The sequence below is a fragment of the Salvelinus namaycush genome, unplaced genomic scaffold (assembly GCF_016432855.1).
Source record: "Salvelinus namaycush isolate Seneca unplaced genomic scaffold, SaNama_1.0 Scaffold3, whole genome shotgun sequence".
Lineage (NCBI taxonomy): Eukaryota > Metazoa > Chordata > Actinopteri > Salmoniformes > Salmonidae > Salvelinus > Salvelinus namaycush.
Window position 1 is genome coordinate 806,323 of NW_024059896.1, and position 238,185 is coordinate 1,044,507.

The window sequence follows — 238,185 nt, forward strand, 5'->3', positions numbered from 1 at the left end:
TCTACACTTTGTTGCATGTTGTTCAGTACTCAATAAATTATTAAAGGTGCTATCCGTCATTGGTACATATATTTTTGTGACTTTTATATTAGATTTATTGAAATATCCATGTAGTCCACATTAAAGTGCACTTCATAAAACAGGCTTTTCAGAATTCAACATCTGGGAGCATAATTTCTAATAAATTTTCAAAGGGATGCAAAAGGACCCCTTTTCGTGGAACGACCCTTTTACATTTGCAACACAAACAATATTTTAGGAAATCATGATGAAAGTGGCCATTATAGGCCCTTTTTTAGACATATGCATGCCTCTTGTAAGACTCTGTGATTGCAATCGATGGTCATAAGTTCACCATCTGTTTGATGTTCTCGTTCACACAGGAGAGAGACATGACTATCGTGGATCCTCTGGGGAGCCTCAACAACATCCTGATGCTGACGAGGCAGAGAAGAGTCTCTCCAGATCAGAACACCAGATGGTACAGCTTGGTCTGGTCTAGCATACAGCTTGCTCTATCGGGATCTGGGTTTCTGTAAGGCACTTTATGACAACAGTGACATCAGCATCCATAATGATATGTGTCTGTGTCCCCTCTTTATGGTTACCAGGACAATGCTAGCCCTTCCTCCCTCCCGGAGTCCCCATGTCATGCATCTCCCGGTAGCACCTTACTGCTGGGTATGAAGAGGTTGTCTGTGCTGCTGGTGGACTGCAGGAAAACAATATATTTTTTTAAATGTAACCTTTATTTAACTAGGCAAGTCAGTTAAGAACAAATTCTTATTTTCAATGACGGCCTAGGAACAGTGGGTTAACTGAGTTTTAGCTTGTCAGCTCGGGATACCAACAATCTTTCGGTTACTTGCCTACCACCCCAGAGCTACCTGTCTAACAGAGAGTGTTCATTAATGGAAGCCTGTGCAACAAAATCAAGGTAGAATCAGGAATTCCCCAGGGCAGCTTTTTGGCACCTACTTTTTTCAATCGACCGTGGATGATTTCGTGACCATGATGGTATGAGGGCCAGATTGGGAATTAATCCAGGACACCAGAGTTAACACCCCTACTCTTTATGATAAGTGCAATGGGATCTTTAGTGACCACAGAGAGTCATGACACCCGTTTAACGTCCCATCTGAAAGATGGCACCCTACACAAGGCAATGTCCCCAATCTGAATACTTTCCAAAGGCACTGGAAGTGATTGAGGAGACACCGTAATTGCTATATTCTAATTAAAATGATTGACCCATAAGAGAACACATGACCAAAGCAAGGCGTGACCATTTAGAAATAAAACAATATTCTTAATGATAAACATAATCTAATAAACAAATGTTTGCATAACCAACCAGGACCAACCCTGTTTAGCTTCAGAAGCAAGCCAGCTGTGGGAAGTAGGGTGGTATGCTGCTGGCTCCAAAATCAACCTATATACAGCCTAATTGTTTCCCCCTCAGGAAGTTCTGGTAAACAGTTAATGTAGTACACTGCTGCCACCACCAGGCCTGGAGGGCATTTTGACTTTGTTGATAGCGAGTTGTGTTGCTAAAAACGTAGCAGCTAACTAACTGGCTACTGATCAACCTATTGTGTGTATTGAACATTCATATTGGACAGACTTACCTGTATAGTAGCACCAACACCCATCAGCCCATTCTCTTCTTGACTTCAAAGCTGCAGTGTATTGTTGCTATAGGAGTATTAAATTAATGAATAATCCTATTTATTTAAAGCCCCACTAAGATGTCACCATACTATTCCTTTAAAGCCCCTCTGTCAGATATAAATCATCAGAGTGGGAAACCAACTGACATGGAAACAATGGAGCAAATGGATCACTATCAGAGGGGTTTATTATGACATCACATAGAACTACTCAGACATTCCAAATATCACTTGATTATCAGAGGGGTGTTTTATGACATCAGATAGAACTACTCAGACATTCCAAATATCACTTGATTATCAGAGGAATGTATTATGACATCATACAGAACTACTCAGACATTCCAAATATCACTTGATTATCAGAGGGATGTATTATGACATCATACAGAACTACTCAGACATTCCAAATCAGGCTTCATCCATATCATGAAGGTGGATATTTATCCAACCATTTCAAAAGTAATGACCGGGCTGATGGAAACAGGATATGGCTGTACAATTTCATTAATGCAGATAGACAATTTGTTTGTTTGTTTTACATGGTGGGGTCTTTTTGTGTCAGTAAAAATGTATAAGTGAGAAATGGAGGTGGAAACTCCTTTGAGCAAATATTTATATAATAACCATCACATCTTAGTTAACTTGGAATCAAGTAATATGTTGTGTGGTCCTCCCACTATGACTTGGGAACACATGCAGTTTATTAGGCTACAGATTAAATAAGTTATGAACTTCACAGGGTGGTGAAACTGCATGTGATGAGCTTGATGCTCATTTCCAATACATTTTGATGGTCTTATTCTGGTGACATGATGATCGATGCTTGGTTGCCATTTGACAAATAAAATAATATCTCTCTCATCCATAATAATCTCATCATGTAGGTAGCCTACCAGCACTGTATATGTGAGCTGCTGGCTACAGTGCACGGGACAAGAGCACGTTTTCTATTTTACACACGTTTTTAAAACCATCAGTGGAGTTGAAAATGTGATGGAAACCAATTTAACTTGTATTTTTCATTCGGTACATGGGAATTTAACAGCAAACTTGATTTTTTTGTGCACTACGTCATAACGCAAAGCCTTTAATCCGCAATAAGTCTGTTTGATGTAAACATTTCAGGTGGGAAAATATGTATATATTTTTTTGCAGATTTTAGAATATTCACATGAAAATCTGGATGGAAACTTAGCTACTAAGGTGGATATTGATCCAACACCTGCCGCTTTTTCAAACCAGCTCACTGGGCACAGACGTGTTGAACATCTAGTTTCTATTTACATTTCTTTGAGTCGTCAAGTAAAGTGAATTCAACATGAAATCAACACAAAATGTCACCTGTCATTGGATTTAGGTTGCCAGTTCGGTGAAAAATAAAAAAATACCTGCCGTTCATGGCTTTTTACAAATCCAATCAGTTTTCAACATTAATCTATCATCATCACATGGATTTGTTTTGTTGAAATGACGTGGAAATAAAGTTTATTCAACCAGTGGGAGGCTTGTAAATGACCCCAGGAAAGTCAAACAAAGACCTATTCATTGAGACAATGATAAACAGCAATCTGTGGGAGAGTTGTGGTGGATATTATAAAATAAGGATCTGCTGGAGTCCAAGTCAAACCAAGATTCTTTATTTCTGAGCTCAGAGAGAAGAACAGTTACACAGCGCAGTGTAGACAGTCTGAATTCCTGAAGCATTGGGTGATGAGCACATATCTTTATAGTTTCCTGTTCCTGGGAGGGACTTTATTCATACAAGGAAACAGGTGCAGCTGGTTTGCAACACAGGATGATACTCCCAGGAACAGGAGATTATAATAGGACAGTTTCACAAGGTTAGTCACATACTCAGTTACGTGGACACATACAATTAACATTTTGCATTAAAGAGTCTGTGAACATTTTCATTTCATTAAATCATCAGTGGACCAACAATGCAAATGTAAACAATGGAACAAATGCATCACATCCAAATATCACTTGATTATCTGTAGTGCTGGAGGAAAGACACCCAGATAAACACAAACACAGAGTTTAAAAAAGGACCATTTAAACACATGGAATCTGATCTACTCTATATTCAAACTGACATACTCCATATTCACTTAATGTTTTCTAATAAAAACATACAAATATATGTTTGAGTATATTCACACTTGGAGAATAAATTATTCTCTCCTGTGTGTATTCTCTCATGTCTTTTCAGGGTCCGTAAACGGCTATAACACCTTCCACACTGGGAGCAGTGGTAAGGGTTCTCCCCTGTGTGTATTCTCTCATGTTCATTCAGGGCCCCTAACCGGTTAAAACACTTTCCACACTGAGAACAGTGGTAAGGCTTCTCCCTTGTGTGTATTCTCTCATGTTGTTTCGTGGTTTTTATCCGCAAAACTCTTTCCACACTGGGAGCAGTTGTAAGGCTTCTCCCCTGTGTGTATTCTCATGTTCATTCAGGTGTCCTTTCTGGTTAAACCGCTTTCCACACTGGGAGCAGTGGTAAGGCTTCTCCCCTGTGTGTATTCTCTCGTGTTGGTTCAGGTTTCCTTTATGGCTAAAACTCCTTCCACACTGGGAGCAATGGTAAGGCTTCTCCCCTGTGTGGATTCTCTCATGTTGTTTCAGGTCCCATAACCGGTTACAACCCTTTCTACAGTGGGAGCATTGGTGTCGTCTTGCTGGTTTGGACGTCCCTGGCTCTGGTTCCTCTGAGTCTGGTCTTTCTCCTGCCAAAGACAGTGTTTAAAATAGAGACCTGAATGAAACCTCCACATGATAAAACAACCATGCTACGAGGGTAAATCCTGAATCAGATCTCTCAATAACCTGAGGGCTGTTTTAACAATCTTTGTGTGATTTTAAAACAAATGTTGTAGAGCATCCTGGTAATTACTGATATGTTTACGTTACTTATTTTTTTCATCCTGTTTTACAAGTCAGAACACAAAAAACTAGACAGTTATATGACACTAACACAGACATCACTGGATTCCTATCAGCAGGTGGTTCTAAATATATAACCTTCATAGTTGTATGATACAGAATGTGACCTACAAACTTCCTTAAACATAAAATAACTAAATAGGTAATTTTGTGTGATAGTCCGAAACTTGTTTTTACGTCGAAGACACAAAGCACATCAGTAACATCTCCCCGTTGTTGAAAGGGTTCGACACATGATGTTTAAATGGACCAATTTCTTATTTAGACTTTCACAGATTTTCAACATTTTGACTATCGCCGATGTCATATTTTGGGTAAAGTAAAAAATAAGGTGAAATATTTTGGGTAGATGTTCCTAAAACTGATAGTTAATACAATTAACAAAAATATAAACTCAACATGTAAAGTGTTGGATGTTTAATGAGCTGATAAAAAAAGATTGCAGAATTTATTACATCCGTTAGTTAACATTTATTCTTTGCCAAGATAATCCATCCTCCTGACAGGTGTGGCATATCAAGAAGCTGATTGAACAGCTTGATTATTACACAGGTGCACCTTGTGCTGGGGATAATAAAAGGCCACTTGAAAATGTGCAGTTTTATCACACAACAATGCCACAGATCTCTGAGGGAGCGGGCAATTGGCATACTGACTGCAGGAATGTCCACTGGAGCTGTTGCCAGGGAATTTAATGTACAGTACCAGTCAAAAGTTAGGACTCACCTACTCATTCAAGGGTTTTTCTTTATTTTTACTATTTTCTACATTGTAGAATAATAGAGAAGACATCAAAATTATTAAAAAACACATGGAATCATGTAGTAACCACAAGTGTTAAACAAATCAAAATATATATTAGATTCTTTAAAAGTAGCCACCCTTTGCCTTGATAGCTTTGCACACTCTTGGCTTTCTCTCAACCAGCTTCACCTGGAATGCTTTTCCAATAGTTGTGAAGGAGTTCCCACATATGCTGAGAACTTGTATGCTGCTTTCCCTTCACTCTGCAATCCAACTCATCCCAAACCATCTCAATTTGGTTGAGGTCGGGGGATTGAGTAGGCCAGGTCATCTGATGCAGCACTCCATCACTCTCCTTCTTGTTCAAATAGCTCTTACACAGCTTGGAGGTGTGTTGACCAAGGCCATTGTCCTGTTGAAAAACAAATGATAGTGGGACTAAGCCCAAACCAGATGGGATGGCGTATCGCTGCAGAATGATGTGGTGGCCATGCTGGTTAAGTGTGACTTGAATAAATAAATCACTGACATTGTCAACAGCAAAGCACCCGCACACCATCACATCTCCTCCTCCATGCTTCACGGTGGGAACCACACATGCGGAGATCATCTGTTCATCTACTCCGCGTCTCACAAAGACATGACGCTCGGAACCAAAAATCTCAAATTTGGACTCATCAGACCCAAGGACAGACATCCACCGGTCTAATGTCCATTGCTCGTGTTTCTTTGCACAAGCAAGTCTCTTCTTATTGGTGTCCTTTAGTAGTGGTTTCTTTGCAGCAATTCGACCATGAAGGCCTGATTCACGCAGTCTCCTCTGAACCGATGATGTTGAGATGTCTGTTGCTTGATCTTTGTGAAGCGTTTATTTGGGCTGCAATTTCTAAGGCTGGTAACTCGAATGAACTTATGCATCAGAAGTAACTCTGGGCTTTCCATTCCTGTGATGGTCCTAAAAGTAATGATGGACTGTTGTTTCTCTTTGCTTATTTGAGCTGTTCTTGACATAATATGGACTTCGTCTTTTACCCAACAGGGCTATTTTCTGAATACCACCCCTACCTTGTCACAACACAACTGATTGGCTCAAACACATTAAAACCTGTTATGGCTAGGGGTTCCGCTAGCGGAACGTTTCGACAACATCCGGTGAAATTGCAGAGCGCGAAATATATATATTTTTTATTCTAAATATTTAACTTTCATGCATTCACAAGTGCAATACACCAAATTAAAGATTAACTTCTTGTTAATCTAGCCACCGTATCAGATTTCAAAAAGGATTTACAGCAAAAGCAAACCATGCGAATATCTGAGGACCCTATCAAACAAACACATGACAATCATATTTCAACCCGCCAGGTTGACTCCATGCTACAGTTCTCCTTTAAGACTCCATAATGTTTCATCATTAGATGCTACAGGCCTCCTTTAAGACTCCATAATGTTTCATCATTAGATGCTACAGTCCTCCTTTAAGACTCCATAATGTTTCATCATTAGATGCTACAGTCCTCCTGTAAGACTCCATAATGTTTCATCATTAGATGCTACAGTCCTCCTTTAAGACTCCATAATGTTTCATCATTAGATGCTACAGTCCTCCTTTAAGACTCCATAATGTTTCATCATTAGATGCTACAGTCCTCCTTTAAGACTCCATAATGTTTCATCATTAGATGCTACAGTCCTCCTTTATGACTCCATAATGTTTCATCATTAGATGCTACAGTCCTCCTCTAAGACCCCATAATGTTTCATCATTAGATGCCACAGTCCTCCTTTAAGACTCCATAATGTTTCATCATTAGATGCTACAGTCCTCCTGTAAGACTCCATAATGTTTCATCATTAGATGCTACAGTCCTCCTTTAACACGCCATCATGTTTAGAATGTGTCTGGAAGCGCTACTCTATCTATTCTACTCTTATCCTTTCGGTTTTAATAATATTTAATAATAATAATGTTATAATAGGTAATAACTAACTTTAATAACTAGGGTTAATACCTGCCTGGCGCACCAACAAAATCTTTCTTTACCCCCCTCTAACAATACCGCTACAGAATTAGCATAGTAGGCCATGTAACTGAAGGTAATCTGAAATATTTAGGACTAACTTATTCCTTGCCACCCATTCTGAAACTAACTGCAGCTCTATGTTAAGTGTTGCAGTCATTTCAGTTGCTGTGGTAGCTGACGTGTACAGTGTTGAGTCATCCGCATACAGACACACTGGCTTTACTCAAATGTCGTTGGTAAAGATTGAAACAAGCAGGTGCCAAACAGCTGCCCTGTGGAATTCCTGATTCTACCTTGATTTTGTTGTACAGGCTTCCATTAAAGAACACTCTCTGTGTTCTGTTAGACAGGTAGCTCTGGGGCGGCAGGTAGCCTAGTGGTTAGAGCGTTAGGCCAGTAACCAAAAGGTTGCTGGATCGAATCCCCGAGCTGACAAGGTAAAACTCTGTTGTTCTGTCCCTGAACAAGACAGTTAACCCACTGTTCTTAGGCCGTCATTGAAAATAAGAATTTGTTCTTAACCAACTTGCCTAGTTAAATAAAGGTTACATTAAAAAAAAAGCTATTTATCCACAATATAGCAGGGGTTGTAAAGCCATACGCCATACGCAGACTATGATCGATAATGTCAAAAGCCGCAATGAAGTCTAACAAAACAGCCCCAACAATATTTCTATCGTCATCAACTTGTCTCAGCCAATCAGTCATTTGTAAGTGCTATGCTTATTGAATGTCCTTCCCTATAAGCTGAAAGTCTCAGTATTAGTTAATTAATTAACAGTGTCTTGAATTTAGTTTGTCTGTTCTACAGTCTTGTAAAGATAGGGGTTTTGACTGGGACAGACAATGTAACATCCATAATGTTTTAAGGAAAAGTTTTTGTAAAACAAGCACCTTACATCAGATCATCTTGAAACTTTCTCTCTAAAGCCAACTTTCATCACGGTTTAATATGGTCTATTGGTTTCTCTCTTTTCATTGGCAGAATCCTTTTTCAGTGTTATGATATTCATAACATCCATATCCACCAGTCTATATTCATGACAACTAACAGAACTCTGCTGGTTGTCCTGGTAACAGATACCAGTGGGCAGATCTATTTAATTTGTTCAAACTAAACTACAGCACTTACTTTGATGTGTCAAATCTGATCCTTTCTTCTCTTCTCCTCCTCTCACAGTTCCACTCAGCCCCGTTGTTTTCCTGCAGTCCACCAGCAGCACAGACAACCTCTTCATACCCAGCAGTAAGGCGCTACCGGGAGAGGCACGACATGGGGACTCCGGGAGAGAGGAAGGGCTAGCGTTGTCCTGGTAATCATAAAGAGGGGACACAGACACATATCTTTATGGATGCTGAAGCCACTGTTGTCATGAAGTGTTTTACAGAAACCCAGCCCAGACCCCGATAGAGCAAGCTGTATGCTAGACCAGACCAAGCTGTACCATCTGGTGTTCTGATCTGGAAAGATTCTTCTCTGCCTCGTCAGCATCAGGATATTGTTGAGGCTCCCCAGAGGATCCACGATAGTCACGTCTCTCTCCTGTGTGAACGAGAACAGCAAACAGACGTAAACTTATGACCATCTATTACAATCAAGAGGCATGAATATGTCTAAAATTGCCTTTTTCATCATGATTTTGTCAAATATTGTTTGTGTTGCAAATGTATAGGGTCAATTCCAATTCTCTCCACTGGGATTCTCTGCCTCTAACCCTATTACAGGGGCTGAGTCACTGGCTTACTGGTGCTCTTTCATGCCGTCCCTAGGAGGGGTGCGTCACTTGAGTGGGTTGAGTCACTGACGTGATCTTCCTGTCTGGGTTGGCGCCCCCCCTTGGGTTGTGCCGTGGCGGAGATCTTTGTGGGCTATACCCGGCCTTGTCTCAGGATGGTAAGTTGGTGGTTGAAGATATTCCTCTAGTGGTGTGGGGGCTGTGCCATGGCAAAGTGGGTGGGGTTATATCCTTCCTGTTTGGCCCTGTCCGGGGGTATCATCGGAGGGGGCCACAGTGTCTCCTGACCCCCCCTGTCTCAGCCTCCAGTATTTATGCTGCAGTAGTTTATGTGTCGGGGGGCTAGGGTCAGTTTGTTATATCTGGAGTACTTCTGTCTTATCCGGTGTCCTGTGTGAATTTAAGTATGCTCTCTCTAATTCTCTCTTTCTCTCGGAGGACCTGAGCCCTAGGACCATGCCTCAGGACAACCTGACATGATGACTCCTTGCTGTCCCCAGTCCACCTGGATTATTTTACATTTACATTTAAGTCATTTAGCAGACGCTCTTATCCAGAGCGACTTACAAATTGGAAAGTTCATACATATTCATCCTGGTCCCCCCGTGGGGAATGAACCCACAACCCTGGCGTTGCAAGCGCCATGATTATCTAGGGATAGTGTAGAGTAACAGCTGTATCCTGAAGTGACCTTTAACCTCCCTGCTCCTCAATACTTCTTCCACTGGATCAAAGCTTCAGCCAAGTAGGATACATGATAGTGGCAACACATGGAGTTGGGTTGGATATAGTCATGGTAGGATACATGATAGTGGCAACACATGGAGTTGGGTTGGATATAGTCATGGTAGGATACATGATAGTGGCAACACATGGAGTAGGGTTGAATATAGTCATGGTAGGATACATTGAGCGGCAAGATGTTCTTTACCATTCGGCCATCAGATTTGCCACCAGTGCTCCTTATAGGACACCTCACTGCACTCTATACTCCTCTGTAAACTGGTCATCTCTGTATACCAGTCGCAAGACCCACTGGTTTAATGCTTATTTATAAAACCTTCTTAGGCCTCACTCCCCCCTATCTAAGATATCTACTGCAGCCATCATCCAACACCCGTTCTGCCAGTCACATTCTGGTAAAGGTCCCCAAAGCACACACATCCCTGGGTCGCTCCTCTTTTGAGTTTGCTGTAGCTAGCGATGGGAACAGCTGCAAAAAACACTCAAACTGGACAGTTGTATCTCCATCTCTTCATTCAAAGACTCAATCATGGACACTCTTACTGACAGTTGTGGCTGCTTCGTGTGATGTATTGCTGTTTCTACCTTCTTGCCTTTGTGCTCTTGTCTGTGCCAAATAATGTTTGTACCATGTTGTGTTGCTACCATGTTGTGTTGGTACCATGTTGTGTTGCTACCATGTTGTTGTCATGTTGTGTTGCCACCATGTTGTTGTCATGTGGTGTTGCCACCATGTTGTTGTCATGTTGTGTTGCTACCATGTTGTGTTGGTACCATGTTGTGTTGCTACCATGTTGTTGTCATGTTGTGTTGCCACCATGTTGTTGTCATGTTGTGTTGCCACCATGTTGTTGTCATGTGGTGTTGCCACCATGTTGTTGTCATGTTGTGTTGGTACCATGTTGTGTTGCTACCATGTTGTTGTCATGTTGTGTTGCCACCATGTTGTTGTCATGTTGTGTTGCCACCATGTTGTTGTCATGTTGTGTTGCTACCATGTTGTTGTCATGTGGTGTTGCAACCACGTTGTTGTGATGTTGTGTTGTTACCATGTTGTTGTCATGTTGTGTTGCTACCATGTTGTTATGTGGGGTTTCTACCATGTTGTGTTGCTACCATGTTGTTGTTATGTGGGGTTGCTACCATGTTGTTATGTGGGGTTGCCACCATGTTGTTGTCATGTTGTGTTGCTACCATGTTGTGTCATGTTGTGTTGCTACCATGTTGTTGTCATGTTGTGTTGCTACCATGTTGTTGTCATGTTGTGTTGCTACCATGTTGTTGTTATGTGGTGTTGCTACCATGTTGTTGTTATGTTGTGTTGTTACCATGTTATTGTCATGTTGTGTTGCTACATGTAATAATAACATGTATGATTTATATAAAGTTCTTTAGTAATAAAACATTAGTGACATCATTTAGTATTTAATATGACATAACTTTAACAATTGTAATATGTATGTTTAAATGTCTGTACTAAAGGTTTTGAAAAAAACAAAAGGTTTGAAATAAAATGTCATTAACTTTCAATGAATTTAAATCTCTCTCCCTCTGTCTCTCCCCTTGGCTGGGAATGTTAAGGGTCAAGAAGTTGTGAATCTAGGGGTGCTCTTGCACACAGGGGAACTATATGTACACAAAATAACTAACAACCTGGACCCCCAGGTGGTTTCAAAACATATGTTTTACTAACGACCTAAACAGATAATTTTTACCCTTTTAAAAATAGTTATAGGGGAGATGTCCGGGCGATGTCTCAGTCTTTGAGAGGGTCATTGTAAAATTAAGATGTCCCCTTTACTGATGACCTAAACAGATACATTTTACCCCCCATAAAAGAGTGTCCGAGGGATGTCTCAGTCAACCCCACCAAAAATGCCCCAGAGGCCTCACACCATCCTCTTTGAAAGGTTCATTGTACTCTTTAACTATGCTTCCTTTACTGACGACCTAAACAGATCACTTTTACCCTTTTTGTCAGCTATCCAGATTTAATGGTCAAGAGGTTGTGAACCTAGATGGGCCCTTGAACACATGTTGTGTTGAGGTACACATATGTTTTCTGTTTATGAAGGAATAAATTATTGACAGGATATAGACCACAAAACAACAAAAAAAGATAACTGTATTCTTAAAGATGTGCCCTTTACTAATGACTTAAACAGATCATTTTACTCCATGAATAACCTTTTACTGCAGGGGGCTAAATCAGGGGCCTTCAATGCTGCAGAAATGTTTTGGTACCCTTCCCCAGATCTGTGCCTCAACACAATCCTGTCTAGGAGCTCTACGGACAATTCCTTCAACCTCATGGCTTGGTTTTTGCTCTGATCTGCACTGTCAACTGTGGGACCTTATATAGACAGGTGTGTGCCTTTCCAAATCATGTCCAATCAATTGAATTTACCACAGGTGGACGCCAATCTAGTTGTAGAAACATCTCAAGGATGATCAATGGAAACGATGCACCTGAGCTCAATTTCGAGTCTCACATAGCAAAGGGTCTGAATAATTATGTAAATCATTTTTTGTGTGTTTAAAACATTTGCAAAAATGTATAAAAAGCCTGTTTCCGCTTTGTCATTATGGGGTATTATGTGTAGATTGCTGAGGAAATTATTTTATTTAATCCATTTTTGAATAAGGCTGTAACGTAACAAAACGTGAAAAAAGTCAAGGGGTCTGAATACTTTCCAAAGAAACTGGAAGTGATTGAGGAGAGAGCATCATTGCTATATTCTAATTAAAATCATTGACCCATAAGGGAACACATGACCAAAGCAATGCATGACCCATATAGAATTAAAACAACATTCATCTTAAAACCTCTTTGGGGTAGTTGGGGTAGTTGGGAAGCTAGCGTCCCATCTGGCCAACATCCGGTGAAATTGCAGAACGCGAAATTAAAAAATACCAAATTCAAATATTTAACATTCTTGAAAATATATGTTATACATCAAAATAAAGCTTAAATTCTTGTTAATCCAGCCAGGGTGTCAGATTTCAAAAAGTCTTTACGGCGAAAGCAAACCATGCGATTATCTGAGGACAGCGCCCCGCATACAAATAAATAACAAATCATTTTCAACCAGGGAGTTGCGACACGAAAGTCAGAAATAGCGATATAATATATGCCTTACCTTTGAAGATCTTCTTCTGTTGGCACTCGAAAAGGTCCCAGTTACGTTACAAATGGTCCTTTTGTTCGATAAAGTCCTTCTTTATATCCATAAAAACTCAGTTTCGCTGGCGCTCTTCAGTCAATAATCCACTCTGTTTTCCTCCTTCAAAATGCATACAAAATGAATCCCAAACGTTACCAATAAACTTATCCAAACAAGTCAATCAAAGTTTATAATCAAACGTTAGGTACCCTAATACGCAAATAAACAATAACATTTAAGACGGACAATTGTATGATAAATAACAAAGAACGCGCTTTCCTCCACGCGCATTGGAAACACTACAGCCAAAATGGGAGCCACTTAGAAAAACTACAACTTCTCCCTAATTTTCCAAAGAAACAGCCTGAAACTCTTTCTAAAGACTGTTGACATCTAGTGGAAGCCCTAGGAACTGCAATCCGGGAGGATTTCGCCTTATTATAATAGTGCACGCCATTGAAATCAGTGGTAGGATTTTTTTTGGGTGGGGGATGGTTTGTCCTCGGGGTTTCGCCTGCCATTTCAGTTCTGTTATACTCACAGACATTATTTTAACAGTTTTAGAAACTTTGGAGTGGTTTCTATCCAAATCTACTAATTATATGCATATGCATAGCTTCTGGGCCTGAGTAGCAGGCAGTTTACTTTGGGAACGCTTTCATCCGGACGTCAAAATACCGCCCCCTAGCCCAAAGAGGTTAAACCTGTTAGGGCTGCAAGCCCGACACCGGTACACTTATGACAACATCCAGCTCAAGTGCAGGGCGCGAAATTCAAAATCTATTTTTTTTAAATATTTAACTTTCACACATTAACAAGTCCAATACAGCATTTGAAAGATAAACATCTTGTGAATCCAGCCAACATGTCCGATTTTTAAAATGTTTTACAGCGAAAACACCACGTATATTTATGTTAGTTCACCACCAAATAAAAAAGAGGACAGACATTTTTCACAGCACATGTAGCATGCAGGTAGCATGCACAAAGCCAACCTAACTAACCTAGAACCAACCAAACGAACCTAGAAACAACTCTCTCAGATGACAGTCCTATAACATGTTACACAATAAATCTATGTTTTGTTCGAAAAATGTGCATATTTGAGCTATAAATCAGTTTTACATTGATGCTACCATCACAGCTACCGTCAGAAATAGCACCGAAGCAACCAGAGTAATTACAGACACCAACGTCAACTACCTAATTACTCATCATAAAACATTTCTGAAAAATATATGGTGTATAGCAAATGAAAGACTAAGATCTTGTGAATACAGCCAATATTTCCGATTTTTTAAGTGTTTTACAGCGAAAACACAATATATCGTTATATTAGCTTACTACAATAGCTAACACACAACAGCATTGATTCCATGTAATCGGTAGCGATAGCACAGTTCGACAGATATATGAAATAGCATCCCAAATTGGGTCCTACCTTTGTTGATCTTCCATCAGAATGTTGTACAAGGGGTCCTTTGTTCAGAACCGTCTTTGTTTGGATTCAGAACGAACTCTTTCCCTCTTGAATTAGCAAGCACACTGGCCATGCGACGCTAACCTCTCCTTCCTGAGCGAAGTCATACAACGCATCACGCTAAAACTCCCGAATAAATTTCAATAATATAATAAAACTATATTAAAAAAAACATACTTTAGGATGATATTGTGACATGTATCAAAAAAAATCGAAGCCGGAGAGTGTATTCGGCCATAACGACGCGTTTCCAGAAGGTGATTCCAGGTCCTACTTCGCGCTCTCGGAAAAAAACCTCTCATTCCAAGAGGGTGTATTCAATCTCTGAACAAGATAATCAACTCATTTCTGCTCTCACTTCCGCTTGACACCCAGGGGAAGGTGTATGACGTGTTTCTACAGTCCTAAGTGACATGCCCTTTTATAGACAAGCTCTTGAAGAGAGACCTCGCTTTTGGAAATCTCACTTCCGGATAGGAAATGGGCTGTAAAAAGAGTTCTGTTTCACTTAGAGAAATAATTCAAACGGTTTTAGAAACTAGAGAGTGTTTTCTATCCAATAGTAATAATAATATGCATATTGTACGAGCAAGAATTGAGTACGAGGCCGTTTGAAAATGGGCACCTCTTTCCAGTTACTCAATACGCCCCCTGCAGCCATAACAGGTTTTAACCAGTGGGAGGCTTGTAAATGCCCCCAGGAAAGTGGAATGAGGAAGTCTTCATTGAGACAATGATAAACAGCAATCTGTGGGTGAGTTGTGGTGGATATTATAATATAAGGAACTGCTGGAATCCAAGTCAAACCAAGATTCTTTATTACTGAGCTCACAGAGAATAACAGAGTTTAGTATTTTATCAGGATCCCCATTAGCTGTTGCAAAAGCAGCAGCTACTCTTCCTGGGGTCCACACAAAACATGACACATAATACAGCACATCAATAGACAAGAACAGCTCAAGGACAGAACTACATACATTTTGTAAAAGGCACACGTAGTATACATATCAATGCATACACACAAACTATCTAGGTCAAATAGGGGAGAGTGGTTGTACCGTGAGGTGTTGCTTGATCTGTTTTTTGAAACCAGGTTTGCTGTTTATTTGAGCAATATGAGATGGAAGGAAGTTCCATGCAATAAGGGCCCTATATAATACTGTACGCTTTCTTGAATTTGTTCTGGAAACTTGGGGACTGTGAAAAGACCCCCGGTGGCATGTCTGGTGGGATAAGTGTGTGTGTCAGAGCTGTGTGTAAGTTGACTTGTAAGAACTTTGATGATATCTGTACATTATAGGAACACCTGTGATGACAAAAGTACAATGATTCTTGTGTTGCTTTTGCTTGAGATTAAGAATCAGTGGTTGACACCTTGCAAGTGCATGAAAAGGTCAACTGTACAAAGTCAGATGTCTATGTGTTGAAACTATATTTTAGGTAACAGATGGATAAAGGGAACTAAGAGTTCCTGTTGATACTATGTTCCAGTCTTACTTCCAGTCTGATATGATAGCAATAAGGGGAAGAGTGATTGGGAAACTAACTGCCAATAACGCAATAAGCTGAACTCTGCCTGGCAGAGACATCTTTGTATTAGCAACTATTAATTATGAGGTTATATGGTGTTAAAGTTAAGGGACATCACCCTGGGCGAGGTGATCCTCAGTAGGGGATAAAAAGGGAAAACACCATCTTTTGAACTGAGTGTTGCTTGCAAATTGCTGTAAGTGTAAACTCTGTGTTGCAATCCTTATTAAACAAACTAACCTCTGATCAAATAAGTTTTCCTGTGGTCTCTTGTGTGCACATAGGGCAGAATTCCCTTACGGACTACACAAACAATTTGGGATTTTCAACACATTCATGTTTCTTATAAAAAGAAGAAGTGATGCACTCAGTCTCTCCTCAACTCTTAGCCAAGAGAGACTGGCATGCATAGTATTTATATAAGCCCTCTGATTACAATTAAGAGCAATACGTGCCGCTCTGTTCTGGGCCAGCTGCAGCTTTACTAGGTCTTTCCTTGCAGCACTGGACCACACGACTGGACAATAATCAAGATTAGACAAAACTAGAGCCTGCAGAACTTGCTTTTTGGAGTGTGATGTCAAAAAAGCAGAGCATCTCTTTATTGCGGCTAGACCTCTCCCCATCTTTACAACCATTGAATCTATATGTTTTGACCATGACAGTTTACAATCTAAGGTAATGCCAAGTAATTTAGTCTCCTCAACTTGTTCAACAGCAACACAATTCATTACCAGATTCAGCAGAGGTCTAGAACTTAAGGAATGATTTGTACCAAATACAATGCTCTTAGTTTTAGAGATGTTCAGGACCAGTTTATTACTGGCCACCCATTCCAAAACAGACTGCAACTCTTTGTTAAGTGTTTCAGTGACTTCATTAGCTGTGGTTGCTGATGCTTATATGGTTGAATCATCAGCATACATGGACACACATGCTTTGTTTAATGCCAGTGGCAGGTCATTGGTAAGAATAGAAAAGAGTAGAGGGCCTAGAGAGCTGCCCTGAGGTACATTACACTTTATATGTTTGACATGAGAGAAGCTTCCATTAAAAACCCTCTGAGTTCTACTAGATAGATAGCTCTGAATCCACATTATGGCAGAGGTTGAAAAGCCATAGCACAGACATTCTTAAACAACAGGTTATGGTCAATAATATCAAAGGCTGCATTGAAATCTAACAATAGAGCTCCCACAATCTTCTTGTTATCAATTTCTCTCAACCAATCATCAGTCATTTGTGTCAGTGCAGCACATGTTGAGTGTCCTTCTCTATAAGCATGCTGAAAGTCTGTTTTTCATTTGTTTACAGAGAAATATCATTGTATTTGGTCAAACACAATTTTTCCCAACAGTTTGCTAAGAGCTGGCAGCAAGCTTATAGGTCTGCTGTTAGAACCAGTAAAGACCGTGTTTACCACTCTTGGGTAGTGGAATTACTTTGGCATTCCTCCAGGCCTGAGGACAAAGACTTTCCTCTAGGCCCAGATTAAAAATATGACAGATAGGAGTGGCTATAGAGTCAGCTACTGTCCTCAGTAGCTTCCCATCTAAGTTGTCAATGTCATTATTGATCGATAACAATTTTTCCACCTCTCCCACACCAACTTTACAAAATGTAATACTTGCAAGTTTTTTTTCCATCATTCTTTATATCATTGATCTTGGCTTCCTAATAAAATGTATTATTTTGTTGAGTTTGGTCACATCATTTCTCCATTTGCCAGCCAGATGTGCAGCCAGACTTATTAGCCACTCCTTTTGCCCAAACTCTTTCAAACATACAGTTTTTAAATTCCTCATCAATCCATGGAGCCTTAACAGTTCTAACAGTCAGTTTCTTAACAGGTACATGTTTATCAATAATTGGAAGAAGCAATTTCATATGGTTTTCCCACAGTCTGAGCTTTTGTAAGCCGTCTCCTCTATGTGCAGTCTCATGTGTTCTTTCAGGTTGTTTAATTGGTTAAAACTCTTTCCAGACTGGGAGCAGTGGTAAGGCTTCTCCCCTGTGTGTATTCTCTTGTGTTGTTTCAGGTTCCATAACTGGTTAAAACACTTGCCACACTGGGAGCAGTGGTAAGGCTTCTCCCCTGTGTGTATTATCTCATGAACTTTCAGGGTCCCTAAATGGTTAAAACTCTTTCCACACTGGGAGCAGTGGTAAGGCTTCTCCCCTGTGTGTATTCTCTCGTGATTTTTCAGGTTCCCTGACCGGTTAAAACACTTGCCACACTGGGAGCAGTGGTAAGGCTTCTCCCCTGTGTGTATTATCTCATGTTCTTTCAGATGCCCTGACTGGTTGAAACACTTTCCACACTGGGAGCATTGGTAAGGCTTCTCCCCTGTGTGTATTATCTCATGAACTTTCAGGATCCTTAAATGGTTAAAACTCTTTCCACACTGGGAGCAGTGGTAAGGCTTCTCCCCTGTGTGTATTCTCTCATGTTTTTTCAGATCCCCTGACTGGTTAAAACTCTTTCCACACTGCAAGCAGTGGTAAGATTTCTCCCCTGTGTGTATTCTCTCATGTCGGTACAGGTCCCTTAACTGGTTAAAACACTTTCCACAGTGGGAACACTGGTGTCTTCTTGTTGGTTTGGACGTCCCTGGCTCTGGTTCCTCTGAGTCTGGTCTTTCTCCTGCCAAAGACAGTGTGTTTAAAAAAAAAAAGAGATCTGAATGAAACCTCCACATGATAAATAGGCCTTGCTACGAGGGTAAATCCTAATCAGATCGCTCAATAAGCTAAGGCCAGTTTTAACAATCTTAGTGTGATTTTAAAACAAATGTTGTAGAGTTTCCTGGTAATTACTGATAATGTTTACATTACTTATTTATTCATTCTGTTTTACAAGTCAGAACACAAAAAACTAAACCGTTCTTGGACACTCAAGACACAGATGTCGCTTAATTCCAATCGAGCAGGTGGTTCTAAATATATAACTTTCATAGCTGTATGATACAGAATGCGACCTACAGTCGTGGCCAAAAGTTTTGAGAATGACACAAATATTAATTTCCACAAAGTTTGCTGCTTCAGTGTCTTCAGATATTTTTGTCAGATGTTACTATGACATACTGAAGTATAATTACAAGCATTTCATAAGTGTCAAAGGCTTTTATTGGCAATGACATGAAGTTGATGCAAAGAGTCAATATTTGCAGTGTTGACCCTTCTTTTTCAAGACCTCTGCAATCCACCCTGGTGTCAATTAACTTCTGGGCTAAAACATCCTGACTGATGGCAGCCCATTCTTGCATAATCAATGCTTGGAGTTTGTCAGAATTTGTGGGTTTTTGTTTGTCCACCCGCCTCTTGAGGATTGACCACAAGTTCTCAATGGGATTAAGGTCTGGGGAGATTCCTGGCCATGGACCCAAAATATTGATGTTTTGTTCCCCGAGCCACTTATCACGTTTGCCTTATGGCAAGGTGCTCCATCATGCTGGAAAAGACATTGTTCGTCACCGAACTGTTACTGGATGGTTGGGAGAAGTTGCTCTCGGAGGATTTGTTGGTGGCATTCCTTATTCATGGCTGTGTTCTTAGGCAACATTGTGAGTGAGCCCACACTCTTGGCTGAAAGCAACCCCACACATGAATGGTCTCAGGATGCTTTAACGTTGTCATGACACAGGACTGATGGAAGCGCTCACCTTGTCTTCTCCGGACAAGCTTTTTTCCAGATGCCCCAAACAATCGAAAAGGGGATTCATCAGAGAAAATGACTTTACCCCAGTCCTCAGCAGTCCAATCCCTGTACCCTTTGCAGAATATCAGTCTGTGTGCAGATGCACTCACACCTGCCTGCTGCCATTCCTGAGCAAGCTCTGTACTGGTGGTGCCCTGATCCCGCTGCTGAATCAACTTTAGGAGACGGTCCTGGCGCTTGCTGGACTTTCTTGGGTTCCCTGAAGCCTTCTTCACAACAATTAAACCGCTCTGAAGCCTTCTTCACAACAATTGAACCGCTCTCCTTGAAGTTCTTGATGATCTGATAAATGGTTGATTTAGGTGCAATCTTACTGGCAGCAATATCCTTGCCTGTGAAGCCTTTTTTGTGCAAAGCAATGATGACGGCACGTGTTTCCTTGCAGGTAACCATGGGTGACAGAGGAAGAACAATGATTCCAAGCACCACCCTCCTTTTGAAGCTTCCAGTTTTGGGGGGGATTCAGTTCATTTGCATGGCAAAGAGGGACTTTGCAATTAATTACAACTCATCTGATCACTATTCATTACATTCTGGAGTATATGCAAATTGCCATCATACAAACTGAGGCAGCAGACTGTGAAAATTCATATTTGTGTCATTCTCAAAACGTTTGGCCACAACTTTACACACTTCCTTAAACATAAAATAAGTAAATAACTAATTTTAAGTGGAAGTCCAAAACTTATTTTTACATCGAAGACACAAAGCACATCAGTAAAATCTCCCCGTTGTCGAAAGGGTTCGACACATGCTGTTTAAATGGCCCAATTTCTTATTTAGACGTTCACAGATTTTCAACATTGGGTCGAGCTGTGTCATTGGCCAACGAGACAACGGAACCAGTTTGTTGAGTTGTCTATAGTCAACGGTAAGACACCATTTACCGGTTGGTTTTAGAACAGATGTCAGAATCGACATCCAGCCTGAACGTTGATGTGTCGTCAAGTGGCAATATGGGGGTTACTGCGAATGCCTTTGACAGACAAGTAAACAGCGTACCTCCCTCGCCATCTAGGTCTAGGGAGGATGGAAGAGGCCCAATCATGGGAACAACCAGTTCAAAATCATGGAAGAAGTAATCGATCAATGTTCCTAGTTGAGTGTGCCGAGGAATGGAAATATCCGCTTGAGTCAGATTTTGTACCAGGGGGTAAGTGGATCTAGTGGTCAGTTCCAACAGCGGGTTGCCATTGATAGTTAGCCCCAAGTCGAATAGTTGCGGAGAGGGTTGGAAGAACGCAGTGGTGCCTTCCACCCGGTATCCGGGCACCAGGTTCAGACTTACAGAAACCTCTGTGGTTCTTCCCGGAATCATCATGGCGGACTCAGAGGTACTGGTGCACTGTCCATCTCTGCTGCTGGGCACTGAGGTACTGGTGCACTGTCCATCTCTGCTGCTGGGCACTGAGGTACTGGTGCACTGTCCATCTCTGCTGCTGGGCACTGAGGTACTGGTGCACTGTCCATCTCTGCTGGTGGGCACTGAGGTACTGGTGCACTGTCCATCTCTGCTGCTGGGCACTGAGGTACTGGTGCACTGTCCATCTCTGCTGCTGGGCACTGAGGTACTGGTACACTGTCCATCTCTGCTGCTGGGCACTGAGGTACTGGTGCACTGTCCATCTCTGCTGCTGTGCACTGAGGTACTGTCCATCTCTGCTGGTGGGCACTGAGGTACTGGTGCACTGTCCATCTCTGCTGGTGGGCACTGAGGTACTGGTGCACTGTCCATCTCTGCTGGTGGGCACTGAGGTACTGGTGCACTGTTCATCTCTGCTGGTGGGCACTGAGGTACTGGTGCACTGTCCATCTCTGCTGGTGGGCACTAAGGTACTGGTACACTGTCCATCTCTGCTGGTGGGCACTGAGGTACTGGTGCACTGTCCATCTCTGCTGGGCACTGAGGTACTGGTGCACTGTCCATCTCTGCTGCTGGGCACTGAGGTACTGGTGCACTGTCCATCTCTGCTGGGCACTGAGGTACTGGTGCACTGTCCATCTCTGCTGCTGGGCACTGAGGTACTGGTACACTGTTCATCTCTGCTGGTGGGCACTGAGGTACTGGTACACTGTTCATCTCTGCTGGGCACTGAGGTACTGGTGCACTGTCCATCTCTGCTGGGCACTGAGGTACTGGTGCACTGTCCATCTCTGCTGCTGGGCACTGAGGTACTGGTGCACTGTCCATCTCTGGTGGGCACTGAGGTACTGGTGCACTGTCCATCTCTGCTGGTGGGCACTGAGGTACTGGTGCACTGTCCATATCTGCTGCTGGGCACTGAGGTACTGGTGCACTGTCCATCTCTGCTGCTGGGCACTGAGGTACTGGTGCACTGTCCATCTCTGCTGGTGGCCACTGAGGTACTGGTGCACTGTCCATCTCTGCTGGTGGCCACTGAGGTACTGGTGCACTGTCCATCTCTGCTGCTGGGCACTGAGGTACTGGTGCACTGTCCATCTCTGCTGCTGTGCACTGAGGTACTGGTGCACTGTCCATCTCTGGTGGGCACTGAGGTACTGGTGCACTGTCCATCTCTGGTGGGCACTGAGGTACTGGTGCACTGTCCATCTCTGGTGGTGTGCACTGAGGTACTGGTGCACTGTCCATCTCTGCTGGTGGGCACTGAGGTACTGGTGCACTGTCCATCTCTGCTGGTGGGCACTGAGGTACTGGTGCACTGTCCATCTCTGCTGGTGGGCACTGAGGTACTGGTGCACTGTCCATCTCTGCTGGTGGCCACTGAGGTACTGGTGCACTGTCCATATCTGCTGGTGTGCACTGAGGTACTGGTGCACTGTCCATCTCTGCTGCTGGGCACTGAGGTACTGGTGCACTGTCCATCTCTGCTGCTGGGCACTGAGGTACTGGTGCACTGTCCATCTCTGCTGGTGGGCACTGAGGTACTGGTGCACTGTCCATCTCTGCTGGTGGGCACTGAGGTACTGGTGCACTGTCCATCTCTGCTGCTGGGCACTGAGGTACTGGTGCACTGTCCATCTCTGGTGGGCACTGAGGTACTGGTGCACTGTCCATCTCTGCTGGTGGGCACTGAGGTACTGGTGCACTGTCCATCTCTGCTGGTGGGCACTGAGGTACTGGTGCACTGTCCATCTCTGCTGGTGGGCACTGAGGTACTGGTGCAATGTCCATCTCTGCTGGTGGCCACTGAGGTACTGGTGCACTGTCCATATCTGCTGCTGGGCACTGAGGTACTGGTGCACTGTCCATCTCTGCTGGTGGGCACTGAGGTACTGGTGCACTGTCCATCTCTGCTGGTGGGCACTGAGGTACTGGTGCACTGTCCATCTCTGCTGGTGGGCACTGAGGTACTGGTGCACTGTCCATCTCTGCTGCTGTGCACTGAGGTACTGGTGCACTGTCCATCTCTGCTGCTGGGCACTGAGGTACTGGTGCACTGTCCATCTCTGCTGGTGGGCACTGAGGTACTGGTGCACTGTCCATCTCTGCTGGTGGCCACTGAGGTACTGGTGCACTGTTCATCTCTGCTGGTGGGCACTGAGGTACTGGTGCACTGTCCATCTCTGCTGGTGGGCACTAAGGTACTGGTACACTGTCCATCTCTGCTGGTGGGCACTGAGGTACTGGTGCACTGTCCATCTCTGCTGGGCACTGAGGTACTGGTGCACTGTCCATCTCTGCTGCTGGGCACTGAGGTACTGGTGCACTGTCCATCTCTGCTGGGCACTGAGGTACTGGTGCACTGTCCATCTCTGCTGCTGGGCACTGAGGTACTGGTACACTGTTCATCTCTGCTGGTGGGCACTGAGGTACTGGTACACTGTTCATCTCTGCTGGGCACTGAGGTACTGGTGCACTGTCCATCTCTGCTGGGCACTGAGGTACTGGTGCACTGTCCATCTCTGCTGCTGGGCACTGAGGTACTGGTGCACTGTCCATCTCTGGTGGGCACTGAGGTACTGGTGCACTGTCCATCTCTGCTGGTGGGCACTGAGGTACTGGTGCACTGTCCATATCTGCTGCTGGGCACTGAGGTACTGGTGCACTGTCCATCTCTGCTGCTGGGCACTGAGGTACTGGTGCACTGTCCATCTCTGCTGGTGGGCACTGAGGTACTGGTGCACTGTCCATCTCTGCTGGTGGCCACTGAGGTACTGGTGCACTGTCCATCTCTGCTGCTGGGCACTGAGGTACTGGTGCACTGTCCATCTCTGCTGCTGTGCACTGAGGTACTGGTGCACTGTCCATCTCTGGTGGGCACTGAGGTACTGGTGCACTGTCCATCTCTGGTGGGCACTGAGGTACTGGTGCACTGTCCATCTCTGGTGGTGTGCACTGAGGTACTGGTGCACTGTCCATCTCTGCTGGTGGGCACTGAGGTACTGGTGCACTGTCCATCTCTGCTGGTGGGCACTGAGGTACTGGTGCACTGTCCATCTCTGCTGGTGGGCACTGAGGTACTGGTGCACTGTCCATCTCTGCTGGTGGCCACTGAGGTACTGGTGCACTGTCCATATCTGCTGGTGTGCACTGAGGTACTGGTGCACTGTCCATCTCTGCTGCTGGGCACTGAGGTACTGGTGCACTGTCCATCTCTGCTGCTGGGCACTGAGGTACTGGTGCACTGTCCATCTCTGCTGGTGGGCACTGAGGTACTGGTGCACTGTCCATCTCTGCTGGTGGGCACTGAGGTACTGGTGCACTGTCCATCTCTGCTGGTGGGCACTGAGGTACTGGTGCACTGTCCATCTCTGCTGGTGGGCACTGAGGTACTGGTGCACTGTCCATCTCTGCTGGTGGGCACTGAGGTACTGGTGCACTGTCCATCTCTGCTGCTGTGCACTGAGGTACTGGTGCACTGTCCATCTCTGCTGCTGGGCACTGAGGTACTGGTGCACTGTCCATCTCTGCTGGTGGGCACTGAGGTACTGGTGCACTGTCCATCTCTGCTGGTGGCCACTGAGGTACTGGTGCACTGTCCATCTCTGCTGCTGGGCACTGAGGTACTGGTGCACTGTCCATCTCTGCTGGTGGGCACTGAGGTACTGGTGCACTGTCCATCTCTGCTGGTGGGCACTGAGGTACTGGTGCACTGTCCATCTCTGCTGGTGGGCACTGAGGTACTGGTGCACTGTCCATCTCTGCTGGTGGCCACTGAGGTACTGGTGCACTGTCCATCTCTGCTGGTGGGCACTGAGGTACTGGTGCACTGTCCATCTCTGCTGGTGGGCACTGAGGTACTGGTGCACTGTCCATCTCTGCTGGTGGGCACTGAGGTACTGGTGCACTGTCCATCTCTGCTGGTGGGCACTGAGGTACTGGTGCACTGTCCATCTCTGCTGGTGGGCACTGAGGTACTGGTGCACTGTCCATCTCTGCTGGTGGGCACTGAGGTACTGGTGCACTGTCCATCTCTGCTGGTGGGCACTGAGGTACTGGTGCACTGTCCATCTCTGCTGGTGGCCACTGAGGTACTGGTGCACTGTCCATCTCTGCTGCTGGGCACTGAGGTACTGGTGCACTGTCCATCTCTGCTGGTGGCCACTGAGGTACTGGTGCACTGTCCATCTCTGCTGGTGGCCATAGTTGAGGGCTAAACTGGAGAGAACCTTCACAAGGCCTCCGCCTGATGGTCTATTTTGGAGAGCGTCTGTCACAATGTCTGCATTTTTCTCGCTTATCTAACATTTTCAGCCCCTCGGCATAGTTAGGATTTGCATCGTTGCTGAGGTCAGTGATCAATCTTTCCGTGGGTGAAGGTCCACTGATTAGAGGGGGAATGGGTGGAAACACATCTGATGGATTGCTCGTTGTTATAATGATCAGTTATTTCACTTTACGTAATATTTGGGTTTTTGAGTTGGAGGCTGCAAACACAATTTAACTCAGTTTGTAAATGTCAATGAATCATCAAGACTGAGTCAGTAATGCGAGTTGGTTATTACTGAACTTGCCAAAACAGATTTGATTGATTAAATCGATTTTAATGATAAATCTAACCTGTATAGGCTATTTGGGAATTTTAACTTTAATTCACCTGAAAGAGTTGCTATCGCTAAGTTAACGTTGAAAAGATTAACGATGTCTCATTGGTTAGAAGACATTAGTTTGTGTATTATTCCAATAACCAACCTGGAAAGGTAGTGTATCAATTTAATGTATGTATTAAATTGAATGAGACAATAATATCCAATCAGTTGAGACTGGTTTGATATCATACAGCGTAACCTGAATTATTTTAAAGTAATTACTGCCGATTCTTCACCACCGGAGGTCTCTATTAACACTAGCTAAAATCGCCAAGGTATCAGGGAAGGTGGAATTTCACAATGCTGTTAAAAGGTCTCCCTAAACACCATTGAACTGGTAAAACGGATTTAATCTATTAATCAATTTGAAAGATTTGTCAACCCTGTATATGCTAAAGGTATTAGCTTTAATTAACCTGACATAGTTGTTATATCTAAGTTAATGTGGAAAAGTTTAACCATCTCATTGGTTAGAAGACATTAGTGTGTGTATTATTCCAATAACCAACCTGGAAAGGTAGTGTAGCAATTTAATGTATTGTAATGACCCGGCTGGGTCATAAAGGGAAAAGAGACGGACTCTAGGTGTGCAGGTCAGAACACAGGTTTATTCCTAAACTGGGCTATTGTTCCGGCCACAGCCCACGCCGCTAAATGCCGAACGTACACAATGTTACCATGTCGAGTTAAGGGTCACTCTCATAGGAACTGATCAAGGCCCCGAACAGAAAAGAAAGATGAGACAGTAATCCCTATTGATGCATTTCCAAACCCCGCGGGATTACCCATCATACCCCCCCAACCTTTCCATCTGTCCTGACATATTTAACCCCTGCTAGTAGCCATGAGAACCATAACACACCCACAAACACAGAACACAATACCGGGTCGTTACAGTATGTATTAAATTGAATGAGACAATGATATCCAATCAGTTGAGACTGGTTTGATATCCTACAGCGTAACCTGAATTATTTCATGAAAAATGACTGCCGATTCTTCGCCAGAGGTTACTGATAGCGCAAGCTGAGATCTCACATGATTCCCGCCCGGCGCGGGAATTCACTATGAACAAAGGGGAAAACAAAAATGGCTGCTCCCCTTTCTTAGCTTAGCATCTGGCGCAATGCTTAGCTTTCCTTCCACTTCGCCGCGCAAGGGAAGTCCCCCCAACAAGGGAACGGGTTTACTAGGTGACGTCTCACGTTCAACCCTTAAACTCTTCACGTTACCAAATGCGAGAGGTAGAAAGATAATGGCTTCGGTCAAACGAATATATCTACTCAAATTTCCGTAATGGCTGGCTCATATGTCCTCTGCTCTAGGAATTGCTTATGACCGAGTCAGATCACTCCTCAAAGCGACCTACTAGTTGGGCCACTAGTATTATTCTCAGAATGTCTACATCGGCTGGTACATATGCCCTAGCTCGTAGCATTCAGTAGACCCTCCGACACACTGGCTTTCGTCAGATGTACCACAGGGGTGGTTCTCTCCCGACCAGTATCTGGGTGAAATGGAACGACACACACACGCTTCTCCCACACCAGTCCTGCCTATAGCTATTAATGGTATATATGTATCTTGCTACACAATTGGTATGGAATTAACCCAAAAGTGCGGCCATAGTTTTATCTTCGATGCCTCCCACGGGGTGCCAATATGTCGTGACGTTGTATTAGTTAATGTGACGACTGCTGCTCATCGAATGATTAACGGTTTATAATTGCGTGATTAAATGAATCAGACAATTATTAACTCATTAACCTGGGCACCATGGGAAAATTAGTTTTTATTGAGTTTCTATTTCCCAAATTACCTCAAAGAATATCAGAACATCGATTTTACAACAGTCGCTAATTAATCAATTTCCTCTACAGTCTCATTCTGAACGTCGCATAATCCGGGAATCTGCATCATTGAGAAATAATGAATTGAAGTTGGAACATTTGTGACATTTGTAGACTAGAGATTAAGAATGTTGGGCCATTAACCGAGAAGTCGCTGGTTCGAATCCGCACGCCCCCCAAGGTAGAAAAAAGCTGCCGTTCTACCCTTGAGCAAGGCAGTTAACCCCCAACAACTGCTCCCCGGGCGCCGATAACGTGGACATCGATTAAGGCAGCCCCCGCACCACTCTGATTCAGAGGGGTTGGGTTCAATGCGGAAGACACATTTAGGGTGAATGGATTCAGTTGTGACTGACTAGATATCCCCTTTCCCATCCCAGTCCTCCTTTAAGACTCCATAATGTTTCATCATTAGATGCTACAGTCCTCCTTTAAGAGAGATCTTTGATGAAAACCTGCTCCAGAGCAGAACCTGCTGCTTGAACAGAGTTCTGAGCATAGGGTCTGAATACTTAAGTAAATGTAATATTTCAGTTTTGTATTTTTTGGTAAATTAGCAAAATTATCAAACAAAAATGTTTGGTATTGTGTTTTTAGAAAAAGGCTGTAATGTAACAAAATGTGGAAAAAGTCAAGGGGTCTGAATACTTTCAGGAGGCACTGTACTCTCCGATAGCAACGGCCAATAGCAGACCACTTCCTATATCAGGGACATAGTCGCTCCCGTCTTCCATGTGTGAAAGGTAACCTGGTGAATATCATAGAATCAGGGTTCTGTTAGGTAACCTGGTGAATATCATAGAATCAGAGTTCTGTTAGGTAACCTGGTGAATATCATAGAATCAGGGTTCTGTTAGGTAACCTGGTGAATATCATAGAATCAGGGTTCTGTTAGGTAACCTGGTGAATATCATAGAATCAGGGTTCTGTTAGGTAACCTGGTGAATATCATAGAATCAGGGTTCTGTTAGGTAACCTGGTGAATATCATAGAATCAGGGTTCTGTTAGGTAACCTGGTGAATATCATAGAATCAGGGTTCTGTTAGGTAACCTGGTGAATATCATAGAATCAGGGTTCTGTTAGGTAACCTGGTGAATATCATAGAATCAGGGTTCTGTTAGGGAACCTGGTGAATATCATAGAATCAGGGTTCTGTTAGGGAACCTTCAGTTCTATTTCAGTGACTCGTTAGTCTCTCACTTTGGGGATATAGTCAACTACCACAGAGCTCATATACTCTCTGATGCCAAGTCTAGACAGGATCATCCCTCAGAGGTCCCCACTCTACTCACCGTATGTGTAGTGATGTCCAGTCAGTAGAACCTCATGAAGGTACATCACCACAACATGCTGCATTACAGATCTCTTGAACAGAGATGCCTTTGAACAATGCCTATGTTGTAGCCATACCTCTGGTGGATTGAGCCATCAAGCCCTCCGGAGGTGTCAGATCCTTGCTACTATAGAATCTCATGAAGATATGGGGGTGTAACTCATTATACGGATATAATGGCTGAAGTAAAGCAGTTTTAAACAATATAAATCTAATTTCTATTCTTTCCAGCGGCCCCAACAGCGGAAATGGTCTCAAGCAAAACATAAAAATCCCAGGATGGGACTAGCTGTTTGGGTACTGGGCGTAGGTGACCCTTCATAAAACAACAGATCAAGGGGTGTTCCACTGTATAGTTGTTGCAGCCTAAATGGCAGCCAAATATACATTTATAGTTGAAAAGGTTTTCCTTCGTCAGAAGACAGAGTAGCTCTGAAACAGAGCAACAAAGGGGCTGATTTGTTTCTGATCTCACCATCTGTTAAATACACTGTGCTATAGTAATTATTGTGCTATAGTGAGTGTGTGGCTCTAGAACTCTGAATAGAGTTTATTCTCAAGGAGAGCGGTCACGTGTGTTGAGAAGCAGAGGATCACTGGTTTGAGCCTGGTATGGGGACAGGGACAGTGGAGGAATTTCAACTGTTAGCATCAGTTACACATTTTATTAATAAAGTTAGTCATTTCCAAATGAAACCATCTTCTGTAAGGTCAATATGTTGGAGTTCAGGCTTTATTTGACCTGTTAAAGTAGGAAATGAAATTAACTTTGTCCATTACAAAGATGGAGGTCAAGACAAAAAAAGGAGCTTGTTTTAAAATATATATTGGCCCGTTTAACAAGTTGTGTAGATCAGATGTTAATGAAGCAATACAGACCACATTTAAGTGTCTGGAGTTTAGTTTGTGTGTTCTAGAGTCTTGTAAAGAAAGGGGGGGTTGACTGGGACAGGCAATGTAACATCCATCATGTTTTAAGGAAAAGGTTTTGTAAAAAGCACCTTACATCAGATCATCTTGAAACTTTCTCTCTAAAGCTAACTTTCATCAAGGTTTTATATGGTCTATTGGTTTCTCTCTTTTTATTGGCAGAATCCTTTTTCAGTGTTATATTCATAACATCCATATCCACCAGTCTATCTTCCTGTCAACTAACAGAACTCTGCTGGTTGTCCTGGTAACATATACCAGTCTATCTTCCTGTCAACTAACAGAACTCTGCTGGTTGTCCTGGTAACAGATACCAGTGGGCAGATCTATTGTATTTGTTCAAACTAAACTACAGCACTTACTTTGATGAGTCAAATCTGATCCTTTCTTCTCTTCTCCTCCTCTCACAGTTCCACTCAGCCCCGATGTTTTCCTGCAGTCCACCAGCAGCACAGACAAGCTCTTCATACCCAGCAGTAAGGTGCTACCGGGAGAGGCATGACACGGGGACTCCGGGAGGGTGAAAGGGCTAGCGTTGTCCTGGTAACCATAAAGAGGGGACACAGACACATATCATTATGAATGCTTATGTCATCGCTGTCATGAAGTGGTTTACAGAAACCCAGCCCAGACCCTGATAGAGCAAGCTGTATGTTAGACCAGACCAAGCTGTACCATCTGGTGTTCTGATCTGGAGAGACTCTTCTCTGACTCGTCAGCATCAGGATGTTGTTGAGGCTCCCCAGAGGATCCACAATAGTCATGTCTCTCTCCTGTGTGAATGAGAACATCAAACAGATAGTGAACTTACGACCGTCTATTATAATCATAGGGTCTTACAAGAGGCATTAATCTCTCTAAACAGGGCCTAAAATGCAAATGTTAAAGGGTCGTTCCACTGAATGGGCCCCTTTTGCATACCTTTGATATTGTAAGTATAAATTATGCTCCAACATTGCATTTTAAAAGCCTGTTATACTAGATGAGATGCACTTTAATGTAGACCACATGGATAATTTAATAAATCTAATTTAAAAGTCCCCAAAATATATGTACCAATGGCAGATTAAAACTAACAAAGGCAGATGGCCCCTTTAACAATTCCTACAGTACTGAACAACATATTCACGTGTAGAACTTCAGTAGAATGCCCCTTAAAATCCCCACATTAGTTAAACTAACGGCATAGTGTGTGGCTCTGTTTTTAAGACAGTACTCACTGGTGTTAATCTGATATTCTGTCTCCTCCACTTTCACTCCCAAGACGTCTTCCTTCTTCACCTCTACTGAGATAGCATCGTCTTCCTTCTTCACCTCTACTGAGATAGCATCGTCTTCCTCTCTGAAAGGTTCTTCCTCTGTTTCCTCTATAACATCCTCTTCTTCTTTCACGACAATGTTCAGCCTCAGAGCTTCTTTCTGCATACAGAGGACCTCTTCTTTAACAGGGGATGAGTAGTTTAGTGAGCTCATGGTCTGGGATGTTAGAATTAGCGACTAGCCTAACGCTAGGCTCAGTATCAATGTTTTAACAACTTTGAAAATTGAACAAGCAAATTAGGTTAAAGTTAACCAGTTGATACGTCAACTGAACTGCGTTAACAACACTGAGATTAGCTAATGTACATTAACATGGTCTAAAGCGTCAATCTTTCAGTTTTATGTTGGCTAGCAAGCTACCGAGGTGGTTGAAAGAGTAGCCGCGTTGTTGTTCCTGAAGAAGCGTCCCGTCTAGTCCATTATACGTCACGCAAGAATCAACACCTGAAAGACGCATATCGCCGTCTGCTGGCTGGAGTGGGTAACGCAGTTTGGAAACAACAGTTACTACACTTTTGTATTGGAAAAAACGTCAGAATAATTTAACAATAAGCTGATATATAGTAAATGATGAATACATACTTCTATGAATAGGTAGTGTTTTAATAAACATTTGCTCTGTTAATTTTTCACATTCGTTTTTATCTAGATGTGACTGTACTATTCCATTAAAGCTACGCTCTTTAAGAAACCAATCATCCTGTAAACCAGGGGTGGGCAACTCCAGTCCTCGGGGCCTGATTGGTGTCACACTTTTTCTCCATCGCTAGCAAACACAGCTGATTAATCAAACTGCATCCTAAACTGAAGATTATGATTAGGTGATTATTGGAGTCTGGTGTGTTAGCTGGGGCTGGAAGCTATGATCCCTTATTGATGTCACTAGTTAAATCCCCTTCAATCAGTATAGATGAAGGGGAGGAGACAAGTTAAAAAAGGCATTTTAGGCCTTGAGACAAATGAGACATGGCTTGTGTATGTGTGCCATTCAGACGGTGAATGGGGAAAACAAAATATTTAAGTGTCTTTGAACGGGGGATGGTAGTAGGTCCCAGGCGCCGGTTTGTGTCAAGAACTGCAACGCTGCTGAGGTTTTCCAGCTCAACGGTTTCCCATGTGTACCAAGAATCATCCACCACCCAAACAGTGGTGTTTAAGATGAGGCAGAACGATTTGTTTTTTCATGAGCATGGCCTTAATTCTATTACAGCATATTGGGTAACTGTCATTCATATTCCATTCACCCTGTTCAATGTAACAGCAATAGGTTTAGGCTACTACATGATACTAACATTTTCCCTATACCCATCATGAGATTGCTACAATCTAGCCTATGACTGAAAGTTTAGAATGTAGGTGCACACAGGTCGAGATAGGTTTTTTAGGTGAGAGACAGTCTTGAAGACATCACCAACTAATTATCATGGTCCAAACACACCGAGACAGTCGTGAAGAGGGCACGACAACAACTTTTCCACCTCAGGAGACTGAAAAGATTTGGCATGGGTCTCCAGATCCTCAAAAAGTTCTACAGCTGCACCATCGAGAGCATCCTGACCGGTTGCATTACCGCCTGGTATGGCAACTGCTCGGCATCTGACCGTAATGCACTACAGAGGGTAGTGAACATCACTGGGGCCAAGCTTCCTGCCATCCAGGACAATTATAAAGAAAGCCCAAAAAATTGTCAGATACTCCAGTCACCCAAGTCATAGACTGTTTTCTCTGCTCCCGCACGTCAAGCGGTACCGGAGCACCAAGTCTAGAACCAAAAGGCTCCTTAACAGCTTCTACCCCCAAGCCATAAGACTGCTGAACAATTAATCAAATGGCCACCCGGACTATTTACATTGACCCCACCTCCATTTGTTTTGTACACTGCTGCTAGTTGCTGTTTATTATCTATGAAATGTCACTTCACCCCTACCTACATGTACAAATGACCTCGACTAACCTGTACCCCCGCACATTGACTCGGTACCAGTACCCCCTGTATATAGCCTTGTTATTGTTATTTTATTGTGTTACTTTTTATTATTTTTTACTTTTGGTCATTTGCTCATTTTCTTAACTTTTCTTGAACTGTACTGTTAGTTAAGGGCTTGTAAGTAAGCAATTCACTGTAAGGTCTACACTTGTTGTATTCGGCGCATTTGACAAATAAAGTTTGATTTTATTTGACAAATTCAGGTATGTTTATCCCGTTTTTTTCTGTTTAAGAAACGTTTGTCTCTAGAGAGTTGAAAACAGCAGGTCTGGGACAGGTAGCACCTCCGGTGAACAGGTCAGGGTTCCATAGCCGCAGGCAGAACAGTTGAAACTGGAGCAGCAGCACGGCCAGCTGGACTGGGGACAGCAAGTAGTCATCATGCCAGGTAGTCCTGAGGCATGGTCCTAGGGCTCAGGTCCTCCGAGAGAGAGAAAGAAAGAAAGAGAGAAAGAGAGAATTCGAGAGAGCATACTTAAATTCACACAGGACACCGGATAAGACAGGAGAAATACTCCAGATATACAGACTGACCCCAGCCCCCCGACACATAAACTACTGCAGCATAAATACTGGAGGCTGAGACAAGAGGGGTCAGGAGACACTGTGGCCCCATCCGATGATACCCCCGACAGGGCCAAACAGGCAGGATATAACCCCACCCTCTTTGCCAAAGCACAGCCCCCACACCACTAGAGGGATATCTTCAACCACCAACTTACCATCCTGAGACAAGGCCGAGTATAGCCCACAAAGATCTTCGCCATGGCACATCCCAATGGGGGGTGCCAACCCATGAATACGGCTGCACAGTATTGTCTCTTCTCGATGGCGGTTATGATATCGTTTAGTACCTTGAGCGGGGATAAGGTGCACCCATGACCAGCTCGGAAACCATATTGCACAGCGGAGAAGGTTCATGCTGAAAGAGCTCTGATAGGTTGGAGGATGTCCTCCGGAAGTTGTCATAATTACTGTTTAAGTCTATGGAAGCCTTGAGAACCATAAGCCTCCTAGGTTTTGTATTGAAGTCAATGTACCCAGAGGAGGACGCAAAATAGTATGTTTTATTCAATTATTTTTTTATTCAATTATTTGGTGATGTGATTATATTTAGTATAGTTTTATCCCAAAATTATTTTATTTTAATGTTTTACCAATTTATTTTCTTCTGAAACTCACTGAAAATCCCTTCCCACAATTATGTCATGTTGGCTTGATGTCCTTTGGGTGCAGTGGAGGCTTCTCAGAGGAGGAAGGGGAAGACCATCCTTCTCTGAGGAGCCTTCACTGCACCCAAAGGACATCCAGCCAACATGACACAATTGTGGGAAGCATTGGAGTCAACATGTGCCAGCATCCCTGTGGAAGGATTTGGACACTTTGAAGAGTTCATGCCCCGACAAATTGAGGCTCTTCTGAGGGAAAAGGGGGAGGTTCCTAGTCCATATTTGGACGTTTATTTCTCTCCAAATGTTTGGTTTGATCAGTGTATATATATATCAAGAAAATATTGCATGACCAAAAGCACAATTCTATTTTTGTAAAAATGAGACAAGTGTACGAGCATATGTGTGTTCTCTCATGAACTTTAAGTAGCCTATATTTGATGTTATATATTCCTTTCGAGACAGGATTGTGTCACGGCACAGATCTGGGGAAGTGTACCAAAACATTTCTGCAGCATTGAAGGTCCCCATCATCTTAAAAGGAAGAAGTTTGAAACCACCAAGACCCTTCCTACTGCTGGCTGCCCGGCCAAACTGAACAATCGGGGGAGAAGGGCCTTGGTCAGGAAGGTAACCAAGAACCCAATGGTCACTCTGACAGAGCTCCTCTGTGGAGATGGGAGAACCTTCCAGAAGGACAACCATCTCTGCATCACTCCACCAAGCAGGACGTTATGGTAGAGTTGCCAGACGGAAGCCACTCCTCAGTAAAAGGCACATGAAAGCCAGCTTGGAGTTTGCCAAAAGGCACCTAAACGACTATCAGACCATGAGTAACAAAATTCTCTGGTCTGATGAATGCCAAGGGTCACGTCTGGAGGAAACCTGGCACCATTCCTACGGTGAAGCATGGGGTTGGCAGCATCATGCTGTGGGGATGTTTTTCAGCGGCATGGACTGGGAGACTCGTCAGGTTCGAGGGAAAGATGAACGGAGCAAAATACAGAGATCATTTTTGAAAACTTGCTCCAGAGCACTCAGGACCTCAGACTGGGGCAAAGGTTAACCTTCCAATAGGACAACGACCCTACGCACAAAGCCAAGACAATGCAGGAGTGGCTTTGGGAGATGTCTCTGAATGTCCTTGAGGGGCCCAGCCAGAGCCCAGATTTGAACCCGATTTATCATCTCCGGAGAGACCTGAAAATAGCTTTGTAGTGACACTCCCCATCCAACCTGACAGAGTTTGAGAGGATCTGCAGAGAAGAATGGGAGAAACATGAGGCTCCTGCTGCTGCTGTCCTCAAGGGCAAATTGACAGATTTTTCACCTAGTTGTCTTTGGGATTCAAACCAGAGATCTTTCGGTTACTGGCCCAACACTAGTAACCGCTAGGCTACCTGCAGCAGGAGCCCCATGTTGACAGGAGAGCCCACCTTTATTTTTCCCTCATTATGAACATTCATATTGGTCAACAGTCAACCTATTGTGTGTATTGAACATTAATATTGGACTGTAGCAGCTAGCTAACTGGCTACTGATCAACCTATTGTGTGTATTGAACATTCATATTGGACTGTAGCAGCTAGCTAACTGGCTACCGATCAACCTATTGTGTGTATTGAACATTCATATTGGACTGTAGCAGCTAGCTAACTGGCTACTGATCAACCTATTGTGTGTATTGAACATTCATATTGGACAGCCTTACCTGTATAGTAGCACCAACACCCATCAGCCCAATCTCTTCTTGACGTCAAAGCTGCAGTGTATTGTTGGTATAGTTTTTGATGAATAATAATTCAAATTGTGAAAATAGAAGTGTACAATTTATATATATATATATATATTTAATCAACTTTAAGATACTGTTTGCCTCTATGCAGATGTAGAAGCTGAATAGGAATATACATTATCAATAAATAGTTGATTGTTCTTTTTTCACATCATACTAAGAATACTGAGCCACAACCTGTAAATGTGACCATACTATTCCTTTAAAGCCCCTCTGTCAGATATAAATCATCAGAGTGGGAAACCAACTGACATGGAAACAATGGAGCAAATGGATCACTATCAGAGTGTATTATGACATCATATAGAACTACTCAGACATTCCAAATCAGGCTTCATCCATATCATGAAGGTGGATATTGATCCAACCATTTCAAAAGTAATGACCGGGATGAAGGAAACAGGATATGCCTGTACACTTTTATTAATGCAGATAGACAATTTGTTAGTTTGTTTGACATGGTGGGGTCTTTTTGTGTCAGTAAAAATGTATGAGCAAGAAATTGCGGTGGAAACTCATTTATCCACAAATATTTATATACTAAGCATCACATCTGTTTTAACTTGGAGTCAAGTGATGATATGTTGTGTGGTCCTCCCTCTACGACTTGGGAAACCATGCAGTTTATTAGGCAGACGAAATAAGTTATGAACTTCACAGGGTGGTGAAACTTCATGTGATGAGCTTGATGCTCCTTTCCAATACATTTTGAGGGTCTTATTCTGGTGACATGATGATTGATGCTTGGCTGCCATTTGACAAATAAAATAATATCTCTCTCATCCATAATAATCTCATCATGTAGGTAGCCTACCATCACTGTATATGTGAGCTGTTGACTACAGTGCACGGGACAAGAGCACGTTTTCTATTTTACACAAGTTTTAAAACCATCAGGGGAGTTGAAAATGTGATGGAAACCAATTTAACTTGTATTTTTCTTTCGGTACATGGGAATTTAACAGCAAACGTTATTCTTCTTGTGCACTACGTCATAACGCAAAGCCTTTTATCCGCAATAAGTCTGTTTGAGGCAAACATTTCTGATGGGAAAATGTGTATATTGTTTTATGCAGATTTGAGAATATTCACATGGAAATCTGGCGCAAATTGCATGGACTTAGCAACGAAAGTGGATATTGATCCAACACCTGCCACGTATTCAAACCAGCCCACTGGGCACAGACGTCAGCTCAACATCTAGTTTCTATTTACATTTCTTTGATTCGTCAACTAAAGTGAATTCAACATGAAATCAACACAAAATGTCACCTGCCATTGGATTTAGGTTGCCAGTTCGTGAAAAATTAAAAATAACTGATGTTCATGGCTTTTTACAAATCCAATCAGTTTTCCACATTAATCAAACATCATCACATGGATTTGTTTTGTTGAAATGCCGTGGAAACAAAGTTTATTCAACCAGTGGGAGGTTTGTAAATGACCCCAGGAAAATAAAACAAAGAACTCGTCATTGAGACAATGATAAACAGCAATCCGTGGGAGAGTTGTGGTGGATATTATAAAATAAGGATCTGCTGGTGTCCAAGTCAAACCAAGATTCTTTATTTCTGAGCTCAGAGAGAATAACAGTTACACAGCGCAGTGTAGACAGTCTGAATTCCTGAAGCATTGGGTGATGAGCACATATCTTTATAGTTTCCTGTTCCTGGGAGGGACTTTATTCATACAAGGACGCAGGTGCAGCTGGTTTGCAACGCAGGATGATACTCCCAGGAACAGGAGATTATAATAGGTCAGTTTCACAAGGTTAGTCTGTGGTGGTTAATTTCTGTATTACCAAATGAGGAGAGACAAAGTTCACACACCAATCAGAGTTATACTTAAAAACTTCACACACCAATCAGAGTTATACTTAAACTACATCTTTAATAATAAGATCTTTGCAATGACTTTCAACAATTCACTATGTCTAATGAACCGTTGAGAGTGGCAACACAATGGCTACTGAGATCTTTTATAGCAAAGATCCACCCCCTAGTCGACATAAACCACATATATTAGGAACAGTTTACAAAGTGAGACTTTATAATGTGAAAGGAGTATCCTGTAGCCAGATAGCATTCGCTATAATTTATCATTCAGTTTGGTCCCTAAGACAAGGTTCTAATCTCTTTCCTGGTACTTCATAGCACAAAAACACCAACTCATCCAATGGCATAACTCAATTGTCAACTCTAGATACTCCCATCTCAAGTAAAACCCCTTCTTGACCCCACTCCTGGACAAACTCACTGAGGGGAGTGAGCCTCTAGGTCATACACTATCCCAGGATAAGTGCAACATCAGAGAAGACATACAATGGTTCCCGACACTGCCATACACCTCCCCCCAATGCCAAAGGAGAGAGTGACTTGCGCACAGACATTGTGGAAACCAGTAATTGGTTCCCCATTAATCACACCATCCCTTCACATAGTTTAACAGATACATTCACATATGAAGACAATGTTCCCTCCTGTCCTCTTCCCTTCCTGATAGTCTGCATAGCACCAGGGACATGTAAAAGACAAGCCTGACCTCTCCCCTCTCTGGGCCCCAGGTGACTGAGCCCCAGCTGAGGGAAGAAGTGCAACTGCCATCACCAGAGTCCGAAGGGATACATTCTAATAACAAGTATATCACATCAGCATATTATGCAGATAAGACATCTTAATTATCTATGTTACCCAACTAATTCTGATTCATCCACCACAAGTCACATACTCAGATATGTGGACACATACAAAGATATGTGGACACATACAATTTACATTTTGCATTACAGAGTCTGTGAACATTTTCATTTCATTAAATCATCAGTGGGCCAACATTGCAAATGTAAACAACGGAACAAATGCATCACATCCAAATATCACTTGATTATCTGGTGCTGGAGGAATGACACACAGATAAACACAAACACAGAGTTTAAAAAAGGACCATTTAAAACAGAAAAAATCTGACCTACTCTATATTCAAACTCCATATTCAATTCATGTTTTCTAATAAAAACATACAAATATATGTTTTAGTATACTTTGTACAATTCAAGTTCATATGGTAAAAACAGGTAATCATTATCAGTCAACAATATAAGACAGCAAGTCCCCTGTGTGTATTCTCTCATGCCATTTCAGCTCCCCCGGCTGGTTGAAACTCCTTCCACATTGGGAGCAGTGGTAAGGCTTCTCCCCCGTGTGTATTCTCTCATGCCGTTTCAGATCCGCAGGCCTGTTGAAACCCTTTCCACACTGGGAGCAGTGGTAAGGCTTCTCCCCTGTGTGTATTCTCTCGTGTCTTTTCAGGTTCCCGAAATCGTTAAAACTCTTTCCGCACTGGGAGCAGTGGTAAGGCTTCTCCCCTGTGTGTATTCTCTCATGTCTTTTCAGCTCCCCTGACTGGCTGAAAAACTTTCCACACTGGGAGCAGTGGTAAAGCTTCTCACCTATGTGTATTCTCTCATGTCTTTTCAGCTCCCCTGACTGGCTGAAAAACTTTCCACACTGGGAGCAGTGGTAAAGCTTCTCACCTGTGTGTATTCTCTCATGTTGTTTCAGGTTCCTTAACTTGTTAAAACACTTTCCACACTGGGAGCAGTGGTAAGGCTTCTCCCCTGTGTGTATTCTCTCGTGTCTTTTCAGGTTCCCTAAATCGTTAAAACTCTTTCCGCACTGGGAGCAGTGGTAAGGCTTCTCCCCTGTGTGTATTCTCTCATGCTGTTTCAGAACCCCCGGCCGGTTGAAACACTTTCCACATTGGGAGCAATGGTAAGGCTTCTCCCCTGTGTGTATTCTCTCATGCCATTTCAGCTCCCCCGGCTGGTTGAAACTCATTCCACATTGGGAGCAATGGTAAGGCTTCTCCCCTGTGTGTATTCTCTCATGTTGTTTCAGGTTCCCTAACTTGTTAAAACACTTTACACAGTGGGAACACTGGTGTCTTCTTGTTGGTTTGGACGTCCCTGGCTCTGGTTCCTCTGAGTCTGGTCTTTCTCCTGCCAAAGACAGTGTGTTTTAAAAAAAAGAGACCTGAATGAAACCTCCACATGATAAATAGGCCTTGCTACGAGGGTAAATCCTAATCAGATCGCTCAATAACCTAAGGCCAGTTTTAACAATCTTGGTGTGATTTTAAAACAAATGTTATAGAGTTTCCTGGTAATTACTGATAATGTTAACATTACTTTTTTATTCATTCTGCTTTACAAGTCAGAACACAAAAAACTAAACCGTTCTTGGACACTCAAGACACAGACGTCGCTTAACTTCTTATGGCTGCAGGGGGCGTATTGACTAACTTGGAAAAATGTGCCCATTTCAAACGGCCTCGTACTCAATTCTTGCTCGTACAATATGCATATTATTATTACTATTGGATAGAAAACACTCTCTAGTTTCTAAAACCGTTTGAATTATTTCTCTGAGTGAAACAGAACTCCTTCTGCAGCCCACTTCCTGACAGGAAGTGAGTTTCTGAAATCGGAGGTCTCTGTTCAAGAGCTTGCCTATAAATGGGCATGACACGTATTGATATACATACACGTCATACACCTTCCCCTAGATGTCAAGCGGAAGTGAGAGAAGAAATGAGTGGATTATCTTGCTCTGAAGTGGAATAAATCCTCTTGGAATGACTGGTCCGCCGTTTCCTGTATTTTCGAAAGCGCGAAGTTGAACCTGGAATCGCCTTCTGGAAAACCGTCGTTATAGGCGAATACTATCTCCGGCTTTGATTTTATTTGATACATGTCACAATATCATCGTAAAGTATGTTTTTTCAATATAGGTTTATTAGATTATTGAAATTTATTCAGGACGTTAGGCGTGTTGCGTTGTTTGACTTTGTTCACGAAGGAGAGCTTAGCACCACTTGGCCAGTGCGCTTGCTAATTCAAGAGGGAAAGAAGTCGTTCTTATTCCAAACAACAACGGTTCTGGACAAAGGACTCCTTGTACAACATTCTGATGGAAGACCACCAAAAGTAGGACCCATTTTGGGATGCTATTTCATATATCTGTCGAACTGTGCTATCGGTACCGTTTGCCTTGAAGCAATGCTGTTGTGTGTTAGCTATTGTAGTAAGCTAATATAACGCTATATTGTGTTTTCGCTGTAAAACACTTCAGAAAAAAATGAAATATTGGCTGGATTCACAAGATGTTTATCTTTCATTTGATGTACACCATGTATTTTTCATAAATGTTTTATGATGAGTATTTATGTATTTCACGTTGCTCTCTGTAATTATTCTGGCTGCTTTGCTGCTATTTTTGATGGTGGCTGCAATGTAAAACTATGATTTATACCTCAAATATGCACATTTTCGAACAAAACATAAATGTATTGTATAACATGTTATAAGACTGTCATCTGATGAAGTTGTTCAAGGTTAGTGATTAATTTTATCTCTATTTTGTCGGTTTTGTGAAAGCTACCTATGCGGTGGAAACATGGTGAAAATATGCGGTTGTGTGTTTGGCTATTGTGGTTAGCTAATAGAAATACATAGTGTTTTCGCTGTAAAACATTTTAAAAATCGGAAATGATGGCTGGATATACAAGAAGTTTATCTTTCATTTGCTGTATTGGACTTGTGATTTCATGAAAATTATATTATATGATATCCCTGTCCCGTTAGGCTAGGCTATGCTAGTCAGCTTTTTTGATGAGGAGGATCCCGGATCCGGGAGGGTGATGAAGTAGAGGTTTTAAGGTTACAGTTATGAAAACTTAGAACTCTAAAGAGGCCTTTCTACTGACTCTGAAAAACACCAAAAGAAAGATGCCCAGGGTCCCTGCTCATCTGCGTGAACGTGCCTTAGGCATGCTGCAAGGAGGCATGAGGACTGCAGATGTGGCCAGGGCAATAAATTGCAATGTCCGTACTGTGAGACGCCTAAGACAGCGCTACAGGGAGACAGGACGGACAGCGTATCGTCCTCGCAGTGGCAGACCACGTGTAACAACACCCGCACAGGATCGGTACATCCCGAACATCACACCTACAGGTACAGGATGGCAACAACAACTGCCCAAGTTACACCAGGAACGCACAATCCCTCCATTGGTGCTCAGACTAGAGGTCGACCGATTATGATTTTTCAACGCCGATACCGATTATTGGAGGACCAAAAAAAGCCGATACCGATTAATCGGCCGATTATTTTAATTTTATTTGTAATAATGAAAATTACAACAATACTGAATGAACACTTATTTTAACTTAATATAATACATCAATAAAATCTATAAATAATGAAACGTGTTCAATTTGGTTTAAATTATGCAAAAACAAAGTGTTGGAGAAGAAAGTAAATGTGCAATATGTGCTATGTAAGAAAGCTAACGTTTCAGTTCCTTGCTCAGAACATGAGAACATATGAAAGATATTTCCCTCTATACCATTTGTATTTCATTAACCTTTGACTATTGGATGTTCTTATAGGCACTTTAGTATTGCAAGTGTAACAGTATAGCTTCCGTCCCTCTCCTCGCTCCTCCCTGGGCTCGAACCAGCAACACAACGACAACAGCCACCATCGAAGCAGCGCTACCCATGCAGAGCAAGGGAACAACTACTAGAAGGCTCAGAGCGAGTGACGTTTGAAACGCTATTAGCGCGCGCTAACTAGCTAGCCATTTCTCTTTGGTTACACCAGCCTCATCTCGGGAGTTGATAGGCTTGAAGTCATAAACAGCGCAATGCTTGATGCACAACAAAGAGCAGCTGGCAAAACGCACGAAAGTGTTTTTGAATGAATGTTTACGCGCCTGCTTCTGCCTACCACCGTTCAGTCAGAAACGTAGATACTTGTATGCTTGTATGCTCAGTCAGATTATATGCAACGCAGGACACGCTAGATAATACCTAGTAATATCATCAACCATGTGTAGTTAACTAGTGGTTATGATTGATTGTTTTTTATAAGATAAGTTTAATGCTAGCTAGCAACTTACCTTGGCTTACTGCATTTGCGTAACAGGCAGTCTCCTTGTGGAGTGGAACGAGATAGAGGCAGGTCGTTATTGCGTTGGACTAGTTAACTGTAATGTTGCAAGATTGGAAACCCCGGGCTGACAAGGTGAAAATCTGTCGTTCTGCCCCTGAACAAGGCACCGTTCCTAGGCCGTCATTGAAAATAAGAATGTGTTCTTAACTGACTTGCCTAGTTAATTAAAGGTAGCAAAAAAAAGAAAAGGCAAATCGGCGCCCAAAAATACCGATTTACGATTATGAAAACTTGAAATCGGCCCTAATTAATTGACCATTCCGATTAATCGGTCGACCTCTAGCTCAGACTGTCCGCAATTGAATGAGAGAGGCTGGACTAAGGGCTTGTAGGCCTGTTGAAAGGCAGGTCCTCGCCAGACATCACCGGCAACAACGTCGCCTCTGGGCACAAACCCACCGTCATTGGACCAGACAGGACTGGCAAAAAGTTATTTTCACTAACAAGTCGCGGTTCTGTCTCTAGGGGTGATGGTCGGATTCACGTTTATCGTCGGATTCGCGTTTATCGTTGAAGGAATGAGCGTTACACCGAGGCCTGCACTTTGGAGCGGGATCGATTTGTAGGTGGAGGGGCCGTCATGGTCGGGGGCGGTGTGTCACAGCATAATCAGACTGAGCTTGTTGTCATTGCAGTCAATCTCAACGGTGTGCGTTACAGAGAAGACATCCTCCTCCCTCATGTGGTACCCTTCCTGCAGGCTCATACTGACATGACCCTCCAGCATGACAATGCCACCAGCCATACTGCTCCTTCTGTGCATGATTTCCTGCAAGACAGGAATGTTAGTGTTCTGCCATGGCCAGCGAAGAGCCCGGATCTCAATCCCATTGCGCACGTCTGGGACCTGTTGGATCGGAGGGTGAGAGCTAGGGCCATTCCCCCCAGAAATGTCCGCGAACTTGCAGGTGCCTTAGTGGAAGAGTGGGGTAACATCTCACAGCAAGTACTGTCAAATCTGGTGCAGTCCATGAGGAGGAGATGCACTGCAGTACTTAACCTGTTTGGGATAAGGGGGGAGCATTTTCACGTTCGGATGAAAAGCGTGCCCAGAGCAAACTTCCTGCTACTCAGGCCCAGAAGCTAATATATGCATATTATTAGTAATATTGGATAGAAAACACTCTGAAGTTTCTAAAACTGTTTGAATTATGTCTGTGAGTATAACAAAACTCAAATGGCAGGCGAAAACCTGAGAAAAATCCAACCAGGAAGTGGGAAATCTGAGGTTTGTAGTTTTCAACTCATTGCCTATCGAATGTACAGTGTCTATGGGGTCATATTGCACTTCCTAAGGCTTCCACTAGATGTCAACAGTCTTAGAACATTGTTTGATGCTTCTACTGTGAAGGAGGGGGGAATGAGAGCTGTTTCAACCAGAGATCTGCCAGAGTGGCATGAGCTGATCACGCGCCTACAAGTGAGAGCGACCAGCATTCCATTGCATTTCTAAAGACAAAGGAATTCTCTGGTTGGAACATTATTGAAGATTTATGTTAAAAACATCCTAAAGATTGATTCTATACATCGTTTGACATTTTTCTACGAACTTTAATATACATTTTTGAACTTTTCATCCGAACTTTCGCCTGGACTTGCCCGCGCCTCGTGAGTTAGGATTTGTTTACCAAACGCGCTAACAAAAGGAGGTATTTGGACATAAATGATGGACTTTATCGAACAAAACAAACATTTATTGTTGAACTAGGATTCCTGGGAGTGCATTCTGATGAAGATCATCAAAGTGAATATTTAAAACGCTATTTCTGACTCAACAACATGGCGGGTATCTGCATGGCTTGTGTCTGAGCGCCGTACTCGGATTATTGCATGGTTTGCTTTTTCCGTAAAGCTTTTTTGAAATCTGACACAGCGGTTGCATTTACATTTACATTACATTTAAGTCATTTAGCAGACGCTCTTATCCAGAGCGACTTACAAATTGGTGCATTCACCTTATGATATCCAGTGGAACAACCACTTTACATTAGTGCATCTAATTATTTTAAGGGGGGGGGGGGGTAGCTTGGATGAAAGGTGCCCATATCAAACGGCCTGCTCCTCAGTCATAGTTGCGAATATTTGCATATTATTATTAGTATTGGATAGAAAACACTCTAAAGTTTCTAAAACTGTTTGAATTATGTCTGTGAGAACTCATATTGGCAGGCAAAATCCTGAGTTGAAATCAAAACAGGAAGTCAGAAATCTGAGCTTGTATGTATTCACCAGAGTCCCTAAAGAAATTCCCTTGAGATATGAGTTTGCACTGCCTATGGGTTCCACTAGATGTCAACCATCAATATAAATTATAATGAGACTTCTATGATGTTATGGGAGAGAATGAGAGCAGAATCAGTCAGGTGTCCATCAAGCAGACATTTTCTGATCATGCTTTTTCCTCATGGGAGTCACTTGCGTTCCATTTATCACGAAGACAAGAAAGAATACTCCGGTTGGAACTTTATTGAAGCTATATGTTAAAAACATCCTAATGATTGATTGTGTACTTAGTTTGAAATGTTTCTTCGACCAGTAATATCACTTTTTGTCCGATATAACGCTGACCAGAATTAGTGTTTGGATATGTAAACCAGACGCGCTAACAAAAGAAGGTATTTAGACATAAATAACAGATAATTTTTCGAACAAAACAAACATTTATTGTGGACCTGGGATTCCTGGTGTGCTTTCTGATGTAGATCATCAAAGGGAATATTTATCATATATTTTCTTGTTTATGTTGACGCCATCTTTGCGGCTCTGGTGTTTTACTTTTGAGCGCCGTCTCAGATTATAGCGTGGGTTTCTTTTTCCGTAAAGTTTTTTTTAAATCTGACACAGCGGTTGCATTTACATTTACATTACATTTAAGTCATTTAGCAGACGCTCTTATCCAGAGCGACTTACAAATTGGTGCATTCACCTTATGATATCCAGTGGAACAACCACTTTACATTAGTGCATCTAATTATTTTAAGGGGGGGGTTAGAAGGATTACTTTATCCTATCCTTGGTATTCCTTAAAGAGGTGGGGTTTCAGGTGTCTCCGGAAGGTGGTGATTGACTCCGCTGACCTGGCGTCGTGAGGGAGTTTGTTCCACCATTGGGGTGCCAGAGCAGCGAACAGTTTTGACTGGGCTGAGCGGGAACTGTACTGCATTAAGGAGAGGTATATCTATAATTCCATGTGTAAAACTTGTATTATCATCTATTTATGATGAGTATTTCTGTTGAAACGATGTGGCTATACAAAGTCACTTGATGTTTTTGCAACTAGTGAATCTAGTCGCCTCAATGTAAACTCAGATTTTTTATATAAATATGAATTTAATCAAACAAAACATGCATGTATTGTGTAACATGAAGTCCTATGAGTGTCATCTGATGAAAATAATCGAAGGTTAGTGATTCATTTTATCCTTATTCAGGATTTTGTGAAGCTATCTTTAGCTGGAAAAAATGGCTGTGATTATTGTGGTTTTGTGGTGACCTAACATAATCGTTTGTAGTGCTTTCGCTGAAAAGCCTATTTGAAATCGGACACTTTGGTGGGATTAACAACAAGATTACCTTTAAAATGATATAAGACACATGAATGTCTGAGGAATTTTAATTATGAGATTTCAGTTTTTTTAATTTGGCGCCCTGCACTTTCACTGGCTGTTGTCATATCATCCCGTTACCGGGATTGCAGCCATAAGAAGTTTTAAGACTCCATCATGTTTCATCATTAGATGCTAAAATCCTCCTTTAAGACCCTATCATGTTTAGAATGTGTCTGGAAGCGCTACTCTATCTATCCTACTCTCATCCATTCGGTTTGAATAATATTTAATAAGAATAATAATGTTATAATACGTAATAACTAACTTTAATAACTAGGGTTAATACCTGCCTGGCTCCCCAACAAAATCTTTATCTTTACCCCCCTCTAACAATACCGCTACAGAATTAGCATAGTAGGCCATGTAACTTAAGGTCATCTGAAATTTTTAGGACTAACTAACTATTCCTTGCCACCCATTCTGAAACTCACTGCAGCTCTTTGTTAAGTGTTGCTGTCATTTCAGTCGCTGTAGTAGCTGACGTGTACAGTGTTGAGTCATCCGCATACATAGACACACTGGCTTTACTCAAATGTCGTTGGCATGTCGTTGGTAAAGATTGAAACAAGCAGGTGCCAAACAGCTGCCCTGTGGAATTCCTAATTCTACCTTGATTTTGTTGTACAGGCTTCCATTAAAGAACACTCTCTGTGTTCTGTTAGACAGGTAGCTCTGGGGCGGCAGGTAGCCTAGTGGTTAGAGCGTTAGGCCAGTAACCAAAAGGTTGCTGGATCGAATCCCCGAGCTGACATGGTAAAACTCCGTCGTTCTGTCCCTGAACAAGACAGTTAACCCACTGTTCCTAGGCCGTCATTGAAAATAAGAATTTGTTCTTAACCAACTTGCCTAGTTAAATAAAGGTTACATTTTTTTTTAAAGCTCTTTATCCACAATATAGCAGGGGGTGTAAAGCCATATGTTTTTTTTCAGCAGCAGACTATGATCGATACTGTCAAAAGTCGCAATGAAGTCTAACAAAACAGCCCCAACAATATTTCTATCGTCATCAACTTCTCTCAGCCAATCAGTCATTTGTAAGTGCTATGCTTATTGAATGTCCTTCCCTATAAGCTGAAAGTCTCAATTTGTTTACTGTAAAATAGCATTGTATCTGGCCAAACAATTTTTTCCCAAAAATTTAAGGGTTGGTAATACGCTGATTGGTCGGCTATTTAAGCCAGTAAAGGGAGCTTTACTATTCTTGGTTAGTGGAATGACTTTAGCTTCCCTCCAGGCCTGAGGGCACACACTTTCTAGTAGGCTTACATTAAAGACAAGGCAAATAGGAGTGGCAATATCGGCCGCTATTATCCTCAATTATTTTCCATCCACGTTGTCAGACACCAGTGACATGTCATTGTTGATTTTTTTGCCCAAAATTTAATTGAAGATGCTCCATTTTTTTTACTGCCATTCCTCATGTCATTTATCTGTTTCATAGTGTAGTTTCTTCTTATTTTTATTTAGTCACATGATTTCTCAATTTGCAATACATTTGCCAATCAGTTATACAGCCAGACCTATTTGCCATCTCTTTAGCCTCTTCATCATACCATTTTTTAATTCCTCATCAATCCACGTGGATTTAACAGTGTTTACAGTAATATTCTTAATGGGTGCATGCTTATTAGTAACTGGGATAAGCAATTTCAAATGTGTCAAGGGCAGCGTCTGGTTGCTCATCATTACACACCACGGACCAAAAAATATTATTTACATCAACAACATAGGAATCACTACAAAACGTATTGTATGAACTCTTTTACACAATATTAGGCCCAGCCTTTGGAACTGTGGTTTTCCTAGACATGGCTACTATATTGTGATCACTACATCTGATGGATCTGGAAACTGCTTTCAAACACATTTCTGCAGCATTAGTAAAGATATGATCAAAATATGTTGATGATTTAATTTCTGTACTGTTTGTAACTACCCTGGTAGGTTGACTGATAACCTGAACAAGGTTGACGGCACTGGTTACAGTTTGAAGCTTTCTCTTGAGTGGGCAGCCTGATCACAGCTTTCCTCCAGTATTAGTTAATTAATTAACAGTGTCTGGAGTTTAGTTTGCCTGTTCAAAAGTCTTGTAAAGATAGGGGGGTTGACTGGGACAGGCAATGTAACATCCATGTTTTAAGGAAAAGTTTTTGTAAAACAAGCATCTTACATTGGATCATCTTTTAACTTTCTCTCTAAAGCTAACTTTCATCAAGGTATTATATGGTCTATTGGTTTCTCCCTTTTCATTGGCAGAATCCTTTTTCAGTGTTATGATATTCATAACATCCATATCCACCAGTCTATCTTCCTGTCAACTAACAGAACTCTGCTGGTTGTCCTGGTAACAGATACCAGTGGGCAGATCTATTGTATTTGTTCAAACTAAACTACAGCACTTACTTTGATGTGTCAAATCTGATCCTTTCTTCTCTTCTCCTCCTCTCACAGTTCCACTCAGCCCCGTTGTTTTCCTGCAGTCCACCAGCAGCACAGACAACCTCTTCATACCCAGCAGTACTGCGCTACCGGGAGAGGCACGACACGGGGACTCCGGGAGGGAGGAAGGGCTAGCGTTGTCCTGGTAACCATAAAGATGGGACACAGACACATATCATTATGGATGCTGATGTCATTGTTGTCATGAAGTGCTTTACAGAAACCCAGCCCAGACCCCGATAGAGCAAACTGTATGCTAGAACAAACCAAGCTGTACCATCTGGTGTTCTGATCTGGAGAGATTCTTCTCTGACTCGTCAGCATCAGGATGTTGTTGAGGCTCCCCAAAGGATCCACGATAGTCACGTCTCTCTCCTGTGTGAACGAGAACAGCAAACAGACGTAAACTTATGACCATTTATTACAATCAAGAGGCATGAATATGTCTAAAATGGCCTTTTTCATCATGATTTTGTCAAATATTGTTTGTGTTGCAAATGTATAGGGTCAACTCCAATTCTCTCCACTGGGATTCTCTGCCTCTAATACAGGGGCTAAGTCACTGGCTTACTGGTGCTCTTTCATGCCGTCCCTAGGAGGGGTGCGTCACTTGAGTGGGTTGAGTCACTGACGTGATCTTCCTGTCTGGGTTGGCGGCCCGGCCCCCCTTGGGTTGTGCCGTGGCGGAGATCTTTGTAGGCTATACTCGGCCTTGTCTCAGGATGGTAAGTTGGTGGTTGAAGATATCCCTCTAGTGGTGTGGGGGCTGTGCCTTGGCAAAGTGGGTGGGGTTATATCCTTCCTGTTTGGCCCTGTCCGGGGCTATCATCGGATGGGGCCACAGTGTCTCCTAACCCCTCCGTTCTCAGCCTCCAGTATTTATGCTGCTCTCTAATTATCTCTTTCTTTCTCTCGGAGGACCTGAGCCCTAGGACCATGCCTCAGGACGACCTGACATGATGACTCCTTGCTGTCCCCAGTCCACCTGGCCGTGCTGCTGCTCCAGTTTCAACTGTTCTGCCTGCGGCTATGGAACCCTGACCTGTTCACCGGACGTGCTACCTATCCCAGACCTGCTGTTTTCAACTCTCTAGAGACAGCAGGAGCGGTAGAGATACTCTTAATGATCGGCTATGAAAAGCCAACTGACATTTACTCCTGAGGTGCTGCACCCTCGACAACTACTGTGATTATTATTTGACCATGCTGGCCATTTATGAACATTTGAACATCTTGGCCATGTTCTGTTATAATCTCCACCCGGCACAGCCAGAAGAGGACTGGCCACCCCTCATAGCCTGGTTCCTCTCTAGGTTTCTTCCTAGGTTTTGGCCTTTCTAGGGAGTTTTTGGCCTTTTTAGGGAGTTTTTCCTAGCCACCGTGCTTCTACACCTGCATTGCTTGCTGTTTGGGGTTTTAGGCTGGGTTTCTGTACAGCACTTTGAGATATCAGCTGATGTACGAAGGGCTATATAAATAAATTTGATTTGATTTAGAATGCCCCGTTAAAACAATACATTAAATCAAGAACCTCATAGTGCCCCTGTTTTTAAGACAGTACTCACTGTTCGTAATCCGATCTTCAGCCTCCTCCTTTTTCACTCCCAAAACGTCTTCCTCCTCTTTTATTGAGATAGCCTTCTCTTCCTCTTTTACTCGAAAAGGTTCTTCCTCTTCTTTCACTACATTCTCTTCTTTCAATGTTATGGCATCTTCCTCCTTTTTGATTCTGAAAGCTTCTACCTCCTCCTCTTCCACTCTGACAACCTCTTTCCCATCTTCCTCTTTCACTGTAATATCATCCTCTTCTTCTTTCAATGTGATAGCCTCCTCTTCCTCCTTTTTCATCCTGAAAGCTTCTTCCTCTCCTTTCATCAGAGCTTCTTTCTCCGTCGAGCTTAGTGAACTCATGCTCCGGGCGATTAGCCTAGTGCATTATCAGTTTACCACATTTGCTAATTTAACAAGCAAAATACGTTTAAATGAACTAGTAGACAAGTAAACAGAATTATATTCAAAACACTAAGAGTAAAATACACAAGATTGGTCTAAAGCGCTTCAATGTTTCGGTTTTAGGTTCGCTAGCAAATCACCACGTTGGTTGAATCAGAAGCCTTTTGTCGCTGTTGAAGAAGCCTCCAGTTCCGTCCACTAGATTATACGTCACGCAAGCAGCATCACCTGAAAGACTCAAATTGCCATCTGCTGACTGGAGTGGGTAACGCAGATTGGAAAAATATGAATTACAATGTTTATTCTTGCAAGCAATGTCATGAGAGGTAATAAGAAATAAAAAAACAGATGTTATGTTTTCTCTTACTTCTTACAGCCAATACTTTACTCCAGGGCTGACCTGCCCATTAGGTAGGATTAGGTGACAGATTAAAGAGTTTTCATTTTTATGTCATAGTTATTCTGAACCCACTGCCTGCAAGTCGTCTAAATTAGCCTCAGTGATTTGTATTTTCCTTCAACTTTCTGAAGAGGAAAGAGCACTGAAATGCCCTGTCTGAGTGCATTTGTCTACCACTATGTTTAGCTGTTGGGCGATTATGCTAATGACAACCATCTTCTGGTTGATGGAAAAGCTTTCCCAAAAACCTTGTCAATTAAATGTTAACTACAAAGTAGTCTATGCCTACCTGGCAGAATGATATCATGATTATTTGCATCAATCCTGTTGTGATTTGTTCACATGTGTGCTACAGAGACACCACCAACCAAGCAAGGCTCTTGCTGGTGCCACTAACATTAAAGGGTATCTACACACAAAAATGAACATTTCTTAGATTTTTCTCAGACTTCAAAAGTGGTCTCCTGATGTGGTTTAAGTATTGTTGTGGACATCCAATGTTGTTGTTTTTCTATTAACAGTGTGATTTAGAGAGAAAAACAGAAAAACAGGGACAAATCAGAAACCTGGAAAAACTGAGAAAATGTAATTAGGTGAAAAAAAGAAAAGAAAACGGATTTTATAGGTCCCTAAATATTCTATACATTTTCTCTCATTACTGGATTATCTAGGGATAGTGTAGAGTAACAGCTGTATCCTGAAGTGACCTTTAACCTCCCTGCTCCTCAATACTTCTTCCACTGGATCAAAGCTTCAGCCAAGTAGGATACATGATAGTGTCAACACATGGAGCTGGGTTGGATATAGTCATGGTAGGATACATGATAGTGGCAACACATGGAGTAGGGTGGGATAAAGTCATGGTAGGATACATGATAGTGGTAACACATGGAGCTGGGTTGAATATAGTCATGGTAGGATACATGATAGTGGCAACACATGGAGTTGGGTTGAATATAGTCATGGTAGGATACATGATAGTGGCAACACATGGAGTAGGGTTGGATATAGTCATGGTAGGATACATGATAGTGGCAGCACATGGAGGTGGGTTGGATATAGTCATGGTAGGATACATTGAGCGGCAAGATGTTCTTTACCATTCGGCCATCAGATTTGCCACCAATGCTCCTTATAGGACACCTCACTGCACTCTATACTCCTCTGTAAACTGCTTATCTCTGTATACCAGTCGCAAGACCCACTGGTTTAATGCTTATTTATAAAAACCCTTTTAGGCCTCACTCACCCCTATCTAAGATATCTACTGCAGCCCTCATCCTCCACATACAACACCCATTCTGCCAGTCACATTCTGTTAAAGGTCCCCAAAGCACACACATCTCTGGGTCGCTCCTCTTTTCAGTTCGCTGCAGCTAGCGATGGGAACAAGCTGCAACAAACACTCAAACTGGACAGTTTTATCTCCATCTCTTCATTCAAGGACTCAATCATGGACACTCTTACTGACAGTTGTGGCTGCTTCGTGTGATGTATTGCTGTCTCTACCTTCTTGCCTATGTGCTGTTGTCTGTGCCAAATAATGTTTGTACCATGTTGTGCTGCTACCATGTTGTGTTGCTACCATGTTGTCATGTGGTGTTTCTACCATGTTGTTGTTATGTAGTGTTGCTACCATGTTGTTGTCATGTGGTGCTGCTACCATGTTGTTGTCATGTGGTGCTGCTACCATGTTGTTGTTATGTGGTGTTCCTACCATGTTGTGTTGCTACCATGTTGTGTTTCTACCATGTTGTGTTGCCACCATGTTGTTGTCATGTAGTGTTGCTACCATGTTGTTGTCATGTTGTGTTGCCACCATGTTGTTGTCATGTGGTGCTGCTACCATGTTGTTGTTATGTTGTGTTGCCACCATGTTGTTGTCATGTGGTGCTGCTACCATGTTGTTGTCATGTTGTGTTGCCACCATGTTGTTGTCATGTGGTGCTGCTACCATGTTGTTATGTGGTGTTCCTACCATGTTGTGTTGCTACCATGTTGTCATGTGGTGTTGCTACCATGTTGCTGTTATGTGGTGTCGCTACCATATTGTTGTCATGTAGTGTTGCTACCATGTTGTTTTCATGTTGTGTTGCCACCATGTTGTTGTCATGTGGTGCTGCTACCATGGTGTTGTTATGTGGTGTTCCTACCATGTTGTGGTGCTACCATGTTGTGTTTCTACCATGTTGTCATGTTGTGTTGCTACCATGTTGCTGTTATGTGGTGTCGCTACCATATTGTTGTCATGTAGTGTTGCTACCATGTTGTTGTCATGTTGTGTTGCTACCATGTTGTTGTGATGTTGTGTTGCCACCATGTTGTTGTCATGTGGTGCTGCTACCATGTTGTGTTTCTACCATGTTGTTGTTATGTGGTGTTCCTACCATGTTGTGGTGCTACCATGTTGTGTTTCTACCATGTTGTCATGTTGTGTTGCTACCATGTTGCTGTTATGTGGTGTCGCTACCATATTGTTGTCATGTAGTGTTGCTACCATGTTGTTGTCATGTTGTGTTGCTACCATGTTGTTGTGATGTTGTGTTGCCACCATGTTGTTGTCATGTGGTGCTGCTACCATGTTGTGTTTCTACCATGTTGTTGTTATGTGGTGTTGCTACCATGTTGTGTTGCTACCATGTTGTGTTACTACCATGTTGTTGTCATGTGGTGTTGCAACCACGTGGTGTTGCTACCATGTTGTTGTCATGTTGTGTTTCTACCATGTTGTTGTTATGTGGTGTTGCTGCCATGTTGTGTTGCTACCAGGTTGTTGTTATGTGGTGTTGCTTCCATGTTGTTGTTATGTTGTGTTGCTACCAGGTTGTTGTTATGTTGTGTTGCTACCATGTTGTTGTTATGTGGTGTTGCTACCATGTTGTTGTTATGTGGTGTTGCCACCATGATGTTGTTATGTTGTGTTGCTACCATGTTGTTGTTATGTTGTGTTGCTACCATGTTGTTGTTATGTGGTGTTGCTACCATGTTGTTGTTATGTTGTGTTGCTACCATGTTTTTGTCATGTTGTGTTGCTACCATGTTGTTGTTATGTGGTGTTGCTACCATGTTGTGTTGCTACCATGTTGTTGTTATGTGGTGTTGCTACCATGTTGTTATGTGGTGTTGCTACCATGTTGTTGTTATGTGGTGTTGCTAACATGTTGTTGTTATGTTGTGTTGCTAACATGTTGTTGTTATGTTGTGTTGCTACCATGTTGTTGTCATGTGGTGTTGCTACCATGTTTTTGTCATGTGGTGTCGCTACCATATTGTTACCATGTTGTGGTGCTACCATGTTGTTGTTATGTTGTGTTGCTACCATGTTGTTGTTATGTTGTGTTGCTACCATGTTGTTGTCATGTTGTGTTGCTACCATGTTTTTGTCATGTTGTGTTGCTACCATGTTGTTGTTATGTTGTGTTGCTACCATGTTGTTGTTATGTGGTGTTGCTGCCATGTTGTTGTTATGTGGTGTTCTTACCATGTTGTTGTTATGTTGTGTTGCTACCATGTTGTTGTTATGTGGTGTTGCTAACATGTTGTTGTTAGGTTGTGTTGCTGCCATGTTGTTGTTATGTGGTGATGCTACCATGTTGTGTTGCTACCATGTTGTTGTTATGTTCTGTTGCTACCATGTTGTGTTGCTACCATGTTGTTGTTATGTGGTGTTGCTACCATGTTGTCATGTTGTGTTGCTGCCATGTTGTTGTTATGTGGGGTTGCAACCATGTTGTTGTCATGTGGTGTTGCTACATGTAATAATAACATGTATGATTTATATAAAGTTCTTTAGTAAAAAAAACATTAGTGACATAATTTAGTATTTAATATTACATAGTAAACTTTAATAATTGTAATATGTATGTTTAAATGACTGTACTAAAGTTTTTGAATAAAATAAAAGGTTTGAAAGAAAATGTAATTTACCTTCAATGAAATATCTCTCTCTCTCTTTCTCTCCCTCTATCTCTCCCCTTGGCTGGGAATGTTAAGAGTCAAGAAGTTGTGAATCTAGGGGGGCCCTTGCACACAGGGGAACTATATGTATGTAACAGTATAACTTTACGTCCGTCCCCTCGCCCATACCCGGGCGCGAACCAGGGACCCTCTGCACACATCAACAACAGTCACCCATCGTTCCACAAAAGCCGCGGCCCTTGCAGAGCAAGGGGAACCACTACTTCAATGTCTCAGAGCAAGTGACGTCAACGACTGAAAGGCTGCTAGCGCGCACCACCGCTAACTAGCTAGCCATTTCAAATCGGTTACATGTACACAAAATAACTAACAACCTGGACCCCCAGGTGTCTTTCAAAACATATGTTTTACTAACGACCTAAACAGATAATTTTTACCCTTTTAAAAATAGTTATGGGGGGAGGTCCGGGGGATGTCTGTCTTTGAAAGGGTCATTGTAATCTTTAAGATGTCCCCTTTACTGATGACCTGAACAGATACATTTTACCCCCCATAAAAGACTGTCCGAGGGATGTCTCAGTCAACCCCCCCAAAATAAGCCCCAGAGGCCTCACACCATCCTCTTTGAAAGGGTCATTGTACTCTTAAACTATACTTCCTTTACTGACGACCTAAACAGATTACTTTTACCCTTTAAAAAAATAGTTGTCAGCTATCCAGATTTAATGGTCAAGAGGTCGTGAACCTAGAGGGGCCCTTGCACACATGTTGTGTTTAGGTAAACGTTTTCTGTTTATGAAGGAATAAATGATTGAGAGGATATAGACCACAAAAAAAAGATCCTTGTATTCTTAACGATGTGCCCTTTACTAATGACTTAAACAGATCATTTTACTCCATGAATAACCTTTTACTGCAGGGGGCTAAATCAGGGGCCTTCAATGCTACAGAAATGTTCTGGTACCCTTCCCCAGATCTGTGCCTCGACACAATCCTGTCTCGGAGCTTTACGGACAATTCCTTCAACCTCATGGCTAGGTTTTTGCTCTGATCTGCACTGTCAACTGTGGGACCTTATATAGACAGGTGTGTGTCTTTCCAAATCATGTCCATTCAATTGAATTTACCACAGGTGGACTCCAATCTAGTTGTAGAAACATCTCAAGGATGATCAATGGAAACAGGATGCACCTGAGCTCAATTATGAGTCTCATATAGCAAAGGGTCTGAATACTTATGTAAATCATTTTTTAGTGTTTAAAACATTTGCAAAAATGTATAAAAAACTGGTTTCCGCTTTGTCATTATGGGGTATTGTGTGTAGATTGCTGAGGAAATGTTTCATTTAATACATTTTTTAATAAGGCTGTAACATAACAAAATGGGGAAAAGTCAAGGGGTCTGAATACTTTCCAAAGAAACTAAGTGATTGAGGAGAGAGCATCATTGCTATATTCTAATTAAAACCATTGACCCATAAGGGAACATATGACCAAAGCAATGCGTGACCCATACAGAATTAAAACAATATTCATCTCAATGAGAAATATAATTAAATAAACAAATGTTTGCATAACCAAAGACATGAAAACTGGTAGGGAACATTGTATTTAGCTAGGATTTCATATGGCCAGGAAGGTTACTGAGAATAACAATAGACAATAGTTAATGTTGCTAGTTTAGGGATGAAGATAGTGAAGGTTCATTATGTTAAAGATGTTTTTTATTTTGACGTGGAAACAATGTTTATTGGAAAGTAAAACAAAGAACTCTTTATTGAGACAATGATAAACAGCAATCCGTGGGAGAGTTGAGGTGGATATTATAAAATAAGGATCTGCTGGAGTCCAAGTCAAACCAAGATTCTTTATTTCTTAGCTCAGAGAGAATAACAGAGTTTGGTATTTTATTAGGATCCCCATTAGCTGTTGCAAAATCAGCAGCTACTCTTCCTGGGGTCCACACAAAACATGACACATAATACAGCACATCAATAGACAAGAACAGCTCAAGGACAGAACTACATACATTTTGTAAAAGGCACACGTAGCCTACATATCAATGCATACACACAAACTATCTAGGTCAAATAGGGGAGAGGGGTTGTGCCGTGAGGTGTTGCTTTATCTGTTTTTTGAAACCAGGTTGCTGTTTATTTGAGCAATATGAGATGGAAGGAAGTTCCATGCAATAAGGGCCCTATATAATACTGTACGCTTTCTTGAATTTGTTCTGGAAACTTGGGGACTGTGAAAAGACCCCCGGTGGCATGTCTGGTGGGATAAGTGTGTGTGTCAGAGCTGTGTGTAAGTTGACTTGTAAGAACTTGTAAGTTGACTTGTAAGAACTTGGATGATATCTGTACATTATAGGAACATCTGTGATGACAAAAGTACAATGATTCTTGTGTTGCTTTAGCTTCAGATTAAGAATCAGTGGTTGACACCCTGCAAGTGCATGAAAAGATCAACTGTACAAAGTCAGATGTCTGTGTGTTGAAACTATATTTTAGGTAACAGATGGATAAAGGGAACTAAGAGTTCCTGTTGATACTATGTTCCAGTCTTACTTCCAGTCTGACATGATAGCAATAAGGGGAAGAGTGATTGGGAAACTAACTGCCAATAACGCAATAAGCTGAACTCCGCCTAGCAGAGACATCTTTGTATTAGCAACTATTAATTATGAGGTTATATGGTGTTAAAGTTAAGGGACATCACCCTAGGCGGGGTGATCCTCAGTAGGGGATAAAAAGGGAAAACACCATCTTTTGAACTGAGTGTTGCTTGCAAATTGCTGTAAGTGTAAACTCCGGGTTGCAATCCTTATTAAACAAACTAAGTCTCTTCTGTGCACATAGGGCAGAATTCCCTTACAGACTATGCAAACAATTTGGGATTTTCAACACATTCATGTTTCTTATAAAAAGAAGAAGTGATGCAGTCAGTCTCTCCTCAACTCTTAGCCAAGAGAGACTGGCATGCATAGTATTAATATCAGCCCTCTTGCAGGGCTTGCAAACTATCACACACTATAAAGAGAAGCACAGCCGCGAGCTGCCCCGTGACACCTACCAGATGAGCTAAATTACTTGTATGCTCGCTTCGAGGCAAGTAACACTGAAGCATGCATGAGAGCATCAGCTGTTCCGGGTCAACATTCCCAAGGCCGCAGGGCCAGACGGATTACCCGGATGTGTACTCCGAGCATGCCCTGACCGAGTCTGTAATACCAACATGTTTCAAGCAGACCACCATAGTCCCTGTGTCCAAGAACACTAAGGTAACCTACCTAAATTACTACCGACCCGTAGCACTCACGTCTGTAGCCATGAAGTGCTTTGAAAGGCTGGTCATGGCTCACATCAACACCATTATCCCAGTAACACTTAGACCCACTCCAATTTGCATACCGCCCCAACAGATCCACAGATGATGCAAAATTGTCAAAAGACTCCAGCCACCCTAGTCATAGACTGTTCTCTCTTTTACCACATGGCAAGCGGTACCACATGGCAAGCGGTATCAACAGTTTAAGCCCGGTATGAGGACAGGGACAGTGGAGGAAACTAAACTGTTAGCAGCACATTGATGTCAAAAAAGTTAGTAATTTCAAATGAAACAATGTTCTTTAAAGTCTATTTTGGAGTTCAGCCGTCATTTGACCTGATAAAGTAGAAAATGAAATGAATTTTGGCCATTACAGAGACGGAGGTCAAGTCTCACAAAAAATGCTTTTCATTTATACATATTTCATGGCTTTTAGAAAAGGCTTTACAGAGTTTGTTTTAAACAATATATTTGTTGTGTAGATGAGATGTTAATGAAGCAATACAGACCACATTGAAGTGTCTGGAGTTTAGTTTGTGTGTTCTAGAGTCTTGTAAAGAAAGGGGGGGTTGACTGGGACAGACAATGTAACATCCATAATGTTTTGAGAAAATGTTTTTGTAAAACATGCACCTGACATCAGATCATCTTGAAACTTTATCTCTAAAGCTAACTTTCATCAAGGTCTTATATGGTCTATTGGTTTCTCTCTTTTCATTGACAGAATCCTTTTTCAGTGTTATGATATTCATAACATCCATATGCACCAATCTATCTTCCTGTCAACTAACAGAACTCTGCTGGTTGTCCTGGTAACAGATACCAGTCTATCTTCATGTCAACTAACAGAACTCTGCTGGTTGTCCTGGTAACAGATACCAGTGGGCAGATCTATTGTATTTGTTCAAACTAAACTACAGCACTTACTTTGATGTGTCAAATCTGATCCTTTCTTCTCTTCTCCTCCTCTCACAGTTCCACTCAGCCCCGTTGTTTTCCTGCAGTCCACCAGCAGCACAGACAACCTCTTCATACCCAGCAGTAAGGCGCTACCAGAAGAAGCACGACATGGGGACTCCAGGAGGGAGGAAGGGCTAGCGTTGTCCTGGTAACCATAAAGAGGGGACACAGACACATATCATTATGGATACTGATGTCACTGTTGTCATAAAGTGCTTTACAGAAACCCAGCCCAGACCCAGATAGAGCAAGCTGTATGCTAGACCAGACCAAGCTGTACCATCTGGTGTTCTGATCTGGAGAGACTCTTCTCTGCCTCGTCAGCATCAGGATGTTGTTGAGGCTCCCCAGAGGATCCACCATAGTCATGTCTCTCTCCTGTGTAAATGAGAACATCAAACAGATTGTAAACTTATGACCATCTATTACAATCACAGAGTCTTACAAGAGGCATGAACATGTATAAAAAGGGCCTAAAATGGCCACTTTCATCATCATTTTGTCGAATATTGTTTGTGTTGTAAATGTAAAAGGGTCGTTCCACTAAATGGGTGCCTTTTACGTCCCTTTGACATTTTAAGTAGGAAATTATGCATCAATATTGCATTTTAAAAGCCTGTTATTTTAGATTAAGTGCACTTTAATACAGACAACAAGGATAATTAAATACATCTCATTTAAAAGTCCCAAAAATATATGTATCAATGGCAGATTACACCTTAAACAATTCCTACAGTACTGAACAACATAGTCAAGTGTAGAACTTCAGTAGAATGTCCCTTTAAAACCACACATTAGTTCAACAACTGCATAGCTTTTGCCCCTGTTTTTAAGTCAGTACTCACTGGTGTTAATCGGATCTTCAGTCGCCTCCTCCTTTTTCACTCCCAAAACGTCTTCCTCCTCTTTAATTGAGATGGCCTCCTCTTCCTCTTTTACTCCAAAAGGTTCTTCCTCTTCTTTCACTACATTCTCTTCTTGTATTGTTACGGCATCTTCCTCCTTTTTGATTCTGAAAGCTTCTACCTCCTCCTCTTCCACTTTGACAACCTCTCTCCCATCTTCCTCTTTCACTGTAATATCATTCTCTCCTTTCAATGTGATAGCCTCCTCTTCCTCGTCTTTCATTCTGAAAGCTTCTTTCTCCGTCTAGTTTAGTGAGCTCATGCCAGGTCACAGTTGTAAATGAGAACTTGTTCTCAACTAGTCTACTTGGTTAAATAAAGGTGAAATAAATACAAATTTAAAATGCTCAGGGACATTAGCCTAGCGCAGTACCAATGTAACAGATTTGCTAATGTAATAAGCAAATTGCGTTTAAATGAACAAGTAGATACGTAAACAGAATGATGTTCTAAACACTAAGATTAATATACACAATATTGGTCTAAAGATCTTAAATGGTTCGGTTTAATGCTCGCTACACACCACCGCCGTGGGTGAATCAGAAGCCTTTTGTCGCTGTTGAAGAGGCCTCCCGTCCCGTCCACTATATTATACGTCACACAAGAACCATGAACTGAAAGACTCACATCGCCGTCTGCTGCCTGGAGTGGGTAACGCAGACTGGGGAAAAAATCCCCATTACATTGTTTATTCTGGCAAGCAATGTCATAAGAAGTCATTTAAAAACAACCAGATGTTATGTTTTCTCCTCCTTCTTTACAGCCAATACTTTCCTCCAGGGCTGACCTGCCCATTAGGCAGGATTAGGTGACAGATTGAAGAGGGTGGCATATTCCTAGCTAAATTGACCAAGGCTCATCTGGTGGTATAATTTATATTCATTTTTGCCAAAGTTATTCTGAACCTACTGCCTGCAAGTTGTCGTTATCTACACCCAAAAAATGAAAATATCTTCTCAGATATCTCAAATATTTTTCTCAGACTTCAAAAGTGGTCTCCTGATGTGGTTAAATTATTGTTGTGGATTTAGAACATCCAATGTTGTTTTTTTTCTATTAACAGTGTGATTTTGGAAGCGAAAAACAGAAAAACAGCGAAAATCAGAAACCTTGAAAAACTAAACGTAGAATATAAATGAAAGATTAGGTCCTTGAATGGTCAAAAACCTCTTCAAATAGAAGTACGTTTATAGCACAAAATATCTTACAGGTAGGCCATCTCTCACTCTCTCTCATCATGTCACAAGCTGAGAGGCTCCCAGAGGCAGGGCAATAAAAGGCCCCAGCTCACTCAACTGCCCCTCCCCTCTCCAACAGCCATCAATCCAGAACATCCTGAAGACAGAACATCTAAAAGATAATCTGGGAATCCTTTCCTCCTCATGGAGATTTTTGAAAGTGAGGTGAATATTCAATGTGATGTTTGTACAGTGTATTCGGAAAGTATTCAGACCCCTTGACTTTTTCCACATTTTGTTACATTACAGCTTATTCTAAAATGTATTACTTAAAATTTTTCCTCATCAATCGACACACAATACCCAATAATCATTTAATTTACCACAGGTGGACTCCAATCAAGTTGTAGAAATATCTCAAGGATGATCAATGGAAACATGCATCTGAGCTCAATTCCGAGTATCAGAGCAAAGGGTCTGAAAACTTATGTAAATAAGATGTATGTTTTTTGTTTTTAATAAATTTTCTAAAATGTCTAAAAGTATTTTATCGCTTTATCATTATGGGGTATTGTGTGTAGATGTCTGAGGAAATAGTTTTATTTAATCCATTTTAGAATAAGACTATCATAACAAAATGTGGACAACGTCAAGGGGTCTGAATACTTTCCAAAGGCACTGGAAGTGGTTGAGGAGAGAGCATCATTGCTATATTCGAATTAAAATTATTGACCCATAAGAGAACACCTGACCAAAGCAAGGCGTGACCCATATAGAATTAAAACAATATTATTCTTAATGAGAAAATATAATATAATAAACAAATGTTTGCATAACCAAAGACATAAAAAACTGGTGCCAAAACTGGTGTATTTAGCAAGACTTTCATATGGCCAGGAAGGTCATTGAGAATAACAATAGACAATAGTTATTGTTGCTAGTTTAGGGATGAAGATAGTGAAGGTTCATGAATGTTAAAGATGTGTTCACAGTGTGGATGTTGACAGAGGGGGATTAGAACCCCAAAGTAATAGTGGTACAAAAGATCATAAAGGTCATTTAACATTCTAGTTTAGGTGGAAATAACTTTTTGGAAACCACTATTCACACTATGTACAGACATAGAAAACCATCACATCAAGGAGGTGTAACAGTGATGAATGGCTATTCAATGTACAACAGTAGTCTTCTGTAACAAGCAATACCTGGTAATTATGTTTACATACATCCATGACTGAATGGTTTCATGAACTCCGTTAAAGGTTTTGTAAGTAAGTTGTAACAGGTCCTCATTCAGAAGTTTGAATTAACCTAAAGGCACCAAAACAAACGTTTAGAGAAGTTTGGAGATTATTCCACAAGAAAGGTGCTAAGAGCAGATTTACCTAACTCTGTACAGACCAAAGGAATTCCCAGAGCTAGCCATCCCTGAAACTGTGTCTGATAACACCAACTCTTACCTCTAATGGTTATTGTAGATGTTAGCTACAGAGGGAGTTACTGTCAAAGAGCTTTATAAATGCAAAGAGAGCAATGAATGGACCTACGTGACCACAAAGAGGGTCAAGCCTACTTCCTGATGGAGAATACAGGGATGTGCACTGAACCTGTACCCATAATAAAACAAAGTGCACTATGGTCAAATGCATCTAATGGCTTTAATGAAGTGGCAGCTGCATTCATATAGATGATGTCACCATAGTCTAGGACCAGTAAGAACATTGATTGAATGATCTGCTTTGTACTATTAAGCAAGAGGCCTGACCTATTTCTATAGAAGAAGACCCTTTTCATACTCAGCATCTTAATTAACTAACTCATCAATACGGTTTTTAAAAGACAGGTTAAAGTCAGATACACCATACAAGGTACACACACTTCAATCATTAGAATTATTTTTGTACAATCTAGAAAACAACATATACTTCGTTTTTTTTGTATTGTTGTACCGGGTCTTGTTGTAACGGGTCTCGTCCCGTGTATTGTCATTACGGGTCTCGTCCCGTGTATTGTTGTAACGGGTCTCGTCCCGTGTATTGTCATTACGGGTCTCGTCCCGTGTATTGTTACTATGGGTCTCGTCCCGTGTATTGTCGTAACGGGTCTCGTCCCGTGTTTTGTCACTACGGGTCTCGTCCCGTGTATTGTCACTACGGGTCTCGTCCCGTGTATTGTCATTACGGGTCTCGTCCCGTGTTTTGTCATTACGGGTCTCGTCCCGTGTATTGTTACTATGGGTCTCGTCCCGTGTATTGTCGTAACGGGTCTCGTCCCGTTTATTGTTACTATGGGTCTCGTCCTGTGTATTGTCATTACGGGTCTCGTCCCGTGTATTGTCATTACGGGTCTCGTCCCGTGTATTGTCATTACGGGTCTCGTCCCGTGTATTGTTGTAACGGGTCTCGTCCCGTGTATTGTCATTACGGGTCTCGTCCCGTGTATTGTCATTATGGGTCTCGTCCCGTGTATTGTTACTATGGGTCTCGTCCCGGGTATTTATTCGAGGTTTACACCTCGCTCATTGTTTGGGTTACAGCCTCGTGTAAAATATACGTGTTTGCTTTGGGCTTCGTCCCCGTCATCTTTATGACGTACGCATCTGTGGGTAGAAAAAAAAAAACTATTTTGTATTCCTGCGCCTGTCTCCGATCTGTATACAACGTGACACACTTCAATCATAAGAATCATTTTTGTGCACTCTAGAAAACAACATATACTTAGTTTTACACAGATTCAATAACAATTTAAGGTCAACAAAGGTTTTCTGTAAAATAATGACAGCATACTGTAGTTCAGATAGAGACTGATCAGCAGGGTGGGCAATATAGTACACAACTGTATCGTCTGCATACAGATGCAGGTAGCAGTTTATTTTGACAAAACAATATTGTTAATGTATACAATATAGTTGTTTATTATACATTATAACATATAAAACAATGCCTAGGAACTAAAGATTTTATATGCAACATTTGAACAACAATTTGACCACCCTTGGGTTACGATGTATATGACATGACAAGATACTTTAGTCATCTTTTTTTATTGACATGTTTATAATCCAAAAGTATGTTTTTAGAGGGGAGGTAAATACAGTTTATGTTAAACTGTAGAGAACAAGAACCTTTGGTGAATCAAGGAGTCCCTGATATTTTATATACTACACATGTCCAAAAAGCTGGTTCTGACAATAAACTTTTTAGTTTCAAACGTCAAGACAGGACCGTACTGTAGTACTAGACTATTACACTGTTATGTACTACTAATGTACTAGTATCTAAGATGTTAAGAAATGTCTACAAGGGGTACATGCACACAATATAACACATTCCCACAGCATCTAAGGATACTGACACTGACATTATATTATGTTATGTGACAGTAGCATAAGGATACAGAACCAGTCAAAAGTTTGGACACATCTACTCATTCAAGGGTTTTTCTTTATTTTCACTATTTTATACATTGTAGAATAATATATGAAGACATCAAAACCATGAAATAGCAGTGAAGTCCTATTACCAGATAGGAAGTAGCAGTGAAGTCCTATTATCAGTCTTGTATGTATCAGTTCATGAGGGTTGCCTAATCACACATATGACATTTTGGAAAGATGTGACCTTTTTAACCCCTCAAAACAGCACCTATGACCTCAATGTAAGGCACTTCCGGTTGTCACAGGAAGCTACAATTAAACACATTTCCTCACTGGGACACCCGTTTACATAATCCTGAGTTTCAAGTCTTTATGTTAAAAACTGATTGATTTTCATAGGGTTGAATACCTCTTTTAGGGTCAACTTAACCACTTCCGGTTGCTCCAGGAAGCTGAAAAACAACACAGGTAATCCTTATAGTAGCCTGATTAGTTGTTATTGATGATAGTTTTCTAGGGTAACCCTAACCCACTCAGTCATCCAGTTGAATTTCGAGCCGCAGGCAATGTATTCCTAAGGGGAGAGAACTAAGGCACATTTAGGAATTGATTCACTGTTAAGGGTTCATTTCAAATGGTCTGAGTAAATAAGGAGGACCTCCCAAGCATTCCTGTGGTTGAATTGTGTTTCTAGCCTCCACGGTTTGGCTGCTGTAACCCAAAAGCACCTTAAATTTAGGTCAGGCTTCATTCTGGGCCTAGAATGTACACACTCTCTCCCTATCTTAATGGATACCTTTATGAAATAGATTCTCTCTCTCTATGACAAAAGACAACAGACATGGCATTGACTCAAATCAAATTTATTTATAAAGCCCTTCTCACATCAGCTGATTTCTCAAAGTGCTGTACAGAAACCCAGCTTAAAACCCCAAACAGCAAGCAATGCAGGTGTAGAAGCATGGTGGCTAGGAAAAACTCCCTAGAAAGGCCGGAACTTTAGAAGAGACCAGAATTTAAAAAAATTAAAGGATCAGGGCTGAGCAGGGACTTCATTGCCATTTGTACTTTGGTTCTTGGCCCTTTAAGGTTAGAAAGTCCACCAAATCCACATACTTTAGTGTAGACATTCATTTATTTATGATTTCATGACTGTTTGATAGTAGATCCCTGAATGGGAAAAAAAACCTTCTCCAAATAGAAGTATGTTTGTATCACAAATTATCTTACAGATATATCTTACAGATATTTTGACCATATCTGACAGGCTCCCCTCTGCAAGGCAATCAAAGGCTCCAGCTCACTGAACTGCCCCTCCCCTCTGCAACAGAAGATAATGAAATGTTGACATCCTGGGAAGATCACCTCCAAAGGTCATTCTCTTAGCCTATCAACAATTTTCTGACAGGGAAACATTCAAACTACAGGGACAATTTAAGCCTTTCCTGTGGCTCCAGGTCCATAGCTTAAATCAGTAAAGGTAATCCTTATAGTAGCCTGATGAGCTGTCATTGTAGGTGATTTTGCAAGGCAAATCATTCAATTACCCGTGAGGACCTGACATTTTCAGTCAAACTTGCATGGCTAAACATATTACAGAAATGAGTTTTTGAATTTTTAAAGAGAGGTTTGTTGGGTTCTGAGAATATTTGTCCGTCAAGTTCTTACTCTAATATTTAGAACCAAACATGTTAATGGATAGTATTGTGTCCCATTAGATTTCAAGCAGATGGACCTAGCAGTAAAGAGAGAAGGTACATTTTGGAATTTATTCACTGTTAAGGGTTCATTTCACATGGTCAGAGAATATATGGAGGACCTCAAAAACATTCCTGTGGTTTAATTGTGTTTCTAGCCTCAACGGATTGGCCGCTGTTACCCAAAATCACCTTAAATTTAGGTCAGGCCTCATTTTGGGCCTACTTTTTTGTCTTGAGAGAAAACCGCCCATGCTTCCTATGAACACAACTTTTTCAACATTTCAAGATAGCAGTTTGTTCAATAGGAGAACAGGGCTCTGGCGGGTTAGGTTTAGGTTTCGGAGAAAATGGACCTCAAAGAGAACAAAATAAACGGGCGCATGTTCTCCAACTCTATTGCTCCTTTGGATACATCTTTATGAAAGCTATTCTACTGGAAGTGAGGAGACATTCCCAAAAGGAGGGGGTAAAGGTTATTGTAGAATAAAAAACATTTTTTATTTTTAAATGTCACATGTATGAGGAGGAGGGCCGCTGCGGTGAGAACGGAAGCCTAGGGTGCGGGCCCGGGTGGAGCCGCCGCGGTTGCAGATCTTGATGGTAGTAGCAAATATTCAAACGAGAGCTTTGAAGGCCGAAGTGGAGAAGGGTTCCATGTGAACAGCAGTTGAACATGGGTCAGTCGGTCCTAAGAGATGGGCGAACGCCGTTCGGAAGGGAGGGGCGATGGCCTCCGTCGCCCCCGGCCAACCGAAAGGGAGTCGGGTTCAGATCCCCGAATCCGGAGTGGCGGAGATGTGCGCCGCGAGGCGTCCAGTGCAGTAACGCGACCGATCCCGGAGAAGCTGGCGGGAGCCCCGGGGAGAGTTCTCTTTTCTTTGTGAAGGGCAGGGCGCCCTGGAATGGGTTCGCCCCGAGAGAGAGGCCCAAGCCCTGGAAAGCATCGCGGTTCCGGCGGCGTCCGGTGAGCCCGGTGAGTCCAGGCCCTTGAAATTCTGGGGAAGAGGGTGTAAATGTCTGGGGATGTTTAAAAATGGAAAAAAGCTCAAAACTTTCCCAAAATGCTCTCAAATTATAGGTCTAGTCACACTGGAACAGAGCATTTGTGATACATCACTGTGACTGTCCAATCTATGGATCTATGCAGCCTCAAAACAAGCTTGTTTTTACTGTACGTTCAAATCATGGCCCATTTTCGTAATACCTAATACAACAAAATTGTATTCAGTTTACTGTATTTTAGGTGCACCTTACCAATCACATAAATCATCTCCTTTCCTCTTGCTGGCTTCTCCACTTGTCACAGCAGTGGAGCAGTGTAAACATTAATCTTTTAATGATTTCTTGACTGTTTGATAGTAGATCCCTGAATGGTTTAAAAAAAAACTCTCCAAATAGAAGAAGTATGTTTGTAGGTCAAAATATTTTACAGATATATCTTACTGATATTTTGAACATATCTGACAGGCTCCCAGAGGCAGGGCAATCAAAGGCTCCAGCTCACTGAACTGCCCCTCCCCTCCCCTCTGCAACAGAAGATAACGAAATGTTGACATCCTGGGAAGTTCACCTCCAAAGGTCATTCTCTTAGCCTCTCAAATTTTCTGACAGGGAAACATTCAAAACTACAGGGACAAACAATTGCTTCTGGCCTGTTCGGTTGCATTTGACTTTATTATTGTACCAAAACTTCTCAGACTAGAAAATACAATTAGAAAGTACATTTAGAAACTATGATTAGAAACTATGGCCAACTATATTCAAACTATGATCATAAGCGATAATTAAAAATGGTGAGAAACTATGAATAAACTGTGAACAACGATGAAGCCATGTTTGTGTGTGTGTGATGATCTATTATTTAATATTGCACATTCTCTTTCAATATGTATAACAACAGAAGAAAACGAAATGTTGACAGGCTGGGAAGATCACTTCCAAAGGTCACTCTCTTATCTCCGCCACAGCACCACCCAAGGGGGGTTGTTTTGAGACCCATCAGATTTCAAGCTGACGGACCTAGTTGTCAAGCCATTCCAAATCTTCTCCTTCTCCAACAAAAGATTTTCTTGACAGCCCATAGTCAAATAACAGTTCTTGTTGCACCTGAATGTCTCGTAGGGCAATGAAAAGGATGATGTTCCACACGTGGCCATCCTCTTCTAATTGCTGAAGCTGACCCTTTATGTTGCTTCTCTTTCTGGAATGATTTATCCTACGTCCAATTGTGTCCATCTCTGGGTGGCAAGGGCAGGGCACAGTCTTTGCATCTATACAGTACGTTTTCCCTGACGATTCCTTGTAGAAGTAAAGGAACCCCATCTCGTCATTATCTGTTGCTTCCAACAATTCTTTCCCATGCTTCCCTGAGAGTGGGAGACCGTGGTAGTCACAGACAACTTCCCCTTTAGCAAATGGACGTGTCGTCATGACCTTTTTTCCTTTATCAGGGTCACTGGCAATGTACAGTCCTTTCCACTTCTGGGACTTCACCAGCTTCTTAATTGCCTTGTTGTCTTTTGGTGTGTCAGTGTTAATTGAAGGTTGCCAGTAACAAAGGACATTCTCCACTTTCACTTTGTTCTTCTCCCAGTTCTGCCTTTCAATGTATCTCTCTACTTGACTTGCAGTGGGCTGTCTTCTGGGGAAGTGCGCTGTAACCAAAAAATAAGTGTTATTAATAATTTCATTTATTCAATAGTAGAAGCCCTTATCAAGTAGTACTTTATTTACTGACTAAATAAAGTACATTTTTGTAATATATAATATAACAAAATTGTATTTAGTTTAGTGTATTTTAGCTGCTTCATACCGATCACATAATCACGTCTCATTTTCTCTTGCTGGCTTCTCCACTTGTCATAGCAGTATCTCTCATACGTTCCTGCAATCAGTCGTCTGTCCTTCGTCTTGATTGATTGTCCATCAATTGTGACAGGGAAGTGTTCATAGAAGAGTTTCAAGGTCTGTGCCTCATCCAACTTTTTGCTGCTGGACAATGCTCCTTTTCTCCTTGTGCTTGCACAGGAGGGGCCTGCAGTCTCACTACTTGAAAAAGGGAACATAACACATTTGTATCTATATGTAGCAGCATTTACAAGACAATGTAAAGTGTAATTTATATAATTTCTGTAAATACTTACTCAGATTCAATGGACATGGCAACTTTGGAGATCAGCTTCATTTCCATGCAGGCATTGACTGTTGTCTTCAAGCGGTAATGCTTTTTAGTTGTAGCAGTTGTATGGGCCAAGTAGTCAGCAACAAGGGACATCTCTTGGTCTGTGAAGCTGGCTTTGGTATTTGTCTCAAAAACTTTTCTTGCTACCTGGCTCGTGATGTTGGGCAAGTTGTATCTGATGAAAGAACAAGAAAAACAGTTTGGTTTCAGAAAACTGTACTGTCAAAAAAAGTATTGTGGAATGATTAAACAGTGTTCTCCTTAACAGTGGTGTACTTACTTTGCATGAAACCTTTGTAGGTCATTGGATGGGTTGTAGATGGGTTTCCCGGTTGTGGAAATGAAGAATCTCTCATCTTCTTGCATGTCATCAGAGTTTTTAAGAAAAGCTGGTCGAACATGTCGGTAGTACACATCGAACCACTGAAAATATAGACAACATTAATACATGTAAATAGGGGGAACCCGATTCACTTCTGGATAAAATCGTGCCCAATTTAAACGGCCTCGTACTCTGTCCTAGATTATATGATATGCATATTATTATTACTATTGGATAGAAAACACTCTGAAGTTTCTAAAACTGTTTGAATTATATCTGTGAGAAAAACAGAACTCATTTGGCAGGCAAACTTCCAAACAGGAAGTGAAAATTCTGAAATGGGTCTCTGTGAAAGGCATTGCCTATTCAATTGTCTTTTATTTATGGATCTGTATGCACTTCACACGCCTTCCACTAGATGTCAACAGGCAGTAGAACGTGGAATGAAGTCTCTAGCCTTTCCTGGGACCGGATGGGACTCGTTGGAGTGAGAGGTCAGCCATATTAGTAGTACTTGGCTACGCACTTCGGTTTGTCATATCGTTTTCTGCAATGCATTAGGTAGACACGAAGAAATGCTCCGTCTGGGAAGTTATTGGATTGATTTCTGAAAAACATCCTAAAGATGGATTCTCAACTGAGTTTGACCAGTTTATTCGACTATTATTATGACTTTTTGAATTTTTCGTTCATGCGTAAAATCTTCATGGACACGTGAGCTCTACTATGCTAGCCAAAGTTGCTAATTCAACAGAAGAAATGGACATTCTAAAACAAAACAACGATTTATTGTGGAACTAGGATTCCTGGCACTGCATTCTGATGAAAGATCATCAAAGGTAAGGGAATATTTATGATGTAATTTCGTATTTTTGTGGACTCTTTGGACTCCATCATGGCGGAGAATGGCTGAGCGCTGTCTCAGATTATTGCATGCTGTGCTTTGTACTAAAGTTTTTTTTTTTTTTTTAAATCTAACACAGCGGTTGCATTAAGAACCAGTGTATCTTTAATTATATATGCAACTTGTATTTTTCAGCAAAGTTTATGATGAGTTTTTCTGTTAGATTACGTGGCTGTCTAAAATTTCTCCAGACATTTTGGTGCCATTTGTGACCATGGCTGCAATGTAAAACCCAGATTTGTAGCTATAAATATGCACATTTTCGAACAAAACATAAATGTATTGTATAACATGATGTCATAAGACTGTCATCTGATGAAGTTGTTCAAAGGTTAGTGATTAATTTTATCTCTATTTGTGGGTTTTGTGAAAGCTATCTTTGCGGTGCAAAACTGCCGTTGTGTTTTGGGCTATTGTGGTGAGCAAACATAAATATATGTTGTGTTTTCGCTGTAAAACATTTTAAAAATCGGACATGTTGGCTGGATTCGCAAGATGTTTATCTTTCATTTGCTGTATTGGACTTGTGATTTCATGAAAATATATTATATGATATTCCCTGTGGCGCTAGGCTAGGCTATGCTAGTCAGCGTTTCTGATGAGGAGGATCCCGGATCCTGTATTAAATCACATTCACAATAACAGATTGTAGTAAATATACTTACTGCATGTTCCTCCTCATCTAACAAAATGGTTGCAACTTGCTGCGTTGCTGTTTCGTGCTTCTTAACACCGACGACAGTCCAATTCTCACCATCTGGCAACTTGCACGCGCTCCTCGAGAGCCATTCGCTCAGCTGCAATTGGAACAGTGACATGTTAATAAAACACATGCCAAAGAAGCAAATACAATTCAACATTATAGCAAATTTATGACATTAGTTAACTTACGGTCAAATGTTTGATCACTCCAGCCCTTTGGAGATGTTTGAGCATGAGCAGAGACTCAAGGTAGTACAGAACATGCAGTTGTTCAGTTTCCAGCAAGGATTCTTCATTCATGGCCTTCCCAATGATACACAGAAATTCGTTCTTCGCCACCCTCAAAATTTCCCAACATTCTTTTGGTGTCTTCGCAACTGACACCATCTGTATGTATCTGCAGAAAAACAATAATACATTAATTATTTTAAGAACGTTGATAATACACACTTATTAAAAATAAAAAAACATTTCTGTGAGGATCAATTGGAAATATATACCTTTTCCCAGTAGTTTCCTGAGACACCTGCTTGCTCATGGACTTCTGCAGTTCATTCAAGCATAGGAGGAAATGCTTGCATTGCTCAAACATGGCTCTGTCTGTCTGAATAAGGCTTGTAGTGGTGATGTTGTAGCGAATAAATCTCTTCAAATTCTTCATGTAGTTGGCAATGGTTTGCTTCTTCTGTCCGATGTCTGCAAGCTTGGTAAAAAATGATCTGCTTTTTTCCAAGTTATTAACAAAATCCAGCGATGGTTTGTTTGAGCCCATGTAAAACAAAAACCTTGACACATTTGCAACCTGTACATGAAAATAATATTAATTACATAGTTAATAACTACTTTAAAATCTATTAATTCTCATTAAAATATGTAAACAGTTAAATTAAAGTAACATCTCTGTACATACCTCCTGTTTGAAATTGGGAATTTTGTTGTCGTCACGGAGATATTTCCCAAATCCAGCCAGCAGATCACAATCCAGAGGGTGCTTTTGGTATAAACCACTGCTTTGCATCACCTTTCTCAGTTTGGTGTCCCATACCTGGTTCAATGGTCTAGAAAATATTTGGTATGCAGATTAGAATAAATAAAATACATCCATGTTTGCTTATATACTTATACGTAGTACTTGTTAATGAAAATGATTTCTATTTGTATTTACTTACGGTTGGTACAGCGCCGACTGGTCATCTTCCATGTTGACGTCTGATTCTTCATCTATATTTTCATCTGTAGTTGGTGCCAACACTTGAGCCACTTCCACTTGGCTGAAATATCATACAGATTAACAAAAACATTTATATTATTTTACAATCAAACATAATTGGACAACAGTTCAAATGAGTTCCAATAGCATATAACTTGCACATATATTATTTTATCAGTGCAAAATAGTAGCTTACCCAGTTATTAGTTTGGCTTCTGGCTTGTTCGTAACAAAATGACCCATTTGTTCACGGTTCTTAATCAGAGGTTGGAGTGCGTCCTGTTGTGTCACAATACAGCTGAGTATTCTGTAGTCAATAATCCTGCCATGCCAAAGATGCTCTATCATGGAGTCGCGGGAATTACGAACTTCCTGATCAATCTTTTGTTTTGATTCTGTCTTCATGCAGACTCTGCTGAGATGTATAGATATGTTTTCCTGGTTCTTCATGCAAAATCTGCACACAATAGGGATCCTTCTTTGTTTTCTGTAACACAGTGAATGCACAATAAGTACATGTAATGAAGTTAATACTTAAAACCTCTCTGGGATATGTGGGACGGTAAAAAAGCTCAAATGTTTACAAAAATGGTCTCAAATTAGAGACCTAGTCACACTGGAACAGAGCATGTGTGATACATCACTGTGACTGTCCAATTTATGGATCTATGCACGCTCAAAAATGTGAATTTCTTTGCTGAAAATTCAATTCAGGTTTGTTTTTCAAATTAGTCTGCGGATGTCTAAAATCTCAAAAAAGCTCCAATGTTTACACAAATGGTCTCAAAGTATAGCTCTAGTCACACTGGAACAGAGCATGTGTGATACATCACTGATCTATGATCACGGATCTATGCACCCTCAAAACTGGCTTGTTTTGGCTGTACGTTCAGCCTCAAACCAAGGTTGTTTTTACTGTATGTTGAAATCATGGCCTATTTGTCTAAATTGTCTGGGGGTGTTTAAAAATCGAAAAAAGCTCAAAACTTTCCAAAAATGGTCTCAAATTATAGGTATGGGCACACTGGAACAGAGCATGTGTGAGCTATGACTGTGACTTTCCTATTTTGGGATATATTCAGCCTCAAAACAGGCTTGTTTTTGCTTAATGGTCAAACCATTTTTTATTTCTCTAAATTGTTTAGGGGTCTTCAAAAATCAATAGAAAGTACTGTACTGGTGTCTTCTTGCTGGTTTGGACGTCCGTGGCTCTGGTTCCTCTGAGTCTGGTCTTTCTCCTGCCAAAGAAAGTGTGTTTTTTAAAATAGAGACCCGAATGAAACCTCCACATGATAAAACGGCATTGCTACGAGGGTAAATCCTAATCAGATCCCTCAATAACCTAAGGCCAGTTTTAACAATCTTGGTGCGATTTTAAATCAAATGTTGTAGAGTTTACTGGTAATTACTAATATTTACATTACTTATTTATTCATTCTGTTTTACAAGTCAGAACACAAAAAACGAAACAGTTCTAAATATATAACTTTCAAAGCTGTATGATACAGAATGCGACCTACAGTCGCGGCCAAAAGTTTTGAGAATGACACAAATATTAATTTCCACAAAGTTTGCTGCTTCAGTGTCTTTAGATATTTTTGTCAGATGTTACTATGGAATGCTGAAGTATAATTACAAGCATTTCATAAGTGTCAAAGGCTTTTATTGACAATGACATGAAGTTGATGCAAAGAGTCAATATTTGCAGTGTTGACCCTTCTTTTTCAAGACATCTGCAATCCGCCCTGCTGTCAATTAACTTATGGGCCACATCCTGACTGATGGCAGCCCATTCTTGCATAATCAATGCTTGGAGTTTGTCAGAATTTGTGGGTTTTTGTTTGTCCACCCACCTCTTGAGGATTGACCACAAGTTCTCAATGGGATTACAGTCTGGCGAGTTTCCTGGCCATGGACCCAAAATATTGATGTTTTGTTCCCCGAGCCACTTAGTTATCACTTTTTCCTTACGGCAAGGTGCTCCATCATGCTGGAAAAGGCATCGTTCGTCACCGAACTGTTCCTGGATGGTTGGGAGAAGTTGCTCTCAAAGGATGTGTTGGTACCATTCTTTATTCATGGCTGTGTTCCTAGGCAACATTGTGAGTGAGCCCACACCCTTGGCTAAGATGCAACCCCACACATGAATGGTCTCAGGATGCTTTACTGTTGGCATGACACAGGACTGATGGTAGCGCTCACCTTGTCTTCTCCGGACAAGCTTTTTTCCGGATGCCCCAAACATTCGGGAAAGGGGATTCATCAGAGAAAATGACGTTACCCCAGTCCTCAGCAGTCCAATCCCTGAATGACTTTAGCTTCCCTCCAGGCCTGAGGGCGCACACTTTCTAGTACGCTTAAATTAAAGACAAGGCAAATAGGAGTGGCAATATCGGCCGCTATTATCCTCAATTTTCCATCCACGTTGTCAGACACAGGTGACAAGTCATTGTTGATATTTTTGCCCAAAATGTCATTGAAGATGCTCCAAAGATTTTTACTATCATTCTTCATGTCATTTATCTTTGTTTCATAGTGTAGTTTCTTCTTCTTTTTATTTAGTCACATGATTTCTCAATTTGCAATACGTTTGCCAATCAGTTATACAGCCAGACCTATTTGCCATCTCTTTTGCCTCCCTCTTCATCATACCATTTTTTGATTCCTCATCAATCCACGTGGATTTAATAGTTTTTACAGTCATTTTCTTATCGGGTGCATGCTTATTAGTAACTGGGATAAGCAATTTCATAAATGTGTCAAGGGCAGCGTCTGGTTGCTCATCATTACACACCACGGACCAACAAATATTATTTACATCAACAACATAGGAATCACCACAAAACTTATTGTATGACCTCTTTTACACAATATTAGGCCCAGCCTTTGGAACTTTGGTTTTCCTAGACATGGCTACTATATTGTGATCACTGCATCTGATGGATCTGGAAACTGCTTTAAAACACATTTCTGCAGCATTAGTAAAGATATGATCAAAACATGATAATTTCATTCCTCTACTGTTTGTAACTACCCTGGTAGGTTGACTGATAACCTGAACCAGGTTGACAGCACTGGTTACAGTTTGAAGCTTTCTCTTGAGTGGGCAGCCTGATCACAGCTTTCCTCCAGTATTAGTTAATTAATTAACAGTGTCTTGAGTTTAGTTTGCCTGTTCAACAGTCTTGTTTGGGGGTTTGACTGGGACAGACAATGTAACATCCATAATGTTTTAAGGAAAAGTTTTTGTAAAACAAGCACCTTACATTGGATCATCTTTTAACTTTCTCTCTAAAGCTAACGTTCATCAAGGTTTTATGGTCTATTGGTTTCTCTCTTTTCATTGGCAGAATCCTTTTTCAGTGTTATGATATTCATAACATCCATATCCACCAGTCTATCTTCCTGTCAACTAACAGAACTCTGCTGGTTGTCCTGGTAACAGATACCAGTCTATCTTCCTGTCAACTAACAGAACTCTGCTGGTTGTCCTGGTAACAGATACCAGTCTATCTTCCTGTCAACTAACAGAACTCTGCTGGTTGTCCTGGTAACAGATATCAGTCTATCTTCCTGTCAACTAACAGAACTCTGCTGGTTGTCCTGGTAACAGATACCAGTCTATCTTCCTGTCAACCAACAGAACTCTGCTGGTTGTCCTGGTAACAGATACCAGTCTATCTTCCTGTCAACTAACAGAACTCTGCTGGTTGTCCTGGTAACAGATACCAGTCCATCTTCCTGTCAACTAACAGAACTCTGCTGGTTGTCCTGGTAACAGATATCAGTCTATCTTCCTGTCAACTAACAGAACTCTGCTGGTTGTCCTGGTAACAGATACCAGTCTATCTTCCTGTCAACTAACAGAACTCTGCTGGTTGTCCTGGTAACGGATACCAGTCCATCTTCCTGTCAACTAACAGAACTCTGCTGGTTGTCCTGGTAACAGATATCAGTCTATCTTCCTGTCAACTAACAGAACTCTGCTGGTTGTCCTGGTAACAGATACCAGTGGGCAGATCTATTTAATTTGTTCAAACTACAGCACTTACTTTCATGAGTCAAATCTGATCCTTTCTTCTCTCCTCCTCCTCTCACAGTTCCACTCAGCCCCGTTGTTTTCCTGCAGTCCACCAGCAGCACAGACAACCTCTTCATACCCAGCAGCAAGGTGCTACCGGGAGAGGCACTACACACGGACTCCGGGAGGGCGGAAGGGCTAGCGTTGTCCTGGTAATCATAAAGAGGGGACACAGACACATATCATTATGGATGCTGAAGCCACTGTTGTCATAAAGTGCTTTACAGAAACCCAGCCCAGACCCCGATAGAGCAAGCTGTATGCTAGAACAAACCAAGCTGTACCATCTGGTGTTCTGATCTGGAGAGACTCTTCTCTGCCTCGTCAGCATCAGGATGTTGTTGAGGCTCCCCAAAGGATCCACGATAGTCACGTCTCTCTCCTGTGTGAACGAGAACAGCAAACAGACGTAAACTTATGACCATCTATTACAATCAAGAGGCATGAATATGTCTAAAATTGCCTTTTTCATCATGATTTTGTCAAATATTGTTTGTGTTGCAAATGTATAGGGTCAATTCCAATTCTATCCACTGGGATTATCTGCCTCTAACCCTATTACAGGGGCTGAGTCACTGGCTTACTGGTGCTCTTTCATGCCGTCCCTAGGAGGGGTGCGTCACTTGAGTGGGTTGAGTCACTGACGTGATCTTCCTGTCTGGGTTGGCGCTCCCCCTTGGGTTGTGCCGTGGCGGAGATCTTTGTGGGCTATACTCGGCCTTGTCTCACGATGGTAAGTTGGTGGTTAAAGATATCCCTCTAGTGGTGTGGGGGCTGTGCCTTGGCAAAGTGGGTGGGGTTATATCCTTCCTGTTTGGACCTGTCCGGGGGTATCATCGGATGGGGCCACATTGTCTCCTGACCCCTCCTGTCTCAGCCTCCAGTATTTATGCTGCATTAGTTTATGTGTCGGGGGGCTAGCGTCAGTTTGTTATATCTGGAGTACTTCTGTCTTATCCGGTGTCCTGTGTGAATTTAAGTATGCTCTCTCTAATTCTCTCTCTCTCTGAGGACCTGAGCCCTAGGATCATGCCTCAGGACTACCTGGCCTGATGACTCCTTGCTGTCCCCAGTCCACCTGGCCGTGCTGCTGCTCCAGTTTCAACTGTTCTGCCTGCGGCTATGGAACCCTGACCTGTTCACCGGACGTGCTACCTGTCCCAGACCTGCTGTTTTCAACTCTCTAGAGACCGCAGGAGCGGTAGAGATACTCTTAATGATCGGCTATGAAAAGCCAACTGACATTTACTCCTGAGGTGCTGCACCCTGACAACTACTGTGATTATTATTATTTGACCATGCTGGTCATTTATGAACATTTGAACATCTTGGCCAGGTTCTGTTATAATCTCCACCCGGCACAGCCAGAAGAAGACTGGCCACCCCTCATAGCCTGGTTCCTCTCTAGGTTTCTTCCTAGGTTTTGGCCTTTCTAGGGAGTTTTTCCTAGCCACCGTGCTTCTACACCTGCATTGCTTGCTGTTTGGGGTTTTAGGCTGGGTTTCTGTACAGCACTTTGAGATATCAGCTGATGTACGAAGGGCTATATAAATACATTTGATTTGATTTAGAATGCCCCGTTAAAACAATACATTATTTCAAGAACTTCATAGTGCCCCTGTTTTTAAGACAGTACTCACTGTTTGTAATCTTATCTTGAGCCTCCTCCCTTTTCACTCCCAAAACGTCTTCCTCCTCTTTTATTGAGATAGCCTCCTCTTCCTCTTTTACTCTAAAAGGTTCTTCCTCTTCTTTCACTACATTCTCTTCTTTCAATGTTATGGCATCTTCCTCCTTTTTGATTCTGAAAGCTTCTACCTCCTCCTCTTCCACTTTGACAACCTCTTTCCCATCTTCCTCTTTCACTGTAATATCATCCTCTTCTTCTTTCAATGTGATAGCTTCCTCTTCCTCCTTTTTCATCCTGAAAGATTCTTCCTCTCCTTTCACCAGAGCTTCTTTCTCCGTCGAGCTTAGTGAACTCATGCTCCGGTCGATTAGCCTAGTGCATTATCAACGTACCACATTTGCTAATTTAACAAGCAAATTACGTTTAAATGAACTAGTAGATAAGTAAACAGAATTATATTCAAAACACTAAGAGTAAAATACACAAGATTGGTCTAAAGCGCTTCAATGTTTCGGTTTTAGGTTCGCTAGAAAATCACCACGTTGGTTGAATCAGAAGCCTTTTGTCGCTGTTGAAGAAGCCTCCAGTTCCGTCCACTAGATTATACGTCACGCAAGCAGCATCACCTGAAAGACTCAAATCGCCATCTGCTGACTGGAGTGGGTAACGCAGATTGGAAAAATATGAATTACAATGTTTATTCTTGCAAGCAATGTCATGAGAGGTAATAAAAATAAAAATAAACAGATGTTATGTTTTCTCTTACTTCTTACAGCCAATACTTTACTCCAGGGCTGACCTGCCCATTAGGTAGGATTAGGTGACAGATTAAAGAGTTTTCATTTTTATGTCATAGTTGTTCTGAACCCACTGCCTGCAAGTCGTCTAAATTAGCCTAAGTGATTTGTATTTTCCTTCAACTTTCTGAAGAAGAAAAAGCCCTGAAATGCCCCTGTCTGAGTGCATTTGTCTACCATTATGTTTAGCTGTTGGGCGATTATGCTAATGACAACCATCTTCTGGTTGATTAAAAAGCTTTCCCACAAACCTTGTCAATTAAATGTTAACTATAAAGTAGTCTATGCCTACCTGACAGAATGATATCATGACTATTTGCATCAATCCAGTTGTGATTTGTTCAGCAGACTCTGCAATCACATGTGTGCTACAGAGACACCACTAACCAAGCAAGGCTCTTGCTGGTGACACTTGAATTAAAGGGTATCTACACCCAAAAATGAAAATTTCTTAGATTTTTCTCAGACTTCAAATGTGGTCTCTTGATGTGGTTTAAGTATTGTTGTGGACTTAGAACATCCAATGTTGTTGTTTTTCTATTAACAGTGTGATTTAGAGAGAAAAACAGAAAAACAGGGACATCAGAAACCTGGAAAAACTAAATGGAGAAAATTGAATTCGTTTTTAAAAAATTAGATAGAGATGTTATAGAGCCCTAAAAATTCTATACATTTTCTCTCATTACTGGATTGTCTAGGGATAGTGTAGAGTAACAGCTGTATTCTGAAGTGACCTTTAAACTTTTTGAAATCGGCTTTAATTTGGTGTATTGCACTTGTGAATGTATGAAAGTTAAATATTCCCAAAAATATGTTTGAATTTCGCGCTCTGCCATTTTAGTTGATGTTGTCTAGGGGTTCCTAGCCTTAAGAAGTTTAAATGAGAAGTTTATCTTTAAACGCTTCAATGTTTCAGTTTTATGTTTGCTAGCAAACCACCGCGTTGATTGAATCAGAAGCCTTTTGTCACTGTTGAAGAAGACTCCAGTCCCGTCCACTAGATTATTCGTCACGCAAGAAGCATCACCTGAAAGACTCACATCGCCATTTGCTGACTGGAGTGGGTAACGCAGACTGGAGAAAAATCTCCATTACAATGTTTATTCTTCGCAAGCAATGTCATAAGAAGTTATTTTAAAACAACCAGATGTTATGTTTTCTCTTCCTTCTTACAGCCAATACTTTCCTCCAGGGCTGACCTGCCCATTAGGCAGGATTAGGTGACAGATTGACAATGGTGGCATATTCCGAGCTAAATTGACCAAGGCTCATCAGTAAGACACATAATAAATAATAACACATCACATAATGCTGCCCAAAAAATAATGAAAACTTCTCTCACCCAGTGGCATGTGGGCTATTTAGGAGAATGTTGCTGTTGCCACATGTAGCAGTGCCCGCTTTGTTTAAGGACAGATAGGACGTGGACAGATAGGACTCTACCTTTGAAGAGCACATGCCCCTTTGCCCTTACAGTCTCTGAAGTGCCCTTTTGGGTGGTCGAATAATCTGTATTCATTTTTTGTCATAGTTATTCTGAACCCACTGCCTGCAAGTCATTGTTAAATTTGCCTAACTATCTTACAGGTAGACCCTCTTTCACTCTCTCTCATCATGTCACAAGATGTCAGCCTCCCAGAGGCAGGGCAATAAAAGGCCCCAGCTCACTCAACTGCCCCTCCCCTCTCCAACAGACATCAACCCAGAACATCCTGAAGACAGAACATCTTAAAGATAATCTGGGAATCCTTTCTTCATCATGGAGATTTTTGAAAGTGAGTTGAATATTCAATGTGATGTTTGTACAGTGGATTCGGAAAGTATTCAGACCCCTTTACTTTTTCCACATTTTGTTAAATTACAGCCTTATTTTAGAATGGATTAAAAAAATTACATATTCAGCAATCTACACACAATACCCCATAATGAGAAAACAAAAACAGGTTTTATGAAAATTTAGCACATTTCTTAAAGATAAAAAACAGAAATACCTTATTTACATAACAGTAAGTATTCAAACCCTTTGCTATGAGACTGTCAGATCAAAAACCAAGCCATGAGGTAGAAGGAATTGTCCGTAGAGCTTCGAGACAGGATTACGATGAGGCACAAATCCTGGGAAGGGTACCAAAACACTTCTGCAGCATTAAAGGACCCCAAGAACAAAGTGTGGTGAAGAAGGCGCAACAGAGCCTCTTTAACCTCAGGAGGCTAAAGAAAGTTGGCTTGTCACCTAAAACACTCACAAATTTTTACAGATGCACAATGAAAGCATCCTGTCGGGCTGTATTACCGCCTGGTACGGCACCTGCACCACCCACAACTGCAAGGCTCTCCAGAGGGTGGTGCGGTCTGCCCAACGCATTACCGGGGGCAAACTACCCACCCTCCAGGACACCTACAGCACCCGATGCCCAAGAATATATAATCAAGGACATAAACCGCCCGAGCCACTGCCTGTTCACCCCGCTATCATCCAGAAGGCGAGGTCAGTACAAGTGCATTAAATCTGTGACTGACAGACTGAAAAACAACTTCTATCTCAAGGCCATCAGACTGTTAAACAGCCTTTACTAGCACACTAGAGGCTGCTGCCTATAGGCATAGACTAGAAATCACTAGCCACTTTAAGGAATGGAACACTAGTCACTTTAATAAGTTTACATATCTGGCATTACTCATCTCATATGTATATACTGTATTCTATACTAGTCTACGGTATCCTAGTCCGTTCCGCTCTGATATCGCTCGTCCTTATGTATATAGTCTTAATTCATTCCTACTTATATTTGTGTGTATTGGCTATATGTTGTGCAATTTGTTAGATATTACTGCACTGTTGGAGCTAGAAACACAAGCATTTCGCTACACCAGCAATAACATCTGCTAATAACGTGTATGTGACCAATAAAATTGGATTTGATATACGTCCTGGATGGCAGGAAACTTGACCCCAGTGATGCACCGTGCTGTACGCACTACCCTCAGTAGTCATATCCCAGTTCAACTATTTGCTTATGGTCTTGGCTACAGCCACTGTGTTCTTTGGGAACTTCAATGCTGCAAAAAAATGTGTCTCCCTTCCCCAGATGTGCCTCGACACAATCCTGTGTCGGCGCTCTACACACCATTCCTTCCACCTCGTGGCTTGGTTTTTGCTCTGACATGCACTGTGAACTGTGGGACCTTATATAGACAGTTGTGTGCCTTTCCAAATCATGTCCAATCAATTGAATTTACCACAGGTGGACTCCAATCAAGTTGTAGAAACATCTCAAGGATGATCAATGGAAACAGCATGCACCTGAGCGAGTCTCATATCAAAGGGTCTGAAAACTTATGTAAATAAGGTATTTCTATTGATTTTCTACAATTTGCAAACATTTCTAAAAACCTGAATACTTTCCGAAGGCACTGTATGTATATAAAAACATGTTTTCCACTAACCCTACCATCCATCCCCTAATTAGAGTAAACTAATGCACAACAACTATTAGGCTTCTATGTCCAGCTTCTACATACTATGTACATTTTACGGACACAATGTATTTTACAATATTTATATTTAGTTTGTTTTTAATCCTATTCTTCAGTTACCCTAAACCTCTCCCATCTATCTCTGAAGACCATCCAGTGCTATCCTTCAGTTACCCTAAACCTCTCCCATCTATCTCTGAAGACCATCCAGTCCTAACCTTCAGTTACCCTAAACCTCTCCCATCTATCTCTGAAGACCATCCAGTCCTATCCTTCAGTTACCCTAAACCTCTCCCATCTATCTCTGAAGACCACCCAGTCCTATCCTTCAGTTACCCTAAACCTCTCCCATCTATCTCTGAAGACCACCCAGTCCTATCCTTCAGTTACCCTAAACCTCTCCCATCTATCTCTGAAGACCACCCTCTTTGATTTCTATTTGCCATATATTTTTAACTGTGCTGTTTCACAAAAGTTATTGACTTTTATAATCTCATCGTTGCTACAGATTGTAAATTAAAATAAACATGTTTGCTAAAAGTATTATTATTTTATTAATCAATTGACTATGACTTTTCAAATCATTCAGTAGTGCTGTATGCAGAGTTAGCTCCAGGTAAATGTTGCCATTCCTTGACCTGCGACCAAAAACAAGCAACATATGGACAGTACCAAAACAAATGATCTAATGATTCTGTCTCTTCGCAGCTAAATCTGCAGGGGTTCGTTGTATCCCCATATATATTTTGTATAATAATTTCAATTGAAAAATTCTAAGTTTTGAATCTGGTGTCATTCACAATTTTCATGAACCAAGTTTGGTCTTTAAAGCAGGGCTGACAGACAAGATTCTGACTTTTCCCCCCTTCCACTTGTCTCTTCCATTTTTGTGGTAATGCTGCAATTAGTTGGTTGTAATTTTGGGTAGAGCAGAGATTTCCATATATTTTTATGAGCTGCATGTGTGACAACTCCACCAGTCCTATTGATGGTATAATTTACAAAGATTATACCTTTTTCATGTAATCAATTTTATTTATTTATTTTGATCAGTTACTATATTTGAGTTTAACCATTTTTTTAAATTATTTGTTTGGTCTTTTCTGGTGGATTAAACTGAAATTGCAACCAACTTTCTAAGGCTTGTTTTAAAAAATAATGATCTTTTGGAGATGATTTCATTTTCAAATAACTGAAAGTGAGAGGTTGTAATCTGAATAAAGAGAAAAAGGCCATTCTTGAACATCGGGTGAGACATTCTTACTAATCTGATAGAGAACCAGGTCGGAATAAAAGTATAACTTTTGTATGATTGAAGCTTTTAGTTAGAGATCTAATGCTTTAATAATTAATCATTTCTGCCCCCCGAATTCATATTCATTATATAAATAGTCCTATTTAATTTAGTCTTGCTTACTGATATAAATACAATTGAATATTCTTTTCTCGTATAATTTAAAAGGGGACTGGGAGACAAGTCAGGATCAAGGCAAAGATGAACGGAGCAAAGTACAGAGAGATCCTTGATAAAATCCTGCTCAGGACCTCAGACTGGGACAAAGGTTCACCTTCCAACAGGACAATGACCCTAAGCACACAGCCAAGACATCGCAAAAGTGGCTTCGAGACAAGTCTCGGAACGTCCTTGAGTGGGCCAGCCAGAGCTCGGACTTGAACCGGATCGAACATCACTGGAGAGAGCTCTGGTGCAGGTTTTCATCAAGGATCTCTCTGTACTTTTCTCCATTCATCTTTCCCTCGATCCCTGCCACTGAAAAACATCCCCACAGCATGATGCTGCCACCACCATGCTTCACCGTAGGGATGATGCCAGGTTTCTTCCAGATGTGACGCTTGGCATTCAGGCCAAAGAGTTCAATCTTGGTTTCATCAGACCAGAGAATCTTGTTTCTCATGGTATGAAAGTCCTTTAGGTGCCTTTTGGCAAACTCCAAGATGGCTTTCTTTTGTCTTTTACGGAGAAGTGGCTTCCGTCTGGCCACTCTACCATAAAGGCCTAATTGGTGGAGTGCTGCAGAGATGGTTGGTCTTCTGGAAGGTTCTCCCATTTCCACAGAGGAACTCTTGAGCTCTGTCAGAGTGACCATCGGGTTCTTGGTCACCTCTCTGACCAAGGCCCTTCTCCCCCTATTGCTCAGTTTGGCTGAGCCGCCAGCACTAGGAAGGGTGGTTCCAATCTTCTTCCATTTAAGAATGATGGAGGCCACTGTCTTCTTTGGGACCTTCAATGTGGCAGAAATGTTTTGGTACACTTCCCCAGATCTGTGCCGTGACACAATCCTGTCTCGAAAGGAATATATCACATCAAATATAGGCTACTTAAAGTTCAAGTTAGATCACACATTCCGCCGATTGTTGTTGAAAAACGTTTCTTAAACAGAACAAAACGGGGATAAACATGAAACATGGAATATGATTGGCAGTCATCTAATATGCGGTAATAGAAATAAGGCCATGCTCATGAAAAAACAAATCGTTCTGCCTCATCTTAAACGGCACTGTTAGGATGGTGGACCATCTTGCTACACATGGGAAACTGTTGAGCTGGAAAAACCCAGCAACTTTGCAGTTCTTGACACAAACCGGTGCACCTGGCACCTACTACCATCCCCCGTTCAAAGACACTTAAATATCTTGTCTTCCCCATTCACCCTCTGAATGATACACATACACAATCCATGTCTCATTTGTCTCAAGGCTTAAAAATCCTTATTTAACCCATCTCCTCCCCTTCATCTACACTGATTGAAGTGGATTTAACTAGTGACATCAATAAGGGATCATATCATTCACCTGGATTCACCTAGTCAGTTTATGTCATGGAAGGAGCAGGTGTTCTTAATGTTTTGTAGACTCAGTGTAAAGCACTACAGATAATCAAGTGCTATTTGAATGTGACGCATTTGCTCTATTGTTTACAGCGGGGTTGGGAAATTCCAGTCCTCGAGGGCCTGATTAGTGTCACAGTTTTGCCCCAGCCCCAGCTAACACACCTGACTCCAATAATCAACAATTCATGATCTTCAGTTTAGAATGCAATTTGATTAATCAGCTGTGTTTGCTAGGGAGGGAGAAAAAGTGTGACATCAATCAGGCCCCGAGGACTGGAGTTGCCTACCCCTGGTTTACAGGATTATTTGTATTTTAAAGAGCGTAGCTTTAAGGGGCTTTAGTACCGTCACATCTAGATAAAAACGAATGTAAAAAATGAACAGAGCAAATGTTTATTAAAACACTACCTAATCATATAAGTATTTATTCAACATTTACATATTCATATTGTAATGAAACAGTAGGGAGCAGGTCTCGAACCCTCGACCTTCTAGCCCGAGGTCCGGCGCGCTATCGACTGTGCCGCAAAAGCATGCTCGTGCGGCAGGGTTGATTTCCGCGACAATAAACCCAGGGTCGCTATTATTATTACACTATTAAGCTTCTACGTCTGTATACAGGACGGTATTATTTGTAAGACGTAAGAGAAAATATATCAGCTTATTGTTAAATTATTATGACGTTCTTTCCAATACAAAAGTGTAGTAACTATTGTTTCCAAACTGCGTTACCCACTCCAGTCAGCAGAAGGCGAGTTTTTCAGGTGATGCTTCTTGCGTGACGTATATTCTAGTGGACGGGACAGGAGGCTTCTTCAACAGCGACAAAAGGCTTCTGGTTTAACCACGCGGTGCTTTGCTAGCACACCTAAAACTCTTTAGACCATTCTTGTGTATATTACTCTTAGTGTTTCGAACATAATTCTGTTTACCTATCTACAGGTTCATTTATAAACGTAATTTGCTTGTTAAATTAGCAAATGTGTTACATTGATACTGCACTAGGCTAATTTCCCGGAGCATAAACGCACAAATCTAGACGGAGAAAGAAACTCTGGGGAAAGGAGGCAAAGAAGCTTGAAGAATGAAAAAGGAGAAACAAGAGGATGATATTACAGTGAAAGAGGAATATGGGAAAGAGGTTGTCAAAGTGGAAAAAGAGGTAGGCGCTTTCAGAATCAAAAAGGAGGAAGATGCCGTAAAATTGAAAGAAGAGAATGTAGTGAAAGAAGAGGAAGAACCTTTTGGAGTAAAAGAGGAAGAGGAGGCTATCTCAATAAAAGAGGAGGAAGACGTTTTGGGAGTGAAAAGGGAGGCTGAAGATCCGATTACCACCAGTGAGTACTGACTTAAAAACAGGGGCACAAACTATGCAGTTGTTTAACTAATGTGTGGTTTTTAAGGGGCATTATACTGAAGTTCTGCACTTTAATATGTTGTTCAGTACTGTAGGAATTGTTTAAGGGGCAATCTGCCATTGGTACATATATTTTGTGCACTTAAAAATTGTATTTATTGAATTCTCTATGGTCTATATTAAAGTGCACTTATTCTAATATAACAGGCTTTTAAAATATAATATACAGTGCATCATTTCTACTTAAAATATCAAAGGGACGCAAAATGCACCCATTTTGTGGAACGGCCCTTTAACATTTGCATCACAGTGGTGGGAAAAGTACGCAATTGTCATACTTGAGTAAAAGTACAGATACCTGAATAGAAAATTACTCACGTAAAAGTGAGTCACCTAGTAAAATACTTCCTGAGTAAAAGTCTAAAATATACTGAAGTATCAAAAGTAAAAGTATATAAATAATTTCAAATTCCTTATATTAAGCAAACCAGGTGGTGCCATTTTCTAGTTTTTTTTACATTTACGGATAGCCAGGGACACACTCCAACTCTCAGACAATCTACAATTGAAACGTGTGTTTAGTGAGTCCGCCAGATCAGAGGCAGTGATGATTACCAGGGATGTTCTCTTGATTAGTGTGTGAATTGGACCATTTTCCTGTCCAGCTAAGCCTTCAAAATGTAATGAGTACTTTTGGGTGTCAGGGAAAATGTATGAAGTAAAAAGTACATCATTTTCTTTAGGAATATAGTGAAGTAAAAGTAAAATTAGTCAAAAATAGTAAAGTACAGATTCCCTGAAAAACTACTTAAATCGTACTTAAAAGTGTTTTTTACTTAAGTTCTTCACACCACTGATCACCAAAAAAGCATAATTAAAGTGTCTAATTTAGGCCCTTTAGACATATATTCATGCCTCTTGTAACACTATGTAATTGCAATAGATGGTCATAAGTTTACCATCTGTTTGATGTTCTCGTTCACACAGGAGAGAGACATGACTATCCTGGATCCTCTGGGGAGCCTCAACAACATCCTGATGCTGACGAGGAAGAGAAGAGTCTCTCCAGATCAGAACACCAGATGGTACAGCTTGGTTTGGTCTAGTATACAGCTTGCTCTATCGGGGTCTGGGTTTCTGTAAGGCACTTTATGACAACAGTGACATCAGCATCCATAATGATATGTGTCTGTCCCCTCTTTATGGTTACCAGGAAAATGCTAGCCCTTCCACCCTCCCGGAGTCCCCGTGTCGTGCCTCTCCCGGTAGCACCTTACTGCTGGGTATGAAAAGGTTGTCTGTGCAGCTGGTGGACTGCAGGAAAACAACAGGTCTGAGTGGAACTGTGAGAGGAGGAGAAGAGACGAAAGGATCAGATTTGACTCATCAAAGTAAGTGCTGTAGTTTAGTTTGAACAAATACAATAGATCTGCCCACTGGTATCTGTTACCAGGACAACCAGCAGAGTTCTGTTAGTTGACATGAAGATGGACTGGTATCTTTTACTAGTAGGGCTGTCACAGACTAATAAACATCTTGTTTGACTTAGTCACCTGTTCTTTCGACCAATCAATTGGTGCACATTTTAAACGTGTATTTCTATATATACACTACCGTTGAAAAGTTTGGGGTCAATTAGAAATTTCCTTGTTTTTGAAAGAAAAGCAAATTTTTTGTCCAATAAAATAACATCAAATTGATCAGAAATACAGTGTAAACATTGTTAATGTTGTAAATGACTGTTGTAGCTGGAAATGGCAGATTGTTTTATGGAATATCTACATAGGCGTACAGAGGCCCATTATCAGCAACCATCACTCCTGTTCCAATGGCACTTTGTGTTACCTAATACACGTTTATAATTTTAAAAGGCTAATTGATCATTAGAAAACCCTTTTGCAATTATGTTAGCACAGCTGAAAACTGTTATGCTGATTTAAAGAAGCAATAAAACTGGCCTTCTTTAGACCAGTTGAGTGTCTGGAGCATCAGCATTTGTGGGTTTGATTACAGGCTCAAAATGGATCAATTAGCCTTTTAAAATTATAAACTTGGATTAGGTAACACAACGTGCCATTGGAACACAGGAGTGATGGTTGCTGATAATGGGCCTCTCTACGCCTATGTAGATAATCAGCCATTTCCAGCTACAATAGTCATTTACAACATTAACAATGTCTACACTGTGTTTATGATCAAATTTATGTTATTTTAAATGGACAAAAAAATAGCTTTTCTTTCAAAAACAAGGACATTTCTAAGTGACCCCGAACTCTTGAATGGTATTGTATATCCTAACACCATCCATAATGTAAACAGCATTCTGCATGAATTCCGACTGAACTTGCAACAAAACAATTTTATGAAATCTAATTTTGTTAGAAATCTAACATTGTTTAACATGGTCAAGTTCGGTTTCTGTGCAATCTTCAGACACTCTAGAAGGCAACCAAACTCGTTTCATCGTTCTACATTATGTATTGGCTATACAACACCTGAATTAGCCCATGAAGGGTCTTGGTCCAATGACCACCTATCGTTTTGAAACCTAGCTAGATAGCCAATGAGCTGGGCTTTCCAGCAGTATGTGAACGCTGTTTGTAGGACAAACAGCCACCATGCTAGAGCTGTGCACAACAGAGTTCATTCTCTGGTGAAAGGAAACAGGACGCACTGTAGTTTGTTTCACAGCAGTTCCTTCTCTTCTTCAAACTTCTCAAATCTGAAAAAGTTAAACATGGCTACTAAGAGTGGAAAAGCTAAATCTCAGTCCAAGTATAAACATTTTGATGATATTATTGCAGACATTGACCAGGAGAGTGACACAGAAGGAATGGATGAGGACTCTGTGAGTGACTACAGTTATGATTCCAGCGCGGAAGAAATGTTTTTGGAAGGAAAAGATCCACTTTTAGACCAGTAAGTAAAATAGGTTTTTGCTTCTCATGCTAATGCAGTTGTTTCAATGGTCACATATTCATTTGATATTTTTTGTTGATTTATTTATATATATATATATTTATATATATATATATATTTATACACGCATTCGAAGTTTACATACACTTAGGTTGGAGTCATTATAACTCGTTTTTCAACCACTCCACAAATTTCTTGTTAACCTCACTAGGGTATCTGGGACGGTAGCGTCCCACCTCGTCAACAGCCAGTGAAACTGCAAGGCGCCAAATTCAAAACAGAAATCTCATAATTTAAATTCCTCAAACATACAAGTATTTCACACCATTTTAAAGATACACCTGTTGTAAATCCAGCCAAAGTGTCCGATTTCAAAAAGGTTTTACGACGAAAGCACACCAAACGATTGTTAGGTTAGAGCCAAGTCACAGAAAAATACATCAATTTAGTAACAAAAAGCAGAAATAGAGGTAAAATTAACTTCTCTTAAAACTTCTTATGGCTGCTGTACCGATATCGGTACAACATCCGGGAAAATTTCATAATGACTAACTAAAATAAAACGTCGTAACATTAAACATTCTTGAAAATGCAAGTGTCTTACATGCTTCAAAAGATTAGAATCTTGGTAATCAAACTACGTTTTCCGATTTAAAATAGCTATTACAGAGAACAAATGCCATGCTTTTGTTTGAGAAGAGCGACAAATTCACATCTGAAGGTAAAATTATGATTTACATTCTGATATCTTGCTCTTATTTCTCTTCCCGAGGGTCCCAGTGATCAAACAAAGTGCCGTTTTCTTTGATAAAATCAATTTTTGTAGTCTAAAACTAAACATTTTGGAAACCGTTTGCCTCGCGACTTCCATCTCTATCAACTTTTTACGGAGCATTCGACGTAATTACATACAGTAAACAATCGTTTATCTAGTCATGGTTGGTTTCATTGCAATCCTCTGGATGTTTGCAACCCAGCCAGACGTAACTGTTTTTTTTGCGGGGAGTATTGACCGAAGTGAGCTGATTTGATGACAACAAGCAATGACATCTTTGCGCACCAGTAATATTGGCGAAGCTTCGTTGATTGACTGTATGTCTGCCCAATGACCACAGATCTTCTTGAAATCTAGCTGGGTAGATAGCCAATGAGTGGAGGTAAATGCCAGTATGTGATGTTATGGGTTGGACCACCATCCCTTGTTTGTGAACGCTAGCGTAACAAACGTTCTTTCGCTATAGACCTTCGGACTAGTTGCAGCAGAGCTCATTACACACGGCACTGTTGGGAAAGTTGTATTTTGGAAAGGGTTATTTCTAAGATTTCATTGAAGACATCATGGCGAATAAATCTGGAAAAGCTAAATCCAGGTCTAAATATACAGATTTGCACCAGATTATAGACGAGATTGATCGAGAAAGTGAGACGGAATTTTTGTTTGAAGAATCTGTGAGTGAATACAGTTATGATTCCAACATTGAGGAGTTCTTTCTGCAAGGACAGGACGCAGTTCTGGACCGGTAAATGCTAATGCCGTTGTTTGAAATATAAATATTATTATTTATTTATTGCAAAAAAAAAAAATTTTTTTGTTGAAATTTGCATTTTGTAATGAAATGTGTGATGAAATGTGTAAAGTACACATTGGCTTTACATAGTGTGTGTATATATATATATATATTCCATGTCAGATATATATATTTTCCATTTTTTATTCAAATGGAGTAGAACAGCAAACACACACACATGGCCACTGCGCCTGCTACTCCTCTCCATTTCCATATGAAATAGCCATTGGGTGCTGTTGGGGGGAGGGCAGGCCCACAACAATGGCCGCAGTTGAATGGAACAGCACTTCACCTTAGTGAAGTATTCTATACAATACATATCTGTTTATTTCATGTGATGATAAAAGGCTCATACAATACAAATATTTTTTTAATGTTTTCTTTCACAGTGATAGCGTCTCCGACTGGGAGCCTCCGGTGCCAAGGTGCCCATCCCCCACTGAAGCGGGTTCATCCAGCCGGACTCCTGCTGTCTCCGGCTCCACACCTACCCCCGTCCGGGTGAGAGGTGGGAAGAGGGTAACAAAGAAGCGGAGGAAGGGAAGTGTGGAACCTGCTGGTAGAGAGGTAGAGGGGCAATGGCACTCTGTGCTGGAGGAAGATGTGGAGCCTCGTGCTCCAATTTTCAGACCTAAAAGGCAACCCGGACCTCAGCTTGATATGACATCGAATTATAGCCCGATGCAACTTTTCCAACTGTTTTTCACCCCGGCAGTTGTTGATTCCCTTGTTTGCAATACTAACAAGTATGGGGCTAGGAAGCAAGCAGGAAAGAAACAGGAATGGAAGCCCATTTCCATGTCAGACATTTTCTGCTACCTTTCACTGGTAATTTACATGGGGCTGGTGAAGTTGAAAACCCTAAAGGATTACTGGAAAACATCTGAACTCTATCAACTGCCTTTCCCCCCCACTGTCATGTCCTCTACAAGGTTTTTAAATATCTCACGGGCGCTTCACATCAGTGACCCAGAAGTTGATGAGGAGAATGACAGGAGGAGAGGCACCGCACGGTTTGACAGGCTCTGCAAAGTCAAACCTCTCTACGCCAGCATGGTTGAGGCTTGCAAGACCCATTTTCAGCCCGCCCAGAACTTGTCCATAGATGAGAGGATGGTAGCCTCAAAGGCCAGAATTGGCCTAAAACAATACATGCGTAACAAGCCAACTAAGTGGGGTTACAAGCTGTTTGTTTTGGCTGATTCTGTGTGTGCATACACATGCAATTTCTTTGTCTATGAGGGGAAGAACACTTGTGCGACCGGTAAGGGACTTGGCTATGACTCTGTAATGGAGTTATTGGATTTCCAACTGCTGGGGAAGGGCTACAAACTGTTTGTGGATAACTTCTACACAAGCCCTACCCTGTTTGCAGACCTTAGGAAGCGGGAAGTGTGGGCTTGTGGCACTATTCGGACCAACAGGGTGGGCTTTCCAAAGACCAAGGTAAATGACATGCCTAAGCAGGCTGAGCGGGGGACCATGCGATGGATCCGTGAAGATGGCCTGCTGTTTGTGAAGTGGATGGACACTAGAGAGGTGGTGATGTGCTCCACTATTCACAAGTCCTTCAATGGCGACCATGTCAGTAGGCGTGTGAAAGACGCCATGGGTGCATGGACCACCAAAAATGTCCCCATTCCTGCAGCCATCAAGGACTACAACAAGAGCATGGGAGGTGTAGACCTATCAGACGCACTGATAGGGTACTACAATGTTCTACATAAGACAAAGAAGTGGTACAAGACATTGTTTTACCACTTCATTGACATTGCTGTGGTGAATTCCTTCATCCTGCAGAAGGAAATGGCGAAGAGCTGTGGACAGCCCCCCATCACACAGCTAGCCTTCAGGGAGCTGCTCATCCGGGAGCTTGCTGCCTATCGCACAAAGTCCACTGCATCACGCTCTGCCCCCTCTACCTCTGCCCGCTCTACCTCTGCCCGCTCTACCTCTGACCCCTCTACCTCTGACCCCTCTACCTCTGACCCCTCTACCTCTGACCCCTCTACCTCTGACCCCTCTACCTCTGACCCCTCTACTCCTGCCTCCAGTGGTGTTCATATGCCACAGTTCATTACTGCAGGCATGACTGTGCCTCATGGCCAAAAGGCCACAGCATGGAGGCGTCGTTGTGTTCTGTGTCACATGAAGTCCCCCATCATCTGCACCACGTGTTCAGTTTGTCTCTGCTTTACCTCAGAAAGAGACTGCTATGGGACATGGCACAGGCAGCAAAATATTGTGTAGAGGACTTCTAAAGGCTCTACCCCTATTTTTTATTTTTTCTAATTTGCACTGTTGTATATAGTTATATATCATTTCACCAATCCTAACCCTAACCCTCTAAAGGCTCTACCCCTGTTTTTTTTTTTTATATATTTTTTTAAACATTTATTTTTTTTGTGTGTTAGAATTGCTTTTTGATATGTTGTATATAGTTATAGGTCATTTCACCAATTCGGCCACTTGGGTACATTTGGGCAACTTGTGTGGGACACCTGGGTGACTTCATGCTAAATGTTATCAGTCTAAAACGTTGCACAACTACAGTTGCCCTCTTGTGTTCTCCATCTAAATTGTCCCCAGCATCCTATCTGACTGTTTGGCTATTCCAGTACATGTGAAAAAGGATGCTACAACAATAAAAACAGAAAACATATGTTTATTTCCTTGTATTTTCTTCTACCAGATCTATTGTGTTATATTCTCCTACATTCAATTAACATTTCCACAAACTTCAGAATGTTTCCTTTTAAATGATACCAAGAATATGCATATCCTTGTTTCTAGGCATGAGATACAGGCAGTTAGATTAGGGTATGTCTTCAGGCGGAAATTGAGAACAAGGGTTGCAGCCATAAGAGGTTGTTAAGGAGCCTGAAACAACACGAGAGAATACACACAGGTGAGAAGCCTTACCACTGCTCCCAGTGTGGCAAGTGTTTTAACCAGTCAGGGGATCTGAAAAAACATGAGAATACACACAGGGGAGAAGCCTTACCACTACTCCCAATGTGGAAAGAGTTATAACCATTTAAGGAACTTGAAAGTTCATGAGATAATACACACAGGGGAGAAGCCTTACCACTGCTCCCAGTGTGGCAAGTGTTTTAACCAGTTAGGGAACCTGAAACAACATGAGAGAATACATACAGTTGAAAAGCCTTACCACTGCTCAGTGTGGAAAGTGTTTCAACTGGTCAGGGGACCTGAACAAACACGAGAGAATACACACAGGGGAGAAGCCTTACCACTGCTCCCAGTGTGGAAGGAGTTTTAACCAATTAAGCAACCTGAAAGCTCATGAGAAAATTGACACAGGGGAGAAGCCTTAACACTGCTCCCAGTGTGGAAGGAGTTTTAACCAGAAAAGCAACCTCAACCAACATAAGATAATACACAACGGGGAGAAGCCTTACCACTCCTCCCAGGTGCAAAGCTTTTGCCCATTTAGGAAGCCTGAAAGAACACATGAGACTGCACATAGAGGAGAAGGCTTACAAAAGCTCAGACTGTGGGAAAACCTTATGAAATTGCTTCTTCCAATTATTGATAAACATGTACCTGTTAAGAAACTGACAGAACTGTTAAGGCTCCATGGATTGATGAGGAAGTTAAAAACTGTATGTTTGAAAGAGTTGGGGAAAAAGGAGTGGCTAATAAGTCTGGCTGGCTTACGTACTGCAAATGGAGAAATGATGTGACCAAACTCAACAAAATAATACACCTTATTAGGAAGCCAAGATCAATGATATAAAGAATGATGGGAAAAAAATCATAATGAAAGAAAAGCAGTGCAAGTATTAAATTTTGTAAAGTTAGTGTGGGAGAGGTGGAAAAATTGTTATCGATCAATAATGACATTGACAACTTCGATGGGAAGCTACTGAGGACAGTAGCTGACTCTATAGCCACTCCTATCTGTCATATTTTTAATCTGAGCCTAAAGGAAAGTCTTTTAAAGCCAAAGTAATTCCACTACCCAAGAGTGGTAAACACGGCCTTTACTGGTTCTAACAGCAGACCTATAAGCTTGCTGCCAGCTCTTAGCAAACTGTTGGGAAAAATTGTGTTTGACCAAATACAATGATATTTCTCTGTAAACAAATTAAAAACAGACTTTCAGCATGCTTGTAGAGAAGGGCACTCAACATGTGCTGCACTGACACAAATTACTGATGATTGATTGAGAGAAATTGATAACAAGAAGATTGTGAGAGCTCTATTGTTAGATTTCAATGCAGCCTTTGATATTATTGACCATAACCTGTTGTTTAAGAATGTCTGTGCTATGGCTTTTCAACCTCTGCCATAATGTGGATTCAGAGCTATCTATCTACTAGAACTCAGAGGGTTTTTAATGGAAGCTTCTCTAATGTCAAACATATAAAGTGTAATGTACTTCAGGGCAGCTCTCTAGGCCCTCTACTCTTTTCTTTTCTTACCAATGACCTGCCACTGGCATTAAACAAAGCATGTGTGTCCATGTATGCTGATGTTTCAACGATATACGCATCAGCAACCACAGCTAATGAAGTCACTAATAAACTGGTACTGAACATCTCTAAAACTAAGAGCATTGTATTTGGTACAAATCATTCCTTAAGTTCTAGACCTCAGCTGAATCTGGTAATGAATTGTGTGGCTGTTGAACAAGTTGAGGAGACTAAATTACTTGGCATTACCTTAGATTGTAAACTGTCATGGTCAAAACATATAGATTCAATGGTTGTAAAGATGGGGAGAGGTCTAGCCTCAAAGAGATGGTCTGCTTTTTTGACACCACACTCCAAAAAGCAAGTTCTGCAGGCTCTAGTTTTGTCTAATCTTGATTATTGTCCAGTCGTGTGGTCCAGTGCTGCAAGGAAAGACCTAGTAAAGCTGCAGCTGGCCCAGAACAGAGCGGCACGTTTTGCTCTTAATTGTAATCAGAGGGCTGATATAAATACTATGCATGCCAGTCTCTCTTGGCTAAGAGTTGAGTAGAGACTGACTGCATCACTTCTTCTTTTTATAAGAAACATGAATGTGTTGAAAATCCCAAATTGTTTGCATAGTCTGTAAGGGAATTCTGCCCTATGTGCACAGAAGAGACCACAGGAAAACGTATTTGATCAGAGCTTAGTTTGTTTAATAAGGATTGCAACCCGGAGTTTACACTTACAGCAATTTGCAAGCAAGACACTCTGTTCAAAAAATGGTGTTTTCCCTTTTTATCCCCTACTGAGGATCACCCCGCCCAGGGTGATGTCCCTTAACTTTAATACCATATAAGCTCATAATTAATAGTTGCTAATACAAAGATGTCTCTGCTAGGCGGAGTTCAGCTTATTGCGTTATTGGCTGTTAGTTTCCCAATCACTCTTCCCCTTATTGCTATCATGTAAGACTGGAAGTAAGACTGGAACATAGTATCAACAGGAACTCTTAGTTCCCTTTATCCATCTGTTACCTAAAATATAGTTTCAACACATAGACATCTGACTTTGTACAGTTGACCTTTTCATGCACTTGCAAGGTGTCAACCACTGATTCTTAATCTCAAGTTAAAGCAACACAAGAATCATTGTACTTTTGTCATCACAGGTGTTCCTATAATGTACAGATATCATCAAAGTTCTTACAAGTCAACTTACACACAGCTCTGACACACACACTTATCCCACCAGACATGCCACCAGGGGTCTTTTCACAGTCCCCAAGTTTCCAGAACAAATTCAAGAAAGCGTACAGTATTATATAGGGCCCTTATTGCATGGAACTTCCTTCCATCTCATATTGCTCAAATAAACAGCAAACCTGGTTTCAAAAAACAGATAAAGTAACACCTCACGGCACAACCACTCTCCCCTATTTGACCTAGATAGTTTGTGTGTATGCATTGATATGTAGGCTACGTGTGCCTTTTACAAAATGTATGTAGTTCTGTCCTTGAGCTGTTCTTGTCTATTGATGTGCTGTATTATGTGTCATGTTTTGTGTGGACCCCAGGAAGAGTAGCTGCTGATTTTGCAACAGCTAATGGGGATCCTAATAAAATACCAAACTCTGTTATTCTCTCTGAGCTAAGAAATAAAGAATCTTGGTTTGACTTGGACTCCAGCAGATCCTTATTTTATAATATCCACCACAACTCTCCCACAGATTGCTGTTTATCATTGTCTCAATGAAGAGTTCTTTGTTTTACTTTCCTGGGGGCATTTACAAGCCTTCACTATCTTCATCCCTAAACTAGCAACAATAACTATTGTCTATTGTTATTCTCAATAACTTCCTGGCCATATGAAATCCTAGCTAAATACAATGTCGGTGCCAGTTTTCATGTCTTTGATTATGCAAACATTTGTTTATTAGATTATATTTGTCATATAGCAATGATGCTCTCTCCTCAATCACTTACAGTTTCTTTGGAAAGTATTCAGACCCCTTGACTTTTTTCACATTTTGTTACGTTACAGCCTTATTCTTAAATGGATTAAATCAAACAATTTCCTCAGCAATCTACACACAATACCCCATAATGACATCACAATACCCCATAATGACATCACAATACCCCATAATGACAAAGCGGAAACAGGCTTTTTGTAAATTTCTGCAAATGTATTAATCACAAAAAAATTATTTAAATAAGTATTCAGACCCTTTGCTATGAGACTCGTAATTGAGCTCTGTTGCATCCTGTTTCCATTGATCATCCTTGAGATGTTTCTACAACTAGATTGGAGTCCACCTGTGGTAAATTCAATTGATTGGACATGATTTGGAAAGGCACACACCAGTCTATATAAGGTCCCACAGTTGACAGTGCAGATCAGAGCAAAAACCTAGCCATGAGGTTGAAGGAACTGTCCGTAGAGCTCCGAGACAGGATTGTGTTGAGGCACAGATCTGGGGAAGGGTACCAAAACATTTCTGCAGCATTGAAGGCTCCTGATTTAGCCCCCTGCAGTAAAAGGTTATTCATGGAGTAAAATGATCTGGTTAAGTCATTAGTAAAGGGCACATCGTTAAGAATACAGTTATCTTTTTTGTTGTTGTTTTGTGGTCTATATCCTGTCAATCATTTATTCCTTCATAAACAGAAAACATATGTCTGCCTAAACACAACATGTGTGCAAGGGCCCCTCTAGGTTCACGACCTCTTGACCATTACATCTGGATAGCTGACAACTATTTTTTAAAGGGTAAAAGTGATCTGTTTAGGTCGTCAGTAAAGGAAGTATAGTTTAAGAGTACAATGACCCTTTCAAAGAGGATGGTGTGAGGCCTCTGGGGCTTGTTTTGGGGGGGTTGACTGAGACATCCCTCGGACACTCTTTTATGGGGGGTAAAATGTATCTGTTTAGGTCATCAGTAAAGGGGACATCTTAAATATTACAATGACCCTTTCAAAGACAGACATCCCCCGGACCTCCCCCCATAACTATTAAATAATTAATAAATTATCTGTTTAGGTCAGTAAAAGATATGTTTTGAAAGACACCTGGGGGTCCAGGTTGTTAGTTATTTTGTGTACATATAGTTCCCCTGTGTGCAAGAGCCCCCTAGATTCACAACTTCTTGACCCTTAACATTCCCAGCCAAGGGGAGAGATAGAGGGAGAGAAAGAGAGAGAGATATATTTCATTGAAGGTAAATTACATTTTCTTTCAAACCTTTTATTTTATTCAAAAACTTTAGTACAGTCATTTAAACATACATATTACAATTATTAATGTTTACTATGTAATATTAAATACTAAATTATGTCACTAATGTTTTTTACTAAAGAACTTTATATAAATCATACATGTTATTATTACATGTTGCAACACCACATGACAACAACATGGTAGCAACCCCACATAACAACATGGTAGCAACACAACATAACAACAACATGGTAGCAACACAACATGGTAGCAACACAACATGGTTGCAACCCCACATGACAACAACATGGTAGCAACACAACATGGTAGCAACACCACATAACAACAACATGGTAGCAACACCACATGACAACAACATGGTTGCAACCCCACATAACAACAACATGGTAGCAACACAACATGGCAGCAACACAACATGGTAGCAACACCACATAACAACAACATGGTAGCAACACTACATGACAACAATATGGTAGCAACACCACATAACAACAACATGGTAGCAACACCACATGACAACAACATGGTAGCAACACCACATGACAACAACATGGTAGCAACACAACATGGCAGCAACATAACATGGTACAAACATTATTTGGCACAGACAAGAGCACAAAGGCAAGAAGGTAGAGACAACAATACATCACGCGAAGCAGCCACAACTGTCAGTAAGAGTGTCCATGATTGAGTCCTTGAATGAAGAGATGGAGATTAAACTGTCCAGTTTGAGTGTTTCTTGCAGCTTGTTCCCGTCGCTAGCTGCAGTGAACTGAAAAGAGGAGCGACCCAGGGATGTGTGTGCTTTGGGGACCTTTAACAGAATGTGACTGGCAGAACGGGTGTTGTATGTGGAGGATGAGGGCTGCAGTAGATATCTTAGATAGGGGTGAGTGAGGCCTAAGAGGGTTTTATAAATAAGCATTAAACCAGTGGGTCTTGCGACTGGTATACAGAGATAACCAGTTTACAGAGGAGTATAGAGTGCAGTGAGGTGTCCTATTAGGAGCATTGGTGGCAAATCTGATGGCCGAATGGTAAAGAACATCTTGCCGCCCAATGTATCCTACCATGACTATATCCAACCCAACTACAACTACATGTGTTTCCACTATCATGTATCCTACCATGACTATATCCAACCCAACTACATGTGTTGCCACTATCATGTATCCTACCACGACTGTATCCAACCCAGCTCCATGTGTTGCCACTATCATGTATCCTACTTGGCTGAAGCTTTGATCCAGTGGAAGAAGTATTGAGGAGCAGGGAGGTTAAAGGCCACTTCGGGATACAGCTGTTACTCTACACTATCCCTAGATAATCCAGTAATGAGAGAAACTGAATAGAATATTTAGGGCCCTATCAAATCCGTTTTCTTTTCTTTTTTTAACCTAATTCCATTTCCTCCGTTTTTCCAGGTTTCTGATTTGTCCCTGTTTTTCTGTTTTTCTCTCTAAATCACACTGTTAATAGAAAAACAACAACATTGGATGTTCTAAGTCCACAACAATACTTAAACCACATCAGGAGACCACTTTTGAAGTCTGAGAAAAATCTAAGAAATTTTCATTTTTGTGTGTAGATACCCTTTAATTCAAGTGGCACCAGCAAGAGCCTTGCTTGGTTGGTGGTGTCTCTGTAGCACACATGTGATTGCAGAGTTTGCTGAACAAATCACAACAGGATTGATGCAAATAATCATGATATCATTATGCCAGGTAGGCATAGACTACTTTGTAGTTAACATTTAATTGACAAGGTTTTTGGGAAAGCTTTTCCATCAACCAGAAGATGGTTGTCATTAGCATAATCGCCCAACAGCTAAACATAATGGAAGACAAATGCACTCAGGGGCATTTCAGGGCTTTTTTCTCTTCAGAAAGTTGAAGGAAAATACAAATCACTTAGGCTAATTTAGACGACTTGCAGGCAGTGGGTTCAGAATAACTATGACATAAAAATGAAAACTCTTTAATCTGTCACCTAATCCTACCTAATGGGCAGGTCAGCCCTGGAGTAAAGTATTGGCTGTAAGAAGTAAGAGAAAACATAACACCTGTTTTTTTATTTTTTATTACCTCTCATGGCATTGCTTGCAAGAATAAACATTGTAATTAATATTTTTCCAATCTGCGTTACCCACTCCAGTCAGCAGATGGCGATTTGAGTCTTTCAGGGGATACTGCTTGCGTGACGTATAATCTAGTGGACGGAACTGGAGGCTTCTTCAACAGCGACAAAGGGCTTCTGATTCAACCAACGTGGTGATTTGCTAGCGAACCTAAAACCGAAACATTGAAGCGCTTTAGACCAATCTTGTGTATTTTACTCTTAGTGTTTAATTTGTCTACTCGTTCATTTAAACGTAATTTGCTTGTTAAATTAGCAAATGTGGTAAACTGATAATGCACTAGGCTAATCGGCCGGAGCATGAGTTCACTAAGCTCGACGGAGAAAGCTCTGGTGAAAGGAGAGGAAGAAGCTTTCAGGATGAAAAAGGAGGAAGAGGAAGCTATCACATTGAAAGAAGAAGAGGATGATATTACAGTGAAAGAGGAAGATGGGAAAGAGGTTGTCAAAGTGGAAGAGGAGGAGGTAGAAGCTTTCAGAATCAAAAAGGAGGAAGATGCAATAACATTGAAAGAAGAGAATGTAGTGAAAGAAGAGGAAGAACCTTTTAGAGTAAAAGAGGAAGAGGAGGCTATCTCAATTAAAGAGGAGGAAGACGTTTTGGGAGTGAAAAAGGAGGAGGCTGAAGATCGGATTACAAACAGTGAGTACTGTCTTAAAAACAGGGGCACTATGAAGTTCTTGAAATAATGTATTGTTTTAACGGGGCATTCTAAATCAAATCAAATGTATTCATAAAGCCCTTCGTACATCAGCTGATATCTCAAAGTGCTGTACAGAAACCCAGCCTAAAACCCCAAACAGCAAGCAATGCAGGTGTAGAAGCACGGTGGCTAGGAAAAACTCCCTAGAAAGGCCAAAACCTAGGAAGAAACCTAGAGAGGAACCAGGCTATGAGGGGTGGCCAGTCCTCTTCTGGCTGTGCCGGGTGGAGATTATAACAGAACATGGCCAAGATGTTCATAAATGACCAGCATGGTCAAATAATAATCACAGTAGTTGTCGAGGGTGCAGCACCTCAGGAGTAAATGTCAGTTGGCTTTTCATAGCCGATCATTAAGAGTATCTCTACCGCTCCTGCTGTCTCTAGAGAGTTGATAACAGCAGGTCTGGGAAAGGTAGCACGTCCGGTGAACAGGTCAGGGTTCCATAGCAGCAGGCAGAACAGTTGAAACTGGAACAGCAGCACGACCAGGTGGACTGGGGACAGCAAGGAGTCATCATGTCAGGTCGTCCTGAGGCATGGTCCTAGGGCTCAGGTCCTCCGAGAGAGAGAAAGAAAGAGATAATTAGAGAGCAGCATAAATACTGGAGGCTGAGAACGGAGGGGTTAGGAGACACTGTGGCCCCATCCGATGATACCCCCGGACAGGGCCAAACAGGAAGGATATAACCCCACCCACTTTGCCAAGGCACAGCCCGCACACCACCAGAGGGATATCTTCAACCACCAATTTACCATCCTGAGACAAGGCCGAGTATAGCCCACAAAGATCTCCGCCACGGCACAACCCAAGGGGGGGGCGCCAACCCAGACAGGAAGATCACGTCAGTGACTCAACCCGCTCAAGTGACGCACCCCTCCTAGGGACGGCATGAAAGAGCACCAGTAAGCCAGTGACTTAGCCCCTGTATTAGGGTTAGAGGCAGAGAATCCCAGTGGAGAGAATTGGAATTGACCCTATACATTTGCAACACAAACAATATTTGACAAAATCATGATGAAAAAGGCCATTTTAGACATATTCATGCCTCTTGATTGTAATAGATGGTCATAAGTTTACGTCTGTTTGCAGTTCTCGTTCACACAGGAGAGAGACGTGACTATCGTGGATCCTCAACAACATCCTGATGCTGACGAGTCAGAGAAGAGTCTCTCCAGATCAGAACACCAGATGGTACAGCTTGGTTTGGTCTAGCATACAGCTTGCTCTATCGGGGTCTGGGCTGGGTTTCTGTAAAGCACTTCATGACAACAATGACATCAGCATCCATAATGGTATGTGTCTGTGTCCCCTCTTTATGGTTACCAGGACAACGCTAGCCCTTCCTCCCTCCCGGAGTCCCCATGTCATGCCTTTCCCGGTAGCACCTTACTGATGGGTATGAAGAGGTTGTCTGTGCTGCTGGTGGACTGCAGGAAAACAACGGGGCTGAGTGGAACTGTGAGAGGAGGAGGAGAGAAGAAAGGATCAGATTTGACTCAAAGTAAGTGCTGTAGTTTAGTTTGAACAAATACAATAGATCTGCCAACTGGTATCTGTTACCAGGACAACCAGCAGAGTTCTGTTAGTTGACATGAAGATGGACTGGTATCTTTTACTAGTAGGGCTGTCACAGACTAATAAACATCTTGTTTGACTTAGTCACCTGTTCTTTCGACCAATCAATTGGTACACATTTTAAACGTGTATTTCTATATATACACTACCGTTGAAAAGTTTGGGGTCAATTAGAAATGTCCTTTTTTTTTTAAAGAAAAGCCTTTTTTTTGTCCAATAAAATAGCATCAAATTGATCAGAAATACAGTGTAAACATTGTTAATGTTGTAAATGACTGTTGTAGCTGGAAATGGCAGATTGTTTTATGGATTATCTACATAGGCGTACAGAGGCCCATTATCAGCAACCATCACTCCTGTGTTCCAATGGCACTTTGTGTTACCTAATACAAGTTTATCATTTTAAAAGGCTAATTGATCATTAGAAAACCCTTTTGCAATTATGTTAGCACAGCTGAAAACTGTTATGCTGATTTAAAGAAGCAATAAAACTGGCCTTCTTTAGACCAGTTGAGTGTCTGGAGCATCAGCATTTGTGGGTTTGATTACAGGCTCAAAATGGATCAATTAGCCTTTTAAAATGATAAACTTGGATTAGGTAACACAACGTGCCATTGGAACACAGGAGTGATGGTTGCTGATAATGGGCCTCTGTAAGCCTATGTAGATAATCAGCCATTTCCAGCTACAATAGTCATTTACAACATTAACAATGTCTACACTGTGTATATGATCAATTTGATGTTATTTTAAATGGACAAAAAAATTGCTTTTCTTTCAAAAACAAGGACATTTCTAAGTGACCCCGAACTCTTGAATGGTATTGTATATCCTAACACCATCCATGTTGTAAACAGCATTCTGCATGAATTCCGACTCAACTTGCAACAAAAACAATTTTATGAAATCTAATTTTGTTAGAAATCTAACATTGTTTAACATGGTCAAGTTCGGGTTTCTGTGCAATCTTCAGACACTCTAGAAGGCAACCAAACTTGTTTCATCATTCTACATTATGTATTGGCTATACAACACCTGAATTAGCCCATGAAGGGTCTTGGTCCAATGACCACCTATCGTTTTGAAACCTAGCTAGATAGCCAATGAGCTGGGCTTTCCAGCAGTATGTGAATGCCGTTTGTAGGACAAACAGCCATCATGCTAGAGCTGTGCACAACAGAGTTCATTCTCTGGTGAAAGGAAACAGGACGCACTGTAGTTTACGTTTCACAGCAGTTCGTTCTCTTCTACAAACTTCTCAAATCTGAAAAAGTTAAACATGGCTACTAAGAGTGGAAAAGCTAAATCTCAGTCCAAGTATAAACATTTTGATGATATTATTGCAGACATTGACCAGGAGAGTGACACAGAAGGAATGGATGAGGACTCTGTGAGTGACCACAGTTATGATTCCAGCGCGGAAGAAATGTTTTTGGAAGGAAAAGATCCACTTTTAGACCAGTAAGTAAAATAGGTTTTTGCTTCTCATGCTAATGCAGTTGTTTAAATGGTCGCATATTCATTTGATATTATATATATATATATATTTATACACACAGTCGAAGTTTACATACACTTAGGTTGGAGTCATTATAACTCGTTTTTCAACCACTCCACAAATTTCTTGTTAACCTCACTAGGGTATGTGGGACGGTAGCGTCCCACCTCGTCAACAGCCCGTGAAACTGCCGGGCGCCAAATTCAAAACAGAAATCCCATAATTTAAATTCCTCAAACATACAAGTATTTCACACCATTTTAAAGATACACCTGTTGTAAATCCAGCCAAAATGTCACTAGAGTGACAGCACCGCCAGCATTCAAAAGTGACCAAAACATCAGCCAGGAAGCATAGGAACTGAGAAGTGGTCTGTGGTCACCACCTGCAGAACTACTCCTTTATTGGGGGTGTCTTGCTAATTGCCTATAATTTCCACCTTTTGTCTATTCCATTTGCACAACAGCATGTGAAATTTATTGTCAATCAGTGTTGCTTCCTAAGTGGACAGTTTGATTTCACAGAAGTGTGATTGACTTGGAGTTACATTGTGTTGTTTAAGTGTTCCCTTTATTTTTTTGAGCAGTGTATATATATATATATATATCAAATGAATATGCGACCATTTAAACATCTGCATTAGCATGAGAAGCAAAAACCTATGGTCCTTTTTTTTCGATTAATTCCGTAAATGTCCATTTATTTGGCGCATTTGATCCAGAAAAACACCGGTTCCAATTTGTGAAACGTGACTACAAAATATCTCAAAGGTTACCTGTAAACTTTGGCAAAAAATGTCAAACTACTTTTGTAATACACCTTTTGGTATTTTTTAACGTAAATAATCGATAAAATTGAAGACGGGATGATCTGTGTTCAATACAGGATTAAAACCAACTGTAGCTAGCTTTCTGGTCACGAGCTTCTAACAAACAGGACACTTCGAGTGACCCTCCTTCAAGATGGCCGTACTTCTTCATTACACAAAGGAATAACCTCAACCAATTTCTAAAGACTGTTGACATCCAGTGGAAGCGGTAGGAACTGCAAGAAGGTCCCTTAGAAATCTGGTTTCCCAATGAAATCTCATTGAAAAGAGAGTGACCTCAAAAAAAAATCTGAATGGTTTGTCCTCAGGGTTTCACCTGCTAAATAAGTTCTGTTATACTCACAGACATGATTCAAACAGTTTTAGAAACGTCAGAGTTTTTTCTATCCAAATCTACTAATAATATGCATATCTTATCTTCTGGGGATGAGTAGCATGCAGTTTAATTTGGGCATGCTTTTCATCCAAAATTCCGAATGCTTCCCCCTACCCAAGAGAAGTTAACTGCCTTGTTCAGGGGCAGAATGACATATTTTTACCTTGTCAGCTCTGGGACTCGATCCACCAACCTTTGGGTTAGTGGCCCAACGCTCTAACCACTAGGTTACCTTATCGCCCCAAGGTTCCACATCATCAAGCAACATGGTCTGTTTGGTCCTGTTCCATTCACTCCATTCCATTGTTATATAAATAGCCATTGGAGGCTGTTGAGGGGAGGGCGGCCCACAACAATGGCCGGAATGGAGTAGAATGGAACAGCACCAAACAGACCATGTTGCTTGATACCATTCCACTCACCCCACCCCGGCCACCACTATGAGCCGTTCTCCCCTGACCAGCCTTATTTACCATTGATAAACACACACTTCACCGTCGTGATTATGTTCCCTCTACTCTATATAATAGACATCTGTTTATTTTACGTGTCGATACAGGGCTCATTTGTAGAAGTATTCTTACTGATTGTTTTTTCTTACACAGTGCCAGGGACTCGGATGAACAATGGGAACCCACAATGTCAAGGTGTCCATCCCCCACTAATTCAGACGCTGAAGCTGGTTCATCCAGCCGGACCCCTGCTGTCTCCTGCTCCACACCTTCCCCCGCCCGGCCATCTAGAGGTGTGAAGAGGCCAGCCCAGAAGCGGAGGAGGGCCAGTGAACCAGCGGCAACTACCACCGAGGCAGAGGACCGTTGGCACACTGTGCTAGAAGATGATGTGGAGCCACTTCCACCAACATTTAGACCGAAAAGGCAGCCAGGACCTCAGCTGGACAAGACTGTAAAGTACAGCCCCCTTCATCTTTTCCAGATGTTTTTCTCCTTGTCAGTTCTTGATTCGCTGGTGTCTAACACCAACAAGTATGGGGCTAAGAAACAAGCAGGCAAGAAAGAGGCATGGAAGCCCATTTCCATCCAAGACCTGTACTGTTACATCTCACTGGTTATTTACATGGGGCTTGTGAAGTGTGAAAACCTCAAGGACTACTGGAGAACGTCAACACTCTACCAACTGCCTTTCCCCACCACTGTCATGTCTTGTAAAAGGTTTCTGGCTATCTCACGGGCGCTTCATATCAGTGACCCACAAGTTGATGAGGACAATGACAAGAAGAGAGGCACATCAAGCTTTGATAGGCTCTGCAAAATCAAACCTCTCTACCCCAGCATGCTTGAGGCCTGCAAGACCCATTTTCAGCCCAACCAGAACCTGTCCATAGATGAGAGGATGGTATCCTCAAAGGCTAGAATTGGCCGCAAACAATATATGAGTAACAAGCCGACAAAATGGGGGTACAAACTGTTTGTTTTGGCCGATTCTGTGTGTGCCTACACTTGGAATTTTTTCGTTTACGAGGGGAAATCCATCTCAGACACCGGTAAAGGTCTTAGTTATGATTCCGTTATGGAATTATTGGATTGTCAACTGCTGGGTAAGGGCTACAAACTGTTTGTGGACAACTTCTACACAAGCCCTACCCTGTTCACAGACCTGAGGAAGCTGGATGTGTGGGCTTGTGGCACCATTCCTCCCAACAGAGTGGGCTTTCCGAAAACCAAGGTGAATGACATGCCCAAGCGGGCTGATCGGGGTACCATGAGATGGATTCGCGAAGATGGCCTGCTCTTTGTGAAGTGGATGGATACCAGAGAGGTGTCCTTCAGTGGCGATCACGTCGTCAGGCGTGTGAAGGACGCTAATGGTGCATGGACCACAAAAACTGTTCCCATTCCTGTAGCTATAGAGGACTACAACAAGAGCAATGGAGGTGTGGACCTGTCAGACGCGCTGATAGGTTACTTCAATGTTCTCCACAAGACAATGAAATGGTACAAGTCATTGTTTTATCATTTCATCGACATTGCTGTGGTGAATGCCTTCATCCTCCAGAAGGAAATGGCTAAGAGCTGTGGACAGCCCCCCATCTCACAGCTAGCCTTCAGAGAGCTGCTCATCCAGGAGCTTGCTGGCTACAGCAAGTCCAATGCAGCACCTTCTGTCCCTTCTACCTCTGTACCTTCTGCTCCTTCAACCAGTGGTGTTCACATGCCAAAATTCATCGCTGCAGGCATGAATGTGCCTCGGGGCAAAAAGGGCTCAGTAGGGAGGCTTCGTTGTGCTCTTTGCCACAAGAAATCCCCCGTCACCTGCACCACTTGTTCGGTGACCCTCTGCTTCACACCAGAAAGAGACTGCTATGGGCCTTGGCATCAGCAGCACAATATTGTGTAGAGGGCTGAGGGTCTTCACAATATTGTACATTGAAAGTGTAAATAGTTACCCTTGTTACTTTACATTTTTTTAATTTTGGGGGGGGGGTGTGTTAGAATAAATTTTTTGTATTTTGTATATAGTTATTTGCATCTAAATGTATCACTGTACCAATTCGGCCAATAGGGTACATTTGGGCAACTTGTGTGGGACACCTGGGTGACATCATGCTCAATGTCATGTAGCTCGCTCATTCCTGAAGGAATCTGTCTGAAACTTTGCTCAAATACTGTTGCCCTCTTATGTTCTTCTTCGAAATTATCCCCAGCATCATATCTGAATGTTTGGCTGTTCTTGTTCATTTGAAAGATGCAACAACAATAATTTTTTTTTTTTAAACATGTTTATTTCCTTGTATTTTCTTTTACCAGATCTATTGTGTTATATTCTCCTAATTTCAATCCACATTTACACAAACTTCAGTGTTTCCTTTCAAATGATACCAAGAATATGCATGTCCTTGCTTCTGGGACTGAGCTACAGGCAGTTAGATTAGGCTATGTCTTCAGGTGGAAATTGAGAAAAGGGGAGCTATCCCAAACAGGTTATACCATGACAAGAAAACCTGCTATTGAAAAGCAGAAAGTTTCACTGGAACTTTGTCAATATTATAATTACAAACCATCATGAAGTTAAGGCCACCAAGTAGAGAAGACATGATGAGGAATAAAATTCCACATAGAAGTGGGTCTTCTTAGGAATTGTTTTATCCAATTGATCTTAAGTATTATTTAAGGTAGTAAAGTCCAGACAATTCTGCCCACCATATTCATAAGTGTTCATTACAACAGTTTTAGTAAAACACCACATTTTCTTACCTTACAAAAATAAATTGAACTGTATTTTAAGACAATTAAATACTCTACACACACTTAATATTCAAACAGATTTGTTAGTAATGTGATATTGTACCCCCTAGCCCAATTGTCCTTTGTATATTATTTATAGATACTTGTGTTCCCACATGTACTTCCTGTATTGATTTGTTGTTAATAAAAATTGAAGGTAAAAAAGAATAATCTGCTTGAGTTGAGGAACAATTTTAGGTTTTTCTCACAAAGTTTATAGATTTATGTTGCAGTTAGTTTTCTCTCAAAACATATCTAACCATACAACACAGCGTGTTTAGTTATGTTAGCTAGCTAATGTGTTCATAGCTAGTAGCATGGAATCAGGACATAACCAAACTGTTGCTGAGATAATGGATGTTTAAACTTCCAAGGAGAAAAGAGGCATTGCTGAAACTCACTCATATGCTTGCAGTGTAAAAAAAAAGTGGGGTGAATGTGATTCATACCCGAATACCCCAACCAAGGAGCAACTTCCAAAGCAGCTGAGAAGTGAACCATCACTGAGCCAGTTACAGGACATCGTCCGCATCCTCACGGCTAAAATCAAAGAGAGCGCAGATGACATCATGGATTTGGTGAAAAATAACATTATCAGCATCGCTAACCTGAAGAAAGAGATTGATTTCAATGCTGAGGAAGTATAAACTCTGAAGCAGCAGAACGCAACATTGAAAATTCAGGTTGCAAAGCAGGAGAGGAAACTCCCCGAAATGGAGTCAAAGGTAAACAAGAATGACCGGTATGGTCGGAGATTGAATCTTCGAATTTATGGAATAGCAGAAAAATCTGACGAGAACATCAAAGCAAGAGTGAAGGACATTTGCAGGGCAATAGTCCCGGAGGAGCAGCGAAATGTTGTTGCAGGTTCTCTGGATGTAGTGCAGCGTCTGGGTAGGCTGAGAGATGGGGAGAACAACCAGCCACCACGACCAGTGAACATGAGATTCATCTCCAGGACAGCGAGGGATATGACATGGAAAATGACTATTTAAAGAACAACAACCTGAGGTTCAAGGAGGATCTGACAGCATTTGACAAATAAGCTCTGAATCGTCTGTGGCCGATGATTGAGAGAGCAAGGAAGAGGGGAAAAGTGAATAGTTTGCAGGACTGAGTTTTATTTGCATCTGATAAAACTTTATATTTCTTGAGGAAAGAGACTTGTTTGTGTGAGTCAAGCTTTCTTTTAGATATATTTTATTTATGGCAGGGAAATTCACACTGACACTTAATGTTAGCTTGAAGGCTATTCGTTTTACTAATCTATGGCACAATGTTTTGCAATTGGATAAAACTATATATATATATATATATATAATTTAGGTCAACAATATATATAATATATATATAATTTAGGTCAACCACTTGCAAAGGACTGTTTTTATTTGCAACTAGTAAAAACTTTCTTTTTGTGAGAACCCGCTTCATGTGAACGTATACAAGTTTAATATTATTCATATAGTCACTGTGATAGTAAATGTCAATTTCTGTTTTTTCTATTAATGCCAGGGGAATCCGTAATATTTTGAAAAGGAAATCGTTATTTTTGTATTGTAAGGGTAAGAGTGACGACTTTTATTTCATTCAAGTAACTCATGCCTGTTCCACAGATACTGCTTTTTGAAGTGTCAATGGGGGAATGATATTTGGTTTTCATTTGGTACTAATCGCTCAGCAGGAGTCACTATTTTAAAAGGCAACTTTAAGGGTCATATATTGAGTCATGAAGCAGATAATACAGGGAGATGGATTATACTGTTGGTAGATGTCAACCACATTCAATTCATTGCTGTAAATACTTATGCTTCCAATAGCAAGTCAAGTAACTGTATTTTATTTAGAGACATTGAGAAGAAAATAAGTCAAATGATGTCTACATTTCCATTGGCCAAAGTAATATGGGGTGGAGATGTTAACACAGTATTATTACATGATAATCTAGATAGATGGCCTCCTAAGGATAGCAATTCTGTTTGTGAGATAAGGAATATATGTCTAAGGTTAGGTGTTCTAGATATTTGGAGACATAAGAACCCAGATACGATTATGTTTACATGGAGTACCAAAAATGTATCTATACAATCCCATATTGATTTCTGGCTGATATCTGAAGATATGGCTGACAAGGTTGATACAGTCTCGATTGAACCATCAATTTTAACAGATCACAAAGGGATCTCAATAAAGAGAAATATGCATGGTTTGTCAACAACAAAAAAATAGTTGAGGTTACTGGAAAATGTATGACTTTACTTGAGAATTAAGTATTTAAGAAGGAAGTAGCAGGAATTATTGATAAATACTGGAATTGTGCCTGTGTTATGAATACGGGAGCTAATGAAATTTGATATAAGGCTGTTGGCTATTTCAATGGGGAAAGAAATTGCTCGTGCCAAGAGAGAGAAAGAATATGACATCATAAAGGGAATAATGGATTATACTGAACTAACTAATCAGGAATTACTGGAGCTATCATCATTGCAAATGCAGTTAGACTGTATCTACGAGGAAAAGGCCCGGGGAGCGTTTGCAAGATCAAGAAGAAAATGGATGGAAGAGGGAGAGGAAAATACAAAATATTTCTTTAATTGAAAAAGGGCAGGCGAAAAGACTTCCATATGTAAATGAATGATTAATAATACTCCCAATGAAAATCCAAAAGAAATGTCTCAGCATGTTGCCCAGTTTTATCAGAATCTGTATACATCAGCCCAGTCAACTTCCAATATGGATCTTTTCTTAGACAATGTAGCAAACATTGCTAAGAAGATAATGATTTCAGGGATTGTTGTGATGATGAGTTATCTGAAATTGAGATAAAAGACTGCATTAAAAGCCTTAAGGACAATAGGTCACCTGGAAATGATAGTTTAATACGTTTTTATAAAGTTTTTTAAAGCATTCAATGATAAATTGATTCCTTTCATTCTTGCTATGTTCCAAGAATCAATAGAAAAAGGGGAGTTACAGGCTTCCTTAAAGCAAGGTGTAATTACTTTGATTCCCAAACCTAATAGGGACAGTCTTTATATAGACAACTGGACACCCATTAGCCTGTTGAATAATGATGGGAAATGATTTGCCCTGGATAGAGGTTGAAACAAGGCTTGCATCATATAATTGATGAAGAACAATCTGGTTTTATGCATGGCCGACACATTAGTAATAACATCAGGTTGATCTTAGACTATAATGACCTCCTCCTTGATGATAGCTTTCTTATGTTTGTTGATTTTTATTAAGCTTTTGACACTGTAGAACATTAGTTTATGTTCAAAGCAATACGTTATTTGGGGTTTGGGGACTTTTTTTTAAAGCAGTCCAAACTTTATATAGTGGTTGTACTAGCTCTGTAAAATTAGCTCACAGGACATCCCAAAGATTTGATATTGGCCGTGGCATTAGGCAGGGCTGCCCAATTAGTCCATTTCTATTTTTATTGGTTACTCAAATTATGGCTCTTCATGTCAAGAAAGGGAATTTTCAAGGTGTTTCAGCACTTGGCAATGAATTTAAACTGTCAACTGGCTGACGATACCACTATATTTCTAAGAGACAGGAAGGAGGTTTCTAAAGCAGTTTCCTGTATTGAAGACTTTTCCTTCGTTTCAGGTTTGAACATTAATACCAATAAGTCAGTCTTATTTCCACTGAAGGATTGTGTTTTACAGGAAGTATATGGTATCCCAATGAAAGATACGGCTACTTATCTTGGAATTGTTATATGAAAGGATGAAAAACAAAGGAGTGAATTAAACTTTAACTTCATTATTGAGAAAACAAAGAAGATATTGAACCTCTGGTTGATGAGAGATATTTCCTTATATGGTTGGGTTTTATTGCCCAAAGCTGAAGGGTTATCCAGATCGGTTTATGTCTCGTTATCACTTGAATTATCCCCTAAAACTGTAAAGGACTTAGATAAGATTCTTTATAGTTTTATTTGGGGGAACAAGCCTCACTATCTACAGAAAGATATTCTCACTAATACCCAAGAACAAGGAGGTTTTGAGGTTTTAGATTTCAATACTCTAAATAATACTTTTAAAATAAATTGGATTCTGAAGTATATTAAGAACCAGAACAGTATTTGGAATGTCTTCCATAAGTATTTATTTGATTCTGTTAGTGGTTTAGAATTTTTGCTTCGATTGTAATTTTGATGTTGATAAAATCCCAGTAAAATTGGCCAAATTCCATAAGCAGGCGATTTTAGCTTGGATGTTAGCGTACAAACACAATTTCTCCCCTCACAGATACTTTCTACAGAACAACTAAGATATACGATTTAAAAATAAGTCTCTTTTTTTCGTAACTGGTTTGAGAATATAATTATTTTGGTTGGTCAGTTACTGAATGAGAATGGATATCTACTCTCATATGGGGAATTTCTTGATTAGTTTAAAATTCCAATAACCCCGAAAGAATATGCAATTGTTTTTGATGTGAATCCAAGGGGGGTTGTATCTCTTTTAAATTCCTCTGTGGTCGATGTAAGTAACATAGATTTACATGAAAATATATTCATTGACAATATTAACATCAAAGATAAATGTAGTAATAAACAGATTGGGAATAATGTTTGTGACACTACAATTCCCTCAGCAAGATTCTTTTGGTCTAATATCTATGGTGATATACAATGGGGGAAAGCATGGTAAATTGCAAACAAATATTGTATCAGTAACAAGGTAAAGGAAGTTTCATTTAAAATGTTACATAGAATTTATCCTGTGAAACATGTTTTGAAAAGATTCAAGCTGAATAGTGACTTTAAACGTGATTTCTGTGGAATGGAGAAGGAGACCATTTAGCATTTGTTTCTGCCTGTATTTATAGTAGAATTGTTTTGGATTGACATACAGAACTTTGTTACAAAAAAATAGGACTGGTTGTACTATGTAATGATTTATTTCAGAAAGTCTGACATTGATAAAGATGTAGTATATTTAATTCAACTGCCAATAATATTAGGTAAATTTGATATTCACAAATGCAAATTGTACTACTTTAACTAAAATGAAAAACAAAAAGGCAATTAAAACTTGTATTATTAATGAATATGATTTGTTTGTTTAGGATTCCTGGCAATGTAAATAGTTTGTATGTATGCTTGTTTGAATGTGACTATTCCTCTTTTGTTTGTTGATATTTGTTAATATTTTTTATTTATTAACAATAATAAAAACTAAAAAAATCTGCTGACTAGTTTGGGTGACACAGTTTGGGAAAATGTTAATTACATTGTTTATTCTTGCTAACAACTTAATACAAAGTATTTTCAAAGTAACCAGATCTGTGTTTACTGACCCACAGGAGGCATTTTTCCATGCTGTCATTGTAAATAGGAATTTCTTCCGAGGCTGCTGTTCATGCTGGGAATGTTGATTGGCAATTCAGTTTGGTAAACTAAGAAAACTATAATTTCTATAGTAGATTTTGATAACACAATAAACATTGGACATACTCAGAAGTAAATACCACACCTTTTAATTCCATGTCATTTATTTCACTACTTTCACAGGATGTTCTGCTACACTGCCTACAGGAAGTTATGCTACACTGCCTACAGGAAGTTATGCTACACTGCCTACAGGAAGTTCTGCTACACTGCCTACAGGAAGTTATGCTACACTGCCTACAGGAAGTTATGCTACACTGCCTACAGGAAGTTCTGCTACACTGCCTACAGGAAGTTATGCTACACTGCCTACAGGAAGTTATGCTACACTGCCTACAGGAAGTTATGCTACACTGCCTACAGGATGTTATGCTACACTGCCTACAGGAAGTTATGCTACACTGCCTACAGGAAGTTCTGCTACACTGCCTACAGGAAGTTCTGCTATCTTATGTCTTCATTCCTACAGCCTTCATCACCGCCCCCGGAGTCTCTTCACTGTCTGATCTTCAGCCCCATGTTCACAGGAGAGCCCACCTGCACTCAGCTGGGCAGGTGCCTTAACAGGAAAATGATATGACATCACACAGGGAGAAAGGCAGGAGCAGTGGTGCCCTGTATGTCCAAGGTGTCTCTGGACCAGATGACTGTAAAATAACTTTGTGACCGCTGCTGAGGTAAAAAAAAAAAAGGCCATAAACATTTGCTTAATTGATTGTATAAATAGAAGTCCTATTACCAGTCAGGTAGGAAGTAGCAGTGAAGTCCTATTACCAGTCAGATAGGAAGTAGCAGTGAAGTCCTACTACCAGTCAGGTAGGAAGTAGCAGTGAAGTCCTATTACCAGTCAGATAGGAAGTAGCAGTGAAGTCCTACTACCAGTCAGGTAGGAAGTAGCAGTAAAGTCCTAATACCAGTCAGATAGGAAAAAGCAGTGAAGTCCTATTACCAGTCAGGTAGGAAGTAGCAGTAAAGTCCTACTACCAGTCAGGTAGGAAGTAGCAGTGAAGTCCTATTACCAGTCAGATAGGAAGTAGCAGTGAAGTCCTATTACCAGTCAGGTAGGAAGTAGCAGTGAAGTCCTACTACCAGTCAGATAGGAAGTAGCAGTCCTACAACGACACAAAATGTCACCTGTGGATATTGATCCAACACCACGTATTCAAACCAGCCCACTGGGCACAGACGTGTTGAACGTCTAGTTTCTCTTTACATTTCTTTGAGTCCTCAACTAAAGTGAATTCAACATGAAATCAACACAAAATGTCACCTGTCATTGGATTTAGGTTGCCAGTTTGGTGAAAAATAAAAAATACCTGTTGTTCATGGCTTTTTACAAATCCAATCAGTTTTCCACATTAATCAAACATCATCACATGGATTTGTTTTGTTGAAATGACGTGGAAACAAAGTTTATTCAACCAGTGGAAGGCTTGTAAATGACCCCAGGAAAGGAAAACAAAGAACTCTTTACTGAGACAATGATAAACAGCAATCCGTGGGAGAGTTGTGGTGGATATTATAAAATAAGGATCTGCTGGAGTCCAAGTCAAACCAAGATTCTTTATTTCTGAGCTCAGAGAATAACAGTTACACAGCGCAGTGTAGACAGTCTGAATTCCTGAAGCATTGAGTGATGAGCACATATCTTTATAGTTTCCTGTTCCTGGGCGGGACTTTATTCATACAAGGACGCAGGTGCAGCTGGTTTGCAACGCAGGATGATACTCCCAGGAACAGGAGATTATAATAGGACAGTTTCACAAGGTTAGTCTGTGGTGGTTAATTTCTGTATTACCAAATGAGGAGAGATAAACTTCACACACCAATCAGAGTTATACTTAAACTACATCTTTAATAATAAGATCTTTGCAATGACTTTCAACAATTCACTATTTCTAATGAACCGTTGAGAGTGGCAACACAATGGCTGCTGAGATCTTTTATAGCAAAGATCCACCCCCTAGTCGACATAACAAACCACAGATATTAGGAACAGTTCACAAAGTGAGATTTTATAATGAGAAAGGAGTATCCCGTAGCCAGATAGCATTCGCTATAAATTATCGTTCAGTTTGGTCCCTAAGACGAGGTTCTAATCTCGTTCCTGGTACTTCATAGCACAAAAACACCAACTCATCCAATGGCATAACTCAATTGTCAACTCTAGATACTCCCATCTCAAGTAAAACCCCTTCTTGACCCCACTCCTGGACAAGCTCACTGAGGGGAGTGAGCCTCTAGGTCATACACTATCCCAGGATAAGTGCAACATCAGAGAGGACATACAATGGTTCCAGACACTGCCATACACCTCCCCCCAATGCCAAAGGAGGGAGTGACTTGCGCACAGACATTGTGGAAACCAGTAATTGGTTCCCCATTAATCACACCATCCCTTCACATAGTTTAACAGATACAGTGGGGAGAACAAGTATTTGATACACTGCCGATTTTGCAGGTTTTCCTACTTACAAAGCATGTAGAGGTCTGTCATTTTTTATCATAGGTACACTTCAACTGTGAGAGACGGAATTTAAAACAAAAATCCAGAAAATCACATTGTATGATTTTTAAGTAATTAATTCGCATTTTATTGCATGACATAAGTATTTGATCACCTACCAACCAGTAAGAATTCCGGCTCTCACAGACCTGTTAGTTTTTCTTTAAGAAGCCCTCCTGTTCTCCACTCATTACCTGTATTAACTGCACCTGTTTGAACTCGTTACCTGTATAAAAGACACCTGTCCACCCACTCAATCAAACAGACTCCAACCTCTCCACAATGGCCAAGACCAGAGAGCTGTGTAAGGACATCAGGGATAAAATTGTAGACCTGCACAAGGCTGGGATGGGCTACAGGACAATAGGTAAGCAGCTTGGTGAGAAGGCAACAACTGTTGGCGCAATTATTAGAAAATGGAAGAAGTTCAAGATGACGGTCAATCACCCTCGGTCTGGGGCTCCATGCAAGATCTCACCTCGTGGGGCATCAATGATCATGAGGAAGGTGAGGGATCAGCCCAGAACTACACGGCAGGACCTGGTTAATGACCTGAAGAGAGCTGGGACCACAGTCTCAAAGAAAACCATTAGTAACACACTACGCCGTCATGGATTAAAATCCTGCAGCGCACGCAAGGTCCCCCTGTTCAAGCCAGCGCATGTCCAGGCCCGTCTGAAGTTTGCCAATGACCATCTGGATGATCCAGAGGAGGAATTGGAGAAGGTCATGTGGTCTGATGAGACAAAAATAGAGCTTTTTGGTCTAAACTCCACTCGCCGTGTTTGGAGGAAGAAGAAGGATTAGTACAACCCCAAGAACACCATCCTAACCGTGAAGCTTGGAGGTGGAAACATCATTCTTTGGGGATGCTTTTCTGCAAAGGGGACAGGACGACTCTACCGTATTGAGGGGAGGATGGATGGGGCCATGTATCGCGAGATCTTGGCCAACAACCTCCTTCCCTCAGTAAGAGCATTGAAGATGGGTCGTGGCTGGGTCTTCCAGCATGACAACGACCCGAAACACACAGCCAGGGCAACTAAGGAGTGGCTCCGTAAGAAGCATCTCAAGGTCCTGGAGTGGCCTAGCCAGTCTCCAGACCTGAACCCAATAGAAAATCTTTGGAGGGAGCTGAAAGTCCGTATTGCCCAGCGACAGCCCCGAAACCTGAAGGATCTGGAGAAGGTCTGTATGGAGGAGTGGGCCAAAATCCCTGCTGCAGTGTGTGCAAACCTGGTCAAGAACTACAGGAAACGTATGATCTCTGTAATTGCAAACAAAGGTTTCTGTACCAAATATTAAGTTCTGCTTTTCTGATGTATCAAATACTTATGTCATGCAATAAAATGCAAATTAATTACTTAAAAATCATACAATGTGATTTTCTGGATTTTTGTTTTAGATTCCGTCTCTCACAGTTGAAGTGTACCTGTGATAAAAATGACAGACCTCTACGTGCTTTGTAAGTAGGAAAACCTGCAAAATCGGCAGTGTATCAAATACTTGTTCTCCCCACTGTACATTCACATATAAAGACAATGTTCCCTCCTGTCCTCTTCCCTTCCTGATATTCTGCATAGCACCAGGGACATGTGAAAGACAAGCCTGACCTCTCCCCTCTCTGGGCCCCAGGTGACTGAGCCCCAGCTGAGGGAAGAAGTGCAACTGCCATCACCAGAGTCCGAAGGGATACATTCTAATAACAAGTATATCACATCAGCATATTATGCAGATAAGACATCTTAATTGTCTATGTTACCCAACTAATTCTGATTCATCCACCACAAGTCACATACTCAGATATGTGGACACATACAATTAACATTTTGCATAACAGAGTCTGTGAACATTTTCATTTCATTAAATCATCAGTGGGCCAACATTGCAAATGTAAACAACGGAACAAATGCATCACATCCAAATATCACTTGATTATCTGCAGTGCTGGAAGAATGACACACAGATAAACACACACACAGTGTCAGAGTTTAAAAAAGGACCATTTAAAACAGAAGGAATCTGACCAACTATATATTCAAACTCCATATTCAATTCATGTTTTCTAATAAAAACATACAAATATATGTTTTAGTATACTTTGTACAATTCAAGTTCATATAGTAAAAACAGGTCATCATTATCAGTCAACAATATAAGACAGCAAGTCCCTTGTGTGTATTCTCTCATGCCATTTCAGCTCCCCCGGCTGGTTGAAACTCCTTCCACATTGGGAGCAGTGGTAAGGCTTCTCCCCTGTGTGTATTCTCTCATGTTTTTTCAGGTTCCCTAAATTGTTAAAACGCTTTCCACACTGGGAGCAGTGGTAAGGCTTCTCCCCTGTGTGTATTCTCTCATGCCGTTTCAGATCCGCAGGCCAGTTGAAACCCTTTCCACACTGGGAGCAGTGGTAAGGCTTCTCCCCTGTGTGTATTATCTCATGGTTTTTCAGCTCCCCTGGCCAGTTGAAACACTTTCCACACTGGGGGCAGTGGTAAGGCTTCTCCCCTGTGTGTATTCTCTCATGTTTTTTCAGGTTCCTTAAATCGTTAAAACTCTTTCCGCACTGGGAGCAGTGGTAAGGCTTCTCCCCTGTGTGTATTCTCTCGTGTTTTTTCAGGTTCCTTAAATCGTTAAAACTCTTTCCGCACTGGGAGCAGTGGTAAGGCTTCTCCCCTGTGTGTATTCTCTCATGCAGTTTCAGATTCCCCGGCTGGCTGAAACCCTTTCCACACTGGGAGCAGTGGTAAGGCTTCTCACCTGTGTGTATTTTCTCATGTTTTTTCAGGTTCCCTAACAGGTTAAAACACTTTCCACAGTGGGAACACTGGTGTCTTCTTGTTGGTTTGGACATCCCTGGCTCTGGTTCCTCTGAGTCTGGTCTTTCTCCTGCCAAAGACAGTGTGCTTTTAAAAAAAGAGACCTGAATGAAACCTCCACATGATAAATAGGCCTTGCTACGAGGGTAAATCCTAATCAGATCAGATCGCTCAATAACCTAAGGCCAGTTTTAACAATCTTGGTGTGATTTTAAAACAAATGTTGTAGAGTTTCCTGGTAATTACTGACAATGTTTACATTAATTATTTATTCATTCTGTTTTACAAGTCAGAACACAAAAAACTAAACCGTTCTTGGACACTCAAGACACAGATGTTGCTTAATTCCAATCGAGCAGGTGGTTCTAAATATATAACTTTCATAGCTGTATGATACAGAATGCGACCTACAGTCGTGGACAGAATGCGACCTACAGTCGTGGCCAAAAGTTTTGAAAATGACACAAATATTAATTCCCACAAATTTTGCTGCTTTAGTGTCTTCAGATATTTTTGTCAGATGTTACTATGAAATACTGAAGTATAATTACAAGCATTTCATAAGTGTCAAAGGCTTTTATTGGCAATGACATGAAGTTAATGCAAAGAGTCAATATTTGCAGTGTTGACCCTTCTTTTTCAAGACCTCTGCAATCCACCCTGGTGTCAATTAACTTCTGGGCCACATCCTGACTGATGGCAGCCCATTCTTGCATAATCAATGCTTGGAGTTTGTCAGAATTTGTGGGGTTTTGTTTGTCCACCCGCCTCTTGAGGATTGACCACAAGTTCTCAATGGGATTAAGGTCTGGGGAGATTCCTGGCCATGGACCCAAAATATTGATGTTCTGTTCCCCCGAGCCACTTATCACGTTTGCCTTATGGCAAGGTGCTCCTTCATGCTGGAAAAGGCATTGTTCGTCACCGAACTGTTCCTGGATGGTTGGGAGAAGTTGCTCTCGGACGATGTGTTGGTAGCATTCCTTATTCATGGCTGTGTTCTTAGGCAACATTGTGAGTGAGCCCACACCCTTGGCTGAAAAGCAACCCCACACATGAATGGTCTCAGGATGCTTTACCGTTGGCATGACACAGGACTGATGGAAGCGCTCACCTTGTCTTCTCCGGACAAGCTTTTTCCAGATGCCCCAAACAATCGAAAAGGGGATTCATCAGAGAAAATGACTTTACCCCAGTCCTCAGCAGTCCAATCCCTGTACCTTTTGCAGAATATCAGACTGTGTGCAGAAGGACTCACACCTGCCTGCTGCCATTCCTGAGCAAGCTCTGTACTGGTGGTGCCCCGATCCCGCAGCTGAATCAACTTCAGGAGACGGTCCTGGCGCTTGCTGGACTTTCTTGGGTGCCCTGAAGCCTTCTTCACAACAATTAAACCGCCCTGAATCCTTCTTCACAACAATTAAACCACTCTGAAGCCTTCTTCACAACAATTGAACCGCTCTCCTTGAAGTTATCGATGATCCGATAAAGGGTTGATTTAGGTGCAATCTTCCTGGCAGCAATATCCTTGCCTGTGAAGCCTTTTTTGTGCAAAGCAATGATGACGGCACGTGTTTCCTTGCAGGTAACCATGGGTGACAGAGGAAGAACAATGATTCCAAGCACCACCCTCCTTTTGAAGCTTCCAGTTTTGGGGGGGATTCAGTTCATTTGCATGGCAAAGAGGGACTTTGCAATTAATTACAATTCATCTGATCACTCTTCATAACATTCTGGAGTATATGCAAATTGCCATCATACAAACTGAGGCAACAGACTGAAAATTCATATTTGTGTCATTCTCAAAACTTTTGGCCACAACTGTACACACTTCCTTAAACATAAAATAAGTAAATAAGTAATTTTAAGTGGAAGTCCAAAACTTATTTTTACGTCGAAGACACAAAGCACATCAGTAAAATCTCCCCGTTGTCGAAAGGGTTCGACACCTGCTGTTTAAATGGACCAATTTCTTATTTAGACGTTCACAGATTTTCAACATTTTGACTATCGCTGATGTCATATTTTGGGTAAAGTAAAAAATAAAGTGAAATATTTGGGAAAATGTTCCTAAAACTGAGAGTAACTACAATAAACAAAAATATTAACGCAACATGTAAAGTGTTGGATGTTTCATGAGCTGAAAAAAAAGATTGCAGAATTTTTTACATCCCTGTTAGTTAACATTTATTCTTTGCCAAGATAATCCATCCACCTGACAGGTGTGGCATATCAAGCTGATTAAACAGCATGATCATTACACAGGTGCACCTTGTGCTGGGGAGAATAAAAGGCCACTAAAATGTGCAGTTCCGTCACACAACACAATGCCACAGATGTCTCAAGTTTTGAGGGAGCGTGCAATTGGCATGCTGACTGCAGGAATATCCACTGGAGCTGTTACCAGATAATTGAATGTTAAATTCTCTACCAGAAGCCGCCTCCAACGTCATTTTAGAGAATTTGGCAGTACATCCAACTGGCCTCACAACCACAGAACACATGTAACGACGCCAGCCCAGGACCTCCACATCGTCTGAGACCAGCCACCCGAGTTGTATTTCTCTTTGTAATGAAGCCCTTTTGTGGGGAAAAACTCATTCTGATTGCCCTCCAGGGCCCACCAATGGCTGCGCCCCTGCCCAGTTATGTAAAGTCCATAGATTAGGGCCTCATTTATTTATTTACAATCACTTACTCATATAAACTGTAAATCGTTGTTTATATTTTGGTTCAGTATACACACACACAGAGCATTCGTTAAAAACTTCTCTAGGATAGGGGGCAGCATTTTCACGTTTGGATGGAAAGCATATCCAAATTCAACTGCCAGCTACTCATCCCCAGAAGATAAGATGTGCATATTATTAGTAGATTTGGATGGAAAACACTCTCAAGTTTCTAAAACTGTTTGAATCATGTCTGTGAGTATAACAGAACTTATTTAGCAGGCGAAACCCCGAGGACAAACCATTCAGATTTTTTTGTTTGTTTTTGAGGTCACTCTTTTCAATTATTTTTCATTGGGAATCCAGATTTCTAAGGGACCTTCTTGCAGTTCCTACCGCTTCCACTGGATGTCAACAGTCTTTAGAAATTGGTTGAGGTTATTCCTTTGTGTAATGAAGAAGTACGGCCATCTTGAAGGAGGGTCACTCGAAGTGTCCTGTTTGTTAGAAGCGCGTGACCAGAAAGCTAGCTACAGTTGGTTTTCCTCCTGTATTGAACACAGATCATCCCGTCTTCAATTTTATCGATTATTTACGTAAAAAAAAAACTAAAGTTGTATTACAAAAGTGTGAAATGTTTTGGCAAAGTTTACAGGTAACTTTTGAGATACTTTGTAGTCATGTTGCGCAAGTTGGAACCGGTGTTTTTATGGATCAAACGTGCCAAATAAATTGACATTTTGGATATATATCGACGGAATTAATCGAACAAAGGGACCATTTGTGATGTTTATGGGACATATTGGAGTGCCAACAAAAGAAGCTCGTCAAAGGTAAGGCATGAATTATATTTCTATTTTTGCGTTTTGTGTCGCGCCTGCAGGGTTGAAATATGCTTCTCTCTCTTTGTTTACTATGGTGCTATCCTCAGATGATAGCATCGTTTGCTTTCGCCGAAAAGCCTATTTGAAATCTGACATGTTGGCTGGATTCACAACAAGTGTAGCTTTAATTTGCTATATTGCATGTGTGATTGAATGAAAGTTTGATATTTATAGTATTTTAGTTGAATTTGGCACTCTGCATTTTTACTGGCTTTTGGCCAGGTGGGAGGCTAGCGTCCCACATATCCCAGAGAGGTTTTAAGTATTTAGACCCCATCACCTTTTCCAAATTTTGTTACATTTCAGCATTATTCTCAAATTGATTCAATTGTTCCCCCCCCCCTCGTCAATCTAAACTCAGCAAAAAAAAGAAACGTCCTCTCACTGTCAACTGCTTTTATTTTCAGCAAACTTAACATGTGTAAATATTTGTTGGAACATAACAAGATTCAATAACAGACATAAACTGAACAAGTTCCACAGACATGTGACTAACTGAAATTGAATAATGTGTCCCTGACCAAAGTGGGGGGGGTCAAAATAAAAAGTAAGTCAGTATCTGTGGTGGCCACCAGCTGCATTAAAGGAGGCCTGTAGCTTCTAATGATGAATTACTATGGAGTCTGATGCTTTAAAGGAGAAGTTTAACCAAAATCCAGAAACTCATAAGTGATTCCATACATTGAAATAATCCAGTGGATTATTTCCCTCTCCCTGTAGTGCTGTACTGAAACAGCTGCAAAACGTGACTCGTGACGTTGCTGGATGCGGACCTCGCTCTGCTGCTTTGACAGTTAATTTGTTATTTTATTACAGCTTTGGCCTTTGTCTTTCACCTGGAGTTGTTTATTTATGTCTGAGAAGAAAAAAAAATTCAACATAAAACATATACAAAATAAACCCAGCAAAAACAATTACGAGTCTTTTTCAGGACCCTGTTTTACAAAGAATATTCAAATTCAAACAAAGAATAAAAATCCAAATAACGTCACAGATCTTCATTGTAAAGGGTTGAAACACTGTTTCCCATGCTTGTTCAATGAACCAAAAACGATTAATGAACATGCACCTGTGGAACGGTCGTTAAGACACAAACAGCTTACAGACGGTAGGCAATTAAGGTCACAGTTATGAAAACTTAGGACTCTAAAGAGGCCTTTCTACTGACTCTGAAAAACACAGAAAAAAAGATGCCCAGGGTCCCTGCTCATCTGCGTGAACGTGCCTTAGGCATTCTGCAAGGAGGCATGAGGACTGCAGATGTGGCCAGGGCAATAAATTGCAATGTCCGTACTGTGAGACGCCTAAGACAGCGCTACAGGGAGACAGGACGGACAGCTTATCGTCCTCGCAGTGGCAGACCACGTGTAACAACACCTGCACAGGATCGGTACATCCGAACATCACACCTACAGGTACAGGATGGCAACAACAACTGCCCAAGTTACACCAGGAACGCACAATCCCTCCATCGGTGCTCAGACTAGAGGTCGACCGATTATGATTTTTCAACGCCGATACCGATTATTGGAGGACCAAAAAAGCCGATACCGATTAATCGGCCGATTTTTATTTATTTATTTGTAATACTGAAAATTACAACAATACTGAAGGAACACTTATTTTAAGTTAATATAATACATCAATACAAGCAATTTAGCCTCAAGTAAATAATGAAACATGTTAAATTTGGTTTAAATTATGCAAAAACAAAGTGTTGGAGAAGAAAGTAAAAGTGCAATATGTGCTATGTAAGAAAGCTAACGTTTCAGTTCCTTGCTCAGAACATGAGAACATATGAAAGATATTTCCCTCTATACCATTTGTATTTCATTAACCTTTGACTATTGGATGTTCTTATAGGCACTTTAGTATTGCAAGTGTAACAGTATAGCTTCCGTCCCTCTCCTCGCTCCTCCCTGGGCTCGAACCAGCAACACAACGACAACAGCCACCATCGAAGCAGCGCTACCCATGCAGAGCAAGGGGAACAACTACTAGAAGGCTCAGAGCGCGTGACGTTTAAAACGCTATTAGCGCGCGCTAACTAGCTAGCCATTTCACTTCGGTTACACCAGCCTCATCTCGGGAGTTGATAGGCTTGAAGTCATAAACAGCGCAATGCTTGACGCACAACGAAGAGCTGCTGGCAAAACGCACGAAAGTGCTTTTTGAATGAATGTTTACGCGCCTGCTTCTGCCTACCACCGCTCAGTCAGATACTTAGATACTTGTATGCTTGTATGCTCAATCAGATTATATGCAACGCAGGACACGCTAGATAATACCTAGTAATATCATCAACCATGTGTAGTTAACTAGTAGTTATGATTGATTGTTTTTTATAAGATAAGTTTAATGCTAGCTAGCAACTTACATTGGCTTACTGCATTTGCGTAACAGGCAGTCTCCTTGTGGAGTGGAACGAGAGAGAGGCAGGTCGTTATTGCGTTGGACTAGTTAACTGTACGGTTGCAAGATTGGATCCCCCGGGCTGACAAGGTGAAAATCTGTCGTTCTGCCCCTGAACAAGGCAGTTAACTCACCGTTCCTAGGCCGTCATTGAAAATAAGAATGTGTTCTTAACTGACTTGCCAAGTTAATTAAAGGTATAAAAAATAAAATAAAATAATAATAATAATAATAATTCGGCGCCCAAAAATACCGATTTCTGATTATGAAAACTTGAAATCTGCCCTAATTAAATCGGTCATTCCGCTTAATCGGTCGACCTCTAGCTCAGACTGTCCGCAATTGAATGAGAGAGGCTGGACTAAGGGCTTGTAGGCCTGTTGAAAGGCAGGTCCTCACCAGACATCACCGGCAACAACGTCGCCTCTGGGCACAAACCCACCGTCACTGGACCAGACAGGACTGGCAAAAAGTGCTTTTCACTGACAAGTCGCGGTTTTGTCTCCAGGGGTGATGGTCGGATTCGCGTTTATCGTCAGATTCACGTTTATCGTCGAAGGAGGGGATTTGTAGGTGGAGGGGCCGTCATGGTCTGGGGCGGTGTGTCACAGCATCATCAGACTGAGCTTGTTGTCATTGCAGTCAATCTCAACGGTTTGCGTTACAGAGAAGACATCCTCCTCCCTCATGTGGTACCCTTCCTGCAGGCTCATCCTGACATGACCCTCCAGCATGACAATGCCACCAGTCATACTGCTCCTTCTGTGCGTGATCTCCTGCAAGACCGGAATGTCAGTGTTAAGAGCCCGGATCTCAATCCCATTGCGCACGTCTGGGACCTGTTGGATCGGAGGGTGAGAGCTAGGGCCATTCCCCCCAGAAATGTCCGGGAACTTGCAGGTGCCTTGATGGAAGAGTGGGGTAACATCTCACAGCAAGTACTGTCAAATCTGGTGCAGTCCATGAGGAGGAGATGCACTGCAGTACTTAACATGTTAGGGATAAGGGGGCAGCATTTTCACGGTCGGATGAAAAGCCGAAGAGCAAACTTCCTGCTACTCAGGCCCAGAAGCTAATATATGCATATTATTAGTAATATTGGATAGAAAACACTCTGAAGTTTCTAAAACTGTTTAAATTATGTCTGTGAGTATAACAGAACTCATATGGCAGGCGAAAACCTGAGAAAAATCCAACCAGGAAGTGGGAAATCTGAGGTTTGTAGCTTTCAACTCATTGCCTATCGAATGTACAGTGTCTATGGGGTCATATTGCACTTCCTAAGGCTTCCACTAGATGTCAACAGTCTTAGAACATTGTTTGAAGCTTCTACTGTGAAGGAGGGGGGAATGAGAGCTGTTTCAACCAGAGGTCTGCCAGAGTGGCATGAGCTGATCACACGCCTAAACGTGAGAGCGACCTGCGTCCCATTGCAATTCTAAAGAAAGGAATTGTCTGGTTGGAACATTATTGAAGATTTATGTTAACCTCTTGAGAATATAGGGGGTGCTGTTTCGACTTAGTGAAAATTGGTCTCCAAATTAAACTGCCTCGTACTCAATTCTTGCTCGTACAATATGCATATTATTATTACTATTGGATAGAAAACACTCTCTAGTTTCTAAAACCGTTTGAATTATGTCTCTGAGTGAAACAGAACTCATTCTGCAGCACTTTTCCTGCCAGGGAGTGAGATTTCAGAAATCTTGGCCTCTGTTCCCAGGTCAGTTTATAAGTCCCTGTGAACGCTGTGGGGCTACAAACACTGCCTACGCCTTCCTCTAGATGTCAGTAAGTGGTGACAATTTGAATGGAGTCGATTGCGCAATCTGGGACTTTATATAAGACCACGGTGCGGAAGTACCTTTCTTTTCAGCTGTGCGCTTGACGCAGAATAGACGTCGGACTGGCCTCCTTCCAAGCTTTGGTTTAGCAAGTTCTATATCCCCGGTCATGTTTTTATTCGTTATAGACATCATAAGGTAGTTAATTTAAACCGACTTATAGCAGTTTATAGCAGTTTATTGCGATTTTCTGGCATTTCTTTGTGACGCACTTTCAAGAGTTGGACACTTTTCCGGTACATGCCGAACGTTAGTGGCCATTTCGACAGGACAAGAGGACATCTTTCGACCAAAAGACGATTGTTCTGGACAACGGACACCTTTCCCAAGATTCTGATGCGAGTTCATCTAAAAGTAAGAACTATTTATGCTGATAAATCGTTGTTCTGTTGAAAAATGTTAAATGCATAAACGGCCATTAATTTTTGGGTAGCTTCGCTTTAGCGCACCTTGTATTGCGCAGTAAGGTTAATTTTAAAAATGTAATTCAGCGATTGCATTAAGAACTAATTTGTCTTTCAATTGCTGTCCACCCTGTATTTTTTAGTCAAGTTTATGATTATTTATTGATTAGACTAGGTGTCTTTCCAAGATGGCGCCCGACATTTTCTGACCAGCTTGGCTACTTTTCTCATTGTATAACCACGATTTTTGTGGCTAAATATGCACATTTTCGAACAAACTCTATATGTATGTTGTAATATGATGTTACAGGAGTGTCATCTGAAGATTTCTGAGAAGGTTAGTGAAAAAATTAATATATTTTGGTGGTGATAACGTTATCGCTCTTTTTGCCTTGAATCAATGCTGGGGTAATGTTTGCACATGTGGTATGCTAATATAACGATATATTGTGTTTTCGCTGTAAAACACTTAGAAAATCTGAAATATTGTCTGGATTTACAAGATCTGTGTCTTTCAATTACTGTACGCTGTGTATTTTTAAGAAATGTTTTATGATGAGTAATTAGGTAATACACGTTGCTCTCTGTATTTATTCTAGTCGCTTTTGTGAGATTTTTGATGGTGGCTGCAATGGTAAACTATGATTTATACCTGAAATATGCACATTTTTCTAACAAAACATATGCTATACCATAAATATGTTATCAGACTGTAATCTGATAAAGTTGTTTCTTGGTTAGTGGCTATTTATATCTTTATTTGGTCGAATTTGTGATAGCTAGTGATGGAGTGAAAAAAATGATGGAGTAAGAAAAATGGTGTCTTTTGCTAACGTGGTTAGCTAATAGATTTACATATTGTGTCTTCCCTGTAAAACATTTTAAAAATCGGACATGTTGGCTTGATTCACAAGAAGTGTATCTTTCATCTGGTGTCTTGGACTTGTGATTTAATGATATTTAGATGCTAGTATTTACTTGTGACGCTATGCTAGGCTATGCTAGTCAGCTTTTTTACTGGTGGGGGTGCTCCCGGATCCGGGTTTGGGAGGAACTAGAAGTTAAAAACATCCTAAAGATTGATTCTATACATCGTTTGACATGTTTCTACGAACTGTAATATAAATTTTTGAACTTTTCATCCGAACTTTCGCCTGGACTTGCCCGTGCCTCGTGAGTTTGGATTTGTTTACCAAACGCGCTAACAAAAGGAGGTATTTGGACATAAATGTTGGACTTTATCGAACAAAACAAACATTTATTGTTGAACTGGGATTCCTGGGAGTGCATTCTGATGAAGATCATCAAAGTGAATATTTAAAACGCTATTTCTGACTCAACAACATGGCGGGTATCTGCATGGCTTGTGTCTGAGCGCCGTAGTCGGATTATTGCATGGTTTGCTTTTTCCGTAAAGCTTTTTTGAGATCTGACACAGCGGTTTTAAGGAGAAGTATATCTATAAATCTGTGCATAATACTTGTATCAACTTTTATAAGTTTATTATGAGTATTTCTGTAAATTGATGTGCCTCTGAAAATTTGCCGGATGTTTTCGATGCACAACATTACTGACCATAAAGCGCCAATGTAAACTGAGATTTTTGGATATAAATATGAACTTTATAGAACAAAACATACATGTATTGTGTAACATGAAGTCCTATAAGTGCCATCTGATGAAGATCATCAAAGGTTAGTGATACATTTAATTTAATCTATATTTCTGCTTTTTGTGACTCCTCTCTTTGGCTGGAAAATGGCTGTGTGTGTTTTTCTGACTAGGCTCTGACCTAACATAATTATATGATGTGCTTTCGCTGTAAAGCTTTTTTGAAATCGGACACGATGGGTAGATTAACAAGAAGTTAAGCTTTAATTTGGTGTATTGCACTTGTGAATGCATCAAAAAAATATTTTGGAATTTAGCGCTCTGCCTTTTCAGCGGAATGTTGTCGAGGGGTTCCACTAGCCATAAGAAGTTTTAAGACTCCATAATGTATCATCATTAGCTGCTACAGTACTCCTTCAAGACTCCATAATGTTTCATCATTAGATGCTACAGGCTACAAATCAACAATGGGTGTAATATGAATCTTTACCACTTGCTCTGTAATATGAGTAGTATTCGGATTTCATTCAAACATTTCTTACATGAATATTGAAAATATAAATGTTGATTTTTGTATATATTGTTGAATATAATATACTGTAAGGGTATATCAGTTCCAGGATCTCTGCTAGTGGGCCATTTTATACAGAGAAATTGTGGCGAAATCCTGCATGGAGCCTTCACCATGCGCTGTCACTTTAAGAGCTTTAGATCTTCTTTAGAAAGAGTTTCATGCTGGTTTTTTGAAATATGAGCCAGAAATTGTAGCTTTTCTAGTGGCTCCCATTTTGGCTGTATTGTTTCCAAGCGCGTGGAAGAGAGCGCGTTCTTTGGTATTTTTCTCCGGTAAAGACAATAACGATTCTCCGTCTTAAATTGTATTGTTTATTTACGTATTAGGGTACCTAAGGTTTGATTATAAACGTTGTTTGACTTGTTTGGAAAAGTTCATTAGTAACGTTTGGGATTCATTTTGTATGCATTTTGATGGAGGGAAACTGGGTGGATTATTGACTGAAGCGCGCCAGCTAAACTGAGTTTTTATGGATATAAAGAAGGACATTATCGAACAAAAGGACCATTTGTGATGTATCTGGGACCTTTTGGAGTACCAACAGAAGAAGATCAAAGGTAAGGCATTTATTACATCGCTATTTCTGACTTTCGTGGCGCACCTGCCTGGTTGAAATATGTTTTTCATGCTTTTGTACGCGGGGTGCTGGCCTCAGATAATCGCATGGTGTGCTTTTGCCTTAAATCCTTTTTGAAATCTGACACAGCGGCTGGATTAACAAGAAGTTAAGCTTTATTTTGATGTATTACACTTGTGATTTTATAAAAGTTAAATATTTATAATTCTGTAGTTTGAATTTCGCGCTCTGCAATTCCACCAGGTGGGACGCTACCGTCCAGACACAGACTTCTGTCCATAAGAAGTTAGAGGGAGTTTGCGTGAGAGCTCATGTTTATTGTCGTTTGAATTGTATTGATTTTTTGTGGGACTGTTTACATTTTAAGGCCTTTGTTGTCTATGAACACACCCACCAACACACCCATGCATACCCCCTGCACTCCACCACTGGGAGATAATACAGATTATTGCAAATCCTCTAATGTTGATGATTGGATTCTTTCTTGAGAATTGTTTCTATGAAGTTGCCATTAAATTGCTCTGCCATTATTATTGTATGAGGTATTATTGGTTGGGTTACCCCTGGGCTGTGACGGGCGTTTTTTTGGTGGATCTTATGTTCTCTCCCCACTGGCTATCTGGCCAACAGGCTCCACTCTAGTCTCCACTAGCTATCTGGCCAACAGGCTCCACTCTAGTCTCCACTGGCTATCTGGCCAACAGGCTCCACTCTAGTCTCCACTGGCTATCTGGACAACAGGCTACACTCTATTCAGTATCTTCTGCTGATGTGTGCCTGGTAGCACTACTCTACTCTTTTCCTTTCAGCAGGTTAATACCTGCCTGGCGCCCCAACAAAATCGTTATCTTTACGCTCCTCTAACAATACAGCTACAGAATTAGCATAGTAGGCCAATGTAACTTAAGGTTACCTGAAATATTTAGGACTAACTTATTCCTTGCCACCCATTCTGAAACTAACTTCAGCTCTTTGTCAAGTGTTGCTGTCATTTCAGTTGCTGTGGTAGCTGACGTGTATAGTGTTGAGTCATCCTCACACCTAGACACACTGGCTTTACCCAAAGGCATGTCGTTAGACACACTGGCTTTACCCAGTGGCATGTCCCTTACCTCACCTCGCTCATCAACTCATCCTTGACCGCTGGCTACGTCCCTTCCGTCTTCAAGAGAGCGAGAGTTGCACCCCTTCTGAAAAAACCTACACTCGATCCCTCCGATGTCAACAACTACAGACCAGTATCCCTTCTTTCTTTTCTCTCCAAAACTCTTGAACGTGCCGTCCTTGGCCAGCTCTCCTGCTATCTCTCTCAGAATGACCTTCTTGATCCAAATCAGTCAGGTTTCAAGACTAGTCATTCAACTGAGACTGCTCTTCTCTGTGTCACGGAGGCGCTCCGCACTGCTAAAGCTAACTCTCTCTCCTCTGCTCTCATCCTTCTAGACCTATCGGCTGCCTTTGATACTGTGAACCATCAGATCCTCCTCTCCACCCTCTCCGAGCTGGGCATCTCCGGCGCGGCCCACGCTTGGATTGCGTCCTACCTGACAGGTCGCTCCTACCAGGTGGCGTGGCGAGAATCTGTCTCCGCACCACGTGCTCTCACCACTGGTGTCCCCCAGGGCTCTGTTCTAGGCCCTCTCCTATTCTCGCTATACACCAAGTCACTTGGCTCTGTCATATCCTCACATGGTCTCTCCTATCATTGCTATGCAGACGACACACAATTAATCTTCTCCTTTCCCCCCTCTGATAACCAGGTGGCGAATCGCATCTCTGCATGTCTGGCAGACATATCAGTGTGGATGACGGATCACCACCTCAAGCTGAACCTCGGCAAGACGGAGCTGCTCTTCCTCCCGGGGAAGGACTGCCTGTTCCATGATCTCGCCATCACGGTTGACAACTCCATTGTGTCCTCCTCCCAGAGTGCTAAGAACCTTGGCGTGATCCTGGACAACACCCTGTCGTTCTCAACTCACATCAAGGCGGTGACCCGTTCCTGTAGGTTCATGCTCTACAACATTCGCCGAGTACGACCCTGCCTCACACAGGAAGCGGCGCAGGTCCTAATCCAGGCACTTGTCATCTCCCGTCTGGATTACTGCAACTCGCTGGGCTCCCTGTCTGTGCTATTAAACCCCTACAACTCATCCAGAACGCCGCAGCCCGTCTGGTGTTCAACCTTCCCAAGTTCTCTCACGTCACCCCGCTCCTCCGCTCTCTCCACTGGCTTCCAGTTGAAGCTCGCATCCGCTACAAGACCATGGTGCTTGCCTACGGAGCTGTGAGGGGAACGGCACCTCCGTACCTTCAGGCTCTGATCAGGCCCTACACCCAAACAAGGGCACTGCGTTCATCCACCTCTGGCCTGCTCGCCTCCCTACCTCTGAGGAAGTACAGTTCCCGCTCAGCCCAGTCAAAACTGTTCGCTGCTCTGGCACCCCAATGGTGGAACAAACTCCCTCACGACGCCAGGTCAGCGGAGTCAATCACCATCTTCCGGAGACACCTGAAACCCAACCTCTTTAAGGAATACCTAGGATAGGATAAAGTAATCCTTCTAACCCCCCCCCCTCCCCCTTAAAAGAGTTAGATGCACTATTGTAAAGTGGTTGTTCCACTGGATATCATAAGGTGAATGCACCAATTTGTAAGTCGCTCTGGATAAGAGCGTCTGCTAAATGACTTAAATGTAAATGTAAAATGTCGTTAGTAAAAATTGAAAAAAGTAAGGTGCCTAGACAGCTGCCCTGGGGAATTCCCGATTATACCTTGATTTTGTTGTACTGGCTTTCATTCTGGAACACCCTCTGTGTTCTGTTAGACAGGTAGCTTTTTATCCATAATATAGCAGGGGGTGTAAAGCCATAACAAGTTTTTCCAGCAGCAGGCTATGATCGCATTGTATCTGGTCAAACAATTTTTTCAAAAAGTGTAATGGTTGGTAACAGGCTGATTGGTCAGCAATTTCAGCCAGTAAAGGGTGCTTTACTATTCTTAGGTAGCGGAAAAACTTTTGCCTCCCTCCAGGCCTGAGGGAACACACTTTCTAGTAGGCTTAAATTGAAGATGTGGCAATATCATCCACTATTATCCTCAATCATTTTCCATCCACGTTGTCAGACCCCGGTGACTTGTCATTGTTGATAGACAATTGTTTCACCTCTTCCACACTTACTTTACAGATTCAAAATTACAATGCTTGTCTTTCATAATTTGGTCCAATATACTTGGATGTGTAGTATCAGCGTTTGTTGCTGGCATGTCATGCCTAAGTTTGCTAATCTTGCCAATTAAAAAATTATTCAAGTAGTTGGCAATATCAGTGGGTTTTGTGATGAATGAGCCATCTGATTCAATGAATGATGGAGCAGAGTTAGCCTTTTTGCCCAAAATTTCATTGAAGATGCTCCAAAGCTTTTTACAATACGCCAAATAAAAATGTGATTCACATTATCAAACAGTCCATTTATATTTTCCAACGGGGCTATACATTTGGGTGAGGTTTTTTTCTCACCTGAGTAGCCTCATTTCCCTGCCAAAAATAAAATTAAACCATCTAGTGTTCAGCGAAATAACAACACAATGTCAAATACAGGTAGCCTAATCAAATACTTAACATCCAATCACATTAACCGTTACTCTCTCGCGGGAATTCCACTAAAGGTCCATATGTAGCCAAACGTAGCTGCTGCTGATGTTGGTATCTGTACTGATGGAGCAAATGCCATGACAGGGAAACATAGTGGAGTGGTAACGCGCGTGCAAGCAGTTGCTCCCGACGCCACTTGGGTACACTGCAGCATCCACCGAGAGGCTCTTGCTGCCAAGGGAATACCTGACTGCTTGAAAGACGTTTTGGACACTACAGTGAAAATGGTTAACTGAACTCCTGTGTATTTTCTGCACGATGCAATGATATGGGCAGCGACCATGTAGCGCTTTTACAAAATACAGAAGCGCGCTGGTTATCAAGGGCGCAAAGTATTGACACATTTTAAATACAGACACAGACTGTGTGGAAATTTATTTTAGACTGAGACTCTCTCCAATACAACATTGCAGAGTTATGTGCATCCTTTCAAGCACACCCTTCTCATTAACCTGTGGTGAGTTATTTACAAATTTCGAGGACCAAATAAGGTTTAATATGTGAGATTGTTAATAAATAAAGAGAAAAATCATTTATTATTATTATATTATTTGTGCGCTGGTCCTATAAGAACTCTTATAGGAAGTAGAGGTCGACCGATTAATCGGAATGGCCAGTTAATTAGGGACGATTTCAAGTTTTCATAACAATCGGAAATCGGTATTTTTGGGCCCCGATTTTTTATTTAATTTATTTTTTACACCTTTATTTAATCTTTATTTAACTAGGCAAGTCAGTTAAGAACACATTCTTATTTTCAATGACGGCCTAGGAACGTTCTGCCAGATTTTTAACCTTGTCAGCTCGGGGGATCCAATCTTGCAACCTCACAGTTAATTAGTCCAATACTCTAACACCTGGTTACATTGCACTTCACGAGGAGCCTGCCTGTTACGCGATTGCAGTAAGCTAAGGTAAGTTGCTAGCTAGCATTAAACTTATCTTATAAAAAACAATCAATCAATGACTGTCATTGCTCCAATGTGTACTTCACCATAAACATCAATGCCTTTCTTAAAATCAATGCCTTTCCTAAAATCAATACACAAGTATATATTTTTAAACCTACATATTTAGCTAAAAGAAATCCAGGTTAGCAGGCAATATTAACCAGGTGAAATTGTGTCATTTCTCTTGCGTTCATTGCACGCAGAGACAGGGTATATGCAACAGTTTGGGCCGCCTGGCTCTTTGCGAACTAATTTGCCAGAATTTTATGTAATTATGACATAACATTGAAGGTTGTGCAATGTAACAGGAATATTTAGACTCATGGATGCCACCCGTTAGATAAAATACGGTACGGAATAAACGTTTTGTTTTCGAGGTGATAGTTTCCAGATTAGTCAAAGGTATTTGGTTTAGAGAGAAATAGTCGACGCATTATAATTCCTGTAATAACTTGCGGCTGAACTTGAAAGGGGTTCTATCGTTATTTTACCGTTCATGTCTTCCATAGAGAATGTCTTGATCTACTTCAAATAAGGTCTGTGTTTCATGGAGGAGCAGACTGACAGGGGACCGAGCAGACTGACAGGGGACCATGCAGACAAGCTCTGCTATCTGCACTACAACCTAAAACTTAACTGGGAATATTGAAGACCCATGAAAGCTGGTGGTTCGTTTTAACATATGTTCTCATGTTATTTGAGACTAAATTGATTTTATTTATGTATTATATTAAGTTAAAATAAAAGTGTTCATTGTTCATTCAGTATTGTTGCAATTGTCATTATTACAAAAATGTGTGTGTGTGTATGATATATATATATAAAATATATATAATTTGTTTTCTTTTTATATATATATATATATATATATATATATATATTTTTTTTTATAAATCGGCCGATTAATCGGTATCGGCTTTTTTGTCCTCCAATAATCGGTATCGGCGTTGAAAAATCATAATCGGTCGACCTCTAATAGGAAGAGCTGGGATTTGACAAACTCACACTCATTCTTATGTTTAATAAATGTATCGTATAGTGTGTGTGTGTGACCGGCTTACAATGATGGCAAAATACAACACTTGAGAGTGCGCTGACCCTGGTGCTAGAGGGGGTACAGCTGGTTGAATGTTTGAAGGGGTATCGGACTATAAAACGTTTGGGAACCACTGCATATACACCATACCATTTTTCTATTCCTCATCAATCCACGTGGATTCAACAGTTTTTACAGTCATTTTCTTATCGGGTGCATGCTTATTAGTAACTTGGATAAGCAATTTCATAAATGTGTCATGGGCAGCGTCTGGTTGCTCATCATTACACACCACAGACCAACAAATATTGATTACATCAAAAACATAGGAATCACTACAAAACGTATTAAATGACCTCTTTTACACAATATTAGGCCCAGCCTTTGGAACTTTGGTTTTCCTAGATATGGCTACTATATTGTGATCACTACATCTGATGGATCTGGAAACTGCTTTAAAACACATTTCTGCAGCATTAGTAAAGATATGATCAAAATATGTTGATGATTTAATTTCTGTACTTTGTAACTACCCTGGTAGGTTGATTGATAACCTGAACAAGGTTGCAGGCACTGGTTACAGTTTGAAGCTTTCTCTTGAGTGGGCAGCCTGATCACAGCTTTCCTCCAGTATTAGTTAATTAATTAACAGTGTCTGGAGTTTAGTTTTCCTGTTCTACAGTCTTATAAAGATAGGGGGGTTGACTGGGACAGACAATGTAACATCCATAATATTTTGAGAAAATGTTTTTGAAAAACGAGCACCTTACATAGGATCATCTTATAACTGTCTCTCTAAAGCTACCTTTCATCAAGGTTTTATATGGTCTATTGGTTTCTCTCTTTTCATTGGCAGAATCCTTTTTCAGTGTTATGATATTCATAACATCCATATCCACCAGTCTATCTTCCTGTCAACTAACAGAACTCTGCTGGTTGTCCTGGTAACAGATACCAGTCTATCTTCCTGTCAACTAACAGAACTCTGCTGGTTGTCCTGGTAACAGATACCAGTCCATCTTCCTGTCAACTAACAGAACTCTGCTGGTTGTCCTGGTAACAGATACCAGTCTATCTTCCTGTTAACTAACAGAACTCTGCTGGTTGTCCTGGTAACAGATACCAGTCCATCTTCCTGTCAACTAACAGAACTATGCTGGTTGTCCTGGTAACAGATACCAGTGGGCAGATCTATTGTATTTGTTCAAACTAAACTACAGCACTTACTTTGATGTGTCAAATCTGATCCTTTCTTCTCTTCTCCTCCTCTCACAGTTCCACTCAGCCCCGTTGTTTTCCTGCAGTCCACCAGCTGCACAAACAACCTCTTCATACCCAGCAGTAAGGTGCTACCGGGAGAGGCACGACACGGGGACTCCAGGAGGGAGGAAGGGCTAGCGTTGTCCTGGTAACCATAAAGAGGGGACACAGACACATATCATTATGGATGCTGATGTCACTGTTGTCATGAAGTGCTTTACAGAAACCCAGCCCAGACACAGCAAGTTGTATGCTAGACCAGACCAAGCTGTACCATCTGGTGTTTTGATCTGGAGAGACTCTTCTCTGCCTCGTCAGCATCAGGATGTTGTTGAGGCTCCCCAGAGGATCCACGATAGTCAGGTCTCTCTCCTGTGTTAACGAGAACATCAAACCGATTGTAAACTTATGATCTTCTATTGCAATCATAGGGTCTTACAAGAGGCATGAATGTCTAAAAAGGACCTAAAATGGCCACTTCATCATGATTTTATAAAATAATGTTTGTGTTGCAAATGTGAAAGGGTAGTTTCATGAAATGGGTGCCTTTTGTTTCCTTTGATATTGCATGTACAAAATATGCAACAATATTGAATTTGAAAAGCCTGCTATATTAGATGAGGTGCACTCACTGGTGTTAATCTGATATTCTGTCTCCTCCTCTTTCACTCCCAAAACGTCTTCCTCCTTCACCTTTATTGAGATAGAAACTTTTAGAGAGGAAGAGGATGCTATCTCTTCTTTCACTGTAACAGCCTCCTCTTCTTTCACTATAACAGCCTCCTCTTCTTTCACTATAACAGCCTCCTCTTCTTTCACTATAACAGCCTCCTCTTCTTTCACTATAACAGCCTCCTCTTCTTTCACTATAACAGCCTCCTCTTCTTTCACTATAACAGCCTCCTCTTCTTTCACTATAACAGCCTCCTCTTCTTTCACTGTAACACCCTCATCTTCCACGACATTGTTCAGTCCCAGAGCTTCTTTCTCCATACAGCAGACCTCCTCTTCTTTACTAGGGGAGGAGTAGTTTAGTGCGCTCATGGTCGGGGATGTTAGCTAGTTAGTTAGCATTAGCGACTAGCCTAGTGCTAGGCTCAGTATCAATCTTAAACAAGTTTGCAAATTGAACAAGCAAATTAGGTTAAAGGTCATCAGTTGATAAGTCAACAGAAATGTGTTTAAAACACTGAGATACGCTAATGTACATTAACACGGTGTAACGCGTCAATCTATCGGTTTCATGTTGGCTAGCAAGCTACCGAGGTGGTTGAAAAAGTAGGCGCCTTGTTGTTCCTGAATAAGCGTGTCCCGTCCAGTAAATTATACGTCACGCAAGAAGCATCACCTGAAAGACGCACATCGCCATCAGCTGACTGGAGAAGGTAACGCAGTTTGGAAACAATAGTTACTACACTTTTGTATTGGAAAGAACGTCATAATAATTTATCAATAAGCTGATATATTTTCTCTTACGTCTTACAAATAATACGTTCCTGTACACAGACGTAGAAGCTTAATATGAATATGTAGATGATGAATAAATACATCTATGAATAGGTAGTGTTTTAATACAGATTTGCTCTGTTTATTTTCACATTCGTTTTTATCTAGATGTGACGGTACTTTTACCTTAAAACCACTCTCTATACAATACAAATCATACTGTAAACAATAGAGCAAATGCATCACATTCAAATAGCACTTGATTATCTGTAGTGCTTTACACTGAGTCTACAAAACATTAAGAACACCTGCTCCTTCCATGACTTAGACTGACCAGGTGAATCGAGGCTAAAGCTATGATCCCTTATTGATGTCACTAGTTAAATCCACTTCAATCAGTGTAGATGAAGGGAGGAGTCAGGTTAAATAAGGAATTTTAAGCCTTGAGACATGAGACATGGATTGTGCATGTGTGCCATTCAGAGGGTGAATGGGGAAGACAACATATTTAAGTGTCTTTGAACGGGGTATGGTAGTAGGTGCCAGGCTCATCGGTTTGTGTCAAGAACTGCAAAGATGCTGGGTTTTCCACCATCCAAACAGTGGCGGTCAGCGCCGTTTAAGATGAGGCAGGACGATTTGTTTATTCATGGCCTTATTTCTATTACAGCATATTAGATGACTGTCATTCATATTCCATTCACCCTGTTCAATGTAACAGCGATAGGTTTAAGCTACTACATGATACTAACATTTCCCCTATACCCATCATAAGGTTGCTACAACCTGTCTATGAACGAAAGTTTAGAATGTAGGTGCACACTGGTCGAGAGAAACACTTGAGGTGACAGACAGTGACACATGGACAGACACATTCAATACTGCCTTGCACACTCTCGCCTGCATCTAGCTGAAATAGAGATTCTATTGGACAAATTCAGGTATGTTTATCCCGGTTTTGTTCCGTTTAAGAAACGTTTGTCAACAGAATCGGCTGAAGGAATTAACCCCTGATGACGCGTAAACACAGTTCACTTTCACAACTGCCACGTTGTATTTCCTCTCACGTCAATTCGCTCACCTTTTCCCTTCGCTTGTGGACGTCAATGCACAACACATCAGCTGTAGGTGACCAGGAGAAAAAACCTTTCCAAACCAAACCATTTCATAACTGCTACACACAGCCTACATCGTTGTCGCCATTTTAGCTAAAGTAACGTCATAGTCAACACAGCTAATATAACTAACGCGTTAGTAAACCTGCTACAATCATGACAGAGCTCCTCTGCGGAGATGCTACATGTTTCATCATTAGATGCTACAGTCCTCCAACAATGGGTGTCATATGAATCTTTACCACTTGCTCTGTAATAGGAGTAGTATTTTTCCTTGACTCACCCGGTACCTCCTGTATACAGCCTCTGTAACAGTATAACTTTAAACCATCCCCTCGCCAATACCCGGGCGCGAACCAGGGACCTTCTGCACACATCAACAACTGACACCCACGAAGCGTCGTTACCCATCGCTCCAAGGTTTCAGAGCAAGTGACGTAACTGATTGAAACGTTAGTAGCGCGTACCCGCTAACTAGCTAGCCATTTCACATCCGTTACACCTCCACATTGACTCTGTACCGGTAATACCTGTATACAGCCTCCACATTGACTCTGTACCGGTACCTCCTGTATACAGCCTCCACATTGACTCTGTACAGGTAATACCTGTATATAGCCTCCACATTGACTCTGTACTGGTAATACCTGTATACAGCCTCCACATTGACTCTGTACCGGTAATCCTGTATACAGCCTCCACATAGACTCTGTACCGGTAATACCTGTATACAGCCTCACTACTGTTATTTTACTGCTGCTCTTTAATATTATTTATTTGTATTTTATACTTAACACTTATTTTTCTTAAAACTGCATTGTTGGTTAAGGGCTTGTAAGTAAGCATTCCACTTTAAGGTCGACACTTAAAATTTGATTTGATTTGTATTTTGATTTCATTCATACATTTCTTACATGAATTTATTAATATAGAAAATATAAATATAGAAAATATAAATGTTTCGATTTTTTATATATATTGTTGAACATATACATTAAATAAGGGTATATTAGTTCCAGGATCTCTGCTAGTGTTAAAGTTATGGGCCATTTAATACAGAGAAATTAGCATAGTAGGACCTGTAACTTAAGGTTACCTAACATAACCCCTGTCCTATGATATTATAAGCCTCATTAGGGGCGGAGTCTAGGGAGATCCAATCAAACAACGTCTGTCAAGCAACAGCTAATAGCAGATGACTCCACTTCCTATATAAGGGCCATAGTCTCTCCCGTCTTCACATCTAAGTACGTTTGTCTTCCATGTGTGAAAGGTAACCTAGTCAACTACCAACTACCATAGAGCTCATATACTCTCCGATGCCAAGTCTAGACAGGATCATCCCTCAGAGGTCCCCACTCTACTCACCGTATGTGTAGTGATGTCCAGTCAGTAGAACCTCATGAAGGTACATCACCACAACATGCTGCATTACAGATCTCTTGAACAGAGATGCCTTTGAACAATGCCTATGTTGTAGCCATACCTCGGGTGGATTGAGCCATCAAGCCCTCCGGAGGTGTCAGATCCTTGCTACTATAGAACCTCATGAATGTATTTTTTTATTTGTATTTATTTCACCTTTATTTAACCAGGTAGTCCAATTGAGAACAAGTTCTCATTTACAACTGCGACCTGGCCAAGATAAAGCAAAGCAGTGTGACAAAAACAACAACACAGAGTTACAAACAAATGTGCAGTCAATAATACAATAGAAAAATATATATAAAGTGTGTGCAAATGTAGACGAGTAGGGAGGTAAGGCAATAAATAGGCCATAGAAGCAAAATAATTACAATTTAGCATTAACACTGGAGTGATAGATGTGCAGATGATGATGTGCAAGTAGAGATACTGGGGTGCAAAAGAGCAAGAGGATAAATAACAATATGGGGATGAGGTAGTTGGGTGTGCTATTTACAGATTTGCTGTGTACAGGTACAGTGATCGGTAAGCTACTCTGACAGCTGAAGCTTAAAGTTAGAGAGGGAGATATAAGACTCCAGCTTCAGTGATTTTTGCAATTCGTTCCAGTCATTGGCAGCAGAGAACTGGAAGGAAAGGCAGCCAAAGGAAGTGTTGGCTTTGGGGATGACCAGTGAAATATACCTGCTGGAGCGGGTGCTACGAGTGGGTGTTGCTTTGGTGACCAGTGAGCTGAGATAAGGCGGGGCTTTACCTAGCAAAGGCTTATAGATGACCTGGAGCCAGTGGGTTTGGTGACAAAAGGTGTCAGTCAAAAGAATCCGAACTGGATTCAACAAAAAATTCTATGAAAAGCGCAGATTTGTAAATCCCAAACTCTAAAAGCCATTGGAAAGGTAGATACAAATGATTTGTGACGTGGTTAAAATAAAGAATGTAAACAGGATGTAAACAAGATGCTGTGTTTTATTTACAGTAGTGATGGACAGCTGGTGGCATTTTCAAAACAAGTTTTCAAACACTTAGTTTGTTAGTTAGGTAATATTGGTAAAGCCCAAATTCAATATTTGATTTAAATATGTATTTTATATATATATATATATATATATATATAGCACCAGTCAAAAGTTTGGACACACCTACTCATTGCAGGGTTTTTCTTTATTTTAACTTTTTTCTACATTGCCAAGAGTGTGCAAAGCTGTCATCAAGGCAAAGGGTGGCTACTTTGAAGAATCTCAAACATAAAATATATTTAGATTTGTTTAACACTTTTTTGGTTACTACATGATTCCATATATGTTATTTCATAGTTTTGATGTCTTCACTATTATTCTACAATGCAGAAAATAGTAAAAATAATGAAAATCTCTGGAATGAGTAGGTGTGTCCAAACTTTTGACTGGTACTGTATATATAAATATTTATTTTTATACCTAAAGAGGTCCTAGAATTACAAATCAAACAGCTAAATAATCCACGGTATGGCCATCTTAAAACAATTCCAACCAATAAAATACAGCTAAATTTGGAGAGGACAGCATTTGGAAAGTTTTCAGACGCCTTGACCTTTTCCAAATTTTGTTAGACAGTACTCACTAGAGTTAATCTGATATTCGGTCTCCTCTTTCACTCCCAAAACATATTCCTTCTTCACCTTTATTCTAAAATTGATTAAATTATGTTTTTCCGTCATCACAATACCCCATAATGACATCACAATACCCCATAATGACAAAGCAAAAACAGGTTTTTAGAAATTTGTACTGAAATACTACATTTACATAAGTATTCAGACCCTTTACTCAGTACTTTGTTGAAGCACCTTTGGAAGTGATTACAGCCTCGAGCCTTCTTGGGTATGACGACACAAGCTTGGCACACCTGTATTTGGGTAGCTTCTCCCATTCTTCTCTGCAGATCCTCTCAAACTCTGTCAGGTTGGATTGGGATCGTTGCTGCACAGCTATTTTCAGGTCTCTCCAGAGATGTTCTATCAGGTTTAAGTCCGGGCTCTGGCTGGGCCACTCAAGGACATTCAGAGACTTGTCCTGAAGCCACTCCTTTGTTATCTTGGCTGGGTGCTTAGGGTCGTTGTCCTGTTGGAAGGTGAACCTTCGCCCCAGTCTGAGGTCCTGAGATCTCTGGAGCAAGTTGTCATCAATAATCTCTCTGTACTTTGCTCTGTTCATCTTAGCCTCAATTGTGACTAGCCTCCCAGTCCCTGCTGCTGAAAAACATCCTCACAGCATGATTCTGCAACCACAATGCTTCACCGTAGGGAGGGTGCCAGGTTTCCTCCAGACGTCACGCTTGGCATTCAGGCCATTGTTCAATCTTGATTTCATCAGACCAGAGAATCTTGTTTCTCATGGTCTGAGAATCTTTTGGGTGCCTTTTGGCAAACTCTAAGTGGGCTGTCATGTGCCTTTTACTAAGGAGTGGCTTCCGTCTGGCCACTCTACCATAAAGGCCTAATTGGCGGAGTGCTGCAGAGGTGGTTGTCCTTCTGGAAGGTTCTCCCATCTCCACAGAGATGACCAGCCTTTCAAAGGACTTCATGGCTACAGACGTGAGTGCTACGGGTCGGTAGTCATTTAGGTAGGTTATCTTGGTGTTCTTGGGTACAGGGACTATGGTGGTCTGCTTGAAACATGTTGTATGACAGACTCAGACAGGGAGAAGTTGAACATGTCAGTGAAGAACCTCGTTGTGATCTGAGGACCCATGCCAAACCTTTTCAGTCTGCTGAGGGGGAATAGGTTTTGTCGTGCCCTCTTTATACAGCCTAATTATTTTTCACTCTGGAAGCTCCGGTAAAAAGTGGTTGTAGTGCACTGCTGCCACCACCAGGCCTGGAGTCCATTTTGATTTTGTTTAATAGCGAGTTGTGTTAGCTAGCTGTGCGGCTAAAGACGTAGCAGCTAGCTAACTGGCTACCGATCAACCTAGTGTGTATTGAACATTCATATTGGACTGTAGCAGCTAGCTAACTGGCTAGCGATCAACATATTGTGTGTATTGAACATTCATATTGGACAACCTTACCTATATAGTAGCACCACCAACCATCAGCCCATTAATAATCCTATTCATTTCAAGCCACCTAAGATGTCACCATACTGTTATTTTAAAGCCCCACTATGTAAGACATAAATCATCAGAGTGGGCCTCCAACTTAAAGGTAAACAATGGAGCAAATGCATCACATGTGAATATCACTTGATTATCAGAGGGATGTATTATGACATCAGACAGAACTACTCAGACATTCCAAATCAGGCTTCATCCATATCATGAAGGTGGATATTGATCCAACCATTTCCAAAGTAATGACCGGGCTGATGGAAACAGGCTATGCCTGTACACTTTTATAAATGCAGACAGACGATTTGTTATTTCGTTTGACATGGTGGGGTCTTTTTGTGTCATTAAAAATGTATAAACGAGAAATCCTTTATGTGCAAATATTGATTTAATAACGATCATATCTCAGTTAACTTGGAGTCACGTGATGATATGTTGTGTGGTCCTCCCTCTACGACTTGGGAACCCATGTAGTTTATTAGGCTACAGATGAAATAAGTTATGAACTTCAGAGGGTGGTGAAACTGCACGTGATGAGCTTGATGCTCCTTTCCAATACATTTTGATGGTCTTCTTCTGGTGACATGATGATTGATGCTTGGTTGCCATTTGACAAATAAAATAATATCGCTCTCATCCATAATAATTTCATCATATAGGTAGCCTACCAGCACTGTATATGTGAGCTGTTGGCCATAGTGCACTGGACAAGAGCACGTTTGCTATATAACTCAACGGTTTTTCAAAACCATCAGTAGAGTTGAAAATGCAATGAAAACCCATTTAACTTGCATTTTTCATTCAGTACATTGTTTGAATGTTAAATGACGAGACAGAGGCATTGATGCGAGTAACCAGTCTTGTTCCGTACATCACAGTTCATCCGGGTATCTCAAGCACACCGGTAAAACACATGAGTTGCAGTAATGAACATTTACCAAATGATGGCATCACTGTGCCATCTTAAACCCATAACATCTTCCCTTTAATAAAATAGGACAGGATGTGTCAATTCACTAACAAAACAAACCTAGTAATAATTTCCAACATGAACAGTTTAGTATTTTTTATTTTTTTATTTTTGTTGGCTACAGTGCACTGGACAAGAGCACGTTTCCTATTTCACACAAGTTTTTAAAACCATCAGTGGAGTTGAAAATGTGATGGAAACCAATTTAACTTGTATTTTTAATTCGGTACATGGGAATTTAACAGCAAACGTTATTTTTCTTGTGCACTACGTCATAACGCAAAGCCTTTTATCCACAATAAGTCTGGTTGATGCAAACATTTCTGATGGGAAAATGTGTATATTGTTTTATGCAGATTTGAGAATATTCACATGGAAATCTGGCACAAATTACATGGAAACTTAGCTACTAAGGTGGATATTGATCCAACACCTGCCGCGTATTCAAACCAGCCCACTGGGCACAGACGTCAGTTCAACATCTAGTTTCTATTTACATTTCTTTGAGTCGTCAACTAAAGTGAATTCAACATGAAATCAACACAAAATGTCACCTGTCACTGGATTTAGGTTGCCAGTTCGGTGAAAAATTTAAAATACCTGATGTTCATGGCTTTTTACAAATCCAATCAGTTTCCCACATTGATCAAACATCATCACATTGATTTGTTTTGTTGAAATGACATGGAAACAAAGTTTATTCAACCAGTGGGAGGTTTGTAAATGCCCCCAGGAAAGTAAAACAAAGAACTCTTCATTGAGACAATGATAAACAGCAATCCGTGGGAAAGTTGTGGTGGATATTATAAAATAAGGATCTGCTGGAGTGCAAGTCAAACCAAGATTCTTTATTTCTGAGCTCAGAGAGAATAACAGTTACACAGCGCAGTGTAGACAGTCTGAATTCCTGAAGCATTGGGTGATGGGCACATATCTTTATAGTTTCCTGTTCCTGGGAGGGACTTTATTCATACAAGGGCGCAGGTGTAGCTGGTTTGCAACACAGGATGATACTCCCAGGAACAGGAGATTATAATAGGTCAGTTTCACAAGGTTAGTCTGTGGTGGTTAATTTCTGTATTACCAAATGAGGAGAGACAAACTTCACACACCAATCAGTTATACTTAAACTACATCTTTAATAATAAGATCTTTGCAATGACTTTCAACAATTCACTATTTCGAATGAACCGTTGAGAGTGGCAACACAATGGCTACTGAGATCTTTTATAGCAAAGATCCACCCCCTAGTCGACATAACAAACCACAGATATTAGGAACAGTTCACAAAGTGAGATTTTATAATGAGAAAGGAGTATCCCGTAGCCAGATAGCATTCGCTATAAATTATCGTTCAGTTTGGTTCATAGCACAAAAACACCAACTCATCCAATGGCATAACTCAATTGTCAACTCTAGATACCCCCATCTCAAGTAAAACCCCTTCTTGACCCCACTCCTGGACACGCTCACTGAGGGGAGTGAGCCTCTAGGTCATACCCCCAATGCGAAAGGAGGGAGTGACTTGCGCATAGACATTGTGGAAACCAGTAATTGGTTCCCCATTAATCACACCATCCCTTCACATAGTTTAACAGATACATTCACATATGAAGACAATGTTCCCTCCTGTCCTCTTCCCTTCCTGATATTCTGCATAGCACCAGGGACATGTGAAAGACATGTGAAAGACAAGCCTGACCTCTCCCCTCTGACCTCTCTGGGCCCTAGGTGACTGAGCCCCAGCTGAGGGAAGAAGTGCAACTGCCAACACCAGAGTCCGAAGGGATACATTCTAATAACAAGTATATCACATCAGCATATTATGCAGATAAGACATCTTAATTATCTATGTTACCCAACTAATTCTGATTCATCCACCACAAGTCACATACTCAGATATGTGGACACATACAATTAACATTTTCTATTACGGAGTCTGTGAACATTTTCATTTCATTAAATCATCAGTGGGCCAACATTGCAAATGTAAACAACGGAACAAATGCATCACATCCAAACATCACTTGATTATCTGCAGTGCTGGAGGAATGACACACAGATAAACACACACACAGTGTCAGAGTTTAAAAAAGGACCATTTAAAACAGAAGGAATCTGACCTACTCTATATTCAAACTCCATATTCAATTCATGTTTTCTAATAAAAACATACAAATATATGTTTTAGTATACTTTGTACAATTCAAGTTCATATGGTAAAAACAGGTAATCATTATCAGTCAACAATATAAGACAGCAAGTCCCCTGTGTGTATTCTCTCATGCCATTTCAGCTCCCCCGGCTCGTCAAAACCCTTTCCACACTGGGAGCAGTAGTAAGCCTTCTCCCCTGTGTGTATTCTCTCGTGTCGATTCATGTTCCCTAAATCGTTAAAACTCTTTCCACACTGGGAGCAGTGGTAAGGCTTCTCCCCTGTGTGTATTCTCTCATGCCATTTCAGCTCCCCTGACTGTTGAAAACCATTTCCACAATGGGAGCAGTGGTAAGGCTTCTCCCCTGTGTGTATTCTCTCATGCCATTTCAGCTCCCCTGACTGTTGAAAACCCTTTCCACAATGGGAGCAGTGGTAAGGCTTCTCCCCTGTGTGTATTCTCTCATGTTTTTTCAGGTTCCCTAAATCGTTAAATCTCTTTCCACACTGGGAGCAGTGGTAAGGCTTCTCCCCTGTGTGTATTCTCTCATGCCGTTTCAGCACCCCTGACTGTTGAAAACCCTTTCCACACTGGGAGCAGTGGTAAGGCTTCTCCCCTCTGTGTATTCTCTCATGTTCATTCAGATGACCTTTCTGGTTAAACCGCTTTCCACACTGGGAGCAGTGGTAAGGCTTCTCCCCTGTGTGTATTCTCTCGTGTCGATTCAGGTTCCCTAAATCGTTAAAACACTTTCCACACTGGGAGCAGTGGTAAGGCTTCTCCCCTGTGTGTATTCTCTCGTGTCGTTTCAGCTCCCCTGACTGTTTAAAACACTTTCCACACTGGGAGCAGTGGTAAGGCTTCTCCCCTCTGTGTATTCTCTCATGTTCATTCAGATGACCTTTCTGGTTAAACCGCTTTCCACACTGGGAGCAGTGGTAAGGCTTCTCCCCTGTGTGTATTCTCTTGTGTTGTTTCAGGTCCCATAATCGGTTCCATCCCTTTCCACAGTGGGAGCACTGGTGTCGTCTTGCTGGTTTGGACATCCCTGGCTCTGGTTCCTCTGAGTCTGGTCTTTCTCCTGCCAAAGACAGTGTGTTTTAAAAAAATAGAGACCTGAATGAAACCTCCACATGATAAATCAACCTTGCTATGAGGGCAAATCCTAATCAGATCCCTCAATAACCTGAGGCCAGTTTTAACAATCTTAGTGTGATTTTAAAATAAATGTAGAGCTTCCTGGTAATTACTGATATGTTTACATTACTTATTTTACTCATCCTGTTTTACCAGTCCGAACACAAAAAACTAAACAGTTCTAGGACACAGACGTCGCTGGATTCCAATTGAGCAGGTGGTTCTAAATATATAACTTTCATAGGTGTTCTAAATATATAACTTTCATAGCTGTATGATACAGAATGCGACCTACACACTTCCTTAACCTGTCTAGGACAGGGGTTCCTCTAGCGCCACTCCTCCCACATTCCACTGAAAAGGCAGAGCGCGAAATTCAAAAAATATATTTTTTTAATATTTAACTTTCACACATTAACAAGTCCAATACAGCTAATGAAAGATAAACATCTTGTGAATCCAGCCAACATGTCCGATTTTTAAAATGTTTTACAGCGAAAACACCACGTATATTTATGTTAGCTCACCACCAAATACAAATATAAAAGCACAGACATTTTTCAGAGACCAAATTGAAATACCTAAATACTCATCATAAAACATTTATGAAAAATACATGGTGTACAGCAAATTAAAGACAAACATCTTGTGAATCCAGCCAATATTTCCGATTCTTTAAGTGTTTTACAGCGAAAACACAATATAGCATTATATTAGCTTACCACAATAGCCAGAAACATTTACCAGCAGCAAAAGCTAGCGATCGTAACAAACCAGCAAAAGATATATAATTTTTGACTAACCTCGACAAGCTTCATCAGATGACAGTCCTATAACATCAGGTTATACAATACACTTATGTTTTGTTCGAAAATGTGCATATTTAGAGCTGAAATCAGTGGTTATACATTGTGCTAACGTAGCATCTTTTTCCCAGAAAGTCCGGATATTTTTAGGACACTCACCTATTCTGACCAAATAACTATTCATAAACGTTACTAAAAAATACATGTTGTATAGGAAATTATAGATACACTAGTTCTTAATGCAATCGCCGTGTTAGAATTCTAAAAATAACTTCATTACGACATCCAGCTTACGTTATGGTGAGAGAGTGCCCAAAATCTGGGCGCAAACTAATAGTACACATGTACGACAGATATATGAAATAGCATCATAAAATGGGTCCTACTTTTGATGATCTTCCATCAGAATGTTGTACAATGGGTCCTTTGTCGGGAACAATCGTTGTTTGGTTTTAGAATGTCCTCTTCTGCAGTCAATTAGCACGGAAAGCTAGCAAAGTGGCGCGAAGCTCTCCTTCGTGAACAAACGCAGACAAAGCAACACGCCTAACGTCCCGAAAAAATTTCAATAATCTAATAAAACTATATTGAAAAAACATACTTTACGATGATATTGTCACATTTATCAAATAAAATCAAAGCCGGAGATATTAGTCGTCTATAACGACAGCTTTTCAGAAGGCAATACCAGGTCCCTTCTTGCGCGCTCCAGAAAACAGGAAACTGGTGTCACGTCATGCCAAGAGCTTTTATTCGACCTCAGATCAAGTTATACACTCCATTTCTTCTCTCACTGCCTGTTGACATCTAGTGGAAGGCGTATGAAGTGCATGTATACTAATATATATCAAGCACATTTATAGGCAAGCCCTAGAACAGAGCCTCGATTTGAGATTTTTCACTTTCTGACAGGAAGTTTGCTGCAAAATGAGTTCTGTTTTACTCACAGATATAATTCAAACGGTTTTAGAAACTTGAGAGTGTTTTCTATCCAATAGTAATAATAATATGCATATTGTACAAGCAAGAATAGAGTACGAGGCCGTTTAAATTGGGCACAACTTTTCCCCAAAGTGTAAATAGCGCCCTCTATCCTCAACAGGTTAAACATAAAATAAGTAAAGAAGTAATTTTGTGTGGAAGTCTAAAACTTGTTTTTACGTCGAAGATACAAAGCACATCAAAAAATTCTCCCCGTTGTCTAAAGTGTTCGACACCTGCTGTTTAAATGGCCCAATTTCTTATTTAGACGTTCACAGGTTTTCAACATGTTGACTATCGCTGAAGTCATATATTGAGTAAAGTAAAAAATAAGTTGAAATATTTTTCCTAAAACTGATAGTTACTACAATAAACAAAAATATAATTGCAACATGTAAAGTGTTGGATGTTTCATGAGCTAAAAAAAAAGATTGCAGAATTTTTTACATCCCTGTTAGTTAACATTTATTCTTTGCCAAGATAATTCATCCACCTGACAGGTGTGGCATATCAAGAAGCTGACTGAACAGCATGATCATTACACAGGTGCACCTTGTGCTGGGGACAATAAAAGGCCACTCTAAAATGTGCAGTTTTATCACAACACAATGCCACAGATGTCTCAAGTTTTGAGGGAGTGTGCAATTGGTATGCTGACTGCAGGAATATCCACTGGAGCTGTTACCAGATAATTGAATGTTAAATTCTCTACCAGAAGCCGCCTCCAACGTCGTTTTAGAGAATTTGGCAGTACATCCAACTGGCCTCACAACCACAGACCACATATAACGCCGCCAGCCCAGGACCTCCACATCGTCTGAGACCAGCCACCCGACTTGTATTTCTCTTTGTAATGAAGCCCTTTTGTGGGGAAAACCTCATTCTGATTGGCTGGGCCTGGCTCCGCAATGGGTGGGCGTATGCCCTCCAGGGCCCACCAATGGCTGCGCCCCTGCCCAGTCATGTAAAGTCCATAGATTAGTGCCTAATTTATTTATTTACAATGACTGACTTATATGAACTGTAAATCGTTGAAATTGTTGTTTATATTTTGGTTCAGTATACACACACGTGCATTCGTTAAGTATTCAGACCCCTTCACCTTTTCCAAATGTTGTTATATTTCAGCATTATTCTAAAATTGATTCAATTGTTTTCCCCCCCAATGTAAACAATGGAGCAAATGCATCACATCCAAATATCACTGTACTATCTGTAGTGCTGGAGGAATGACACACCCAGATAAACACACACAGTCAGAGTTTAAAAAAGGACCATTTAAACACATGGAATCTGATCTACTCTATATTCAAACTGACAGACTCCATATTCACTTCATGTTTTCTCGTAAAAACATAGAAATATATGTTTAAGACTACTTTGTACAATTCAATATGGTATAAACAAGTAAACACATTCTCAGTCAACAATATAAATTGGAGCACTGTGTATGTTCTCTGATGAATTTTAAATCAATGTGATGTGAAACATGAATTTACACACGAGGAGAAGTAATTATTCTCCCGTGTGGATTCTCACATGACGTTTAAGTGACCGTGATGAGTAATATGTCTTCCCACAGTCTGAGCATTTGCAAGGGTTCTCCCCTGTGTGCAGTCTCATGTGTTCTTTCAGCTTTTCTGAATGGTTAAAACGCTTTCCGCAGTGGGAGCAGCGGTAAGGCTTTTCCCCTGTGTGTATTCGCTCATGAGCGTTCAGCTTTCCTGACTCTCTGAAACTCTTTCCACAATGGGAGCAGTGGTAAGGCTTCTCCCCTGTGTGTATTCGCTCATGAGATTTCATGTTTCCTAACTTGTTAAAACTCTTTCCACACTGGGCGCAATGGTGTGGCTTCGCTCCTGTGTGTATCCTCTCATGTCTTTTCAGGCTTCCTAATTTGGTAAACCTAGTTCCACACTGGGTGCAGTGGTAAGGCAACTCCCCTGTGTGTATTCGCTAAATGACTTAAATGTAAATGTAAATGTATTCGCTCATGAGCTTTTCAGGCTTCCTAACTGGTTAAAACTCTTTCCACATTGGGAGCAGAGGTGTCGTCTTGCTGGTTTGGACATCTTTGGTTCCTCGAAGTTTGGTTTTCCTCCTGCCAAAGACAGTGTTTATTTAAAGAGAGACCTGAATGAAACCTCTTCATGATAATGCTGCCTTGTATGAGGTGTCATGACCGTACCGATTATCTCTCACCCCCAACTTAGGAGAGATCTAGGGGTATGAAGATGTGGGGGGTTTTTGACCCCTCACACCCATTGTAAATCTTAGGCAACAGACAAAATTCTTTTGTCCTCTCACTATGGAGAACCGGCCTCAGAACATTAAACATGGAATAAATGGACTTTGGAACAATGGTTTCCGTCAGCCACAATGGTGGTAATGACGATAGATGGAATATGAAAATTTATGTCATTTTTGTTTTGTTATTAAAGGTTAAAGGACGACGTCATTATGAAAACATTGTAACTTTAAGAGTTTTCCTAGTATATGCTTGATGTTTATACATTGTACGTTGTGTGGGAAATGTTCAAATCAAAGAGAATGTTTTGGTAAAGATGAAATGTGAAGTTAGTTGTCTAAAATTGGATTTGAGTAAAATCTAGACCTTGCCTCATAACTTGGTAGGCCCAGAGAATTGCCCTAAAGGCGGTTATGCCCACATCTGACCCGAGGGTATAAGACATGTGAGTTAAGAATTAACATATCAGACTAAGTGACCCGAGCTGCAGCAAAGGTCTGAGTAGTCAACGAACCCAAAACACAACACGAGGTTGAAGACAAAGGAATCCTTTTCTTCTCATGCTATGGATGAATAGCTGCATCTAAGCGGGTGAATTCAAGCCGGACCACCCGGTCTCAACCCCCCATCGAATCGTGGTATCTACACTGTTTTCATTCCTACGCCGTGAGCCCTGAGCTACAGGGCTGGCTGTCCTCAGAAGAACACTTTCAGAACAAGGGTGAGGAATCAGACCACTAAGCAAAAAGGACACTGACATCGTGAGGACAACCAGAGAGTTGCACCCGAGAAGTGCGTCATTTCTTGAAGCCTAAACGGCCCACGCGGAGAGACCCACAGCGGAGACCTTCAACACGTAATTACATCATTATATTCTGACCCATAAGAGCGGCAGTTCGGGGCAAGGTCAGGGTTCAAATAAGCATAGCTGACAAATGCACCCAAATGTATATTTCTCTCGTGTACTTTCTCTTTTTCTCTCTTTTAAATCCCCATTTTGGGGAACACGCGTCAGAGTGTGTTGGCCCGTTGTACTAAGTTCTAATCAACAGCCTAGACTGTGTTTTTGTTTATGCGTATCTTCTATTATCATTTTAGCTTTCTAGTAAATAAATAGTCAACTAAAATTGGTGTGGTACGAACTCATTGGTGGGACTCGGGTTTGTGCAGATTCCCGGATTATGCGACGTTCAGAATGAGACTGTAGAGGAAATTGATTAATTAGCGACTGTTGTCAAATCGATATTCTGATATTCTTTGAGGTAATTTGGGAAATAGAAACTCAATAAAACTAATTTTCCCCATGGTGCCCAGGTTAATGAGTTAATAATTGTCTGATTCATTTAATCACGCAATTATAAACCGTTAATCATTCGATGAGCAGCAGTCGTCACATTAACTAATACAACGTCACGACATATTGGCACCCCGTGGGAGGCATTGAAGATAAAACTATGGCCGCAATTTTGGGTTAATTCCATACCAATTGTGTAGCAAGATACATATATACCATTAATAGCTATAGGCAGGACTGGTGCGGGAGAAGCGTGTGTGTGTCGTTCCATTTCACCCAGATACTGGTCGGGAGAGAACCACCCCTGTGGTACGTCTGACGAATGTCAGTGTGTCGGAGGGTCTACTGAATGCTACGAGCTAGGGCATATGTACCAGCCGATGCAGGCATTCTGAGAATAATACTAGTGGCCCAACTAGTAGGTCGCTTTCAGGAGTGATCTGACTCGGTCATAAGCAATTCCTAGAGCAGAGGACATATGAGCCAGCCATTACGGAAATTTGAGTAGATATATTCGTTTGACCGAAGCCATTATCTTTCTACCTCTCGCATTTGGTAACGTGAAGAGTTTAAGGGTTGAACGTGAGACGTCACCTAGTAAACCCGTTCCCTTGTTGGGGGGAACTTCCCTTGCGCGGCGAAGTGGAAGGAAAGCTAAGCATTGCGCCAGATCAGCCATTTTTGTTTTCCCCTTTGTTCATAGTGAATTCCCGCGCCGGGCGGGAATCATGTGAGATCTCAGCTTGCGCTATCAGTAACCTCTGGCGAAGAATCGCCAGTCATTTTTCATGAAATAATTCAGGTCACGCTGTAGGATATCAAACCAGTCTCAACTGATTGGATATCAGTCTCATTCAATTTAATACATACATTAAATTGCTACACTACCTTTCCAGGTTGGTTATTGGAATAATACACACACTAATGTCTTCTAACCAATGAGATGGTTAAACTTTTCCACATGAACTTAGATATAACAACTATTTCAGGTTAATTAAAGCTAATACCTTTAGCATATACAGGGTTGACAAATCATTCAAATTGATTAATAGATTAAATCCGTTTTACCAGTTCAATGGTGTTTAAGGAGACCTTTTAACAGCATTGTGAAATTCCACCTTCACTGATACCTTGGCGATTTTAGCTTGTGTTAATAGAGACCTCCGGTGGTGAAGAATCGGCAATAATTACTTTAAAATAATTCAGGTTACGCTGTATGATATCAAACCAGTCTCAACTGATTGGATATCATTGTCTCATTCAATTTAATACATACATTAAATTGATACACTACCTTTCCAGGTTGGTTATTGGAATAATACACAAACTAATGTCTTCTAACCAATGAGACATAGTTAAACTTTTCAACGTTAACTTAGCGATAGCAACTCTTTCAGGTGAATTAAAGTTAAAATTCCCAAATAGCCTATACAGGTTAGATTTATCATTAAAACCGATTTAATCAATCAAATCTGTTTTGGCAAGTTCAGTAATAACCAACTCGCATTACTGACTCAGTCTTGATGATTCATTGACATTTACAAACTGAGTTAAACCGTGTTTGCAGCCTCCAACTCAAAAACCCAAATATTACGTAAAGTGAAATAACTGATCATCATAAAACGAGCAATCCATCAGATGTGTTTCCACCCATTCCCCCTCTAATCAGTGGACCTTCACCCACGGAAAGATTGATCACTGACCTCAGCAACGATGCAAACCCTAACTATGCCGAGGGGCTGAAAATGTTAGATAAGCGAGAAAAATGCAGACATTGTGACAGACGCTCCCCAAAATAGACCATCAGGCGGAGGCCTTGTGAAGGTTCTCTCCAGTTTAGCCCTCAACTATGGCCACCAGCAGAGATGGACAGTGCACCAGTACCTCAGTGCCCAACAGAGATGGACAGTGCACCAGTACCTCAGTGCCCACCAGAGATGGACAGTGCACCAGTACCTCAGTGCCCACCAGAGATGGACAGTGCACCAGTACCTCAGTGCCCACCAGAGATGGACAGTGCACCAGTACCTCAGTACCCAACAGAGATGGACAGTGCACCAGTACCTCAGTGCCCACCAGCAGAGATGGACAGTGCACCAGTACCTCAGTGCCCACCAGCAGAGATGGACAGTGCACCAGTACCTCAGTGCCCACCAGCAGAGATGGATAGTGCACCAGTACCTCAGTGCCCAGCAGCAGAGATGGACAGTGCACCAGTACCTCAGTGCCCACCAGCAGAGATGGACAGTGCACCAGTACCTCAGTGCCCACCAGCAGAGATGGACAGTGCACCAGTACCTCAGTGCCCAGCAGCAGAGATGGACAGTGCACCAGTACCTCAGTGCACAGCAGCAGAGATGGACAGTGCACCAGTACCTCAGTGCACAACAGAGATGGACAGTGCACCAGTACCTCAGTGCCCAGCAGCAGAGATGGACAGTGCACCAGTACCTCAGTGCCCACCAGAGATGGACAGTGCACCAGTACCTCAGTGCCCAGCAGCAGAGATGGACAGTGCACCAGTACCTCAGTGCCCACCAGCAGAGATGGACAGTGCACCAGTACCTCAGTGCCCACCAGAGATGGACAGTGCACCAGTACCTCAGTGCCCAACAGAGATGGACAGTGCACCAGTACCTCAGTGCCCAACAGAGATGGACAGTGCACCAGTACCCAGCAGAGATGAACAGTGCACCAATACCTCAGTGCCCACCAGCAGAGATGGACAGTGCACCAGTACCTCAGTGCCCAACAGAGGCACGAGCAGGAAGCTGGGGAGTTCAAGGCACAGGTGGAGAGAACCAGGGAGCTGGCATCGAAAGCCGAAAAAGATAAGCTACTGCTAGCCGAGGAACTGTGTGTGAGAACAGATAAATTGGAAGATCTGGCTAACACTTATAACAAAGAACGCAAACAAACTCTTGACCAAGTCCGTATCCGAAAGGAACAACTCGTTTTAGCCAAAACTAAATACGATGAAGTCCACGCAAAACTAGATGAATCTGACGAGCTAGCTAGAAACCGGGGCGAGCAACTTGATGCCCTGCAAACGGTTGTGAATGAAACCCCTCAAAGCAATAATGTTCTATTCCAAAAGCTGCAGACCAAAGACGATCAGTTAATGAACACAATGACCAAGTTGGAGGACAAAACAGCAGAACTCATTGAAGTCGCTGATTTAATGAAGGATGAGAAAAACCAGGTGAGAAAGTTGGAAAATGTGACCTCTAAACAAAAGGACATCGCATCACTGGATCTTTCACTCCACACTTGAGACCCCTCCCTGCAAACCATGACAGATAAGTATGAGGCCGAGCGGAGCAAGGGCGACACCTACATGTCTAAAATAAACACCCTCAACTCCCAGATGGAATCTGCGATGAAACAGAACACCACCTTTAGGTATCATCTGTAGGAACTCCAGAACAGTCACGCACTATTGCGGGACAACCAAACCAAGCAACCTGGCTCACATCCGGAGCTCAGAGAACGAGGGAATGTAGACGACAGGAGATTTCAGCCTCTTTCTCTTAGCCATTCGGCCCACAGTGACATGGGGCCTCCTCGCAAACACAACCACAGCTTGACTTTTCCTCTTGGCCTTTCGACCCACAATTACCAACGGGAGGGTCCAGATGCTCCCCGCGCACTCGGCGGGGATCGCCTTGACAAAATCATCAAAAACTTCCGCCTCTTTGACCCCGTTCCAGGAAAGCCAAACAACACTGAGATATTCTTAGCAGACATAGAGGACGCCTTGGTTACCATCGCTTGGTACCACTAATGGATTGGAAAACCAACCAAATCTGGTCACAAATATGTATGCCAACTCCGTTGACTTCACCGCATTCTTCCAAGGCTACCTGTCATACATTGTGCAACGGCGTTTGTTCGACGTCAGCATCTGCCGCAAACCCGGTGAACTTGGTCATGAGTCCGCCATTGGTGACAGATGACAAGGTGAGTTCAACTTGGAACTTAACCGAACATGAGGTTTTCCTGTGTGGCTTGGGTGATTCACCAGCCACATACCGACCTCCTCTGATAGGGGGCGTGTGCCTAAACGGCACTATGGTTGAGGATGCCAGACTGGCAACCTGGTCAGAAAAATCTGCAATCAGTTTGGAAATGTTCAACGAAATTTCGAAAATGGCTAACTGCCATCCCCTTGTGCCGAAAACGTTTAGATTTCCACTGGGAACGACTCCCCAGACGACGCTCACCGCAATAGGGGTGTGTGCGCTATCGATCCGCATTGTAACCAAGGAAGTATCTCACTACCTACTGGTTGTCGCAGACCTCCCACACACAGTCTATGTGGGAGCGGACATTTTGGTAAGATTGGGTGTTAAACTCGATACCATACACCAAGTTCTTTGGTCTTTGGCGCAGCCAAACCAAAATGCCTTGTCTTTCGACCCGGTGTGAATGGCATCCGGGCAGACTATTCCTGAAGCTTGCAAGGGGATAACTGAGTCCGCCATGATGATTCCGGCAAGAACCACAGAGGTTTCTGTAAGACTGAACCTGGCGCCCGGATACCGGGTGGAAGGCACCACTGCGTTCTTCCAACCCTCTCCGCAACTATTCGACTTGGGGCTAACTATCAATGGCAACCCGCTGTTGGAACTGACCACTAGATCCACTTACCCCCGGTACAAAATCTGACTCAAGCGGATATTTCCATTCCTCGGCACACTCAGCTAGGAACATTGATCGATTACTCCTTCCATGATTTTGAACTGGTTGTTCCCATGATTGGGCCTCTTCCATCCTCCCTAGACCTAGATGGCGAGGGAGGTACGCTGTTTACTTGTCTGTCAAAGGCATTCGCAGTAACCCCCATATTGCCACTTGACGACACATCAACGTTCAGGCTGGATGTCGATTCTGACATCTGTTCTAAAACCAACCGGTAAATGGTGTCTTACCGTTGACTATAGACAACTCAACAAACTGGTTCCGTTGTCTCGTTGGCCAATGACACAGCTCAACCAAGAGTTGCCAAAGGTGGCAAATGCCAAGAACTTCTCAACCGTCGACGTGGCAAACGGTTTCTGGACCATGACTGTCAACCCTCGTGACCAACACAAGTTGGCTTTCTCTTTCTCGAACAAGCTCTTCACGTTCAATCGTTGCCCGCTCGGGTATGTGAACTCCCCCTCAGAGTTCAACATCTTTCTGCACAAGGTAATGCCAGACGCAGCCTCTAGGGGGACGATAATCTATGTGGGCGACGTTCTCATGAGAAGTGAGACTTTGTCACATCACCTCAACGAAATGTTCTCACCCAACTCAGGTGAATTTTGGCCCATTCCTCCTGACAGAGCTGGTGTAACTGAGTCAGGTTTGTAAGCCTCCTTGCTCGCACATGCTTTTTCAGTTCTGCCCACAAATTTTCTATGGGATTGAGGTCAGGGCTTTGTGATGGCTACTCCAATACCTTGACTTTGTTGTCCTTTTCTCCAAAAAGTACAATCTTTGTCCCTATGTGCAGTTGCAAACCGTAGTCTGGCTTTTTTATGGCGGTTTTGTTCCTTGCGGAGCGGCCTTTCAGGTTATGTCGATATAGGACTTGTTTTACTGTGGATATAGATACTTTTGTACCCGTTTCCTCCAGCATCTTCACAAGGTCCTTTGCTGTTGTTCTGGGAATGATTTTCACTTTTCGCACCAAAGTACGTTCATCTCTAGGAGACTGAAAACGCTTCTCCTTCCAGAGCAATATGACAGCTGCGTGGTCCCATGGTGTTTATACTTGCGTACTATTATTTGTACAGATAAACGTGGTACCTTCAGGCGTTTGGAAATTGCTCCCAAGGATGAACCAGACTTGGCTGATTTCTTTTGATTTTCTCCTGGTGTCAAGTTTGAAGGTAGGTCTTGAAATACATCCACAGGTACACCTCCAATTGACACAAATTATGTCAATTAGCCTATCAGAAGCTTCTAAAGCCATGACATCATTTTCTGGAATTTTCCAAGCCGTTTAAATCTCTAGCCACTTTAATAATCTAAAACTGATTAAAATGTATTTTTACCTCATTAAAATGTACAAACTACACCCCGTAATGACAAAGCAAAAACAGGAATTTTGATTTTGATTTTTACAAATGTATTAAAAAACTTACATTTCACATTTACACAAGCATTCAGACCCTTTACTAAGTACTTTGTTGAAACACCTTTGGCAGCATTGAGGCTTCTTGGGTATGACCCTACAAGCTTGGCACACCTGTATTTGGGGAGTTTCTCTCATTCTCTGCAGATCCTCTCAAGCTCTGTCAGGATGGATGGTGAGCATTGCTGCACAGCTATTTTCAGGTCTCTCCAGAGATGTTCGATCAGGTTCAAGTCCGGGCTCTGGTTGGGCCACTCAAGGACATTCAGAGACTTGTTCCGAAGCCACTTCTGCGTTGTCTTGGCTGTTGGCTTAGGGTCGTTGTCCCGTTGGAAGGTGAACCTTTGCCCCAGTCTGAGGTCCTGAGTGCTTTGGAGCAGGTTTTCATCAAGGATCTCTCTGTACCTTGCCCCGTTCATCTTTCCCTCGATCCTGACTAGTCTCCCAGTCCCTGCTGCTGAAAAACATCCCCACAGCATGATGCTGCCATCACCATGCTTCACTGTAGGGATGATGCCAGGTTTCCTCCAGACGTGACGCTTGGAATTCAGGTCAAAGAGATCAATCTTCGTTTCATCAGACCAGAGAATCTTGTTTCTCATGGTCTGAGAGTCCTTAAGGTGCCTTTTGGCAAACTCCAAGTGGGCTGTCAGGTGCCTTATTCTGAGGAGTGGCTTCCATCTGGCCACTCTACCATAAAGGCCTGATTGTTGGAGTGCTGCAGAGTTGGTTGTCCTTCTGGAAGGTTCTCCTATCTCCACTGAGGAACTCTGGAGCTCTGTCAGTGACCATCGGGTTCTTGGTCACCTCCCTAACCAAGGCCCTTCTGCACCGATTGTTCAGTTTGGCCAGGCAGCCAGCTTTTGGAAGAGTCTTGGTGGTTCCAAACTTCTTCCTTTTAAGAATGATCGAGGACCTTGTGTTTTTTGGGACCTTCAATGCAGCAGAAATGTTTTGGTACACTTCCCCCGATCTGTGCTGTCACTCAATCCTCTCTCAAGGACAATTCCTTCGACCTCAGGGCTTGGTTTTTGCTCTGACATGCACTGTCAACTGTGGGACCTTATAAAGACAGGTGTGTCCATTCCAAATCATGTCCAATCAATTGAATTTACCACAGGTGGACTCCAATCAAGTCGTAGAAACATCTCAAAGATGATCAGTAGAAACAGGATGCTCCATTCCGAGTCTCATAGCAAAGGGTTTGAATACTTATGTAAATAAGATATGTATTTTTTTACATTTGCAAAAATGTCTAAAAACCTGTTTTTGCTTTGTGGTTAACTTTCTTGGGATAGGAGGCAGCATTATCACTTATGGATGAATAGCGTACCCAGAGTGAACTGCCTCCCACTCTGTCCCAGATGCTAATATATGCATATTATTATTACTATTGGATAGAAAACACTCTGACGTTTCTAAAACTTTTTGAATGATGTCTGTGAGTATAACAGAACTCATATGGCAGGTGAAATCCTGAGAAAAATCCAACCAGGAAGTGGGATATCTGAGGTTGGTCGATTTTCAACTCAGTCCCTATTGAATGCACAGTAGGATATGGATCTGTTTGCACTTCCTCCGGCTTCCACTAGATGTCATCCCTCTTTAGAAACTTGAATGGGGCTTCTACTGTGTTGTGGGGCTGAATAAGAGGGGAATGAGTCAGGTTACTGGTAGAGAGCCATTTCCTGGTCACGCGCATTTCACATGATAGCGACCTGTGCTTCTCTACACAGAAAGGAATTCTCCGGATGGAACGTTATTGAATATTTATGATAACAACATCCTAAAGATTGATTCTATACTTAGTTTGACAAGTTTCTTCGGCCTGTAATATAACTTTTTCAAGTTTTCGTCCGACATTTGCCTGGACCTGCACGAGTGTTTGGATATGTGTACTAAACGTGCTAACAAAAGTAGCTACTTGGACATAAATAATGGACATTATCGAACAAAACAACAATTTATTGTGGAACTAGGATTCCTGGGAGTGCATTCTGATGAAGATCATCAAAGGTAAGGGAATATTTATAGTGTAATTTCTGATTTCTGTTGACTCCAACATGGCAGAGACATTTTTTTTCTGAGCGCCGTCTCAGATTATTGCATGGTGTGCTTTTTCCGTAAAGTTTTTTTGAAATCTGACACAGCGTTTGCATTAAGAACAAGTGTATCTTTAATTCTATGTAAAACATGTATCTTTCAACAAAGTTTATGATGAGTATTTCTGTTATTTGATGTGGCTCTCTGCAATTTCTCTGGATATTTTGGAGGCATTTCTGAACATGGCGCCAATGTAAACTGAGATTTTTGGATATAAATATGCACATTATCGAACAAAACATACATGTATTGTGTAACATGATGTCCTATGAGTGTCATCTGATGTAGATCATCAAAGGTTAGTGATTAATTTTATCTATATTTCTGCTTTTTGTGACTCCTGTCTTTGGCTGGAAAAATGGCTGTGTTTTTTTGACTTGGTGGTGATCTAACATAATCATATGTTGTGCTTTCGCTGTAAAGCATTTTTGAAATCAGACACGATGGGTAGATTAACAAGATGTTTATCTTTCATTTGCTGTATTGGACTTGTTAATGTGTGAAAGTTACATATTTCAAAAAAATATTTTAGAATTTCCCGCGGAATGTTGTCGAGGGGTTCCGCTAGGGGAACGCATGTCCTAGACAGGTTTAAGGGGTATTTGTGTGTAGATTGAATCAGGCTGTAACGTAACAAAATATGGAAAAGTCAAGGGGTCTGAATACTTTCCAAAGGCACTGTATATAGCCATGTTATGAAGTATGAAAAGGCTTGTTCAGTCACATGTCATGAATTCACTATGACATCATCATATTTATATACATTTTATGGGTTTAAAAGTTGTTGTTTTTCTCAGACATAAATAAACAATTCCAGGTGAAAGCCAAAGGCCATAGTTGTAATAAAATAACAAATTAACTGACAAAGCAGCAGAGCGAGGCCCACATCCAGCAACGTCATAAGTCACGTTTTGCAGCTGTTTCAGTACAGCACTACAGGGAGAGAGAAAACTCCACTGGACTAGTTTCAATGTATGGAATCACTTCAGAGTTTCTGGATTTTGGGTAAACTTCTCCTTTAACCTGTTGAGGACAAGGGGGTGCTGTTTTCACTTTTGGAGAAAATCGTATGATATTTAAACGGCCTCGTACTCAATTCTTGCTCGTACAATATGCATATTATTATTACTATTGGATAGAAAACAGTCTCTAGTTTCTAAAAGCGTTTGAATTATTTCTCTAAGTGAAACAGAACTCTTTTTACAGACATTTTCCTATCCGGAAGTGAGATTTCCAAATGCGAAGTCTCTCTTTAAGACCTTGTCTATAAAAGGGCATGTCACTTATGACTGTAGAAACACGTCATACGCCTTCGCCTGGGTGTCATGCGGAAGTGAGAGAAGAAATCAGTTGATTATCTCGATCAGGGACTGAACACAACCTCTTGGACTGAGACGTGCGCACTTTTATTTTTTTCCTGGGCGCGAAGTAGGACCTGTACTCGGCTCATGGAAGAACCTTTTTAAAGGTGAATATGATCTCTGGCTTCGATTTTCTTTGATACATGTCACAATATCATCCTAAAGTATGTTTTTTCAATATAGTTTAATTATATTATTGAAATTTATTCTGGACTTTAGACGTGATGCGTCGCAAGAATTGGTTCAAGAACGAGAGGCTAGCAACGCACGGCCAGTGTGCTTGCTAATTCTGAGGGAAATCGTTCGTTATGGATCCAAATAAAGTCGGTTCTGAACAAAGGACCCCTTGGAGAACATTCTGATGGAAGATCAACAAAGATAAGGACCCAATTTGGGATGCTTTTTCATATATATCTGTCGAACTGTGCTATGCTACCGTTTGACTAGAATCAATGCTGCTGTGTGCTAGCTATTGTAGTAAGCTAATATAACGATATATTGTGTTTTCGCTGTAAAACACTTCAAAAATCGGAAATATTGGCTCTGTTCACAAGATCTTATTCTTTCATTAGCTATCCACCATATATTGTTCTGAAATGTTTTATGATGTGTAATTAGTAGTTGACGTTGGTGTCTGTATTTTCTCTGGCTACTGCCGTGCGATTTCTGACTGTAGCTGTGATGGTGGCTATGATGGTAGCAGTAATGTAAAACTGATTTATAGCTAAAATATGCACATTTTTTGAACAAAACATAGATTTATTGTGTAACATGTTATAGGACTGTCATCTGAGGGAGTTTTTTCTAGGTTATTTAGGTTGGTTCTAGGTTGGTTCTAGGTTAGTTAGGTTAGCTACTTGCATGCTACCGTTGCTGTGAAAAATGTCTGTCTGTCTTTTGTATTTGGTGGTGAACTAACATAAATATATGTGGTGTTTTCGCTGTAAAACACTTCAACAATCGGAAATATTGTCTGTATTCACAAGATATTTGTCTTTCATTAGCTATCCACCATATATTTGTCTGAAATGTTTTATGATGTGTAATTAGGTAGTTGGTGTCTGTATTTACTCTGGCTACTCCCGTGCGATTTCTGACTGTAGCTATGATGGTAGCAGTAATGTAAAACTGATTTATAGCTAAAATATGCAATTTTTTTGAACAAAACATAGATTTATTGTGTAACATGTTATAGGACTGTCATCTGAGGTAGTTTTTTCTAGGTTATTTAGGTTGGTTCTAGGTTAGTTAGGTTGGCTTGTGCATGCTACCTGCAGCCTACTTGTGCTGTGAAAAATGTCTGTCTGTCTTTTTTTATTTGGTGGTGACCTAACATAAATATATGTGGTGTTTTCTCTGTAAAACATTTAAAAAATCGGACATGTTGGATGGATTGACAAGATGTTTATCTTTCAAATGCTGTATTGGACTTGTTAATGTGTGAAAGTTAAATATTTCAAAAAAAATTTTTTGAATTTGCCGCTCTGCCTTTTCAATGGAATGTGGGAGGAGTGCCGCTAGCGGCACCCCTGGCCTAAACAGGTTTAACCTCACTAGGGTAGGGGGCAGCATTCGGAATTTTGGATGAAAAGCGTGCCCAAAGTAATCTGCCTGCTACTCAGGCCCAGAAGCTAGGATATGCAAATTAGTAGATTTGGATAGAAACCACTCTGAAGTTTCTAAAACTGTTAAAATAATGTCTGTGAGTATAACATAACTGAAATGCAGGTGAAAACCTGAGGAAAATCCACCCAGGAAATGCTTTTATTTTGAAATGCCTGTTTTTCCATTGAAAGCCTATCCACCATACAAAGACTTATGACGCAGGTCACTATCTCTATTGTAGAAAAAAGCTGCCGTGAGCAAGGCAGTTAACCTGCAACAACTGCTCCCCGGGCACCGATAACGTGGACGTCGATTAAGGCCACTCTGATTCAGAGGGGTTGGGTTCAATGCGGAAGACACATTTAGGGTGAATGGATTCAGTTGTGACTGACTAGATATCCCCTTTCCTTTCCCATCCCAGTCCTCCTTTAAGACTCCATAATGTTTCATCATTAGATGCTACAGTCCTCCTTTAAGAGAGATCTTTGATGAAAACCTGCTCCAGAGCAGAACCTGCTGCTTGAACAGAGTTCTGAGTGTAGGGTCTGAATACTTAAGTAAATATAATATTTCAGTTTTGTATTTTTTGATAAATTAGCAAAATTATCAAACAAAAATGTTTGGTATTGTGTTTTTAGAAAAAGTCTGTAATGTAACAAAATGTGGAAAAAGTCAAGGGGTCTGAATACTTTCAGGAGGCACTGTACTCTCCGATAGCAACGGCCAATAGCAGACCACTTCCTGTATCAGGGACATAGTCGCTCCCGTCTTCCATGTGTGAAAGGTAACCTGGTGAATATCATAGAATCAGGGTTCTGTTAGGTAACCTGGTGAATATCATAGAATCAGGGTTCTGTTAGGTAACCTGGTGAACATCATAGAATCAGGGTTCTGTTAGGTAACCTGGTGAATATCATAGAATCAGGGTTCTGTTAGGTAACCTGGTGAATATCATAGAATCAGGGTTTTGTTAGGTAACCTGGTGAATATCATAGAATCGGGGTTCTGTTAGGTAACCTGGTGAATATCATAGAATCAGGGTTCTGTTAGGTAATCTGGTGAATATCATAGAATCAGGGTTCCGTAAGGGAACCTTCAGTTCTATTTCAGTGACTCGTTAGTCTCTCACTTTGGGGATATAGTCAACTACCACAGAGCTCATACCCTCTCTGATGCCAAGTCTAGACAGGATCATCCCTCAGAGGTCCCCACTCTACTCACCGTATGTGTAGTGATGTCCAGTCAGTAGAACCTCATGAAGGTACATCACCACAACATGCTGCATTACAGATCTCTTGAACAGAGATGCCTTTGAACAATGCCTATGTTGTAGCCATACCTCTGGTGGATTGAGCCATCAAGCCCTCCGGAGGTGTCAGATGCTTGCAACTATAGAACCTCATGAAGGTATGGGGGTGTAACTCATTATACGGATATAATGGCTAAAGTAAAGCAGTTTTAATTCTTTCCAGCAGCTCCAACAGCAGAAATGGCCTCAAGCAAAACATAAAAATCCCAGGATGGGACTAGCTGGTTGGGTACTGGGCGTAGGTGACCCTTCATAAAACAACAGATCAGGGGGTGTTCCACTGTATAGTTGTTGCAGCCTAAATGGCAGCCAAATATACATTTATAGTTGAAAAGGCTTTCCTTCGTCAGAAGGCAGAGTAGCTCTGAAACAGAGCAACAAAGGGACTGATTTGTTTCTGATCTCACCATCTGTTAAATACACTGTGCTATAGTAATTATTGTGCTATAGTGAGTGTGTGGCTCTAGAACTCTGAATATAGGTTATTCTCAAGGAGAGCGGTCACGTGTGTTGAGTAGCAGAGGATCAATGGTTTGAGCCTGGGACAGTGGAGGGACAGTGGAGGAATTTCAACTGTTAGCATCAGTTACACATTTTATGAATAAAGTTAGTCATTTCCAAATGAACCATGTTCTTTAAGGTCAATATGTTGGAGTTCAGGCTTTACTTGACCTGTTAAAGTAGGAAATGAAATGAACTTTGTCCATTACAGAGACGGAGGTCAAGACAAAAAAAGGAGCTTGTTTTAAAATATATATTGGCCTGTTTAACAAGTTGTGTAGATCAGATATTAATGAAGCAATACAGACCACATTGAAGTGTCTGGAGTTTAGTTTGTGTGTTCTAGAGTCTTGTAAAGACAGGGGGGTTGACTGGGACAGACAATGTAACATCCATGTTTTTAGGAAAAGGTTTTGTAAAACATTCACCTTACATCAGATCATCTTGAAACTTTCTCTCCAAAGCTAACTTTCATCAAGGTTTTATATGGTCTACTGGTTTCTCTCTTTTCATTGACAGAATCCCTTTTCAGTGTTATGATATTCATAACATCCATATCCACCAGTCTATCTTCCTGTCAACTAACAGAACTCTGCTGGTTGTCCTGGTAACAGATACCAGTCTATCTTCCTGTCAACTAACAGAACTCTGCTGGTTGTCCAGGTAACAGATACCAGTGGGCAGATCTATTGTATTTGTTCAAACTAAACTACAGCACTTACCTTGATGAGTTAAACCTGATCCTTTCTTCTCTTCTCTTCCTCTCACAGTTCCACTCAGCCACGTTGTTTTCCTGCAGTCCACCAGCAGCACAGACAACCTTTTCATACCCAGCAGTGAGGCGCTACCGGGAGAGGCACGACATGGGGACTCTGGGAGGGTGGAAGGGCTAGCGTTGTCCTGGTAACCATAAAGAGGGGACACAGACACATATCATTATGAATGCTTATGTCATCACTGTCATGAAGTGGTTTACAGAAACCCAGCCCAGACCCCGATAGAGCAAGCTGTATTTTAGACCAGACCAAGCTGTACCATCTGGTGTTCTGATCTGGAGAGACTCTTCTCTTCCTCATCAGCATCAGGATGTTGTTGAGGCTCCCCAGAGGATCCACAATAGTCATGTCTCTCTCCTGTGTGAATGAGAACATCAAACAGATGGTAAACTTACGACCGTCTATTATAATCATAGGGTCTTACAAGAGGCATTAATCTCTCTAAACAGGGTCTAAAATGCAAATGTTAAAGGGTCGTTCCACTGAATGGGACCTTTTGCATACCTTTGATATTTTAAGTATAAATTATGCTCCAACATTGCATTTTAAAAGGCTGTTATACTAGATGAGATGCACTTTAATGTAGACCACATGGATAATTTAAATAATATAATTTAAAAGTCCCCAAAATATATGTACCAATGGCAGATTAAAACTAACAAAGGCAGATGGCCCCTTTAACAATTCCTACAGTACTGAACAACATATTCAAGTGTAGAACTTCAGTAGAATGCCCCTTAAAAACCCCACATTAGTTCAACAACGGCATAGTGTGTGACTCTGTTTTTAAGACAGTACTCACTGGAGTTAATCTGATATTCTGTCTCCTCCTCTTTCACTCCCAAGACGTCTTCCTTCTTCACCTCTACTGAGATAGCATCGTCTTCCTTCTTCACCTCTACTGAGATAGCATCGTCTTCCTCTCTGAAAGGTTCTTCCTCTGTTTCCTCTATAACATCCTCTTCTTCTTTCACGACAATGTTCAGCCTCAGAGCTTCTTTCTGCATACAGCAGACCTCTTCTTTAACAGGGGATGAGTAGTTTAGTGAGCTCATGGTCTGGGATGTTAGAATTAGCGACTAGCCTAGTGCTAGGCTCAGTATCAATGTTTTAACAACTTTGAAAATTGAACAAGCAAATTAGGTTAAAGTTAACCAGTTGATACGTCAACTGAACTGCGTTAACAACACTGAGATTAGCTAATGTACATTAACATGGTCTAAAGCGTCAATCTTTCAGTTTAATGTTGGCTAGCAAGCTACCGAGGTGGTTGAAAGAGTAGCCGCGTTGTTGTTCCTGAAGAAGCGCCCCGTCCAGTAAATTATACGTCACGCAAGAATCAACACCTGAAAGACGCATATCGCCATCTGCTGGCTGGAGTGGGTAACGCAGTTTGGAAACAATAGTTACTGCACTTTTGTATTGGAAAAAACGTCAGAATAATTTAACAATAAGCTGATATATAGTAAATGATGAATACATACTTCTATGAATAGGTAGTGTTTTAATAAACATTTGCTCTGTTAATTTTTCACATTCGTTTTTATCTAGATGTGACGGTACTATTCCATTAAAGCTACGCTCTTTAAGATACAAATCATCCTATAAACCAGGGGTGGGCAACTCCAGTCCTCGGGGGCCTGATTGGTGTCACACTTTTTCTCCCTCCCTAGCAAACACAGCTGATTAATCAAATTGCATCCTAAACTGAAGATTATGATTAGGTGATTATTGGAGTCTGGTGTGTTAGCTGGGGCTGGAAGCTATCATCCCTTATTGATGTCACTAGTTAAATCCCCTTCAATCAGTGTAGATGAAGGGGAGGAGACAGGTTAATTAAGGCATTTTAGGCCTTGAGACAAATGAGACATGGCTTGTGTATGTGTGCCATTCAGACGGTGAATGGGGGAAACAAAATATTTAAATGTCTTTGAACGGGGGATGGTAGTAGGTCCCAGGCGCCGGTTTGTGTCAAGAACTGCAACGCTGCTGGGTTTTTCCAGCTCAACGGTTTCCCATGTTTACCAAGAATCATCCACCACCCAAACAGTGGTGTTTAAGATGAGGCAGAACGATTTGTTTTTTCATGGCCTTAATTCTATTACAGCATATTGGATGACTGTCATTCATATTCCATTCACCCTGTTCAATGTAACAGCAATAGGTTTAGGCTACTACATGATACTATAATTTTCCCTATACCCATCATGAGATTGCTATAACCTAGGCTATGACTGAAAGTTTAGAATGTAGGTGCACACAGGTCGAGATAGGTTTTTTAGGTGAGAGACATTATTGAAGACATCACCAACTAATTATCATGGTCCAAACACACCGAGACAGTCGTGAAGAGGGCACGACAACAACTTTTCCACCTCAGGAGACTGAAAAGATTTGGCATGGGTCTCCAGATCCTCAAAAAGACCTACAGCTGCACCATCGAGAGCATCCTGACCGGTTGCATCACCGCCTGGTATGGCAACTGCTCGGCATCTGACCGTAATGCACTACAGAGGGTAGTGAACATCACTGGGGCCAAGCTTCCTGCCATCCAGGACAATTATAAAGAAAGCCCAAAAAATTGTCAGATGCTCCAGTCACCCAAGTCATAGACTGTTTTCTCTGCTCCCGCACGTCAAGCGGTACCGGGGGAGCACCAAGTCTAGAACCAAAAGGCTCCTTAACAGCTTCTACCCCCATAAGACATAAGACTGCTGAACAATTAATCAAATGGCCCCCTGGACTATTTACATTGACCCCACCTCCATTTGTTTTGTACACTGCTGCTACTTGCTGTTTATTATCTATGAAATGTCACTTCACCCCGACCTACATGTACAAATTACCTCGACTAACCTGTACCCCCGCATATTGACTCGGTACAAGTACCCCCTGTATATAGCCTTGTTATTGTTATTTTATTGCGTTACTTTTTATTATTTTTTACTTTTGGTCATTTACTCATTTTCTTAACTCTTCCTGAACTGTACTGTTAGTTAAGGGCTTGTAAGCAATTCACTGTAAGGTCTACACTTGTTGTATTCGGCGCATTTGACAAATAAAGTTTGATTTTATTTGTCAAAATCAGTTATGTTTATCCCGTTTTTTCTGTTTAAGAAACATTTGTCTCTAGAGAGTTGAAAACAGCAGGTTTGGGACAGGTAGCACGTCCTGTGAACAGGTCAGGGTTCCATAGCCGCAGGCAGAACAGTTGAAACTGGAACAGCAGCACGGCCAGGTGGACTGGGGACAGCAAGGAGTCATCATGCCAGGTAGTCCTGACGCATGGTCCCAGGGCTCAGGTCCTCGAGAGAGTGTCACACCCTGGCCTTAGTTATCTTTGTTTTCTGTATTATTTGAGTTAGGTCAGGGTGTGACATGGGGGATGTTTGTGTGTATTTGTCTCATCTTGGGTGGTTGTATTGTATAGGGGGTTTTGTAGAGTGTATGGGGTTGTGTTCAGTGTAGGTGTTTAGGAAAGTCTATGGTTGCCTGGTTTGGTTCTCAATCAGAGACAGCTGTTTATTGTTGTCTCTGATTGGGAGCCATATTTAAGGCAGCCATAGGCATTAGGCTGTTGTGGGTAATTGTCTATGTCTAAACGTTAGTAGCTTGTGTCTGCACTGTCGTTTTGTAGCTTCACGATCGTTTGTTGTTTTGTTAGTTTGTAAAGTGTTTTGTTTCGTGTTCATCTTCTTCGTAAATAAAAAAGAGGATGTATTTATATCACGCTGCGCCTTGGTCCACTCTTCCACAGAAAGACGATCGTGACAATAAATACTGGAGGCTGAGACAGGAGGGGTCAGGAGACACTGTGGCCCCATCCGATGATACCCCCGGACAGGGCCAAACAGGCAGGATATAACCCCACCCACTTTGCCAAAGCACAGCCCCCACACTACTAGAGGGATATCTTCAACCACCAACTTACCATCCTGAGACAAGGCCGAGTATAGCCCACAAAGATCTTCGCCATGGCACAACCCAATGGGGGGTGCCAACCCATGAATACGCCTGCACAGTATTGTCTCTTCTCGATGGCGGTTATGATATCGTTTAGTACCTTGAGCGTGGTTGAGGTGCACCCATGACCAGCTCGGAAACCGCATTGCACAGCGGAGAAAGTTCATGCTGAAAGAGCTCTGATAGGTTGGAGGATGTCCTCCAGAAGTTGTCATAATTACTGTTTAAGTCTATGGAAGGGCTTGAGAACCATGAGCCTCCTAGGTTTTGTATTGAAGTCAATGTACCCAGAGGAGGACGCAAAATAGTATGTTATATGCAATTATTTTTTTATTCAATAATTTGGTGTTGTGATTATATTTAGTATAGTTTTATCCCAAAATTATTTTATTTTAATGTTTTACCAATTTATTTTCTTCTGAAACTCACTCACTGAAAATCCCTTCCCACAATTATGTCATGTTGGCTCGATGTCCTTTGGGTGCAGTGGAGGCTTCTCAGAGGAGGAAGGGGAAGACCATCCTTCTTGAGGAGCCTTCACTGCACCCAAAGGACATCCAGCCAACAGGACACAATTGTGGAAAGCATTGGAGTCAACATGTGCCAGCATCCCTGTGGAACGCTTTGGACACTTTGAAGAGTTCATGCCCCGACAAATTGAGGCTCTTCTGAGGGAAAAGGAGGAGGTTCCTAGTCCATATTTCATTTTTTATTTCACCTTTATTTAACCAGGTAGGCAAATTGAGAACACGTTCTCATTTACAATTGCGACCTGGCCAAGATAAAGCAAAGCAGTTCGACACATACAACAACACAGAGTTACACATGGAGTAAAACAAACATACAGTCAATAATACAGTGAAAAATAAGTCTATATACAATGTGAGCAAGTGAGGTGAGATAAGGGAGGTGAAGGCAAAGAAAATATATAAAATATATATATAAATAAATAAAAATATAAAAAAGGCCATGGTGGCGAAGTAAATACAATATAGCAAGTTAAAAAAAACACGAATGGTTGGTTTGCAGTGGAAGAAAGTGTAAAGTAGAGATAGAAATAATGGGGTGCAAAGGAGCAAAATAAATAAATAAATACAGTAGGTAAAGAGGTAGTTGTTTGGGCTAAATTATAGATGGGCTATGTACAGGTGCAGTAATCTATGAGCTGCTCTGACAGCTGGTGCTTAAAGCTAGTGAGGGAGATAAGTGTTTCCAGTTTCAGAGATTTTTGTAGTTCGTTCCAGTCATTGGCAGCAGAGAACTGGAAGGAGAGGCGGCCAAAGGAAGAATTGGTTTTGGGGGTGACCAGAGAGATATACCTGCTGGAGCGCGTGCTACAGGTAGGTGCTGCTATGGTGACCAGCGAGCTGAGATAAGGGGGGACTTTACCTAGCAGGGTCTTGTAGATGACCTGGAGCCAGTGGGTTTGGCGACGAGTATGAAGCGAGGGCCAGCCAACGAGAGTGTACAGGTCGCAGTGGTGGGTAGTATATGGGGCTTTGGTGACAAAACGGATGGCACTGTGATAGACTGCATCCAATTTATTGAGTAGGGTTTTGGAAGCTATTTTGTAAATGACATCACCGAAGTCGAGGATTGGTAGGATGGTCAGTTTTACAAGGGTATGTTTGGCAGCATGAGTGAAGGATGCTTTGTTGCAGAATAGGAAGCCAATTCTAGATTTAACTTTGGATTGGAGATGTTTGATGTGAGTCTGGAAGGAGAGTTTACAGTCTAACCAGACACCTAGGTATTTGTAGTTGTCCACATATTCTAAGTCAGAGCCGTCCAGAGTAGTGATGTTGGACAGGCGGGCAGGTGCAGGCAGCGATCGGTTGAAGAGCATGCATTTAGTTTTACTTGTATTTAAGAGCAATTGGAGGCCACGGAAGGAGAGTTGTACGGCATTGAAGCTCGCCTGGAGGGTTGTTAACACAGTGTCAAAAGAAGGGCCAGAAGTATACAGAATAGTGTCGTCTGCGTAGAGGTGGATCAGAGAATCACCAGCAGCAAGAGCGACATCATTGATGTATACAGAGAAGAGAGTCGGTCCAAGAATTGAACCCTGTGGCACCCCCATAGAGACTGCCAGAGGCCCGGACAACAGACCCTCTGATTTGACACACTGAACTCGATCAGAGAAGTAGTTGGTGAACCAGGCGAGGCAATCATTAGAGAAACCAAGGCTGTCGAGTCTGCCGATGAGGATGTGGTGATTGACAGAGTCAAAAGCCTTGGCCAGGTTAGTGAATACGGCTGCAGAGTATTGTTTCCTATCGATGGCGGTTAAGATATCGTTTATGACCTTGAGCGTGGCTGAGGTGCACCCATGACCAGCTCTGAAACCAGATTGCATAGCGGAGAAGGTATGGTGGGATTCGAAATGGTCGGTAATCTGTTTGTTGACTTGGCTTTCGAAGACCTTAGAAAGGCAGGGTAGGATAGATATAGGTCTGTAGCTGTTAGGGACGTTTATTTCTCTCCAAATGTTTGGTATGATCAGTGTATATATATATATGAAGAAAATATTGCATGACCAAAAGCACAATTCTATTTTTGTAAAAATGAGACAAGTGTACGAGCATATGTGTGTTCTCTCAAGAACTTTAAGTAGCCTATATTTGATGTGATACACTCCTTTCGAGACAGGATTGTGTCACGGCACAGATCTGGGGAAGTGGACCAAAACATTTCTGCAGCATTGAAGGTCCCCATCGTCTTAAAAGGAAGAAGTTTGAAACCACCAAAACCCTTCCTACTGCTGGCTGCCCGGCCAAACTGAACAATCGGGGGAGAAGGGCCTTGGTCAGGGAGGTGACCAAGAACCCAATGGTCACTCTGACAGAGCTCCTCTGTGGAGATGGGAGAACCTTCCAGAAGGACAACCATCTCTGCATCACTCCACCAAGCAGGACGTTATGGTAGAGTTGCCAGACGGAAGCCACTCCTCAGTAAAAGGCACATGAAAGCCAGCTTGGAGTTTGCCAAAATGCACCTAAAGGACTATCAGACCATGAGTAACAAAATTCTCTGGTCTGATGAATGCCAAGGGTTACGTCTGGAGGAAACCTGGCACCATTCCTACGGTGAAGCATGGGGTTGGCAGCATCATGCTGTGGGGATGTTTTTCAGCGGCATGGACTGGGAGACTCGTCAGGATCGAGGGAAAGATGAACGGAGCAAAATACAGAGAGATAATATTTGAAAACTTGCTCCAGAGCACTCAGGACCTCAGACTGGGGCAAAGGTTAACCTTCCAATAGGACAACGACCCTACGCACAAAGCCAAGACAATGCAGGAGTGGCTTTGGGAGATGTCTCTGAATGTCCTTGAGGGGCCCAGCCAGAGCCCGGATTTGAACCCGATTTAACATCTCTGGAGAGACCTGAAAATAGCTTTGTAGTGACACTCCCCATCCAACCTGACAGAGTTTGAGAGGATCTGCAGAGAAGAATGGGAGAAACATGAGGCTCCTGCTGCTGCGGTCCTCAAGGGCAAATTGACAGATTTTTCACCTAGTTGTCTTTGGGATTCAAACCAGAGATCTTTCGGTTACTGGCCCAACACTAGTAACCGCTAGGCTACCTGCAGCAGGAGCCCCATGTTGACAGGAGAGCCCACCTTTATTTTTCCCTCATTATGAACATCCATATTGGTCAACAGTCAACCTATTCTGTGTATTGAACATTCATATTGGACTCTAGCAGCACAGCTAACTGGCTACTGATCAATCTATTGTGTGTATTGAACATTCATATTGGACTGTAGCAGCACAGCTATCTGGCTACTGATCAACCTATTGTGTGTATTAAACATTCATATTGGACTGAAGCAGCTAGCTATCTGGCTACCGATCAACCTATTGAGTGTATTGAACATTCATATTGGACTGAAGCAGCTAGCTATCTGGCTACCGATCAACCTATTGAGTGTATTGAACATTCATATTGGACTGTAGCAGCTAGCTAACTGGCTACCGATCAACCTATTGTGTGTATTGAACATTCATATTGGACTGAAGCAGCTAGCTATCTGGCTACCGATCAACCTATTGAGTGTATTGAACATTCATATTGGACTGTAGCAGCTAGCTAACTGGCTACCGATCAACCTATTGTGTGTATTGAACATTCATATTGGACTGTAGCAGCACAGCTAACTGGCTACCGATCAACCTATTGTGTGTATTGAACATTCATATTGGACAGCCTTACCTATATAGTAGCACCAACACCCATCAGCCCAATCTCTTCTTGATGTCAAAGCTGCAGTGTATTGTTGGTATAGTTTTTGATGAATAATAATTCAAATTGTGAAAATAGAAGTGTACAATTTATATATATATATTTAATCAACTTTAAGATACTGTTTGCCTCTATGCAGATGTAGAAGCTGAATAGGAATATACATTATCAATAAATAGTTGATTGTTCTTTTTTCACATCATACTAAGAATACTGAGCCACAACCTGTAAATGTGACCATACTATTTATTTCAAGCCACACTAAGATGTCACCATACTATTCCTTTAAAGCCCCTCTGTCAGATATAAATCATCAGAGTGGGAAACCAACTGACATGGAAACAATGGAGCAAATGGATCACTATCAGAGGGGTGTATTATGACATCAGATAGAACTACTCAGACATTCCAAATATCACTTGATTATCAGAGGGGTGTATTATGACATCAGATAGAACTACTCAGACATTCCAAATATCACTTGATTATCAGAGGGGTGTATTATGACATCATATAGAACTACTCAGACATTCCAAATATGCCCCACTAAGATGTCACCATACTATTCATTTACAGCCCCTCTGTCAGATATAAATCATCAGAGTGGGAAACCAACTGACATGGTGTAACGGCAGCCTTCCCTCTCTTTACTAGATTAGGGGGTGTAACAGGGATCAGACCAACACGCAGCGTAGCCAGTGCTCAACATGTTTAATTAAAGGAATAAACAGTGAACACTACAAATACAAAATGTGGCAAACCGATACAGTCCTAGCTGGTGCATAGAAAACACAAAGACAGGAAACAACCACCCACAAAATCCCAACACAAAACAAGCTACCTATATATGATTCTCAATCAGGGACAACGATTGACAGCTGCCTCTGATTGAGAACCATATTAGGCCGAACACAGAAACAGACAAACTAGACACACAACATAGAATGCCCACCCAGCTCACATCCTGACCAACACTAAAACAAGCAAAACACATAAGCACTATGGTCAGGACGTGACACATGGAAACAATGGAGCAAATGTATCACTATCAGAGGGGTGTATTATGACATCAGATAGAACTACTCAGACATTCCAAATCAGGCTTCATCCATATCATGAAGGTGGATATTGATCCAACCATTTCCGAAGTAATGATGGGGCTGATGGAAACAGGATATGCCTGTACAATTTTATTAATGCAGACAGACAATGTTAGTTCGTTTTACATGGTGTGGTCTTTTTGTGTCAGTAAAAATGTATGAGCGAGAAATGGAGGTGGAAACTCCTTTATGAGCAAATATTTATATAATAACCATCACATCTCAGTTAACTTGGAGTCACGTGATGATATGTTGTGTGGTCCTCCCTCTACGACTTGGGAACCCATGCAGTTTATTAGGCTACAGATGAAATAAGTTATGAACTTCACAGGGTGGTGAAACTGCATGTGATGAGCTTGATGCTCCTTTCCAATACATTTTGATGGTCTTATTCTGGTGACATGATGATTGATGCTTGGCTGCCATTTGACAAATAAAATAATATCTCTCTCATCCATAATAATCTCATCATGTAGGTAGCCTACCAGCACTGTATATGTGAGCTGCTGACTACAGTACACGGGACAAGAGCACGTTTGCTATATAATACAACAGCTTTTTAAACCCTCAGTAGAGTTGAAAATGTGATGGAAACCCATTTAAATTGTATTTTCATACGGTATATGCAATTTTAACAGCAAAAGTTTTTTTATTTGTCACACAAAGCCTTATGTCTGCAATTAGTCTGTTTGAAAGAAACATTTCTGGTGGGAAAATGCATATATTGTTTTGTACATATTTAAGAATATTAACATGAAAATCTGTCGCAAATTGCACGGAAACTTAGCTACTAAGGTGGATATTGATCCAACACCTGCCACTTATTAAAACCAGCACACTGGGCACAGACGTAAGTTCAACATCTAGTTTTTATTTACATTTCTTTGAGTCGTGAATTCAATATGAAATCAACACAAAATGTCACCTGTCATTGGATTTAGCTGACAAGTTGGGTGAAAAATAAATAAATATTCCTGATGTTGATGGCTTTTTACAAATCCAATCAGTTTTCTGCATTGATCAAACATCATCACATGGATTTGTTTTGTTGAAATGACGTGGAAACAACGTTTATTCAACCAGTGGGAGGCTTGTAAATGACCCCAGGAAAATAAAACAAAGAACTCTTCATTGAGACAATGATAAACAGCAATCCGTGGGAGAGTTGTGGTGGATATTATAAAATAAGGATCTGCTGGAGTCCAAGTCAAACCAAGATTCTTTATTTCTGAGCTCAGAGAGAATAACAGTTACACAGCGCAGTGTAGACAGTCTAATTCCTGAAGCATTGGGTGATGAGCACATATCTTTATAGTTTCCTGTTCCTGGGAGGGACTTTATTCATACAAGGACACAGGTGCAGCTGGTTTGCAACACAGGATGATACTCCCAGGAACAGGAGATTATAATAGGACAGTTTCACGAGGTTAGTCACATACGCAGATATGTGGACACATACAATTAACATTTTGCATTACAGAGTCTGTGAACATTTTCATTTCATTAAATCATCAGTGGACCAACAATGCAAATTTAAACAATGGAGCAAATGCATTACATGCAAATATCACTTGATTATCTGTAGTGCTGAAGGAATGACACACAGATAAACACACACATAGTCAGAGTTTAAGAAATGACCATTTAAACACATGGAATCTGATCTACTCTATATTCAAACTGACATACTCCATATTCAATTCATGTTTAATTACAAAAACATACATTTGAGTATACTTTGAACCATTTAATTGAATATGGTACAAACAGGTAAACACATTCTCAGGCAACAATATAAGACAATTGGAGCACTGTGTATGTTCTCTGATGAATTTTAAGTTAATGTGATGTGAAATATAAATTTACACACTAGGAGAAGTAATTATTCTTTCCTGTGTGGATTCGCACATGATGTTTAAGTGACTGTGATGAGTAATATGTTTTCCCGCAGTCTGAGCTTTTCTAAGCCTTCTCCTCTGTGTGCTGTCTCATGTGTTCTTTCAGGCTTCCTAAAATGGGCAAAACCTTTGCACCCTGGGAGCAGTGGTAAGGCTTCACCACCTGTGTTTTAGCTCATGTGTTTTCAGGTTATGTAAGTGGGTAAAACGCTTTCCACACTGTGAGCAGTGGTAAGGATTCTCCCTTGTGTATTCTCTCATGTTTTTTCAGGTAGCTTTTCTGGTTAAAACTCTTTCCACACTGTGAGCATTGGTAAGGATTCTCCCCTGTGTGTATTCTCTCATGTCGTTTTAGGTCCCCTAACTGGTTAAAACACTTTCCACACTGGGAGCAGTGATAAGGCTTTTCCCCTGTGTGTATTCTCTCATGTCGCTTTAGGTCCCCTAACTGGTAAAAACACTTTCCACACTGGGAGCAGTGAAAAGGCTTCTCCCCTGTGTGTATTCTCTCATGTTTTTTCAGGTAGCTTTTCTGGTTAAAACTCTTTCCACACTGGGAGCAATGGTAAGCCTTCTCCCCATTGTGTATTCTCTCGTGTTGTTTAAGCTCCCATAAGAGGTAACAGTCACGCGAAGTCCATAGCTTACGGCCTAGTGAATTTATTTACATTGACCGATTTCCTTATTTGAACTGTAAATCGTTGAAATTGTTGCATGTTGCGTTTATATTTTTGTTCAGTACATATATAAATATATAAACTGTATATAACCATATTATAAAGCATGAAAATACTTATTCAGATGTCATGAATTCACTATGACATCATCATGTTTGGATAGGATTTATGGGTTGACATTTTTTCCCCTCAGACATAAATAAACAATCCAATCCAAAGGCCAAAGCTTTAATAAAATAACAAATTAACTGGCAAAGCAGCAGAGCGAGGCCCACATCCAGCAACGTCACGAGTCACGTTTTTGCAGCTGTTTCAGTACAGCACTACAGGGAGAGAGAGAGGGGGAGAGGGCAAACTCCACTGGACTAGTTTCAATGTATGGAATCACTTTAAAGCATCATTGAGAAATAATGAATTGAAGTTGTAACATTTGTAGACTAGCGGTGAAGAATGTTGGGCCAGTAACCGAAAGGTCTCCGGTTCGAATCCCCACGCCAGCAAGTTGGAAAAATCTGCTGTTCTGAACTTGAGCAAGGCAGTTCTAACGAGCCTCTACCCCGGGTCCGGGATCACCCCCCACCCCCCCACACACTGACTAGCATAGCTAGCATAGCTTCACAAGTAGATAGTAGCATCTAAATATCATTAAATCACAAGTCCAAGACACCAGATGAAAGATACAGATCTTGTGAATAAAGCCACCATTTCAGATTTTTTAAATGTTTTACAGGGAAGACAAAATATGTAAATCTATTAGCTAAACACGTTAGCAAAATACACCACTTTTCTAACTCCATCAGTTTCTTACTCCATCAGGTGCTATCACCAATTCGGCTAAACTAAGATATTGATAGCCACTAACCAAGAAAAAACCTCTTCAGATGACAGTCTGATAACATATTCATGGTATAGGATAGTTTTTGTTAGAAAAAAGTGCATATTTCAGGTAGAAATCACAGTTCTACATTGCAGCTGCAATCTGAAATAGCGTTGGAAGCAGCCGGAATAATTACAGAGACCCCAGAGACCGACGTCAATTACCAAAAGAATCATCCTAAAACACTTCAGAAAAATAGACAGCCTACAGCAATCGAAAGACACAGATCTTGTGAATCCAGAGAATATTTCAGATTTTCTAAGTGTTTTACAGCGAAAACACAATATAGCATTATATGAGCGTACCACAATAGCCAGAATCACAACCGCATTTACCAGCTGTAAATGTTAGCGATCGTAACAACCCAACAAAAGATATATAATTTGACTAACCTTGATATACTTCATCAGATGACAGACCTGTAACATCATATTACACAATGCATATAGCTTTTGTTCGAAAATGTGCATATTTAGCAGCATAAATCGTGGTTATACTATGTAATCACTACAAACATTGCATGTATTCTGGCCGGCGCCATTTTGGATTAGCGCCTATTCTTATAAAAATACTATTCATAAACTTGACTAAAAAATATAAGTTGGACAACAATCGAAAGATAAATTAGTTCTTAATGCAATCGCTATGTTAGATTTTTAAAATTAACGTTACTAGACATATAGTGTGCGTTGCAGCCAGACCAGTGCCTGCAAAAGTGGCGCGCAAACACTATGACATTTTTCCACATAAATACGTAATAACATCATAAATAGTTCCTACTTTTGGACGAGCTTCCATCAGTATCTTGGGCAATGTGTCTTTTCTTCAAAAGAATAGTTGCTTTGTTGTAAAACGTCCTCTTCACCTTTGGAACTAGCTGCTACCATTAGCTATGTCGCACACACATGTCCAAATCCTCAAACTAGATACAAAGGAAATTCAGAAAAATAGCACTATACTCGCATAAACTGATATAAATCGGTTTCAAATAACATCGTTATGATGTTTCTAACACCTATATTTAATTAAATTACAGACGGATACATCTCTGGTCGATAACTGAGCGTTCCAAAATTTCATCCTGACTTCTTGCCAGGCGCCATGACGAACGAGACAAAGAAAGGTACTCTCGTTCCATCCGGCTTTATAACCTCGGACAGCTACGTAGACAGACCATTCCACTTCTCATTGGTTACTGACATCCAGGGGAAGGCGGGTGCAGTTCAATTCCAGCCATAGGATATACACAGGCTTTAAAACTGAACCCAGATCAGAGGATAATTCTCAGACCTTCGCAAGTCATGTCAGGATTTTTGCTGTAGAGGGAGTTCTGGGTCACCCACAGACATAATTCAAACGGTTTTAGAAACTAGACAGTGTTTTCTATCCAATATTAGTAAGGATATGCATATTGTACGATCAAGAATTGAGCAATAGGCCGTTTAATTTGGAGACCAAAAAATGCTAATGCGGAACAGCACCCCCTATAGTTGCAAGAAGTTAATCCCCAACAACAACTGCTCCCCGGGCACCGATGACGTGGACGTCGATTAAGGCAGCCCCCACACTGATTCAGAGGGGTTCAATGCGTTCGACACATTTCAGTTGAATGCAGTCAGTTATACAACTGACTAGGTATCCCCTTTCCATCATTAGATGCTACAGTCCTCCTTTAAGACTCCATAATGTTTCATCTGTACGTGCTACAGGCCTCCTTTAAGACTAGAATATCTGAAGAATCTAGGTATTTCCATGTTTAACAAGTTCAGTAGATCAGATGTTAATGAAGCAATACAGACCACATTGAAGTGTATGGAGTTTAGTTTGCCTGTTCTACAGTCTTGTAAATACAGGGGGGTTGACTGGGACAGGCAATGTAACATCCATAATGTTCTTAGGAACTGTTTTTGTCCTTACATCAGATCATCTTGAAACTTTATCTCCAAAGCTAACTTTCATCAAGGTCTTATATGGTCAATTGGTGTCTCTCTTTTCATTGGCAGAAACCTTTTTCAGTGTTATGATATTCATAACATCCATATCCACCAGTCTATCTTCCTGTCAACTAACAGAACTCTGCTGGTTGTCCTGGTAACAGATACCAGTCTATCTTCCTGTCAACTAATAGAACTCTGCTGGTTGTCCTGGTAACAGATACCAGTGGGCAGATCTATTGTATTTGTTCAAACTAAACTACAGCACTTACTTTGATGTGTCAAATCTGATCCTTTCTTCTCTTCTCCTCCTCTCACAGTTCCACTCAGCCCCGTTGTTTTCCTGCAGTCCACCAGCTGCACAGACAATCTCTTCATACCCAGCAGTAAGTTGCTACCGGGAGAGGCACGACATAGGGACTTCAGTAGGACAGAAGTGCTAGCGTTGTCCTAGTAACCATAAAGAGGGGACACAGACACATATCATTATGGATGCTACTGTCACTGTTGTCATGAAGTGCGTTACAAAAACCCAGCCCAGACCCAGATAGAGCAAGCTGTATGCTAGACCAGACCAAGCTGTACCATCTGGTGTTCTGATCTGGAAAGACTCTTCTCTGACTCGTCAGCATCAGGATGTTGTTGAGGCTCCCCAGAGGACCCACGATAGTCATGTCTCTCTCCTGTGTGAACGACAACTTCAGACAGACAGTCAACTTATGATCTTCTACTACAATCATAGGGTCTAACAAGAGGCATGAATGTCTAAAAAGGGCTTAAAATGGGCACTTTCATCATGATTTTGTAAAATATTGTTTGTGTTGTAAATGTAAAAGGGTCGTTCCACTAAATGGAGGCTTTTTGCACCCCTTTGATATTTTAAGTAGAAATGATGCACCCATATTGAATTTTAAAAGCCTGTTATGCAAAGTTAAGTGCACTTTAATACAGACCACACGGAGAATTCAATAAATCGAATTTAAAAGTACCAAAAATATATGTACCAATGGCAGATTACCACTTAAACATTTCCTACCTTACTGAACAACATATTCAAGTGTAGAACTTCAGTAGAATGCCCCTTTAAAACCACACATTAGTTCAGGTTATAATTTGTGTAACTTTCCAACAGGAATATGTTCCAAAAACTTCGTAAATAACAAGGTTGCCAACAAAGTTGTATAGAGGCAGTGGGCTATTTCATTACGTGTTTCACTCACCACGTTAATCCACTCTGGTAGCCTACGGACAAACATTAAGAATAAGCTACGTGGTGAGTTGATGCCTATTCGGCAGCGTGTTAGCTCGGTGAATTGACCATGCTACTTTGTTTGCGGCGTTTGTTGGCATCCTTGTACTTTACGAAGATTTTGGAACAGATTCCTGTTGGGACGTTCCACAAATTAGACCCCATTAGTTCAACAACTGCATCGTTTGTGACCCTGGTTTTAAGACAGTACTCACTGGTGGTAATCGGAAATTCCCTCTCCTCCTCTTTTATTGAGATAGCCTCCTCTTCCTATTTTACTACAAAATGTTCTTCCTCTTCGTTCAATGTTATGTTATCTTCCTCCTTTTTGATTCTGAAAGTTACTACCTCCTCCTCTTCCACTCTGACAACCTCTTTCCCATCTTCCTCTTTCACTGTAATATCATCCTCTTCTGTCAATGTGATAGCCCCCTCTTCCTCCTTTATCATCCTGAAAGCTTCTCCCTCTCCTTTCATCAGAGCTTCTTTCTCCGTAGAGCTTAGTGAGCTCATGCTCCGGGCGATTATCCTAGTGCAGTATCAATTTAACACATTTGCTAATCTAAGACTCAAATTACGTTTAAATGAACGCGTAGATACGTAAACATAATTATGAGCCAGCTAGCAAACCACCGCGTTGATTGAATCAGAAGCCTTTTGTCGCAGTTGAAGAAGCATCCTGTCCCGTCCACTAGAATACACGTCACGCAAGAAGCATCACCCGAAAGACTCATATCGCCATCAGCTGGCTGGAGTGGGTAACGCAGATTGGAGAAAAAACAACCAGATGTTATGTTTTCTCTTCCTTCTTACAGCCAATACTTTTCTCCAGGGCTGACCTGCCCATTAGGTAGGATTAGGTGACAGATTGACGAGGGTGGCATTTTACGAGCTAAATTGACCAAAGCTCATCGCTAACAACACATAATAACACCTCACATAATGTTGCCCTAAAACTATGACAATTTCTATCACCCAGTGGCATATGGGCTATTAAGGTGAGTGTAGGTGAGGCCACATGAAGCAGTGCCTGCTTTGTTTAAGGTAACATGGACAGATACGGCTCTACCTGTGTAGAGCACAGGCTCCTTTTCCCTTCCAATCTCTAAAGTGTCCTTTTGGGTGGTGGTATAATTTGTATTCATTTTTTTGTCATTTTTATTCTGAACCCACTGCCTGCAAGTCATTGTTAAATTTGCATAACTATCTTACAGGTAGACCCTCTTTCACTCTCATCATGTCACAAGCTGTCAGGCTCCCAGAGGCAGGGCAATAAAAGGCCCCAGCTCACTCAACTGCCCCTCCCCTCTCCAACAGCCATCAACCCAGAACATCCTGAAGACAGAACATCTAAAAGATAATCTGGGAATCCTTTCTTCCTCATGGAGCTTTTTGAAAGTGAGGTGAATATTCAATGTGAAGTTTGTACAGTGCATTCGGAAAGTAGTCAGACACCTTTACTTTTTCCACATTTTGTTAAGTTACAGCCTTATTTTAGAATGGATTTTAAAAACTACATATTCAGCAATCTGCACACAATACCCCATAATGAGAAAACAAAAACAGGTTTTATGAAAATGTAGCAAATTTCTTAAAGATAAAAAACAGAAATACCTTATTTACATAACAGTAAGTATTCAGACCCCTTGCTATGAGACTGTCAGAGCAAAAACCAAGCCATGAGGTAGAAGGAATTGTCCGTAGAGCTTCGAGACAGGATTGCGTCGAGGCACAGATCTTGGGAAGGGTACCAAAACACTTCTGCAGCATAGAAGGACCCCAAGAACACAGTGTGGTGAAGAAGGCGCAACAGAGCCTCTTTAACCTCAGGAGGCTAAAGAAAGTTGGTTTGTCACCTAAAACACTCACACATTTTTACAGATGCACAATGAAAGCATCCTATTACCACCTGGTACTGCACCTGCACCACCCACAACTGCAAGGCTCTCCAGAGGGTGGTGCAGTCTGCCCAACGCATTACCGGGGACAAACTACCCACCCTCCAGGACACCTACAGCATCCAATGCCCAAAAATATATAATCAATAACCACCCGAGCCACTGCCTGTTCACCCCGCTATCATCCAAAAGGCGAGGTCAGTACAAGTGCATTAAATTCTTCCTTTTCCCCCCTTCCACTTGTCTCTTCCATTTTTGTGGTAATGCTGCAATTAGTTGGTTGTAATTTGGGGTAGAGCAGACATTTCCATATATTTTTGTTAGCTGCATGTGTGACAACTCCACCAGTCCTATTGATGGTATAATTTACAAAGATTATACCTTTTTCATGTAATCAATTTTATTTATTTATTTTGATCAGTTACTATATTTGAGTTTAACCATTTTTAAAAATGATTTGTTTGGTCTTTTCTGGTGGATTAAACTGAAATTGCAACCAACTTTCTAAGGCTTGTTTTAAAAAATAACGATCTTTTGGAGATGATTTCATTTTCAAATAACTGAAAGTGAGAGGTTGTAATCTGAATAAAGAGAAAAAGGCCATTCTTGAACATCGGGTGAGACATTCTTACTAATCTGATAGAGAACCAGGTCGGAATAAAAGTATAACTTTTGTATGATTGAAGCTTTTAGTGAGAGATCTAATGCTTTAATAATTAATCATTTCTGCCCTCCGAATTCATATTCATTATATAAATAGTCCTATTTAATTTAGTCTTGCTTGCTGATATAAATACAATTGAATTTTTTTTTTCTCGTATAATTTAAAAGGGGACTGGGAGACAAGTCAGGATCGAGGCAAATATGAACGGAGCAAAGTACAGAGAGATCCTTGATAAAATCCTGCTCAGGACCTCAGACTGGGACAAAGGTTCACCTTCCAACAGGACAATGACCCTAAGCACACAGCCAAGACATCGCAAAAGTGGCTTCGAGACAAGTCTCGGAACGTCCTTGAGTGGGCCAGCCAGAGCTCGGACTTGAACCGGATCGAACATCACTTGAGAGAGCTCTGGTGCAGGTTTTCATCAAGGATCTCTCTGTACTTTTCTCCATTCATCTTTCCCTCGATCCTGACTAGTTTCCCAGTCCCTGCCACTGAAAAACATCCCTAAAGCATGATGCTGCCACCACCATGCTTCACCGTAGGGATGATGCCAGGTTTCTTCCAGATGTGACGCTTGGCATTCAGGCCAAAGAGTTCAATCTTGGTTTCATCAGACCAGAGAATCTTGTTTCTCATGGTCTGAAAGTCCTTTAGGTGCCTTTTGGCAAACTCCAAGCTGGCTTTCTTTTGTCTTTTACGGAGAAGTGGCTTCCGTCTGGCCACTCTACCATAAAGGCCTAATTGGTGGAGTGCTGCAGAGATGGTTGGTCTTCTGGAAGGTTCTCCCATTTCCACAGAGGAACTCTTGAGCTCTGTCAGAGTGACCATCGGGTTCTTGGTCACCTCTCTGACCAAGGCCCTTCTCCCCCTATTGCTCAGTTTGGCTGAGCCGCCAGCACTAGGAAGGGTCTTGGTGGTTCCAATCTTCTTCCATTTAAGAATGATGGAAGCCACTGTGTTCTTTGGGACCTTCAATGTGGCAGAAATGTTTTGGTCCACTTCCCCAGATCTGTGCAGTGACACAATCCTGTCTCGAAAGGAATATATCACATCAAATACAGGCTACTTAAAGTTCAAATTAGATCACACATTTCGCCGATTGTTGTTGAAAAACGTTTCTTAAACGGAACAAAACGGGGATAAATATACCTGAATTTGTCCAATAGTAACTCTCGTTTGCAACTGTTGGACTAATGATTACACCGTATATCAGCTAGATGCAGGCAAGAGTGTGCAAGGCAGTATTGAATGTGTCAATATATTTTTCAAATTTTTCTCTCGACCAGTGTGCACCTACGTTGTATACCTTAATTCATAGGCAGGTTGTAGAAACCTCATGATGGGTATAGGGGAAATGTTAGTATCATGTAGTAGTCTAAACCTATCGCTGTTACATTGAACAGGGTGAATGGAATATGATTGGCAGTCATCTAATATGCTGTAATAGAAATAAGGCCATGAATAAACAAATCGTTCTGCCTCATCTTAAACGGCACTGTTAGGATGGTGGACCATCTTGCTACACATGGGAAACTGTTGAGCTGGAAAAACCCAGCAACTTTGCAGTTCTTGACACAAACCGGTGCACCTGGCACCTACTACCATCCCCCGTTCAAAGACACTTAAATATCTTGTCTTCCCCATTCACCCTCTGAATGATACACATACACAATCCATGTCTCATTTGTCTCAAGGCTTAAAAATCCTTATTTAACCCATCTCCTCCCCTTCATCTACACTGATTGAAGTGGATTTAACTAGTGACATCAATAAGGGATCATATCATTCACCTGGATTCACCTAGTCAGTTTATGTCATGGAAGGAGCAGGTGTTCTTAATGTTTTGTAGACTCAGTGTAAAGCACTACAGATAATCAAGTGCTATTTGAATGTGATGCATTTGCTCTATTGTTTACAGCGGGGTTGGGAAATTCCAGTCCTCGAGGGCCTGATTAGTGTCACAGTTTTGCCCCAGTTAACACACCTGACTCCAATAATCAACAATTCATGATCTTCAGTTTAGAATGCAATTTGATTAATCAGCTGTGTTTGCTAGGGAGGGAGAAAAAGTATGACATCAATCAGGCCCCGAGGACTGGAGTTGCCCACCCCTGGTTTACAGGATGATTTGTATCTTAAAGAGCGTAGCTTTAAGGTATTAGTACCGTCACATCTAGATAAAAACTAATGTGAAAAATGAACAGAGCAAATGTGTATTAAAACACTACCTAATCATATAAGTATTTATTCAGCATTTACATATTCATATTGTAATGAAACAGTAGGGAGCAGGTCTCGAACCCTCGACCTTCTAGCCCGAGGTCCGGCGCGCTATCGACTGTGCCGCAAAAGCATGCTCTTGTAAACTGAAGATCATGAATTGTTGATTATTGGAGTCAGGTGTGTTAGCTGGGGCTGGGGCAAAACTGTGACACTAATCAGGCCCTCGAGGACTGGATTTTCCCAACCCCGCTGTAAACAATAGAGCAAATGCATCACATTCAAATAGCACTTGATTATCTGTAGTGCTTTACACTGAGTCAAGTAAATATATCAGCTTATTGTTAAATTATTATGACGTTCTTTCCAATACAAAAGTGTAGTAACTATTGTTTCCAAACTGCGTTACCAACTCCAGTCAGCAGAGGGCGATTTGTATCTTTCAGGTGATGCTTCTTGTGTGACGTATAATGGACTGGACGGGACGCTTCTTCAGGAACAACAAGGCGCCTACTCAACAATAACACGGCTACTCTTTCAACCACCTCGGTAGCTTGCTAGCCAGCATAAAACGGAAAGATTGACGCTTTAGACCATGTTAATGTACATTAGCTAATCCCAGTGTTGTTAACACAGTTCAGTTGACGTGTCAACTGGTTAACTTTAACCTAATTTGCTTGTTCAAATGCAAACTTGTTAAATATTGATACTGAGGTTAGCACTAGGCTAGTCGCTAATGCTAACATCCCTGATCATGAGTTCACTAAACTACTCCTCCCCTGCTAAAGAAGAGGAGGTCTGCTGTATGGAGAAAGAAGCTCTGGGGCTGAACATTGTCGTGGAAGATGAAGAGGATGTTATAAAGGAAACAGAGGAAGAACCTTTTAGAGAGGAAGAGGATGCTATCTCAATAAAGGTGAAGGAGGAAGACGTCTTGGGAGTGAAAGAGGGGGAGACAGAATATCAGATTAACACCAGTGAGTACTGTCTTAAACTGGGGCACAAACTATGCAGTTTTTGAACTAATGTGGGATTTTAAGGGGCATTATACTGAAGTTCTACACTTGAATATGTTGTTCAGTACTGTAGGAATTGTTAAAGGTTCGATCTGCCATTGGTTCATATATTTTTGGGACTTTTAAATTAGGTTTATTGAATTCTCAATGTGGTCTACATTAAAGTGCATCTCATCTAGTATAACAGGCTTTTAAAATGCAATATTGGAGCATCATTTATCAAAGGGATGCGAAAGGCACCCATTTCGTGGAACTACCCCTTCACATTTGCATTTTAGGCCCTGTTTAGAGATATTAATGCCTCTTGTAATACCCTATGATTGTAATAGACGTTCGTAAGTTTACCATCTGTTTGATGTTCTCGTTCACACAGGAGAGAGACATGACTATTGTGGATCCTCTGGGGAGCCTCAACAACATCCTGATGAGTCAGAGAAGAGTCTCTCCAGATCAGAACACCAGATGGTACAGCTTGGTCTGGTCTAGCATACAGCTTGCTCTATCTGGGTCTGGGCTGTGTTTCTGTAAAGCACTTCATGACAACAGTGGCATCAGCATCCATAATGATATGTGTCTGTGTCCCCTCTTTATGGTTACCAGGACAACGCTAGCCCTTCCTCCCTCCTGGAGTCCCTGTTTCGTGCCTCTCCCAGTAGCACCTTACTGCTGGGTATGAAGAGGTTGTCTGTGCTGCTGGTGGACTGCAGGAAAACAACGGGGCTGAGTGGAACTGTGAGAGGAGGAGAAGAGAAGAAAGGATCAGATTTGACACATCAAAGTAAGTGCTGTAGTTTAGTTTGAACAAATACAATAGATCTGCCCACTGGTATCTGTTACCAGGACAACCAGCACAGTTCTGTTAGTTGACATGAATATAGACTGGTATCTGTTACCAGGACAACCAGCAGAGTTCTCTTAGTTGACATGAATATAGACTGGTGGATATGGATGTTATGAATATCATAACACTGAAAAAGGTTTCTGCCAATGAAAAGAGAGATACCAATAGACTATAAAACCTTGATGAAAGTTAGCTTTAGAGAGAAAGTTTCAAGATGATCCAATGTAAGGTGCTTGTTTTACAAAAACTTTTCCTTAAAACATTATGGATGTTACATTGCCTGTCCCAGTCAAACTCCTATTTTTACAAGACTCTAGAACAGGCAAGCAAAATTCCTGATAGCAGTGGCGGACTGGCCGTCGGGAGCACTGGGACATTTCCCGGTGGCCTGAGGGTCGTTTTGGCCTGCCATGAATGGTCAACTTGACTAGTGATAATATAGCAAACAGGAATGAGTTGATGGAGAATCCATGCATCAGGCGCGACTCTCACGCTCTCGTTGCAGTGTCCACGTGCCAAAAAGGACATCAGGTCTCTCAAATTTTTTCCAGCGCTGTATTAATGTAGCCTACTGATACTCTAATGATAAGAGTATTTTCTTTGTAAAGGTGGAGAAGGAAGCAGCAGCAGCACTAGAGCTTCAGGTGCTCCTGCAGAACTGGAGGTGGTGGTCAGTTCAGAGTCAGACTCAGAGCAGGAACCTTCAGGTACAACTTAAGAGCACAAACCTAAACATGGAGGCTATGATTTTAGATTAATATGAGCTTTATTTATGAGATTATCAGTAGGACTGTAATCGGAGGGCATACAATCGATGACTTGCACAAGTAATACACGTTTAGGTTATTTACAATGTTAATCTCATTCTGCAGAGCAACCAGATGTGCAGAGAGAGAGAGAGAGAAGTTCAGTGCCCAGTACAGGGATAATAGAAAGGGACAGCGAAAGCACTGAAAATCCATTTTATTATTTTGCCCAAAACAGCAAATAAAGTAATTGAAGTCATCAGAATGTCGATTCCGCAGACAATTGCTGTTGAAGTGAGAAAGGCAGGGATGTTCTCAGTACAAATGGACACAACACAGCATTTAACATCCAAAGACCAGTGTGCAGTAGTTCTGCCATATGTCACTGATGTTGTCCACCAGAGACTCATTGCGTTCATTGACTGAGTCATCGACTGGACAGTACTTTGTGGACCTTGTGAAACAGACCCTTGAGAAGATGGACATACAGTTGAAGTCGGAAGCTTACATACACTTAGGTCCACAACAAAACCTAATATCTAACAAATTCCACAACAAAACCTAATACACACAATCTAGTAAAGGAATGAGAATATATAATTATAAAACATATGGATGAGCAGTAACAGAGCGGCTAAGGTGCAATAGATGGTAAAGAATAGATAGTGAAGGATACAGTATACAATATATACAGTTGAAGTCGAAGTTTACATACACTTAGGTTGGAGTCATTAAAACTCATTTTTCAACCACTCCACACGTTTCTTGTTAACAAACTATAGTTTTGGCAAGTCGGTTAGGACATCTTCTGTGTGCATGACACAAGTAGTTTTTCCAACAATTGTTTACAGTCAGATGATTTCACTTATAATTCACTGTATCACAATTCCAGTTTGGAAAATACCAGAAAATGATGTCATGGCTTTAGAAGCTTCTGATAGGCTAATTGACATCATTTGAGTCAGTTGGAGGTGTACCTGTGGATGTATTTCAAGGCCTACTTTCAAACGCAGTGCCTCTTTGCTTGACATCATGGGAAAATCAAAAGAAATCAGCCAAGACCTCAGAAAAAAAATTGTAGACCTCCACAAGTCTGGTTCATACTTGGGAGCAATTTCCTAACGCCTGAAGATACCACGTTCATCTGTACAAACAATAGTATGCAAGTATAAACACCATGAGACCACGCAGCTGCCATACCGCTCAGGAAGGAGACGCGTTCTGTCTCCTAGAGATGAACGTACTTTGGTGCGAAAAGTGCAAATCAATCCCAGAACAGCAACAAAGGACCTTGTGAAGGTGCTGGAGGAAACGGGTACAAAAGTATCTATATCCACAGTTAAACAAGTCCTATATCGACATAACCTGAAAGGCTGCTCAGCAAGGAAGAGGCCACTGTTCCAAAACCGCCATAAAAAAGACAGACTACAGTTTGCAACTGCACATGGGGACAAAGATTGTACTTTTAGGAGAAATGTCCTCTGGTCTAATGAAACAAAAATAGAACTGTTTGGCGATAATGACCATCGTTATGTTTGGAGGAAAAAAGGGGAGGCTTGCAAGCCGAAGAACACCATCCCAACTGTGAAGCACGGGGTGGCAGCATCATGTTGTGGGGTTGCTTTGCTGCAGGAGGGACTGGTACACTTAATAGATGGCATCATGAGGTAGGAAAATTATGTGGATATATTGAAGATATATCTCAAGACATCAGTCAGGAAGTTAAAGCTTGGTCACAAATGGGTTTTCCAACTGGACAATGACCCCAAGCATACTTCCAAAGTTGTGGCAAAATGGCTTAAGGACAACAAAGTCAAATTATTGGAGTGGCCATCACAAAGCACTGACCTCAAGCCTCTAGAAAATTTGTGGGCAGAACTGAAAAAGCGTGTGTGAGCAAGGAGGCCTACAAAACTGACTCAGTTACACCAGCTCTGTCAGGAGGAATGGGCCAAGATTCACCCAACTTATTGTGGGAAGCTTGTGGAAGGCTACCTGAAACGTTTGACCCAAGTTAAACAATTTGAAGGCAATACTACCAAATAATAATTGAGTGTAAGTAAACTTCTGACTCACTGGGAATGTGATGAAAGAAATAAAAGCTGAGATCATTCTCTCTTCTGACATTTCACTTTCTTAAAATAAAGTGGTGATCCTAACTGACCTAAGACAGGGAATTTTTACTAGGATTAAATGTCATGAATTGTGAAAAACTGAGTTTAAATGTATTTGGTAAGGTGTATGTAAACTTCTGACTTCAGCTGTATATACACAACAAAAATATAAACACAACATGCAACTATTTCAACCATTTACTGTTTATATAAGGAAATCACTCAATGTAAATAAATTCATTAGGCCCTAATCTATGTACTTCACATGACCGTGCAGGGGCGCAGCCATAGGTGGGCCTGGGAGGGCATAAGCCCATCAAATGGGGAGCCAGGCCCAGCCAATGAGAATTTGTTTTTCCCCACAAAAGGGCTTTGTTACAGAGCTAAATACTGCTCAGGTTCATCATCTGTCTGGGTGGCTGGTCTCAGACGATGTGGAAGTCCTGGGCTGGTGCTGTTATACATGGTCTGCGGTTGTGAGACCGGTCGGATGTACTGCCAAATTCTCTAAAACAACGTTGGAGGCATGTATAACATATGGTAGAGAATTCAACAGCTCCAGTGGATATTCCTGTAGTCAGCATGCCAATTGCACTCTCCCTCAAAACTTGAGACATCTGTGGCATTGTGTTGTGTGACAGAACTGCACATTTTAGAGTGGCCTTTTATTCTCCCCAGCACAAGGTGCACCTGTGTAATGATCATGCTGTTTAATCAGCTTGATATGCCACACCTGGAGGATGAATTATCTTGTAAAAGGAGAAATGTTCACTGACAGGGATGTAAACAAATTTGTGCACCAAATTTGAGAGAATGAACCTTTTGTGCGTAAGTGAAGAATTCTGTGATCTTTTATTTCAGCTCATGAAACACGGGTCCAACACTTTACATGTTGTATTTATAGTTTTTGTAACATCTTCCCAAATCGACAATGGGGAGATCTTACTGTGCTTTGTGTCTGTCTCTAAGTTTTGGACTTCCACACAAAATTACTTCTTTACCTATTTTAGGTTTAAGGAAGTGTGTAGGTCGCGTTCTGTATCATACAGCTAGTTTTATCATGTAGAGGTTTCATTCAGGTCTCTCTTTAAATAAACACTGTCTTTGGCAGGAGAAAAAACAAACCCGGAGGAACCAGGGACATCCAAACCAGCAAGACAACACCTCTGCTCCCAGATTGTAAGGAGTTTTACCAAGTTAGGAAGTCTGAAAAGACATGAGAGGAAACACACAGCAGAGAAGCTATACCATTGTGCCCAGTGTGGAAAGAGTTTTAACCACTTAGGAAACATGAAATCTCACGAGCGAATACACACTGGGGAGAAGCCATACCTTTGCGCCCAGTGCGGAAAGAGTTTTAGCCGCTTAGGACAACTGAAATGTCATGAGCGAATACACACAGGGGAGAAGCCATACCATTGCGCCTGGTGTGGAAAGAGTTTTAAGGTGTCAGGAATGCTGACAACTCATGAGCGAATACACACAGGGGAGAAGCCTTTCAAATGCTCAGACTGTGGGAAGACATATTACTCATCACAGTCACTTAAAAGTCATGTGAGTATCCACACAGGAGATAAGAATTACTTCTCCTAGTGTGTACATTGATATTTCACTTCACATTGACCTAATTACTTCTCCTAGTGTGTAAATTGATATTTCGCATCACATTGACTTAAAATTCATCAGAGAACATACACAGTGCTCCCATTGTCTTATATTGTTGACTCAGAATGTGTTTACCTGTTTTTACCATATGAAATTGAATTGTACAAAGTAGTCTTAAACAAACATATATTTGTATGTTTTCATTAGAAAACATGAATTGAATATGGAGTCTGTCAGTTTGAATATAGAGTAGATCAGATTCCATGTGTTTTAATGGACCTTTTTTAAACTCTGACTGTGTGTGTGTTTATCTGGGTGTCATTCCTCCAGCACTACAGATAGTACAGTGATATTTGGATGTGATGCATTTGTTCCATTGTTTACATTTGCATTGTTGGCCCACTGATGATTTAATAAAAAATAAAAAAATCACAGACTCTATAATGGAAAATGGTAATTGTATGTGTCCACATATCTGAGTATGTGACGAACCTTGTGAAACTGTCCTATTATAATCTCCTGTTCCTGGGAGTATCATCCTGTGTTGCAAACCAGCTGCACCTGTGTCCTTGTATGAATAAAGTCCCTCCCAGGAACAGGAAACTATAAAGATATGTGCTCATCACCCAATGCTTCAGGAATTCAGACTGTCCACACTGCGCTGTGTAACTCTGTTATTCTCTCTGAGCTCAGAAATAAAGAATCTTGGTTTGACTTGGACTCCAGCAGATCCTTATTTTATAATATCCACCACAACTCTCCCACGGATTGCTGTTTATCATTGTCTCAGTAAAGAGTTCTTTGTTAGACTTTCCTGGGGGCATTTACAAGCCTCCCACTGGTTGAATAAACTTTGTTTCCACGTCATTCCAACAAAACAAATCCATGTGATGATGTTTGATTAATGTGGAAAACTGATTGGATTTTGAAAAAGCCATCGACATCAGGTATTTTTTATTTTTCACCTAACTGGTAATCTAAATCCAATGACAGGTGACATTTTGTGTTGATTTCATGTTGAATTCACTTTAGTTGACGACTCAAAGAAATGTAAATAGAAACTAGATGTTGAACTGACGTCTGTGCCCAGTGGGCTGGTTTGAATAAGTAGCAGGTGTTGGATCAATATCCACCTTAGTAGCTAAGTTTCCATGTAATTTGCAACAGATTTTCATGTGAATATTCTAAAATCTGCATTAAACAATATATGCATTTTTCCACAAGAAATGTTTCTATCAGACAGACTTATTGCTGATCAAATGCTTTACGACACACAAAAAAGAAATTTGCTGTTAAATTCCCATGTACCGAATGAAAAATACAAGTTAAATGGGTTTCCATCGCATTTTCAACTCTACTGATGGTTTTAAAAACTGTTGCATTATATAGAATACGTGCTCTTGTCCCGTGCACTGTAGTCAGCAGCTCACAGATACAGTGCTGGTAGGCTACCTACATGATGAGATTATTATGGATGAGAGAGAGATATTATTTTATTGGTCAAATGGCAGCCAAGCATCAATCATCATGTCACCAGAATAAGACCATCAAAATGTATTGGAAAGGAGCATCAAGCTCATCACATGCAGTTTCACCACCCTGTGAAGTTCATAACTTATTTTGTCTGTAGCCTAATAAACTGCATGGTTTCCCAAGTCATAGAGGGAGGACCACACAACATATCATGTGTGTGTCTTTAATATGTGGGGTTCTTTAAGGTTTTTAGCATGCTTGCTTAACTAACTATAAACAAGAAAATATCTTATGTATTAAAGTTTGAATTTATGACTCATGTGAACCTGCATTGTACAGTATTCTCAGAAGCCTGACTGTTAGGGTGCAACTCAAAGAATGTGTTTTGTATGCAACATTGTACAAGGGCATAAGATATGAACAGCAGTGTGAAATGTGTGTGCCCTGTACTGTGTGACCGAAACTGTGCTGATCTTAGAGAGGCACAGGAGGGGTGTAGAGGGAGGGGGGTGAATCAGGAGACTGCTGACTATGGTGTACAATAGACAATAATAGATAAACTATACACACGAAGATCATCTGTGAGGTTCTGATTTATGCACTACAACCCAATACTATATGTGATTGTGATTGAATACTCACTGAATTATGCACTACAACCCAATACTATATGTGATTGTGATTGAATACTCACTGAATTATGCACTACAACCCAATACTATATGTGATTGTGATTGAATACTCACTGAATTATGCACTACAACCCAATACTATATGTGATTGTGATTGAATACTCACTGAATTATGCACTACAACCCAATACTATATGTGATTGTGATTGAATACTCACTGAATTATGCACTACAACCCAATACTATATGTGATTGTGATTGAATACTCACTGAATTATGCACTACAACCCAATACTATATGTGATTGTGATTGAATACTCACTGAATTATGCACTACAACCCAATACTATATGTGATTGTGATTGAATACTCACTGAATTATGCACTACAACCCAATACTATATGTGATTGTGATTGAATACTCACTGAATTATGCACTACAACCCAATACTATATGTGATTGTGATTGAATACTCACTGAATTATGCACTACAACCCAATACTATATGTGATTGTGATTGAATACTCAAATTGAATATTAGCAACTGTTGGCCTGGGCGCCTGGGTGTCTGTGTGTGTGTACTGGAAGTAACAGTTAGCCCCAGATAAGTGTGCTGGGAAGCTGTGGTTAGCCTTGAGCGAGAACAGTGGGCTTTGTATAACAGGTGTGAATAGCTCAGACAATGTTGTAGAGCTGTCTGACCTCAGTCTTTGTGGTGAAGGAGCGTAATCTACACAGCAACAGCGTCGGGACATCACATGCGCTAAGGGGCCAGGACTGGCTTAAAGCGCCAACACCAACGATAGGCTGGGTGAGTCTAAACCACGCCCAGTCTCTACTCTGACAGGCCGGCTCGGAAGCGGGAACTCTCTCTGTCATGAGTATATTATCATATCTTTGTCAGGAACAAGACAGTTCCTTGTTCCACCCTGCGGGGTGGTGCGGTGAACCCGTATATACGGAAATTGCATTTGCCATTTATTAACTTTTGAATTAAACAATTATTTTAACCAAGTTCGGGTGTGGTATTGTTCCTATCTCAGTTGAACCTTCGCAACCCTAACACTCCAAGTTAAATAAGATGTGATGGTTAGTATATAAATATTTGTGGATAAATTAGTTTCCACCACCATTTCTTGCTCATACATTTTTACTGACACAAAAAGACCCCACCATGTCAAACAAACTAACAAATTGTCTATCTGCATTAATAAAAGTGTACAGGCATATCCTGTTTCCGTAAGCCCCGTCATTACTTTTGAAATGGTTGGATCAATGTCCACCTTCATGATATGGATGAAGCCTGATTTGGAATGTCTGAGTAGTTCTACCTGATGTCATAATACACCCCTCTGATAATCAAGTGATATTTGGAATGTCTGTGTAGTTCTATCTGATGTCATAATACACTCTGATAGTGATCCATTTGCTCCATTGTTTCCATGTCAGTTGGTTTCCCACTCTGATGATTTATATCTGACAGAGGGGCTTTAAAGGAATAGTATGGTCACATTTACAGGTTGTGGCTCAGTATTCTTAATATGATGTGAAAAAAGAACAATCAACTATTTATTGATAATGTATATTCCTATTCAGCTTCTACATCTGCATAGAGGCAAACAGTATCTTAAAGTTGATTAAATATATATATATATATATAAATTGTACACTTCTATTTTCACAAGTTGAATTATTATTCATCAAAAACTATACCAACAATACACTGCAGCTTTGACATCAAGAAGACAATGGGCTGATGGGTGGTGGTGCTACTATACAGGTAAGGCTGTCCAATATGAATGTTCAATACACACAATAGGTTGATCAGTAGTCAGATAGCTAGCTGCAACAGTCCAATATGAATGTTCAATACACACAATAGGTTGACTGTTGACCAATATGAATCTTCATAATGAGGAAAAAATAAAGGTGGGCTCTCCAGTCAACATGGGGCTCCTGCTGCAGGTAGCCTAGCGGTTACTAGTGTTGGGCCAGTAACCGAAAGATCTCTGGTTTGAATCCCAAAGACAACTAGGTGAAAAATCTGTCAATTTGCCCTTAAGGACAGCAGCAGCAGGAACCTCATGTTTCTCCCATTCTTCTCTGCAGATCCTCTCAAACTCTGTCAGGTTGGATGGGGAGTGTCACTACAAAGCTATTTTCAGGTCTCTCCAGAGATGTTAAATCGGGTTCAAATCCGGGCTCTGGCTGGGCCCCTCAAGGACATTCAGAGACATCTCCCAAAGCCACTCCTGCGTTGTCTTGGCTTTGTGCGTAGGGTCGTTGTCCTATTGGAAGGTTAACCTTTGCCCCAGTCTGAGGTCCTGAGTGCTCTGGAGCAAGTTTTCAAATATTATCTCTCTGTATTTTGCTCCGTTCATCTTTCCCTCGATCCTGACGAGTCTCCCAGTCCATGCCGCTGAAAAACATCCCCACAGCATGATGCTGCCAACCCCATGCTTCACCGTAGGAATGGTGCCAGGTTTCCTCCAGACGTAACCCTTGGCATTCATCAGACCAGAGAATTTTGTTACTCATGGTCTGATAGTCCTTTAGGTGCATTTTGGCAAACTCCAAGCTGGCTTTCATGTGCCTTTTACTGAGGAGTGGCTTCCGTCTGGCAACTCTACCATAACGTCCTGCTTGGTGGAGTGATGCAGAGATGGTTGTCCTTCTGGAAGGTTCTCCCATCTCCACAGAGGAGCTCTGTCAGAGTGACCATTGGGTTCTTGGTTACCTTCCTGACCAAGGCCCTTCTCCGCCGATTGTTCAGTTTGGCCGGGCAGCCAGCAGTAGGAAGGGTCTTGGTGGTTTCAAACTTCTTCCTTTTAAGATGATGGAGACCTTCAATGCTGCAGAAATGTTTTGGTCCACTTCCCCAGATCTGTGCCGTGACACAATCCTGTCTCGAAAGGAATATATCACATCAAATATAGGCTACTTAAAGTTCATGAAAGAACACACATATGCTCGTACTCTTGTCTCATTTTTACAAAAATAGAATTGTGCTTTTGGTCATGCAATATTTTCTTTATATATATATACACTGATCATACCAAACATTTGGAGAGAAATAAACGTCCTAATATGGACTAGGAACCTCCTCCTTTTCCCTCAGAAGAGCCTCAATTTGTCGGGGCATGAACTCTTCAAAGTGTCCAAAGCCTTCCACAGGGATGCTGGCACATGTTGACTCCAATGCTTCCCACAATTGTGTCATGTTGGCTGGATGTCCTTTGGGTGCAGTGGAGGCTGCTAAGAGAAGGATGGTCTTCCCCTTCCTCCTCTGAGAAGCCTCCACTGCACCCAAAGGACATCGAGCCAACATGACATAATTGTGGGAAGGGATTTTTTATTTATTTTTTATTTATTTTTTGTGGGAAGGGAAATTGGTAAAACATTAAAATTAAATCATTTTTGGATAAAACTATACTAAATATAATCACATCACCAAATAATTGAATAAAACATATATTTTGCGTCCTCCTCTGGGTACATTGACTTCAATACAAAACCTAGGAGGCTCATGGTTCTCAAGCCCTTCCATAGACTTAAACAGTAATTATGACAACTTCTGGAGGACATCCTCCAACCTATCAGAGCTCTTTCAGCATGAACCTTCTCCGCTGTGCAATGCGGTTTCCGAGCTGGTCATGGGTGCACCTCAACCACGCTCAAGGAACTAAACGATATCATAACCGCCATCGAGAAGAGACAATACTGTGCAGCCGTATTCATGGGTTGGCACCCCCCATTGGGTTGTGCCATGGCGAAGATCTTTGTGGGCTATACTCGGCCTTGTCTCAGGATGGTAAGTTGGTGGTTGAAGATATCCCTCTAGTAGTGTGGGGGCTGTGCTTTGGCAAAGTGGGTGGGGTTATATCCTGCCTGTTTGGCCCTGTCCGGGGGTATCATCAGATGGGGCCACAGTGTCTCCTGACCCCTCCTGTCTCAGCCTCCAGTATTTATTGTCACGATCGTCTTTCTGTGGAAGAGTGGACCAAGGCGCAGCGTGATATAAATACATCCTCTTTTTTATTTACGAAGAAGATGAACACGAAACGAAACACTTTACAAACTAACAAAACAACAAACGATCGTGAAGCTACAAAACGACAGTGCAGACACAAGCTACTAACGTTTAGACATGGACAATTACCCACAACAGCCTAATGCCTATGGCTGCCTTAAATATGGCTCCCAATCAGAGACAACAATAAACAGCTGTCTCTGATTGAGAACCAAACCAGGCAACCATAGACTTTCCTAAACACCTACACTGAACACAACCCCATACACTCTACAAAACCCCCTATACAATACAACCACCCAAGATGAGACAAATACACACAAACATCCCCCATGTCACACCCTGACCTAACTAAAATAATAAAGAAAACAAAGATAACTAAGGCCAGGGCGTGACAGAAACCCCCCCCCCCAAAGGTGCGGTCTCCGGCCGCAAAACCTGACACAGAAGGGGAGGGTCCGGGTGGGCCTTCCTACGGCGGCGGCTCGGGTGCGGGACGTGGCCCCCACTCCACCATAGTCAATACCCGCTTTGGTGGCGCCTCTGGAACGGCGACCCTTGCAGCGAGTCCCGGACTGAAGACCATCCCAGAGGGCGCCACTGGACGGAGGGGTAGCTCCGGACTGAGGGGCAGCTCCGGACTGAGGGGCAGCTCCGGACTGAGGGGCAGCTCCGGACTGAGGGGCAGCTCCGGACTGAAGGGCAGCTCATGACTGGCAGACGGCTCTGGCAGATCCTGGCTGACTGACGGTTCTGGCAGATCCTGGCTGACTGGCGGCTCTGGCAGATCCTGGCTGGCGGGCGGCTCTGGCAGATCCTGGCTGACTGGCGGCTCTGGCAGAACCTGGCTGACTGGCGGCTCTGGCAGATCCTGGCTGGCGGGCGGCTCTGGCAGATCCTGGCTGACTGGCGGCTCTGGCAGATCCTGGCTGACTGACGGTTCTGGCAGATCCTGGCTGGCGGGCGGCTCTGGCAGAACCTGGCAGAACCTGGCTGGCGGGTGGCTCTGGCAGAACCTGGCAGAACCTGGCTGACTGGCGGCTCTGGCAGATCCTGGCTGACCGGCGGCTCTGGCTGCTCCTGACTGGCGGGCGGCTCTGGCTGCTCCTGACTGGCGGGCGGCTCTGGCTGCTCCTGACTGGCGGGCGGCTCTAGCGGCTCCTGACTGACGGACGGCTCTAGCGGCTTCTGACTGATGGACGGCTCTGAAGGCTCAGGACAGACGGGCGGCTTTGAAGGCTCAGGACAGACGGGCGGCTTTGAAGGCTCAGGACAGACGGGCGGCTCAGACGGTGCTGGGCAGACGGGCAGCGCAGGCGGCGCTTGGCAGACGGACAGCTCAGACGGCGTTGGGCAGACGGGCAGTGCAGGCCGGCTGAGGCGCACAGTAGGCCTGGTGTGTGGTGCCGGAACTGGTGGTACCGGGCTGGAGACACGCACCATAGGGCGAGTGCATGGAGGAGGAACAGGGCTCTGGAGACGCACTGGAAGCCTGGTGTGTGGTGTAGGCACTGGTGGTACTGGGCTGGGGCGGGGAGGTGGCGCCGGATATACCGGACCGTGCAGGCGTACTGGCTCCCTTGAGCACTGAGCCTGCCCAACCTTACCTGGTTGAATGCTCCCCGTAGCCCGACCAGTGCGGGGAGGTGGAATAACCCGCACTGGGCTGTGTTGGCGAACCGGGGACACCATGCGTAAGGCTGGTGCCATGTATGCCGGACCGAGGAGACGCACTGGAGACCAGACGCGTTGAGCCGGCTTCATGGCACCTGACTCAATGCCCAATCTAGCCCTGCCAGTGCGGGGAGGTGGAATAACCCGCACCGGGCTATGCACACGTACAGGAGACACCATGCGCTCTACCGTATAACACGGTGTCTGCCCGTACTCTCGCTTCCCACGGTAAGCACGGAGAGTTGGCGCAGGTCTCCTACCTGACTTTGCCACACTCCGTTGTAGTCCCCCCCCAAGAAATTTTTGGGTTTGACTCGCGGGCTTCCAGCCTTGCTTCCGTGCTGCCTCCTCATATCGCCTCCTCTCGGCTTTAGCTGCCTCCAGCTCTTCACGAGGGAGGCGATATTCTCCCGGTTGTGCCCAAGGTCCCTTACCTTCCAGTATCTCCTCCCAAGTCCATGAATCCTGTGTATTTTGCTCCTGCTGCTGCTTAACACGCTGCTTGGTCCTTTTGTGGTGGGTAATTCTGTCACGATCGTCTTTCTGTGGAAGAGTGGACCAAGGCGCAGCGTGATATAAATATCTAAATATCGCAGCGTGATATCTTTTTTATTTACGAAGAAGATGAACACGAAACGAAACACTTTACAAACTAACAAAACAACAAATGACCGTGAAGCTACAAAACGACAGTGCAGACACAAGCTACTAACGTTTAGACATGGACAATTACCCACAACAGCCTAATGCCTATGGCTGCCTTAAATATGGCTCCCAATCAGAGACAACAATAAACAGCTGTCTCTGATTGAGAACCAAACCAGGCAACCATAGACTTTCCTAAACACCTACACTGAACACAACCCCATATACACAACCCCATATATAATACAACCACCCAAGATGAGACAAATACACACAAACATCCCCCATGTCACACCCTGACCTAACTAAAATAATACAGAAAACAAAGATAACTAAGGCCAGGGCGTGACATTTATGCTGCAGTAGTTTATGTGTCGAGGGGCTGGGTCAGTCTGTTATATCTGGAGTATTTCTCCTGTCTCATCCGGTGTCCTGTGTGAATTTAAGTATGCTCTCTCTAATTCTCTCTTTCTTTCTTTCTCTCTCTGTCACGATCGTCTTTAGGTGAAAGAGAGGACCAAGGCGCAGCGTGATATAAATACATCTTCTATTTATTTGAAGATGAAACGAACACTAATACAAACTAGACAAAACAACAAACGACCGTGAAGCTAACAAACGAAAGTGCAGACACAAGCAACTAACGTCAAGACATAGACAGTTACCCACAACCTACCTAATGCCTATGGCTGCCTTAAATATGGCTCCCAATCAGAGACAACGATAGACAGCTGTCTCTGATTGAGAACCAATCCAGGCAACCATAGACTTACATAAACACCTACACTGAACACAACCCCATGAACTCTACAAAACCCCCTAGACAATACAAACACCCTAGACTAGACAAGCGTCAGGACTACCTGGCATGATGACTCCTTGCTGTCCCCAGTCCACCTGGCCGTGCTGCTGTTCCAGTTTCAACTGTTCTGCCTGCGGCTATGGAACCCTGACCTGTTCACAGGACGTGCTACCTGTCCCAAACCTGCTGTGTTCAACTCTCTAGAGACAAATGTTTCTTAAACAGAAAAAAACGGGATAAACATAACTGAATTTGACAAATAAAATCAAACTTTATTTGTCAAATGCGCCGAATACAACAAGTGTAGACCTTACAGTGAATTGCTTACAAGCCCTTGACTAACAGTATAGTTCAGGAAGAGTTAAGAAAATGAGCAAATGACCAAAAGTAAAAAATAATAAAAAGTAACGCAATAAAATAACAATAACAAGGCTATATACAGGGGGTACTGGTACCGAGTCAATGTGCGGGGGTACAGGTTAGTCGAGGTAATTTGTACATGTAGGTCGGGGTGAAGTGACATTTCATAGATAATAAACAGCAAGTAGCAGCAGTGTACAAAACAAACGGAGGGTCAATGGAAATAGTCCAGGTGGCCATTTGATTAATTGTTCAGCAGCCTTATGGCTTATGGGGGTAGAAGCTGTTAAGGAGCCTTTTGGTTCTAGACTTGGTGCTCCGGTACCGCTTGACGTGCGGGAGCAGAGAAAACAGTCTATGACTTGGGTGACTGGAGCATCTGACAATTTTTTGGACTTTCTTTATAATTGTCCTGGATGGCAGGAAGCTTGGCCCCAGTGATGTTCACTACCCTCTGTAGTGCATTACGGTCAGATGCCGAGCAGTTGCCATACCAGGCGGTGATGCAACCGGTCAGGATGCTCTCGATGGTGCAGCTGTAGGTCTTTTTGAGGATCTGGAGACCCATGCCAAATCTTTTCAGTCTCCTGAGGTGGAAAAGTTGTTGTCGTGCCCTCTTCACGACTGTCTCGGTGTGTTTGGACCATGATAATTAGTTGGTGATGTCTTCAAGACTGTCTCTCACCTAAAAAACCTATCTCGACCTGTGTGCACCTACATTCTAAACTTTCAGTCATAGGCTAGGTTGTAGCAATCTCATGATGGGTATAGGGAAAATGTTAGTATCATGTAGTAGCCTAAACCTATTGCTGTTACATTGAACAGGGTGAATGGAATATGAATGACAGTCATCCAATATGCTGTAATTGAATTAAGGCCATGCTCATGAAAAAACAAATCGTTCTGCCTCATCTTAAACACCACTGTTTGGGTGGTGGATGATTCTTGGTACACATGGGAAACCGTTGAGCTGGAAAACCCCAGCAGCGTTGCAGTTCTTGACACAAACCGGCGCCTGGGACCTACTACCATCCCCCTTTCAAAGACACATAAATATGTTGTCTTCCCCATTCACCGTCTGAATGGCACACATACACAAGCCATGTCTCATTTGTCTCAAGGCCTAAAATGCCTTATTTAACCCGTCTCCTCCGATTCATCTACACTGATTGAAGGGGATTTAACTAGTGACATCAATAAGGGATCATAGCTTCCAGCCCCAGCTAACACACCAGACTCCAATAATCACCTAATCATAATCTTCAGTTTAGGATGCAGTTTGATTAATCAGCTGTGTTTGCTAGCGATGGAGAAAAAGTGTGACACCAATCAGGCCCCCGAGGACTGGAGTTGCCCACCCCTGGTTTACAGGATGATTTGTATCTTAAAGAGCGTAGCTTTAATGGAATAGTACTGTCACATCTAGATAAAAACGAATGTGAAAAATGAACAGAGCAAATGTTTATTAAAACACTACCTATTCATAGAAGTATGTATTCATCATTTACAATATATCAGCTTATTGTTAAATTATTCTGACGTTTTTTCCAATTCAAAAGTGTAGTAACTGTTGTTTCCAAACTGCGTTACCCACTCCAGCCAGCAGATGGCGATATGCGTCTTTCAGGTGTTGATTCTTGCGTGACGTATAATTTACTGGACCGGACGCTTCTTCAGGAGCAACAACGCGGCTACTCTTTCAACCACCTCGGTAGCTTGCTAGCCAACATAAAACTGAAAGATTGACGCTTTAGACCATGTTAATGTACATTAGCTAATCTCAGTGTTGTTAACGCAGTTCAGTTGACGTATCAACTGGTTAACTTTAACCTAATTTGCTTGTTCAATTTTCAAAGTTGTTAAAACATTGATACTGAGCCTAGCACTAGGCTAGTCGCTAATTCTAACATCCCAGACCATGAGCTCACTAAACTACTCATCCCCCGTTAAAGAAGAGGTCTGCTGTATGCAGAAAGAAGCTCTGAGGCTGAACATTGTCGTGAAAGATGAAGAGGATGTTACAGAGGAAAAAGAGGAAGAACCTTTCAGAGAGGAAGAGGATGCTATCTCAATAAAGGTGAAGAAGGAAGACGTCTTGGGAGTGAAAGAGGAGGAGACAGAATATCAGATTAACACCAGTGAGTACTGTCTTAAAAACAGAGTCACACACTATGCCGTTGTTGAACTAATGTGGGTGTTTTAAGGGGGATTCTACTGAAGTTCTACACTTGAATATGTTGTTCAGTACTGTAGGAATTGTTAAAGGGGCCATCTGCCTTTGTTAGTTTTAATCTGCCATTGGTACATATATTTTGGGGACTTTTAAATTAGATTTATTAAATTATCCATGTGGTCTACATTAAAGTGCATCTCATCTAGTATAACAGGCTTTTAAATTGCAATGTTGGAGCATAATTTATACTTAAAATATCAAAGGGACGAAAAAGGCACCCATTTAGTGGAACGACCCTTTAACATTTGCATTTTAGGCTGTTTAGAGAGATTAATGCCTCTTGTAAGTGGTTATAATAGACGGTCGTAAATTCACTATCTGTTTGATGTTCTCATTCACACAGGAGAGACACATGACTATTGTGGATCCTCTGGGGAGCCTCAACAACATCCTGATGCTGATGAGTCAGAAGAGTCTCTCCAGATCAGAACACCAGATGGTACAGCTTGGTCTGGTCTAGCATACATCTTGCTCTATCGGGGTCTGGGCTGGGTTTCTGTAAAGCACTTCATGACAGCTGTGACATAAGCATCCATAATGATATGTGTCTGTGTCCCCTCTTTATGGTTACCAGGACAACGCTAGCCCTTCCACCCTCCTGAAGTCCCCGTGTCGTGCCTCCCCCGGTAGCACCTTACTGCTGGGTATGAAGAGGTTGTCTGTGCAGCTGGTGGACTGCAGGAAAACAACGGTGCTGAGTGGAACTGTGAGAGGAGGAGGAGAGAAGAAAGGATCAGATTTGACATATCAAAGTAAGTGCTGTAGTTTAGTTTGAACAAATAAAATAGAGTTCTGTTAGTTGACAGGAAGATAGACTGGTATCTGTTACCAGGACAACCAGCAGAGTTCTGTTAGTTGACAGGAAGATAGACTGGTGGATATGGATGTTATGAATATAACACTGAAAAAGGATTCTGCCAATGAAAAGAGAGAAACCTATAGACCATATAAAACCTTGATGAAAGTTAGCTTTAGAGAGAAAGTTTCAAGATAATCTGATGTAAGGTGCTTGTTTTACAAAAACTTTTCCTTAAAACATTATGGATGTTACATTGTCTGTCCCAGTCAACCCCCCCTATCTTTATAAGACTGTTGAACAGGCAAACTAAACTCCAGACACTTCAATATGGTCTGTATTGCTTCATTAATATCTGATCTACACAACTTGGCCAATATATATATTATATATTTTAAAACAAGCTCCTTTTTTGTCTTGACCTCCGTCTCTGTAATGGACAAAGTTCATTTCATTTCCTACTTTAACAGGTCAAATAAAGCCTGAACTCCAACATAACATATAGACCTTACAGAAGATGGTTTCATTTGGAAATGACTAACTTTATTAATAAAATGTGTAACTGATGCTAACAGTTGAAATTCCTCCACTGTCCCTGTCCCCATACCAGGCTCAAACCAGTGATCCTCTGCTTCTTAACACACGTGACCGCTCTCCTTGAGAATAAACTCTATTCAGAGTTCTAGAGCCACACACTCACTATAGCACAATAATTACTATAGCACGGTGTATTTAACAGATGGTGAGATCAGACACAAATCAGCCCCTTTGTTGCTCTGTTTCAGAGCTACTCTGCCTTCTGACGAAGGAAAACCTTTTCAACTATAAATGTATATTTGGCTGCCATTTAGGCTGCAACAACTATACAGTGGAACACCCCCTGATCTGTTGTTTTATGAAGGGTCACCTACGCCCAGTACCCAAACAGCTAGTCTCATCCTGCGATTTTTATGTTTTGCTTGAGACCATTTCCGCTGTTGGGGCCGCTGGAAAGAATAGAAATTAGATTTATATTGTTTAAAACTGCTTTACTTCAGCCATTATATCCGTATAATGAGTTACACCCCCATATCTTCATGAGATTCTATAGTAGCAAGGATCTGACACCTCCGGAGGGCTTGATGGCTCAATCCACCAGAGGTATGGCTACAACATAGGCATTGTTCAAAGGCATCTCTGTTCAAGAGATCTGTAATGCAGCATGTTGTGGTGATGTACCTTCATGAGGTTCTACTGACTGGACATCACTACACATACGGTGAGTAGAGTGGGGACCTCTGAGGGATGATCCTGTCTAGACTTGGCATCAGAGAGTATATGAGCTCTGTGGTAGTTGACTATATCCCCAAAGTGAGAGACTAACGAGTCACTGAAATAGAACTGAAGGTTCCCTAACAGAACCCTGATTCTATGATATTCACCAGGTTCCCTAACAGAACCCTGATTCTATGATATTCACCAGGTTACCTTTCACACGTGGAAGACGGGAGCGACTATGTCCCTGATATAGGAAGTGGTCTGCTATTGGCCGTTGCTATCGGAGAGGACAGTGCCTCCTGAAAGTATTCAGACCCCTTGACTTTTTCCACATTTTGTTACATTACAGCCTTTTTCTAAAAACACAATACCAAACATTTTTGTTTGATAATTTTGCTAATTTACCAAAAAATACAAAACTGAAATATTACATTTACTTAAGTATTCAGACCCTATACTCAGAACTCTGTTCAAGCAGCAGGTTCTGCTCTGGAGCAGGTTTTCATCAAAGATCTCTCTTAAAGGAGGACTGTAGCATCTAATGATGAAACATTATGGAGTCTTAAAGGAGGACTGGGATGGGAAAGGAAAGGGGATATCTAGTCAGTCACAACTGAATCCATTCACCCTAAATGTGTCTTCCGCATTGAACCCAACCCCTCTGAATCAGAGTGGTGCGGGGGCTGCCTTAATCGATGTCCACGTTATCGGCGCCCGGGGAGCAGTTGTTGGGGGTTAACTGCCTTGCTCAAGGGTAGAACGCCAGCTTTTTTCTACCTTGGGGGGCGTGCGGATTCGAACCAGCGACTTCTCGGTTAATGGCCCAACATTCTTAATCTCTAGTCTACAAATGTCACAAATGTTCCAACTTCAATTCATTATTTCTCAATGATGCAGATTCCCGGATTATGCGACGTTCAGAATGAGACTGTAGAGGAAATTGATTAATTAGCGACTGTTGTAAAATCGATGTTCTGATATTCTTTGAGGTAATTTGGGAAATAGAAACTCAATAAAACTAATTTCCCCATGGTGCCCAGGTTAATGAGTTAATAATTGTCTGATTCATTTAATCACGCAATTATAAACCGTTAATCATTCGATGAGCAGCAGTCGTCACATTAACTAATACAACGTCACGACATATTGGCACCCCGTGGGAGGCATCGAAGATAAAACTATGGCCGCACTTTTGGGTTAATTCCATACCAATTGTGTAGCAAGATACATATATACCATTAATAGCTATAGGCAGGACTGGTGTGGGAGAAGCGTGTGTGTGTCGTTCCATTTCACCCAGATACTGGTCGGGAGAGAACCACCCCTGTGGTACATCTGACGAATGTCAGTGTGTCGGAGGGTCTACTGAATGCTACGAGCTAGGGCATATGTACCAGCCGATGTAGACATTCTGAGAATAATACTAGTGGACCAACTAGTAGGTCGCTTTCAGGAGTGATCTGACTCGGTCATAAGCAATTCCTAGAGCAGAGGACATATGAGCCAGCCATTACGGAAATTTGAGTAGATATATTCGTTTGACCGAAGCGAAGCCATTATCTTTCTACCTCTCGCATTTGGTAACGTGAAGAGTTTAAGGGTTGAACGTGAGACGTCACCTAGTAACACCGTTCCCTTGTTGGGGGGAACTTCCCTTGCGCGGCGAAGTGGAAGGAAAGCTAAGCATTGCGCCAGATGCTAAGCTAAGAAAGGGGAGCAGCCATTTTTGTTTTCCCCTTTGTTCATAGTGAATTCCCGCGCCGGGCGGGAATCATGTGAGATCTCAGCTTGCGCTATCAGTAACCTCTGGCGAAGAATCGCCAGTCATTTTTCATGAAATAATTCAGGTTACGCTGTAGGATATCAAACCAGTCTCAACTGATTGGATATCATTGTCTCATTCAATTTAATACATACTGTAACGACCCGGTATTGTGTTCTGTGTTTGTGGGTGTGTTATGGTTCTCATGGCTACTAGCAGGGGTTAAATATGTCAGGACAGATGGAAAGGTTGGGGGGGTATGATGGGTAATCCCGCGGGGTTTGGAAATGCATCAATAGGGATTACTGTCTCATCTTTCTTTCTTTTCTGTTCGGGGCCTTGATCAGTTCCTATGAGAGTGACCCTTAACTCGACATGGTAACATTGTGTACGTTCGGCATTTAGCGGCGTGGGCTGTGGCCGGAACAATAGCCCAGTTTAGGAATAAACCTGTGTTCTGACCTGCACACCTAGAGTCCGTCTCTTTTCCCTTTATGACCCAGCCGGGTCATTACAATACATTAAATTGCTACACTACCTTTCCAGGTTGGTTATTGAAATAATACACACACTAATGTCTTCTAACCAATGAGATGGTTAAACTTTTCCACATTAACTTAGATATAACAACTATGTCAGGTTAATTAAAGCTAATACCTTTAGCATATACAGGGTTGACAAATCTTTCAAATTGATTAATAGATTAAATCCGTTTTACCAGTTCAATGGTGTTTAGGGAGACCTTTTAACATCATTGTGAAATTCCACCTTCCCTGATACCTTGGCGATTTTAGCTAGTGTTAATAGAGACCTCCGGTGGTGAAGAATCGGCAGTAATTACTTTAAAATAATTCAGGTTACGCTGTATGATATCAAACCAGTCTCAACTGATTGGATATTATTGTCTCATTCAATTTAATACATACATTAAATTGATACACTACCTTTCCAGGTTGGTTATTGGAATAATACCCAAACTAATGTCTTCTAACCAATGAGACATCGTTAATCTTTTCAACGTTAACTTAGCGATAGCAACTCTTTCAGGTGAATTAAAGTTAAAATTCCCAAATAGCCTATACAGGTTAGATTTTTCATTAAAATCGATTTAATCAATCAAATCTGTTTTGGCAAGTTCAGTAATAACCAACTCGCATTACTGACTCAGTCTTGATGATTCATTGACATTTACAAACTGAGTTAAATTGTGTTTGCAGCCTCCAACTCAAAAACCCAAATATTACGTAAAGTGAAATAACTGATCATCATAACAATGAGCAATCCATCAGATGTGTTTCCACCCATTCCCCCTCTAATCAGGGGACCTTCACCCACGGAAAGATTGATCACTGACCTCAGCAACGATGCAAATCCTAACTATGCACAGGGGCTGAAAATGTTAGATAAGCGAGAAAAATGCAGACATTGTGACAGACGCTCTCCAAAATAGACCATCAGGCGGAGGCCTTGTGAAGGTTCTCTCCAGTTTAGCCCTCAACTATGGCCACCAGCAGAGATGGACAGTGCACCAGTACCTCAGTGGCCACCAGCAGAGATGGACAGTGCACCAGTACCTCAGTGCCCAGCAGCAGAGATGGACAGTGCACCAGTACCTCAGTGGCCACCAGCAGAGATGGACAGTGCACCAGTACCTCAGTGCCCACCAGCAGAGATGGACAGTGCACCAGTACCTCAGTGCCCACCAGCAGAGATGGACAGTGCACCAGTACCTCAGTGCCCAGCAGCAGAGATGGACAGTGCACCAGTACCTCAGTGCCCACCAGCAGAGATGGACAGTGCACCAGTACCTCAGTGCACACCACCAGAGATGGACAGTGCACCAGTACCTCAGTGCCCAGCAGCAGAGATGGACAGTGCACCAGTACCTCAGTGCACAGCAGCAGAGATGGACAGTGCACCAGTACCTCAGTGCCCACCAGCAGAGATGGACAGTGCACCAGTACCTCAGTGCCCAGCAGCAGAGATGGACAGTGCACCAGTACCTCAGTGCCCACCAGCAGAGATGGACAGTGCACCAGTACCTCAGTGCCCAGCAGCAGAGATGGACAGTGCACCAGTACCTCAGTGCACAGCAGCAGAGATGGACAGTGCACCAGTACCTCAGTGCCCACCAGCAGAGATGGACAGTGCACCAGTACCTCAGTGCCCACCAGCAGAGATGGACAGTGCACCAGTACCTCAGTGCCCAGCAGCAGAGATGGACAGTGCACCAGTACCTCAGTGCCCACCAGCAGAGATGGACAGTGCACCAGTACCTCTGAGTCCGCCATGATGATTCCGGGAAGAACCACAGAGGTTTCTGTAAGTCTGAACCTGGCGCCCGGATACCGGGTGGAAGGCACCACTGCGTTCTTCCAACCCTCTCCGCAACTATTCGACTTGGGGCTAACTATCAATGGCAACCCGCTGTTGGAACTGACCACTAGATCCACTTACCCCCTGGCACAAAATCTGACTCAAGCGGATATTTCCATTCCTCGGCACACTCAGCTAGGAACATTGATCGATTACTTCTTCCATGATTTTGAACTGGTTGTTCCCGTGATTGGGCCTCTTCCATCCTCCCTAGACCTAGATGGAGAGGGAGGTACGCTGTTTACTTGTCTGTCAAAGGCATTCGCAGTAACCCCCATATTGCCACTTGACGACACATCAACGTTCAGGCTGGATGTCGATTCTGACATCTGTTCTAAAACCAACCGGTAAATGGTGTCTTACCGTTGACTATAGACAACTCAACAAACTGGTTCCCTTGTCTCGTTGGCCAATGACACAGCTCGACCCAATGTTGAAAATCTGTGAACGTCTAAGTAAGAAATTTGGCCATTTCAACAGCAGGTGTCGAACCCTTTCAACAACGGGGAGATTTTACTGATGTGCTTTGTGTCTTCGACGTAAAAACTAGTTTTGGACTTCCACTTAAAATTACTTATTTACTTATTTTATGTTTAAGGAAGTGTGTACAGTTGTGGCCAAAAGTTTTGAGAATGACACAAATATGAATTTTCACAGTCTGCTGCCTCAGTTTGTATGATGGCAATTTGCATATATTCCAGAATGTTATGAAGAGTGATCAGATGAATTGTAATTAATTGCAAAGTCCCTCTTTGCCATGCAAATGAACTGAATCCCCCCCAAAACCGGAAGCTTCAAAAGGAGGGTGGTGCTTGGAATCATTGTTCTTCCTCTGTCACCCATGGTTACCTGCAAGGAAACACGTGTCGTCATCATTGCTTTGCACAAAAAGGGCTTCACAGGCAAGGATATTGCTGCCAGTAAGATTGCACCTATATCAACCATTTATCGGATCATCAATAACTTCAAGGAGAGCGTTTCAATTGTTGTGAAGAAGGCTTCAGGGTACCCAAGAAAGTCCAGCATGCGCCAGGACCGTCTCCTAAAGTTGATTCAGCAGCAGGATCGGGGCACCACCAGTACAGAGCTTGCTCAGGAATAGCAGCAGGCAGGTGTGAGTGCATCTGCACACAGACTGATATTCTGCAAAAGGTACAGGGATTGGACTGCTGAGGACTGGGGTAAAGTCATTTTCTCTGATGAATCCCCTTTTCGATTGTTTGGGGCATCTGGAAAAAAGCTTGTCCGGAGAAGACAAGGTGAGCGCTTCCATCAGTCCTGTGTCATGCCAACGGTAAAGCATCCTGAGACCATTCATGTGTGGGGTTGCTTTTCAGCCAAGGGTGTGGGCTCACTCACAATGTTGCCTAAGAACACAGCCATGAATAAGGAATGCTACCAACACATCCTCCGAGAGCAACTTCTCCTAACCATCCAGGAACAGTTCGGTGACGAACAATTCCTTTTCCAGCATGAAGGAGCACCTTGCCATAAGGCAAACGTGATAAGTGGCTCGGGGAACAAAACATCAATATTTTGGGTCCAGGGCCAGGAATCTCCCCAGACCTTAATCCCATTGAGAACTTGTGGTCAATCCTCAAGAGGCGGGTGGACAAACAAAAACCCACAAATTCTGACAAACTCCAAGCATTGATTATGCAAGAATGGGCTGCCATCACAAGATGTGGCCCAGAAGTTAATTGACACCAGGGTGGATTGCAGAGGTCTTGAAAAATAAGGGTCAACATTGCAAATATTGACTCTTTGCATCAACTTCGTGTCATTGCCAATAAAAGCCTTTGACACTTATGAAATGCTTGTAATTATACTTCAGTATTTCATAGTAACATCTGACAAAAATATCTGAAGACACTGAAGCAGCAAACTTTGTGGAAATTAATATTTGTGTCATTCTCAAAACTTTTGGCCACAACTGTAGCTCGCATTCTGTATCATACAGCTATGAAAGTTATATATTTAGAACCACCTGCTCGATTGGAATTAAGCGACGCCTGTGTCTTGAGTGTCCAAGAACGGTTTAGTTTTTTGTGTTCTGACTTGTAAAACAGGATGAATAAAATAAGTAATGTAAACATTATCAGTAATTACCAGGAAACTCTACAACATTTGTTTGAAAATCACACCAAGATTGTTAAAACTGGCCTTAGGTTATTGAGCGATCTGATTAGGATTTACCCTCGTAGCAAGGCCTATTTATCATGTGGAGGTTTCATTCAGGTCTCTTTTTTTAAAAGCACACTGTCTTTGGCAGGAGAAAGACCAGACTCAGAGGAACCAGAGCCAAGGACGTCCAAACCAACAAGAAGACACCAGTGTTCCCACTGTGGAAAGTGTTTTAACCAGTTAAGGGACCTGAAAGAACACGAGAGAATACACACAGGTGAGAAGCCTTACCACTGCTCCCAGTGTGGCAAGTGTTTTAAACAGTTAGGGAACCTGAAAGAACACGAGAGAATACACACAGGTGAGAAGCCTTACCACTGCTCCCAGTGCGGAAAGAGTATTAACGATTTAGGGAACCTGAAAAAACATGAGAGAATACACACAGGGGAGAGGCCTTACCACTGCTCCCAGTGCGGAAAGAGTTTTAACGATTTAGGGAATCTGAAACGGCACGAGAGAATACACACAAGGGAGAAGCCTTACCACTGCTCCCAGTGTGGCAAGTGTTTTAAACAGTTAGGGAACCTGAAAGAACACGAGAGAATACACACAGGTGAGAAGCCTTACCACTGCTCCCAGTGTGGAAAGGGTTTCAGCCAGCCGGCGAATCTGAAACGGCATGAGAGAATGCACACAGGGGAGAAGCCTTACCACTGCTCCCAGTGTGTAAAGTGTTTCAACCAGCTGGGGGAGCTGAAATGGCATGAGAGAATACACACAGGGGAGAAGCCTTACCACTGCTCCCAGTGTGGAAAGAGTTTTAACAATTTAGGGAACCTGAAAAAACATGAGAAAATACACACAGGGGAGAAGCCTTACCACTGCTCCCAGTGCGGAAAGAGTTTTAACGATTTAGGGAACCTGAAAAACCATTGCTCTCAATGTGGAAAGTGTTTCAACCAGCTGGGGGAGCTGAAATGGCATGAGAGAATACACACAGGGGACTTGCTGTCTTATATTGTTGACTGATAATGATTACCTGTTTCTACTATATGAACTTGAATTGTACAAAGTATACTAAAACATATATTTGTATGTTTTTATTAGAAAACATGAATTGAATATGGAGTTTGAATATAGAGTAGGTCAGATTCCATCTGTTTTAAATGGTCCTTTTTTAAACTCTGACACTGTGTGTGTGTTTATCTGTGTGTCATTCCTACAGCACTGCAGATACTCAAGTGATATTTGGATGTGATGCATTTGTTCCGTTGTTTACATTTGCAATGTTGGCCCACTGATGATTTAATGAAATGAAAATGTTCACAGACTCTGTAATAGAAAATGTTAATTGTATGTGTCCACATATCTGAGTATGTGACTTGTGGCGGATGAATCAGAATTAGTTGGGTAACATAGATAATTAAGATGTCTTATCTGCATAATATGCTGATGTGATATACTTGTTATTAGAATGTATCCCTTCGGACTCTGGTATTGGCAGTTGCACTTCTTCCCTCAGCTGGGGCTCAGTCACCTGGGGCCCAGAGAGGGGAGAGGTCAGGCTTGTCTTTCACATGTCCCTGGTGCTATGCAGAATATCAGGAAGGGAAGAGGACAGGAGGGAACATTGTCTTCATATGTGAATGTATCTGTTAAACTATGTGAAGGGATGGTGTGATTAATGGGGAACCAATTACTGCTTTCCACAATGTCTGTGCGCAAGTCACTCCCTCCTTTGGCATTGGGGGGAGGTGTATGGCAGTGTCTGGAACCATTGTATGTCCTCTCTGATCCTGGGATAGTGTATGACCTAGAGGCTCACTCCCCTCAGTGAGCTTGTCCAGGAGTGGGGTCAAGAAGGGGTTTTACTTGAGATGGGAGTATCTAGAGTTGACAATTGAGTTATGCCATTGGATGAGTTGGTGTTTTTGTGCTATGAAGTACCAGGAACGAGATTAGAACCTCGTTTTAGGGACCAAACTGAACGATAATTTATAGCGAATGCTATCTGGCTACGGGATACTCCTTTCTCATTATAAAGTCTCACTTTGTGAACTGTTCCTAATATCTGTGGTTTGTTATGTCGGCTAGGGGGTGGATCTTTGCTATAAAAGATCTCAGTAGCCATTGTGTTGCCACTCTCAACGGTTCATTAGAAATAGTGAATTGTTGAAAGTCATTGCAAAGATCTTATTATTAAAGATGTAGTTTAAGTATAACTCTGATTGGTGTGTGAAGATTTAAAGTATAACTCTGATTAGTGTGTGAAGTTTTAAAGTATAACTCTGATTAGTGTGTGAAGTTTTAAAGTATAACTCTGATTGGTGTGTGAACTTTGTCTCTCCTCATTTGGTAATACAGAAATTAACCACCACAGACTAACCTTGTGAAACTGACCTATTATAATCTCCTGTTCCTGGGAGTATCATCCTGCGTTGCAAACCAGTTTGCACCTGTGCCCTTTGTATGAATAATATCCCACCCAGGAACAGGAAACTATAAAGATATGTGCTCATCACCCAATGCTTCAGGAATTCAGACTGTCTACACTGCGCTGTGTAACTCTGTTATTCTCTCTGAGCTCAGAAATAAAGAATCTTGGTTTGACTTGGACTCCAGCAGATCCTTATTTTATAATATCCACCACAACTCTCCCACGGATTGCTGTTTATCATTGTCTCAATGAAGAGTTCTTTGTTTTCCTTTCCTGGGGTCATTTACAAGCCTCCCACTGGTTGAATAAACGTTGTTTCCACGTCATTTCAACAAAACAAATCCATGTGATGATATTTGATTAATGTGGAAAACTGATTGGATTTGTAAAAAGCCATGAACATCAGGTATGTTTTATTTTTCACTGAACTGGCAACCTAAATCCAATGACAGGTGACATTTTGTGTTGATTTCATGTTGAATCCACTTTAGTTGAGGACTCAAAGAAATGTAAAGAGAAACTAGACGTTCAACACGTCTGTGCCCAGTGGGCTGGTTTGAATACGTGGCAGGTGTTGGATCAATATCCACCTTAGTAGCTAAGTTTCATGCAATTTGCGCCAGATTTCCATGTGAATATTCTCAAATCTGCATAAAACAATATACACATTTTCCCATCAGAAATGTTTGCATCAAACAGACTTATTGTGGATAAAAGGCTTTGCGTTATGACGTAGTGCACAAGAAAAATAACGTTTGCTGTTAAATTCCCATGTACCGAATGAAAAATACAAGTTAAATTGGTTTCCATCACATTTTCAACTCTCCTGATGGTTTTAAAAACTTGTGTAAAATAGAAAACATGCTCTTGTCCCGTGCACTGTAGTCAGCAGCTCACATATACAGTGATGGTAGGCTACCTACATGATGAGATTATTATGGATGAGAGAGATATTATTTTATTTGTCAAATGGCAGCCAAGCATCAATCATCATGTCACCAGAATAAGACCATCAAAATGTATTGGAAAGGAGCATCAAGCTCATCACATGCAGTTTCACCACCCTGTGAAGTTCATAACTTATTTTGTCTGTAGCCTAATAAACTGCATGGTTTCCCAAGTCGTAGAGGGAGGACCACACAACATATCATCACGTGACTCCAAGTTAAATAAGATGTGATGGTTAGTATATAAATATTTGTGGATAAATGAGTTTCCACCGCCATTTCTTGCTAATACATTTTTACTGACACAAAAAGACCCCACCATGTCAAACAAACTAACAAATTGTCTATCTGCATTAATAAAAGTGTACAGGCATATTCTGTTTCCATCAGCCTGGTCATTACTTTTGAAATGGTTGGATCAATATCCACCTTCATGATATGGATGAAGCCTGATTTGGAATGTCTGAGTAGTTCTATCTGATGTCATAATACACCCCTCGGATAATCAAGTGATATTTGGAATGTCTGAGTAGTTCTATCTGATGTCATAATACACTCCTCTGATAATCAAGTGATATTTAGAATGTCTGAGTAGTTCTATCTGATGTCATAATACACCCCTCTGATAATCAAGTGCTTTTAGAATGTCTGAGTAGTTCTATCTGATGTCATAATACACTCTGATAGTGATCCATTTGCTCCATTGTTTCCATGTCAGTCTGATGATTTATATCTGACAGAGGGGCTTTAAAGGAATAGTATGGTCACATTTACAGGTTGTGGCTCAGTATTCTTAGTATGATGTGAAAAAAGAACAATCAACTATTTATTGATAATGTATATTCCTATTCAGCTTCTACATCTGCATAGAGGCAAACCGTATCTTAAAGTTGATTAAATATATATATATATATAAATTGTACACTTTTATTTTCACAATTTGAATTATTATTCATCAAAAACTATACCAACAATACACTGCAGCTTTGACATCAAGAAGAGATTTGGCTGATGGGTGGTGGTGCTACTATATAGGTAAGGCTGTCCAATATGAATGTTCAATACACACAATAGGTTGATCAGTAGCCAGATAGCTAGCTGCTACAGTCCAATATGAATGTTCAATACACACAATAGGTTGATCAGTAGCCAGTTAGCTAGCTGCTACAGTCCAATATGAATGTTCATTACACACAATAGGTTGACTGTTGACCAATATGAATGTTCATAATGAGGAAAAAATAAAGGTGGGCTCTCCTGTCAACATGGGGCTCCTGCTGCAGGTAGCCTAGCGGTTACTAGTGTTGGGCCAGTAACCGAAAGATCTCTGGTTTGAATCCCAAAGACAACTAGGTGAAAAATCTGTCAATTTGCCCTTGAGGACAGCAGCAACAGGAGCCTCATGTTTCTCCCATTATTCTCTGCAGATCCTCTCAAACTCTGTCAGGTTGGATGGGGAGTGTCACTACAAAGCTATTTTCAGGTCTCTCCAGAGATGTTAAATCGGGTTCAAATCCGGGCTCTGGCTGGGCCCCTCAAGGATATTCAGAGATATCTTCCAAAGCCACTCCTGCATTGTCTTGGCTTTGTGCGTAGGGTCGTTGTCCTATTGGAAGGTTAACCTTTGCCCCAGTCTGAGGTCCTGAGTGCTCTGGAGCAAGTTTTCTGAAATTGTCTCTCTGTATTTTGCTCCGTTCATCTTTCCCTCGATCCTGACGAGTCTCTCAGTCCATGCCGCTGAAAAACATCCCCACCGCATGATGCTGCCAACCCCATGCTTCACCGTAGGAATGGTGCCAGGTTTCCTCCAGACGTAACCCTTGGCATTCATCAGACCAGAGAATTTTGTTACTCATTGTCTGATAGTCCTTTAGGTGCCTTTTGGCAAACTCCAAGCTGGCTTTCATGTGCCTTTTACTGAGGAGTGGCTTCCGTCTGGCAACTCTACCATAACGTCCTGCTTGGTGGAGTGATGCAGAGATGGTTGTACTTCTGGAAGGTTCTCCCATCTCCACAGAGGAGCTCTGTCAGAGTGACCATTGGGTTCTTGGTCACCTCCCTGACCAAGGCCCTTCTCCCCCGATTGTTCAGTTTGGCCGGGCAGCCAACAGTAGGAAGGGTTTTGGTGGTTTCAAACTTCTTCCTTTTAAGACGATGGGGACCTTCAATGCTGCAGAAATGTTTTGGTCCACTTCCCCAGATCTATGCCGTGACACAATCCTGTCTCGAAAGGAGTATGTCACATCAAATACAGGCTACTTAAAGTTCTTGAGAGAACACACATATGCTCGTACACTTGTCTCATTTTTACAAAAATAGAATTGTGCTTTTGGTCATGCAATATTTTCTTCATATATATATGTACACTGATCATACCAAACATTTGGAGAGAAATAAACGTCCTAATATGGACTAGGAACCTCCTCCTTTTCCCTCAGAAGAGCCTCAATTTGTCGGGGCATGAACTCTTCAAAGTGTCCAAAGCGTTCCACAGGGATGCTGACTCCATGTTGACTCCAATGCTTCCCACAATTGTGTCATGTTGGCTGGATGTCCTTTGGGTGCAGTGGAGGCTGCTCAGAGAAGGATGGTCTTCCCCTTCCTCCTCTGAGAAGCCTCCACTGCACCCAAAGGACATCGAGCCAACATGACATAATTGTGGGAAGGGATTTTCAGTGAGTTTCAGAAGAAAATAAATTGGTAAAACATTAAAATAAAATAATTTTTGGATAAAACTATACTACATATAATCACATCACCAAATAATTGAATAAAACATATATTTTGCGTCCTCCTCTGGGTACATTGACTTCAATACAAAACCTAGGAGGCTCATGGTTCTCAAGCCCTTCCATAGACTTAAACAGTAATTATGACAACTTCCGGAGGACATCCTCCAACCTATCAGAGCTCTTTCAGCATGAACCTTCTCCGCTGTGCAATGCGGTTTCCGAGCTGGTCATGGGTGCACCTCAACCCCGCTCAAGGTACGAAACGATATCATAACCGCCATCGAGAAGAGACAATACTGTGCAGCCGTATTCATGGGTTGGCACCCCCCATTGGGTTGTGCCATGGCGAAGATCTTTGTGGGCTATACTCGGCCTTGTCTCAGGATGGTAAGTTGGTGGTTGAAGATATCCCTCTAGTGGTGTGGGGGCTGTGCTTTGGCAAAGTGGGTGGGGTTATATCCTGCCTGTTTGGCCCTGTCCGGGGGTATCATCGGATGGGGCCACAGTGTCTCCTGACCCCTCCTGTCTCAGCCTCCAGTATTTATGCTGCAGTAGTTTATGTGTCGGGGGGCTGGCGTCAGTCTGTTATATCTAGAGTATTTCTCCTGTCTTATCCGGTGTCCTGTGTGAATTTAAGTATGCTCTCTCGAATTCTCTCTTTCTTTCTTTCTCTCTCTCGGAGGACCTGAGCCCTAGGACCATGCCTCAGGACTACCTGGCATGATGACTCCTTGCTGTCTTTCAACTCTCTAGAGACAAACGTTTCTTAAACAGAAAAAAACAGGATAAACATACCTGAATTTGTCAAATAAAATCAAACTTTATTTGTCAAATGCGCCGAATACAACAAGTGTAGACCTTACAGTGAATTGCTTACTTACAAGCCCTTAACTAACAGTACGGTTCAAGAAGAGTTAAGAAAATGAGCAAATGACCAAAAGTAAAAAATAATAAAAAGTAACACAATAAAATAACAATAACAAGGCTATATACAGGGGGTACTGGTACCGAGTCAATGTGCGGGGGTACAGGTTAGTCGAGGTAATTTGTACATGTAGGTAGGGGTGAAGTGACATTTCATAGATAATAAACAGCAACTAGCAGCAGTGTACAAAACAAATGGAGGTGGGGTCAATGTAAATAGTCCAGGGGGCCATTTGATTAATTGTTCAGCAGTCTTATGGCTTGGGGGTAGAAGCTGTTAAGAAGCCTTTTGGTTCTAGACTTGGTGCTCCGGTACCGCTTGACGTGTGGGAGCAGAGAAAACAGTCTATGACTTGGGTGACTGACAATTTTTGGGTCTTTCTTTATATAAGTCCTGGATGGCAGGACGCTTGGCACCAGTTATGTTCACTACCCTCTGTAGTGCATTACGGTCAGATGCCGAGCAGTTGCCATACCAGGCGGTGATGCAACCGGTCAGGATGCTCTCGATGGTGCAGCTGTAGAACTTTTTGAGGATCTGGGGACCCATGCCAAATCTTTTCAGTCTCCTGAGGTGGAAAACTTGTTGTCGTGCCCTCTTCACCACTGTCTTAGTGTGTTTGGACCATGATAATTAGTTGGTGATGTCTTCACGACTGTCTGTCCATGTGTCACTGTCTGTCACCTAAAAAACGTATCTCGACCTGTGTGCACCTACATTCTAAACTTTCATTCATAGGCTAGGTTGTAGCAATCTCATGATGGGTATAGGGAAAATTCTAGTATCATGTAGTAGCCGAAACCTATTGCTGTTACATTGAACAGGGTGAATGGAATATGAATGACAGTTATCCAATATGCTGTAATAGAATTAAGGCCATGCTCATGAAAAAACAAATCGTTCTGCCTCATCTTAAACACCACTGTTTGGGTGGTGGATGATTCTTGGTACACATGGGAAACCGTTGAGCTGGAAAACCCCAGCAGCGTTGCAGTTCTTGACACAAACCGGCGCCTGGGACCTAATAACATCCCCCGTTCAAAGACACTTAAATATTTTGTCTTCCCCATTCACCGTCTGAATGATACACATACACAATCCATGTCTCATTTGTCTCAAGGCCTAAAATGCCTTATTTAACCTGACTCCTCCCCTTCATCTACACTGATTGAAGGGGATTTAACTAGTGACAACTAGGGATCATAGCTTCCAGCCCCAACTAACACACCGGACTCCAATTATCAACAATTCATAATCTTCAGTTTAGAATGCAATTTGGTTAATCAGCTGTGTTTGCTAGGGAGGGAGAAAAAGTGTGACATCAATCAGGCCCCGAGGACTGGAGTTGCCCACCCCTGGTTTACAGGATGATTGGTATCTTAAAGAGCGTAGCTTTAAGGGAATAGTACCGTCACATCTAGATAAAAACGAATGTGAAAAATGAACAGAGCAAATGTTTATTAAAACACTACCTATTCATATAAGTATTTATTCATCATTTACAATATATCAGCTCATTGTTAAATGATTATGACGTTTTTTTCCAATACAGAAAGTGTAGTAACTATTGTTTCCAAACTGCGTTACCCACTCCAGCCAGCAGATGGCGATATGCGTCTTTCAGGTGTTGATTCTTGCGTGACGTATAATGGGCTGGACCGGACGCTTCTTCAGGAACAACAACGCGGCTACTCTTTCAACCACCTCGGTTGCTTGCTAGCCAACATAACACTGAAAGATTGACGCTTTAGACCATGTTAATGTACATTAGCTAATCTCAGTGTTGTAAACACTTTTCTGTTGACGTATCAACTGGTTAACTTTAACCTAATTTGCTTGTTCAATTTGCAAAGTTGTTAAGCATTGATACTGAGCCTAGCGCTAGGCTAGTCGCTAATTCTAACATCCCAGACCATGAGCTCACTAAACTACTCCTCCCCCGTTAAAGAAGAAGAGGTCTGCTGTATGCAGAAAGAAGCTCTGAGGCTGAACATTGTCGTGAAAGAAGAAGAGGATGTTATAGAGGAAACAGAGGAAGAACCTTTTAGAGAGGAAGAGGATGCTATCTCAGTAGAGGTGAAGAAGGAAGACGTTTTGAGAGTGAAAGAGGAGGAGACAGAATATCAGATTAACACCAGTGAGTACTGTCTTCAACAGGGACACAAACTATGCAGTTGTTGAACTAATGTGTGGTTTTAAAGGGGCATTCTACTGAAGTTCTACACTTGAATATGTTGTTCAGTACTGTAGGAATGGTTTAAAAGGTCAATCTGCCTTTGGTACATATATTTTGGGGTCTTTTAAATTAGATGTATTAAATTATCCATGTGGTCTACATTAAAAATGCAACTAATCTAGTATAACAGCCTTTTAAAATGCAATATTGGAGCATAATTTGTACTTAAAATATCAAAGGGATGCAACAGGCACCCATTTAGTGGAACGACCCTTTAACATTTGCATTTTAGGCTGTTTAGAGAGATTAATGCCTCTTGTAAGACCCTATGATTATAATAGACGGTCGTAAGTTCACTATCTGTTTGATGTTCTCATTCACACAGGAGAGAGACATGACTATTGTGGATCCTCTGGGGAGCCTCAACAACATCCTGATATTGACGAGGCAGAGAAGAGTCTCTCCAGATCAGAACACCAGATGGTACAGCTTGGTCTGGTCTAGCATACATCTTGCTCTATCAGGGTCTGGGCTGGGTTTCTGTAAAGCACTTCGTGACATAAGCATCCATAATGATATGTGTCTGTGTCCCCTCTTTATGGTTACCAGGACAACGCTAGCCCTTCCTCCCTCCCGGAGTCCCCGTGTCATGCCTCTCCCGGTAGCAACTTACTGCTGGGTATGAAGAGGTTGTCTGTGCTGCTGGTGGACTGCAGGAAAACAACGGGGCTGAGTGGAACTGTGAGAGGAGGAGAAGAGAAGAAAGGATCAGATTTGACTCATCAAAGTAAGTGCTGTAGTTTAGTTTGAACAAATAAAATAGATCTGCCCACTGGTATCTGTTACCAGGACAACCAGCAGAGTTCTGTTAGTTGACAGGAAGATAGACTGGTGGATATGGATGTTATGAATATAACACTGAAAAAGGATTCTGCCAATGAAAAGAAAGAAACCAATAGACCATATAAAACCTTAATGAAAGGTAGCTTTAGAGAGAAAGTTTCAAGATAATCTGATGTAAGGTGCATGTTTTACAAAACCTTTTCCTTAAAACATTATGGATGTTACATTGCCTGTCCCAGTCAACCCCTCCCTTTCTTTACAAGACTGTAGAACACACAAACTAAACTCCAGACACTTCAATGTGGTCTGTATTGCTTCATTAACATCTGATCTACACAACTTGTTAAAGATGGCAAATATATATTTTAAAACAAGCTCCTTTTTTTGTCTTGACCTCCGTCTCTGTAATGGGCAAAGTTCATTTCATTTCCTACTTTAACAGGTCAAATAAAGCCTGAACTCCAACATATAGACCTTACAGAAGATGGTTTCATTTGGAAATGACTAACTTTATTAATAAAATGTGTAACTGATGCTAACAGTTGAAATTCCTCCACTGTCCCTGTCCCCATACCAGGCTCAAACCAGTGATCCTCTGCTTCTCAACACACGTGACCGCTCTCCTTGAGAATAACCTATATTCAGAGTTCTAGAGCGACACACTCACTATAGCACAATAGTTACTATAGCACAGTGTATTTAACAGATGGTGAGATCAGAAACAAATCAGTCCCTTTGTTGCTCTGTTTCAGAGCTACTCTGCCTTCTGACGAAGGAAAGCCTTTTCAACTATAAATGTATATTTGGCTGCCATTTAGGCTGCAACAACTATACAGTGGAACACCCCCTGATCTGTTGTTTTATGAAGGGTCACCTACGCCCAGTACCCAAACAACAAGTCCCATCCTGGAAAGAATAGAAATTAGATTTATATTGTTTAAAACTGCTTTACTTCAGCCATTATATCCGTATAATGAGTTACACCCCCATACCTTCATGAGGTTCTATAGTAGCAAGGATCTGACTCCTCCGGAGGGCTTGATGGCTCAATCCACCAGAGGTATGGCTACAACATAGGCATTGTTCAAAGGCATCTCTGTTCAAGAGATCTGTAATGCAGCATGTTGTGGTGATGTACCTTCATGAGGTTCTACTGACTGGACATCACTACACATACGGTGAGTAGAGTGGGGACCTCTGAGGGATGATCCTGTCTAGACTTGGCATCAGAGAGGGTATGAGCTCTGTGGTAGTTGACTATATCCCCAAAGTGAGAGACTAACGAGTCACTGAAATAGAACTGAAGGTTCCCTAACAGAACCCTGATTCTATGATATTCACCAGGTTACCTAACAGAACCCTGATTCTATGATATTCACCAGGTTACCTAACAGAACCCTGATTCTATGATATTCACCAGGTTACCTAACAGAACCCTGATTCTATGATATTCACCAGGTTACCTAACAGAACCCTGATTCTATGATATTCACCAGGTTACCTAACAGAACCCTGATTCTATGATATTCACCAGGTTACCTAACAGAACCCTGATTCTATGATATTCACCAGGTTACCTAACAGAACCCTGATTCTATGATATTCACCAGGTTACCTAACAGAACCCTGATTCTATGATATTCACCAGGTTACCTAACAGAACCCTGATTCTATGATATTCACCAGGTTACCTAACAGAACCCTGATTCTATGATATTCACCAGGTTACCTAACAGAACCCTGATTCTATGATATTCACCAGGTTACCTAACAGAACCCTGATTCTATGATATTCACCAGGTTACCTAACAGAACCCTGATTCTATGATATTCACCAGGTTACCTAACAGAACCCTGATTCTATGATATTCACCAGGTTACCTAACAGAACCCTGATTCTATGATATTCACCAGGTTACCTAACAGAACCCTGATTCTATGATATTCACCAGGTTACCTAACAGAACCCTGATTCTATGATATTCACCAGGTTACCTAACAGAACCCTGATTCTATGATATTCACCAGGTTACCTTTCACACATGGAAGACGGGAGCGACTATGTCCCTGATATAGGAAGTGGTCTGCTATTGGCCGTTGCTATCGGAGAGTACAGTGCCTCCTGAAAGTATTCAGACCCCTTGACTTTTTCCACATTTTGTTACATTACAGCCTTTTTCTAAAAACACAATACCCCATACTGACAAAGCAAAAACATTTTTGCAAAAAATACAAAACTGAAATATTATATTTACTTAAGTATTCTGACCCTATACTCAGAACTCTGTTCAAGCAGCAGGTTCTGCTCTGGAGCAGGTTTTCATCAAAGATCTCTCTTAAAGGAGGACTGTAGCATCTAATGATGAAACATTATGGAGTCATAAAGGAGGACTGTAGCATCTAATGATGAAACATTATGGAGTCATAAAGGAGGACTGTAGCATCTAATGATGAAACATTATGGAGTCTTAAAGGAGGACTGTAGCATCTAATGATGAAACATTATGGAGTCTTAAAGGAGGACTGTAGCATCTAATGATGAAACATTATGGAGTCTTAAAGGAGGACTGTAGCATCTAATGATGAAACATTATGGAGTGTTACAGGAGGACTGTAGCATCTAATGATGAAACATTATGGAGTCTTAAAGGAGGACTGGGATGGGAAAGGAAAGGGGATATCTAGTCAGTCACAACTGAATCCATTCACCCTAAATGTGTCTTCCGCATTGAACCCAACCCCTCTGAATCAGAGTGGTGCGGGGGCTGCCTTAATCGACGTCCACGTTATCGGCGCCCGGGGAGCAGTTGTTGGGGGTTAACTGCCTTGCTCAAGGGTAGAACGGCAGCTTTTTTCTACCTTGCGGGGCGTTCGGATTCGAACCAGCGACTTCTCGGTTAATGGCCCAACATTCTTAATCTCTAGTCTACAAATGTCACAAATGTTCCAACTTCAATTCATTATTTCTCAATGATGCTTTAAAACCTCTCTAGGGGGTGTGGGACGCTACCGTCCCACCTGGCCAACATCCAGTGAAATTACAGAGCGCCAAATTCAAAAACAGAAATACTCATTATAAAAATTCATGAAACATACACGTGTTATACATCGGTTTAAAGATTAAGTTCTTGTTCATCCAACCACGGTGTCAGATTTCAAAAAAGACTTTACGGCGAAAGCAAACCATGCGATTATCTGAGAACAGCGCCCAGCAGACAAATCATAACAAACAGTAACCGGCCATGTAGACGAGTAACATAAGTCAGAAATAGCGATAAAATGTATCACTTACCTTTGATGATCTTCATATGATTACACTCACAAAACTCCCAGTTACCCAATAAATATTTGTTTTGTTCGATCAAGTCCCTCTTCATATCCAAAAACCTCTGTTTTGTTAGCGCGTTTTGTTCAGTAAAACACGGTCTCAAACAACATCCGGTGAAATTTCAGAGCTTGAAACTCAACAAAACAGAAATTCTCATAATCAACATACATGAAAGACGCAAATGTTATACACCAGCTTAAAGATAAACTTCTTGTTAATCCAACCGCTGTGTCAGATTTCAAGAAGGCTTTACGGCGAAAGCAAACCATGCGATTATCTGAGAACAGCGTCCAGCAGACAAATCATTACAAACAGTTAGCAGCCAAGAAGAAGAGTAACAAAAGCCAGAAATAGCGTTAAAATGTATCACTTACCTTTGATCTTCATATGGTTGCACTCTTTTTGTTCGATAAAGTCACTCTTTATGTCCAAAAACCTCAGTTTTCTTGGTGCGTTTTGTTCAGTAATACATTGGAACAAAGCGCGGTCACAGCAGTCAAAAAATCTGAAAAGTACCATAAAATTTAGTAGAAACATGTCAAACAGTGTTTATAATCCAGCCTCATTGTTGTTTTTGTCATAAATAATCGATCATATTTCAACCGGACAAAAGCTTTGTCAATAGAAAAGGAGAAACAAGAAATGCGCCCTCCCGGTCATACGCTGGGCTCATGGCTGGAAATTTCCACTGTACACTCATTGAACGTGCTGTTTCTCCCTCATTTTTCAGAGTAAAGCCTGAAACAATGCCTAAAGACTGGCCACATGTTGAGGAAGCAATAGAGATAGTGACCTGCGTCATAAGTCTTTGTATGGTGGATAGGCTTTCAATGGAAAAACAGGCATTTCAAAATAAAAGCATTTCCTGGATGGATTTTCCTCAGGTTCTCACCTGCCATTTCAGTTCTGTTATACTCACAGACATTATTTTAACAGTTTTAGAAACTATGGAGTGGTTTCTATCCAAATCTACTAATTTGCATATCCTAGCTTCTGGGCCTGAGTAGCAGGCAGATTACTTTGGGCATGCTTTTCATCCAAAATTCCGAATGCTGCCCCCTACCCTAGTGAGGTTAAAGGAGAAGTTTACCCAAAATCCAGAAACTCTGAAGTGATTCCATACATTGAAACTAGTCCAGTGGAGTTTTCTCTCTCCCTGTAGTGCTGTACTGAAACAGCTGCGTGACTCGTGACGTTGCTGGATGCGGGCCTTGCTCTGCTGCTTTGCCAGTTTGTTATTGTATTACAGCTATGGCCTTTGGTTTTCACCTGGAATTGTTTATTTATGTCTGAGAAAAAAAACACTTTGTATTGATATAAATGTATATAAATATGATGATGTCATAGTGAATTCATGACATGTGACTGAACAAGCCTTTTCATACTTCATAACATGGCTACATACAGTGCCTTCGGAAAGTATTCAGACCCCTTGACTTTTCCATATTTTGTTACGTTACAGCCTGATTCAATCTACACACAAATACCCCTTTAACCTGTCTAGGACATGCGTTCCGCTAGCGGAACCCCTCGACAACATTCCGCTGAAAAGGCAGCGCGGGTAATTCAAAAATATTTTTTAGAAATATGTAACTTTCACACATTAAAAAGTCCAATACAGCAAATGAAAGATAAACATCTTGTTAATCTACCCATCGTGTCCGATTTCAAAAATGCTTTACAGCGAAAGCAGACCATATGATTATGTTTAGATCACCACCAAGTCAAAAAAACACACAGACATTTTTCCAGCCAAAGATAGGAGTCACAAAAAGCAGAAATAGAATTAATCACTAACCTCTGATGATCTTATCAGATGACCCTCATAGGACATCATGTTACGCAATACTTGTATGTTTTGTTCATAGGACATCATGTTACACAATACATGTATGTTTTGTTCATAGGACATCATGTTACACAATACATGTATGTTTTGTTCATAGGACATCATGTTACACAATACATGTATGTTTTGTTCATAGGACTTCATGTTACGCAATACATGTATGTTTTGTTCATAGGACTTCATGTTACGCAATACATGTATGTTTTGTTCATAGGACATCATGTTACACAATACATGTATGTTTTGTTCGGTAATGTGCATATTTATATCCAAAAATCTCAGTTTACATTGGCACCATGTTCAGAAATGCCTCCAAAATATCCGGAGAAATTGCAGAGAGCCACATCATATAACAGAAATACTCTGAAATTCACATTTACACAAGCATCGTTGAACATTTCCAAACTGATTGCAGATTTTTCTGACCAGGTTGCCAGTCTGGCATCCTCAACCATAGTGCCGTTTAGGCACACGCCCCCTATCAGAGGAGGTCGGTATGTGTCTGCTGGTGAATCACCCAAGCCACACAGGAAAACCTCATGTTCGGTTAAGTTCCGAGTTGAACTCACCTTGTCATTTGTCACCAATGGCGAACTCATGGGTTTGTGGCAGATGCTGACGTCGAACCCACGCCGTTGCGCAATGTATGACAGGTAGCCTTGGAAGAATGCGGGGAAGTCAACGGAGTTGGCATACATATTTGTCACCAGATTTGGTTGGTTTTCCAATCCATTAGTGGTACCAAACGGTCAATTAAATCTATCCCAATAAGCATCCGTTCGATGTCGATGGTAATCGCTTTCGAAGTTGAGTTTAAGTAGGAGACACTTGGTTAGTGGCGAGGTAGCTTCGGTGAAACCCCTAAGCTTCGTGTCGTAACGTTCCGTTTTCAACCAACGGTTGCCCCTTTTAGTTCATCCAGCAAGGTTTCGGATATGAGTGAAATTGTCAAACCCGAATCTATCAGAGCGTGACAGGTCAAACAGTCCTCCAGGACTGTTCTAAGGTATGGCCTGTTCGAGTTGGGTTTTCTCATCATATCCCCAACATAATGGAGTGGGTTGGGAGTACCGAGCGGTTTGTAATCTGTGTCGATTTCCAAGACGGATAACTCACCTATGTGACCCAGTGGGTCCTCTATCGGAATGGGAGAGGAATCATCTGTTGCAAAGCTGCTTATCTAGAACGAGTGGTCCCTGGACAGGGATTGGAGTGGGGGCGGGGGTAATGGAAATGTTGACGTCCTCTCGAATTGCGTTAGTTTCGGCTGACTTGGTTCCCAACAATTTTACGCCTAGTTATGTTGTCCTCTTTCTCAAATTTCTTGAGATGCAGTACATCTCTTATCAGAGTTTCTATATCATTTCGCTTAGGGTTTAGATCATTGTTGAACACTTTGTTGCGCTTGTTACTCTTGTGTCCTGACCCTTTGTGAGGGTTAGGCGCAGGGACATATCGGCCAAGTTGATCTCTACTGGACCTGTTAGATTGGGGACGTTCATCATAGCTATTGTTACTGCAGTGGTTGTCAGTGTAGTGGTTACTTGGTTGCCACCCCCTTTGATCGTCATCTTTTACCGCACCTGTCCCTAATGCTGCACCTTCTAATTGGAGTGATGGTTCCCGCCTGAGCTCGAAAGTCGAGGTGTCCGGGCTCTTAGCCCGGCTTGCTTTTGATGCTTCAAAAGCGGTGCTTACAAGCTCTCAGAGCGTCGAGATTGGCAACCCAATGTGGGCAGTAGGGCCCAAGTAGTTGATGAAGTAGATGTTTGACAGAAACAGTTGTTTGAATGGTAATAGGTCTTCCATTCCCGTTTCAGTGAGCATGCCAACGTAAGCTGAACGAAGCAGGTGATAGTAGGTCTGTGGGTGTTCATTTTGAGCTTGTCTGATATTGTTAGCCAACGAGCTGTCGTGTTTGCGAGTCGCAGAACCACTGAATTCTATTTTCAAAACCGTGGCAAGTTTAGCGTAGTCGTGCATGATTTCGCCACAATTTCTCTGTATATAATGGCCCATAACTTTAACACTAGCAGAGATCCTGGAACTGATATACCCTTACAGTATATTATATTCAACAATATATACAAAAATCAACATTTATATTTTCAATATTCATGTAAGAAATGTTTGAATGAAATCCAAATACTACTCATATTACAGAGCAAGTGGTAAAGATTCATATGACACCCATTGTTGATTTGTAGCCTGTAGCATCTTATGATGAAACATTATGGAGTCTTAAAGGAGGACTGTAGCATCTAATGATGAAACATTATGGAGTCTTAAAACTTCTTATGGCTAGTGGAACCCCTCGACAACATTCCGCTGAAAAGGCAGAGCGCTAAATTCAAAAATATTTTTTAGAAATATGTAACTTTGATGCATTCACAAGTGCAATACACCAAATTAAAGCTTAACTTCTTGTTAATCTACCCATCGTGTCCGATTAAAAAAAAAAAAAGCTTTACAGCGAAAGCAGACCATATAATTATGTTAGGTCAGAGCCTAGTCACAAAAACACACACAGCCATTTTCCAGCCAAAGAGAGGAGTCACAAAAAGCAGAAATATAGATTCAATTAAATTTATCACTAACCTTTGATGATCTTCATCAGATGGCACTTTTAGGACTTCATGTTACACAATACATGTATGTTTTGTTCGATAAAGTTCATATTTATATCCAAAAATCTCAGTTTACATTGGCGCTTTATGGTCAGTAATGTTGAGCATCGAAAACATCCGGCAAGTTTTCAGAGGCACATCAATTTACAGAAATACTCATAATAAACATGTAAAAGTTGATAAAAGATACAAGTATTATGCACAGAATTATAGAGATACTTCTCCTTAATGCAACCGCTGTGTCAGATTTCAAAAAAGCTTTACGGAAAAAGCAAACCATGCAATAATCCGACTACGGCGCTCAGACACAAGCCATGCAGATACCCGCCATGTTGTTGAGTCAGAAATAGCGTTTTAAATATTCACTTTGATGATCTTCATCAGAATGCACTCCCAGGAATCACAGTTCAACAATAAATATTTGTTTTGTTCGATAAAGTCCAACATTTATGTCCAAATACCTCCTTTTGTTAGCGCGTTTGGTAAACAAATCCAAACTCACGAGGCGCGGCCAAGTCCAGGCGAAAGTTCAGATGAAAAGTTCAAAAATGTATGTTACAGTTCGTAGAAACATGTCAAACGATGTATAGAATCAATCTTTAGGATGTTTTTAACATAAATCTTCAATAATGTTCCAACCAGCGAATTCCTTTGTCTTTAGAATTGCAATGGAACGCAGGTCGCTCTCACGTGTCGGCGCGTGATCAGCTCATGCCACTCTGGCAGACCTCTGGTTGAAACCGCTCTCATTCCCCCCTCCTTCACAGTAGAAGCCTCAAACAATGTTCTAAGACTGTTGACATCTAGTGGAAGCCTTAGGAAGTGCAATATGACCCCATAGACACTGTACATTCGATAGGCAATGAGTTGAAAACTACAAACCTCAGATTTCCCACTTCCTGGTTGGATTTTTCTCAGGTTTTCGCCTGCCATATGAGTTCTGTTATACTCACAGACATCATTCAAACAGTTTTAGAAACTTCAGAGTGTTTTCTATCCAAATCTACTAATAATATGCATATCTTATCTTCTGGGGATGAGTAGCTGGCAGTTTAATTTATATATGCTTTTCATCCAAACGTGAAAATGCTGCCCCCTATCCTAGAGAAGTTTTTAACGAATGCACTGTGTGTGTGTATACTGAACCAAAATATAAACAACGATTTACAGTTTATATGAGTCAGTGATTGTAAATAAATAAACGAGGCCCTGATCTATGGACTTTACATAACTGGGCAGGGGCACAGCCATTGGTGGGCCCTGGAGGGCATGCGCCCACCCATTGTGGAGCCAGGCCCAGCCAATCAGAATTAGTTTTTCCCCACAAAAGGGCTTCATTACAAAGAGGAAATACAACTCTGGTGGCTGGTCTCAGACAATGTGGAGGTCCTGGGCTGGCGTCGTTACATGTGGTCTGTGGTTGTGAGGCCAGTTGGATGTACTGCCAAATTCTCTAAAATGACGTTGGAGGCGGCTTCTGGTAGAGATTTTAACATTCAATTATCTGTTAACAGCTGCAGTGGATATTCCTGCAGTCAGCATGCCAATTGCACGCTCCCTTAAAACTTGAGACATCTGTGGCATTGTGTTGTGTGACAGAACTGCACATTTTAGTGGCCTTTTATTATCCCCAGCACAAGGTGCACCTGTGTAATGATCATGCTGTTTAATCAGCTTGATATGCCACACCTGTCAGGCGGATGGATTATCTTGGCAAGAATAAATGTTAACTAACTGTCACGTTCCTGACCTGATTTCCTTTATTTTGTCTTTGTTTAGTATGGTCAGGGCATGAGTTGGGGTGGACATTCTATGTTATGTGTTTCTATGTTTAGGTTAATTGTTAATTAGCCTGATATGGTTCTCAATCAGGGGCAGGTGTTTTACGTTTCCTCTGATTGAGAACCATATTTAGGTAGGCTGTTCACACTGTTTGTTTGTGGGTGATTGTTCCTGTGTCAGTGTTTGTGCCACACGGGACTGTTTCGTTTGTTCCTGTTCGTGCGTTCTTCGTTGTCTGTAAGTTCTCATGTTCAGGTCTGTTTACGTCGTTTGTTATTTTGTAGTTGTTCAAGTGTGCTTCGTGTTCGTCTTTAAATAAATCATTATGGATTCAACCTATGCTGCATATTGGTCCGATCCTTGCTCCTCCTCAGACGAGGAGGAGAACGAACGTTACACTAACAGGGATGTAAAGAATTCTGCAATCTTTTTTGCAGCTCATGGAACATCCAACACTTTACATGTTGCGTTTATATTTTTGTTTATTGTAGTAACTATCAGTTTTAGGAACATCTTGCCAAATATTTCACTTTATTTTTTACTTTACCCGAACTATACATCAGCGATAGTCAAAATGTTGAAAATCTGTGAACGTCTAAATAAGAAATTGGGCCATTTACACAGCATGTGTCGAACCCATGTGGCGAAATCCTGCACAGAGCCTTCACCGTGCGCTGCCACTTTAAGAGCGCATGAGCAGTAGGAAGGAGGAAATAAAAGAGCTCGTTCAGCTCTTTGGGGAGGAGCTCTTGGGTGGCGCGACAGTTTTGGTTGTGTGTGCTATGCTGAGAGGTTTTTTGTTTGTCTTCAGCGTATGTGGTTGTACAGTGTTTGGATCAATCCTCGGTGTGATCGCTCGACGACGTGGTTGTTCTCATTTGGGACCGCGACGGTTATGGATCAAAGGGATTAGTAGCAACATTGTTGCAAAGCGTTCAACTACAACCCAACACACCATCGGACAGTCAGATCGTACACCTGCACCCTCAAGACCACATCTAAGCCCTCTTGTTCCCTTTCTCTCTTTCTCTTCCCGCTGGACTAGTGTGTATATGAACACCACACATTCATACCCTCTGCACTCCTCCCCTGGAAGAGAATACAAACTATTGCAAATCCTCTGTGTGATGACTGGGTTCATTCTTTATTGTATGAAGTTGCTGTTTATTTGCTCTGCCATTATTATTATATGAGGTATGCTTGGTGGGGTTACCAAGAATTGTGGAAGGACTGTGCTGTGATGTGGGATCTATAGGGTGTGTATTCTTTTTTCTCTCCGCTGGCTATCTGGTCAATAGGCTACACTCTAGGCAGTCTCTTCTGCTGATGTGTGTGGGTCTGGTAGTGGTACTCTCGCTGTTCTACTATTTTTCTTTCGGCATGGTTAATACCTGCCTGGCGCCCGAACAAAATCTTCTTTACCCTTCTCTAATTAATACCGCTACACCCTTTCGACAACGGGGAGATTTTACTGATGTGCTTTGTGTCTTCGACGTCAAAACAAGTTTTGGACTTCCACATAAAATGACTTATTTACTTATTTTATGTTTAAGGAAGTGTGTAAAGTTGTGGCCAAACGTTTTGAGAATGACACAAATATGAATTTTCAGTCTGCTGCCTCAGTTTGTATGATGGCAATTTGCATATACTCCAGAATGTTATGAAGAGTGATCAGATGAGTTGTAATTAATTGCAAATTCCCTCTTTGCCATGCAAATGAACTGAATCCCCCCCCAAAACTGGAAGCTTCAGAAGGAGGGTGGTGCTTGGAATCATTGTTCTTCCTCAGTTACCTGCAAGGAAACACGTGCCGTCATTATTGTTTTGCACAAAAAAGGCTTCACAGGCAAGGATATTGCTGCCAGTAAGATTGCACCTAAATCAACCATTTATCGGATCATCAAGAACTTCAAGGAGAGCGGTTCAATTGTTGTGAAGAAGGCTTCAGAGCGGTTTAATTGTTGTGAAGAAGGCTTCAGGGAACCCAAGAAAGTCCAGCAAGCGCCAGGACCGTCTCCTAAAGTTGATTCAGCTGCGGGAACAGGGCACCACCAGTACAGAGCTTGCTCAGGAATGGCAACAGGCAGGTGTGAGTGCATCTGCACACAGACTGATATTCTGCAAAGGGTACAGGGATTGGACTGCTGAGGACTGGGGTAAAGTCATTTTCTCTGATGATTCCCCTTTTCGATTGTTTGGGGCATCTGGAAAAAAGCTTGTCCGGAGAAGACAAGGTGAGCGCTTCCATCAGTCCTGTGTCATGCCAACGGTAAAGCATCCTGAGACCATTCATGTGTGGGGTTGCTTTCAGCCAAGGG

General features: G+C 41.6%; 4 protein-coding genes across 4 annotated transcripts in view; 1 reads left to right on the forward strand and 3 right to left on the reverse strand.

Moving 5' to 3' along the window:
• The window catches only part of LOC120039786 (zinc finger protein 239-like), a gene marked incomplete at its 3' end in the record, with an annotated part of 36,172 nt that extends 31,573 nt beyond the window's left edge, over positions 1-4,599 (reverse strand). Inside the window, exons 1-3 of the mRNA XM_038985165.1 lie at positions 4,587-4,599; positions 4,124-4,396; positions 3,876-4,043 (exon numbers count right to left, since the gene is read on the reverse strand). Of these exons, the coding sequence (XP_038841093.1) occupies positions 3,876-4,043; positions 4,124-4,396; positions 4,587-4,599 (454 nt within the window). The remainder of the gene's footprint in view (positions 1-3,875; positions 4,044-4,123; positions 4,397-4,586) is intronic.
• A 13,457-nt stretch (positions 4,600-18,056) lies between these two features.
• On the reverse strand, positions 18,057-153,953 carry LOC120039787 (zinc finger protein 850-like; the record flags this gene model as incomplete). The annotated part of the gene is made up of 8 exons (XM_038985166.1): positions 153,948-153,953; positions 149,083-149,561; positions 126,789-126,793; positions 120,081-120,663; positions 116,032-116,036; positions 39,327-40,058; positions 32,677-32,684; positions 18,057-18,521 (listed from the first exon to the last, which is right to left on the reverse strand). Coding segments are annotated over exons 1-8 (2,283 nt in total), but the record flags the coding sequence as incomplete, so codon positions are not given.
• LOC120039771 lies at positions 68,600-73,736 on the reverse strand. Its single transcript, XM_038985155.1, has 10 exons — positions 73,452-73,736; positions 73,215-73,316; positions 72,956-73,103; positions 72,546-72,847; positions 72,235-72,442; positions 72,009-72,140; positions 70,398-70,540; positions 70,080-70,292; positions 69,749-69,984; positions 68,600-69,590 (listed from the first exon to the last, which is right to left on the reverse strand). The coding sequence occupies exons 1-10, from the start codon at positions 73,703-73,705 to the stop codon at positions 68,956-68,958; spliced, it is 2,373 nt and encodes a 790-aa protein (XP_038841083.1). The 5' UTR covers positions 73,706-73,736; the 3' UTR covers positions 68,600-68,955.
• A 60,060-nt stretch (positions 153,954-214,013) lies between the features above and the next one.
• On the forward strand, positions 214,014-217,115 carry LOC120039788 (zinc finger protein 678-like; the record flags this gene model as incomplete). The annotated part of the gene is made up of 2 exons (XM_038985167.1): positions 214,014-214,043; positions 216,486-217,115. Coding segments are annotated over exons 1-2 (660 nt in total), but the record flags the coding sequence as incomplete, so codon positions are not given.
• Between the last annotated feature and the right edge of the window lie 21,070 nt (positions 217,116-238,185).

What these genes read in the sequence shown, in the direction of transcription:
- LOC120039771 (XM_038985155.1), bottom strand. Translation starts at nt 73,705, where the DNA reads ATGAAGAACCAGGAAAACATATCTATACATCTCAGCAGAGTCTGCATG. An exon ending in CAGTCGGCGCTGTACCAACC is followed by an intron (nt 73,104 to 73,214) that starts GTAAGTAAATAC and finishes AATATTTTCTAG; the next exon opens with ACCATTGAACCAGGTATGGG. An exon ending in GAGTGATCAAACATTTGACC is followed by an intron (nt 72,141 to 72,234) that starts GTAAGTTAACTA and finishes TTCCAATTGCAG; the next exon opens with CTGAGCGAATGGCTCTCGAG.